Source organism: Lasioglossum baleicum, chromosome 20 (genome assembly GCF_051020765.1).
Source record: "Lasioglossum baleicum chromosome 20, iyLasBale1, whole genome shotgun sequence".
NCBI lineage: Eukaryota > Metazoa > Arthropoda > Insecta > Hymenoptera > Halictidae > Lasioglossum > Lasioglossum baleicum.
In genome coordinates this window covers 3,366,589-3,569,722 of record NC_134948.1, presented here as the reverse complement: position 1 = coordinate 3,569,722, position 203,134 = coordinate 3,366,589, and the positions used below count along the sequence as shown (strand labels likewise).

The 203,134-nt window shown below is 45.3% G+C and overlaps 18 protein-coding genes across 39 annotated transcripts; 12 read left to right on the top strand and 6 right to left on the bottom strand.

Annotated features, from left to right (window-relative positions):
- Positions 1-7,623: 7,623 nt before the first annotated feature.
- Positions 7,624-17,647, top strand: LOC143218717 (uncharacterized). 2 transcript variants are annotated; one of them, XM_076444107.1, is made up of 10 exons: positions 7,624-8,219; positions 12,382-12,452; positions 12,527-12,875; positions 12,958-13,138; positions 13,499-13,536; positions 13,627-13,821; positions 13,913-14,231; positions 14,328-14,860; positions 14,936-15,599; positions 15,858-17,647. In XM_076444107.1, exons 1-10 carry the CDS (start codon positions 8,197-8,199, stop codon positions 16,230-16,232), a joined length of 2,748 nt encoding a protein of 915 aa, XP_076300222.1. In that variant the 5' UTR covers positions 7,624-8,196; the 3' UTR covers positions 16,233-17,647. The 2 variants fall into 2 exon arrangements, with proteins under 2 accessions (XP_076300222.1, XP_076300221.1); XM_076444106.1 differs by having other exon boundaries at positions 7,625-8,219; positions 13,499-13,821.
- Positions 17,648-18,193: 546 nt separating this feature from the next.
- Positions 18,194-22,964, top strand: Atg9 (autophagy-related protein 9). Of its 6 annotated transcripts, none has more exons than XM_076444108.1 (8): positions 18,194-18,417; positions 19,226-19,334; positions 19,553-19,869; positions 19,961-20,427; positions 20,506-20,690; positions 20,800-21,750; positions 21,898-22,260; positions 22,337-22,964. In XM_076444108.1, the coding sequence occupies exons 2-8, from the start codon at positions 19,281-19,283 to the stop codon at positions 22,520-22,522; spliced, it is 2,523 nt and encodes an 840-aa protein (XP_076300223.1). In that variant the 5' UTR covers positions 18,194-18,417; positions 19,226-19,280; the 3' UTR covers positions 22,523-22,964. The 6 variants fall into 6 exon arrangements, with proteins under 6 accessions (XP_076300223.1, XP_076300228.1, XP_076300227.1 ...); XM_076444112.1 differs by lacking the exon at positions 18,194-18,417 and adding an exon at positions 18,814-18,954; XM_076444111.1 differs by lacking the exon at positions 18,194-18,417 and adding an exon at positions 18,924-19,064.
- A 485-nt stretch (positions 22,965-23,449) lies between these two features.
- On the top strand, positions 23,450-26,501 carry LOC143218731 (uncharacterized). The gene is made up of 3 exons (XM_076444131.1): positions 23,450-23,659; positions 25,039-25,170; positions 25,516-26,501. Exons 1-3 carry the CDS (start codon positions 23,459-23,461, stop codon positions 25,747-25,749), a joined length of 567 nt encoding a protein of 188 aa, XP_076300246.1. The 5' UTR covers positions 23,450-23,458; the 3' UTR covers positions 25,750-26,501.
- Positions 26,502-26,691: 190 nt separating this feature from the next.
- LOC143218719 (sodium-independent sulfate anion transporter) lies at positions 26,692-33,491 on the bottom strand. 3 transcript variants are annotated; one of them, XM_076444115.1, is made up of 11 exons: positions 33,214-33,491; positions 30,854-31,035; positions 30,571-30,766; positions 30,160-30,380; positions 29,727-29,871; positions 29,384-29,548; positions 28,656-28,817; positions 28,370-28,510; positions 27,164-27,309; positions 26,916-27,077; positions 26,692-26,826 (listed from the first exon to the last, which is right to left on the bottom strand). In XM_076444115.1, the coding sequence occupies exons 1-11, from the start codon at positions 33,254-33,256 to the stop codon at positions 26,692-26,694; spliced, it is 1,698 nt and encodes a 565-aa protein (XP_076300230.1). In that variant the 5' UTR covers positions 33,257-33,491. The 3 variants fall into 3 exon arrangements, with proteins under 3 accessions (XP_076300230.1, XP_076300231.1, XP_076300232.1); XM_076444116.1 differs by lacking the exon at positions 33,214-33,491 and adding an exon at positions 31,348-33,182; XM_076444117.1 differs by lacking the exon at positions 33,214-33,491 and adding an exon at positions 32,238-33,182.
- Positions 33,492-36,858: 3,367 nt separating this feature from the next.
- LOC143218723 (trissin receptor-like) lies at positions 36,859-64,196 on the top strand. 3 transcript variants are annotated; one of them, XM_076444124.1, is made up of 7 exons: positions 36,859-39,341; positions 40,130-40,332; positions 45,768-45,943; positions 52,597-53,245; positions 53,668-54,166; positions 54,387-55,590; positions 64,055-64,196. In XM_076444124.1, exons 2-5 carry the CDS (start codon positions 40,295-40,297, stop codon positions 54,077-54,079), a joined length of 1,275 nt encoding a protein of 424 aa, XP_076300239.1. In that variant the 5' UTR covers positions 36,859-39,341; positions 40,130-40,294; the 3' UTR covers positions 54,080-54,166; positions 54,387-55,590; positions 64,055-64,196. The 3 variants fall into 3 exon arrangements, with proteins under 3 accessions (XP_076300239.1, XP_076300238.1, XP_076300237.1); XM_076444123.1 differs by having other exon boundaries at positions 36,859-39,383; XM_076444122.1 differs by having other exon boundaries at positions 36,859-40,332.
- LOC143218722 (hydroxypyruvate reductase) lies at positions 64,046-69,744 on the top strand. The gene is made up of 7 exons (XM_076444121.1): positions 64,046-64,205; positions 65,360-65,500; positions 66,901-67,052; positions 67,473-67,825; positions 67,897-68,115; positions 68,336-68,767; positions 69,068-69,744. Exons 2-7 carry the CDS (start codon positions 65,366-65,368, stop codon positions 69,310-69,312), a joined length of 1,536 nt encoding a protein of 511 aa, XP_076300236.1. The 5' UTR covers positions 64,046-64,205; positions 65,360-65,365; the 3' UTR covers positions 69,313-69,744.
- Positions 69,745-69,857: 113 nt separating this feature from the next.
- Positions 69,858-72,622, bottom strand: LOC143218726 (uncharacterized). The gene is made up of 6 exons (XM_076444127.1): positions 72,208-72,622; positions 71,957-72,129; positions 71,769-71,886; positions 70,834-71,028; positions 70,555-70,767; positions 69,858-70,164 (listed from the first exon to the last, which is right to left on the bottom strand). Exons 2-6 carry the CDS (start codon positions 72,112-72,114, stop codon positions 70,108-70,110), a joined length of 741 nt encoding a protein of 246 aa, XP_076300242.1. The 5' UTR covers positions 72,115-72,129; positions 72,208-72,622; the 3' UTR covers positions 69,858-70,107.
- A 3,108-nt stretch (positions 72,623-75,730) lies between these two features.
- On the top strand, positions 75,731-77,765 carry Hou (GID complex subunit 8 homolog protein Houki). Its single transcript, XM_076444263.1, has 4 exons — positions 75,731-75,889; positions 75,963-76,087; positions 76,362-76,756; positions 76,822-77,765. The coding sequence occupies exons 2-4, from the start codon at positions 75,967-75,969 to the stop codon at positions 76,996-76,998; spliced, it is 693 nt and encodes a 230-aa protein (XP_076300378.1). The 5' UTR covers positions 75,731-75,889; positions 75,963-75,966; the 3' UTR covers positions 76,999-77,765.
- A 19-nt stretch (positions 77,766-77,784) lies between these two features.
- LOC143218801 (nucleoporin Nup35-like) lies at positions 77,785-79,278 on the bottom strand. The gene is made up of 3 exons (XM_076444253.1): positions 78,980-79,278; positions 78,702-78,809; positions 77,785-78,636 (listed from the first exon to the last, which is right to left on the bottom strand). Exons 1-3 carry the CDS (start codon positions 78,980-78,982, stop codon positions 77,785-77,787), a joined length of 963 nt encoding a protein of 320 aa, XP_076300368.1. The 5' UTR covers positions 78,983-79,278.
- A 290-nt stretch (positions 79,279-79,568) lies between these two features.
- Positions 79,569-135,423, bottom strand: LOC143218797 (uncharacterized). Of its 2 annotated transcripts, none has more exons than XM_076444249.1 (6): positions 134,184-135,423; positions 85,962-86,167; positions 85,137-85,272; positions 84,817-84,950; positions 82,519-82,786; positions 79,569-82,064 (listed from the first exon to the last, which is right to left on the bottom strand). In XM_076444249.1, exons 1-6 carry the CDS (start codon positions 134,503-134,505, stop codon positions 81,988-81,990), a joined length of 1,143 nt encoding a protein of 380 aa, XP_076300364.1. In that variant the 5' UTR covers positions 134,506-135,423; the 3' UTR covers positions 79,569-81,987. The 2 variants fall into 2 exon arrangements, with proteins under 2 accessions (XP_076300364.1, XP_076300365.1); XM_076444250.1 differs by lacking the exon at positions 134,184-135,423 and adding an exon at positions 99,367-100,005.
- Positions 134,631-170,766, top strand: LOC143218802 (uncharacterized). Of its 2 annotated transcripts, none has more exons than XM_076444254.1 (6): positions 134,631-134,876; positions 165,448-165,653; positions 167,149-167,284; positions 167,565-167,704; positions 168,077-168,344; positions 168,969-170,766. In XM_076444254.1, the coding sequence occupies exons 1-6, from the start codon at positions 134,774-134,776 to the stop codon at positions 169,034-169,036; spliced, it is 921 nt and encodes a 306-aa protein (XP_076300369.1). In that variant the 5' UTR covers positions 134,631-134,773; the 3' UTR covers positions 169,037-170,766. The 2 variants fall into 2 exon arrangements, with proteins under 2 accessions (XP_076300369.1, XP_076300370.1); XM_076444255.1 differs by lacking the exon at positions 134,631-134,876 and adding an exon at positions 135,369-135,917.
- LOC143218800 (ribonuclease H2 subunit A) lies at positions 170,439-172,409 on the bottom strand. The gene is made up of 2 exons (XM_076444252.1): positions 171,983-172,409; positions 170,439-171,656 (listed from the first exon to the last, which is right to left on the bottom strand). The coding sequence occupies exons 1-2, from the start codon at positions 172,130-172,132 to the stop codon at positions 170,811-170,813; spliced, it is 996 nt and encodes a 331-aa protein (XP_076300367.1). The 5' UTR covers positions 172,133-172,409; the 3' UTR covers positions 170,439-170,810.
- Positions 172,410-172,790: 381 nt separating this feature from the next.
- LOC143218809 (ubiquitin-like protein 4A) lies at positions 172,791-174,467 on the top strand. Its single transcript, XM_076444267.1, has 3 exons — positions 172,791-173,308; positions 173,421-173,526; positions 173,768-174,467. The coding sequence occupies exons 1-3, from the start codon at positions 173,261-173,263 to the stop codon at positions 174,064-174,066; spliced, it is 453 nt and encodes a 150-aa protein (XP_076300382.1). The 5' UTR covers positions 172,791-173,260; the 3' UTR covers positions 174,067-174,467.
- On the bottom strand, positions 174,231-176,354 carry Gem2 (Gemin 2). Of its 4 annotated transcripts, none has more exons than XM_076444259.1 (5): positions 175,678-176,354; positions 175,480-175,613; positions 175,163-175,314; positions 174,808-175,095; positions 174,231-174,395 (listed from the first exon to the last, which is right to left on the bottom strand). In XM_076444259.1, exons 1-5 carry the CDS (start codon positions 175,782-175,784, stop codon positions 174,303-174,305), a joined length of 774 nt encoding a protein of 257 aa, XP_076300374.1. In that variant the 5' UTR covers positions 175,785-176,354; the 3' UTR covers positions 174,231-174,302. The 4 variants fall into 4 exon arrangements, with proteins under 4 accessions (XP_076300374.1, XP_076300375.1, XP_076300376.1 ...); XM_076444260.1 differs by having other exon boundaries at positions 175,163-175,321; positions 175,529-175,613; XM_076444261.1 differs by having other exon boundaries at positions 175,163-175,358; positions 175,471-175,613; positions 175,678-175,693.
- A 100-nt stretch (positions 176,355-176,454) lies between these two features.
- Positions 176,455-178,631, top strand: Ost48 (dolichyl-diphosphooligosaccharide--protein glycosyltransferase non-catalytic subunit Ost48). Its single transcript, XM_076444248.1, has 3 exons — positions 176,455-176,699; positions 176,929-177,555; positions 177,692-178,631. The coding sequence occupies exons 1-3, from the start codon at positions 176,567-176,569 to the stop codon at positions 178,234-178,236; spliced, it is 1,305 nt and encodes a 434-aa protein (XP_076300363.1). The 5' UTR covers positions 176,455-176,566; the 3' UTR covers positions 178,237-178,631.
- Positions 178,632-178,874: 243 nt separating this feature from the next.
- Vps13d (vacuolar protein sorting 13D) lies at positions 178,875-195,618 on the top strand. Of its 4 annotated transcripts, XM_076444244.1 has the most exons (22): positions 178,875-179,655; positions 180,109-180,299; positions 180,365-180,596; positions 180,666-180,862; positions 181,024-181,191; positions 181,252-181,489; positions 181,679-188,424; positions 188,506-188,656; positions 188,777-189,005; positions 189,070-189,313; positions 189,395-189,763; positions 189,894-190,082; positions 190,138-190,461; positions 190,636-190,828; positions 190,974-191,156; positions 191,250-191,480; positions 191,948-191,974; positions 192,321-192,481; positions 192,565-193,734; positions 193,815-193,927; positions 194,140-194,569; positions 194,714-195,618. In XM_076444244.1, the coding sequence occupies exons 1-22, from the start codon at positions 179,559-179,561 to the stop codon at positions 194,813-194,815; spliced, it is 11,985 nt and encodes a 3,994-aa protein (XP_076300359.1). In that variant the 5' UTR covers positions 178,875-179,558; the 3' UTR covers positions 194,816-195,618. The 4 variants fall into 4 exon arrangements, with proteins under 4 accessions (XP_076300359.1, XP_076300360.1, XP_076300358.1 ...); XM_076444245.1 differs by lacking the exon at positions 191,948-191,974; XM_076444243.1 differs by having other exon boundaries at positions 181,679-188,656.
- A 154-nt stretch (positions 195,619-195,772) lies between these two features.
- Positions 195,773-198,793, top strand: LOC143218803 (tumor protein p63-regulated gene 1-like protein). Of its 3 annotated transcripts, none has more exons than XM_076444257.1 (6): positions 195,773-196,718; positions 196,843-197,059; positions 197,136-197,312; positions 197,535-197,609; positions 197,909-198,039; positions 198,108-198,793. In XM_076444257.1, exons 1-6 carry the CDS (start codon positions 196,604-196,606, stop codon positions 198,293-198,295), a joined length of 903 nt encoding a protein of 300 aa, XP_076300372.1. In that variant the 5' UTR covers positions 195,773-196,603; the 3' UTR covers positions 198,296-198,793. The 3 variants fall into 3 exon arrangements, with proteins under 3 accessions (XP_076300372.1, XP_076300373.1, XP_076300371.1); XM_076444256.1 differs by having other exon boundaries at positions 196,145-196,718; positions 197,906-198,039; XM_076444258.1 differs by lacking the exon at positions 197,535-197,609 and having other exon boundaries at positions 197,906-198,039.
- A 567-nt stretch (positions 198,794-199,360) lies between these two features.
- Positions 199,361-201,137, top strand: LOC143218806 (ARL14 effector protein). Of its 2 annotated transcripts, none has more exons than XM_076444264.1 (4): positions 199,361-199,564; positions 200,208-200,324; positions 200,573-200,844; positions 200,905-201,137. In XM_076444264.1, exons 1-4 carry the CDS (start codon positions 199,361-199,363, stop codon positions 200,987-200,989), a joined length of 678 nt encoding a protein of 225 aa, XP_076300379.1. In that variant the 3' UTR covers positions 200,990-201,137. The 2 variants fall into 2 exon arrangements, with proteins under 2 accessions (XP_076300379.1, XP_076300380.1); XM_076444265.1 differs by lacking the exon at positions 199,361-199,564 and adding an exon at positions 199,973-200,126.
- The last annotated feature ends 1,997 nt before the right edge of the window (positions 201,138-203,134 follow it).

Sequence of the window (203,134 nt, the reverse complement as noted above, 5' to 3'; positions counted from 1 at the left end):
TATTTAACGAGTAGCTCTATTTCGGTAGCCTACTTCTTAGTCCCCCGTGTCTCTGCCTCGCAGCATCGCGTCTCAGTCCCATCACTAACGCGCCTCGACGCAGTTTAGCCGTTTTAGCTGCCCGAGGGAACACGCCCCCGGGAACTCGTGGGAATCGCTGGTAATTGTATTTCATTTGTTCAGGCTCGCGTACTCGCGCTGCATTGTCTTCCTGGTGCCCACTCCATGAGAGAACGATTCCAACGATCCAGAAAAAAAATCGGCAATTACAAAAACCAATCGTACCACTAACAAACGATTCGTTCGAGGCCTCGATCGGCCTCCAACGAACCCGGACAGGGACGATTACGCTCCGAGTAAACCGCGATAACGCCGATCGAAAATAAACCGAACCGTTCGAAGCCGAAGAGGAGGAAAGGACTTTCTCCCGTGCAGGAATCCTTGTTCGCTTTCCCTGATATCATGTGTCCGTCCCAGCCGCGGACAAGGATCTCGCGAGGAACAACACGGACAGGTCCGGAATGGTCCGGTACAGATCCCTAAGGTCGGCCACGATTTTTCTACGGGTACCGTCCGCGTGCGACGCCACGGTGGACAGGTATATCGCGGTGCTCGATCGCTCGATCATTACGACGCTCGCGTGTCCAATGTTAAGGTCGTTCCATCCTCGGCTACCACAGTAGACACCGATGTGGGTCAAGTTGACGTCCGGTTTTGCGAAACCTGCCCGGATCGGAATCTCGGTGCATGAATCCCGATCGACGATTTTTCGAAAACCGCTCCCACCTCGCCGCCGATCGATAAACTGCACGATCTACGGCCGATTTAAATAACACTTCCAGTTTGTACCGAGAAATTCTACGTACATATATATATATCAAGATTTTATTCGCAGTTTCAGCTGTTGGTATAATTATGGCGACTCTCTGTGAAAGGAAAAATTGCTATGGTGTGCGGATCGCTGGGGGACACAATGGCGGCCGACAGAAATCGGATTGGATCGGGAATGCAGAGTATCGAAGTGAAATCTCCGAGTTGCAAAACGTCCTCCCATCACGAGGTCGAACACGACCAGAGCCCGTTCAATGTTAAGGACAAACGAGAACCGGAATCTAAGACACGCGTGAAAAAGAAAGAACACGAAACGAACCCGGCGCCACTTTCGTTCGCTGAGACAATGGATCCCTGCTTGTCGATCCTCTCGATCTGGAACGCCCTAATTGATCGCTGATCCGGCGACACTCGAACAACGCTGCCTCGAAAAATCTAGATGTAACTTCGCGATCTAATTTTAATAAATAGAATAAAATAGGAATAAAATTACTGAGACTACAGGGCGATTCAAAAACAGCGGCGCCAAATTTTAGCATCCATTGCACACGGATTTTAAATATCCATTGTACCCAAGGACAGTGCAATAATCTCCGTGAATCCAAGTGCTTTTTGAAACGATTAATATAGACTTGTACAGGGCGTTTCAAAAAAGGTGGCCCCACACGTCAACGAGAAACTCGCGCAGAAATGAACGATACGATCATTTCTTCCCCGAGGCACTAAATTATACTGGACAACAATGCTAACAACAAAATTACCTTATTAACTAAGTAGTTTGCAACGAAACTGCGTCTTAATTCGAATTACGCGCTCGTTATCTGATCGCACCGAAACAACTAGAGCGCGATTCGAGAAAAAATACTGGCGGCCGGTACAGTGAGCGTTTCACGGATCGTAAAATCGTGGAACGGCCTAGTGGTACCGTTAAGAGCGAGGATCGCCGTTCCGCCACGAGGAATGATAATAGTTTTCGATTTCGTTGGATACGGGCGATGACGAAAGCGACGGCGTCTCTCGAGGCGCCTCGAGGAATTTCATGGAAAGTAAGGCCTCCTCCCGAGTGTCGATTCCTCCCACCTGTCTGCCACCGGTTAACCGGTCCCCTCACCCCCCTCGAGGGCTCACCTTATCTTCTCTTTTGCTTCTCCCATCTGTGTGTGAGTGTCGTTCCTCGCCTTTTTGCTTCTTTTCGTTCTTGTCGTTCTTTTTTTTCACGGCGCCGCGCCGTGACTTTGCCGCAAATCGTCGATCACCGATTTCTTTCGGGGGCCTACAGATAAGTGATCGGTTGACCCTGGGTTTCGCTGGGCGTGGCGCCAACCGCGACACGAATTCGCCAAAATCACCATGTTCTCCTTTAACCGGTCTCCTTTTTGACCGGTCTTACGTTTTTCATTTTATGATTATTGAGATTACGACGTTGCTCATTATTTCAAGCACTAATCCGGGGAGGGAGGTGTCCCCAGAAAAGCGGCAACGCGCGACATTCCTGTCGATCAGCGAATAAGCGATCTCGATCACGTCGCCTGGGAGCGCCCAGAGAAAGTCGAGCCCTGTACAAGCGAGTCGAAAATCGCTAGAAAACCGGGGAACGTCTTCCCGCCGCATTTTTCCCGTAATTGCTCGTGTAATCCGTCCGGATCGCGCCGTTACAAAGCAACCCCGCTTTCTATTCCAATCGCGTTCCTCACGCCCGCCGCGCCGGTCGATCCGCTCTTTGATCCCGATCGATCCGTTCGATCGCGTTCGTTTCCACGTCCCCGTGATTCCGAGCAGGCTCTTCCACCTTTCACGCTTCCGATCGGAGCGTCACGGAAACGTGACTGGAAACACGAAATCGCTCGCCTAAGCCGATAACGATCTTCTAAACAGGTGTTCGAATCTTGTCACGCGGTCTTCGGGCAGATTTCAGAATTTTTCCTGAGCGAACTACTGAACACGCCAAATTGAAACTTCGCAGGTTTGCTTGTACACGTTTGAAGCAACAGCAGGAATTTTTACGAGACATTTTAACCAAAACTGTGGGAATTGCTGTTAAAAAACTGAACATTGGGGTGAAGTAGTGAACGTTCAAGTTTAAAAATTTTTTGTGCTACAACCATAGGAGCTACACGAACGATTCTCGCACAGAACGATTATTTTATACCATTGCGAATGTTTAAACTTGCTTAAAAAATAATTACGACCTTCGTGGAATCAACTTTAGATCGTTTCCACGATGGTCAGAGCAACTTTCAGCGGATGCTACCGCTATTAGGCTCGACGAGATTAATTTATGGTTACGTTCCCGGTTGTTGCACACCTTTTTTCCACCTAGCCGCGATAAAGTTAAAAGATTGCGCGCGGAATTCGAGGAATGCGGAGAGCATACACAGTGGGCGGACACCTCGCGCGTAATTTCCGAAAGCGGAGTCGACTCGGTCGCGGTCGTACCGTTTTTTCAAAAGTTCCCCGGCGTCCCCGGCTCGAAAGCGTATCGAGAAATCGCGTGAACCGTAAAGGTCGATTGAAATGCGGCTCGAGTCCCGCGAAAGTGCAGTCAAGGTTCCCTCATCCCGAGCACGCTTTTCGCGGCGACGACGTTTCTCGCTCGAATCCGCTCAAACTCTGCCTGTCGCTGCGCGGTTCAGGCGGTGCTAAAATGTGGAAGAGCTCAAACAATCTGGCCCAAACTGTCCCCAATATTGGGACCAAGTTTGGGGACAAATCCTCAGGGACCAATTTTAGGGGAAAATTTGTGCAGACCAATTTCAAGAGCCAATTTTAAGGACCAATTTTAAGAACCATTTTTAACACTTTACCTACCGGCAGCCTATTAATAGGATTTTCAATAATTTTGCTGTAACAAAGGAAAGCATAGAAATTTTCTTTTACATTCGAATCTTAAATGACACTATTAGATAACGTTATTCTGGGTGACTTGTTAGTTTACAATGAAAATTGCTGTTGCTATTGAAGGTTCATGAACAATTTTTGGGACTATTTTCGGGACCAAACGCGATTTACGCTACCTCCACTGCGAATAGCGACTCCAAAGGTTTCGATCCTTTGTTCTGGAGACCGAGGCTCGGAGAGGACGCGTGCCCACACGGAGAAGCTGTTTCCGAGATGCGTCACGTCGCATTCCGGCCTCGGGATGCGTTTTGCAAGCGTTTCGACCGTTTCTGCGTAAAAAGGTATCTGGGATTATTGCAAGACGCTTTCGCGGTCGTCAAACAGGGAAGCAATGATGACTCTCCTCAACTCAATCGTTTCGTAAGCCTATTTTCTGCATGACTGACGCCCGTTCAGGGCAGCAAGTAAATCATTTTCCTCGATGAATCCACTCCACGTTCATATACACTGTAGAAACTTGATTCACGACCTGGATCCCTAGTGACCGCCGTCGGTATTCATCAGAAAATTCCAATTTCTGAATCAATTAACTAAATTCTCTGCTGGAATAGACGTCGAATTTACAGAAGAGAATTCCCCGTAGATGAGTTTAAAGACTTTCGAGAGAGTGTCAAAGGAGTCGTAAAGATCGAAGATGTTTGTGAGAAGTAATTCAGTCTAGCCGCAATTTGCCGACCGCTCGTTGCACCTGCGTTCACGGGTGCGCCTCAGTCAATGGCCGGCCGTATTTAGCCTTCGATTTGTACGCAGAAGGTCCGCGGCGCAGCGGATATAGTAGGCGCCGGGTTGAATGGTAATCGACCGGTACTTTAAACGACAGTCTTCGATCTGGTGCAGATAATGCTAGATAAGGATCCACTGGCACGCTGTTCGGAATACGAAAGCAGGCTCCGCCTCTGTTGAATCATTGCGCTTCCTAATTGCTGGAAAGCTTCGATGGTTCTCAACTATCCCCTGATCTATTGGATAACCGTAAATATAGATGACATTATTCTTGAAAATGTACTCGACCAATCCAATACAAGTATTTGTTCAGATACAAAAATATTGGGCTGTGTCTGTAGCGTCTAGCTACCTTCCCAACTATTCTGTGTAGCCGACGTACCTGAGCAACGTAGCCGACCTCTACCCGACGCACATTTTCCCCGAAACAAGAAACATCACGCAATCCGTTGATTCGCAAATCGGGAAAGCGCGTTTCTAGGAACAATTCCGCGCGGCGTTCTAGATAACGTCACCCGGCGCGATATGTCGGCGCGTCGCAGGTGTCAAGGCCCGGCAAAGTCCCGAGAGTTCCGTAATCATATAAACCATCCAGCCCGGAGCGGAGCGGAGCGCAGCGGCCAGAACCAGAAGGCAGGCAGCCGCGTTAAAGGTCTTTACGTCTCGTTGCGCAAGAAGAATGTCGATCCATTAGGCCCAGGCCAGCGTACACGAGGATCGAGCGTCGAGAGTATCGCGCGGCCCGTGTCGTCGCGATCCATCGATCCGTGGAGCACGCCGCGACACTGCTGTCAAACGCCAAAAACGGTAACTCGTCGACCCTTCGACATCCAATTCGAAACAAAAATTGAATTAAAAAATCTTGGACGAAACCGGAGGATAAAATGTGAAGAAGAAGCATTTTGTTTCTTTAATGTCGTTTCCTGCCACGAAACTCGCGAGCCAGCTAGTTCCGTATGCGGGTCGTGCAGCACTCGAAGCTTGTTTCTCGGGTCTAGACCGCGGGTAGCGTAGAATTTTGATCGTCGGCCGGATGATACTCGCCGATGAGGCAGGAATAACGTTCGAGGCTAGCGCGCGCGAACGATCTTTGTCAAAGGACAAAGCATCGGTGTCGTAGGCGTGTGCACCCGTGGTACACCCACCGAGGCTGACACGCGCGTGTACCCGCGGGAGAGAACTTTCTCTCGGCAAGGAGAGCGCGCCCCTTTATCGAGCAGGCATGCGAGACGCCGACACGGAACAATGTCGACGATACTCGCGACAGAACCTTTCGTGTACAAGCGACCGCAATCTTTATTAGCGCGGGTACTCGCGGGTCCAATCCAAAGAGATTAAATTTGCTCTGCGGGTACGAAATACCGGGGCCGTGACCTACCCGACGGACCCAACTAGTTCACCCGCATCTCTTGTTCCACCTTTGACGATCTACGAGGCGTGCTCAATGTACCCGCTGTACCCGATGTACCCGCCACAAACGGCCTGATCTAGTTGATCTTAATTAGTCTCTTATTCCAACTGATCTTTGACGATCTACGAGGCGTGCTCAATGTACCCGATGTTCCCGATGTACCCGCAACAAACGGCCTGATCTAGTTCATCTTAATCAGTCTCTTATTTCAACTGATCTTTGACGATCTACGAGGCGTGCTCAATGTTCCCGCTGTACCCGATGTACCCTCAACACACGGCCTGATCTAGTCCATCTTAATCAGTCTCTTATTCCAACTGATCTTTGACGATCTGCGAGGCGTGCTCAATGTACCCGCTGCACCCGCAACAAACGGCCTGATCCAGTTCATCTTAATCAGTCTCTTATTCCAACTGATCTTTGGCGATCTGCGAGGCGTGCTCAATGTTCCCGCTGTACCCGATGTACCCTCAACACACGGCCTGATCTAGTCCATCTTAATCAGTCTCTTATTCCAACTGATCTTTGACGATCTGCGAGGCGTGCTCAATGTACCCGCTGCACCCGCAACAAACGGCCTGATCCAGTTCATCTTAATCAGTCTCTTATTCCAACTGATCTTTGGCGATCTGCGAGGCGTGCTCAATGTACCCGCAACAAACGGCCTGATCTAGTTCGTCTTAATCAGTCTCTTATTGATCTCAACTGATCTGAGGCGTGCTCACTGTACCCGGTCTATTTTGATCGTTTCCATTCCCAATGAATTTAGCGGGCCCGACTCGCGGATCTAACACGATCATCCTCTATCAAAGGAGCGGCAATCGGCGGAGCCAAGTGATTCACGCGACTCGTGAAAGTTCGATTGCGTCGATCGAAGAATGATTCGAAACCTCGTTGGCATTCCCGGGCGCATAATTCGAGGATCCTTGAGCAGAGAGAACGACCGGATCAGGGCGAGGAACGCGGCGGGAAAACGGATGAGATTTTTCAGAGAATCGAAGCCGGTGACTAAGAGAAGTCTTACGGACCGGAGAAGTGGTCGTAGGACTTCGAAACGTTCGCCGGCTTCGAGCGAAGACAAGGACACCTCCGGCTACGTCATCCCCTAAATCATGGAACGAGTCCTGGGTCGGAAAGACCCTGCACCGTCGAATCCTTTCAATATTTGCCGAGCCTTTTCGAAGAGGTTCTCAATGTACGAGTGGGATTAACATTTCAGACATGGAATTTTTCAGATATCGTGAAGTGGGGACCATAATTTTGGGACTTATCGGGCAGAGGTTTCCAGTTTTGGAGAATTCAAGGAGATCTTGGATATCTGAAATCAAGTTTCTAGCTTGGGCCCGGACTCCCGGAATTCAAAGTCCCAGTATACTCAAACTTTTGGGACTCATAGAGCTGAAGTTCTCCGTTCAGGAAGATTTCAAGAGTCCGAAAGGTACTTTTGGGAGCACTGCTCGCAGACCAGAGGTCCGGATTCTAACTGGACATTGTCATCCCGAGTCCCACCTATTCCACCAGGCCCTGGCGTCGCCAGGGCGGCAACACGGGCCTGGTTCAATCTCTCCGTGGCCGGGTCGAACGATCCGAGCGTCGAGCAACCAGCAGCCAACCAAACAGTCGGTATCCCGACACGCGTACATCGAGTCGAGTGTCGAGCTACGTGGTGTCCAGTTTTCATGGCTCGAGTGGGGTGTGCTCCAGGTGGCCGTGGTGGGTGGCATATAAGTAGAGGCCTGCATTCGCCGCCGTTCTCATACCCTCACCACGTCCTTCGGCTACCTCTTACTTTTACTCCGCGCTCGAAACACGTATTTCTTTTTTTTTTCTTTTCGTCTTCCCGCCGCCGCCGCCGCGCCGCTTCTCTTTCTCTATACGAAGTCCCCTGTCGCTGGGCCAACGCACACACGTATAAACACACCGACACACATTCATACAAACACACACCGCTCTCTAGCTCGTCTCCCGGCTTAGGGAACCGGAGCACGGAGAGTGAGAGTGAACACACACAAAGCGAGAGAGAGAGAGAGAGAGAAAGACAGATTGGTAGATCGAGAGGAACCGAGTGAAAAATCGAGGAGGAAACGACGCGCGAAGAGGAGACGACGATGGTCGCGAGTGTCCGGTGACGATACTGATCGGTGTTCTCGTTCGCCAGTACCGCAACCGCATCCGAACCGCATCGGTCGACCGATTCACAGTGTCCGCGTACCTTCGCGATACACCATCGACGACCACGGAACAGGAAGAACAAGGATCGAGAAGGACTCGGGCCGAGCCACGACAGGACCCGGACACCGTTTCAGACCGTTCACATCCAAACCGGATCAAACATGTGGCTGAAATCCGCGCTAATGTGAGTACAGATTTAACTAATGGCGGCCCCGCAACCTCGTCGATTGTCGTCGGGCCCTAATTTAGGCTGTGCGTCCACTTCAGAGCGATATTGCACGAATTAGCAACGTTCGATATGCCACGTGTTCGATTCGAAATGAAATTGCTTCAATTTTGAGAGGATCAAGCTGAGTATCCACTTCGGAATAGGATTCTCCTGTTTGGGCGCAATAGTTTCTGCAGCGTGTCCACTTGAAGAATCGTATATTTCGAAGAACCGGAATAATTTCCTCGATGTTAGATGTTAGGCTGCGTGTCCACTCGTGCTGTGTGCTCGCGTGAGATATTCCCCTCGAAAATATTATTACACGGTTTTCGAATAAATCTTGAGACGATTTTCAAGTATTCAATGCTATTATCCGCTTCTCTGAAATGGATTATAATTCTGCCTCAAGTGGACACACAGCGCAAGTCTCCTATCTCCAGAATACCTTTCACGCGAGCAACCCGTTGTCGCGACTGGATTACCAGTCGTATTCACGACGTTTGACCGATTCTCAATGCTACAATCATTATTCCGCTGCCAATCAGTGTTTCCGTGGATAGACCCACGTTTGATCTATGGGATCGGGGATCATAGCTCGTCGAAAGTCAGCCGCCGAACCCTGTTTCCCAATGAACGGCACGGAAATCGTTCCCTGCCGCAATCGAGATCAATTTTCTCGCATGTTTTAACCGATTGTCAAACGAATCGCAGCTTGCGGCTTGTTAGGGATTTTGATCGTGGTTCGCGAAAAACGCGAGTGCTGCACGGTGTGTGGACGGGGCATGACGAAACGGACCGTTACGGGAACTGAACCGCGGTTTTGGAGCTGTGACGCTCTCCAGTTGGTCAACTATGTTTGTAAAAAGACAGGGAAAAAAGTTATTGACAAACGTGGTTGCGAGGAAACGGAGTCACGCGTTGGTAAAGCCTTGTTGAAACATTTTCCGGGCGGCTCGAATAAAACAAAATCTTGACAAATTAGAATTATCTGCCAAGTATCAACGTGATCAAAAAATTAAACAGGACCCAGAGGGACGTTTGCGATAAAATAAAATGAAGTAGAAGTAACGGGAAGTAAAATTGAGTGAATAATGATGGAAATCGAGGGACAAGGAGGAAATGGGAAAAGTGAGAAACGAAGGAATTCCGTGGCACGGTAGCACAACACGGTTCAATAAAAATCGTGACCGGTCTCAGTCTGCGGAGCGATCAATGGGCCAGGATCGCTCGATCTCGCTCTCAGTTTCGTTCCGGACCTGATCATACTAGTTAGCGAAGCCTGGACGGGACGTTAACATAATCGAATCAACAACATAGCTTGAACAAATACAAATACAAACAATCGAGCATTTAAAAAATTGGGAATAGCATGAATAGGGTTGGTGTTTAATTAGAGAGGAACAATAAAATCACCGCGGGTGCTGGAAAAATGAATGAACAGTGATTAGGCCCGGTTTTCCCCGGATTCCTCGGCGAGAGCGAAGAAAGCGGCTCTCCTTGAGCCCGGGATTGCCCAACAGGCTCCGCGAGAAGATCTATCCGTCGGATACGTGGATCGCGATCACAGAGAGACGGTGGTTCCCCGTCGCGGATCAAATCCCGATCCAGTTTCCATAGAAACCGTGTAGAAAAACCGCGAGAGATTCTCAGGTGGACTTTCGCGCGACCGTAGCGAACGCTCGCGTTTCTTTCGGCGTTTCGCGCCTCGAATAGAAAGTTCCCGATCGAAAGGTTGCATCCTCCAAGAGTCGGGTGTTTACGCGGACATTTAACGCCCTGGCTCGTGGTTTTAGCCTGAACGCGAGCCACCGCCGTCGACCGGCAACGAGAGAAAAAGAAGCACACGAAAAAGAACGAATATTTACCGACTTGCGATAGAGTCTCTCGCGGGTAATGTTGTTGGTTACGTAAGCGAGAGTTTGCGTTGGTCTCTGCGTGTCTGTGGTTGTGTGTTTGCGAATGTGTTTCGTGCCGGTGGAGAATATATATGCCCACGTAGTAGCGGTGCTTACGTAGATGGCCGCGTGAGACGCGGCTTTCTCCATATGGAATCGCGAGGAATTCCTCTCGGATACGACGAGCCTCTTCTTTTATGTACGATCCACGCGCGGGTGGATCCTCGTCGCGCTCTAACTGCTCGGCTTCGAGCTGTGGCTTTGGAATTCCGAATTACCCCCGGAATTACGCCTGGAATTCATAGTTACCCGAGAGGAAAATAAAAATTAGTCGGACGAATCACGATTCGTCATGCGAGTTGTAATTGACCGTGAGATCGAGGATTCATTTCGGAATTCTTGGTTCGAAGAATAATTCAGGATTAATCCTGGAATTCAAAGTTAGTCGGGGAAAATCAAAATTAATTAACCCAGAATCAACTAGTAAAATTGCAAATTGCCCGAACCGCAACATAAACAATTCTCTCCGATTAAATTCCGAAAATAAAACCAACCGACCGATCATCCTGTGAATAAATATCAGTGGGTCGCGGTGAACGCAATCAGACGAGTAAACTCGTCGCAGCCGGTTGGCAGGTCGCGGATAAGGTTGGAATATGTTAGAATATTGAAACGCGACGAGTTCGCGCGCGACAAACAGGATATTTACCGTTCCTCTCGATCGCGTTCGTAAATGTCGCGGCTCGGGTCCGCGAACCCATCGACTTTCTATCGAACAGAAGAGACGGAGAGAGAATCGGAGAATGGCAGGAATAGACGACAAGAAAAAAAGAGAGAGAGAGAGATCCCGCGACCTTCCCAGAAAGGCAAAGGACGTGGCAGCTTGCGAAACTCGGAGGAAAAAAAAAGAATAATCATCCGAGAAACGAGAAGCCCTTGATATTCGCCTTTATTTTACAAGCCGCTCTCCTTCGTCGCAGGTAATCGATCGTAACCGATCGACCTTGCGAGTACGCGCCGCCATTAAATCAATCGTCGATCGTCCCCGTTCTACCAGTTCACCAAAAAGATCATTGTTTTCACCTTATCCTCGTTCGTACAATTTTCTTCTGGTACCGCATTTTCGATTCTGCGTTTTCGCAATTTTTTGCAAGCGTCGGCAGGTTGTTTTCGAGCCGCTGAAAATTGGTTGCTGGAGCGGAGGATTGAGGCGAGCAGTTCGGGGATCGTTTTAAGTGCACCGCTACCGATTTTCACCGAATTTCGGCCCGTTGGCGAACCCGGTCGAGCAACCTTGAGGAGAACGAGGACGAGGTCGCTCTCGTGTGTCCCGAGGCAGGCTACTAGACGGCCTTGACTTTTTCCTTCGATCAAATTGTTTGACCGCCTCGAAAATCCCTCTTTCCCGTCGGCCATTTTTCACGCTCGGGCATTTTCTGCGAATATACGTTCGACCGCTATCATCACCATCGAAAACAACACTCGAATATTCAACCAGAATAAATCAAATAAAATTTTTGTTGAACCCTGCATTGTTAAAGATTATGAAGCACTAAGCAATTGTGAGGTATTATTAACGATACAAATGTTCTCGATCATTGACATTAATCTGCGAATGTACTACTGTGAACGGCCAGGTGGTTTAATTGACTGTGAATGCCGGTGATTGGAAAGTTGTCCGGAGTTGATGTTACAATTTATTGGGATTGCTCGGAGTGTTTGAAACTGGAGTAGCGATCGGAAACCGTACGTTTGTTGTCCGACATTAATGCAGGCCAATCGAGTGATTAAAGTGGTCTGAAAGAATCAACCAGCGGCCCGTTGGGAACAGGCCGAGTTGGTTGCAGCTTCCAGCTGGTCTCGGCCAGACGCAAACTTTCACCGTGGCGAACGTTGCCTCGCCAACGTTACGCTGCGTCCCCACATCTCCACGATTCGCGGATCCTTCTCCTCAAAAACAGACGTGTCAACCCGCTAATGTGTCCAACGTATCCGTTGCACACTCGAGAGTCATGCTGCGTGTCCACCCGGATGATATTAACGAGAGAGAAGCTAAAGCTGAACGTCCACTTGGGTGACATTATCGAGAGAAAAACATTATGAGAAGATATTCTACTGCGTCTCCACTCGACAATTATTTGACAATTAGAGGACACTGTAGCATCTCGAGAATGTCCATTAAGCTGCGTGTCCGCTTGAAAACAGACCGTCAATTTCATAGTGATTCTCCTTCCTGATTGCAGATTATGCTGCGCCCTCGCGAGCGTGCTGGCTGAAGACGCAGCACCGTCGAAGCAGCCAGTGAGAATCGAAGGTACAATATTCCCAGAACCTCTTTCTAGTTCCTTCAATAGTAACGTCGGTCTAAAAGAAATATTTCCCTGCTAGAATACGTCACGTCTCATAAGCTGCCAGCGGACGTGGCGAGGCGGACGCTGTTCGACGACGACGAAGACGACGACGTGGTCGACGTGGAGAGTAGAACCGTTTCAAAGGACAGCAAACACGCGAAGAAAGTGGTCCCGCGGTTCGAGAACTACGATAAGAAGCCGGACCCGGTTCGCCGATTCGATTTCGGCGAGGACGAGAAAGCGAACACGAAGAGGCAAGTAAGAGTGGAGCTGGAGAACTTCAGCGACACCGGAGTCCTTCAGGAGGACGGGATTAGGAGGAACGACGGTCATAGATCGCGTTCCGAGTCGCAGAGGGACTCCGTGATACCTGGAGTGCGCGTCAGGTAACTGGAAATTCAATCAATATCATTATTTTCTCTTGGTCTCTTCGTTGATATTGTAATTAGAGAATCTTCATTTTTCCAGCGATGAGTATCCGACGACAATGATGCCGATGCTGACAACTCCTCGGGAGGCTCGCGGTTTCGATTTCGTTCCGGTGAACATAATCCGCGACGACGGCAAGGAGACGTCCTTCCGCGATCGTAACTTCGGTGACTTCAGCGACGTCAGTTTAGTTCCAGCCGGCACCAACTCGCGAATCCAGGTGACAAAAACAATCCACGTTAGCCACACTCCGCGCTAATCCTTTTTCTGATTAGCTGTCGGTCGTCCTTCGTGTGAATTCGATACAGTTTTCACAGGAAGTGAATCAGGTTTCGCCTTACCTTACTTTAGGTTCTCATGGTTACATTGTTCCGACTGTAACGGTGTAAAAAGAATTTTTTCTCGAGTACGAAGTTTCTCTCGTCGGATTCGTCTTTTTCCTGCTCCATAAGAACGTCCAAGAAAAAATATTATCGGTGACCTTGAAATGACCCCGAGGAAAAATTCTTTCTGATACGATCTTGATATTAACGGATGAAGGAAACGAGCGAGGGCTAAATAATACGATGAACTTTTGCAGGTAAAGAAAGGGCCGAACGGCAAGGACTACGAATACGAGTACGTATATTATTACTATGACGAGGAGGATGAGAGTAAGGCCGGTTCGGCGGACTCTTCCGTCACCAATTCTTACGACGTTCCTTCTAGAACGACGTCCGCGCCTAGGCGCGGCGGATCGTCCTCCGCCAACCGTAACAAGTACACTAGCGTGGAACGCAGCACCGTCGAGCCAGCCAGCAACGAAGTTATACCGAATCGAAACGGGAACAGAGGCAGACAGTTGACCGAGGCCGAAGATGTCTCCGAAGAACGGCTGCCTGCCAACACCAGATTCCCGCCAAGGTATCCCCACTCTTTTCACAGGGGAGGACGAGTTGATTCGTCATTTTACAAAAGAGTTTGAAAACTGACTTTAGAAACATTGAACGAACAGGTCCAGGTCGAACCACAACACGGGTACCACTGAACCGTCGAGGACACGAGGAAACCGTCCCAGACCTAGTCTAGACCTGGTAGACTCCAGCAGCTTCCGTACTCATCAGGAGGGGCCCGAATTCCCGCAAGTACTGCCGAAGGGACCTGTCAGGTTCCTGGGAGTGACACCCAACGAGGAAGTGGAGGAGAAAGCGAATGGAAAAGGACGGAGTAGACCACAAAGGGTCCAGGAGCCTGCTCCAGTAGAAGAGGACGTCGATGATTCGCCTGTTCCCACGACCAGGAGGAGACCAATCAGCAGCACACCGTCGTCAGAAGTGAGAATAGAGGAAGAAGTCCCTTCAACTATGACAATACCCAACATTTTCAAACACCCGAAGGTTCCACTAATCCTATTCACTGATTCTATTCAGGTGGAGGACGAGACCAAGAGTAGCTCGAGGTCAGTCGAACAAGACAGCAAAGAGGACTACTCCTCGTCTGCTGAAAGAAGCAGAGAGAGAGGTTCTACAGAGAAGCAGGATTCAGAGGAGCAGGACTCCTCCTCGATCTCTCCAAGCACCGCCTCTGTTACCACTGACAATCCAACGACAGAGTATCCATCAGCCATGGACAAGGTAGCTCTGGACCTCTATGCATTCGTGCAGCAAGGTCAGAACAACCTGGTCGAAGCTTCCAGTAGCGAACCCACATCAGACGGGACCACTCTAGCTGAGGAGCAGACTACCACCGACTTGGCAGCTACTACAGAGTCTTCTGGGACCACTTTGACTGTCGACTTAACTACCACAACCACTGAGCCAACCACTACCACTACTACCACCACTACTACGACGACCACGACCACCACAACCACCACTGAAGCGCCTACTACTACTACGCAGGCTGCTGGAAGGGGAAAATTCAGGAGACCTGGGCTAGCTGGGCCTGCCACCTCACGCAACAGGTGAGTTTTGATGTTGAAAAGTAGTTAGGCTAGGTCTAACAGTCTCTGTACCTTAAACAACCCTTCGCCAATCAGGTTTAAGTCAAACGGAAGCGGCAGCACAACAACCACCGAATCCCCAGAGCCTACCCAACGTCCCCGAGCTCGTTTCGGAGCAAACGGTTCAAACGGAGGCTATAAGAGAGCAAGACCAGGTCAAAAGCAGCCTGTAGAAGAGGACGCAGTTCAGAAAGAGAGCTCCAGCTCCGTTCACGCCGAACGACCATCCACCACCAATGGCCGTGGAAGGTTCCGTGGCACCGGGACAACAAGGGCAACAATCTCCTCCACCACAGCATCACCGTCAAATGGTGCAGCTCCCACCTCCTCGACCAATGGCGTGTCCAGGCCGACGTTCAACAAGCTGAACATCAACAGACGTCGAGGTAGACCAACTACCACGGCGCCAAACACTAGCGAGGAGAGTCAGGACTCCAAGGAGACCGCTAAGGAGACCGCTAAGGAGACAGCTCAGGAAGCTGTCACTGCTGCGCCCAAGTCTACAGTGCGAGCAAGACTTCCGGTGCCTGGAGCTAGGCCCCCAGTCATCAAACCAGGTGGGGTTCGAGTGAATTTGAGACAGAAACCGGGACAGCCCACCACCACTAGCACCACCACGCCGTCTGTGCCTGCGGACACATCTGAGGAACCCTCTATCGAGGAGCCTGCTGGAGAGGGAACGGAGGAGGAGACCCACGAAGTAAGTTTCTTTTCCAAAAGATCTTGACTAAATCAAACTAGCGACCCGACAATGGCTCGATCAATCTTCCCCAATCAGAATGCCAGCAATTCCCCAGACCGGTAGACAAAAGCCAACTCAATAAGGTCCAAAGTTCTCGCTTTCACCGACTGGCCTTTCGCAAAATGTCAGCCGCCGACATACTTCGTGTGATCTTCACGACTCTAAATTCCACCCAATCCTGTTTGGTAGCTAAACCAGCTAACTCATTCTATCCAGGCGCCAGCGGAGACCACTCCACCGCCAGCCAAGTCGACGACGGCGAACCCCCTGAACAAACTACGTAACCGAAACAGATTGCAAGTGCACCCTAAGTCGACGACCAGGTCGACAGTCACTCTGCCGACGAGGAGGTCACCTCTGCTACCCCGGCGTAAGGTGACAGAGGCACCAGCGGCCCAAACTAGCCAGGAAGAGGTCTCCGAGGAGCCACAGACGTCCAGCAGCGAGACAGAGTCGACCGAAGCGACGTCTGCTGAAACTAGTACCGCCGCGAGTACGAGACACGAGGAGACACGCGGACTGAGCGGGTTACTGGCTCCCAGGCGCAGGATAGCGCCCCGACGCCCTGGACAACTCGTCTCCCGGGAATAGGTAACCGGGACACTTGTCCAGACTCGGTGCTCGATGAAAACTCAGCCCCTAGCATCGAGACACCTGCACTCGGCCGATTAGGATGACAAAGGAAAGACCCCAGCTGTCCCCCTTCGATCTTGACGAGCTTTTACGCAATCGCATACAGGTCCCTAAACAGTAGCTAGATCTTGCGTCTTCAAAACTATCGAATAACTAGGGTCAATGTTTATTGTATGAAACGCTAGTTAACCTCAAAGTGGAACAGTTGGGGTTCTTTCCTTGTGAACTGACTAAAGGGACCGCAGACACCGGTGGGTTAACCGTCAGCTGTCGGAGTACGCTAGCAGTCTTTACGCCACTGTATACCAGGTAGTTTACCTTCAGGCGCGACCCGCTCCGACAGCGAACGGTTAAGAGCGTCTCTGACGGGATGGGCATCATTCTTCAGGGGTCAGGCGTGTTCTCGTTGGAACGAATACACACGGTGATCTTATGCGAAATCTTGGTACACTCGTTCCAAGTGCACTTAGCATCCTCGAATTAAATACAGGCTCCTGAACTACTGAAATTGATCTATGTATCGTTAGTTTGCCTTCTTAATTTGGGTAGCATCGTTTATCAGCAATAGTCGGTAGTTGGGAATTCTTGGAAGTATTGTGTCACGATCTGCAAGCAGTTGGTCCAGGTCCTGATGTCCATGATTTAGCTCCTAACTTAGATCGAAGGCTCTAAATAAGTCTTAGCTACTAAACACCACTCGCCAGTGGAAGAAGAGTCGGTTGAGGGCCTAAATACTGACGTCCAAGGTGAGCAGAGTCGTTCCAACGAGGACAGGTGCAAGCAAGAGCGAACATGGGCTACGTGATAGTCGACGAATCGAGGCGGGGGCGTTTTCGTAAACGGTGTCTCGAGCTCCTAGACAGAAGGTCGAATGTACATAGTGAATTTTGCGCAGCATGACCCGCGTCCTTTTCCACGGTGTTTATCGCGAGGCGCGATCGATACGTCCGCGATGCCATAATCGAGGCCCGGTACCAACCAACGGGCTTCTGGTTCGCAGCGATTTCCAATAGGACCGCGAACTGGACACGATTATACGAATACTATTTGTTTTTATTTAAAGGCGACGATCACGAAGGAGATAGACGGTCGCCGAGAATGATCGACGTATGGTTATAATTAGACTGCGGATTTTGCGCGGCGGGGGCAGAGAAAACGAATCTGCTCGAAGTTTAATCGTGTTTCTTTCAGCTTCGCGAGCGATCAAATTTAACGGATGCAAGCGCGCTATATTTAATTTCTGTGTTTCTAGCAAATCGAGTTGCAGACTCTCGCGACGTCCGCAGTCTAGTATTAATATTTTTGTAATTACAATGTTCCATGATACACTGTAAATATGATATGATATTGCAATTAAACGTGTGTAAAATTAACCGTGAGTTCGTTATTCCGTCCCGATCATGTTACTCCAACCGTTCATGTGTTTAAACGCTCAATTAATAGAAAATTTGCTTTTATTAAAATTTAAATGAAACGATTTGATTTTTATTGAGAATAAAAAATATGTACCTTTATTTAAAATATATATATATTCTTAAGGAGCGGCAATTTGTCTTTTGGCGCTGGCAGGGAACGACCAATTTTACGATCGTCTACAAAATGCACCGTTCTTGATCCTAATAAAAAAAATTATCAAAAATTATAGGTTTCCGAGGCATTCGAACGAGAATAGCAGGAGGTCAACAAACTTCCGGTTGAGAGAAAACCAAGCAGGGACCGTCGTTACCGACGTTTCGTATGACCGAAATTTTAATAAATTCTGTGGAAAACGAAGCGTTCTCTCTCGTGGAATAAATAAACTGTGTGTGAATCGAAGAAATCCGTTGCCAATTAAGGGAATGATATTTTCGTTCGAAATGACGGGAGCGTCGTTAACAGCCGAGGCGAATGGTACGGATAAGCAACGCGTGGTTCGCGACAGTCGTGGCAAGGTGAGCCACAAATAGAAGAAAAATTCAGTGAAGATGGTAAGCCAGGAGGGACGGCTGGCGGGACGGTTTTAACGTTTCGATGTCTAAATTGCCAGTGAACGCTCGTGGTGATCGCGGCCAATATGTGAGTGATGGTTCATGGGCTCAAAGCTGCGAGTCGGAATAAGCGCGGGCCAATTTCGAGTGCGGGACGACACTCGGTCTAAACGAAGGTACGGCTCCCGATGGCAGCACAGACGGCCAGGGGTATATCGCTTTGTTTATGGACATCAGCTGGTGTTACCAAACATTCGTGTCGCGTTTCGCGGCTGGCCTGCGTATACGCGACGCTTCTATTTCCGTCGAATAAAGGTCAGAGCGGAAAGGGAAGAGTAGACAAAGCGGGACGCTCACCCGAGTCAGCTGGACTTGGTTTTTCCCCCCTCACCAGTTCTCTCTCGCTCTCTCCCTCTCTCTCTCTCTTTCTCTCGTTTGTCTCTCCTCCACGCACGACACATACGGCAACAACAGAAAAAAGAAACAAGAACGAATCTGTGCAGCTTCGATTGCACACGCACTCCACGGAGAAAAAATGAAACGCATTGCCCTATCAGAGAATGGATTGAGTCCTTTGTCACGCGGCTGGCCCGTGATCGCCAGCCAAGTTGCGAATCCCATTTTATGCGTCGCGGGTTTCGCGATTTCCCCATGCACACACTCGTACATATTCGTCCGGGGTAACGGGAAATTCGGTGTCATCCGCTGAGTTGGTAATATTTTTACGGATTTTCTCACGTGTTGATCCCTCGATTGATAAAGCGCGGGATGACCCATCCGTCCATTCGCAATCGCAATATCTTGATTCACTCAGATAACACAGGTAGATAACAGAGGTAGACAACACAGGTAGACAAAGAAGGGGCCATGAGAAAGTTCTATTCAGTATCTGATTACCATATAATAGATCCAATAGTGCGAATCCATTTTTGCCAGCAATGCTCTGTGTCGTTGATCCGCCATTGAAAACTTTGTATATTCTAGATGCTAACGGGGCAACTGTCAACCGGTAGTTAATTAATCTTAATGACATGAAAGAATGAAACGAGAAACTGTCATTACCTGTGTAGAGCCAAACCGACGAGCGAAAACGGTAAGGCTCCATCGTGAGGGACTCTTTCTACACTTCATACATCTCATGTTGCATGCTTGTTTTGTTTTCGTTGCACCTTGTGAGTTCAGTTGGAAAGCGTGTACGGTGACTCCAGTAAGAGAGCTAGCGGATGCTCTGCGAGTGCTTTGTTTTGAGACAACACTGTAGCGGAGACGGTGTACCAGTTAGAAGTTTCTACAGCGATTCTGTGGTTTTAGATGACAACAGTACTGGATGGCAGCTACCAACGCATGGAGCCATACGAGGGAGAAGAGAATGGGGAGGGAGATGACAAACACGAAGAAACACCACAGGAATCCGGCGTAATGATACACGTGGTGCCGGAGGGGAACAAGGCCAGATGGAACCACATCGAAGATCTGGATTCGTTTTTTACAAGGATGTATCTCTATCATCAGAAGCACGGATTTACTTGTATGATGCTGCAAGAGGGGCTCGAACTAGGACAATTCATTTTTGTAGTTACCTTTTCCACTTTTCTCTTTCATTGCGTCGATTACTCCGTATTATTTAAGTAAGGCAGAGATCTGATAATCAAGCTAGCCAGATAGATCTGAGAGATTGTCTTTAGTATAAACCGTTTTCCCCCCCGTTTTCTTTTCCAGAGACAAAGTACTAAACAATACCTCGCACAAAACGTCGATAAGCGACGCCATACTGTCCACCGGTGAATGTACAGCGTCGATGGGTCTGGTCACATGGATTTGTATATTGGTAGCCGCAATCTTTTGGATACTAAGAGCGGTAAAAGTTTTATACCATCTCACACAGTTCTGGGATATTAAGTTGTTCTTTAACACCGCTCTAAAAATCGAAGACCGCGATTTGGATAATCTGACCTGGCATGAGGTGCAGAAGCGGGTCAGGGAAGTGCAGAAGGAACAAGAGATGTGCATACACAAAAGAGAGCTCACGGAGTTAGATATGTACCATAGAATATTAAGATTCAAAAATTACATGGTCGCCATGATCAACAAATCGTTGCTACCGGTAAGGCTCAAGGTTCCCGTCTTGGGAGAGGTCATATTTATGACTAGAGGACTCAAGTACAACATGGAATTACTCCTATTCTGTAAGCTGTCCCATTTTTTGCGCGATCCAGGATCGAGGAATAAAAAACGAGACTTGCTCATTGTAAATTTTATTGCAGGGGGGCCATGGTCGCCGTTCGAAAACAATTGGCACTTGAAGGGAGACTACAAAAAATCCAACAAGAGACAGGAACTTGCCCGAGCCTTGTCCAAGCATATTCTGTGGGTCGGCATTGCGAACTTCGTGCTTTGCCCCTTGATCCTGCTGTGGCAGATACTATATTCTTTTTTTAATTACGTAGAGGTTAGTTACTCTTCGCTATAACCGGTCCAACTTTGTAATTGAAATACTCGATAGCCCGCTTTGAACAAATTCTTAATTTCAAATAATCAAAACCCTACCCACCCCGCAGATCATCAAACGAGAACCAGGCACCCTAGGCATAAGAATGTGGTCGTTGTATGGCAGACTATACCTCCGGCACTTCAACGAGCTCGACCACGAGTTGAACGCGCGTCTGAACCGTGCATACCGTCCAGCTTCAAACTACATGAGCATATTTACGTCCCCGATTATGACCGTGATCGCGAAGAACGTCGCGTTCGTGGCTGGTAGCGTGCTGGCTGTTCTGTTGATACTGACGGTGTACGATGAGGATGTTCTGACCGTCGAGCACGTGCTGACTCTGATTACTATACTCGGCGCCGTGGTGGCCGGGGCCAGAGTGCTCATACCGGACGAGAACTTGGTCTGGTGTCCGGAGACTCTTCTAACCGCTGTCCTAGCGCATATACACTACAGACCGGATAGTTGGCGCGATCATGCCCACACCCAGACGACCAGGGCCCAAATGGCCCAGCTGTTCCAGTACCGTGCGGTACATCTTCTGGAAGAACTGATCTCACCCTTGCTCACACCCTTCATCCTGTGCTTCCACATGAGACAACGAGCTTTGGACATCGTCGACTTCTACCGAAACTTCACCATCGAGATCACCGGAGTAGGCGACGTGTGCAGCTTCGCGCAGATGGATATCCGTAAGCACGGGAACCCCACGTGGCAAACAGTCACCCAGAACCCGGTTCTCAAGGACCACACCACAGGATTTGACAATCGTTACTGCATGGACCCCGAGAAACTTCAAATCCCCGTCTCCAATCAGTACACCCAGGCGGAGAATGGCAAGACCGAACTCTCGCTCATACACTTCACCCTGACCAACCCGGATTGGAAGCCACCCAGCGACGCGAAGAACTTCGTCACTGCCCTCAGAGAGAGGGTGAAAAAGGAGGTGCAAACTGTGCCAGGAGAAATCAATCCTTTCCTGTCCAGCTTCAACAGCTTGTCCGGATTCGGGCCTGGGGTGAGTCTTTTTTTGGTGTCAACAGCTTATTCGAATAAATCTTTATTCCTCAATTGAATTGAGTCAATTCACGAATAACAAATAAATGGTTTTATGGGTAGTTCAAATAGCCAAAGAGAATCTCAATTTTTGTTCGTATGCTTTCAGTACAACGACATACTGTCGAACAGAATCCGAAGCACAATGGTGAACTACATGAGCGTGCCCAGCGGGAGCAACGTGTTCGCCAATCAACCCGGGTCCTCAACGGCGACGGGTGTAGTGGACGAATCCATGAGCATGGGATCGGTCATGTCTCATACCGTTAGAGGCTCCAGTAAGGTGGAGGGTCCAATATATAATAACGAAAAAGGGTTCTTTTCCGAGTTGCATCAAGGAATGACGAACCAATCGACGGGCGCGTCGTGTTTCGGCCAAGAATTCTCAACAGACCTGTCCGTGCCAGTCGAACTGACTGCTGTCGATATGTCTCTGTCTACGTTGTACCTGCATGAACTTCATCACAGACAAGTACTGATCTCCAAGATGCAACCCCGATTATTTTTGAACCTCTAAGAGATGCTAAATCTGCTTTTTGTGATTATAGATTAGGAGAAGGGGCTACCAAGAGGTGGCTACGAAGAGTGTATGGCAGCGAAGTCCTGTGCAAGAGTTAGGCACGCTTCCCGAGGTCAGGCAAGAGAGGGAGCCGTTGCTGTTGCACCAGGATTCCTCGATACGGAGCGATAGAGAATCAAAATACAACGTAATCACCCATTTGAATAGCATCTGAACAATGTGTGGCAGCGATCATCCGTCGTCCCCGCGACACTCCGAATAAAGAAATCCGTTTTGATTTGACTTACGACTCGAGCGAGGACCACTCGTTTCTCATTTCGTGTCGTCGAGAGTGTGTAGCTTCTGTGTTGTCGATGTAAATACAGGAATTAACGATACGTTTGCTTGACTAGACTGGCATCGGTGTGGGGTCAACGATTCCGAGGAGTGCCTACTACAATCCTCGACGGCCTAACAGCTCGTTGACCTTTGCCGTGTCGTGCGCGTGTGCACAAGGCATTGTGGGCTAGAGGCGTGACCAAAAGAACACTACTTCTCATTTCGCAAAAACCACGAATCTTCTCTTACATTGTGATAAACGCCTGGTTGCCAATGCCACGATTCTCTAGTCATATGAAATTAATCGCGCGCCATAGAATAAACAAGTTTATTATTTATTTGTCCGTGGGAACGTAGTTGCTCGATCAACATGGTGGCTGAGGAACATCTCCTCCTCCTCCTCCTCCCCTCCCAGACTTATTTAATTGTAATTTGATACCGTTGTCGTCTTCGTCGCAGCTAAGGATCCCGTGGGAATTTTTATGCTTTTATTTTTGTTTTTTTTTTTTAACTCGCGGGTCCGCAACCAAGGCACAGGGACAATTTAGCTCGTCGTTATTTCTTTACTATAACACACGTTCACTAACTCGCATAATCGCCGGACCGGCCCTCGACTATTATGGCTCATGCATTATTTTTTTCGACAAACATAACGCGTAACAAAGAATCACCTACGAAACTTGGTTTTTATCGGACGAGATCTTCGAAGCTATTATTAGAAATGATAATAATTTAAGGGATTATCTGTAATTTATCATTACGAAGAAATAAATAAATACGTTTCATAAAAAAAACTCGAAGATTTTTCCTTTGTTTTTGTTTTTTCGGAGAAATGAAGGTTGACGGTAACAAAAGAACAATAGTAATTGGGAATTCGGTGCACAGATTAGGGTCGAAGAAGAATCGTTTGAAAAACTCGATGGCAGGAGACGCGATCAAGTATAATCTGCGGTGTAACCGTAATATTAGCGAGAAGATGACCAAGAAGGATTTTATTTACGACATCAGGCCGCCGAATCAAACTTTCAGAAAGGTTAGATTTTATGGCTATTGTCTCACTTCACTTTTTTCCCCTATCGGTGTTGTATTTTGTATTTATATTCGCGTCTCTTGGGCAATTAACGCTGGTGCAGGAGTCGAAAAGTGCGCGAATTTCAAACGGTGAATACTTGAAACGAAGATAATAATAATCGGATACTCGGTTAGTCTCTTTAAAAATTACAATTGTCGCGTCTATAATAGTCTACGTTCAGAATATTAAATATCATTAATCTAGTAATTATAATTAATGAAAAACAAGTCGAATGTATACAGTGTACAATGAACGTTTGAATCGAAGATGACGCTGCAGTCACGACTTTGAATCAACCGCGAAACATATTCGAAATACTACGAGAAGGATTCAAAAATCTGTCGAATCCATTCGAGTATACAACGAGGATGCTTCAAGCTTCAATTTCTAATTGATTTCGTAGTATAAACTCGAATTATAAGCAACAAAATAGCAATCGAATGAAGTAACGTTCAAAACGAAGATGTCACTGTCGTACCTAACGTCAAATTTCGTTCAGGCATTTGCAAATTTTTGAGTCACTTACCTTGAAATTCAGTGCAGCCTTGCTCGAATCACATTCTCCATCCTTTGATCCATTGAATTCACACTGCACTTGGAACAATACACGCGAAACTTAGATTGAAAATGCAAAACTGACGTGCTCATTCGAAGAGACGAACTGCTCGACAGCCAGCGGGGTAATGGCGGCTGGGCATGCGCAGTGGTGGCTGATCGTGAACGCAGCACAGTGTGACGCGCGAATATTCAAACTTCGTTCTGGCATAGTTTTTTGCAAATTTTTGAGTCATTTTCCTCGGAATTCAGTGCAAGCTTGCTCGAATCACATTCTCCATCCTTTTATCCATTGAAATCACACAGCACTTGGAACAATACACGCGAAACTTAGGTTAAAAATGGAAAACTGACGTGCTCATTCGAAGAGACGAACTGCTCGACAGCCAGCGGGGTAATGGCGGCTGGGCATGCGCAGTGGTGGCTGATCGTTCACACAGCACAGTGCGACGCGAATATTCAAACTTCGCAAAACAACGTTGAACCTGTCAATTTTTTGTCATATATTCTACCAACAATATCTGATGTATTATTCGCGCTATATATTCGGAACTGATATTACACGAGAAAACGTTTAGAACGCACTTGTTCGAAAATTCAGTCCACAAATATTAACCTCTATATCATTTATGATACAGTGTAAACATTCGAGGTAAAGAAAGGGGGGAAACGTCTACGCATTGTGTTTGTTGAAGACCGCGCAATTTGTACCGTTTGTTTACTCACCCGCCACGAGTTAGGATAGTTGAGGGTGTTTCGCGCATAAACAAAACATGTAATTCCAGTTCGAGGACGGAAAATACCCGGTTGTGTTGCCGTTGCAGTTACGTCGTAAACAGAGCTCAGACTCGAGAGCACCACAGTACACGGTGATCTTGGAGAAAAATGATCATGGAGGCGGTGGAGACGCTATGAACGTGAGTACATACAATTTATTTCGGTTATTATTTATCACCAGGTTCTGCGAATTTCGTGTGCTCGTAACGAAATCGAGTGAGCCGATTCTGAACAATTTATTTCCATATTTTCAACTTATTCAATTGACTGAAGAAAAAAAAATTATTTGGTACACCCCCTCCTAAAATTTTGTTATTTTTCTATTAATTTGGCCCTGATGAAACGTTCGAAGCGTTCGAAACGTACGGAAAGATGGGACAAATGTTTTGTTATTTGTTTTCTATTATTCTGTTTCGGGAGCGGGGGTCAGGATAATGCGCCAAGTAATTTCCCCGACGCCAGGGACCAAGCAAGTTTTCGAATAGCTTTCAGAACAACGGCCCTTGGGATTCGAGTGCAATTTCTGTCGAGAGCAGATTGCCACTTTGCTATCGTTATCGACACACGTCAAGTTTCATCGTCGGACCTACTGCAAGTACTGTTACTGGATCTTACTGGAGAACGAAACGATGGAAAAGCACGTCCAGACCAACCACCGAATCGATCCTACTATTCCGACGAACGTCCGACCCTTGATCACTCGACCACCAAGATTTTGAACCAACAAGCTTACCTCCTACACTATAACACGTAACTTAATCCTTGCACAGAACCCTGTTATCGGCACACCGTCACGTGATGAAATAGATCAGTATCGCTATTGAGATTTCCACTGTCGTTTGCGAACTAGTTTAGTTGAAGTATTAATAAAACAAAATGAGAAAGACTGTCAAGTTTTAAGTTGAATCAAGTTTGAATCAAGTTTAATCGAGTCTATCTTGAACGAACTTCGACAAAATTGAACATGCCCAACCAGATTTTGGTTCAGCTTCAGTTTGCTGACGTTTGTTCAAGCTTGAATCAAGTCTAATCGAGTCTATTCGAGTTTGAATCAATCTCAACAATGTTGTTTATGCCCGACCAGATTTCAATCAACTCCACAAAGGTTTATTTCTACTGTGACCACGTTTGCCCATATTTCCCCAAAATTTGCCAATCCTTTGTTAACTTTCGAACACAAAGCCCGGCCAAAATTGAATCCCAGCAGTCCATCAAACCCGAAAATCCCCATTTACGTACAGGCCAAACAATGCAACCAACGAAACGGCAACGCGGTTTCGTAAAATTTATCGAGAAGCTTACAGATTCAATATATGAATGGTGGTATTGAAGCCATTCCCACAGCGATTTTATCCGGCATCAGGTGCCGTGGATAACAGTAGTTCGCAAATCGATAAGGTTATCTAGCAGTGAGCAAACAATCCACTTTTACAGGGGATAGCATCGGGAACAGTATTTTCAGTCCGTCAATATATTATTTTTATTCCTGTCGAGAACTGGACGACTAAAAAGAACCGTCCACGAATTTACAAATAAATAAACGGTTTCCCACCTGAAGAACAACCAGCCATTAATTACACTATATTAATTAATCTATTCAAAATACGGGCTGCAGAAGAGCCTATCCTAGATCTTTGGATTTCCATTTTTTGGAAGTTCGTTTATCGATCCAGAGACGGATCAGTACATAGATCAGGTGCGACGGTTTTCAGGACGTTCTGTACGTTCTCGTTGCAGTTGATGCAACTCAGAGTCTGGCCGCGAAGATGAAGATCGTTGGCCAACAGCTTCATGTTCTGCGAAAATGAATAGGTGACGGTAATTAATACACGGAGAGGGATCCCGGTAATTGGAAAACGGATGTACAGGCCAGAGAGCCGGTTACCTTCGCGACCGTGACATCGATCCTCTTCAAGTTTCTACAGTCCAGCAAGACGTCGCTCGGGCTCTCCTCTGATAATTTCATTATCCTTATCCGGAAGTTCTCCGCCGCTGGGAACGTAACAGCTTCTTCCGGCGTAACGCGTATCACAGAGCCGGCCTCGACCTAAACAGAGAGAAATCATTCCGGACTGTGAGAGCTCACGCTGACTGGAGACACATAACGGTCCCGATGAGATTAAGTTGATTTACCTGCTGGATCTCCGTCTGCACGGACGGCCGCGCCGAGAAGTAGAGCAGCATTAATATATTCACGATGATGCCGATGATTATGCCCCACTCCAGCTTCAGGAACACGCAGAACAGCAGCGTGATCATCATCAAAAGGAAGTCGATCTCTGTGACAAATCAGAGACCGATGATTTGCTACTGGTGCGCCCAGTCTTCCGGCATGGGGATTACGCAGGGGCTCGAGTAACTCTCTAGGAGCGCGTTTGTCGAATATCCCGTTAGACAAAGGGTACAGTCGTTTTGGCTCGGTGTGGATGTGAATCGAGACGTTACGGAAAGATATTGAAAAAAATATTGGGGGTATTAGGTACACTTCTGTACCTTCGGAAAGAGTTTTCTCAAAAGCAGACAACATCATGGACAAAACCAAGTATTGTAAATGAAATATTATTCTGAAGTAGTTACGAATTTAATAAAGAAAATGCTTGAAACCTGCTATGCAGTTCTGATTTCCAAGATTCGTGTACTACTTGTGAAAGTTTCGATTACATTCAACATCGAAGTGCTTATAAGTATCTTTTCGAAGCTTGTAAGTTCTCATTCCGAGGTTCGATAACTACTTGTATACAATGAATGCTTTTCAAGTATTAGGTTGTCCCAAAAGTTCCTTCCGGAATGTGTTCCTTTAATGTCGCTAAATAAATACAAACAATACGATAATGTTTATGTTAATATTTTTTAGTACTTCTTAATATGAATTTGCATTATGTGCATGCATCGAAAACCAACTTTTGGGACAACCTAATATTTATTTAGCAATATTAAAGGATCACATTCCGGAAGAAACTTTTGGGACAACCTAATATAATCAATGAAACTTCTATTCCTTTTAAGTGGAAATCGAAACCCATGAAATGAAACTTGGTTATTGAACTTGACTCGGGATTCGCGAGTACATATTGAACTTGATCCCATCCCTAGTTCATACACAATTGTAAGCTCGCCGTGGCTGCGAACAATGGAGAAAAGGGTGAAAAAATGCAGCACAGACAATTCCCGCTACCAACCACAATACTAAATCACGACGTCGGCCAATGAATCACTCGCCGCCTGATACCCACGCCTCTCTACAAGCTCGCGCGCCCTCCCGGGGGTAACGAGCACGCTTCGTTTGGCTCGCAGCCCTAAATGCAGACAAGGTGAACGACGCGACGCCCCGACACTTACTCTTCGCCCGCCAGAGCATGGCGTAGGTCTTGAAGTCGAGCATATAGTACATGGCGCATATAATCACGCCAGCCAGGGTTGCTTTCGGGATGAAGCGAAAGGTTGAGGTCAACAGACCCGCTGCCAGCAGCACCAGGCATCCTGCAATGAAAGACGGCTGTCTAATTAATGGAAGTTGAGAAGAAACTCGTTTCAGCTACCTCTTCGCTGATTTGTTTAAGAATCGGCGAAGAAGACCGGTCCCGCGATAGAATTGAAAGATTATCGCGGTATTATAGACTCTCACCTGTGAACAAGCCACCGAAAGTCGTTTTAACGCCGGAAGCATGATTGACGGCGGTGCGGGTGAAAGAGCCCGTAACCGGCATCGATCGAACGAACGAGCCGAACACGTTGCACACACCCAACGCGAACATCTCCTGCGTGGCGTCCAAAGATTTTCCCATCGCTAAACCGAAACCATATCGATGTGCCGACGGTTATTTATGGGGTCGGCCGCCGTCGGATACGCGAGCCTGCCACGCAACGGGCGGCTCGCAAACATCCGTCAAAGCGCTCGACTACAAGGGTGCAATTTATCGGACTGCTTTTACGAAGATATTCCTGAATTGCTTTATAAGAAACATAATTGTCGGTACTTTGAATTAATGTAAATTGTGTTTTGACTTGACAACTTTGCGTGAACATCTGCAGTCTAGTGATCGGCAGAAACAGTTGATCGTGATTCGAGGATACAATCAGAACGATAAAGCGATTATATGCGCCGTTGCAGTAATTACTTGAATAGCGCCCGCGGTGGCTGAATCGCGTGAATGAGGGATTAACTGGAAACGTTATTTGGTATTCTCGGAGCGCGTACAAGCTTTGTGTTCCACAGCAAATTCGCAGAAGAACTGTTGGAGAATTTCGAAAGCGGTATCAGGGTTTCGAGAGCTATCGAAGTTCTAAAAGCAATTCAAGACTCTCGAGCGCTAAGGTTGTTTCGGGAACAATTAAACTTAACGACTACAGTACCAAAGGCCTTCGCGATAGCCATGTGCTCTATGGTGGAGACGACCGGAAGCGTGAAGAGCGTGGTCCCCATAGCGGAAGCAGTCTCCAGGAAGTCGTAGGTGCGATTGTTCGCTGTAATGGAGAATGGAGGCGGAGCGAACGGTGGTAGTCCTTCTCCCATGGTTCCTAAAAAATGTTAATTCAATTTCTTCGTTCAAAATCCCGAATATCGAAGATGGTATAACGTCAATGATTAAAAGGCGGTGTTAGCGAACTCGTGGGACGACCGGATAGTTCGACGCCGGGAGAAAGATAAGCAAATGGCGGTGCAGAGAAGCGAGAAAAAAGCATTTCGTATCCTCACCGGTCAGTTTGAACGGTTGCTGGTGGTTGACGTAGAATATGTACGCCATAACAGTTCCCGCGACGACTACCAACGCGTTACGTGCTAGCGTAACGATCCATGCAAGCTTTTGGGGCCAAGTGCCGGTTCGACGTCCAGGCAAGTTCTTGCGAAAATAGTGAATAGAGAAACGTTAGACAGTCCCGACACTGTGCATGGCAGTGTTAAGCAGAGAAATGGAGCGCCATTCTCTCTCTCTTAAGCTTTAACAGATCTAATGAAGCGGGTCTATATCGGGATACTAATCATGCCGGATCGCAGAACACATTCTCTAAAGCCTATCGCAACAGCGAGTAGTCGCTCGCGCCGCAAACTCGAGGAGGCTACCTGTTCATAGACAACAGTCGAATCGCTTTCATCAGGATCGTCTTGGCAAATACCTTCAGCTTAGTACCTTCAGCAAGACCAGCACCGCTATTGTGCACACGCCCAGCAATGTGTCCTCGTATCTGATCTCCTTCAGATTCGAGAACACCGCTATCAATGAGTCTACCAAGTCCTCGCTTCGACCCGGGATCCCCAGCAGGGATTTGAATTGAGATGCGGCGATGTTGATGGACGCTGCTGTCGTGAAGCCTGTGATCACTGGCAGTGAGATGAAGTCTAGCAGGAAGCCTGGAAAATTGGGTATCGTTAAGTCAGAGCAGTAGTTAGGCCCGGCTCTAATCTCGATCCTCAATTAGATTAGGTCTGCCTCTAATTGTGATCCACCGTTGGTTTGCATTCCTGTTGGGTCTAACTACAGTTTCAATCTAGAATTGAATTAAGCGGCATCTTCGTCGATCTTCGCGTCAAAGGTACTCACCTAAATGCAACAATCCCAAAGCAGTGATGAAGCAGCCCTTCAAGAAAGTCAGCAGAACAGCTATGTCAGCTCCATACTTCCCCACCAGAGGCTGCACCATGGTAGCCATAATAGCAGTTGGCCCGATAGTGATACTATCGCAGGATCCAAAGATAATGTAGACGAAGGACGCCATAAAGGACGCGTATAACCCGTACTGCCAGGTGGAGAATTATAAAAATACAGAGTCCAGGTGAAGATAATTCGAAGCGAAGGTCGCAGAGATTCTCGCGTTTCTATTTACCTCGGGATTCAATCCGGCAACGATACCATAAGCGATACCCTGGGGAATAGCGGTCAGGCCGACCGTGAACCCGGCGAGCACATCTTGAGGCAGCCATGCGAGCCTGTAGGCCGGCGACCACGTCAGAACCGGCAGCTTCCGTTTCACGTAAGCCCAGCAGGCGTCTTTGCTGCACCGCGGCACTTTGAACAGAATTTCACCAAATTCACTTGACAGGGCATTACCATTTCTACTTGGGGATTTTCTAGCGCTCGATCTCGGTCTATGCAAATGATCTGTGACCAAATGAACGTGCGATGAGTTATGCTAAATGATTCTCCGGGTGCTCTCCATTTGCGTCAACACTAGGTTTACGGAGCACTGAAACCGACTTACATCACTTTATTCAAACAACGAGAACGTATCTTGATATATCGAGATAGATATATATTAAAAATATTCGAACCCATCATTTCGACGGGTCCCGTAAATCTAGTGTTAACGTTGATCTTCACTTGTGAGTGACACTGCTCCCGCTCGGCGTTCGCAACGTTGTAAACAATCTCTCGAAAGCGGCTCGTCGCGCTTATCGCGCCGTCACGTTTAAAAACAAAGGATTATCTCAGCTTCTCTTTTTTTCCGTCTGATGGACCGGACGCTTCTTTCGCGATTCCATTTAATATATGAATTTTTTCGAATTTATGTATCGCATGAGATTCTGGCGCACTCCGGGAATTCTCTCGAGGACTTCAGTGGCTCTATTTGGAACGATGATCGAGGAAGCGTGGAATTAAGTGCTCCTCGACGGAAGAGGACAGGTAATCCCTTCGCTGTCATCGTGCGACAGGATCACTCAAATTAAGGATCGTTTGCAACCGCGGAAGTAATCCTGGATTATTTTTGAAAAACCACAGACTCTTGTGACGTCTGAAATAATTATCCTTGGCCTTCCTTACAGTAGAGAAGGAAATTATTACACCGCGTAACCGAAATTTTTATCGAATCGAGAAATTGAATGAACAATATTGAAACTGAACACTATGTCTAATTTAGCAAACAGGCGTCACAGCGAAGCACTCGAAGAAGCACCGAAGAAAGGAAAAAATGGAAATAATATTTTCAAGGCGACGTCCGCGGATATAAAAGCATCAACCGGATTCCCCAGAGCGGCAGCAGCTCGCAACAATGAAGAACACGGAGCGAGGAAAAATGTGATTATCATCCCGGAAGGTCGGAGATGATTGTCTGCCGCGTTTCTTAGGCCGGGTCTCCACTCTGGAATCGAGTTTGCTCCGGCTGTTTCAATTCCCCTTCTTGTGTATCTGTAAACGGATCAGCTCGGGTCGCGAAGTTCCCGTCCGCCGGTAAACACAGGCTAATTATCCCTCGCGATAATTCTCCGTACTTTTAATCTGTAGCTTAATCCCGAGACAACGGAAGAAAGTCTGCTACGTATTCTCTCGCCGTTCAGCCAACGGCCAACAATAACCCTTAGCCTGCCCGAGCTAACTCGATAACCAACGTCCGAGCACAATCTCTTCCCGAGATAATTAAGATACTAATAAGTTTTACGATCTTAATACACTCTATCGCTGAAAACCACTGCCGCGAGAACGCCTCCGGCTGACTCACTATCTCTCTCATCGCTCTCCATATCTCTTTAACGTTCTCTCTCTCTCTCTCTCTCTCTCTCTTCTTCATTCACAGTCTATTTCCTGTAATCTCTCCGTCTCTTTCTCGATTAGCCAACCTGTTTCTTTCTCTCACTTTATTTTACCACGTTTTTTTCTCTTCCATACTCGCAGTAAATCATATTTACTAGATTACAGACTAGTACATGCTCCTCTCTGAAAGCCAGTCTCTTCCCTTTACACTGGCTCCGGTAAACTCGTACTTGTCCTTTCACTCTGCGCTTCCATTTCTCTCCTTACTTTTCTGCCATTTCATTCTCCGTGTTACACTCTACTCGTTTGCTCATCTCCTTTGTGATATTCTTGATTTTTCCTGATTTTCTCATTTATCTCTTCCTCGGTCGATAAATCAGTCTCTTCTTCTGTTCTCTTAATTTATTCTATGTATTTCCAGAGCCTCTTCTTCAGGATAAAATGCGAGAATGTAAATGTCAAAAAATCTATTTCGCACAACTATTTCTCCCAACCCAGTTTCTCAATACCAACAACCGTCAGACTAGGAGTAAAAGGTAGCGAAACACCTAAGCAGACTTCAGCCAATATCTCGGAGACGGTCGCAGATAGAACAATCACGTACACCAAACGAAATATGCATCCTCGTCTGGGGAACACAGCTGCGCAAGCAGATTTGCGAAAATCCGGTTCGTTTAGACGCTACGAGACACAATAGGGACTGTGTCGGAGACTCACTTTTCCAATTCGGGAGGCGTCGCTCCTTGTTGCCGATGTCCATGGTCCCCCCTGAGCTGAGCGACTAAACTATTCTGTAAACCGATACACGTTCCACAGCTCACGGTTCACCGGCGTCAATTTTCACTGGGATCAGCTGGCGTTGCGACGACGTCGTGCAGACACCAGGCATCGTTTCCGCGCAAGAAGCAAACGTTGAATCCGCACGTGTCCGACCGCAATCCCGTTCTACGAACGATCCACGAGGGCCCCGTGATCTACAGAGATCGCTGGAACGCTGCTATTTATCAACCGGTTCGATCCCCCCACCCCTTACCCCTCTCCACACCATTAATCGAAGATCTAACTACACAACAGCTTGCGATCCAACCATCGCATCGGCGCAATCTGCACTGTCTGCGATTTTTAATCCGATGTCACGCTCAATCATAATACACAGCGTTTATTAATTGGCTGCTGGAAGATTCGTTCGGGTTGTGAAATTGTTTACCCCGAGGTGTACAATGTTTTCCTTTTAAATAAATTGTGAATTCGGTTTGGGAAGCATTTTGTTGGGGGCGTTCGGTTGGTGGATTGTTGAACTTGTTAATTGTGCATACAGGGTTTACAACAAGTAATGGTCATCCGTTCTAGGGGTGGATCTACACCTCCGGATCGGTGGACATTTGTAAGAGAAACTTGCCGCGAAATTGTTTATAACAACATCAACACCTTCCACTCGTCCAGAAAAGAAAGGAGCCACATGTCGCAAACAAATAGTTATCGAGATATAGGTTAAAGTTTTTGCAAAATTTGATTGTGCGGAGTTATACGTGTAGACAAAAGCCTACTGCTACAGTCCACACAACCGTGTCGATGAGACGGAACGTAATCGTGTGCGTGCCTCGAGACAATTCGACGCTAGACCCGTACGACATCATCGTCTCTCTGCGCATTCGGACAATAAATTTGAAGTTGCAAAATATGACAGAATACCTTATATCCATTGTTATAAGAATATTAATCTTGTGTTATATAAAATGTTGCCGTACCTCGCCGTTCCTCCAGCGGATTAGGCGATATACCTGTAAAGGACGTTATAGCAAGCAAAAAACGCATGCGAATCTTCAACCCCGACAGATCGACAACACGTGCGACGCGACGGACCCATCGAGCGGACTACCCTTATAAACACGTCATTGATAACCGTAAACAATGTCAAAAGGAATTTCTTTGACAGTTTCCCCACTTTCTCAACCTAAAGTCCTTCCTACACACCCCGTCCAATTAACAAACGCAACATTTCCCCACCAAAATGAAAAACTGAGGTAACAACCGGAGTACTATTTTGACCGTGGTCGGAGTAACTTCTTCCCGTTCGGGGTGTCACAATTTTGGATAATGTGCTGTGTTGTGCTTTAAACTTATTCGCGCAAATAAGTCCTGTTGATCCGACGGAAGAACAGAAGATTCTGAAAAATTGGTTGATTTATTATTAATTTATTAATGTAGAAGGTATTGTGATGAAGAAACAAACTTTAACAACAATTTTCTTTGTTATAAAGAATTTTGCGGTAAGTTTCCTTTACAAACGTCCACCGATCCAAGGTGTAGATTCACCCCTATAACGAATGACCATTAGTTCTTATACACCCTGTAGAATGCTTTCCTTTTAATTAAATTATGCATTCGGTTTGGGAAGCATTGTCGGGGCATTCGGTTATTGGATTTTTTAATTTGTTTATTTAGTGCTGTATGTTGGCTTTTTAGTAATAAATTCGGTTCGTTCGTTAGTTTTTGAAATTGATTGCTCAGAATTTCATATGATGCTTTTTTAATTATAAAATAAAGCAGGTTTGTTGAAGATTCTTTTATGGACGTGTTCTCGATGTATTTTTTAATATTTTTTAATGAGAGGGATATATCCTGTAAATGAAATATTGCATTGGATTTGTGAAACATTCCTCTTTTATTGTATTTATTTACGAACAACGTTTTTGCAAGATAAAATATATATGTACAAGTTTAGCATTCAGGAGATAATGAGATATTGTGTACATTGTATAATGTATCATGGTTATTGGAAATTCCTTTAGAAATTGGTTGAAAGGTTTTTTATAATAATTTTATCGTTTATACTTAGGAGCGCGTGGAATTTTACGATGATCACACATCAGTTGATTAAAATTATAATTTCTCTATACGGAATGCCTTTACAAAATTATTCGGTGGTGTTTTAATATAATTTATTTATCATCTCCGTTCGCGTCCCGGTGAAATTTTATAAATCAAATAGTGAATTGGTAAAAAATACTTCAAGGTTTGCCTTCTGAATAAATCTATTGTCTGTCCACAGATAAACCTAAGTTTTTGTTGATAGAACTTGAATAAAAATCACAAAGCCCGTTTTTATTAAAACGAAGGTCTTTATTAAAAATTTTCCTACAGTTTTCCAAACAATTCGTCGTTTATTTACAGTGTAACTTGTATATATAAAAATGATTTACGTTGCACAGCAGCGTCCCTCGTTCGATCGCAACCACAAAAGGAAATTCTAATATTCAATTTTTAATAATCAATATTACTAATTAATGCAATATTACTGAAACAATATATTTCGTATTAAATATAATAAATAATCCAGTACTCGAATCAGTGTCACCAGACAACGCATTTGCTTCATACAAACATGCAGTTCAGCACATAGGAAATTCGATTCAGCGCCGAACGATTAAACGAACAATTTCCGACGGAATCGGTGAAAGTGTGCTAATATCAATCTGTCTCTGTGAAACGGTTACAGAGCTTCCACGGTTAACGAGTTCGTGAATGACGAACGAGTGCTCAAACGAGGGGGTTGATGTGTTATTGATTAATCTGTTAGGGTGGTTCGCGGCCTATTTGTTTAACGTAATATGCGCCCGTTAATGAGAATCGAGACGGAGACAGCTGGTAATTAATTTCGATCGATTAACGCACAGGAGCCCGTGGGGTGTAAATAAATGGTGGGGCTATTTCGCGTTCGAAAGCTCTCGCGGACTCGATTTCTTGAAAATATTCTTCACACCGATCACGTTCCATCGATACAGAGAATCGAATCTCGAGTGCGAGCGATCGCGATTTTATCGGACAATTTACTTATGGTTACACCATTTCAATATCGTTTCTCGTCCTTTTGCTTACGTAAGGGTCGAACGTGATCGTTAAGAAATCGGAACAACGATCGAAGGTGATCGTTGTTGTTATTATTATTGTGGGCTTAGGTAAGAGAAAATATGTACGATCGCGCGGATCGATAGAAAACGAATCTACGCGGGAGGGAAATCCACTCGACAATCTTATCGCACGGCCAATTGATTCCCAATTAAAATAACAATATCTACGTGCTTAATCTGTATATATGATAATATTCGGTCGAATACAAGTGTTCCATGCCAACACAAGTTTCCCTGGGAAAACCGTTCGCTCGGGCTTTTATGTGATCGCCGATACTTGAGTGTTTGCTGCTTCGGAAAATGTTTCGTTTATTAAGGTATTTATTTTAATCCTGTTTGGCCTACTTTTTGCTAATAGCGGGTCATTTATCCGGCCGATATGCTGGTCGCGTTTATGGCTTAAGTTTCCTTCGAAAAAGAGTTAACTCGTCAGGGAGACGTGCGGTTACAATTTTATTTTAGCAATTTTTGAATTAAATTCATCATACTTTACTTTATTCGATTATTGTATATACCTCTTTAGCACTAATAACTTTTTTATAATTGTACCAAACGAACTGATTTTTTACGTATCGTTTCGTAAACTTCTAATTGATTATAAAAAATCAGGTCGTTTGGTACAATTATAAAAAAGTTATTAGTTTTTAAAAGGTGTACGAATACTTTTGTACACCCACTGTATTTGTCATTTTTTTTCTTATTTCCTCTGCGCGCCTCTTTTCAGAGAATGGATTAATTCCAGCGACGCGTTAATTCGTCAGAGTGATACACGTCTACAGCTGTACTGCACTGCCACAGTTTCCTCCGGTAAACTATTTGCTCAGCCATTTAGACGATTGTCGATACTCGAGCATTTCTCTTGTTGTTTCTCTTCTGTTGTTGTTTCAGACAATGTCCATTTATTTGTGTCATCTTCAGAATAAAAATCATTTTACTTGTACCATTCTATTAAAACCATGTTGTACACACATTTACAATTTTTGATACATTTCTACAAAGCCTGGAAATCTTCTCAGAAAACGGAGTACATATTTCCAGATGTCTAAAAGCAAGTTTTACAGGTTCCATTAAATCCCGGAAACTCCACGAACCATCTCAAAGGTTTTCCTACAGACACCATAAATACTGCCGCGCGCATTATGCAGCCAGGTCGCATAAATTCTTTGCGTAACCTATTCCAAGCAGGTTCTACAACACGCTCGAGGGTATACGAGGAGGAAACGCCATTGATACGTTCCGTTGGATAGAAAAACACGCGATTTGTAAAAATAAAAAGAGTCGAGGGGTCTCGTGAGCGATCGAGGGTCTATTGTCACCATTGTCGGGTCTATCGGCGCGATCATGCTCGGCCCCGGTCGACGAGTAGCATCGATTCCAGAAACCAAACAAATATCGCGGTGCACGCCGCATGTTCTATTTGGCCAGAAAAAAGTGGAAGAAACTATAACAGATATTTTATAATATTATCTATACATATATATCGCGTTGGATTCGTCTTAAGATCACCTACAACATTATGAAATCCAAACTACATGTTAGCATTTAAAAAATCAAATTCACCTCAATGTTTTGTAAAAAAAAATTTTTTTCCAACATTCATATTGTATTACTGTCCCTCTTTTGTTCGAAACATTTTTTCCTTGGATTATCGAGAACCCATGGAAAAACGTGGCCATAGTGGAATATTTTAACTGCCAGTTTCAAGCCTTATGATTTGAAAAATATTTAAGGAACAAATATTTTATTACAGTGCTCTCTCTCTCTCTTTGGAAAGCTCTCAAAACAAGCTACAAGAATATGCAATAAAAAATAAGGAGTTCTATTTAAGAAATTGAAGATGACCTTCACGTGATTATCAAACGACTATCCAAGGTCGAATCAATGATACCATTTTGTCCCCCTTGAAATCATACAACTTTTGTCTGAAACATTTTTCTCCAGAATGCTTCATTTCCGAAATATACTTCTGTTTCACTTTAAATGACTCACCCGGTATATTATAGGAACATTTTTTAATTATTACCATTAATTTTCATCTCGGAAAATACATCAGAAATTTCTTCCTCGGATAATGTTCTTTCTTCATTCGAAGACAGCGTTTAGAAACGCTGCTAAACGCTTAATGCTTTAGCTATAAAATTTCAATTCGGACATAGTCGGAATCAAATTTTGTTGCCTTATAATCACAGATCTTTACCGAATGTAATGAGACGAAAAAGATCATCCAGACTCACACAGATCTATCACAAAATCGTCAATAAAGTTTTGCAATCGTAAAAAAACTTACAGAATTATTGGTAATGTTCAAATATTAATAACTATACTATTTCAGATGATAACAAAATGTAATCTGTGTGAAAGTGGTCGGTACACCTACCTGAAAAACTTTTGTAATACAAGAATTTAAACAATTTTCCTTAAAACGCTTGAAAATTGCCAATGAACGGACGCTGTTGTAGGGACAGCTTAAGAACGCAAAGCGCACCTTAAAATCTCTCGACTTTCGATGAAGTTTACTACTTCACGGGTGTACAAATAGAAAAATCAACATTGAAGCCTTATTCTTCAGACCTGTAACTACAAACGGACAACAAAAATTTAGAAATTGACTTTTTTCCACTTTTTCAAGCCAAATAGATCATTGTGCGCCGGAAAAACGGAGACGCGGACCGGAGTTTCCCTTTGATTCCGCGCGACCTCGGCTCTCAAGGAAAAGGAACCATACGGAAGTGGTTGTAACGCCTGCGCGAGAAACCCCGGACATCTCGGTCAGCTCACACGGGCTAACGGCTATGAATGAAAAGCCCGAGCGTTCTGTCAGTACCGCGCGGAACAGTGCCGCGTGATCGTGATTCCGATCGATTCCTTCCGGATCCATTTATCGCGCACGGGACTAACAAAACGTTCAATTAAAACGCGCGAGTTTTTGCACTGGTAACCGTGCATTTTCGCTGGCGACGAGTTTATACGTCAGAGGTATACACAGGAATATTCTTGTTTCTGTATTCGGATTTTTTATGATCGTCTGTGAGCAGTGACGAGTCAAGTCGTTAGTGGAAAAATGCCGAAATAATCTTCGAACAAACGTGACGAATTAAATCGTCAGATAAAAATTCCGTCACAAGGACTCAACTCGTTAAATCTAATCGAGTTTCCTCGTGATTGCTTCGCGGTCGTTGAAGTTCCTCGCACGACGAGGTAAGTCGTTAGTGGAAAAATGCCGAAATAATCTTCGAACAAACGTGACGAATTAAATCGTCAGATAAAAATTCCGTCACAAGGACTCAACTTATTAAATTTGATCGAGTTTCTCCGTGATTGCTTCGCGATCGTTGAAGTTCCTCGCACGACGAGTTAAGTCGTTAGTGGAAAACTGTCGAAATAATCTTTGAACAAACGTGACGAATTAAATCGTCACATAAAAATTCCGTCACAAGGACTCAACTTATTAAATTTGATCGAGTTTCTCCGTGATTGCTTCGCGGTCGTTGAAGTTCCTCGCACGACGTATTAACTCGTCGCAGCCGTTCGAACAGGTGTCGTAAATCTGCCCGACGATTAAGCTCACCCTTAATTACTGTGCAATTGTCAGTCGCGTCTACTAGTGCGGTTACCGGTATTAATGCATCGGTCGCATAAATCAGTCACTGTAACAGCGTCGCGTCGGTGTGCGGCGAATCAATTTTCATTAATCTTTGATCGCCGCGGTCCTGTTTGAACAGATTTCGCGACTGTAACGAATCGTGTGCATACCGCCGGAAAATTAGAAAACTGTTTCTCTCCGGTGAAAACTGAGTTTTCGGTTCGTGTGTGACGCAAAGCAAGCAACCAGATGAAAAGCGAAACGCGAAGAAGATGGAATAGATGGGAAACTTGAAATAGACGCCATGCCTGTGGTAGAAGTCGACCTCGAAGAGACGTCCAGGTACAGTTTCTACACTTGTCCTCTAAAATTGCTTCCAGCATTTCTCTAACTATTTTCTATAATCATTGAAGTTTAAAGCACATTTTTAATACTCCTCCTTGAAGGACTATAGCTCCCACAATTTCAAATGCAATCGGTGTACAAAGTATTCGTGCACATTTTAAAAACGAAAAACTTTTTCAAAAGTGGTCCCAAAAGCTTGAGTTTTTTTTCAGACGTTAGATGGATTAGTTTACTAGCCATGTAACGTGTAAATTATAATGTTTTTAATTGTTATGGCAAGTGCGGAGGAAAAAGAAAAAGTCATGATTTTTAAATGTTTTATCTGTGTCTGTAATGAAAATTTAAAACATGTATATTGTAAATCTAAGTTAGTTCTATACATGTACAAAGTTTCATCGAAATCGATCAAGCTTCTTATGAAATATAATTGATTGAAAATAGCATAATTTCAATGATTTTTACATCTTACAATGCCCATAGCTTTTTTATGCGTCAACCGATTTCAATGAAACTTTCTACATGTATAGAACTAACTTAAATTTACAATATACATGTTTTAAATTTTCACTACAGACACAGATATAAAACATTTAAAAATCATGACCTTTTTCCTCCGCAATTGCCACCAACAACAATTTTTAAAAAAAATTACTTACACATAATGGGTCCACTTTTAAATAAGTTATTCGTTTTTAAAATGTGTACGAATACTTTGTACACCGACTGTATGTCGACTTGAAAAAATTCTATCGCAGGGTCCATTTAATGGAAATGATTTCCCCATGAAAACTACTGCATTGACCGTTTAAAAATTACCGGGAAACTCGGACTGACAAGCAAATAAAATATGTAGTCCTCTTTTCAATTCCGTGCGAATTCGTGAGTGATTTAGCGATTGACTAATAATTATGAAGCGCGCAACGTATTTGCCCGCGGACAGTGGGCGCCCACTTTACATTCGCGATTAATCCCGACAGGAATCCGGCGCGGCCGTTATTAAGCTTTATTGATTATTTAACGGAAACAACCGGGACGAAGTTTTAATCGAAATCACGGTATCTATTAAATCTCGATAATCTTCAATTAATATCCGTCGCGCACGTATTCCGAGCGTATTCGCCGACGCGATGTATTATTCATTCGGCGACGGGGGAAAAGTTTAAACGCCGCGTCGCGACGCTCGCGGAATGCGTGCCTGTCGTCTTTCTCGCGAGAAATTCTTATCCATCAATCTTTTCGGGACAGGGGATCTCGATTAAACATTCACGAATATTTATAGCTTGTTTTGCGTGCTGCCAGATTCGCCAATATTGCGAGTCGGCTCGAAGCAACGTGAGCGCGAACACATCTGATCGTTTATCGAACAATTATCCAGTCGATGTGTGCCTCCTGTTGAGATACGATTCTTTAATCGAATAATTGGATCTCGATCCACGCCACTTGCCCGTGTGGTGACGTTCCTTAATGACGTACGAGTACCCACTCCAATTAATGACACTTAACGGGGTCTTCTGCTTCAGAGCTTCGTTTCGGATATCTTTTTAGGTTAGGTTTTGAGGACACGCTTGCTATTATTTGAACCACACTGTGTAGAATTTTTTTTAAATCGATATACTCGAAATTGTGGGAGCTATAGTTCCTAGAACAGGAACATGTCTTAGAAAATGTGACTTTAACAAATGGTACCCCGAATCAGTAATTAGTAGAGTCCGGATTTTTTATGCATTTATAACGAAAATGAGCAAGGGTAATTTAAGACGGTGAAAATATTAAAAGACTTGAAGAATATTAATATATTATTTTCACCACATTCAAATTATTAATGAAGAATATACAGCAAGGAGCATAACTGATTCCACACACTTTAGATCAGAACATTTTCATGAATGTACCAAACGACTTTAATTTCTCTGTAAGGCTAGAAGAGGGTAAGGCTAGATATTAGTTTAGTAAATGATGTGTAAAAAATATGTTGAAAAAATGCATTTGGACGGAATTGTGAAAAACAATAGTAAAAATTGATTTTTGTAACTTTTTTAGCTGGGCCAATAACGAGAATTCAAAAGATGTGTCTGGTAAACTGGTATAAATTTATATACGCTCTGAAAATTTCATTGAAATTAGTTAATTGGTTTGCGAATTATAAACGATCAAAAGTGGTAATTTGTAGTGTACCATAAAGTGGCAAGTTTTACCAATTTGTATCGTTTATAATTCGTAAACCAATTAACAAAATGAAATCTTCGGAGCGTATATAATTTATACAATTTTCGTTATTGGCCCAGCTAAAAAAGTCGTAAAAATCAAGCTTTGCAGCACCAATAATTCGCAAATACTTGAAAAAATTCGTATCTTGCATCAGAAATTGTCACCCCTAATTCAACAATCTAAGATGATACTGATCAGCCTAGCCCAGGACACAAAGTGTCGGACTCTTCAAGTAATTAGCTCCCGAGTCAATAATGAGTAACATGTCAGCCTCCCCCATACCTCCATTAACCCAGAAAGCTAATAACAGGTATCTGCCATCAATGTCCAGCTTGATCGAGACATTATTTATTGAGCCTATCAATCGTCGATCAGATCTTAATACAATCTGCATACTAGCGACCAGCTGATTCCGTATCAGCTGGAACCTTTCTCCGGGCCTCGTGCCAGACTCTCTCGAAAATTTTCCTGATTCTTATCATGTTGTATCGACGCTAGAGCCTCAGTACGTGACAGATAAATCAATGATCGATCATCGTGGTTGGCGATCAGTTTGAAAACACATCACCAGGTCGCCTTAATTCGAAATTGATGTCCGATCCGAAGATGCAGGAGAGTCGTGCTGTCGTTCGCAAGGCACGTTCGCCATCATAATTATCGTCATTCTCTTCTCGGTTTGATTAAAAAATTTCCCACCAAGCCGGAAGTAATTTGAATACGGCCCCCAAGAAAAACACATCGAAAAATTCTCTCTCCGATAGAAAACCTCCGGCCCTCCATTTTCATGGAAATTTTGCGAACCCATAGAACGGTTTCGTACACCGTTAGGCAACCCGCCATGTTTCCCCTTTGAATAAATCAAGGGTCCGTTCGGAAAACTCTCTGAACTCCATATAAATTGTCCGGTGCTGATATCTGAAATATTTATGGTCTTTTCTTGAATTCTGACGTATTTATACGCCGAGAAACTTCGAACGTTTCGCGGACACTGAATCCTCGTCAATTATTCATTTCTTGAAGTCGCTGTGGTTCCTCTATTTTTTACCACGCAAATTTTGTAATCGAATTTTGAACCTCTTCCCATAGTCCAATCTTGCTGATTTTGATATTTACATAATAAATTATATAAAAAAAAACTTTTTACAAACCACGCTTACATTAAAATGCACTAAAAAGTAGAAAATAATTTTTTCCTGATTCTTCATAAAATATCGAATCCAGTTAAATTGTTAATAATGTTTTTCCCCAAAACTTTAAGCAAGCAGTTTAAAATTTCTTCTGTTATAAAATTAGTGTCGGAATAGATAGAAAAATTTAATATAAATTTAATTGAAATCATGACATTAGTGACTAAAAATTTTATTAAAAAAAATTAAACCGACTTCGAAAAAATGCACTAAAAAGTATGAAATAATTTCCATTTAATTTATGTGAACACACACGAACTTAAATACAATACAATCTTTTCGGAGGCGGCGCAAAATTGAAAATTTTCCGAATGACAGATGTTGCTGATTATGATTTCATTGGAATATGATGGGCTTGGAAATCAGTATGTCGGAAGAGAAGATACATTAATATGTGAAAGCATGTAGAAGAATTTAAGGATTTTCGTAATTTCCAATTGCGTGTAAATTACTAATTGCTTAAAATTGAACTGGATTCGGTATTTTACGGAGAACCAGGAAAAAAATTATTTTCTCCTTTTAGTGCATTTTAATACAAGCGTTGTTTTGAAGAAGTTTTTTTTATATATTTTATTATTGTCGATTTTACACTATATATTGCAATTTGTAGTCGACTGAAGGCTGGTCACATTTCATTCCAAACATATTTCCGGAAATTGTTGTTTATTGCAATTTATAGTCGACTGATTCCATTTGGTTCGAAACATTTTTCTGGGAATTGTATTTAATGCAGTTCACAGTCGATGAGGACTGATTCAATTTTCTTCGAAACATTTTTGTACTCCGAAGGTATGCCCTGTACAATTTTGAAAGGCATTTCTCGCGCATTCGAGCAGGTTCGTCTACATGTATGATAGACTGACTAAACATTTGGTGCCCTGGCGAATTGTTTGTTAAAAAAAATAGAAACTTCAATTTTTATTAATTTTCATTTCCGTTACACGTTTTTACAGTCCGCATCAGCAACGTCTGTACGACCGTTTACAATAAATTGTAATTACAAAGAGATAACAGCGGGAGCTCGAACAAAAACTTTAATTTCGTTCGATCACGGAACTCGTAAAGTTAAATTAAATGTAATTCTGTTCAACAACGGACTATAAATATTCATTTATTCCCAAGAGCAGTCTCAAAGCGCTCAGTGCCATTCAGAAGCTTTTTCAAAGTTCACATACGAAAGTAACGCAACATCCACAGAAGAGAACCGTAAAAATACAAAATGAATGAAGATAGTAGCGCAGTTGAAGTCAAATAGAGATATTTTAAATATAGGAATCGATAGAGAGCGAACTCTGTGAATATTTCAAAATGCCATTTCTGCTCGACATTACCAGTTAGATTAGTTTCGTGTTTCGTTTACAAATGCACGGGAGACCGGGATCCTCAGATCAAACGTAACGCATGAGAAGTACATACGATATACGTCGTAATGACGTAGGACTCGGCAACTGTAGTAGGTGATTAGCTACAAATCTGTCGTGTTCGTATTTCTTTGAACGTCAATTCAAAAGAGAAATGTATGTACACACCGCTGCTTGGCAAAAAGCTCGCACACTCTTCAATATTCATAAAATGAATAAAGCCTCCGAATTTCCTAGAAAATGTGCCACAAAATCAAAATAATATCTCTGGAACTTGTCCTAGAGATTGTTTCCTTGACGAGGCCCAGCAAAAATTGGTTTATTCAAATAACGTTGCAGAAATAAGAATGAATGCAAACGAATTGTAGCTAGAGAAAATGTTAATGTAAAATGACTCCTAAAAGTTGATGTCACCAATGCATGATTAATCAACGCGGCGAAGAAACAATGTGTATCAACATTAACGAGATGATTCGAGGAAATGGTCGGGTATTCGAGGCCGGGAAGAGTGCAGCGGCCAACACGGCGGCCGTCGGCGAGGAAACAAATGTACTTCAGAACGGGGAGTGGAAAAGTTTGCCGGAGGACCCCCGGTATTTGATGAAATTAGGCCGGAAGAGGGGTAGTTTCGTTGGGGAAGAGTGCACGAAACGAACTTTCCCGCGATTTGTTCCAGAATGATCGAGCACCGCGACGCGATCCTTTACGAGGTCCGCAGCAACGAGAGTTTTATACGAAACGAAACTCTCCAGCAGAACGTATCCTTGATCGAGGACTACATCTTCGACAGGACCGACGTCAGAGTGATCTTCATCACGCTCTACACGGTCGTGTTCGTCTGCTGCTTCTTCGGTGAGTCCCTCCCACCCTAATCTTAATCTAAACCAGCGCTCGGATTTACTTACTCGCGACGGCCGAGTTTCGAAGGCTACGCCCCCTCGAACCGGCTATATTCGCTATTCGTAGCGCCAGGGAAAACCAGGCCCGCCACGGGGAGTGAGACGCGCGGCCGGGCCGAGGGGGCGTAGCCTTCGAAACTCGGACGTCGCGAGTAAGTAAATCCGAGTGCAGATTTAAACATTTGTGAATCTTTGATCTTTTGTAACTTTGCGATAAAAAATCGCACGACAATGTACCTAGGTCTGTTTTAAAGGGCGGAGTCTCTGTTCTCACGACCTTGCTGTCTTTTTTTAAAAAAAATTAATTTTATTTTGGGCGGGGGTGGAAAGCTGAAGTCCCGTTTTCCGAGATTTTGTAAGTTCGAGTGACTGTACAGAGTTCGAAAGATTTTTTTACCGGTTGATTTCGATGCGATCTTGTGGAAGAAAGTCTTCCCTTCAAAATGGCTATTCGGGAATTGGTCTGCGATTTTCTCTCGCGGCGTTATCGCACTTTGAACGGGAACTTTGAATCGCATTATAAGTTAAATATTAAGGAAACGTATTTCGAAGACAGGGTTCTACAGTAGACTAAGGTTCACAAATAAATAATGTTCCGTTCCGCTAAGGCAGACGAACGTGCATTTAATTTCGTTAATGGTCCACTGCTTTGGGAAAACATTCCCTGCGTAATGATTATTAATGTCACGACAGAAGTACGTGGCGCGAAGACACAAGTGTGTGCAACGTGTACGAAAAAGAAGAGACAGAAAGCGACAGCCAGAGCAAAATGAAAGTAGCCGTGTCACCGTAACTTTTTTGTTTTCGCTTAAAGCGTCTCGTTTCCATAGAAAACGGGCACCCCGTAGCTTCGCGCGTGTGGGACCGTTTCATACTTTTTCCCGGGAATCATAACGAATTTAGCAAAGTGAAAAGTAACAGGAAAAATATCGCCGAAATAAAATTAACAATCCCGGGGACGGTGAATTCGATATTCAGTTGGCAGAGCTCGCGGGACCGGACTAATTTTTAATTAGAAAATAATGTCGCGCACTCGACGACTCGCAATTAAAAAATAACGAAGACCGGATATACACCAGTAACTGAATTAAGATTTATGGGCGGGCCTCGGCCTCGTAAACAAAGCGCAAATCGATAATGCCAATCTTGCATTTCTCCTTCGTCCCAACCGGAAGTCCTCCGGCTCCGTGCAATTCGTTTCCGAGTCGTTTCCATGGTTCAAAGTCAATTTGTTTTTCACATCAGCTACCCTTTCGTAAGAACCGTTCAAAAACGCATTTTCTCGCGGAATTAACGGTCGCGCAATCTTCGCAACATTACTGGCCGAATTGCCAACCTGGCAAATTGCGTCGAACAATCAGCACAATCTGCAATTTCATATTTCTCCCCCGATTGAGCGCGTTCTTGAAAAAAGAACGACTAATCGATTCCACGTTAAAATTCTCAGAACCTCAAAATTGTTCGAATCGAAAGTCTTCACTTTCGAACGGTCTAGTGACTTTTGGGTCGCCCTGTGCTTTTCGGAGACCAATTTTGTCAACTTCGATTTTTACTCTCGCTTCGGCAAAAAATCGCAAAAGGTCTTTCAGCGCAGTTCAATCGACCCGTTCGCGCGGTAGGTCTTTGAAAAAGTGGTAGGTATTTCACGGAATACTTTTGGGTCCAAAAAAACCTAAACGAGAAAAGACGGAGATCCTTTTAGCTACGATAAAACCTGACCGCCAGAGCTCCGTAAAAAATCGCTAAAGCGCAGCAATCGGTCGCGTAAAATCCGTCTGGATCGTGGTGTCGTGCTCCACTGGCACCCGATTTCGTTTGTTTCGAATTTCGATGGAAAGCAATTGTCGTCGTGACGAAATTGCTTTTTTTTATTCGCCTCGTAAACTTGCAGAGCGAACGGTCCGCTAACAGAAGGTGGGCGGTGGGTGGGCGGAGCGAGGGCGAAAGGTAGAGGCGAAGCGAAACGTGAAAAATCAAGCAGCAGATATGATTTTCTCTGAATGAGCAACGGGGGCAGAGTTGCGTGGAGGGGTGGGGGTACTGGAAGAAAGGATTCATCGCGTGCGCGACAAAATAGAGCGAGGGATGCCGGATATTTGGAACTGCAGTCGCGTAATAGAGGCGGGGCGTTATCGTCACTTTTGTAAAATTGCCTGGCAGATTAAATTTCGCGTCCCGGCCGAATGAAGTGGTGTCTGTGATCCTAGGAAAATTCAATTAGCTCTGAAAAAGGAACACGGTGACAAAATGTTCGAGACGTCTAAAACGACGAAGTAAAGCAGTGTGTGCAAACTCCGCCCCTTCTTTCCACCAATGCAAGTTTTTAGGACTCGTCTGGCTCCTATTGGAACGCGTTAAATAACGGATCGCCCGAGATTGCGACGGATTTTTCAATGGTCCTTTTTAGAGGCGCCGGGAAATCCGGGTGTTTGTGGAGCGACGGCGAAGCGAACGGTCTCCTTAACACGCTCGATGAGCTTAATGACAGCAATTTCGTTTTTGTCCGGGGCGAAATAGTCGCGGAGTGCAACCCGTCGCGTTGAAACTTTCGTTGGATTTTACGTGATTAGAGAACTTACGCAACGGTAAACGGGATAATTGAGGGACCAGAGGAATGGAAGTGTGGCGTTGGGCCGAGTGATCCAGTAAAGGAGCTTAAGGGAAACAGATTTCAAAGAACGAAGTTAGATTATTTTAAACACAAGATTAATCCAAGCACAGAACATATAATACCAAAGTGTATAAAGTAAGTATGTACAACTTATCCTGAGGATTTAGTGGGAGGGGCTATTGTCAAGGGGCGGAGTTTCCATCACAATGGGGCAGGGCCCAAGCGTCAAAGTGGGGAGCGCGAGGACCTTCCCAGGCGGTCACGCGACACTGGCGGGCGTGTCGTGCCCCTAGGCCCATTCTGCATTCACTGGAAATTCGAAAATAGACGCGAATGGCGGCGCATGTATAAGATATGAAACGAGGCATTCTTACAATTCAAATTCGAAACGAGCGTGTCTCGAGACTTCGCAGGTCGAGCTATACAAAGCAAGGGATTAGACGAAGCGGAACAGCAAAAACCCGAGACAGTCGGCGAAGCCTGCCTCGCCTCTCCCCGCCCACTCGCAGCGAATTTCATTTCAGCCTGGCTCGCCTACGCAAACCTCTATCCGTTCCTCGAAGTCGGCTCGGAAAATACGCGAAACTTGACGCTCGAGGAGGACTTCCGTCGAGTTTCATTTTAATCTCTCTAATCGTTATATACCGTCGTCGGTCGGTTTAACCGAAACTCATTATACCGCCGCTGGTGTCGCCGGGCGAAATCATAAAATACGGGCGATGGGCTGTGGTAGGTGGCCGGGGAGAGGAAACGGGTGGGGGGATCGTATTACGCAGACCGCCCACTCGAACAGCTTTTAATAGAATTCAATTCGCCCGTTCGCGAGCGACTTCGCCCCTTTCTTGTCCCGCGAATCTTCCGTTATTCGGCGACTTTTTCAACCAACTTTCTGTCGACACAACGGTGCCCCGCCCCCTTCGGCACCCGCCGCTCGACGTCCCTCCCCCGGCCCGCCCTCCTTCCACCCATAGCAGCAATCGCTATTCCTCTCTAGTTTCGTAATCCCGTTACACTGCAAAGTGTTTACTTGCCAGGGGGGAAAAGACGATCCTCGAACTCGTTCTAAATCGTGCACGTAATTCCGTAACAAACGATCGTGACGGGTTTCCCTTAAATATAGCCAGACCCGAGAACGATCGTTTCCGGATCCGATAATCGGAACTCTCTCGACGGCGAGAGACCGTCGTGATTGGTTTCTCGCTCGCCGACAACCCGCAACGGAATCTCAAGTTCTCCGTGGAATGAATTGTAAAAACGGTGACGCGCCAGAATTTGATTAACAGCCGCTAATGGAACGCGGCAAGCTCTCTACCTATAACCACACTTTGGTCCTTGTATCCAGCGCTTCCTCGATTTTATTAAATGTCAGGTGGAACCACTCGGCGAATGAAATCAGCACTGGGCAAAGTAGTATTCGAAATATAAAATATAAAGCTGTTCTTTACTTTACCGGACTCAAAATTGATGCCTTTCTCTTATAACTTATGATGTATTTGGTATGTAATCCTGTAAAGTTTCGATCCTGTAGGATCAACGGTTCAGGAGTTATGCTTGCTTAAAGTTGAGCAATCTGCAGTGTTTTTGACAGGGCGCCGCCTAACTAATTAATTACTTAGTTGGAGATTAGGTCGGGAGGGCGACAAGCAGTCGTGGTCGTCCCTACAAACCAATATGGCGGCGCCCTTACCTGTCAAAAACACTGCACATTGCTCAACTTTAAGCGAGCATAACTCCTGAACCATTGATCCTACAGGATCGAAACTTTGATCTGCAGTCGCCTCGGGTACAAATCTACTGAATTGCATACCAAATACATCATAACTTGTCGGAGAAACGCACAAATTTTGAGTCCGGTAAAGTAACGTTTACCCAAATATAAAGCTTCTTGCTTTTGTGAAGAAAATCTTTCCTGAAATAATTGATACGCGTCGGTAAAACAGAAAAATCATCGGGGGTTCTGCCATACCGATCTCGCCACGAACATGGCGTCTCCCAAAGAGAACTCTCAAGAAACAGTATCTTCTACAAACTCTAGAGATCACTAAGAAACATAATTTGCAAACATACGAATATTTCACTACTTGTCTTTCGTACGACACTAATTTCAATTCCACAAGTGCAGCATTTGCCTTCCTCGATGGAGTCAAAGTTCTCAAGTGGGCAGATGCCACGTCACCCTCCCGTATTAGAGACACACAAGTAACAGAACTTCGAGAATGGGGACGGAGCTGTTTAGAATGTTCCAGAGCGAAAGAGTTTAGCAATGCTATGCTGTTTTCTTTTTCGACTGCGCCTCTCGACACCGTGGTTAGAGGAGGACACGGTGTAACTTTTGATTATTGACATTCAGGAATCGAAGAAGGGGTCGCGGCTCGTGGACAAGTTGCTCCGTCAGGCGCGAGACAGCGCTTAAGTTATGGAAATCGAGTGAAAACGCGGGGGCGAAGAATTCCGATGGGAGCGCGCGTGCTACCTGTCGAACGACGTACAGGCTGGTCGAATATTTTTATGTCCTATCTACATATTCAATTTTATCTTGAGACTCGCATGTGCACAGGGCAGTGAGTGTAGTCAAAATTGATTTACAAAGAAAGGTTGTGTTTACGCCTGGACGGTTTAATCGATATTTTTTAGCAGCCTGTACGTTTCTCCGGCCGGCAGAAAGAGCAAAACGAAGAACTCGTCGAACAGACACGTCGAGGTGGCGCGCGGCTGCGAATCTGCGAGGACAATCTTAAGAAATGGAAAGGTGTCGATAGCACTGCAGTTGAAACGACAAGTCACGCGAATATCGAATCGCGTGCTCTCTTTTGACGGAGCGCGATAGCATCGCCATTTCCTGGCGACAGCTTTTAAAAGGATTCCGCGACAGCGAACGCTGACAGACTGTCCCGACGGTTTAGCATTTACTGATTTCTGGTCGAGTTTATCAAGATTGATTCGAAACTCCCCCGAGTCTCGTCCAGGCACGTTCTGAACAGAACAATCGGGATCATTGTACCAGACCAGGCATACCGAAGACGAAATCTAGGGAACCGCGATCCCGGAATACGGAATGCCATAATCAGAAACGACAAAGCCACGCGGGAAAGACGTTGTTAATTCGTAGTCCTTTTGTTTCTGTTCGCGCGTTAGGGATTATTAAATTGCTAATTAGTAAATTACCGAACCGGGGCAAACACAAGAACCACACCTAGTCTGGCATATGCTTGCGCAGCTGCCTAGACTAATTAATTTACTCTGATTAGAGCTATCCAAGTGGAACGCGCGGAAATATGCGCTGTCACGTCTTTACCGGGCGCGCCGGTTAAAGTTAAAACACAATTTCCCAAAGAGAACCCCTCTACGCAAGAGGCTCAGAGGCTCCGGCTGCGAATGATCTTAGACGGGCTTATAGTTGCGAGCTCGAAGCTTTTAACGAGAATAAGTAGTCCGGATTACTTTGAATAGCACAATGAACGTTTGTTGCGCACGTATATTTTCTCCAAGACTAATTCGCTGTGGGCCCAGGACGCGACGATCGACAATTCATAAGATAGCAATCGTTTTTGTCGCTTCGCCATCGATAATCCATAGACAAGATTCTGACTTATTCAAAGCAAACTGGTCCATAGGCGAGCATAGATTGGCATGTCTCCATTTATCGTCTCGGTTCCCTTGAGATGATCGATAAAAGCTACGGTTCGGTTCCGAGAGAGTTGAATCCTCCGCTGGAGGAGCGAGGATGCACGCCCGGAGCGTTGAATTTACGACGGAGGGCCCCTGAGCGTATGCAAACGAGAACGAGGCCAATGCGATTCCGCTGAAGTTCGCCGTGCGCGATCCTGAAAAATCGTGGAAAAGTTCGTAATCACAACTATCGCGCGGCTGGTTCCGGGGCTGCCGAGTACTAGGCGCACGTTAGACATATTGTAAGCCACGCCTACTCGGGGCTGGCCACGCCTACCAAGCCACGCCTACCAAGCCACGCCTACCAAGTCAGATCCTCTTTCCAGGCAACCTGATGGTGATCTTCGTGGTGAGCTTCTCCAGCCGACTGCGCAGCATCACCAACTTCTTCCTGGCGAACCTAGCGGTAGCTGACTTCTGCGTGGGCGTGTTCTGCGTCTACCAGACGTTGACCAACTACCTGACGAACAGCTGGCAGTTAGGCGACCTGCTCTGCAAGGTGTACATGTTCGTACACGCACTGTCCTACACCGCGAGCGTCCTCATTCTGGTGTTGGTCTGTGTCGAACGATATCTGGCCATCGTCTACCCAATCAAATGCAGGTCCGTACTAACCAGACGACGTCTCAGGCTGGTAGTGGGCGTGGTCTGGCTGATGGCAGCGGTATACGCCTCGCCAAGGTTCTTTTACGTCGAGACAGTGAGCAATAGGTTGAACACCGGCGACGTGGACATCATCTGCATCCCTAACATCAAGAAACACAACAAGAACGTCTTGGACGCGGTGAACCTGGTCTTCCTGTACCTGATACCACTTTGTCTGATGACCTGCCTGTATTCGAGGATCGCGGTTGGGCTGTGGAGGAGTGCGGCTACCTTGTCTGCCCCTGGCATGGATAGGACCAGGCAAGGCGGGGCCCAACACATGCACAGCTACGGCAGGAACGTGCTGAGGGACAGGCGGGGCGTGATCAGGTGGGCGTCACCTGACGTTAGGCTTTAAGCTAAAAGACTTTTAATGTAGAAATATCAATTCAATCGAGGGAAACGTGGCCTGTTTGGTAAATGGAGACTTTAAGGGGGTGGATTCGTTTCTAGGATAGCAAGGGTGCGGGGTGCGCCTTCTTATTTCTCGATAATGGGATTTTTGAGTTATCAAAAGTGCTAGAGGAAAGATCAATGTAACCTCAAAAAAGCTAGTAATAATGCAAATAACTAATAATGCGAATTACGCCAGTAAACGTAAAAAGAGGGCTCTTGAGGGCGATCGCGGCCCAAGTTGATTTTTTATCTAGCGTTTCTGACTACTGAAAGACCCCGCACTCTTTTAATCCTGGAAACGAGGGTCTACCCACTTAAGGAGCGCTCGAAGAGGTTAGAGACACTCGTTCTTCCAGGATGCTGATCGCGGTGGTGATGATGTTCGCCGTGTGTAACCTGCCGCAACAGGTGCGCATCGTCTGGCGACACTGGGACTCCGACTACGACAGGACGTCCGATTTCAGCACGCTGCTTACCCTGTCCACGTTCCTCATCTCCTACATGAACTCCTGTCTGAATCCACTGTTGTACGCGTTTCTGTCGCGCAACTTCCGCCGGGGTATCCAGGAGCTGTTGCTCTGCAAAGGATCCAGGGGTCGTGGAGTCAGCCTGGCCATGGTCTTCACCAAGAACACCCAGACGAGACAGGAAAATGGAATGACCACTACCCAACCCCAGAGTTCCGTCGTACGGCTTAGCTCCGTTCGTGATAGTCCCCGAGGGTCTAAGACTATCACCAGACAAGTCACCTGCGAGAAGATTTCCTGATCCGAGGTCACTGAGGTCATCAAGACCGATTGCGCTGAAACAGAGCTGACCTAGGGGTGCGCCTCGGTTTAGAACGCTAAAACTGAGGTAACTTTTGCCATTTTTTTCTTAGGAGTTATCGGATGGATCTTTTTGAAATTTTCGGGATAATTTGTCTCGTGTTCAAGGAATATGCGTGAATTTTTTTATTCAAATGTGTGCGCTAGAACTGGATATACAGCGTGATCTACTTAAATGTAGCGTAGAGGGTAGTTATCTAGAGTTAAAGGATATTTTTGGAACTGATAAACGGGACTACTCTCTTCAGTTTTTAGCTTGGGGGTACGGTGTCAGTCGTATGTTCATCTTGTTGGAGCTCGAAGCCCAGAATGGTGGTTGCCGATACGGGGGAGACGCAAGGGAAATCTTCAAATTGCTCAAGCTCTACTTTGATGAGACTACTGGAAGAGGGAAAGTGCTGTGGGACTGTGTGCTGGTCGCGTTTTACTCGAGGGGACGTAGAGTGCATATGTAAATCGGATAGTGAACGAGTGAAAAATAGAGGAAGCTCCTCACTCTGTCGATAAGAAGTTGAATCAGTGATGTGGTCGGTAAAAAATCGGTAACATGATCGGTAAAACATTTTGAATCGACTGCACGATCGCTAACGCAGTCGGTAACTATCGGTAATAAATTCAGATAGTGCACGAGTGAAAAGTAGAGGAAGCTCTCCCTGTCGATAAGAAGTTGAATCAGTGATGTGATCGGTAAAAAATCGGTAACACGATCGGTAAAACAATTTGAATCGACTGCACGATCGCTGACGCAGTCGGTAACGGTGTGAATCGGTTTTGCGATCGGTAATTCGGTCGATAACGTTCCCGATCGGTTGCATGATTAATAATACGGTCGGTAACGCACTGAATCAGTGATTCTCGTACCGATCGAGTCAAATTTCGTTGGGGACTACATAAATTCCGGTAAATCCCCCCGGACTTCATCGAAGACATAGTGTACGTCGCCAGAACACCAATTCCACCGGATTTCTTCGGCGACAGACTGCACGTTGGACCGACTCGGCGCGCTCAGAAATGCAAACGGTGAATCTTTTTACGGTATCCGTGATTCCGCACGGATATTCGGGGCAGTTCTAAGACGTCTACACCCCGGTGACAGGGAACTCGCATTAATTTCGCCCCGGTGTGGACATTTGGCACCGGTACAAGTGATTTCGTCGCTCAACTACCCGCCTCTTAGACAATACTTTCCGTGGGGGGCACGCGGGGCTTTCGCCGATGGCAAGGAAAGACTGCGGAGTAATATGCTCCTATTGGAACCCGCAACGACCCGAACGTATTCTGCGGTTATTCGATACACCGTATGCCAGCTGCCCCGAGGCACTTATTGCATCGGCTTCGAACGGGGATGGGCAGAAACTTTGCACCCGCAACGAACTATGAATGGGAACGGGCATCGAGGCCGAACTCATCGTTTCCCCAATAGCCACGGCTGCAAGACATCTTCACGAACACGTAAGTAGCCGTTAATGACTCAATTAAGAAGACAAACATCTTGTTCTGTAACAAATATAATCCTCTTACACGCTGCAGCTTGAAGGCGGTATTCAGACATTTTTTGGCTGTGTTTTCGTTTACGTCCGTGCTCCGGATTGGATGAAATTTTGGGAATGGGTTCTTTTTTTAATACAATGATGATTGTCAGAAGGATTTTTGGCGACTCGGAAAAAAATTTTTATCATTTCTATGTCAGTCCCTACCTAACCGACAAAATTGTTTTGCTATTTATTTTAATGTCATTCTAGATGTCTACTTTAAGTAGGGGCGGCATTAAGAATGATTCAATTATGCGCTATGAGGTCAACAAAGCTGGTGATGATCCATTTTTGCAATTAATTAAAGATATTAACTATGTATATTCTGGAAATTAATATAAAATATTTTCAAAATTCCCCAATTGTTAAACCAATTCATTGAATATCTACAATGGGAAGATTATGCGATCAGAATTAGTTAGGATTAGGTGGCAGGGGGGGGGGCGAAGAGACGCATACGAAAATGCAGGAGCGGTGTCGGTAAGGTAGGGAGTGACATTGATATGGTAAAAAAATTTTCCCGAGTCGCCAAAAATCCTCCTGACAATCATCAGTTTAGTCAAAACAGAAACTATTCCCAAATTTCATCCAATTCTGAGCACGGACGTAAACGGAAACATCGCCCATTTTTTCCAACAAATGTATTTGGTATTATAATTCCAAGCTCAGTATACGTTTCAGCTAATAGTTGAAGAACATGCACAAATTTTTCAAAGCAATAATAATCGTTTTCTCGGAAGTTACGTGCACCAAACTTGCCTGTTCACTTTTCGGATACCGTCCGAACTTTGTGTGCAATTTCCAATGTTAAGAAAACGAGATACTCAATCGGGAAAAATTTGGATGATGGAGTAGACGAACCTCTTTCTAATAAGTCGAGAATCATCAGGATCGGTTCAGTAGTTTCTGAGAAAAAAATTCGCGAGTCCAGCAGCTGCGGGAATTTAAAAAATTGACGAGGTACGTCGTCGAAGTCTGTTTAGGGTAATTGAATCACTGTGCAACGTTAGTAACAAAGATGATTATAGTTCACCGTTGACGTTGTTTGGGAAAAACATCGTGAGCGGAAGTTGCTTGAAAAATTAAGCAAGGGGGGAATTGGAAAGGTGTTTGGAAGGACGACAGCAGCAGTTTGAAGTTATCTCCAAGGGATTTTAAAGATTCAGACGCGGCCGCAGGCTCGCTCCAGTTACCCAGCAAGCTCTGAATCATTCAAATCGCAGGAGCCCGCCGGTCACAGCATAAATGCAAAACGAAATTTCGGCGATTCCGTGAAATCCCTGGGAAACGGGACGCGTGTAACATCACACCCGATAGCACACGCCGCGTTGGCCGATCGTAACGTTTAATGCACGCCTGGATCAAACATTAATCCTGGTCGGCTCGTCGAACACCGTTATCCGCGAAAATCGCGCTGTTCCTCGGCTAATGAACACATCTGCCCTTTCCCGAGTATCGATCCTCCTCTTTTGAACGCCGACAATCGACGGCCCGTTCGATCCACTCGATTCGAGTGACCCTTCAGCCGCCGCAAAGGAGCCGACTCGAACGATGCACGTGTTGAATCTACGCGTGCGAAATTTTGAGGCGCACCAGTGACGGATTCGAGAATTAATTCCGCGAAAACGGTCCGAACCAGCAAACTGAAATTTTCTATAGATACACTAACGAGCATAACTCTGATTCAACACACTTTAAATCAGAATAACTTTTTTTATGAATTATGTAATGTAAGGCTAGAAGAATTAGTTTGGTGAATGACGTCTAAAAAATATTTTGGAAAAAAATGCATTTGGTCGGAATTACGAAAAAAATAGTAAAAATTGATTTTTACTACTCGTAACGAAAATTTAAAAGATGCGTTTGGTCAACTTGTGTAAATTATATATGCTCCGAAAATTTTATTGAAATTGGTTAATTGGTTTACAAGTTATAAACGATCAAAAGTGGTAAATGAAGTGTACTTGACATCTGCGCAAAATTTCAAGAGAATCCATCCCCAGTGATATAACAATCCTGTCCGAGAGAATAGCTGTCCTAATTTCATTTGCAGACACGTTACACGTAATTTGAATTAAATTACCGGTGTTAAACGCGACTCTTTTCTGAAGGAGGTCCGGAACGGATCTCAAATTATCGCTTGCAACGCGCGCTTTCATTTCAGCTGGCACCGGTGAACATTATCGCAGCTAAAATGCAATAAACCCCTGTACCTAATAACGGTCCATCCCGCTGCAAATATTATATATCGTTCTGAAAGAGTCGTTAATTACACTGGATGGAAAATGATCCCAAACAATTTTACAGCGATACAAAATATTTAATAACTCTGCGCCTTTGGAACCAGCTTTATTAACCATTGTTCGCTGGCAATTCACAGCCCGATTGTTTCACGCATAAAAGAGGAATGGACTTGATTTTCTACGGAATGAAATACGATACAATTTTTAATTGTCCTCGGAGTATAAATGTAAACATTATTGGACTTCTAGCGGCTGTTACGAGAACTACGCGTAATATGTCTGCCCCTACGAATGGCAACGCTCATGCAGCACTGGTTCAAAGCAGCGCCTCCAGGCGGCAACCATCAGCAGCACGCGCTGCAGTAGTTGCGGCTCAAAGGCGGCGCCTACGGGCTGCAACCGTCGAAGCAACCTTTGGTTCTAGGAGAAAAAGAAATAATAAGCATGGTCCAGCGGCCACAACCTCAATTTTTATTGATATTGTGTGGAAAACAATTGCTTTATATAAATCCATTATGTATAAGGATGATATCAGGGCAAGTACCCTTAACTGTATCATTTTTTTTTCTCAGTTGTTAATTAAGGTATTCAGATTTTAAAAACACGACAATACTCGAACTTACCTCCTTCATATCATATATTTTTTTCACAATTGTGATCAAATTATTAAGCGTAGAAAAAAATCATTTAATTTTTTAGGGGTGGGAATTGCAAGCAACCCTTCGAGTGACCACTTCCAAAAAATTCTAGAACAATGTTCTGCTACCTATCTAATATATACAATAGTTTTAAGATGATCGGATTTTGTTGGAACATAATAAGAATATCAATAATAATTTTTTTTTTTAATGGAATACTATATTTTTTTTCTTCAGAGAAATAATAGCAGGTACTGAGACATCCAGATAGGTGCTACATGATATTATTCATGAATTGATTAAAGGTAAACCGTTAGCTTAGGTTCTGCATCGGCCGACGGCCGTCCTATGTTAATTATATAAAATCTTAATTAACAACCGTGAAAAACAATGATACAGTTAAGGGTATTTGCCCTCATATCATCCTTACATGAAGGGTTAGCGACTTAAAATTTTAGGGACTTATCTTTCAACCTAAAACCATTGTTTTCTACACAATAAAAATTGTTGGCGGAGCCGCTGGACCATGCTATCCTCCTAGACAACCTGTGTGCAGTACGTTCTACAAATCGGCACAAATGCAACCCGTACGAGCGGCAACCCTCGCGCAAAAGTGGCTCAAAAAAGCGGCAACTATCGAGCAGCACGCGCTGCAAGGCCCCCTATGAACTGCAACCCTCACGCAGCACGCGCTGCAGTAGTTGCAGCTTAAAGGCGGCGCCTACGGCCTGCAACCGTCTGCAGCTCGCGGATGTAAGCTATCGTGTTACTTCGCAGCATTTCGTCGATCGATTAATTACGATAGGAATAAGACCGATGCTTGTCCGGTGGCGGCCGACATGAGATAATAGTTGACAGTCGATCGATAACCGGGCTAACAAAGCGCGAGAAATATACCGTCGGCACTCTGCCGTCATTGTTGCCGGGAGCTCGCGTGCCACCCGGAACGTTCCGGGGAATTAATTAAAATAACGAGCCGCCTCCGGATACTTATTCGGAGGAGGAATCGCTGAATCTATTTGCTGACACTCGAATACGAAACAGCCCACTTCTACACGATATTAAACGTTAAACCTCTGCAAACACCAATTACTGCGATCCTTCGCGCGGCGTTATGTACATTTTTAAGATGGCCGACTCTGTACCTCGCAAATCCTGTATTTTCTCAGCAGCACCCGCTCTAGTGGTTACGTCGCCCCTGACAAAAAGACAAACTGCCGCCCCTTAAAAATATATATATATTTTTTAAGTAAAGGGACATACTTTTTAGTTTCAATAAAAATCAAATTATTTCGTTTATGTTTTAATAAGAAAGCGATCCAGTAAATAAAGTAAATAAACTTTAACCTCGCAGTTTTTTCGGGTCAATAGAAATTGCAAAAATTAATTGGCAGTCGAGGATTCGATAAGAACGTCTTAAAATTTTTGTAAAATGTATATATATTTTAAGTAAAGGGACATATTTTTTAGTTTCGATAAAAATCAAATCATTTTGTTTATATTTTAATAAAAGCAAATTTTCTATTAATTTGGTATTTAAGACATCAATATTTTTCTCACACTCACAGCCAAAATGGCGGCCCGGACAAATGTCCGGGTTGTGCGCCCCTAGAGCGGGCCCCGTTTCTCAGCTATTACAAACTATTTATTTCTGATAATTTGCTTCTCATTGCTGGGCGTGTTTTTCTATACTTTATTAATTCTCGAGAGTACAATTGACGCTATGAAATTGATCATTTCTGAATTATTTAATCGATCATTGCAACACGTCGTCACGTATTTATGACCTCGATTGATGTTAAAATATTTCTAATCTTTGTATTATTCGAGCATGACATTCTTTTCAACTTTTTCTTCTGCATATCTATTTCGAATTTGCGATTCTCCGCGAGTTTGTATGGCTCCAATTGGTTTTTGATTCGAGATTTTTCAATTTCAGTGAATCCGGTACGGTGTGTAGTTCCTGTGGTTCGGTCCGTTCTTTATTTTTGTCTGTTTTCGTCGATGCATTTGTAGGTCCCTCTTTCCCAATCGAATCATGTGAGCGTTATCATTTGTCTTCTTGTTTCCTCGGACCACTATCGCACCGGGGTCCCGAGATCACAGCCGGTTAACCGGTTCATGCTAGTTGGTTCGCTGGATCTGTTGAGAGTTGTCTGCATCATTGTCTCGGGCTGGCGCGACGTGACGAGTCAGCAATCGCTCTCGGATAAAATGGAAAAATTTCTGTCCGCCGATACACGCTAATGGAACCGGGATTAACGGAATAACGCGGCCGGGGTAGCGTAATCGAGGGAAACGCTCGATCCGTCCGCCAATCGGCGACTGTACAATTATCGAAATCAGCGTTTCTTCTCGAGCACTTCTCGGAAACGAGAATTTTCGCTCTCGGAAACGAGAGAACTCGATCGCCTCTAAACAATTGGAAAATAGAGAGTTCCCCGAAAACTGTTGCTACGCTGACTATTGGCTACGCCAAATCTGTTTTTGTGCGGTAGATAGGGAAAACAAATATTCACAAACTTCTTAAATAGCTATAACAAATAATTTTTCACAACATACTAAAGAAAATTTACTTTTATGCGGTGGAGAGGGACCGCATAAAAATAATCTCACTTAGAAAATATAGAAAGTGCTTTCCAAACAAAGTAAAAAATTAAATTACACATGGAAACATTTTAAAAAATTTTAATTTCTCATTTTGAACATGGAGAGAAATTTTCCAAATGTACATAATTCATAATACTGTCCTGCTGAAATGAGATCAGCAGGATATCTCGGAAGACGTTGTCATTATCAAAAAGGTGTTCGTACAAAAGTTGTTTGGTATGACGAGCTACATTACGTAGTATTAATTGTTTTCTTGTGGGTGGAGTGGTGGAGGACATTTCAAGGTCACCTTGATTTTCTTTAATGGAATGTCCTATTTTTTATACCACAGATCGATAGAGTATCAAATTCCCAGTATAAAAGTGTTGACCTTCATATGTCCTAAACCCAATAGTTAACGAGATACTGTCGAAACAATTTTCTTTCTTCTTTGGATAATATCTCGTTAACTATTAGGTTTAGGACATATGAAGGTCAACACTTTTATACTGAGAATTTGATACTTTAGCGATATATTGTATAAAAAGTAGCACATTCCATTTAAAAAAATCAAGGTGACCTTGGAATGTCCTCCACCACTGCACCTACAAGAAAATAATTAATACTACGTAATGTAGCCCGTCATACCAAACAACTTTTGTAAGAGCACTTTTTTGATAACGACAACGCCTTCCGAGATATCCTGCTGATATAGAAAGACCGCACAAAAACAGGTTCGACTGCATGTAGAAAATTGTGGGATGCCCCAAGAGTCTTCAAACAAATTCTACATATTTTTAATGGAATGCTAAATCTTTTAAAATGTCTTCGAATCCAGCCAAAAAATTTTTAGATCCCTCCAGAGCCGTTTAAAAAATTATCAACACTTTTAATAGAATGCTGGGCCATTTAGAAGGTCTGCTAGTCCATCTAGAATATTGTTTCGACACCACCAGTCTTTGAAAAAACAGTAGAGAAATTGAGGGAGGACGGTAGAAGATTTGAGGAAGTGTTTTTCGGAGCTTGGAGCAGAAAATAGTTGATAACGCTATCAACATGTGTCAACAAAATCGTGTCACAGACACGCGTCGTGCAATACTTCCAATTGAAATATCGCGGCACGTGTTTCAATCAATGTACGTCCACCTTTAACCTGTTAATCTGTTTAAACGAGACGGCTCTTCATTGATGCACCAATTCACCTTCAATGGTGTCGTTCCACCAATTTGTTGCGTCAGAATTACATGCGGTTTTCCTTGTTTACCGCATTCGCGAATTTGCGAAACAACGAATGATCTGTTGACAAACAATGATCACGTTTCTAGTTGATTTAGACATGGGGGTGGAAATGTGGTAGTGGGAGAGATCCCGAAAGTTGGCCAACTTCTCCAACGAGACAGATTTTCCACGACTCGAACATTGCGAAACGGAGCACAATTAGCTGGATCAACATTTGCGAATTATTTCAGCAGAAATAGTTTATCATCGCCGGGAAAAAATAACAGCGTCGCCGTCTCGATAAGGTTGTTTTCCACGCGAACAGCGATAACACGGTCCGCTGGGGGTACAGCACGCGAAGATCCGAGAACGTAGTTTAAGCAGGCGAGGATCCTAATCGGTCTCGATCTGCCGACACGTTTTAAAACGCGTTCAAAGTTCGCCGGAGTAAATGGGAGACGTTATCAGGCCTGGTGAAAGAGAAACGACGGCTAAAGGGGGAAGAGACGTAGCCTGATAACGACGTGACGATTATTGTTGTTGCTACATCGGACCCCCAGCAGAAAGTTGCGTCACCCCGATGACCTCCCAGTGGAAAATACAATAATTTCTCGCATCACGATCGGTTTCTCGCAATATTTCATCATTTGCTCCAATATGCAGAAGAAACCGTTTTTTAAATTTCGACCCCCCCCCCCGCAGACATATTTTTATTTATTTTTCTTTGAATTTATTTCTCGTAGAACATTCAGGAAAAGGCAAAGTACGCACTAATATCGCACTGCTAATTAATTAAATTTTTTGTGTATGGATAATGAAGCTCCAAGCTCCTGAGCTGAAGGAGGCCATCTAAATATCTCCTTTATTTTGAATAGCACGAAAAATATTTATGGGATAATTTAAATGGCATCGAAGGAGGAATATCATAGAGGAACAATTTGTTTTTGTCTGGTTCAAATGTAATCCTAATATTATCCTACAATTTTATCACATTTTTTGGTTAATGACTTAAGCACATTCAAATGTATTTTCCAGCCGCTACAAGATGGAATAAAAAAACAATAAAGATGACCTTGAAAAAACTTAAAAATAACCAGACAAAAAAATGTTTCTTCTATGATACTCCTCCTCCGATACCATTTAAATTATGCCATCAATATTTTTTGCGCCATTTAAAATAAAGGAGATATTTAGGTGGCCTCTTTCAACTGAGACACCCTGTATATTAATTAAATTATATTTGAGGGCGTCCCCCAACTTTCGTCTTCAAAGAAGTTAATTAACTAATTAGCATGTCTAGTTTGCAGGATTTTAATTAACTGGGATTACTAAATAGTAGAGTACACGCGTTTACGATCGATATCGATCAGCCCTCGATCTAAACGTTTTACCTGGACACCGACAGGTGTCGGTTCTACTCTCTTAGCGGACCCAGTCTAAACAATTTTGAATGTTGAAGAGAAAGCGATCCAGTAAATAAACTTTAACCTCGCAGATTTTCTCGGGTCAATAGAAATTGCAAAAATTAATTGGCAGTCGAGGATTCGATAAGAACGTCTTAAAATTGTTGTGAAACGATCTAGGAACAATGAAACGTTGGAAAAATTATTTGCCAGTCAAATCGTTGATAGAAACGCACCTAGATTTTGTTCAGGCTAGATCGTTGTGGTCGTAACGATTTTCTAAAATTCACAAGGCTGGTTCCCATCGAGCCGTGGTCTCGGGCCCGATTTGCAAGGTGGTGGGGACACCGCTATAAGAAGATTAATCGCCAACCGGGAGAAAACAGTCTTGGATCGACGATCGACTCCGGACTTCACGATCGTTTCGAAGGATTCTCGCACGAGGTATGTCGTGTCACGATCTACGGATCAATTGCAACGAACACTCGATCCCACGCGGATTCCGGTTTACGTAACCCATTATTAAATTACATTCTCGTCAAACCGCTTCACTCATTTCATTAATTCTCGACGTACAGAGTATTAAACGTTATTTTACGGTGCTGCTGTTTTCAAGAAATTAGGTTATAACATATTGCACAAGCAATACACATTATAATTATATTACAAGCAATATTAATTATACTTGAGTCAAAAAGATGCGAAAGAATTTTATACGAACGTTAGCTTCCTTTTTCTGTGGTGAATAATGTAAACATTTTCAATTTTAAACCACAGAGTCTATTTTAACATGTCTGTAAATCAACTAAAAAGAGAATACACAATTCTATGCAATTCGCCGCCTGAATGCAAGAATTAGGTAACTTACAATTTCTTATTTTAGAGAAATTGATGAAACAGTATTTTAAGGTTTTAAGATTATGGTAGAGAGACACCGTTATTTTAAACGTAATGCCAATATCTGCTTATATTTCTTTATTTCAAGTGGAACAATACATGAAAAAACATCATTTTGGATTTTAAAAGATTTTTTAAAAGTCGAGTTGCCCATTCATAACATAAATAGAAATCTGTATTTATTTTTTAATAATTAAAATTAATTATTTTTCAATTAACTAAATAGATGTCGTAGATTACTTTGACAGGTTACCCAGTTTTACATTAAATTCTACTTTGTTTCTTCTTTAATACGAAGTGGATAACTCAAAATATCCAAATTTCAAGTTACCTAGTTCTTACATTCAGGCGGCGAAATGATAGCCTGATGTTTTCTGCTATTAATTTATAGTGAAACGAAGGACTGGGTCACGGAAGACCCAGCCACAAGCAAGAGGCTAAAGTTTAAAGTTTCGATAGACGATCATAAATTAAGGAAACGAGTCTCCGAGTCTGCGATCGTGAACAGAATCGGTAATTTTCGCGTGTAGCAGTAGGGGAATGTGTTTAAGTGGCACCACGTGCGCATCGTTAGATATTTATCAGCGGCTGTGTGCAATGGGTCGAACGGTAGACAACAGCACATATTGAGGGGGATTTGCCTTGTTTACCGGGTGGCTGGAAATCGGCGTAAACATACTGAACGGGTCTCGTTGTTCAAGGATAACATGTCGGCCAGAATCAGGAGCGTTCTCATCAGCGATCCCGTAGACGCTTGCTGCGGCGAATTACTGACTAGCCACGGAGTCCCGGTCACCTCTAAAAACAAGCTGACCAAAGAACAACTCATCAAAGAGCTTCAGGTAACTCGACCTCTTCGTGTCTTCTTGGAAGAATCCTCCAAACCGCAAACTCTCCGACCGACATCTGTCGATCTAATTACAAACAATTTTTCTGTCTAACGATAATTGCTGTTATTATTATTGGACAGCGGATTTTATGCGTTTATGACAAAAACCAGTAGGTGTGTAATTTAAAACAGTTTAAAACTTTTATTATTTTCGACTTATATAATAACTTTATTTGATTCCCCTTAGGGTTACAAATTCTTTATACATTCTTCCCTTGACCTCGCCGCTCTTACATCTAACTTATAACTAGACTGCGGATCTTTATGCATTTAAAGCCTATGAAAATCTTTAAGAAAGGATAGAATATCGAGTCCGACAGAATTTTGTGCAATTTTTATTTGTTTTGGATCTACAAAAGCTGTTTCCATTGAGAATGGAATTCTTTTCGTTCCACTTTCTCAAAATTTGTCTATAAAAATCGGAAAATGCATGAACATCCGCAGTCTACTTATAACTGTCTTAAATCTACACTTAACCTGTATAGAGAGAAAGAGAGAGATATATATTTACAAAATATGATATTATTTTTATTTTCGACTTATTAAACGTATTAAGAGAGAAATTGAATATCCTTTTCACTCGAGTTCGTTGTAATTCAGGTAGAACATTTTTATTATGCTTGATCACATTTCAAAATTTAATTAGCTCGGTCAAGAACGTTATTCCGTTCGTTGAAAAATTGCGAGCTAATAAAAGAGCCGTGGGAAGTCTGGTCCTTTCAGTTCGAAATATAATTTCCAATAAATTGTTACCTGAAAATTCTGAATATTCCAGCTAAATCACGTTTAGGGACTCGCTACCCGGTTGCCGCGTGTGGAACGTTAACAATTCACCGATATCCGGCATCGGGATCGCAGACAGACTTTCCAAGTGGCCTACAGCCGCCGTTCTCTCACCCCTTTCCCCATGTCTGTATCAGCTAATTGGTTACATTCGAGCGATCGAGCCGGTTCGAGCCAGTTCGCTCGGCGAGCGCGAATACCGGTTAGCAGAGTGTACGGGTCGTTGTACTTATCAATCATTTTGAACGCTTCCCCGTCCTCCCTGCCCCCTCCTCACCCCCTCCAACTATGCGGCACATGATCCACGATGTATCTCGCTACTGATAAGCATGTGCTATCGACTGCCACATTGTTGGGAAATCTCTTTCTACAAAGTTAACAACCCGCAACACGCGTCTTCCTAAACAATTTTCGGGCTCGACTCGAAAAATCGTCGACATTGCATTCGACAGTATCTTTTTATTTTCCGCATTCAGCGTACGTGCATCCGGCTTTTGTTTTTTTAAAATCAATTCGCGACAAAATATCCGGCAAAAGTTAGGTAATCCATTTTTCGCTGTCCGTTTGCAGAACCACGACGCTCTGATCGTTCGATCGGAAACCAAAGTGACCAGCGATGTGTTCGAGAGCTGTCCCAACCTCCGAGTGGTCGGCCGAGCTGGTACAGGAGTGGACAACATCGACCTCAAAGCTGCCACGATAAACGGAGTCGTTGTTATCAAGTAAATCTTTCTTGCACTTAACATATATAATATATAAACAAGTTCATATATTGGGGCACTTCTCCAGCTCCGACGGAGCCAAGAGCCATTAGGCCACGCCCCCTCAGAGAACTCTATAAGCTGCAAGAGCGACTTGACTGGTTCTCTGTCGAAAATGTCCTTGTTGTCTGCTCTCAGGGGCAAGTGAGCATTGTTGCCACGCCCCCTCACCTCATTTATAGGTGTAGATTATCATAGAATCAAGAGCAACGGAGCCCCGCCCCTTCAGAGCACTCTGCACAGAGAAAGATCAATATTCAGTTGACCTTCTGTCAAGAATATCCTCCTGACTTTGCTCTCAGGAGCCTTTGGGGCGTTCCCAGGGCAAACAGCGCTATAGCCACGCCTCCCATGGTTCCTGACCGTGCAACTATGTTTCAGCACTCCCGGTGGGAACAGTATCAGCGCCTGCGAGCTAACATGCGCGCTGATCTCCGCATTGGCGCGGAACGTGGCCCAAGCAGCCGGGGCCCTGAAGGAGGGACGATGGGACAGGAAACTGTACTCCGGGTTCGAGCTGTCCGAGAAGACCCTGGCTGTCCTGGGAATGGGTCGAATCGGACGCGAAGTGGCTCGGAGGATGCAAGCCTTTGGAATGAAGGTGATCGCGTTCGATCCGGTGCTCACAGCTGAGGATGCGAAACAGTTAGACGTGGAGAAGCTCAGCTTGGATGAGATATGGCCCCAGGCGGACTACATCACCGTGCACACGCCCCTCATTCCTCAAACTAGAAGTAGGTTTTAACAATTGTATTATCTTGACGATTGTATTGTATTATCGCAAACTAATGTGTCCTCCTCGTAGATCTGATCAATGCGACCACGCTGGCAAAATGCAAGAAAGGTGTGCGTGTCGTGAACGTGGCTCGTGGGGGCATTGTGGACGAGAAGGCGCTCTTCGAGTCCATCGAGTCTGGCCACTGCGGTGGCGCCGCTTTGGACGTTTTCGTTGAGGAACCACCCAAGGACCCCATCACCTTGAAGCTGATCGCGCATCCGAAGGTCATCGCTACTCCGCATCTTGGTAATGCTACCTTGATATTGTGAAATGTTCCAACTAGGTCCAGGCCAGTGGTCGGCAAACTCATTAGTCAAAAGAGCCAAATATATCAGCAGTACAACGATTTAGATTTCTTCTGAGAGCCAAATTTATTAAATTAAGATAAAATAACCACTGGACTAGGCTTCTGTGTAGACCTGAACAAGTCTACAAATCAGTAACACAAAACTAATCCATCATGCAGGAGCAAGCACGGCCGAGGCCCAGAAACGAGTGGCCGTAGAGATAGCCCAACAATTTTTAGTATTGGCTGGTAAGTCGACCGACTATGCGGTCACCGGTATTGTGAATGCTCCCATGCTGTCCGGCGCCATGACGGAAGAGAACACACCGTGGATTGAACTATCGAAGAAGCTGGGTCAGCTGGCTGCCCGGCTCTCCAAGGACAAGGGCAACTTCGATTTTAAAAGCGAGACACTCGGCAACGGGATGAAAGAGAAAGCGTTCATTCACACCGCCATTTTAGTCGGTGTTCTATCCGTACGGACCAAGAATGGCTTGAACTTGATCAACGCGCCTATACTGGCTCGGGAGATAGGCGTTAACGTCCAAACGAGCCATCGGGACGCCGAGACACAAGCCATCAACATTGAAGTCGAGGGCCATACACTTAAAGGTACTACAAAACCCTGCTACCTACCTAAGCTTAGCTCACTTGGACAGATTGATCATTGTTCACCTAACGCTACTTGTCAGTCATTAAGTAGAACCTAGCAGGCTTTACCGATGTCGTAACATTGACTCAAGTAGTTTGCAACCCCGTTGGACGCTCTAAACTCAAAATTGCTAATACTTGAAACAACTGCTCCTTATTTACTTAAAGTCCCTCTGCTACTCGTTAAGACTCTTGTTGAAGCTGAAGCCTCAGCTGAAGGATTCAGGTGTCCACTGTTCTAATTCTCACAAAATTATTCAGGAACCGTCCGCAACAACGAACTGCTCTTGCTCTCCCTGGACAATGCAGTGTTTCCCAATGGAATTTCCCTTGGGAATTACATCGCCTTGTACCAAGCAAATGGCGTCCAAGATCTGGCGCAGATCGTGAACGCTTTCTCGACGAAGGGCATCAACATCCACAATTTGAACGCCAGCGGCAACTGGATCATCGTTCAGACCGATGAAGAGGTTTCTTTGAAAGTTGAAGGCATCCAGAGTTTCTAAGCTACGGGCCGGGTACTTAAACGCTAACATCCCGAAGCACGTCCATTAATTATTTCTTGCGACGGAAGAAACTTGGGGCGAACGACGAAGCAATTAGTATAATGTTCTCGTTACCGGTATGTCGTTCGCTGAGCGAAGTAACCGAGGTATACTTAGGGTTCCTAGACCATTCTTTTCCGAGCTTGCCTTTCATTTTGTTCACGTTCTAAAAAAAAAAAAACAAAGATACAGTATTTAAAAACTCGAAGTATTGTCGAGTAAAAACGATTGTTGCCGAAAATGGCGACGACGTATTCGACTATGAATAGTTAGGACAATTGTCCCGTGTGTATTCGTTGGAAACGCTCTCGAAATAAAATCTCGATGTATGTATATAAATATTTATACTTTTGTATCGCTAGCGTTAATAAAATAATGAATTACATTGTTAAACCGACGGTGTTCCGCGGCTCGGAGCTCCCGACTTAATGTTATATCGTCTTTTTTTTTGTATTATATGCGATAAATATTATACAATATGTAGGAGAGGAGAAAATCCATTGAAATAAATATCACATGTTCTTTATACAAAAGTACAAGAGAAAGTATATGTCGTACAAAATACTTTTCTGTCTTATGGTAGAGTGAAAAATCCACTGTGTGCAAAACATCGAGGAACGTTATTGTTCCTCGGTAAACTCTAACATACGTAACTTGTATCGGAAAACATAAACGTTATTTGTTACTTTATACAATATAAAATCTATCAAAATCAAACACTGAATCTAATGCTACGCGGAGACACGTGTTAGGCTTCTAGATCCGGTTGTAGCTGCTGCTGTAGCAACAGCCGAAGGTGTACTCGATGCCATCCTGAGGAAAATGCGACAAAGTTGAATGATGTTGAGGCCGAGTCTTATCGCTAGACAGCGGATCTTATGCATTTTTGACAGAAATGAATAGATGCAATATACGACGGTGAAAACGTTAAAATATAAAAAACACTGTTACACTGTTTTCAACCCGATAAATAAGTTTCCCGAAATAAGTTATACTGTTCTGTTATTTGTAGGGTACATTTCCCCGAACCTTCGTGGCTCTTATTTTTTTAATGCGACACGCATAACCGAAAAACCTAAAGACGTAAATGTTAACTCATCAATTTGAATAAGAAAACATCGAAAATGTGAAATGAGGGACGGATATGTCAATTTTCATTTTGCATAAAAATTCGCTGTCCACGTTATCGCGAATAAATCTTACTCGCACGAGCGATGGAAGGTCCCTCCAGAACTTATGGTTCGGTACCATCTCCCAACCTCTTGCTCCTCTCAACAGGTTCAAGGCTATCGCGCCTCCAACAAAGTACGTTCCGGTGAATATAAAGAAGTAAATCACCAATAACGAGCCAGTGGAGAGGCCATGATTTGAGCGCAGCTGCTCTTTGCAAGCGAACTTCGACACCAACATCAAATGCTGAAATAAGACCAGAATACAGGGTGGTTTCCACTTCTCTGTCATCACGCTTGACGTTAAGCTTACATAGTTTAATTTATCCTTGATAGGATCTGCCACTAAGTGAGTGGCGCAGTTATCACAGCACAACAGTCCTACTTTCGTGGTGTAATTATTATGAAGAAGAACTAAGGAAGACTTGCTTGGCTCGGGAGATATTTCCATAGAAGTCTCCTGAACTGTTCCAAGGCTGATGGAAGTATTCCCATCTACTAGGCACATCTGGAAGGACAATTCGAATTAGAACAATGCGTCCCCATAAGTACATGGTAGAATCACCAACTAGGTATAAGGATAGACGTATCATCAAATGTATTTTTGCTGTCCACTTTTCAAGGTCTGTGTAACTCTGATGGTAACAAGTACTGCAAAATCAAGATAACAATCTTGTAAATGAAAAACGTGAATGACCATAATATCTTGTTTTGACCGCAATACAATCAAGAAACTTGAAATTTGTACATAAAAATTAATACATTAGGTATACACTACTGTGCAAAAGAAAGAAGCACCCAGTATAATTATAAGATATAAGATTTATTGTATTTAAAGTATTAGTGCGGATTTATAGTGGAGCTGCGAGCATCGATGATAGCAGCGCGGTGAAAAGAAACCAACATTCGTGACAACATTTCGACACATACTAGTGAAAAAGTACATATGTATTTTCTTTGTTTTCCTTTCTTTTTCACCACATAGCTCACCTCGCTGCTCCACTATAAATCCACCCTTAGATAATCCGCAATAACACATAATATTCTCAGAACTATTCAATTAAACAGCGGAATCCTTTTTCAAAACTTACTGAACTCTTATTTGATTCTTTACGCTTTTCTATTAAATATGACCGGGTGCTTCTTTCTTTTGCACAGCAGCGTAGACAGAATTGCGTTTGTTTAATGTCATTGCTAAAAATCGGACATTTCATATGCAACAACCTAATAGAATATTGTTTTTCTTACAGATACTCCTTTTCCTTGACCACATGGACTATCCTTGGTAACATTCATCTGAGCATTCATACACGGTTGAAATTGAAAGTAGCTGGTGTTAGTGTTAGAAACTCGTGCCGTCAAGGGCCTGCAATGAAACATTCTGTAAGTATGAAACGAACGGTGTCGTTGGGGTTAGGAGGACAGAGACTGCTGACCCTGAGGTAGCTAGTTGTGTCAGGTTGTATCCCTGACCGTCGGGAAACATGCATAAACAAGGTGTCTGTTGCGTGCATTTCGAGGACGTTCCACCGTAGAAAAACATCAGGACAACCAGCGCAAATACCACGGACTTGCTGCCATCCTCTCCGAACATTTTCGGGCTCGACAACTGCGCGTCAGAATGATGGTTTAACTTGTTAAACCAGTTCGATTTCACTTCAGAATCAAGTGGACCCTCTCATACTACCAGATCAATAACGATCGCCGTCCAATTCGAATCGTAATGGTTTGCAATACTATATTTTAATGGAAAATGTTCTCTTGTTTCTTTTCACGCAGTTATTCGTCGACCACTGTTCATGATAATATCGGATAACATCAGATAACATGGTCAAGCCCTCTGCAGGACGGAATCAGAACACTCTCAATCGTTAATTAACTGTTTGATACGTTTTCTTCGGATTTATAAAAGAAGCCTGTCTCTTCCCAATTGATGTATAATTATAATTAGGAAGGGCGGTGATTGATGTAATCGTTGAATTACTGAAGCTTCAACATCCAGACTTTTTAGAAAGCATTATCTTTCCTTTACGCGTTACATTTAACTATATAGGCTACTGCACTAATTGATATAAATTGACTGTTGTTGTAGTTAATTATTTGTCTCCACGAACCTATGGAAACTGATGTGTCATTTATATACAGTTATAACATAGAAATTACGTTGTATATCAAGTTCATTAGATAGTCTAAAATGGCGGCAAAACAAAAGGAGAGTAGGAGGGACAGCAGTAAAATATATATACCCGACACTATTATAGACATTTCGGTGTTTACATGCACAATAACTAATTGCTTAACAATTGCTGAGTAAATTATTACTTTCGGTTCTAGCACAGGCAATTATTAAAGAGAATAAATTGGTCTGGCATGAATGTAGTCTCAGAAGCCCATATATTTTAATTTGTCCTGCGCCAATGATTACTATGCACGGCATAGAAGAATCTACAATCTACATTATCTACATCTACATTATCTACATCTACAGGGTCTTCAATAGTAATTATTCAGAATTTCAACCTGACCTTAAGGAGCCGTGACTATCGTTATATTTCCAGAATGTTGTAATTATTTTCAAATTGTAATTACTCTATCATAAAGTACAATTTTCAGCTCAATTTTAGCTATGTTGATAATGTGAATTCCTAGTTTATAACGTATACTAGTTTTCCATGTTACCGACATAAAAAACTGAATATTAATTCTAATTGTTTAATTAATAACAGAGAGTGTATGAGAGTGTTCACGCCCGGGGATTGGCCGTGCCACTTTTGTCTGTGCATCATATTTCGCCTGGAACATATCTCGACGATGGCAGACAGAATATGAGATCGAGAACAATAGAGAAAAATTGATCAAGTGACAATTACCACTATCTGTTGATATTATTCGGACAATTTTTATTTTGCACACAGACCCACAGTCTACTGATAATTATCAATACAGCGTCTCGAGCACATTTGCGGCAAGTGGTACTAGCAGATTTATCCATCGGCTGCCGCAGCATCCAATATATATAATTGTCGAGTCTCTCCCAGCTAGTCAACATTCGTGTTATAAATGTTTAGAATGTAATATACATAAGTTATGTACATGTACAATATACAAACACACACTTTATGTATGAATTTAAAACGAATAAATAAAGTCTATGTATTAAAAAAAATATCTGCGTATTATATTTATTGAACCAACAATTATTCCCGAACATCCCACTTGCCGTAGAGTTATACTACTGATTTCCGCAAAAATGTACTTGTCGTTGAGTTACTGTACTGATTTGGAATTGCAAAAATAGCGAAACTTTGAAAAACAAAAATATTCCAGCGTCTGGCTTGTGGTTGAGTTGCACTACTGAATTTCGTGCCACCTCCTTCGATATCATGTTCTCCTAATACCTTCACATTTTTCAAGATTTCCGAAAATTTTTCGAAAAATCGAACTTTGTATTAGGAGCACATGATGTCGAAGGAGGTGGCACGAAATTCAGTAGTACAACTCAACGACAAGTCAGACGGCCGAAAATTGGAAAAAATTTCGAAAATCTCGAAAATTGATAAAGTATTAGGAGCACATGATGTCGAAGGAGGTGGCACGAAATTCAGTAGTGCAACTCAACCACAAGTCAGACGTCCGAAAATTGGCGAAAATTTTCGAAAATCTCGAAAAATGAGTTTTGTATTAGGAGCACATGATGTCGAAGGAGGTATTCGAAATTCAGTAGTACAACTCAACGACAAGTCAGACGTCCGAAAATTGGCGAAAATTTTCGAAAATCTCGAAAAATGAGGTTTGTATTAGGAGCACATGATGTCGAAGGAGGTATTCGAAATTCAGTAGTACAACTCAACGACAAGTCAGACGTCCGAAAATTGGCGAAAATTTTCGAAAATCTCGAAAAATGAGTTTTGTATTAGGAGCACATGATGTCGAAGGAGGTATTCGAAATTCAGTAGTACAACTCAACGACAAGTCAGACGTCCGAAAATTGGCGAAAATTTTCGAAATCTCGAAAAATGAGTTTTGTATTAGGAGCACATGATGTCGAAGGAGGTATTCGAAATTCAGTAGTACAACTCAACGACAAGTCAGACGTCCGAAAATTGGCGAAAATTTTCGAAATCTCGAAAAATGAGTTTTGTATTAGGAGCACATGATGTCGAAGGAGGTATTCGAAATTCAGTAGTACAACTCAACGACAAGTCAGACGTCCGAAAATTGGTGAAAATTTTCGAAAATCTCGAAAATTGAGTTTTGTATTAGGAGAACATGATGTCGAAAGAGGTATTCGAAATTCAGTAGTACAACTCAACGACAAGTCAGACGACCGAAAATTGACGAAAATCTCGAAAATCGACTTTTGTATTAGGAGAACATGATATCGAAGGAGGTGGCACGAAATCCAGTAGCACAAGGCAGACAGTTGAAAATTTTTCGAAAAACGATTCTTGTTTTGTGTATCCAAAATTTGCGAAGATGTTAATCTAATTCTATTATCGTATATTCATGTGCAGGGTTAAGAAAAAAGAACACATTATTTGTTCTAACTAATAACATTCTTTATTTTTCACTAAACATAGCATTAAAATATACAATACAATATTAAAGGTGGTTATCCGGGCGAGATGAGAACGAAGGTCCCTGGCAGAAATACGAATGCGTAGGCTTGAGGTGGCTCGAGAACCAGGAACGTCACGGGGAGCTAGAGCTAGACTGAGCTAGACGTACAATCAGGTCGAGGGGGTGTAGCCTTCGAAAATGCCTCAGATCCTATGCCTGATATACATATATGGTCCAAGAAGTCTGTGGTTCGTTTGGTCGCATTTCTCTAGTCGTATCGAGCGGGCGAAAGCTCAATTTATTCTTCTTTGGCATGGACCAGTTTACTGCTTTAGGATTCTTCCCCTTCTCGTCAGTGTCCATGCCACAGATGGGTTCTGTTTCCTGCTAAATATGATGTAGGTTCTGTTCCATGCTAAAGATGATGTAGGTTCTGTTCCATGCTAAAGATGATGTAGATGTAGGAGCTGTTCCAGGCTAAACATGATCACAGACTTGATCCCTGTGACATGTGCGCAGCAAAAGTGACACACAGCCAATCCTCGGACGTGAGTGAGTACTCTCATACATATAAAAACAATAACTGACAATAAAGAAAAATTCGGACGGTCGTCCTGTAGCTACATTCATGCCATAGGAAATTACACACGTTTAAAATACATGCTTCTGTGGCTACGTTCACGCGTCTATATTCATTGCCGAGAAACGCCGTAGTTTCTCCTCTGTAAGATTCCGCTGTTTACGTTCTGAACGAGACAACAAGGGATCAGCTGTTGTGTCAGAAACCCTTTGAAGTTTCATCTCGCAAGGTACTTTGGTGATCGCATGCAGTACTTCGCTAGATAGTCTGTTTGTTCTAATCATTGATGCTGGTTGCCGAAGAACGATGAGCTTCCCGGAGAAACAGGACAATATATCGAAAGACGAGTGGGTCGCCAAGTTGGAGGAGAACTCCCACACGCAGCGTGTCTCCATGAACAATTTGATTATGAATTATTTCGTTACAGGTCAGTCGATCGCTATACCCGTTTAGGGTACGAGCTATATAGAACAGCGGTTTCCAACCGTTACGATACTACAACTCCCAAGAAAACAATTTTTTTTTCCGCGCCTCCCCACCTTTTATATTTTCAATAGATACAATATAATGATGTAGACACGTTTTAAAAACTGTTAACGTTTATTCATTTGTAGATGTTATGGTATGAAATTTTAATTTTCCCAGGTTGGAAACCACTGAGCTAGAATTCTATATGCACTAAGAAATTCATTGTTTCGCAGAGGGATTTAAAGAGGCAGCCGAGAAATTTCAACAGGAATCTGGCGCCGAGCCTACGGTGGAGCTAAACTCTGTGGACGATAGAATTCGCATAAGAGATGCCATCCAAAACGGTCGTATTCAGGAGGCGATCGACCTCGTGAACCAATTGCATCCTGAATTGTTGGACAACGACAGATACCTATACTTCCACCTGCAACAGCTCCATCTGATCGAGTTGATCCACACCGGCAGAATTGAGGAGGCTCTACAATTCGCTCAAGAGCGTCTTAGCGAAGCTGGAGAATCTGATGACAACATCCTCTGCGAACTAGAACGTACCTTGGCACTATTGGCTTTCGACGAACCCCACAAGAGCCCGTTCAGCGACCTATTGCATCCGAGTCACAGGCAAAAGGTATCGATCAGATAAAGTACAAGCTGTTGGATTAATGTTTACAACGAGTTATTATACGACCACAGATAGCGAGCGAGCTTAACGCAGCCCTGCTCAAGATGGAGCACAGAGAGTCGACCAGCCCGCGGCTGAACAATTTACTAAAGATGATCCTCTGGTCGCAGAACGAGCTAGACAAGAAGAAAGTGAAATACCCAAAAATGACTGACCTGGGCAGTGCCACCATCGAGAGTCCACAGTAATTCCTAGGACGGTATCCACATGTATTTATTAGTATGAGGAAAGAATGCGTGATTGTACTATATTAGCGTTTTACATGTGAACGGGATTCGGAGGAGGCACGGAGATTCATTTCAATGTAATCCTGCTGTAGTAGCAACAATTATTATTCTTTTCGGAAAAAAGAAATGTATAAAGATCGTATTACACACCGGAAGTTGCAGAGAGGAATTTGCTCCGAGTACCGATCGTTTGTTTCCGCAAACGTCGAACTACTTTTGTATGATAATTTGCACTGCGGATTTTATGGACTCATAACGAGAACGAGCTGGTACAATTGAAAAGCCAAGAAGTTCGAAGTATTTCACGATATTAATACATTATATTCAACTTATTAAGATCATTAGATCATCAAATTTGATTTCGCATAAACATCCGCAGTCTAATAACCGACGAGACGAAAATCGTCCTCGTACAGTGTTGCCAATCGAACCTTTTTCGACGCCCGTGCAATACGCGTGATTATGTTCCTCTCGTAAGTTAAACACGGTTAGTTTAAGAGTAAAAAAGGAGACGACAGGATCTAATGCTGAACAACATTGCGCGAAGATTATTCCGGCGTTTGTAAAGATTTATATTTCGTATTAATCCATAGTAAAAAATACAGTAACACATCTTTTAGGTTCCACGAACATTCTTCTCTTGAATTAGTCGTTATTCGTTGACTTTTATAAAGCTAAGCAAATTACAATTAAATAACATTAGTCAGAGAAATGAACAGTCACAAGAACAGTTTCTTTTATTACCAATTACCACCCGAACATATACTCCATCGCTTTCGAAACTATACCAGTGGACTTTTGGGGGATGCTTTCGGTTGCTTTCACGGACTGTGGGCTTAGATGTTGATAATAACCAGCAGCTAAAGGTCTCGCGTTTTGTAGTTTGATCGGTGTACAGGGGGTGTTGTATTCCGGAGATTGATTGACTCTTCCGAAATTCGAGTAGCACTTGATGCTCCCATTCATTTTCGTGCGATTCTCTTTGTCCGACCCCATGATAACGCCCTCGTCCGTGCAGGGCACCACTCCGATCATTATTGATCCCGAAACAATATTCCCATTGCAAGCGAGAGCCCTCTGCGCTTCCTGCTCCGAGGCAGACTTCAGGTGTATCCAATTGCTCTGCGGATGAGGTGCAGGATGCTTATCCACTATGCGAACCCTGGTCGATATGTGAGCCAGAACAGTGTTCAACTCACTGGGTGCGAACCCGAACACCGTTACCCACTGTAGAAGACCTTGAGAGTCGGTCGTGTTAGGATTCAGAGAACCATCGCTGAACATGGAATTGTTCATCGAGTTCATCAGCAGTCTAGACTGGTTGTGCCCTATGCTTTGGTTCACTGTGGACATGTATGGTGACGTTGCCTGAGCGGTTTCCAAGGAATCGAAGAGTCCTCTGGTCGGAGGCCCTCCGGTGTGGCTCTCGGTCACTATTTGAGAGGTGTTTGGTGTGTTCGATCCACCAAATACTGCTTTCTGACGGTTCGAACGGTAGTCTGGAGTGCCATACTGCGATAAAGGAGACGTGAGACCTGTGTGACCCATGTGCAGCTGCCTCGGAGTGTCCTGGGGATTTGTCAAGTTCACCTTGGACGACTGAAAAATATTTACGTGTTATTTAAAAAGTTGTACGAGCTTGAGGTGGGATTTTGTCAACTTACCGCTGAAGTGTCACCCAAGAGAAAATTTGGAAGGTATCCAGAGGCTGGTGGGCTTCCGGGTGTTTGTACGGGACTTCCAACCGGCGATCCCAAGGTCATCGGTTCCATCTAAAAATATATGTATTGTTTATAAAGCAGAGATGGTTAAACGCGACTTTTAACTGTCACAGGTGAAGTGTTGTCGCCACCGTAGAGGTTATAAATGTCGAAACATTAATTCCTAGGAGAGTAAACGAGTAACTTACGCGATAAATCATTTGGTTACCATTACTACTCACCATTTGCTATGTATATATAATTTAAAAAATTCGGAGTAATCTAGATTTAGCGTAGACGCCAAATATTCACAGCCGCGCAGGAACGTTTCACATTTAAATAACGAACGGAAGGCGTTTTCTGTCAACAGATGGCGACTTGATGCTTGATGAAGTTGGCAGAAAGAGGGAAACACATCGGTTCACCTGCTTGAAGTTGCACTTGCATCTTCGTTTTATATTTTATACTTCTTCCTTCAGAAAATGTTCCGCCGACGATTTCAACCCTCGTATTATCTTAGAAAATGTCTGTAGCAATAAATAAACGTTCTAAGTACTTCGCAAAAGCATTATATGTACTTCCTTGCTAAGTATATATTTAAAGTATATGCATATATACATATATATATATATATATATATATATATATATATATTCGTTGAGACCTGTACAACAAAAGCCTCGGTCAACATTTTTCTTGAACCCACAACCCAAGTAGCCACGTACGTCCCTAAAACGTACGCAGAATGGACGTAGGACGTTTTAGGGACGTACGTGGCTACTTAGGAGTAATTTCAGGTTTCTAGAATGGGGGAAGGAGAAGACGGGGGCGTATTATAATAGTGAATTTTAATAACGATGAAAATTATGTACATATTTACAAATTCGCAAAAAACGCTCACGTGACACAAGTTATCGGGATATCTAGATCTACGGGAGAAACAGATTTCCGGTTTCGATTCGAACGTTTCAACGAACGTTGTTGTGCAATTAATTCAGCCCTTTCTGTCTGCCTCTCCTTGGTTTCCTATCGTTCTCATATAATTCGATTGCAGCACGCCTCTTCCGAGGACGTGTATGTCGAGGAAGAAACGAGGAACGGAACAGCGGCGTAACACGATGTACAAACAAGCAACGAATAAAACTCCAGCAATAAGCAACGATATTGTCAACAATAAACGACCAACAAGCTCTCTTGTGACATTGTCCCGTCGCGGGGAAGACGATATAAACAATTGTAAACAAGTAACGATTTTTTAAAATCTAAAATCGAGACGGAAGTACCAAGCAAAAAGTATCTATTTTGACAATGTGCGCTTTCGAGTGTAAATTTTGTTTCGCAAACGTTGTGCGTGGCTGTGTGTGCGTGCGCGACGCGTACGCGGCAATTTCACAAGAAAGATCGGTTTAAAAACGAAACGATTTTCCCGCCATTTTCAGGGTGGGGAGAAACGGTTGGGAAAACCGTAGGGTAATGCGCACCGAGACCGGGAAAGCGAAGACAATTTTTTCTCGGAACACCGACACAACCATGCAACATCCTTAAATTAATTCCCGCTCGAAAACGTTCCCTTGGCCATTTTCAATTCCTGCTCGCGCGAAAGTGAGCAAGTGTTTCCCGCGGGAAAATACGAACGCGCGATCGCGATCGCACGCTCGTCGTGTAGAAAAATCAAGACGGAACCAGACTCGTTGTAACAAGGAAAATTATGCAGCCCCTGGTGCTCGATATTCTTCGAAAATTATAGGGCAACCTTCTACAGGGAAATATATACAGGAGGTCGTAGAAGTCCGAAGACATTTTCAGAATTACGAAAGAGGGAACAAACACTCTGTGACTCTGTGCAACTTTGAAGTCGCAGGGCAATAAAGAATATTATTAATTCCATTGTGAACTCTCTGGTCGAGTAGAGTTCTGATTTGTTTGTTGCAGTTTTTCTATACAGGGTGGTCCACTTAAATGTAGTCACCTAAATGGGTTGTCTTATTGTTTTCTTGTAAATTAGGTGGACCACGTATAGCTTTAAACCGGGATGTTGTCGAATGGCTACAGACAGGTGCAAAATCTTTGTTTTCTTTGTAATGATTCACAATGATGCGACCCAGTGTATCTATTTCTCTGGTACAATGTATACCGAGCGTCAGTAACGTAGTTTTCTTTAGAACGAAGCGACTCGGACGCGGGAGTTTCGTTTTTACAAAGTCTCAGTAGAAAATAACGGTAAAGTAACAAGAACGTTGTGCGATTTCTCTGCTAGAACGACGTATTTCGGACGACTTAACATAGACACGCACGGAGAGACGGATTTATGCTCCTCCTCCATAGCGATTCCGCCTGTTCTCGACTGTCGTCGTCGATTCTCTCGTTTTCATATACTTCTCTCGAGCTGTCTCCCCCTCTCTTTCTCGATTAATTCCACAGATATGTTTGAAACGAGACCCTTCTTTCTCCGTACGAGAATACATTTAGAGCCTAGAACATACTTTGGTTTAGTGGCAATGGCGGATCCACGAAAATCGCGTTCCCAGTGGGTAAAACGAGGACCATAAAACAGCTAAGGGACTTCCCCTACGATTGATCAGCGTAGCATAAGCTCTGCAACCCGTATCCATAAAGATTGTGGCTTTTCTGACGCGTTCACTATCCAGTTGTTATCCCTCAAAATCTCGTAAAATTAAATTGATTCTAAATGACCTCGAGGAAAAGAATAGTCTGTACAAATTGTTCAACAAACATAACCTCATATCAAGTCACTTCTAGATACAGCCGAGTGATTAGCAAGCTTATTAGATAAGTAATTTTTATTATTTATTAGAAAACATTATTTTTCAAGATAGTCAACGATAGCGAACGCGTCAGGTTCCCTTTTGTTCTTCTGCTGCAGAGCTTCTGTCATAGTCTCGTCAGTCCTCGATGGTAAAAATAGTAAAAAAGTGTGTGTCATTGTGTGTCTCGTGACGGAAACGAACGATGCGCGAAGAAGACGTCCCGAGGGAACGGGTGTAGAACGTTCGCTGGACCCGCCAATGGTTCTCTTCTTTTCTTTGTACGCGGATGATGATGGCCAGCCTTACCATGTGTTTCTCTTTTTTTTCTCTTTTTCTCTGTTTCTTTTTCTTCATTTGTTATCGATATGATATTTAATTACGATTACGCGGCTTAACTGTTAGTATTTAGATACGATGGGAACGAGATCGCCTAATGTACTCGTCTTACACTCGTAGGAAGCGACGTGGAAAAATGTGTGTTATTATCGGCCGAGGACGACCAGCCAGGTGACCGGGGCCACCAGCATCATCCAGGTCGGTGTCGTTGATGTCCTGCTCCCTGAAATTGGCAAACAATCGTTTTAGAAACGCGAAGAGACACAACCTGAAATGTTGAATATTCTTAAGGCCATTTCGAGGTGATCTCAAGGTGATTTCATGGTCATTTCAAGGTCAATTTCACGAAGACTTCATTTCAGGGTAATTTCGAGGTAATCTCAAGGTAACGTCTACGTAACTTCAAGGTAATGACCACTACAGGGTCATTTCAAGACCCTGCGATTTAAATTTTTTGGGAACCCTCTGGTAGGGGGGATAAAAGAGTAACACTATCCAGGGAAGACTGTACTACGTACAGCCGTACAGTTAATGGAACAAGGACGAATAGAAATACGCCAACCATAAAGTCCAAGAGTGGGGGAAGATCCTGAGCGGGCAATGTGCCGAGTATGACTCGCGAGCTACAAGTTGGAACTGGCTGGTCTACTGGAAAGGCATCTGCGGAACCAACTCACCGTTGGTTAAGTCGTTGCGAGTGTGGCTCTGCGCCCTGGTCTCGCGGCTCTCCATTACAGGTGCTTTCAGGATCCTCTCGTCCCCCTCCACGCTCTCCTCGTTGCTCTGCAAGTAGACGGTCGCTATTGTCGCCAAGCACTTTAGCTTCATGTCGCCCCGCTTGAAGTGTTTCTTGGCGACACGGAACTCCAAGCCCAATACCGCGGTCTCCAGGCCCTTCTCGTCCACCGCGGTTATGTGCGGCCCCTTCAGGTACTGGGTATCAGCCTAGAACACCGCCGATTATTTTCACCATAATAATCTCCTACGACACACGAATTCAACCCCATCATCTCCCCTTCCAACCATTCGTTGAGAACCGAGAGAGAGAGAGAGAGATAGAGAGAGAGAGAGAGAGAGAGGAGGGAGGGGAGAACAATTGCCCAGGCGGGAACCGATTCGCGGCCAGGAGTGTTTGACTGCGATGCCGGCTGAAACGTGATTAAAGCACACTTTGTCAAGCGACCCCTTTCAGCCCGGCGACCTTTGTCTGCCGCCTTTTTTTTCAAGAGAGAGCTTCACTGGATATGTCGTTTACCGTCGCAATTGGCTAAACGGATGGAAATTGTTTCCCTTGAACCAAACGCGATCCCCCATCCCCTCTTCCCCTTTTTGTGCACCGGATCTGCGGTGGATTCTTTCAGAGGATCGGGGATGATGAAAGACCTGTATCAACGGACGCTACGGTGTGCGCAAGATTTTCTCCTGATTCCGGATATTCCCTTGGCTACTAACTCATTCTTTTTGGATCAGTTGCTAATCTGTGAATCTTCAGGACCCTCCAAGATTGACTAAAAGGTTCCTGGCCCACCTCAAGAGCCAGTAAGAATCAAAACCAGTCCTTCGAGAGTCTAGAAAGAGTTTTCAGGTCCACTAAGAGACTTCAGGGAACAGGAACAATGAAACTGGCGTGCGCAAGATTTTCTCCTGGTTCCGGATATTCCCTTGGCTACTAACTCATTCTTTTTGGATCAGTTGCTAATCTGTGAATCTTCAGGACCCTCCAAGATTGACTAAAAGGTTCCTGGCCCACCTCAAGAGCCAGTAAGAATCAAAACCAGTCCTTCGAGAGTCTAGAAAGAGTTTTCAGGTCCACTAAGAGACTTCAGGGCACAGGAACAATGAAACTGGAGTGCGCAAGATTTTCTCCTGGTTCCGGATATTCCCTTGGCTACTAACTCATTCTTTTTGGATCAGTTGCTAATCTGTGAATCTTCAGGACCCTCCAAGATTGACTAAAAGGTTCCTGGCCCACCTCAAGAGCCAGTAAGAATCAAAACCAGTCCTTCGAGAGTCTAGAAAGAGTTTTCAGGTCCACTAAGAGACTTCAGGGCACAGGAACAATGAAACTGGAGTGCGCAAGATTTTCTCCTGGTTCCGGATATTCCCTTGGCTACTAACTCATTCTTTTTGGATCAGTTGCTAATCTGTGAATCTTCAGGACCCTCCAAGATTGACTAAAAGGTTCCTGGCCCACCTCAAGAGCCAGTAAGAATCAAAACCAGTCCTTCGAGAGTCTAGAAAGAGTTTTCAGGTCCACTAAGACACTTCAGGGCACAGGAACAATGAAACTGGCGTGCGCAAGATTTTCTCCTGGTTCCGGATATTGCCTTGGCTACTAACTCATTCTTTTTGGATCAGTTGCTAATCTGTGGATCTCCAGGACCCTCCAAGGTTGATTAAGAGGTTCCTGGCCCACCTCGAGAGCCAGTAAGAATCCAAACCAGTCCTTCGAGAGTCTAGAAAGTAGTGTTGTATAAAGCTCGAGTCTTCGAAGCTCCAGAGCTCAGTCTTAAAGACTTCTTCTAAATCTTCTTCTATAGAAACTTAGTCTTTAAGACTGAGCTCTGAAGCTTCGAAGACTCGAGCTTTATACAACACTACTAGAAAGAGTTTTCAGGTCCACTAAGAGACTTCAGGGCACAGGAACAATGAAACTGGTGTGCGCAAGATTTTCTCCTGGTTCCGGATATTCCCTTGGCTACTAACTCATTCTTTTTGGATCAGTTGCTAATGTGTGGATCTTCAGGACCCTCCAAGATTGATTAAGAGGTTCCTGGCCCATCTCAAGAGTCAGTAAGAATCAAAACCAGTCCTTCGAGAGTCTAGAAGAATCTTGAAAAATCAAACTGGCGTGTCTCCACGTCCAGCAGCTTTCCCTATCTAATTGATAATAGAAGTCTCCTTCCGAGCGGCAATCTGCATGCAGGGGAGTGAACGTCGAAGAGGCATTTGCGTACATATTGTTGGGTGCTTACCGGGTCTCCGTTGATGAACCATGTCAACAGGGCAGCGGGTTTCGAGGGTGCGGACGTGCAGTTCATACGAACAACCTGCCCAACTTGGTAGCGTGAATGGCCGCCGGTTATCCGTGGCCCCTCGTCAGGCAACACTGCAAGAAAATGACATTTTCCTGTTCTCATCAAATCGTTCCGTCCCCTCCTCGAGCAGAGGACTGCTGTTGCCAGCCACTCGAGAGATTGAAACGAAACCCTCCCCTATCTATCTTTCATCCCCTAAACCGAGGACGCCGTTCCTCGAGACCAGAGAGAAATATTTTTCCGTAATTTTCGCTCACCGACTACCGTCATGTCCGCGTGGTCCGAAACCGTTTGGAACGCCGGAGCCTCCGCCGACACCTCGCAACGATACCTCCCCGTGCTGGTTAAATTGACGTTCTTCAGCACCACCGATTTCTCCGTGGAATTGTACGTCTGAAATCCGGCGCGACATCAGAAAATAATTTTCAAATTATTATTTTCATAATAATATTTCTTTTTATTATATTTTAACCCTTTGCACTCGGTTGTCCCCTCTGAGGCATCACTGAAAATTGCTGTACCATTATTCAAAATATTGTTTACATTATTAAATGTATCGGTACCTAATCAATTGCTAAACATTTAGGTGTTGCATGAGGTATTATACCAAGTTGATATCCATAAAATTTCAAAAATCGTAGGCAATGGAAATACTTCTAGACCGGAAGAAATGTTTAATTTTCCAGTTAAAATAGCTCCGAGTGCAAAGGGTTAAATATAGAAATATATTAGGGTTAAATATAAAAATATATTAGGATAAAATGTAAGGATTAAATATAAAAATATATTAGGGTTAAATGTAAGGGTTAAATATAAAACTATATTAGGGTTAAATATAAAAATATATTATGGTAAAATGTAAGGATTAAATATAAAAATATATTAGGGTAAAATGTAAGGATTAAATATAAAAATATATCAGGGTTAAATGTAAGGGTTAAATATAAAAATATATTAGGGTTAAATGTAAGGATTAAATATAAAAATATATTAGGGTTAAAGGTAAGGGTTAAACATAAAAATATATTAATCAATTTCGAAATGGTTTTCGGAATATTATTAAAAGTTAGGGCGATACTCACGTTCACGTTCACCCCTGGCACCGCAAAAGTCTGCACCCTGGGCTTGTCCTGCGGCACGAAGCGGTAAAACTCGTGGCCGTCTTTGTACCATTTCACCGAGTAGAGTGTCTCGTCGTCTAGGTTGAAGTTGCACTGCATCCGGACCGTTTCATTCAGCACCACGTGCTGCGGGATCTGCAGGGCTGTCATCCGAAGGGCCACCACCCCTGCACACACAATTTTCCTTTGTCAGTATTGCTCATCTCGATTCGATTGTACACATACTTTCTGGTCGACCCTATCTGACCAAATATTGTGCCATTCTACCGCAGGAAAATATTCCTCATAAATGCATGACTCGTTCCACTTGGGAATGGTCTAATAATAATTCACTGATCTTGTGTAATAAGTAGACAGCGGATTTTATATATTTATGACAAAAATGGATACGTACAACTTAAAACAGTGGACGTATTAAAAAGATTGAAGGCCACCAGTGTATTAGTTTCACCTTAATAAGATAATTAAAAGAAGAATGAAATTTTTATTTGCCTCCTGTGTCTTGCAATCAATGCAAACATTTCTCATTTTGCATAAAGATCCGCAGTCTGGTAATCAGCATGAAACACGTGTCTGTTCAATGAGAAATATGGTTGCTTCAACAGAGGCTGATTATACGTTGACTTCTTCTACTTGAAACCTTGCGTAACAGCCTCTGCGGCTGTCTGAGCGCAGACTGACTCATTCTACTCGCCCCTATATTCCTCCACACAACTTCCCGGAGAGTTTCTCTGTACGGTTCATCGCTCTCCCCATGGAGAAGCCGCGAACAATGTCATGTCTGACCATACACAGTGGCCTCTTCCACTTGTCACGTAAACAGCCGTCTGTCGAGCTAACTCCGCAAGGTTACCAGCTAATCAGTGACGCAGAAGAAGAAGCGAAAAACAACCAAATGAATTCTGTGGTTATTAGGAACAACGCCGCATGTCGCATACTTTCACTTTCGAGATATTGCCGTTCAAAGTTTTGATAGGGAGGAAATCCATCTACAAGTGGTAATTTTGTGGATGAAAAGGAGCATTCTAAAATAATAAAAAAATGACAACAAAAAATGGTTCATAGTTAGGCACTTTACCCTAAGACGTCGGTTAAATTGCATAAGTTTTTGAGCCTTTCGAACTTGTTTTCATGACTTTCTTAATTTTTTGAGATTGTGACATGCGGCGTTTTCCTTGCAGCCACAGAATTCAACAGCGTAATGCAGGGGCCGGAAAACTAGGCTCGCAACGGTAATATTGTTCTTTGAAAAATATCACTTCCTAATAAAAAAATGTGGAACCTGTTTTTGCTTTGTTGCTCTACAAGTAGAATTACCCATGTCAATATCGCCGCCTGAATGTAAGAACTAGGCAACTTGAAATTTGGACATTTTGAGTTATCTACTTCGTATTAAGGAAGAAATCAAGTAGAATTTAATGTAAAAACTGGGTATAACCTATCAAAGTAATCTACGACATCTAGTGAGCAGTGTTCAAAGTAGATAAAAAATAAATACAGATTTCTATTTATGTTATAAATGGGCAACTCGACTTTTCAAAAATCTTTTTTAATCCAAAATGATATTTTTTCATGTATTGTTTCACATAAAATAAAGAAATATAAGCAGATATTGGCATTATGTTTAAAATAACGGTCTCCCCACCATAATCTCCAAACCTTAAAATACTGTTTCATCAATTTCTCTAAAATAAAGAATTGTAAGTTACCTAGTTCTTACGATCTGATCCTTTCCAAAAAGAAAGGTTTGCCGACCCCCCCCCTCACAATGTATAATAAAAATAGCGAGAGAGAAATTTTGTAATGTGCACCACCAAGTTGAAATTCCATAATTTCGCTATCCAGAGGAATTCCGTGATCGCATCAGTCCGATCACGTCGACTTACGCTACTTTCCGGGCCCCGGGCCAATAGCGTCCGTCATGAAAGCCGATGTTACGCTCGATGACTTATCGAACGATGACGTATTGACAGCTGATCGTGGCCGGATCCTCTTACGGCTTAAGCTTCTTAAAATTACCGGGGCTGGGTCCTCGAAATACGCAACGTTGCTGCGAGGGTGGAACGCGAGAACGTTTCTCTCATAATACCACCACCCGCACATGACTCAAATAGAAGTTGGATCGGGGGTGGGCAGGTGGTGGAGGGGAAAAGAGGGAGGAGTTACTGGATACGACGGGGGAACAATTAAATTGTATCGTCGTCAGCGGGACGGAATTAGCAAATTTCCGATCGGTGATACGATCGCCGGGAAATCAGCGATTTTCAATTCGATACCGAGCCAATCGGATCTGTCGAATTTCTCTTCAGGGCCGGCGAGAGAGTGGGGGAAAGGCACCACGATTCAACGAGGGAAATTACGAAAGCGATATCCAGGCTTTTCTTCGTCAAGTGGGGGCGGCGGTGCAAAACTGTGCTCAGAGAAATCCCCTTTAGATTCTATTGCCCAGTACTCTCTCTCTCTCTCTCTCTCTCTCTCTCTCTCCCTCCACCTCTCTCTCGGTTTTGCTCCCCATTAGGTCGCGGTTATTCGCCACGCATCCGCCGCATTAAACGCTACTCGCGAACCACAGTCGCTCTTTTTTTTCGAGTGGTCTTAATTAACTTCCACCCTCGACTAGCTGCGCCCCGTTTCATCCGCCGACTGTGAGACCCCGTTTCAATGGGAACCCGATGAAGCTCTCTCGATGACCAATCGCTGCCTTGCTACCGGACAACAGTCAATTGACACACGCCGGTTTTAATGTGCTTCCGCGAAAGCAAAATTGGGGGATGAAAAATCGTCCACGTTCGACCCGCTGTAACTGGGAAAGAAAAAATCGTACGACGATGTATTTGGACTCATTTTGAAGAGCGGAAGCACCTACTTTCATCAAGGATGCTGTACATTTAATCATAAATCGCTGAATGATGTGGTAGATGGAAATTGAGAACGGTATTTCCGACAAGCTCCGTAAAATGTTACAGTGTCGAACGTCTCTGGAAAGATGAAGAAATTTTTTTATTGAATGAAACCAAAGCGAATTTAAAGGCGGAATCTTCCTCTTTACAACGCCATCTTGAAACGCGACGTACGATTTTTTGTTGCTGTTTTATCACGCTAATAAAACCTGCCGATGGAACCATTCGGAGTGGATTGCGAATATATGGTAGATTCAGTTGTGTGGAGTTTTGAAAAGAGGATAGCACGTCTGGGAGAGCGACGATATTTCGCGGGGGACGAGGCTGTACCGCAGAATCGTCTCTATAAAAATACATCGATCGGTTTTGACAGCGTCGTCTCGGGTCACGGGCCGACATCTTGCCCCGATCGCTTTATCTGGGTCACTCCGGCCGGGATCGTTGTATTTTTCGGCCGTTCTGTTATTTCTATTTCTTCTTTTTCTTTTTTACCCGGGGACTGTGCGCCGGGCAAAATAACAAAACAAAAAAAAAACCGGCTCCTTCCGCCCCCTCTCCCCCCACCGTCGCACGGTAACGCGATCCGAGAAAAAACCGAATTTGGCCGCTTGTAAAACGAGCCACGGGAATTGCGAAACCAGAACCCTTCGCAATCAATTACGGATCGAGGAAAAAAGCACACACGGACGTAAAAGCTCGCGGAGACAGACGGGCTCCGCGATAGCCGATATCGGGTCATCGAGGCGGAAAAAATTTTTCGATCTATTTTTCGAGCCGACCCGACCCCGCGAATAGTCTGAACCGATTCTCGATTTGTTTTTACCGTGGCCGGAAAAAAAACCGACGTCCCTTTTCCGAACTGATCGGTTTTAATGCCAACATTCTCTAATTTATTGACTATGAATAATATTATGAATAATATTTAAAGATGACTAATTGTCTTTTTGAATGTTAATCATAGCAAGATAGTCGTTAGTTAAACTGTTTGATTAGTTAGTGATAACTATAGACTGCGGATTTTGTGCATTTATTACAAAAATGGGCACGCACAATTTTAAGCAGCGGACAGGTTAAAAATATTTAAGAACGTCAATGTATTAGCTTCAGCTTAATAGGATAATTAAAAGAAGAATGCAATTTCTATTTGGCTACTGTGTCTTGCAATCAATGCGAACATTTTTTATTTTGCATAAAGATCCGCAGTCTGGTGATAACTAAATGGCAAATGACTAGTCACAGCTCTAAGTAATCGTTAGCTATTATTTATTAGTGAATTAGTAGTCGATGATCAGCCTGATCTTTAGTCATCAGTCACTATTGTGCGATTATCATACATTAATATTATTAATTAGTTATCACTAGACTGCGGATTTTATGCATTTAGGACAAAAATGAGTAGGTGTAATTTAAGATAGCAGAAATATTAGGAAAATTTAAACATACTATTATATTATTTTCAAGCTACTAAACATGTAAGCTTTGTGTATAGGCCGGTGAGTTACATATGTAGATGCTCGAGAAAAGTCGGGACTTGAGAGGATAAAGTAAACAGAGATTCAGATAGATAGAGTGATAGTTCAATTGATTAATTCAATAATTAATTACCTCGATAATTCATGAGAAACGAATTAATGAAATCTTTAAGTTCAGAAATCTATGTGCAGGTTTCTATAAAGAAGATCTTATGTTGAGAGAATAATAGGGAAGCACAAACATTTAATTGTTGATTCTCTATATTTTTAGGTTAGTGTAACACGTAGGAAGTATGTGATAATTATTTATTATGTAATTAATAATAAATCCATATATTTTTAGACGAATCAACCTTGTGTTTTTGCTTAAGAAAGGAGCCCGTAAAAATATATTATAAATCAAATTATAAACATAATAGGGAAGAAAATAAATTTCTATTTCACTCCAGTTTTTGTTGCAATTTAGGTAAGAGATTTTTATTTTGCATAAAGATCCGCAGTCTAGTTATCACTAACTAATCAGAAAGGTTTGACTGATGACCATTTTGCTATGACTAACATTCACAAAGACTATTAGTCATTTTTAAATATTAGTTGATTATTGACCTACTCTGCCCTCCGGACTCGGTGCATTTCCCAAACATTTGTTTATCAATCCCTCTAAACTTATTCTGTACGATATTAAGATAAGTATTAATTTTTAAAAAGAAGTACATTGAGAGAGAAAGAGAGAGACTAATTTAGGAAACGATAGTATGTGTTTCTGTAAAGCTGTGGATTAAAAAAATTTTGTTCACGTCATTTTATACCGTATCGAGAGACAACGAATTTTTGTATTTAACATTTTCTGCTATCTTTAATATTTGCCAAGATATTCGATAAGAACAGCAATTTTCCACCCCCAACTTTCAGGGTTATTTTCACCCCTTAGAAATGCAAGAGGGTAGCTACAATAAAAAAAGAAAAGACGTATAGAATATTTTTCAATGCTCTGTACGTGTTTTAAGTTTCATTCAAATCGACGGTCTCCAATTGGCTGTGGTATGCAGCTTGTTGATATGGCTGACCAGTGCCAACCGATTCCACTTAATATATTATCGATATCAATTAAACCAGAGGCCCCATTTATGCTATAAATACAGTATTTCTAAGTAATACAGTGTCCGTATCGATTTGTCCGTTGTTCATCAATGTGTCTGCTCTGATCCATTCCAACAAAAAAGTAGAACCATTGTCCAATTACAATTCGAAAACACGTACCCAATCATTCAACTGAATTTTATTTGCGTTCAATCCCCCAGAAACACTGCCACAAAGAATGTTTGGATACTCCGAAGAGAACAATGTTTGTATACATTGGAATGTTTCACAAATTTGCCGGAGGCTAAACAGTTTTGCTGCATGTATTTGTTATAGATGATAAAATATTTATACTTGCATTCTGGTAAAAACACGAAAGCGAGGAGTGGGAGTGTTGTGTGCGCTCGGGTTAATTCGGGCGTAAATAATGATCGTCGAACGGGGGTTCCCAGCCCCGGCACAGTTATGGTAATTGATTTTTGACCTAGCCTTATATCCGGTATACACTTCCGGCCGCTGATTAACCTGCCGCTGCGACAGGTACACACATCCAACCCTCGTCCGATTGTCTTTAATTAAATCGACCGTGTCGGCGTCCGTCACGAGCACGTGCGAGCGGCGTCGCGACGTCGAGCGTCTGCGGCCCGACAACCCGGGAAGACACGGCAATGATGAACGTTCACGTGAACAGCCAAGGGGCTGGAGGAACGTCCTTCCGCGAACGCTCGCACGAATCGATACTTCGTTTGTTCGTTACGCTTTGAACGCGAACCCCCAAAAATTTTGCAATTCACCCAAATAACACCGAAATCTCTGCTTTGTAACATAGCGCAGCTGAATTTTCCCACAGATCTTTCATTCACGAAGTACGTTCAAAAATATCCGGCAACGTCCGAGCGTTTCGCGGTGCTCGTTTCGATTCAAAAATTGTTTGCGCCTGCTAAAATGTTTAGAATGTTGTAAAAAAAAATACCGTTGTATTCGGAAGAGTTCGCGGAATCGTTTCATGCTAGGCACGCGTGTGTAGGTTCAATGGTTCAAGCGCAAAAAATTCTGAAAGTTGGAAAGTTGACTTTTGTTATTGTATCGATTTCTGCTGTTCGAAATTGCATTTTTATTCAGTAGAGGGAAATGGTTTTTAGCGAGACGATTTTATTGGGGTTCGCGTCGAAGGTTTGATGTTTACTAAATATTGTCTGCAACAATAAATATGTACTGGGCAATTTTTAATAAATTTTCCAATAACACGAGCCAGTTTCAGCAGGATCGAAAAATCTTTTTCCAGGGGAAGCGATGTAGCAGAAGATTTTTAGCAGGGCCAAAACATCAAGTAGACCAGGTGAGCAATGGTCAGCCGAGTCAACTGAAATCGTGGCCGCGTAATAAACCAGCGGTCCACCTGCTCAGCCCACTTTTCCATGAGAAATCGCGTTGTGTTCGGTGTCAGAGACTTTCAGCGTGGCTGGCAGAGGCATCGTGTCGTGAATTAAACGTTACACGACCGTTCACGTTAATTCCCGGCTCGCATGTCTGAGCAGTATTTTTCGCGAGTCGGCATTATTGAATTTTCTGCGGATAGCCGCGACCGCTTTTTCCAACTTACGGAAAAATGCGGAAGGGACTGGTTGCCGACGACACGCGACCGATTGTCAAGTGGATGGTAACGATGTGTTCGATCGTCGACGAGCAGAGAACAGATCAAGATTAATTTCTTTCTCTCTCTCAGCTGCGAACCTAATCGCGTGACGCGGACGGATTCACCCAGCGGTTCCCAATCTTTGTCCTACATCGACCCCGCTTTTAAAAGAATTTTCTTCATCGACCCCCTTACAGTTTTCTCTATGATTATACAGCATACAACGAAATCACAATACAGTAAATTTTCTATAAATGCGAAAAAAATATCCCCCCCAACTTAGTAATCTGATCTCGGCTCGGTATATATCGGTGTGAACCACTACTAACGCGACGCGGTGAGTCGCATTCGTCGGCACAGTTCAAACGCCCGTGCGTCATCACAATGTAACACCAATATTTAATCTTCTTTATTTTTCATTATTTTTTTTATGGAACTTTCAGCAACATATTCCTGGTATTTTTCTAATGCAAAATGATACTAAACACGATATAATTTCAACTGTATTCAGTGGTTCAATCGATGATGAGAGTTTCGAACGCAAGGAAGGACAGCGCATCAGAAAGGAAGAGACGCGGACTGTTGCCGTCGCATCGACAGTTGCCGTGGTCTCTCTTTACACGCGCTGTCCTTCTCTACGTTCGGCTTGGCCTTTGACGCTCAAAAAGTAGTACCAAATGCGATAGATGCGAAGAAATCCCCCCGAGAGGCCTTCGCATCTACAGAAAATTTACTGTACTAATAAGTGCACGTGAAAACTTGAAGATAACAATTTGTCTAAGTTTTATTATTTTTCTATAGGGTAAAGAGTGCCCAAATATGAACCACTTTCTGTCGATGTCATTTTTTTATTATTTTAGAATGCTCTTTTTCGTCCGAAAAATTACCAGTTGTAGATAGATTTCCTCCCTATAAGATTCTGGGGTCAAGTTTGTTCAAAAGTTAATACAGCTTGGGAAAAATATTTTTTTTGTGCTGTGTCATTTGCAGGTTCCAGCGAAAGGGGTTTTTAATATGGTACACCTTGAGTCCCTAATATGACATCTAGTGCCATATTTGGCACCCACACCAAGAATGTCGATAGCTATACCCATATTAGGAACAATACTAGGTACTGACAAAGAGAAAATGAATTTCAGCCGAAACCAACAGTTGGCAATCATTAATACAAATAAACTGAAACTACAGATATGTTGACACATTTCACAATCACTTACCTTCCTCGAAAAAGATACAACCGAAAATCTAACCACAAAAATATTCAACACGTGAAAATCTATAGAATGGTGCGATTGTACTGTACACTGTTGAGTAAGCATGGTAAACTATTGTTTGTGGATTTTCTCACTAGAATGCGACTTCTCCTTTACAAGATGTATAAGGTAGTGTCATAATAGGCGACTATACCATATTTGGGCACTTTATTTTACTATTTTCATTTTCTAATATCTAATAAATACATTCCCTAAAAATTCAATAAGATTTTCAAAAACTGAAAAATTTATCATCAACCCCCAATACAAACCTGGAATACTTTAGACTCTTTTCAAACTTCCAACTTCCCGAGGGGGTCCGCATGGAATTCCCCGTTGTGAATCCCTGGTCTAACCGATTCGAGAGGACGACGGCGGAGAAACGAGCGTAAACATACGCGTATAACCGTGACGTCACGTCCGGTTAAGAAACCGGGAGGACTGGCGTAAACGTCCCGCGAAGCCGCATTACGATAGGTCGTTAACTCGAGTACCCTAATTGGCTGAATTTCCAATAAAGCTCGCCATTCTACCACGACCTCGCTCGAATCAGACTTGGATTGTCGTTGGCGGCGACTGCTCGATTATTCAGAGCACTATGACCTTCCCGGAAGGACTATGCTCGAGCCCGCTTCAGTACACGGGGTTTCGTTCAACTCGGAGGATATAGTCTTCCGGCTAATCACCTGACGGAGAACCGGCTGTTGGTTCGCCTGTGTTTATGTCTGAGATAATTGTCCGAGTCGGATGTAGGTCAGACCTAATCTTGCGCTGATCATTCAATCTCGGCGTAATATTAGCCGTAGGATCACTTGCGGTAGACCGGAGGAGTTGTTTAACTTTGGGTAGGGCGATCATTTGGGAGACATAATATTGGGAGAGTGGCACTGGGGATTGGAGGTCCTAGGACTGATGTGGACCTGGGAATGATAAAGCTGTTCACACAGACGGGACCTAGCGTTAAATAGGGGTTTTGATGTTTTGGGAGGGGCCTAGCACTTCAATCCTACCATCAAGAAGGCAGAACTCTCGTGATCTAACTCTGATCATTTTCTGGCACTGTAAGATCTAGCCCTGATAAGCCTAACCTTGATAAATCTCCGTTTGGCACAGTCTAACATCGGCAGAGCAAGCTCTTCCTCTTCCACTGACGTGCAAAGCTGTTCACACAGACGGGTCCTAGCGTTAAATAGGGATTTTGATGTTTTGGGAGGGGCCTGGCACTTCAATCCTAGCATCAAGAAGGCAGAACTCTCGTGACCTAGCTCAGACCATTTTCTGGCACTGTAAAATCTAGCCCTGATGAGCCTAGCTTTGATAAATCTCCGTTTAGCACAGTCTAACATCGGAAAACCAATCTCTGACTGTCCCAATCTTGTAGGACCTAGCACTAAATAGGGATTTCGGTGTTTTCTACGTCTCACAGGTCCTGACCTTGTTGTACTTAACCTTGATAATTTTCTGGCACTGTAAGATCTAGCTCTGACGAGCCTAACCTTGATAAATCTCCGTTTAGCACAGTCTAACATCGGCAGACCAAGCTCTGACTGTCCCAATCATGTAGGATCTAGCACTATATAGGGATTTCGGTGTTTTCTACGTCTCACAGGTCCTGACCTTGTTGTACCTAACCTTAATAATTTTCTGGCACTGTAAGATCTAGCTCTGATGAGCCTAACCTTGATAAATCTCCGTTTAGCACAGTCTAACATCGGCAGACCAAGCTCTGACTGTCCCAATCATGTAGGATCTAGCACTATATAGGGATTTCGGTGTTTTCTACGTCTCACAGGTCCTGACCTTGTTGTACCTAACCTTGATAATTTTCTGGCACTGTAAGATCTAGCTCTGATGAGCCTAACCTTGATAAATCTCCGTTTAGCACAGTCTAACATCGGCAGACCAAGCTCTGATTGTCCCAATCATGTAGGATCTAGCACTATATAGGGATTTCGGTGTTTTCTACGTCTCACAGGTCCTGACCTTGTTGTACCTAACCTTGATAATTTTCTGGCACTGTAAGATCTAGCTCTGATAAGCCTAACCTTGATAAATCTCCGTTTAGCACAGTCTAACATCGGCAGACCAAGCTCTGACTGTCCCAATCATGTAGGATCTAGCACTATATAGGGATTTCGGTGTTTTCTACGTCTCACAGGTCCTGACCTTGTTGTACCTAACCTTGATAATTTTCTGGCACTGTAAGATCTAGCTCTGATAAGCCTAACCTTGATAAATCTCCGTTTAGCACAGTCTAACATCGGAAAACCAATCTCTGACTGTCCCAATCTTGTAGGACCTAGCACTAAATACGGTTTTCGGTGTTTTCTACGTCTCTACACGTCCTGACCTTGTTGTACCTAACCTTGATAAAGTGTGCAAACGTTCCGGGTGAAACTGGTCCCAACATCAATTCCCCAACAATGAACCACCAGGCGGAGGAATGAGAACAGCCACCTCGCGTTAGAAAAATGATTAGCCTCATTGTGGCCAGTCTTCGGCGTGCTGTCAACGAGAGACCGGGTTTCCAAGCGCTTGGAGAACCCGGTCCGATAATAAGGATGGTTATCGGTCCCGGTGATAGGATCGTGGAGCACGGTCCAGCCGTCGGGACAAAGGGAAAACGATTTCCGTCGGTTTTTGCCGGGGACGGTGCGCGCTGTCAGGCTCCTTTCATCGCCTACCGTTCAACAAGGGTAGGAACGAGGTCTGCTCAAGGGACGCGGAGGAAATTAAAATATCGTGCAGGACCGACCGAAGAAGGAAAGAGAGGCGGAAGGTCGACGAATGTTTCCGTCTGGCGGGTGCGGGGAACGCTGGGTAATGCGGTAACCAACGGACATTTAGATAGGAACCGGGTACCTTGCGTGGCGTCGGGGTGCGGGGGGACAGAAATAGGATTCCCCGGGACGCGCGGAAGTTCTCTCGAGGATCCCACCGTGAAAGTAGATCGATTACGAGCCGTGAATAAAGCTCTCCTCGGGAAAAACCGTTCGGGAACGGTTCCATCAATTTTTCCGTGCCGAGACGCCTCGCCGCACCCGATTACACTGTTCAGTTAGGCTCGGGTTAGGAGATCGGCGCTCCGCGTTAAATCCGAATTAGATCCAGTCCGTCTGGGCCCGAGTTCAATGCCATGTGGCTCTAGGAAGGGGATGTTGGATGAGAATGATGTGCTAAGTCCGGATGAGTTCGGTTTGACAGTGTTTTTAGTCCGGTTGAATTAGCTTCGACAATCAGGCCCGGTCGAATTAGTAATCAGTAGCTGTTGACTCCCAAGTAGAATAACACGATTATTTTCACCGACTCGAAGACCGAGCACGCGTTCGATGTTCAGGTGGATCGATTGCTCGATAGATAGACAAGAGTCCGGGGATCAGATACCGGGAACAAATGACCGGCTGTCTGGTCGGGCCCGAGTGGATTGCATCCGTCTTCGGACTAATTTCCTCGTGGAAGAAGCAAGATCGACAGTGGACGAGACTATTGGCTGCGGTGCGGTTACTCTGCTTCTACCGAACGAAAATTAGGGGATGAACAGTATTGATGTTCAACTACCTGTAGCTCCGTGCAAAAAAAAAAAAATGGTACAACAATGTACCTCGGCTCGTTTTGAAGGTCGGAACTTCCTCTTCCACTGACGTGCAAGTGGAAGAACAGGTCTGATTATCTCCTATTTTTGTTACAAAAGTTCTATCACGAACAAAGTACAAACAAGTTCTAGTGCACGCGAATTCTAGCAGAACAAAATCGAGTTTGATCGTTCGGCGTGGAGCGGCGATCATGTGTTCATGGGATCCCAGGAGTCGCCAGTTCAGGTTAAGCAAATTACACGGGGTAGGCAGAGATCGATGACGGTGAAATGCCACGACGGTGGACCCATTGTCGAACGCGTAGATCGTGATCGCGCAAACATCCAAACAATGCGGGGAGGGTGGGGGGGGGCTACGCCGCGCCAAGCCGCGTGGACGTGCGCGCGTAGTATATCGTCGCTCTCCTATACATCGACGCCGGAATATTGCTGGGCGAACGGCACGGCGGCTGCCGTTTCCACGATTATCGCAACAGTGGCCCCCGTTAATTGTTTATTTGTCGCCTGGCGAGCGCTCAATCGACCACGGAGCCAACGGGAATCGTGGATGCTTGCTCCGCTCCCTCGGGATCAGCGCCGCTACATCAAAAACACCTTCAGGATCTACTTGATCTAGCTATTCGAAGGCTCAAAGAAGGCTTCCTCCGAAGGAACCTTAAGCTACGTTCTCGGATGAACATCTGGGAGATCACGTTGGAGTTTAAGAGGACCTAGAGCTTATTCTTGGGATCGTGCCTCGGGATTCGAGGACTAGAGTTAAGTTAGAGAGGTTTAGATAGTACTCGGTGGCTGAGATAGAGCTTGAGTTAGTGTCGGACCTGGAGCCTAATCCGGGGTGTCTAATAGAGCTAGAGTCGGCGAGGTAGGGGTTGAGATTGTGGCTGAGGTAGTAGGTGAATTGGGACCTCTGATAGGGAGTGGAGGAATGAGATAGTACCTGATGTAGGATGTTGATTGGGACATAGAGCCTGAGCTAGATCCTGAACCCGTGCCTGACTTATAAACAGATCTAGGCCATCAATTAGACTCCGAGACAGACGCTGAACCAGTATCCAACCTATAACCTACAAGCCGATCCCTCAAACTACACCTCAAGGTCCTACAACAAAGTCTAAACCCAACCCTAACCAAAACAACCCTCAGGAATCCGATCCCCGAAAATGTACATCACCAGCAGGACTATCGCGAACGACTAGAACGAGGTACAATCGCCTAGGCCTGGAATTCGCGAGCACCATCTACCAGGAGCTGGGAGGATCGAGGAACAGCCGTCGAAAGGGAGGTCGTTCGCGCACCACTCGCGGGCCAACGAAACCTCCGAGGCCCGGTGTTCGTCCATCGACTACATCAACCCCCGAACAGATATCCTCGATGATCCCCCCTCGGAACCAGTCCGAAGAAGCAGTTTCGATCGGTAAAATTGGCGGACCCACCTGAGTGTAGCAAGAGCACGTAGAGCGCCGCCAGCCTGGACAACAGGGTCCTGCGTATCGTCCGTAGCTGCGTCATCCTCGGCGATGCTTCTGGCATCATGCAGCATGGACGACGTCGACGACGACGTGTCACAGGGTCTCCTCTTCGCAGCAGCGGGGTTAGAACGGTGTCACTGGTCAACCATGGTCCCTCGAAGCTAGCGGAGAGCTAGGGTAGCACTGTTCACGCACTGGACGAGGAACGAGGGATCGATCTATCTCTTTCTCTCTCTCTCTCTCTCTCTCTCTCTGTTCCGCTGTGTCCCCGTGGACCCCTCCCCCCGAAGGCAAACGAGCTGGTCCTCGGTAAACTGCACTGTCAAAGAAAACTCCGACCACGACGGAGAAGACGATGCTCGACGAAGGACTCCTGAGCGACCTTCCAGGTGGTCAGCAGGTGTCGTCACCCCGGCGGCACATCGTTATCCACGTTCCTTCGGGTTGCACTAATTGAAAATCTATACCCGGGGTCTAGAAGCGGACCGGTGCTACTGCGGCACACACCAGCAGGAACAGGAGAGGCGCCGCCGGTGTGTTGCTGCTGATGGTGTAGCTGCTGCTGGTTTAGCTGCTGCTGGTGTAGCGGCTGCTGCTGATACTGCTGCTGCTACCACTGATGATAGCAGTCTACGTTGTTCGTAGATAGTAGTGGTGGTGCTGGTTCGTCGTGGTGGTGGTGGTGGTAGGAGCAACGATGGTGGTGGCAGCGTTGTAAAGAGGGGACTGGGAACGGGGCGGGCGAAGGGTGGAGGAGCCTGCCGGGAGCACAGCGGCACCGACGAGGACGGGAACACTAGACCCGACACGGTGAACGAAGAGGACGGAACGATTTCGAGTCGGTTCCTGGGCGACTGCGCCGTTCTCCAAGTCGATGATCGCTGCAAAATTCTCCATCTCGCTCCCTGCCCCTGCGCGGCGGACCTCTTTTCGATGCGTTGCCTGACTGCCGGCTTGCTACTTCGCTCGCGCGCCACTCTGACCCTCTCTGTGTATGTCTCCATGTATGTATTACGTGTACGTGTGTACGCGTATATATGTTCATATGCGTGCAGGCGCTAACGAAATTGGGGGAAATACGCTACGCTCCCGCCACGACCTCCTACTCTTAGGATACCAACCGGGAAGAGACGCTCTCTTCCGCGAGGAATTATGCGGATTTTTCCGACAAGACCGCCAGTGTGTTCCCTTTCGGTTTCGAGCGGCGCGCGTGAACCCTCCCGCGCATAGCAATTCCGACAGAGCGGAGACCGTTTGTTCCCCAGGTTTCTTTGTTTTGCGTTTGATGAGAAGCAAGTACTTCCACGAGTCCTGGGACGGCTTGCTAATAAGGAACTGCCGACTTTGAACGAGCCTTTTCACGGACGACTCGTCGTGTTCGACTGTAATTTGATGATCTCCAGCTGGATTAGATGTCTGTACGACATTGCGGATGTAGGTTGGATATCAATTTCATAAGGCAATTGCAGGGTAGACTTCAGTCTGCAAATTTGGGACCGGTCTGGAGGCACTCGTCTGATTTGGACACAGCTAGGGACCTGGATCTAATAGTACAAGATTGACATTGGACCTCACTTTGAATGTCCATCTGCGGAATCAGGCCTAAAATTCGACCTCAATCTACCAGCTGGTCCCGATCCAGACCTCGATCTACCTCGATCTGAAACCGAAGCCTAACCTTGGACCTCAATCTACCAAAGCAAACATGTCCCCAGTCCCCCAATTTTGGTCCCCGACCTAACTACCGCGAATTTGATTAGTCCCAGTCGTGTTTGACTGTAATTTGATGATCTCCAGGTGGATTAGATGTCTGTACGACAATGCGAATGTAGGTTGGATATCAATTTCATAAGGCAATTGCAGGGTAGACTTCAGTCTGCGAATTTGGGACCGATCTGGAAGCACTCGTCTAAGTTGGACACAGCTTTGGACCTGGATCTAATAGTACAAGGTTGATATTGGACCTCACTTTGAATGTCCATCTGCGGAATGAGGCCTAAAATTCGACCTCAATCTACCAGCTCTATCCACCTCAATCTAAAACCGAAACCTCACCTCCATGGACCTCAATCTACCGAAGCAAACACGTCCCCAGTCCTCTAATTTTAGTCCCCGACCTAAACACCGCGAATTTGATGAGTCCCAGAGCTAACCCGTCGTGTTCGACTGTAATTTGATGATCCCCAGGTGGATTAGATGTCTGTACGACATTGCGGATGTAGGTTGGAGATCAATTTCATAAGGCGATTGCAGGGTAGACTTCAGTCTGCGAATTTGGGACCGATCTGGAAGCACTCGTCTAAGTTGGACACAGCTTTGGACCTGGATCTAATAGTACAAGGTTGATATTGGACCTCACTTTGAATGTCCATCTGCGGAATGAGGCCTAAAATTCGACCTCAATCTACCAGCTCTATCCACCTCAATCTAAAACCGAAACCTCACCTCCATGGACCTCAATCTACCGAAGCAAACACGTCCCCAGTCCTCTAATTTTAGTCCCCGACCTAAACACCGCGAATTTGATGAGTCCCAGAGCTAACCCGTCGTGTTCGACTGTAATTTGATGATCCCCAGGTGGATTAGATGTCTGTACGACATTGCGGATGTAGGTTGGAGATCAATTTCATAAGGCGATTGCAGGGTAGACTTCAGTCTGCGAATTTGGAACCGATCTGGAGGCACTCGTCTGATTTGGACACAGCTTTGGACCTGGATCTAATAGTACAAGGTTGACATTACACCTCACTTTGAATGTCCATCTGCGGAACGAGGCCTAAAATTCGACCTCAATCTACCAGCTCAATCCACCTCAATCTAAAACCGAAACCTCACCTCCATGGACCTCAATCTACCGAAGCAAACACGTCCCCAGTCCTCTAATTTTGGTCCCCGACATAACCACCGCGAATTTGATTAGTCCCAGAGCTAACCCTGGTTAGATAGGCTTGCAGAAGCTAGGTTCTGGGCCAGGTTGGGCTCAGCCTAAGACTTTAATCTGCCCTATGCCAATCAGTAGAATTGGAGCGTATTTGATTACTGTAATATTTGAGATCCTATCATCTACCGGATAATCCTATTTTCCAAGCTTTCGAGTTTGCTCGCTAGTCGATCGATAGATCGAGGCCGGCCGAAATCGCGGGGGAATATCGGTGGGAATGGTGTCACCGAGTCGCTACGGAATCCCAAGTTCTTCCCGAAACCGTCGCGGATAAGCGCGTTACGCGATAGGCCGGGAGAAACGGCTGTCTACGGAATTCGTCGACCGACGAATCCCCGGATAAGTGCGGGGATCATAACTGGTGCACATCACAGATATTTGCCTACCTCTGCCTTAATCCGTTACCAAAATCTCGTCCACAAAAATTCTCTGTCGACAAACGTTTTGACAAGAGGTGGGCATTATTTGTCGAAAGAATATTTGAAATACTATTTAATGTTTTAGATTTTATTTTGCTGAAAGAAAATAGTATTTTGAATGAGATATAGAATTTCGAAAATAAAATATTTCTATTTTAACAATCTGAAACACGAAATAAAATATTTTACTATGTACTATTTAAAATAATTTTCCCCAGCTCTGGTTTTGATCATGTCAATTCTGCAATTAATTTTGACAAAACGCATTAACATAAAGATTTATTCTTTTCCACAATGCTCGATAATATGATCTACTATGCATACAAATTTTTTCAGGGCTGTAGCTTCAAACGAAATTATGGTTTTTTAGGTGTACACGGCTCGACGTTTCACGCTGCCAAATCCACAATTTCGCGAATTTCAACGAAAACCATGCGCCATTTTATCCGGGAAGAATGGTTCTTCGTAGAAGTAGGAAGACTCGAAATTTTTCGCGGCTGGTTTACTCAGGGTCGACGATCGTATCGACTCGGTGTCGGCTAAAATGGGATTCTCCGAGGATCCACTGCAGAAAAGGATCTCCCGATGGTTTCTAATCCCAGCTTCCGCTTCCGGGATCGAATCAAGCTTCCCAAAGCTACCCTTCTAATTGCCGACTGTCCTACGTCGATTCCCAATAAACTCTCTCCTTTCACGCGAAGTTTTTTTTCACCGCCGACGCTTTTCGATTTAAAACAAAAAAAAAAATGGCTAAAAAATCCGGAGCTGCCTAAAATGTCGCCTGGCGTCGCTGATAGATTGCGAAGAGGACAATCGAGGCTCCGCACAGATATCCCAGCTGGACAAAACCCAAAAATTCACCTGCGAAAAATATTACTAATGGCACGTTCTCGCGAATATGAACTTTCGGTGCATTCAATTTTGCTTGGAACTCGTTTGAACTTGTTTGATTGGAAAATTTCTATGATGTATGCTGATGTACGACGGCGTTGAATTACAAAAGATTAGTTTAAAAATCCCCACGGTTACTGTAATCAATTTGGTATCACCACTTAATTGGAAGATTGTTCTTTATAATTAGCGAAATTGATACTCGTTTATATTTCAAAGGTTCTACGAGGTCCTTCGGAAAGTAACACAACAAAAATCGGTACGTACAATTTATAACAGTGGACATGTTAAAAAGATTCAAGGTCACCAGTGTACTCCTTTCACCTTAATAAGATCATTAAAAGAAGAAAGAACTTTTGATTCGGCTCCTGTGTCTTGTAATGAATGCAAACATTTTTTATTTCGCACAAAGATCCGCAGTCTGGTCATAAAACTTATTCTAAATGGTAAGAAATAGAAAAATATATAAAAAACTTTTCTAAAAGGGAGAAAATAATTTTTTTATAATATAAATACTATTATAATATAATAGTGTTTTAAATAGTAAATAGTCCTATTTATTTTAAAGCATGTGTACAACATTGAAAATAAAATATTTTATTTGATGCTGTATAATTTGTGAAAATAAAAAATATTTTATTTGATGCAGTAATCTTTGAAAATAAAATAATTTATTTGAGGCAGTAATTTATTTGAAAATAGTATTTTATTTGAAGAATATTGAAAATATTAGTATTTTGTCTTTATTTTCAATTTCAATTTTAAATATTATTGCTGAATATTATTGCAATACATTTACGAGTGCAAATTGTTTCTTAACGGTAAGATAGACTGTATGTTCATGCGGTGTTTCTCGGAGTATTATAACAATGCAAAAAGTAAAATATTTTATTTCGTGTTTCAGATTGTTAAAATAGAAATATTTTATTTTGTGGATCAAATTGTTGAAATAGAAATATTTTATTTCGTGTTTCAGATTGTTAAAATAGAAATATTTTATTTTCGAAATTCTATATCTCATTCAAAATACTATCTTCTTTAAGCAAAATAAAATCTAAACTATTAAATAGTATTTCAAATGTTGTTTTTGCCGAATAATGCCCACCTCTGTTGGTGTCCAGTGTCCGGGAGACGGCGTGCAACTGCACGTGGAACACCGTGCAATTATAGTCGTCTGCGGCGCACCAAGGTGACATTGCTGCGGCCCACTATAGTTGACCGTAGTATCGAGGGGTTCACTTTATTCCCGAGGAATTCTTCTCGCGCTAATGAATTTATCGATCCCTCTGGCCAACCGGCGCACAAATACACGGATACACGGACACACACACGCACACACCGACTAGACGTACACGCATACGTCGCACGGCACCGAAATTCACGGCGATTAATCGATACACGCGACCCGACCACGTGGAGCATCGGATTCCCACACGTGAAACGTTACTTGTCCCTACCGGATGGTTATCCGAGACACGTGACTTCGTGCCGACATTTACAGACCGGGTCCACAGGTTGTGCAACAGTGCATCTCGGGATCGCAGACTGTCCCGTGGCCGTTTCACGGATTCCGCAGCGCGTTTCTTAAGCGGCCGATCACTCCTACGCGATGCAATGCTACCCTTCGATCGACGCCTGACTTCGCGAATTTTTTTTTTTTTTGAATACCGGAACACACCGCTTCGCGAAACTTTGCGCAGTTCGTCCTGCATGTATGTACTGTGTTCTGGAATTTATTTGCGTCGGTAGCATTTAAATTGCGGTTGTGGTACAACAATATAGGGTCACTCACTTTTTAGAGTTAGGTCATGTGGTTTGACGAAAGAATTTATTTTGGAAAATGTAGCAAATATATCTTTGTGAAATTTTGCAGATTTGTTCCTGCATGTATGTACTGTGTTCTGGAATTTATTTGCGTCAGTAGCATTTAAATTGCGGTTGTGGTACAACAATATAGGGTCACTCACTTTTTAGAGTTAGGTCATGTGGTTTGACGAAAGAATTTATTTTGGAAAATGTAGCAAATATATCTTTGTGAAATTTTGCAGATTTGTTCCTGCATGTATGTACTGTGTTCTGGAATTTATTTGCGTCAGTAGCATTTAAATTGCGGTTGTGGTACAACAATATAGGGTCACTCACTTTTTAGAGTTAGGTCATGTGGTTTGACGAAAGAATTTATTTTGGAAAATGTAGCAAATATATCTTTGTGAAATTTTGCAGATTTGTTCCTGCATGTATGTACTGTGTTCTGGAATTTATTTGCGTCAGTAGCATTTAAATTGCGGTTGTGGTACAACAATATAGGGTCACTCACTTTTTAGAGTTAGGTCATATGGTTTGACGAAAGAATTTATTTTGGAGAATGTAGCAAATATATCTTTGTGAAATTTTGCAGATTTGTTCCTGCGTGTGTGCACCGTGTTCAGTAATTTTTTCACGTCGGTCGCATTCGAATTACGGTTGGGGTGCAACAATATACATGATGGTCCATTTATCTTGAGACAGTCAATTATTACGGAAACCAGCAGGAATATGAAAAAATGTTTTATACGAAATGTTATTATTTCTCGATGTAGAATAAGAATATGAAATAAAAAATATGGGTTTCCATTTGGAAAAATGAAGTTGCCCTTCATCTGATCCTTACAGGGCCATTGTGGAAAAATGTGCATAGCGCCATTAAATGTGCCCCTTCATGTGAAGAATATTTTATATAAAACATTTTTTCATATTCCTGCTGGTTTCCGTAATAATTGACTGTCTCAAAATAAATGGACCACATTGTATATTATTTTGTTTATTGAACGAAAAGTGAGAAAGTGTACCGTCAGATTGCGTTTAGCAGAGTTAGCTTTCAGGGGGTGGAATTTCCTTCCTCCACTCCCGTTGGCGTCGAAAAAATTCATTTACCGCTTGAAAATAATCCCCTCCCCTCGTTTCGACGAGCGTCTGGTAATTGCACTCGAATTTTTAATTAGCCCAGTTATCAGCTTAATTACGGGGATCGGATAATCCCGCAGGAACTTTCATCCCCGGTCCCCCAGCCCTCTGTCATCCCCTCCACAGTGGGGGACGCCGAAATAGCCCCGCCGAAGCAGCGGTTCGTTGGCCTGTCGAATTCGAGTCTGCGGGATTCGACTGTGATTCGGGTCGACTTCCGGTGACGACCGACCGGAAACGATGCCAAAACAATCCTCCCCGTCGCGGAATAACGTTTTTAATTTTTCGATGTCGCGTTCATCGATCTCCGGGTTTCCCGCCGGGGCTAAATCGAGAGCGAATGCAATATGGCTGCCGATAACACGAACTGGAACAGAGAATCACTACCGTGACGAAACTATTCTATCAAAATCCTGATTATGCTTGTTAAAAAGATTATTCGAGCTTTTATTGTGAACGCGGAACACTGCTGTACTTGTTGTCGATAAAATACGAAGGAGGGAAGCATCCCCTCAGAGCGGTGGAGGAAATTTTGCAACTATGAATCCACAACACGGAGGCTGGATAAAGATCGTAAAGATTTCTGGGAATGGTTTCCAGACCCTCGACCCTCACATTTCCACTTAATTCGCATGTACAACCCTTCCCCCCGTCTTCAACCCCCATTTAGAAAATCGTCGGAGTGATTTCGAGAGGGGTGGCAGGGCAGTTTCCACCGAGCGCCACTTGTTGCAAAAATGATAACGACCCGGAAGTTGTTTCTGAAATCGTTAAGCTCGCCCTCCCCCTCCCAAGGCAACTGCAATGTGGAAAAGTAGATTTTTTTCTTGCTTTAATCCTGAAAATTTCAAACAATCTCTCCCACCCCCTAGGAATCACGTCCCTCTCAAATTGGTTCTACGTTCCGATTCACCGGATAAAAAACGAGTCGATGGTAATCGAATCCGCGGAATGGCTCGCGGAATTCCCCAGCATCCCCTGTGCAGGGGTAACCCTCTTCAAGCCTGTCCCACCCCCTCAGTATCAAACTTTCGAATCGCTGGCTCGATTACCGTCTCGCTGTGTTCGGTGGGTTCGACGCGAATCGTTTATCGATGCAGTCCTCCAACCTGCTCAATGTTGCGGAAGCCATTTTGTCATTGGATGACGCCTATCAAGATTCCGTTCTTACCTGTGCGTCCTTCAAGCCCCGGGTTGACTGGCCACCACCTTTGAAAATGTCCTATCGAGATCGGTATCGAGTCTGTCCCCGCGGGCAGCTATCAAAATTATTCTCGGAAGATGCCCTATCTGCCGCTGGATATTACACGTTAAGGGCTCTTATCGGACAGATTCATGCTCTGGATGATACATGCGACGCACATGGACAATAAACTGCCCGAGGGGTCGAAGGGGTTGTTCGTTCCATTGTTCAATTATAAATGGGTCTGGGTTTTCCGAAATTTTCTGCGCTGTTCCACGAACGGCGCAACTTTTATTATAGTTCGCAGACAATCTCTTCTGACCGATCTCACGGCGTGTAATGATGTAGACTGATTTTTACTGATCTGCTATTATCGACTGATTTTTATCGATCTTCTATTATCGACTGATTTTTATCGATCTGCTATTATCGACTGATCTTTATCGATCTGCTATTATCGACTGATTTTTATTGATCTGCTATTATCGACTGATTTTTATCGATCTGCTATTATCGACTGATTTTTACTGATCTGCTATTATCGACTTATTTTTATCGATCTGATATTATCGACTGATTTTTATCGATCTGCTATTATCGACCTATTTTTATCGATCTGCTATTATCGACTGATTTTTTATCGACCTGCTATTATAGACTGATTTTTATCGATCAGCTATTACAAACTCATTTTTATCGATCTGCCATTATCGACCGATTTTTATCGATCCACGCGAGATCTATGCGTGCCCTCGCGCCTCGAGGCAGCGGGCGAAAGCAAAATCGTTTATAATTCACGGCGAAACAAAAAACACTTGGGGGAAAAAGTGGTTAGCCTGGGCTCGTGTAAAGGCAGGAGTCATCGGTGTCGGGCGAGTTTGTGATAAATAAGGGAGAGATCTGTGGCCGGAGAAAGCAGCACGTTCCGCAGGGTAAAAGCCCGCTGTACAGTCGGGCCACGTACGGTGTCGCGACTCGCCGCGAATAAGCGGCCACGACACAGGCTGGAACGCCGAGTGGCCTATCTTTGGGGGCACAGAAATCATGCAACTGGTACCCTTAACCCCAACCAATCTTTCCTTACTCGTTTCGAGAACTTCTGATTCAAGATTGTACCGATGAAAGATGATTTCTTCGATATTCCCCGGTCCCTAATTTTTACGATAGACCTCCCGCAAGACAGTGACCCCTTTTCTTAACGCAACTACAGCCCGGGGGATGATTGAGCTGTCCAAGGAGCGAGCGTCGCGTACAAAGCAATCGTGTTTCAGCGTTTCTCGGCAACGTAGGGTCTCTCTCGGTTTTCGGGACGCTAAACTACGGTGTCCCAATTCGTCGGCGACAATGGCCGTCACTCATAACGTCGTTTAGGTAACGTGAAAGGGGGCTGAAAGTGGCTACGTGTTCCGAAAACAAGGAGACAGAGAGAGAGAGGAAGGGAGGAAGGTATGGAACAAGAACAGGTCGGTGGCCGTCGATGCGAGAATAAATTAGGAAGTGGCTCTAATCCTCTCCGGTGGCAAGGGGACAAGGCAAAGGGGGAGGGGAGAATGTGCTCGTTGGAAAGGGAGCATTCCGGACGGCAAAAGGCGTGAAGAATCCGGTGGAAGAGACGCGGCGGTATTCCTCTCGACCAAGCTGAATAAACGCCGGCAACCAAGACGCATGCGCTTATTTATTAGCGCGACCGAAAATCGATATTCGACCTCCCGCTTCGCGCTCTCTCCCCCGTTTAATATTTCTTTCGACTCGCTGGTTTTCCTGCGAAAACGCGGCGATACGGCCTCCGCGACCGAGATACGGCTCGCGCGAGCTGTTCCTTCGAACCACTCGCTCGCCTCGCCTCTGCCCGGAAAGCCTGTCGCCCCTTTTGCCCGAGCATGGGGATCCTCTCGATCCCCTGCAGGTGGCCAGATCAATCGCTCGAGCGTCACAAAAGACCCAATAAGACGCCATAAGTCTGTCACACGCCGCAGATTCTCCGTATCTCGACGCGCACACCGCGAGCCAAAAAATCCTGCATGAAATTAACCCCTGCACGTATTTCAACGAGTCAGACTCGTGATAACGCGTTTCTTTTTCGACGAAATAATATTCACATATTTAAGTATCGAGATAAACGTAGCCATACAAAAAATACCAATTTTCTTTTCTCTACGACATTTTTGGGGGATGAAGACGTTGTAGTCGCTGCAACTGTGACGGCAGGGGGTGAACCAGAGCTGGGGAAAATAGTATTTTAAATAGTAAATAGTAAATATATATAATCCTATTTATTTTAAAGTATGTGTACAACTTTGAAAATGAAATATTTTATTTGATGCAGTATAATCTTTGAAAATAACTTGATTTATTTGAGGCAGTAATTTTTTTGAAAATAGTATTTTATTTGAAGAATATTGGAAATATTTGTATTTTGTCTTTATTTTCAATTTCAATTTTAAATATTGTTGCTGAGAATAATGGTTCGAATTCAATTCATTTATGAGTGTTAATCGTTTCTTAACGATAAGATAGACTGTATGGTTGTTTATCTCACAATCAGAGTATTATAACAATGCAAAAAGTAAGATATTTTATTTCGTGTTTCTGATTGCTAAAATAGAAATATTTTATCTTGGGGATCAAATTGTTGAAATAGCACTATTTTAGTTTGAGGTTCAGACGGTTAAAATAGGAATATTTTCTTTTCGAAATTGTATATCTTATTTAAAATACTGTGCAGGATGTCCCAAAATTCCTGAACATCCCGGAAATGGGAGGTTCCTGAGACCATTTGAAGCGACATTTTCCTTTGCAAAAATGTTATCCGCGGCTTTGTTTAGGAGTTATTAACGAAAAACACGGACCAATCAGAGCGCGACCTAGACGCGTGTTAGCACAGTCGGCCAATCGACAGTTGGCGCGCCGGGCCGACTAGGTCGCGCTCTGATTGGTCCGTGTTTTTCGTTAATAACTCCTAAACAAAGCCGCGGATAACATTTTTGCAAAGGAAAATGTCGCTTCAAATGGTCTCGGGAACCTCCCATTTCCAGGATGTTCAGGAATTTTGTGATACCCTGTATTCTTTAAGCAAAATAAAATCCAAAATATTAAATAGTATTTGAAATATTTGTTTCGCCAAATAATGCCCACCTCTGGGGTGAACCCTTCGTCCGCGAGCGTCGTTTGCACATCGAAAATATTTTCGAGTTTCTCTGTGTCGAAACTAAAATTCAGAAATTCTCCCTCATATGTCTGTAGAACATGTATAGCAACTTGTTAACATCAGTTTTAAGAGGACAGGACTCCATCCCGTATTACCAGGTCGTTTTTATTTCTAATTTTATGTGTAGGTTGGAAGAACGCGATAACCCCGTTGGTCGGCCCGCCATAAAACAGGACCGGCGGTCGGATTTGTGTGTTCGGGGGTGGTCGGAACAGTGATTCGATTTTTTATTTCAGCCTCCCGGAAGGGAATCAGTCTCGGCCCCGTTCCCTTAACCCGTGATTCATCGGACTTTAATTTCCATCGGTTTCGGCCGCGACGAGACCTCGGTCGGACGGTCTCCATTCTCCGTCTCCTCGGATAAATACGATCGTCGTAAAAATTCTTCCGCTCGCGGGGAACACCGGGGGATATTGATTTATCTCGACTCTCTGTTTCGACGTCGGGGCTCCGTCGAGCTGCGAGGCAGATATCCCGTGTCACGGTGCGCGTCTCGATTGACAGCTTTTGGATCGGTGGGATTATTTTCGTTAATCCTAGCGCGCGACGCTCAAGATGAAATTTGACAACGGATTGTCGGATCGCGAGTGTTAACGATTCCACTGAAAAATGTCCCCGAAACGAGGACGTGTGTCTCGATCTGTCGGACAAATCGAGTCGAATCGCCCTCCCCCATGATATTCAGGACTCGTGATTCCCCGAATACTCGCGGCTCGAGACGTGTCATCGGATGGAGAGAAAAAAGGGTCGGGCTTGCGTATGAATTTTTCCCATAAATATTTATCGGGCTCTTATCTGCTCCTCCCCCTTCTCCCCCTCTCCGTATTGTCCATCGCGCGCGGCCTGTAATAAATTAAGGGATAATAAATCCGGGGGAAACGCTCGGTGCCATCTCGAATTGGGAATGCGAACGATGACAGGGGTCGATACCGGATTTTTCGCTGTATTTTTTCCCTCGTTTGTTTTTTTTTTATCTCCCCGACCAAATCCACCACGTCACCTTGTATATCGAGTTCATGCCCTTACCCGTATCCCCCCCCCCCGCCCCCGGCCAACCCCTCGTCGTCCATCACCCGCACGCCCACCCCCGCGACTATTTTCTCCCGAGAGTCGTTCCATGAATTCGATCGACGCCGTTCAGAAGATACGCGGCACCCGCGGATAGTGCCGGGGTGTTCGTATTTTTCCCGGGCTCTCTCCCTGCCGCCCCCGACCTCTTTCGTGGATAGTGCCCGACCCGTTCACGGCGAATATCGAGTCTTCTCGACGGGAAGCAATTATCGGGATAGCCGCCTGAGGTAACCTGTCCGGCCCTGGATTATTTAACCCTGCAGGAAGCGCTTGCTCCTCTTCAAATTTACCCTCCGAACGTGGCCGGAGCCTTCAATCGGTCGATAATTATCGAAATCAAATCGGTCGATAAAATCAATCATTCGATATAATGGTCGATAACGATCTTCACAGGTCGATAAAGGTCGGCAATAGTAGGCAATGATCTATATCGGTCGGTACGGTCAGTATCTGTCGGTAAGATCAATATCGACCAACAGAGACTTGTCGAAACCGATTTATTCCGATCGATAACGATCCCCGGAATTTTCCCAGCGCACAAATTTTACCGGCAGAGCCACCGCGCGATCGATCTGCGCTATCGACCAATCGATAACGCGTCCAGGCGCGAAAACAACGGCGATTCGAACGAGCTCGCGTGCCCGTAATGAGTCTCATTGCCGCCGCGCGAGCAGTATATTGTTGCCAGAGTGATTTTGTTCGTTAACGATTCCAGTTTTGCACAGTGAATTCTGGTCCCGTGGCAGCGCGGGGATCGATTTATATCGCACGGGAGTGGGCTGGAAACGATAAACAGGCGTGCCGGCGACGAAATACGGGGAACCGCGGAATCCGTCGACGATTCGACGCAATTGGCCGTAAATGAAGGGACGGAACGTTGTTCTAATCGCAACGAATCGGCTCCGGCTACATTAACGCCGCATTATCAGCGTCCCGTTACGCCGTTAATGGCGTTCCCCGGCTGCGAGCAACGCGCTCGCCGCAGAATTTATCCGTCCGCTTTAGTTTTTACTTTGACATAATTAAAACGTCATTGAATCTGTATTATTTATCTACTTTTATTCCCTCGGACATTGCCCCGGCGACGCGGACTAAAACACAATGCTGCACAAAAGATACAGGGCGACTGCAACGGACTAATTTTCAGGTTGTAAGTCACGGTAATGCCCCGTTAATAGTCCTCCGTCACAGACCAGCGTTAAAAATGAATTCGAAGGGTTACTCGAAGTATTAAACGAGCAGGAGAATCAAGACGAGCTCTTTGGCAGGGGAAAGACAACGATCAGCTACTGAAGCACCACGGTAATGCCTCGTTGATAGTCCTCCGTCACAGACCGGCGTCAAAAATAAATTCAAAGAGCTACTCGAAGTATTAAACGGCAGGAGAATCAAGACGAGCTCTTTGGCACGGGAAAGGCAGCGATCAACTACTGAAGCACCACGGTAACGTCTCGTTAATAGTCCGCTGTCACAGACCAGCGTTAAAAATGAATTCGAAGGGTTACTCGAAGTATTAAACGAGCAGGAGAATCAAGACGAGCTCTTTGGCAGGGGAAAGGCAGCGATCAACTACTGAAGCACCACGGTAATGTCTCGTTAATAGTCCGCTGTCACAGACCAGCGTTAAAAATGAATTCGAAGGGTTACTCGAAGTATTAAACAGCAGGAGAATCAAGACGAGCTCTTTGGCAGGGGAAAGGCAGCGATCAACTACTGAAGCACCACGGTAATGCCTCGTTAATAGTCCGCTGTCACAGACCGGCGTTAAAAATGAATTCGAAGGGTTACTCGAAGTATTAAACGAGCAGGAGAATCAAGACGAGCTCTTTGGCAGGGGAAAGGCAGCGATCAACTATTGAAGCACCACGGTAATGTCTCGTTAATAGTCCGCTGTCACAGACCAGCGTTAAAAATGAATTCGAAGGGTTACTCGAAGTATTAAACGAGCAGGAGAATCAAGACGAGCTCTTTGGCAGGGGAAAGGCCGCGATCAACTACTGAAGCACCACCGTAGAACCGTCGAAAAGCCCACCAAACATAATTCCGCCGACGAATTCGCGATGAAATCCGGTCGACCCGAAGCCAAACGTACCGAAAGGGGTCGCGCGAGTTGAATCGCTGGAGTGCCCCTCTCGATGATCGACCGGAGAGCGGAAACCGTTGATGCCGGCTGGAAATTAGAGGCGAACCGGCCCGTGAGCATCGCAATTACCGATTTTTCGATGACGACCGATCTGGATCGGGCTGTGCGTCGTCGAGCGGACGCGTTCCCAAGGCAAAGGCGGTCGATAGGCCGCGAACGAATCGCTTAATCCTCGTCGAAAACAGCGACGCGCGTAATTACTCTCGAAGCGGACACAACAACGACAAAGGAGCAGAGCGACGCTTAACTCGGTTAATTACTTCGGAAAAGAGCGGACTCTGGGGGAGGGGGGGCAGAGTTAGAGGGGAAAAGAAGAGGGGAGTCGGAGGAGCAGAGGAGGGGGGGGGGGCAGAGGGGGCGGTCGAAAATTGCGCTGGAAAAAGGCGTGCGCGGGCACGAGCGCGATATCTTGTTACGCGCGCCTAATTGCGACGGGTGGGGATCATAAACCTTTCAAGGTTCGTTTTTTCTTGTCTCCTAAACGAGCGCTGCCCCTGGGCCGTGTTTTTACGCGCGTCAAAACGCGGCCGGCGCGGCGTCGCCGTCGTTTCAGACGAGAGAGAGACAGGGAGAGAGAGAGAGAGAAAGAGAAAGGGCCGTGCGCCGGCCGCACAGGTCGCCGTTTCACGAGAGAGCACTATACCATACTACCGCCGCGCCGGGACACTTTGTACCAAGGCCGACCGACAAATTGAATATGTACATAAGCCCCGGTGATGAGAAACGTCCACGACCGGCGCGGGTCTCTCCTATTAGACAAGATGCTTTTCTGACAATTTCGTCGGGACTTCTTTATTGATTTATTACCCTAACAGCGGGACCAGCACGCAGACGTTGGCTCCGCGGGAATGGGAGGCTTGACGAGGACCCGACACTGACCTAACGCACGGAAGAGCCGGCTACTTTAATTTTTCTCTCGAGAGGAGACGCATTGTTTTATTAACTGTCGTGTTTTAACAGGTTCGAAAATGTGTCCGCGCTAAACGGCATCGTAAAGCGCGCTGAATTTTTAACCTAACCCAGTTTGCAGCCATCCTTTTCGATTCATAATGGCCACTGCTTTCGCGAGAAGCTAAACACATCCTAGTACTTTAAAGCTGAACATGCGTGTGTTTCGACCTGACCCAGACCTAACCCACATAGCGTTTTTCTTATCGATCATGTCCACCATTCGAACGTATAATTTTCGCTCGAATTAATAATAATTACTGGGCGTGTGTGTGCTCGGTGAAACTCGGGGGAGAGAGAGAGAGATGTTGACCCAGGAGAAAAGAGAAAGTTTCACGAATCGACAGGGATCTCCCGGCAAACAATCACCGATTCGAGTTTAACCCTCGAAACCCTGTCGAACAATGGGGGCCCCTCGGATCGTCGAACAGGGCCGACAATCGTTCCCTAATTTCGACGACGAGTACAATGCCCGATGTTGGCGAACAAACCGTCTCCCGGACACGATTCTTCTAGCAGTTCTGTTAATGAGATCTACGAAATCCTGGACAACGTTAATTGGGGAGGGGGAGTACGGTGACCCCCATGCCAATTGACTTTCCACGTATTAACCAAGGCCTAACTCCCGCTCTCGCTGTGTCCTTATGCTTCGGAATTGGCCAGCTGCCGCCGCGTCGCCGCTCTGTCCGGCCCCAGTTCTCGCTGACAGAAATTCGGCAGATGTTCGCGTTTAGATAATTGACGGCTCGATGTTCCAGACGAGCTATTACCTTGCTTTTCCTACCGAGAAACAACTGAATTATTCGGTGGAAAACCAGCTATGACTGCAATTCGGATTTTGCACCCTCCGAGGAGTTCCGCGGTCGATTTTCGCTGAATCAGACTGCCCCTTTAACTCAAACTTCGGCTAGACCTAAGCACGGGAATATAGCGGCGAGGTGAGCGGTGATTTTTCTGTTACTGTGTGCACCGCTTAGTGTAAAATCAATTGCAAAATTTGTACCGAACAGACAGACAAGGAAGCGAGCTAATAAAACCGTGGTAATAAAACCAACTGCAACCAGAATTTTTACCTACCACTACGGCAGACCCATTCACCGAATCAAAAGTCAAGTATCGTCGGTTTCGGATTTTCGCGCAGAGAACACGGCAGCGTGCGTCCGCTAAATAGAGAGAGAAAAAAGGATGATTCGCCGCGGGCGATCCTGATGAATTTTCAATATTTTTTTCGACGCGGGACAATGCGAAAAAAATCATTTTTTGAGCTCTATAAAGGGAGGAGACGGCGTAGGGGGGGGATAGGAGGGGATGAAACGCGTCGACAGGCTTTGGTAATTACTCAACGCGAGAAGACAAACGAGCGTGGATTTCAATAACGACAGATGCACGGGCCGGGCCGGGCCGGACTAAGCGGATGATGATCGATAGCTCGAAAATCAACCGAGCGAAAAACAGATCCGCGTGGCCGTCCGTTTGTTGCTGTTGTTGTTAGCGTCATTCCTACGACAGTGACGCTCTCTCTCTCCCTCTCTCTCTCTCTTTTGGTCGAGAGAAGGGGAACTTTATGCAAATCATCTCGAAGTATACATCAGCAACGTCTCCGCCTCCCAAACCCACACAGCATCCACCCCCGTCCCCCATACTATCCGGCGAACTCCACCCCCGCCTCCTGCTCGTTTTACTTTTGCATTTTACGCTTTTACGAACTTCTCCCCGAGATGACCCACTTCGTGTCTTCCTGACGGAAAATGCAGCCGCCTCGACCGGACCTGGACCACCCCCGCACACCCTCTTCAACTACCCCTATTTCTCTCTCTCTCTCTCTCTCTCTCTCTCTTCGTCCCTGTCTTTCCACCCTCCATTCTTTATTCTTCGGACTTCATTGTTCAACACGCGGTCCCGTTTTCTGTTTCCCTCTTTATCCGCACGTTCCTACTCGGCGTTACCTTGTCATGGATGTTATTGTTTATTCATTATATACGGATGGCCGTAGCTGGGTGCATATGGAATTTGCGGGGGAGAAAAATTGCCATACGAGTTCTCCGAACTCAACCGTGTCTCCAGCACACGAAAAATTTGTTTCGCGACTTTGACGATATCGATCTCAGAGAATCGACTCTCCGCTGTCCAACGAGTCCAAGAAAATTGATCTACGATTTTTTGTTGCTGTTTTATCTCGACCATTTTGATTATCAATATTATCGAGCACTGTATCTCGAGTGGAAGTTTGTTGATGTTTCAAGTGTTGTATCTTTGTGAAAAATAATCGTACGGCGACGTACCTAGGCTCATTCTGACGGCCAAAGCCTCTACTGTCGCTGCCGTAAGTTCTTTCTTCTCGAGAATTTTTTTCTGGTAGACAGCAAACGGAGAAGTGGAGGTATCTATTTTTCCTCCTGCCGTACGATGCACATACTGTACTTTTTGGTACGCGGTCGGACAAACGAGCAGAAAACAAAAGTCCAACCGTATTACAATAACCTTTTTTACGAGCGGCGATCCCAGTCACGCCTGTCGGCATACGAACTAGTAAAATTCGAATCCCCCACCGAGAAAACGAACGCGTCGAGATTGAGATTATGTCGGACAACAGTCGTAATAGAAAGCGTCGTCGTCGTCGTCGCGTGCGCCGTCGTAACGCCGCTAATAATGATCGTTACGATTCACGATCGAAATATTTATGCGGGTCAGTGTTGCCCCGCCGACGACGGAAACAGTCGGCCGGAGCACGTGAGGGGGGGGGGGGGAACGGCCTGATATAAAACGGAGACAGAAGCCGACGCGCGCTCTCCGCGTCGTTTTGTGATTCTACGAGCGCTTTAAGGATCCTTTTAACTGCGGCGCAGTACTTTATACTTCTATTGCCCGTATATGGACGCAGGTCGATTGAAAACGGCTTCTCCCCTTTTCCCCAAACCCCCTCAAAACTCCGACAAACTCCCCCCTCTGGCTCTCTACGATGCTCTCTGCCCTCTCCACCCGACACGCCGCTTTTATTTCGTACCCTCGCTCGTTCAGACGTGTATCTCTCTCTCTCTCGTAGGAGCCCGCATTTCGTACAATTACCCCCGTGGTCCGCTCCATTTCGACGATTGGAATTTTTCGGTAATCCCCCGAACCCCACCACTCGGCAAGATCAACCACCTCCAGTCGAGAATCACATTCTCATTTCGAGAATCTCGCGAATTCAGATTGTTTTGGGATGTTAGATCAACACGAAATTCGTTCGCGGTCCCAAGTGTGTGTCACCGACATTTCCCGGGTGCGAGAGAGAGAGAGAGAGAGCGATCGTGAGAAGGGATCATAACTGTTGTTACAACTATACTGCGGATTTTATGCACTTATGACAAAAATCGGTAAGCACCGTTTAAAGCAGTGGACATATTCAAAATATTGGTTTCAGTTTGATTAGATAATTAAACGAAGAAAGAAATGTTTATTTCGCTCTTGTGTCTTGCAATCAATGCGAACAATTTTTATTTTGCATAAAGATCCGCAGTGTAGTTACAACCAAAAAGAAAATACGTCTTAGAATAACAAGCATTTCATCGACTAAAATCGTATTGGTTAGAAATAAGGATTATATTAACCGAAAATTGTTCTCTTGTTGGTAACTGTTATCGTTGTCTTTGTTCTATTGTAAACATTTGTGTAAAAGGACCTCGGTTCGTTCATAATAAATAATAATAATAACAGTTATCGAGAAGGATCAAATTTTTTAACCAAAAAGTATAAAAATCGATGTTTTCAATCATTTAGTTCTTCGAATCTTTTTCTTTATATTTCGAGTACATCATCTTAAATTTCAATAACAATCAACTTGTTATTAATGATTTTTATCGTAGAAAATTTTAGAATAACTGTCATTTCTGGTCCCTGTTTAAAACCCACTTGGAAGAAAGCCTCTTTATTTGAAATTTTTCTTTGAATAACATTTTTGCCCAACTCTGTCAATAATAAGGATACGCGAGACATTTCTGCGACATCGTGGAAGCGAGATATCTCGTCCATTGTAGCGAAAGGGTTGAAGAGGAACAAAGCGCGCGGCGCGCGATCGATACCGCGTTTCTTCGATTGGACCCGAACGACAGGCCCGGTGACATCGCAGTTTTTCCTCCCCTCTTCGCGCAACAATGTTCCCTTAAAAAAGGATCTGACAGCCCTCCTTTACCCCTCCCCTCTCGCGAAGATAGATTTCCTCTTCTTCCGGGCGGTCTCAAACGTAATTACTACTCCTCGAGACTCTATCTTTCTCTGTTTCCGGTTCGCTCATCGGCCAACAGAAATCTTATCCCGCTAACGAGCAAAGCGAAACTCCGGTCGTGCCCCCTACCATCCCCCCCCGTATCGTCCTACCCCGTGGCCCGCGAAACAAAGAGGAACGTTAACAAAAGTTGACGCGGAAGAAGAGCGCGGGAAAAACGAGGAGGAGCAGCGGAAAGGAAAATGGAAGAAACGGAGGAAGATAAGCACAGTGGCCGGTAGTCAGCCGAGGCTCCAGGGAACGTTCCCAGACGGCTAGGCTATGGGAACCGCTGCAGACGCGGCGGAGGGGAGTATCCTCGCGTTTTTTGGCATTTTTTTTTCGGCCCCGAAACTTTTGAAAATACACGGTCCAGTCTCCGGTGGAGAAATCGTTGATATTTGACTTGGCGTAACTTCGCGGGAAAAAATCCGACGGAGGTCTGTTCCGGCTCATTCGAAAGCGTGAAATCTCTGCTTTCCACATCCGGAAGTCGTTTTTTTTTTTCAAAGAACGTTTTTACACATTAAAATATACGGGGAAGAGAAAATGGTAATTTTTCGAAGTTTTTCGAATTCAAATGCCCGTCCGGAGATTGGAAAATTTTGTTTCGGAATTCGGATTAGCATGTCGTTGTAGAGCAAAGTTTCAGCTTTCCAACGAGACCGAAAAAGTTCGGCTACGATTTTTTGTTGCTATTTTATTCGACTTTGAACGAAATTAGCGCCGCCTCGTACCCGGTGATCAAGTTTCACCTTTTGAAATTTTCTACAAATATTTGATATTTCATAGATTCGCAATTACGGTTGTCAGTTTTGTGAATGTTCAACGGGACAGTTTTTCCTTTCGCGTCATGTTTAGCTGGATCGAGGTACTCTGCGTTAAAAGGCTCGAACAATAATGATAATAATAATGAATAGACCGCCTCCCCTGCCCCCGAGCTCGATCCAGAGCGTTTCCGTTTCTCCAGCGGTTCAGGACTTCTTTTTTCCAAGGAGGCGAGGAAGAACCCTTTTTATGGTGAAACGAGCGAGGGAGAGGGTGGGGGATAGCGAGTTTGCCAACACCAGCTTTCTATCATTGATTGATATCGCCAGGAGAGTTTTCTGTGGTTTCTTCGGGGACATTGTTGAACCCAGGGCCGCGGGGACGGGGGTGGCAGGGGCGACAGAGGTGCAGAAGAATCCTTTTGTGACGGTTCTTCGAAACCAGAGGGGTTGAAGGCTGGATTGCTAATGGAACGCGGATACTTGGATCCTTTTCGATCCTTTGGATTTTGTTTTTCGAGCGAGAAAAAATTCTACAATGCCGCGGACACTTTCTTGGGGGGTTGGAGAGGGGGATGAAATCGTTCCGTAACGTTTTCATGAAATTCCAGATACCCAGCTCTCCCGAAGAATAATCCAACAATTGGACACTTGGATCCTTTTCGATCCTTTGGATTTTGTTTTTCGAGCGAGAAAAAATTCTACAATGCCGCGGACACTTTCTCGGGGGGTTGGAGAGGGGGATGAAATCGTTCCGTAACGTTTTCATGAAATTCCAGATACACAGCTCTCTCAAAGAATAATCCAACAATTGGTATATTAAATATTCAGAGTGTGAAATGTGAATGTGTCGCATATTCTTCCACAAGTCGTAAATTTTTTCTGAATTATTTATTTCGGAAAATTGTTCATATTCGACCGAAGGTCAAAACGTTTCTCGCTCGACTAGAACCGCGTGAATTTCGAGGAATAATGTTTTGGCTTTCGAACGAGTCCGAAAGAATCGATGAACGGAAAGGTCGATAAACCGAGCGCAGCGAAATGATCGATTTTTTCGGGAACCACCCCTAATTCGCCGAACACTCCGTCAGACACACTCGCCGCAAGTTCACGAATTCAATAACGTTTCACGTTCCGGTGTGCGGGGAACGGAGGACGGCGAAGGGTAGCTTGGGATATTCGATAAAATATTTGTACGAATATCGGAAAGTGTGCGCATGGGGGTGGTAGCGCCCGCGACGATATTTTTCTGTGGGAAGGAGAGGAAATCCCGCAGAAGTAGACGGCTGGAACTTTTTCGGGCCTCGAAAACCAGAGAGAGAGAGACCAGTTTCCATTCCGGAAGCGTTCCTCCGGCGAGTTACGGTAAAAATAAGCCCCGACCATCACGTGTTTATTCTGCGGGGGTGGATTATCATCGTGAAATCGCGCCTCGTTTAATTCCGAGAGATGTCTACGAACTTGATCGCCGGGTCAGGCCGGAGAAGCTTCCGCAATTTATTTATTCCAAAACAGCAATTCTTCATTAATCACATTTTAACAAAGTCTAACAAATAGGAATGTTGCGCGATTCTTTTTAGATGAAATAAAATTTGACGCGTTTGTAATCAATTAACTGCGGATCTTATGCAAAATAAAAATTGTCTGCACCGATTGCGAGAAATAGAAACCAAATTGAATGTTATTTCATCCCTTAATGATTTTTAATACAGGAGAAATGATTTTTTCTTGCACGACAATTTCGGGAGCAAAGACGTTTTAATCACTGTAACCGCAAAGAAAATCTTACGGGAAGGGGTTAAATACCTCCAGAGAAGAATTTTTAGATTTAAGGGCGACCACCCTCGGATAAGGGGCGAACCTTACTGTAGTCAGTCACGTAGCCAGAAATTCAGAGCGGTCGTGATAGCGAGCTCTCCACGCAGGTATACATAGGTGTGGGTCGACGGGGGTCGACGGGGTGAATCGGGCGCACGTGCGACACGTGTAACGTGCAAGGTATTTAAACGCATATGGCCGGCCGCCGGCATAAATATGGAGTTCCGTTAGCGGCCGGAATGCGCGACATACGGCCCTGCCGCCCGCCAGGATAATGAGCACGCGATCGTTACCGTATCGATGCACGACACGTCCCGCCAGCTGGCCGATCCCGTGTCGCTCCACGAGAACCAACCCCTAACTCTCCCACCCCCGTGGAATCTCTCGGGGAGACGAAATTCGAACCGGTAATTAAGGAGCGCCGGGGATATAGTTGGACAGTTGCGATTCCTCGCTGCTCGCCGGATCGAACGGGGTGACTTAGGGGTGGCTTTGCCGTTGCCAATGTTGACCAGTCTTGTCGGGTGCTGGTCCTGCTAGACCAGTCCTCAGATCCTCTCCAATTTGCTTCGCGAGGCGTATTCAGGCTTCGAGGTTGTTTTGCTGAATTTTGGAAAACGTCAGTTTTTGAGGATGTAGAATATTACAGGGATGATGAAAGAATTTTTAGGGGTGGTTCTTGCAAACAGCGGGCCGGGAAATGCTGTTTAACTGACAAGTAACACTACCCAACTGATACTCACTGATTTGAATGAAATTCAACGTACTTATTAAACACCTTTCGGGGTAGAAAGCACCCCTCAACCTCTGGAGATGGAAACGTTTGTGGCTAATTATTTCTTAAAGGATACAGTTTCTGGAAAAAGTGCCAGATCCAGAGTTGTACAGTTCAGAGTGATGCACTTGATGGCGTCCTTGAAAGCGACCTTGAGGTCGATTTTCAAGGTTAATTAAATTTGGAAATAATAAGCTGGACTTGCCGGATTTAGCAGCTGCCGGACCTTGAGCGCATCCTGTGTCTACATATAATCAGTAATTTTATACGATGACTCTAAATCAGTCTTCAGAATTGATTTGTTGCGTTATATTTTCCCAAAAAAATAATAAAATATTTTTTAAATAGGCTCAAATTTATAGAAAAAAAATATGAATCCTTTGAGAAATAATTAGCCACAAACGTTTCCATCTCCAGAGGTTGAGGGGTGCTTTCTACCCCTAAAAAGCGTACTTAGCCGAAACAAAAAAACACGTATTTAATATTTTTCGGTGTTTAATAAGTACGGTAAATTTCATTCAAATCAGCGAGTATCAGTTGGGTTACTTGTGAGTAGAGTTCGAGGACGCTGGGGTTGGGGATGGTCGGGCCCGCCCTTCTCAAGAAACGCGCGCAGTCGGCCGTGATTAGTTGGAGATTGATTCGACAAATGTTTATCGAGCAAACGAGCGAGCTCGATTAATTACCGCGCACTGGCTGCAGGGGCGGCATTGTTGTCGATGGCGACGTCCACGTGTTGCGCGGCGTCGCGTCGCGTCACGTCGACGATGCCTCAAGTCGCGCGGAATAAAACGTTAATTATTGCTTAACAATTAGCCGGCAATTAATGCGGTGGCGAAACGGCCGATTAATTCGCCGAAAGTTCGATAAACAACCGGGCCGTTGGCGCGTCGTTGATTTTATCCAACCACCACCACCACCGCTACCGTTGACTGTAGTCCATTCCTGCCACCCCAGCACTGACACCATCCTCGTTCTCTGCCACCCTCCCGAAAACGCTCAGTCAGTTCGTCCGGAACGACTCGAACCCGTCCGCCGACAGTTTCCGAGCGACGGGTAATTAGTTTACCGGCCGGTTGAAAAATTCATGGAAATCCCACCGAAATAAACTACCCGAGCTACCCGAAACCGGTCCGGGATCAGTCTGTGCGGGCTCGTTGAAAATTTCATGGATCACCCTAGTCGGCCGAACTTGCCAGCAGTTAACGGGGTTACTAACCCAACCCCTAGATACATCCCCCTCGGCCTCTGCGAAGTTGAGGAGTTCTGGTCTGTGACGAATTGAGACGAAATTACGATTACCTGGTGTTGAAGACCGGGAATTGGGGACTATATAGCCGGCGACAGCTTTAGTTGATATTTGAGGAGTCTTTCTGAAGGCGAATATCAGCCCCTTTTCGTTGGCAACCGCTGTGATCTATCGATCGATACCTGGAATGGACTACTTATCGACTTGAAGACTAGTCCACTTGTTGACGAGAATCGTTCTCGACCTACTCATTCGATCGTCTGCACATTGGTAGTTTCCTTATCGACTGAACTTGTCGACCTACTTATTCGATCATCTACTCATTGACAGTTCTTTTATCGACCTACTTATTTGATCACCTACTCATTGACAGTTCTTTTATCGACCTACTTATTCAATTATCTACTCATTGACAGTTTCCTTATTGATTGAACTTGTCGACCTACTTATTCGATCATCTACTCATTAGCAGTTTCCTTATCGACTTAACTTGACGACCTACTTATTCGATCATCTACTCATTGACAGTTCTTTTATCGACCTACTTACTCGATCGTCTACTCATTGACAGTTTCCTTATCGGCTGAACTTGTCGACCTACTTATTCGATCATCTACTCATTGACAGTTCTTTTATCGACCTACTTATTTGATCACCTACTCATTGACAGTTCTTTTATCGACCTACTTATTCAATCATCTACTCATTGACAGTTTCCTTATTGATTGTACTTGTCGACCTACTTATTCGATCATCTACTCATTAGCAGTTTCCTTATCGACTTAACTTGACGACCTACTTATTCGATCATCTACTCATTGACAGTTCTTTTATCGACCTACTTACTCGATCGTCTACTCATTGACAGTTTCCTTATCGGCTGAACTTGTCGACCTACTTATTCGATCATCTACTCATTGACAGTTCTTTTATCGACCTACTTATTTGATCACCTACTCATTGACAGTTCTTTTATCGACCTACTTATTCAATCATCTACTCATTGACAGTTTCCTTATTGACTGAACTTGTCGACCTACTTATTCGATCATCTACTCATTAGCAGTTTCCTTATCGACTTAACTTGACGACCTACTTATTCGATCATCTACTCATTGACAGTTCTTTTATCGACCTACTTACTCGATCGTCTACTCATTGACAGTTTCCTTATCGGCTGAACTTGTCGATCTACTTATTCGATCATCTACTCGTTAGCAGTTCTTTCATCAACTGAACTTATCGATCTACTTATGTAGATCTACAGAGTTCCATTGATCCATTTATCGACCGTCCTGCTTGACAAACATAGATTAATCGATCGAATCAACCCCGAAATTCGAATCAGCGACTCACCCCCGAGGCGTGAGTTCATTCAATTAAAATTTCTCGTAACTCGCAAGGACCGCCGCTAATGCCATCGGACCGTGACTCAATTAACCGTTCATGAGGAAATTAATCGTCCATTAAGGAAACAGACACTCGCCCAAGCGAGTCTCACACAGATAGACGAGCGTGTACAGAGGCGGGCTTGCAATTTCGGTGAGTTTGATCGCGGGCAACGTGTCCGGACGATCGATCGATTAACGTTACTTCCCCGGTAAGTTTTTTCGAGTTAACCCAGCGCGCGCGCAACCTCGCCAACCCACCTCCCGAGCCCCGCACTACACCCCCCGACAACCCTCCTTGGATCGCCTCGAGTCCGCTTTTCGGCACGAACTTTTCCGCTTAAAATAACTCGCCTTAACTCAATTATCTCTCATTAAGTCCGCCACGCGGGTTGGACCCCCGCTTCTTTCTTTTCATCCTCGCTAACTTCTCGCTCGAAAACCGGACGAGGACAACGGTGATGGAGTGGGGGTTCCACCCGCGCCGAGGGTTGCCGTTAAATTAATTCTCCTACGTGGAACCCTGTGACGGACTGTTGGATAAAGACTTTTACTGAAGGGAATTCGTTTCGTCGTGTTTTGTCGAACGAAATGGACAGACTGAGCACCACTGGTGCTCCAAGAAACGTTACGAAATCCGTTAGAGAGGGCGCAAATGAAATCTATGAAAGCGAATAATTTTTACGTGGAGAGGTGAAATCAATTTTTGAAATTTTATAAAAACAAGGGTTGCTGGATGGGAACCGCTGGTGTACGATTGATTTCTGGCCCGATCGGATTTTCGACGCGTCGAACGAGCGATGCATGAAAAATTCACGCGCTGAAAAATTCACGTCGATCAAATTTTGGATTTACTCGGGAATCGAGTGGCGTGTAGCGCGACCCATTTCAGTTGAGAACCGCTGGGCCGGGCGAACGCGAACAAGATTCGCAAAATTGGCGGATACGGGGTCCCTCTATTAATTCCGGCGCGGCGGGAACCGGCTATTAATGTTGTCATTCCTCGAATCGATACTTGATAAATATTGTATTCGCGTCGGGCACGACGAAATCGTCAAAGGGGTGGGTGGGAGGAGACGGGACAAAATGGCGGGGTGTGTTCGGCGGAACAGAGACACAGGCCCGGTTGTTTTAGTTTCCCGGTTATGTCCGAGTTGGTTGGTAATCGTGGTAATAATTAATCTGTCGTTGAATAATTTGTTTAATACGGTCACCGGTACTGTTCACCGTGTGCTGACGTCATACGAATTAATTTCGGCGTTATTCGATTGCTCGCCGGTATTACTGCGAAACGAAATTAATCGGTGTGCGTCCCTTTTTGTTTCGCGCGCGAGGGGGGCTAATTTTCGAACGGGTCGCGGGGCAAACGGCCACGGATATCGATTTAACCTCGGTCAGGTGGTGGGGGTAGTGACCCTGAACGGTCGTTTCAATTTTGTACCGACTGTAATCACCTCTGCAGCGACCTATTCAATTTTTTGTTCATTGTAACCGCGGTGGACGCTTGGGTACTGTTAGGATAGTGGCGGAGGAAACGTCCTTGAGCATTCTTTGAAAATCGTGCAGGCTATACATACACAAAAAATGTTCTGTTCCCTTTGGGTATGCAGATGAACATTCCACAAAATTCTGTAATATTATAAACAATTTTTTAGAAAATTCTGAGTTTCTAGCACGACAGGATACAACGTTTGTCATACTGTCGCACGGACGACAGCCCAGCCGAGGCGAGCCACGCGACAGTGCCGTGAATTTCGTGCAGGGCACAAATCAGGCCCGCCACCCCCGTCATCCCTTATTTCATTTCTCGGCCGAGATCGAACGGGCTTTTCTCTCGGCGCTTCTCCGGCCGGGCTGAGAAAAAAAATATTCCGAGGCGAATATTTCGATCTAAGTGGCCCATAAACTTCCCGGGGGAAGATCGAGGGTGGCCGATTCGCGGAGTGCCGGACAAATAACGGGGGTAGGAATCGCTGGGAATAATATACGATAAATCTTGGACGATGGTTCTTCGCGTGGCGGAACGATGGAGAAGGTCGGAGGACGCACGCGCGACCCTTTTACACACGTTCCATATATCCACCCCCTTGCGCGAGGGTAGTGGATTTTGCCGGGCTGCGGGCCACGAGCGAAATAAAAATGGAAACAAGAAAAAGCGTGCGGAGGGAGAGGTTCAGAGAAAAGAAACGACGGAGCCCGGTGTGCACGCAGCATTAATCCTTTTATCGCGCATAAATGTTTGCTATGGTGACGAGGACGCGCCCGCGCGCGAGCACACAAGGGTTGTTTCGGGGGTTTTTAATAAAGCGATACTTGTGCCCGGTTGGTTCAACGCTCCGGGAATTCGGTTTTTCGGGACAGTGTCCTTCGCAGGAACGAGAATTAATCGTCTCGATGCAGCCACTGTGGAGGGACGCGTCGATGTATAGCTCGGGGGCGAAATTGCGCGGGTGGTTCAAGGTCGTTTCTCGTAGTTCTTGCTGCAAATGGACGGTCAGTGTTCATTATGGCCGAGACGAAACTGAATTCGAGCGAGTTTAATGAGATTCTAAATTTCCCTGCGTGTCTATAGTCTGTTCAAATTTAAATGTGTGTACTCAAGGACGTTTCTCCCACCATTACCCTAATGGTGGACCGCCATTTCAAGCATCCACAGTCCGCGTAAAATATAGAAGACTAAAGACATAACGGAGAGACATAACATTTTCTGCATCTACAATCTGTACAGTTTCAGAAGAAAACCCAAGGACCTTTCCACCGCCATTTTTATATATTTTCTGAACATTGGAAATTTTCTTTGCACACTGGAAAAAGGCTTGTGAGGCTTCTGAGAAGACACAACACTGCATGAATGGTCCTAACCGTGTCAGCAAGGGGTAGTTTCTGCCCCCACCCTATTTTTCCAGCACTCCATAAGCAGGGTTGATATATCAAAAATGATTCCCCGTGCAATTACATCGAATATCCTCGCACGGGACACTATCAAACCGGACGGGGACGTTAATTACTAGCGCGGGGGTGGAGGGCAGGGCCGGCGGAATGGTAATTGCGAAACGCAAACACTTACGTGTCCCGTGAAAAAGGGAGGATGGGGATGGCTATGCCGCGTGGCGATTCTTCCAAGGTAATTACATTGTTGTCCCCCTTTTTTTCTCGTGTTTTTCTTCCTCCCTCTAATTCAACCGCATACACCGCCCCTCCCGTTCACCTCCGCCCCCCACCTCGTGTTTCCACGTGCATGCGGGCATAAATAAGATAACTGCATGGAATGCACTTTACGCGTCGGTTATTCTTCCAGCGGGGGACATTAAACGGCCATTCCCGGTACTCTATCGAAAAGCTAGCCGGCTAATTTCTCGCCCGGATAAATATGCTTCCGCCCTCGGCGCAGAATTACCGTAAGTCCCTGCCGGATTACGGCCCTGAACTCCGCCACGAATAAGTGCAACAGATTCCGAGGCTGTATTTTCCCCGATCGACCATCCCCAATTTTATTAACTCCCGTGATTTATCCCACGTGAGGGTAGTCAAACGATTCGTTGATTGGTTAAACTTTTTTGCCGTGAGGGGTGTAAAAATGAAACGGAAGAAAACCATTGCCGCGATATGTTCGCCTGTATTTCATCTTGATTAAACGACGAGAAAAAGGTTACGTACATTATGTTTCGAACACGCGTCGCTTTTTCGCGTCCGCCCTGCCGTGCGAAACGTACAAAAACCACCCGAAAGCGAAGGGTTGCGCCAGAGCACAAATCATTTAAAAAGACAGAAATACGTTTATCCGTTCGCGGCGAGCAAGAACGGCGGAGCAATTCGACGAGGGGAGGGTGTATGATCCAATTAACCCCACCGTGCAACCCCTAAATATGGCGATGGAGAGTGGCGAGCCGCCGGTGAACGATCGGTGAATAAAAATAAAAGTGTAAACCTCCCTGTAAATCTCGCTGGGAGCATTCGACCGTTCCGAAATTCACGGACGCAATAAAAAAGGGGTGGCCGACAAGAAAGAAACAGGTGGAGGGGCGGTGGGCGGAAAATGGAGAAGAAAAAAGGCGGAAAACAAAAGGGGTTGCGAGACCAGCATCCACCGCCGCCACCTGAGCCTCTTGGCGTACTGAAAAATCGTGTCTCCCTGCGCAGAGAAATTCCTTGACCAAAAATGGAGTTTCGACCATTTTTTCCGGCCGTCCAAAAAATTGATGTTCGACACTGCGATAGACGCGGAGCCGAATTATTACGAGAAGGAAGGGGACGTTTATCTTCGTTCGAAGGTTCTACATTTTTGGCAGGCGAGATTCTCCCCGCGCCACAGGCTGCGGCGCGATTTCAAAGGGGTTGAAAATTGATTAGAGCCAGGGATCGAGGAGCGAACGATTTTTCAGCGGCTCGCCGAGACGCGCGCCGGAACAATGTGTCGCTGTTTTGGCTTGAAAAGCGACCGAGGAATTGACGCGATAAATCTCGGTCGGATATGTTTCACTCTCTCTCCCCTTCCTCCCTCTCTCGTCTCTCTTTCCCTACTTTCCTGTCTCGGTTAGGGGGTCGTGGAACGTGGCAGGATCTTCAAAGGACACGCGCCTGCGCAGAATAACCCCTCTCACCCCCGTGAACCCCCTGATCCTACAGAAAGAAAGTTCCATTAGCGGCGAATATTATTTAACCGCTCGATTTAACCACCCCTGGCCCACCCCTCAACCCCTATCGATACTCCTTCACCGCTTTTCTACGGATCCCGAAATTGATTAGCTCCAGGGGGTAGTTTCTCTACGATCTTTACCTCTGGCCAGTCCATATTCAGTGCTCCTCGAGGAAATCGATCACAAGTGGTTTTTATAATCGGAATTTGAATTCTACGCATTTATGAGAAACATTTGAAGTGATGTGGAAAAATAATTATTCAACATTTACAAGTATTGACAGAGATATTTTAATTCGAATGACGCGCGTCCTTCAAAATATGCGAGATCACGCCCTCGTCGATTTTTTCCCGTATTTTTCCACCCCTAAGCGACGATCGAGAGAAAAACAGGAATTACAACGTTACCCTGTTACACGGGGAATGAAGTGGTCGCGCAGAGGGAAACGAGTGTTTCGCTCCGGTTATCGCGCATTTCGTGGCCCTTCAACCGAGAAATATTGTTTAATTGATACCTGTGCATGACTAATGCCCGATAATGACACAGGGGCGGCGGCTCGTTTGCATTTCAAGCAGCCGGAGTGCGTCAACAGCCAGCGAGAGGTGTGAAAATCGCGTAAAAAATAACTTCACCGCGACACAGAAAAGTCGCCTGGAAATTGTCTGAACGGTGTTCAACCTTTCCCTACCCCCGTCCCACCCTTACCGAAGGGATGAAAAACGCCGAGAATTACCTGCCCCGCATCTGGCAGCGGCAAATAAAATATTTTCCCCGGACACGTACACTGAAATCTACACCCGGATCTGAAAAAAAATATTATTTGTCAAACAAATATTAGAAAACTCGTTTCTCACCCCCTTTTTCCAGTTTTTATCCGAACGCTCTTGTTTCTCTGTTTTTGTAGCTTTATGTCCGTTTCCTTTTACAGCATTTTCGATAAACGTTTTCAGCTAAATCTACAACTAACATTGTTTACTTTTTGCACCTCTCCGTTTTTTCAACCACTTTTTATTCGATCAATGATTTTTGATTTTTTACCGATCCTTTTACATTTTTATGTCTGCATTCTTCACTACGCCCCATTCCTTTTTATCATTCAAATCGACGATCACCCTTATTTACCTTTCTGCACCCCTTTATTTGTTTCAGCATTTTTTTTTTCATTTTTGTATAGCTTTATTTGTACTTTCATTTTTATTTTTGACGAACATTTTTATCAGCTGTATCAACAACCATCGCTAGTTACCACCCGCACCCCTACATTTTTTCCACCCCCTCTTAACTAACAATTCCCAGTCTTTTATTTCCCAGTACACCTTTCACTGTTCCGTTTTCATTTTGCAGTCTGAACTCCTTTATTTTATCAATCCCCTTTTAACTAACAATTCTCGGTCTTTTATTTTCCAGTACGCCTTCTATTCTTTCTATTTCCGTATTTTCCACTGTGCCCCATTCTTTCTAATCATTTAAATCGTCCACCACCACTATCATTGACTTTCTACACCCATCTACTCTTTCAGCCTCGTATTTATTGTTTCTATTTCTGTATTTCCGCGGTGTTCTACTTTCAATTCTCTTCCCGTTCGTAATTTTCGTGTTAATATTGAACCTACCTAATCAAGGTAGAATATCGTTATTATTTGCAAAGTGGTCGGACCGGGTCCGTCAATTTTCAAAGTGGCCGTTGGTTAAATAACAGTGCCTTTGGAGTCTGGTAAATTTGCCGGGAACACGATCGAGTGTTTATCGGTGGTATTTGTGAAACGCGGGTGGCAGTTCTGTGATTCCGACGTTAAGGTCGCGAGAAACGTGTGTCCCGGTGTTTTTTTCTGCAAACAGCCCGACTTCTTCGCGTGCACACGGCCAAGCAGAACACCGGCCGATAGTGCAATCGCGAACCGGTACAACCGGAGCGCAACCCCCCGGCGCGGTCATAATTGCATGCACACGCGACGATAACCACTGCAGCAGCCGGCAGCAGCTTGTTATTGCGGCTCCACGGTTCGACGCTGTTGTTCCGTTTGTTTACGCGCACCGACGGACCCCGTTCTTTCCCGCGAGCATCCGGTATCTGGTGAATTTCCTCCCCGGCCGTCGAAAATGTCAATACATTAATTTTTCAATTCGTCAGGAAAATCGAGGGCTCCTCTAAACACCGATTCCCATATTTACCTATACAAATTTCACCTATTACAACTCTCTTTGCTGCCTCGAATAAAATGATAAAATTGTTTTACGTCGAAAGTGTCATTAGACAGATTTTGAGTTAACCAGAAAAATCGAAGAGCCCTCGAAAGGTCAATTCCCATATTTATTGATACAAATTCCACAAGTCGGAACTCTCGTCGCTGCCTCGAATAAAACGATAAAAATTTTTACGTCGAAAATGTCACTTGACAAATTTTGCGATTCACTAGAAAAATCAAATGGCCCTCAAACACATCACTACCCATATTTACTTATACATATTTTACAACTCGGAACCCTCTTCGCCGCCTCGAATAAAATGACAAAATTGTTTTACGTCGAAAATGTCAATAGACAGATTTTGCGTTAACCAGAAAAATCGAAGAGCCCTCGAAAGGTCAATTCCCATATTTATTGATACAAATTCCACAAGTCGGAACTCTCTTCGCTGCCTCGAATAAAACGATAAAAATTTTTACGTCGGAAATGTCACTCGACAAATTTTTCGATTCACCAGAAAAATCAAAACGCCCCCAAAGAAATCAATGCCCATATTTACTTCTACAAATTTCACAACCCAGAATCCTCTTCGCTGCTTCAAATAAAACGAAAAAAATTTTTACGTCGAAAATGTCACTTGAGAAATTTTTCGAAACACCAGAGAAATCAAATGGCCATCAAAAAAATCACTACCCATATTTACTTATACATATTTTACAACTCGGAACTCTCTTCACTGCCTCGAATAAAATGACAAAATTTTTTACGTCAAAAATGTCACGACAAATTTTTCGAATCACCAGAAAAATCAAATCGCTTTAAAAAAGATCAATACCCATATTTACTTATAATTTCACAAGTCAGAACACTATTTGCGGCGTCAAATAAAACAAAAAATTTTATACTTCAAGAATGTCATTAAACTGCTATTTACCAGAAAAATCGACGCGCCCTCGGAAGGTCAATTCCCATATTTATTTACACCCCAAGTCGTAGCTCTCTTCTTCGTTGCCTCGAATAAAATGAAAAAATTGTTGTTAGCAAAACAGCTCGACTTTCCAGGTGTCTTACAGAAAGTTGATATTTTTCCGCAGTCCGACATCTATCTCCGAGCCAGAATTCCAAACAGCGGAGCATCACGGTAGAACGCCAACAATTTTCACGGGGTTGTTTCTCGCATTTCCGTTTCTGCATTTCGGCTCGGGGGGAACGGTGGGGCAGAGAGACGCGACTGCAGGGGGCGGAGAAAAAAGGAAACGCCGAGCAGCCCCGCGAATTAAAATAAGGGAGGCACGCGAGGGAGAGACTGTTAACGGTTGGAAACTCGCTAATTTCCTCGTTTTAATTTTTTCCCCGCGCAACGAGAATCTAATTAACTTGCTCGAGTGGCTTTCGCGGGGGCGGCACGGCACGGCAACTAATGGGCGGGGGGTCGCGGGTGCCGGGGGGAGGGAGGAGGGTAAACAAAAGGCGGTCACAAATTTTCGTCTCCCGGGACGACGAGACATTCTTGTTTTGCCGCCGCCCCCCTCCGTTCGCCCGACCCCCTCGCCACGCGGATGGAGCCGTTCTAAATGCAGAACGGGACGCGATAGTCCCGGAATTGTTCTCCGACGAAAGAAACGTCAACAATTACGGCGACGGCAAAGCGGTTCCTCAAATTCCCGCGATCCATTCTGCGGGAGAGGCCGGCGAAATCCCGCTGGAAAAAAGGAGCCGAGAGGAAACTCGCCGGGGACGACGATAAAATCGTTATACACGGTGTCCCGGCTCGAGCGAAAAAATTGCCAATTGTCTCCTATTTATAGTTCATTCGCAATTTCCCATTTTCAGTTTATTCACCGTCGCGGACGTGATAGAACGATTTTGCAAATTCGCAATTTCCAATGTCGTTGATGTTCCAGTTGTTGCGACATCGTTGAAAAACATTTTACAAAAACACAAAATACAATTTCAAAAGTGGTACTCACCGGAGAAGTCGACGAAAGATATTCCAGGAAGCTGCTCCTCTAATTTCCACGCAGTCTTCACGTCGCGTCTTCGACAGCCTCGGAGACGTGCACACACACTGGGGACTGCGGGGGTCAGCGTTCCGGGGTCGATTACCGTGGTGCCCGTTAATTGGCAGCGCTCTTTATTTGCCGCGTTCCCTTTCGATACTGCGGGAGCCGCGAAGAACCGCTCGAGTGCCGAGCGAATAAACTTCGAGCCGCTTTGACGAACAAAACAGAAACGCGTGTTATCGCGTGAAGAGGTGGGGAGACAGTTTGTCCGTTCCGCTTGAGTGTCCATTTAATTCGTCCGGTGGCGCTTAAGACGGTAGCGATGGGGGGCGGTGGGGCGGGAGGACGGGTAACGCATTAGTAACGCGTCAAGTGGCACTTGGTCGTAAACGAAGCAACCAGGGAGACGTCCCGTAGAGTGTTCATTTAATTCAGCCTCGTCCCGTTTTCCGTGGGTAATAGCGAAAGCATGCTCGAGAGAGTGACGTTCGCAGCAGTGTACATCACTCGACTTACAGCGAGACTCGACTCCGCTTCTGCAGCGACGGAACGAGTGAATGGTCATTTATAAGAAGAGGAAGAAGAAGAAGAAGAAGAAGGGTGTCGGTCCCGCGCGCGACGAGAACAAACGGGAGAAGGAAGGTATCGCCACGGAAGCAGGTAAGCAAACGCGGGCGAGGGTGTCTCCGACCGTTTAATTTCGCCGGGGATTAGGGCAGCATTCACCGACACGGGAAACGACACAATACAGGCGGGCGACCCGCCACCTCGACGTTTGATTCATCCCTGCCGAGCATCATCGCGATAAGGGTTGTCCGACCGAATATCCGGCCGGCCGAGTAGTCCCTCTCGCGTGACCGCTCTCTCTTGCTGTATCCCCGCTACGCCGGACGGCGAAGCTCGCCAATTTTCCGGGCGAATTTCAGCCCGTGTGCTGGTGGAAGGGGGGCCCCGACTCGCGACTACCGCCCCTGAAAACCGCCACCAGTCCGTCATTACCGCACCCCACCGCTTCGGGAGCCGAGCGGGTTGCGTGGGGATCTCGGGCGCGGGGACCCGTTCGGCGGTGTTCGGCTGTCCTCGCGTAGCCTCGTCGCGGCCGCTGGGTGTCTGGAGGGGAGCGCGAGACCGTGGAAGGGGCAGCGGTGTCGAGCGGGCTGCATTAGCTGGCGTCGGGGCAGCACTCGTACACGCGACACCCCGCGCGGCACACACGGTTCTGCCAAATGCCTGGCCGGCTGAGGTTGTTCCGAAGCGACGCGTGCCTCTCGCGCGATCGTCACGCGTGTCGCTGCTCCTCGTGAGAGAGAGAGAGAGAGAGAGAGGCAGAGAAAGCAAGAGAGAGAGAGAGAGAGGTCAAGGGGAGTCCCTTAGACAAGACCCGTGTAACCCCGTGACGGTTGACCGTGTCCTCTCCGCCCTCGCAGAAGCCGCCACCGTCGACCGACGGCGGTTCTTTATCCGACGGTATTCTGTGACGTGTAGAGCGAGAGGAAAAGAGAGAAAAGGAACTCTCGGTGACGCAGCACTGTCAGTGCACGCCAGAACGTCTATCAGTGACAGTGACTTCTGTTGTGCGGGCTCTCGGTTATTGTTTTCCTTTTCATTCGGTTTGTTTTCGCATCGTGTGCGACGAACAACACGACGGACACGCCATGGATTGGAGACTCGGATTCCTGCTGATCTGCTTCGTCGTCGAGGGTGAGTGTCTGTATGCCTGTCTGCTTGTCTGTCTGTCCCTCGTCGACGATATCGAGGCTCGCGTGATAACGTTGCGAATCGGGTCGCTCTTTCCCGCGGGTTCTCTGCCCGATGCTATGCGGTGCTGTGTCACTCTATGCGGCAGCACCGATGGGGGTGTAGCGTGCGTCCGGATCTATTCAAAATTCCACTGCCGGCCCGCCCCGACGTTTGTTCGATAACCCTCCGGGGGTACCGACTCGGACTTTCTTGGATTCGCGAGGCCTGCGAGCCCGTTTGATCCATTGCAGATCTGCGACGCAGCGCGCCAGAGTTCTCCGAGGACGAGGGTTGAAACGAAATTGTCGGAAGACTCGGCGACAGCTCAGACTTGGGGATGGACAGGGTAGACTGGGATGAAAGATGGTTGAGCGAGACTGAATAGTACATCGGTTAGGGATAGACAAAACGATCGACGATGGATAGGGTGGTTACAGATGGATAAATTGATCAGGGTGGTTCAGGGTAGTCGACAATGACAGACGGTTAACGGCAACCAGAAATTTGTGGGACGGATAAAGGCCGATTTATACTATCCAACCAGACAAATATTCTTCGATGCATCTGGTCGTTTTGGTTTCGATGCAATGGATACGTTCCGTTTCTGCGCGGATAGTATAGATCGACGTTAACGCGGTTAATGTTGAATAGCGCGAGAATGTGTGGTTCGGCGAAGGTGATTCAAGATTTACGACGGCGTTGAAGGAGTACAAAACGGCCGGTGATGGATACGGTGGTTAACGATGGTCGGGAATTGTATATATCGTCGATAGACGCATGAAGTGGTTATTTGTGGATAGGACAGCTTGTAACGATCGAGACGATCGACGGTGAATAGTTCAATAGTCCGTGAAGCTGTGTTAAGAACGAATAAATGGTTAACGATCGGGCGGACTGGTTTTTCGGGAGGCTGGTTAAAAATGTATAAATGCGAATGAGAGGATTATCTCGAAATGGTTAACGATTGATAGAGTATCGGGCTATAAATACAGCCACTCCGAAAGCGGTTTAAAATTAACCAATCCTGTCAAAGATCATACCATTTATAAATCCGTAAGCAGTACTAGTCGTCGGATCTATTATTAACCATTTTATTTAACAGATCAGACGACCGACGGTTAAAAATTTGCCTCGAGCGGGGTTAGCCATGCACGGAATATTTAGTAACGCGTGCAGTCTGTCGAAGTAAATGAAAAATTTCTGACGCTGGTTAAAAATAACGTAAAAGAATTATCATACCGTTAACGAACAAAATAAAAACTTGCGACGGACAGTTTATACAGGGAACAAACGCCGAGAGGGGAACGTCGAAAATCTAATTCGCCGTCGTCCGTAAAAGCATGAAAACAATGCACTACCGTAATCCCAGCATCCGCAGCTCCGTCGCTCGTAAAAATCTCGTTCGGTCTCTCTCGCGGAAAACCGTCGTCGTCGTTCAAACCGTCGCCTCTTATTTTCCCCCGGACTCGGGACAATCTCTCATCGAATCTCCGACCTGGCACTCTACACCTGTAACTCAGGTGTTCACGGTAAGCCCGTCAGCACGCCTCGGCCACCGGGGATTCTCAATTCGGAGCCACTTTCGACGATCGGTTTTTAACCGCGCCGTAACAAAAGGTCTCGAATAAAACTCGTCGAATAAAGTAGAACGGATTGGCCCCGGATCCTTTCCACCGCGTTCATTCCTTCCGCGTAGCCCGTTCCGGAACTCATTACGCGATACGGGATAAACGGGCCGTCAGCCACCCGCCCGTCGGAGCGCGAGAGCTCGCTCCGAGGCGCCCCGGGGCATATCATCCCCCACCCCGCCCACCGTTCGATCCAATTACCGAAACGCCGTTCGAGTTTTTTCGGCCGATCTCGTCGAACAATCGCGGTCCACAGATAAACGATATACAACCCCCCACCACGAACACCTCCGATACCCATACGTCCCTCGGGGTGAAAATTCATTTTCCCGCTCCGTATAATGCGGAACGTTTCATCGTTTTCTCTTGCAAAATTCGATCCCGTGAAAACCGACACTGGGAACGTGCGATTGCGTTGAACATTCCTCAAATTACATTTGATTTCGGAATTCGGCGGTGTATTGTTCGAGTTATTGCACATTTAATTGGGGTCATTGTGATTTATTTACTCGAGGATATATCGACATGTTAACAAATTTGTTTCCCGGTTTTGTTTGTCCAGTTAAAATCTAGCGCGCCAATGGCCGAAGTATTTTTCCAGGATCTTTCCCCGTTCGATCCGATCGGCGATAGAGGGCTAGATCGATAGGGCGGGTAGACAACGGCGTGTGCCGAGGAGAAACGCGCTCGTAGAGTCGACCGGAGCTCCCAACGAGCTCCAATTTCCTGATGGAAGTGGATTAATATAATTTGATGGCGCCCTCCTATCTTCCCCTCACCCTACCTCGCCACGCAAGAGAATTATGCATCTCGCAGCGCGATCTCGCCGCGAAACGCTGCGCCAGCGATGCCCTACGGCTGCCCCCGACTCGCCGGAAATGTTTGCTCGCGCCGTGCAATACTCTGATGACCGACGAGTGCATTGCGAAATTTTTGGAACGTCCTGTATCTCTTGCCAACTTTTGGGACAGCCTATAGTAAATTTATTGTAGAATTTAAGAGGAAATTTTAAATTAGAGTGTAAATTAGTAAATTTATGTGTATAACCTTTGATTCGGGGGACTGGGACAAGTTGGTACTCTTTTTTAACCGTCTCCGAAAAAGGAGGAGATTACTCAATTCGATCTGTATGTGCCTTTTTTTCTATGTGTGTACGCCGATTAAGCCGAGATGGATGGACCAATCAGAACGAAACCTTTTGCATCTTGTACAGTATGTCTCGCGATTGGTCCCTTGAAAACAAATTTTGCATTTTTTCATTTTTTGCGGTTTCTATTGCAAATAACCAATAAGACCGAAAAACCATCATACGGCGTTCCACAAATTCTGCTCGTTCCATTAAAAAGTGCGAAATAAAAAACTTTTGTATAGGAAAATTGAAGCGACTTCGAAAAAACGCATTAAATAAATAATTTCCATTTACTTTATGTGAATACACACGAACTTAAATACGATACACTGTTTTCGCAGGCGGTGCAAAATTGAAAATTTTCGACACAGGAAATTACGAAAATTCTTATATTCTTCTACATGCTTTCACATATTAATGTATCTTCTCTTCCTACATACTGATTTCCAAGTCCATCATATTCCAATGAAATCATAATCGGCAACATCTGTCATTTGGACAATTTTTATTTTTCACGCCGCCTCCGGAAAGATTGTATTGTATCTAAGTTCGTGTGTATTCACATAAATTAAATGGGAATTATTTCACACTTTTTAGTGCGTTTTCTCGAAGTCGGTTTAATTTTTTTGTATAAAACTTTTTATGGTTTTGGTAATGTATAGTTATTGAAGAACATGTGGGCATACAATAGATATAAATTGTTTCCTTTTTTAGGAAATTACGAACTATCGAGAAAATTCGAATCACTGTTAGATATTTCATAGGACATGATTTTTAGACAAAATAAGTTGACGTTTCGTTTAGCTCTGAACCAACAGTTTTCATTTTCAATTTTGGATATATTTTTCACGCACCGCAATATTTTATATGACGTGAAAGATTTTATATGTTGACGTTTTATTTGTTTTGTTTATTTTATTTATTTTCGAATAAACAGTTTTCGCCCCTCCGATTTTGCAAACACTTCTGGACGCCCGAAAATGCGCAAGGTTGCTCTCGCACGTGATAACGATTATCGTATGGATGCAAACATTACAGTACCACTGCAAATATGGAGTTTATGCAATGTTACACAAGGGTGAGCAGCCAGAGGTTGTTCGAAACCAGACCAATGAGCTACGTTAATTGTATATATTAATTAAAAGTATCGAACTAAATGTTCGACTGGATTCGAACTCAATTATGCTCGACTAAAATGAGGTATTACGTGAAACACGGGGTAGGAGAGAGAGGGTGGGAGAGAGGACGAGAGAGAGAGAGAGAGAAAGAGAGAGAGAGAGAAAGAGACAAAGGGAATGGCAACAGTTCTGCGAACGCTGTGCAAGTATATTCACGTTAACATGTACAGACACACCGGGTGGCGTAGAAATCAAAACGGTTCTTACGGAACGACAAAAATCCCCTCGTTTGCCGTGGAGGTTTCTACGGTAGGGTTAATTGGAACGAATTCTCCTCTCTGTTTTGCTCGCCCGTGTGCTTCCCGGGGCCCCTGTGGATAAACACGTTTTTTCCTCGTTTTGCATAATTATTTCATTCGCGCCTTTTACGCGAGCGGTTTTCTTCGTTTTACGCCCCGGCGAATGGGACACACGAAATCTGAATGCGAGAAGGGCTGAAAAGCGGCGTAGGTTTAAATTATAATGTGGAGACTTCTCTCTTTCGCTGCTTAATGAGACTCTAAAATATTGAAAAAAAAACACCGGCTGCTAATGAACAAGGGGACATTGTTGCGGAACCAGTGACTCGCGCAAAATTATTACACATCGAGTTTACACGACTGCAGAATCGTGTCACTGCTGAAAACTAATGGGGAAATCCCTAGACAGAACACAAACTATTTTACAAAAATAGTGATCTTTTTGTGCCACGTGATTCCACAAAATCCAAGACGACCGGATCGTAACAGAGGACAAGATGGCGTCGAACGAAATCGGTAATAGAACGTTATTCTATAAAACATTATCCTAGCTCCCGAATAAAATATGCCCAGCCCCGAAAGAGTGAAGTCTGAGGGGGATGCGGGGTCGGTACGGTTTAAGGGGGCGGGCCGGGGGCGGCGGGCGCCTCTTTAATATTTGCTCGCTGCATCTCGCGGACTCTCCGGGGAAGATCGATGCGACTGTGACCTCCTTCTCCCGCCGAGTGTTAAATTAAATTATTATGATCGTTATCGTGCGACCGGCACCGTGTTATCTCTCTCCACTCTTTCTTTGCCGATGGATCGGGCGCGCGTGCCGGCACACCTGTACCGGCGAGGACGAAACCGGTTTGGCGGCGAAGACGGTCTCTCGAAACGTTCAAAGTTCACGTCAAACAGCTATTGTGGAGGGGATGAGAATTTGTCGATGCCACAGGGCGTTTAAAAATAGACGGAAACAAAATTCAGAAAAGAATTGATTTATTGATCGCACCTGGCGGGTGCATCGGTGCATCCACATGAAAAATGAGGTCGTAGAAAGTTAGGACGTATTATGACATATGATTTTTGTCTACTTTTACTTAATTATAAAAAAATATATAAACCGACTTCGAAAAACGCACTAAGAAAATGCACCAAAAAGTATGAAATAATTTCCATTCAATTCATGTGAATACACACGAACTTAAATACAATACAAAATTGAAAATTTTCGACACTGGAAATTACGAAAATCCTTCAATTCTTCTACATGCTTTCACAAATTAATGTATCTTCTCTTTCCACCTACTGATTTCCAATTTTGAACATCTGTCATTTGGAAAAATTTCAATTTCGCGCTGCCTCCGAGAAGATTGTATTGTATTTAAGTTCGTGCGTATTTACATAAATCAAATGGAAATTATTTCATACTTTTTAGTGGAACGAGCATAATTTGTGGAACACCGTAAGATGATTTTTCGGTCTTATTGGTTATTTGCAATAAAAACCGCAAAGAATGAAAGAATGCAAAATTTGTTATCAAGGGACCAATCGCGAGACATACTGTACAAGATGCAAAAGGTTTCGTTCCGATTGGTCCATCCATCTCGGCGTAAATGGTGAACATACATAGAAAAAAAGGTACATATACAGATCGAATTGAGTAACCTCCACCTTTTTCGAAGTCGGTTAAAAATAGAATCTCATCTGGGTTTAAAGGAGATCAATAACATACATATAATATTTATTAGACTCTGTTGAAAATCTCCATCACGAGTCTGACACGATATTGTAGGGCAAGGGGTTAAAAAATGCTGCAAGCGATACCGAATTAAAATGGCCTGGTAATAAAAGGGGTGTAAAATTTTGTTGAAATTTTGTTCCCGAACGGGCCCAACACAGTGACACGATTTCGCCAGGGGGTTTAGTGGAGGGTTGGGCCAGCAGGCGTTCATCCCCGGATACACATCGATTCGCGAGATGGGGGATATCGATAGGCGACCACTCGTTACCCGACATTATCGTTAATGCGATGCATGGTAGAGGAACATCGTTGCTCGCAGCCTTCATCGTGCGCTCTCTCTCTCCCTCTCTCTCGTGCGTGCGCGCGCGCTTAATAACCGGGACTGTTGGTTTCATGGATTTTAATGGAATTGCCGCGAGAATAGGATGGATCGTTCCGCTGGAAATATCCGCGGCCGCTTGAACCAGTCGATTCGATTCGATTCGATTCGATTCGATTCGAAAGGGGGAGCATTAAAATTCGTAACACACAGAGAGCCGTGCACGCGTGTACGTGTCAACAATCGTCCGAGTCATTAAGCCATTCAGGCTAAGTGGCTGCCCGCCCCCTTTTTTCCCTTAATCGAAACGTGTGTCTCCCGTTACGACAGCGTGTTTCGCGTCGCTCGCATTTTCTGTTTGTTCATTCCCGAGTGGTCGCAGGTGAATTAACATATAACTCTTTTAATTAAAATTGCTCGGTTGCTGCATCTTCAAGAGAGTCTCCTCTTGCGAATCATCGAACCCTGAATGTGAATTAGTAAATTATTTTTCGAAATTTGATTTTTTGACTTTGCGCCGATGTCGGATTTTCACGAGGGAGTATGTTCAACAAATTTTATGAGTAACGAGGACACTCGAGCCGCGCTAATTTCTGTTAACTTTCAATTTATTTGAAAAATTGCAACGGGTTGGGCGAAATCTAATTATGCGACTCCGGGGGCGTGGCTTCGACGTACAGAAGTTGTCAACAAAATTTAAAAATCGCGTCCCATTTTTAACGTGAAAATATTTAGATGAAATGCTGCGCGGAGAAAATTTTAAAACTGCACAGATAATAAATATAAATAACAGCAATTAAATTAGGAAATTGTACACGCCCGTAGCACGCGACATAATTCGCCGAGTTACAAAATTTCCTGCCGAAAATCGTCAAATAAATTGCTAATTAGTGTCTGTGGATGGAAAAAGTATTTCCACCAGTTCCTCAGGAATGATCGCTTGCACGAAAATTGCAAAATGACTTTTCCGTTGATAACAAATTCGTAATTAGTAATTTTCGGTAAAAAAATATCGTCATTACAAGCTTCGGGGGATTTTATGGATTGGTTGATCCGATCGAGTGAGAAAGGCGATTTTCGGCGAGTCGGGGGTTTGTGCGGCAGAGGGTGGCGGGCGAGGGGGTGAAGGAAGATACAGACGACTTCCAATCAGTGCGCTCGAGTTGCGGGGGACAGATCCCCGAGCAGGATAAACGGGAAACACGTCGGTGTTTCGCGTGCGGTGGAATTAACCGCGCCACGTCGGTCTACACACTCCGGCACCCCCGTCCACCCCCGCCGATGAACAATTATCTTACGAAGCTCGTGGCTGCGAGAGCTTGTCGGTGCTCGTGAACCTCGTATCGGGAAATGGGTCGCTGGTAATGGCCACGTAAAGTCCTCGTGAAAGTTGCACGCTTGTTTACGGCCACGCCACACGCATCGTCCCATCCGTTTCGAGCCCCCCACCCCCTCTAGGGACGCGGATCGTCGATGGGAAGCTGGTATCGAAAATCCGCACCATCACTCTCCGACACGATGACAGAACATCCCGTTCCGTCCGTTGGAAATCGATCATTCTTCAAAATCAATTCTATCCGGCGAAAATTATAAATAAATTACTCTTTCGTTAATATTTCCAATTTCGCTCGTTTTGTTGCGAAGATCGAGGTGTAACAATTTTTTGGAAACTACTCCCGAGGAGGAGGCTCGAACAGGGCCCGCTCTAGGGGCGGGCAACCCGGACATTTATCCGGAGCGCCAAAATTTACGGGTGCCATTTTGGCTGTAAGTGTCAGAAAAATGTTGATGCGTTAAATACCCAAGTAATAGAAAATTTGCTTTTATTAAAATTTAAATGTAATGATTTGATTTTTGTTGAAAATAAAAAACATGTACTTTTATTTAAGAAATATATGTTTTTAAGGGGCGGCAATTTGTCTTTTTGTCCGGGGCGACGTAACCGCTAGAGCGGGCGCTGGGCTCGAACATGAACGATGTGAAAATGCTGTGAAAAATGTAGAACGGTCTGAGTTAGGGGATGGTTTATTTTTATTCGATTAAAAGTTGTTTGCAGTTTCGACTTTTCGGCCAGCACGACGACGGCTGACGATCGTTTCCATGTGCCGCAGGGTTTTCACGTGGCGCGACGGGGGTGAAATCGCTGCGAGGGGTGTTGGAAACTATGATGGAGACTGGTCCGTCGAAAACCACCCTTGTAAACGGTTACGTAGAGTTTCCGGGTTTGTGCTCGCCGTTACAGAACTAGACATTTGCCGCGTCGACCGTTCAGAGGTTTGGGAATTCATTGTTCCGCATTGTACAGGGCGTACCATAAATTCCCAACCCCTGTTATTTCGAACTTACGTCCAGGGCGGGAATGCGTGTATTAAAATGAAAATTCAAATCCACTTAATCTAGATCAGAGTTAATAGTTTGTACAGAGCGTTTCAGAACAGCCTGATCGATACAGGGTGTTTCAAAATGTGTAGTAAAATAGAGACAATGACGGTTTGCTGTGGGTGTGAGCGGAGTTTCGTTCAGATGAAATTTTTTGATGGTTGACAAATGGACGTGACCCGTCGACCATTATTAATAAACCATCAGGATTTTTTCCATATGGCGTGACACCTCTGGCCTGCCTCACCTGGTCCCCTATCTAAACACATCAGATGACGTTTAAAACCATCCCACCCACTCGCGTTCCATTGAATGGGCAAGTTGTGAGTGTGGCTCAGTGGTTCGCAAGTTTCGCAAAGAATTAGCTCCCCCATCAAAAGACATTTACATTGACAATTGAAGAATAAGTTGATATAATTCGTTGGAAAATAGACCAGGGTGTATGAGAGAGGATCTAGCACCGAGATAAGACTTCAGAGATTGTCCAAGCGCCCCATAAAAATGTTGAAGAGGATAAGTGGCGGATGGGATGATAGCCACTGTTTTAACGTGAGCCAGGGAACACGTGAAATTTTTCCAGGCCGTCACGGTACACCGCGGCGGCTGAAATGCACCGGCAGATGGTACTCGTCATACATGGGCGTGCCACAACACCGGCGGGCCCGTTTTAATCGCCCGAAATCGTCGTTAATTGAAAATGAGTCAATTCACGAGACACCGCGGCCGGCGGATGACGTCGCGACACTAAAACGACGCCCGTCCTTCGGCCGAAACGATCGACCAACATCCGGAACGTCCCCGCAGACAGCCAACATTTTTTCGCGAACCGCTGTCTCCAAAATAATCTCGTGAAGATCGAATCTACTCGCGAGAATCATTCTACAGGTCGTTCCAGTTCAAATTTCCGAGTTACCGCCACAATTTCGTCGGTGCCATTTTTTCCAAAGTTGCCAGTTCAAAATAGAAGATTCTTTACAGGCTGTTAAATTTATCTCGGTCAACGGATAACCGAAACACCGCGAGCAGACCGGCCAGATAAAAATTTGTCGGTTCGATCCGCCCGATGAAATATCAGCAATTTTGTTTAATTCGCCGGGAACGGCACGCGCGATAAACCCGACAATGTTTTTCAGTATTTTAATTAAGAAAAAATTGCGTTCAGGCGTGTAGAATGGACTCGTTGCCCGGGAGGTTTTGTTATTACGCGCTGACTAATGGAACTCGTATTTCCCGCCTTCGCACGGCTCCGCCCCCTCGCTCCCCCCACCCTCCTCACCTTTCCACGTTACCACGACGCGTCGTCGTTCGGTTTCCTTTTTATTTTTCCTCCCTGTCCGTCCCCGTCTCTCTCCCTCTCTCTCTCTCGCTCTCTTTTCTGTCGTTGTTCTTTTTTACTTTTTAATGAAAATTCATATGCGTCTGGCGGCTCGTGTTCCAGTAATCTGTCCGTCGTCGGTTTCCCGCGGATCAATAACCTACTTCTCTGATTAATATATACAGGCTCGCGATCATTCGAATGTTCGTTCTATCGCAGGCAACCGACGACCTATATCCACGGTGTCCTTTATGAAAAAATCCAGGAAACCGAGCAACTGTTGAACAAAATTGTTAACTGAATTTTCGCAGTTTTTCCTCGTTGGTAAAACAGATCTCTGTGATTAAAACAGCAGGGGTGAGTGGAATTTTTCCCGGTGGGTTGTGTGTTGTCGTGTTCGCTGTCGACAGAAATTTGTTCCGCGATGCTTTTTACGCGCAAGGGGCTGCAGAGGGTGCATCGAACATATTTATACCAGGTTGACGCGTGGCACGCGCCTGTTCCTCGTCCCGGCTCTGCCTGTTCTCTAAACAAGCGGGGTGGCTGGCAGCCGTGCGACGATTGAAAAAGACCGTGAACCTCGGACACGTGACGTATGGCAGTGCTGGCGGAAGTAGAGTTACTTTTTTTCCTCGGACCAGTCACGTATAATTAGATCTGATAGTCGTGTGTGAGTCACGTATGCATGCACGTGAATCGGGGAATCTCGGATTAAAATTTGTCGACGTTCGACTTCGCGTAAAAAAATTAGTCCGTGACAAACTGTACTTTCGAGATCTTCATGTAGGTTTTCTCAAAAAAATTTCCTCCGGAAATCCGGCAGAAATGCGAGCAGGGTGAGTTTTCCCAAATTTCGCAACTTCTAACCAATTTCTTCGGAGACGAGTACTTCAAGAAAAGTAAGTCGGAGCAAATGAAAATGAAGGTTTCACGATAATCAAACTGAGCACAGGTAGACGTCTACAATTTTGATTGTCAGCGGTAGATTGCAGTTTTTTGGCAGTGTCAGCCGGCTCGGTGGTATCGAGTCGACCTGTAGACGGGGGACGGAAAACCGGCACGCGAAATACAGCCTCGACCCACTTCCCTTTTTCTGGTGGACGGGGGGGTTGGTTTCCGGAAAGTTTGATTGCGTCTGTTCTTCCGTGAAAGAATTAACGTGAACGACCGGTGTTTTGACGGAGCTCGACGGACAGAAACCCGACGCCGACGGGGTAGGAAATGGAATCGGGGGTTGCCCGAGTAATATTCCGTGATTAGATCCGCCCGGGAGACAGGCCTGATCCCCTAGACCACGCGTTCTATTATAGAAGATTTCCCCTAGCTCATTGTTACAGAGTTATTATTTCGTCTAGGGATATCGCCGCTAATTGGACGACCCTGGGGACTTCCCTAGAATCTGCAGCCTCACGATCTCGTCACGCCAAAAGTGAGGTCATGTCCCATCATCTTTATTTCACCATCTTCATTCATGGCCGTTCGGAATTAGGGTCGCGCGAGAACGTTGCCAAAAAGACTTAAATACAAAATTGTCAGATGCTCTTGGAGCAATTTAAACGATATAAAAATCTTGTTTAAAATGTCTGGGATGAATGACAGAAGTGTCTTTCATTCGTTGATCGAAACGAATTTTATTTAGAGAAAGAATTTGCGAGGACTCCGGACGAGGAGGGGATTGAGCCGATTGGGGAAGGGGGCGGGGCGAACCGTGTGTACAGAACGCCCTCTCCACCCACTCGCCCCACCCACCGGTTTCCTTCGATCATCGTTTTTCCAGCGTCGACGGGGTTTTAATTATTTTCCCGGATTTAGGAAACGTTCGTTGCGGACGAGGACGCGCGCCGCTATTATTTCGCGGGAACAATGACTCCGGGCCGGGCCGTCATCGATGGATCGACTACGATATTATTTTTTTTTTTGTCCGCCCCGTCGGTTTCCCCAACCCTTCGACGATCGTCCCGGAGAATTATGCACGGTGCACGGAACAATTGGGCCGGATTGGATCGCAGGAAAATCGGGATCGGCGGTGGAACCGCTTGGCTCGCGATTAAAATCGTTTGTCGCGGCGGGGGGAGGAGCGAGGCGACGCTCGGGGGTGGCTCACCCTCGCAGACTGTCCTCCGGATGACGCTGATCTCTTGTACGCTTGCAGCGGAATTTCATTTCCCTTTTAGTTCTTCAATTTCGCCTCCTGAGCCGGCTGCACGGTCGTTTATATCAGTGGGACGGGTAATGGCGGTAGTAACGAGGTGAGGTTATGTTGATAGTTCTGTCAGTATCTAAATGTACGAAGGAAAAACCCTCCAAATAGGGCCAGGGATTTAAAAATTGTGACAATCTTCAAAAATACTAGTCCAACTTGCAAGAATTCTGCGAATATTAACTGTGAAATATAAAACTAAAAATTAAGGGATGAAATCTATTTTTCATATTATTCCTGCTCTTTCCAATCGATGCAGAGCATTACTATTTCGCATAAAGATCCGCAGTCTACGTGTTATATTCGGGACAGGGTGCATTAAAAATTCCAGAGGGGAATTTAAATAATTGAAATATTGCTTGACAAGATACTTGACGATCGTTCCGACTTTCGCAAATCTCGATCGAGCGGCAGGGTGGGGGTGCGCGCAGTCACGCGAAATGTACAGGGAATATCCGTCGAATATCCGGCGCGCAAATATTTGTCCCGCATATAAAACGTCCGTCCGTTTTAACGCTAATGAGAAAAAGTATATCGCGGCGATATGCATCGTCATTGCCGGACGCGATAACGTCGGCCATTATTCAGGTATTACCGGCGAGAACGTATCACCGTGATCCCGGCCGGACGTGCTTTTTACCCCCGAAACGGGCGAAAACGTATTAAATAAATCAAAGGTCCCCGGACCCCCGCAACGGGATTTCACTGTTTTTTAATTTAATATTTAGAGCGTCGCCGCCGCCGTCCACGGAGTAATGCGAATTTACATTCCACGGCTGGCACAGCGGGGCTGCAACAAAATGGCCGCTGTCCAGATATAAAATGGCAAACAAAAGGGCTACGCAGTATTTAGATTCAAAGGTCGTTCGCTCTAACAAAAATATTATTCGACAATTAGCACAGAGTGTGCCATTTAATAACCAAGTGAAGAATATACAGTTACCAACTTTTGGAAAAAAGAAGCAATGGTTCTTCCGACGGAAAAAATTTGTTAACACCCGTGGGAAGATCTGAAGTTGCAAAAGAATCTATCCCCACGATCGAAATTCAATGTTATTCCGTCGTCGAAGTGCTCCGCAACGAAAACACAAGTTCGCACGAAGATCAGCGGACGTCGGTTATTAATATTAATGTCTGTGTACCGTGAAACGAGACCGCGTGCGCCGCAGTACGTAGAAAAACGGGTTCGCAGGGATCAGCATTCAAATTTACCGCGGTCAGATCGGCGGACGGACACGGCTCTTCCTCCCGACGGGTTTCCCGAAACAACAATGGCGTCCGGCGGGGTTTCCCTAGCGCAGATAAGTTGCTCTAATAGCCGTGGACGCCTTCATTAAAAATTCGCGGCTGTTATTAGAGGAATTTATTAGCCGACGGTTTCCATAAACGCGTTATCAACCCCTACGGATCTGCAATTACTCCGGATTTGCATCGCTGAGGTGCCGGCAAAAATTCATATCTCTTTCTAGTATACGTTAATCATTATTACAGGCAGCGTTGATTATTAACCGCGGCTTTTACAGGCAATAAAACTTGCCCTCTTGCACACTCGGTGACTATTGCGTAACAGAATTGATTAGAACACGACCTACATAATATTTATTATTACTAGGTATAAATTCGTTTTGGTACGCGTCAATGGTTTGGGATGAAATGGGACTGTTTCGTGGAAATGGTCCTCGAGATGGCCCCGGGAAATCCGCGAGCCTAATCGCGATCGAGCAGGCACGCACGCGCAACGTGCTCCCGAGGCCGAAAGGCATTTCTGCGTTCTCTCGGCGTGTTTCTTCTTTCGTTTTCGTAGTCACGCAGCCGATTTCCGGTCGCCGGAAACGGCGAACAACGCTGGCCACCGATAACAGGCCCTTGACACGCTCGCGGACATTGTTTTCGCCGTGGCAGGACTGCCGATCGCGCGTTCACACGCGTCGATAGCGATGTTAACGCGCAACGCGCGTGCACCGACTCCTCTCTTTGACACACATTGTCCGCGTATGTCAAAGTGCATTTTTCCGCCGCGGAAAAATTCCTACCGGCCATTGTCTCGATTGTTCTCGCCTGGCGATGCTCCGCCGACATGAGAACGGGCATGTTTTTGTTGCGTATATGCTAATTAACGACTCGCTGATCTTCGGAGGGGCCTCACGAGAACCGGGACCCCATAATTTCGTGACCCTAATTTTCCATTTTTTCTTTTTCGTATCAGTAGTCCCTTAATTTCAAAATAATTACGGAAGTCGCGGGGCCTGTAAGGAAAATTGTGGGACTCGTAGATAAGTCTTAATGCCCGCAGGAAAATTATGGGGCCCAGGAAAATTAATTTTTTGTCGCGCTTCTGATCGCGTTTATCCGAGCGCGTCAGACTCGCTTGAACATTTTTATATTGCCTGTTTATTACTGTTTATCGTGGCAGTCTCTTTCTGTCTGCGCGACGATCGGAAGACGTATTTCGTGGGAACGCGGCATAATAACCGGTGGAAACGAGGCGGAGCACAGCCGATAGTGCTCGGCGACGGCCCGACAGGAGGAAATTAAAGGATAAAGAGACGATCTCCGCGCGTTCATCTTTTGTCGCGTAATATTTTCCGATAAGTGGCGGAAGTATTGAAGGTAAATGTTCGGGAAATATAAGCGGGAGGGGCGGAAGGGGTGGAGGGAGTCGGGCATCGTCGTAGCGATGATAAGCGAGGGAAATGTACCGGGTGTGCTCCACTAAATCTTCCGTCGAGGCAAAGTTTCCGCGGGAGGGCGGTCTATTGTCGCGAGGACGCGCGAAATAAAGGACAATGAGATTGCCCAGCGATTTACGGGACGGTTCGACCAGCTGATTATTAATTCCGATATCAGGCCCTCTGTAGAACCTCGGGAACTACCCGTCGAGCACCGCGGCGCGGCGTCACTGCAATTCATCGTTATACGTCCTCCTCCATCTTTCAATCATTCGAAAGACACCGAAAAACTCTTGTCTGAATTTCAACCCCTCCGAAAAATTCCTGTGGGCCTTACGATTTTTCTACTGGAATTCATTGTTACATCCTCCTCCATCTTTCAATCATTCAAAAAACACCGAAAAACTCTTGTCTGAATTTCAGGCACTCCGAAAAATTCCTGTGGGCCTTACGATTCTTCTACTGGCCCCAGAATTGTCCTGCGACGACTGTGACCTCGTGAGGTGTTCGCCAGAGAGGTCAAAGGGGTGAGAAATCGTGGTCGCGAACCCACCCCGAGACCGAACCGCTCCTCAATGTTTCATCGCAGGTTGTTACAGTACTTAGCAAATCGCGGGCCATCATTCTCCATTCGTTGCGGTTAGGTTCGACGGCTTTAATGTGCGACCGAGTGCAGGATGGCAATCAATAGGCCTAATGAACCTGCAGAGGGAGCCGGTAATTAACGTCTAACCACCGGATATCTCCTTTCTACCAGCCGCGCTATCGCTAGATCAACCCCCTTTTCTCTCTGTTCACTGTGGCAATGACACCGGTGAGAAAATCTGAAGAAGAAAATCATTCGGCTAAAAGCAAAGACAACTTTCTAGACAAGATTTATTGTCCCGCAATATCTTTCCGCGAGGTCAGACGAAAGTCAAGAATTTTTTTACGATGCTTCATCGACAGTAAATTCGAATTGGAATCAATTCGAACCGGTCTCGGCCGGATCATTTGAATTTTTACGACGAGCGTCTGGGTCGGGGCGAGACAGTAGAGCCCGGGCCGGCGACGACGTCGTCTGCCACGCACATTTACACGGGAGCCAATATTTGCACGACGGAGTTGGCATCGGTTTCCTTTGGTCAGGGACCTATCTCGACGCGCGGCGTCGTATTTATCGTGCAAACGAACCACGATCCCGCCGGAACTTCGGTATCAGAGGGCACACGCTATCAGACTGCCAGGTAAACGGGGAGAGGAACTACTTGATCCGGATAAATAAAGCCGAGATAGCCGAGAAAGATACACCTGCGGCTCCGTCGATTGATCGACCGGCAATTTCGCCGGTCCGATCGCTGACCGTTGTTGCCGAGCCCCGTAATGGGAAGCTTTGCTTAAAAGCCGGCCCCCGGACAGGTCCAGTCGATCGATTTTCTTCGTTACACGCGACCCCGAAGCTACGAAACATGCATCAACGTTGTTCACCCACCGGCCTCCCCCTTTCACTACCGACAAGCAGATTTTTGCGAATTTTTTCGCCAACATCTCCCCGACCTATCGAAATCAAGCTTGACAGAATTGTTCTTCACCTTTTTCTCTGTGTACTCAATTTTTTTCATGAAAATAAATCGCGTAGTTTTCTTGCAACGCGTGCCAGAAGACACCCTTGCCCGAAAAGGCGCGTCGTCGATTGAATTTGAATTTTAATAAAATATTTTTCTATTTCAGTCGATCGATTTTCTTCGTCACTCCTCCCTCGTTCACTACCGAAAAAACAGATTTTTGCGAATTTTTTCGCGAACATCTCCCCGACCTATCGAAATCAAGCTTGACAGAATTATTTTGCGCCTCTTTCTCTGTGTTCTCAATTTTTTTCATGAAAATATATCGCATAATTTTCTTGCAATGCCAGAGGACATCCCCGAGGAAAGGCGGGTCGTGAATTGAATTTGAATTTGATATTTCTCTATTTCTCGTGTCCCTATCAAGTTTTTATGTCGAGGAATAGACTACGGGATAACATTTTCGAACGGTCGTTGAAAGTCGCCGATAGAATTCTTCTCACGGCCATGATAAATGGAACAGCCTGTACGGAGAGGCGAACGGTGTCGTAAATAAGTAAACGAGCAAGTTTCAGTCGCGACAGATAACCCCCCACCCGGGTCTTAAATAATCTGGCACGCCGGAACGCGCTTTAGAAAAGCCCGGTGAACAAAAGTTCCGGAAGTTTAAGAAACTAGGATACCTCAAAAATTTTCCCGTCGATTTAATTCGATAACGATCGCGTCGCGTCCGGGAGATACGTCGATTCGAGAAATTTGTATACTCACTCCCGGCGGAAGATGGTCGAACCCCTTCGAGACCGCAGAAAATAGACAGAAAAAAAGGGAACGCGCGGAACACCCTAGGGAAATTTTTCTAAAACGCCTCGCCTGCCAACGGCAGCTCTTCTCTCCGCCCCTTTCGCCCCCACTACCTCTCCGTAAGCCGTTCTCTTGGAACGATGATCGCAAAAAAAAAAAACGGAGATGTTCATCTTCTGTGTCTGAAAGATACTCGAACCCTCTTTCACCGAGTCCGATGTGATATATACTCCGTGGACCATCTTAATAACCAAAAGTCACTATCACCGGCTTCCCTAACCTCAATCGGTGTCTCATTAGAACCTGTAGAAAAATTCTGGGGACTAAAAAAGATTTCTAGGGACACCAAAAATATGCTAGCTGGTATTAGACATTTTTGGAGCCCGTAGAAAAATTGTGGATCTCTAAAGAAAATTATGGGACCTACGACAATTATTCGCAGCTGTGTACACAGCAGTCTGGTCTCGATTTTCGAATCCGCCGTTATTTCGTTTCGCGATGGAACAGCGATTTGTTTCCCAACGGTTGATTGCTCGGTCGTTGAGGTTATGTTGTAAGTCCGCAAACACCGTGAGAGGTTATGAACCCCGGGGATTCCCGCCACGATTGGCGCGATGGTTCGATCGAGGCCTGGAATCGATTTCTCGAAGTCAGGCGAGAGGGACGGGTTTCCCGACGTCGTCTTTCAGGTATTTAGATCCGGCGTGTTCGATAGCTGATGGCTCTTCCATCGAGTTTGCTTTCGCTTGGCAAACAAGGAAATGTTAGCGGTGCTGGTTGATAGGGGGTGGCAGCACGGGGGCGGGGAAAAAGCGAGAGGCGGCTTCTCTCGTGCGCTTTTTTTCCCTCCAGCAGAAAATTTTCGTGTTTGCGATTGGGAAAAAATCTGAAGGAATAATTATCGTCGTTAAAAGTTGGTCCCCAGCAGCGAGTCCTAGAAAACCTCGTTTCACTCCAAAACGAGTTTTTCCGATTTTTCTAATTATTTCGAGAATCGGACGAATTTTAGTTTAAATAAATTTATATTTTTTCCTCATCGGAGATCGAAAAGCAGACCTTCCACACCATGGATTCGTTTCTGTAAAATGTTCGAGCACGCATGCCACGCCTCCAAAGTTTTTATTTGACTTCCGCCAAAAATGTTCAAAAAAACAGAAATCTGTAAAAAAATTTCTGTCTGTCTACAAGAACGTGCAAACAAGTTTGAAGCAGGTAGCCCGGAAAAAAAGAGGTGTACGTCAAATATTTTTTCGAGGGCCATTTCGCAAGCCGCGTAAAACTCGTGGGGTGACTTTGGCCCCGCCTCCCCGGGTCAAGCGTTGATGGGACGTCTCGTCTCGTCGCGTCGCCGCGAAACACAGTCGACGTGGATCGATCGGAAATCGATCGAGACAACGACAGAACGCCGGCGTTACGCGTCCGTTCTGGCCGCGTGCATCCATTCACTGGCAACAATGCCAAATCGCCGGATACGACGCATCCGCAAAACTTATCGTTCGTCGCCCGGAATTTCCTTCCATCTCCCCCTTCACACGGAATTAGGAGGGACAAGGGAGCCGGGGGAAGAAGCTACGAAGGTTCCGGTAACCGGTCGACGAACCTTGTCCCCTGAAAATGCAAGATTTCCGGCTGAAAATCTCCTCTGTGACTGCCTAATCTTCCATAGAAAACTTCGCGTTCCACTGCAATCATTTTGTTGTATTATTCTGCAATTGACATAGGATCGTGACAGTTACAGATTTTCGTGAACCATGTGCGAAACCGTTTCCCGTTATCTGCCCCAGTTTTTCAGACACTTACGGAAGGAAATTGTATTCTGGGCGTGGTTTTGGTGCTCTCGCAATTAGAGTACCCCGGTGGGCGTGACCTCGTTGAGTTATTAATCTATAGTGTCCTAAAAGACTCGCGTATGTTGCCCTGTTTTTGCTACTAAAATTTACCTCCTTTACCCAGAATCCCTTTCCCAATTCTGTGGAAGAGTCTAGAGTCGATTCTCCGACGATGGAATAAAACACAGTAGAGTCTGCGGCTCCTGGCGCACGTATCTATTTACAATGGCTCCTTCCCGCCCTCGCCCCGCCCCCGGCCCGCCCACCCGTACCGGCCGGCTCCGTTTAATCCGTCCGACGTCGCTCCATCTCGACTTTTTGTTCCGGACGGTGCGGCGACGTCGGCACGTCGCAACACCGACCAAAGTGGAGATCCACCGTGGTACCCGCAATCGGATCGGTAATTAAACCAGGCTCCGTCGGTTTTCCCCGGGAACAGAAAGAGAGCGAGAGGACAGGGATGAGGAGGAGGAGGAGGAGGAGGAGTAGAGCTTTTCCGGCTCGACGCCCGCGAACGGACCGAGGAAAAACAAAAGCCGACGAGAGAGAGACTATTCCATTACACCGTCTGTTTGATCCTGGCCCGGGTCCGTCCGCGCGCTATATCGATCCTTCCTTCCTGCCTCCTCCAACGTCCCGTCCGGATGGATCGTTTTAGTGGCCCGTCACCAACACCTTCCTCCTAGCCGAGATTCCTTCTACACCCCCTTACTCCACCCCACTCCACTGCCCCGTATCGAGCTCTTTCGTCTTCTTCCACCCGACGATCGTTCCGTCCGTCTTTTTGAATTTCCCGCGCTTCCTCGATTTATTGGCCATTCCTCCAAAGGGCAATCCGGACGTTGAAGGAGCGATTGGTTACATACAAAATAGCCACATAAAACATTGGAACGTTTGCCATTCCTTCCGAAACGTCTGCTCCGATATTACGCGCAAAGCAATACTGCTTGCTATTGTTGTGTTGAATGGTAAAATATATAAATCACGGTATAAATATTTACCATTGATATTTTATTTTCAATTAAACAGATCACGGAATGAAGACCTCCAGTTAGCGAAACGAGGAGACTGAAACGGTCGGTTGAAAGTTGTCGGTTCAGGCCGCGTTTCCATGCAATTACGCCCCAATTAATTCGGCAAGATCGACGGGATTGTTTCGAGTTTTACGCGACAAAAGCAGCACGACTCCCTCCCAGAGAAGGAGCCGGCTCACAACTGTTCCGGAACATTCAGAGTCGAAACCAACCACTCCGGGAGGCGGGGCCGGGTGGGACGGTTCGATTCGATTCGGTTCGATTTAAATGTCAAATTAAACTCGACTCACGAAACCGTCTTATCGACTGATCCCTTAAGCAGCCAGTTAAATCTACTGTATTCCGTGCCCGGGCTGCTGCAATTGTTCGTTCGACGGCCGTTGTTAGCTCTTAACCCTGCGAAGACTGAGCCACGGTCCGTTACTTGGACGAGTGAGGGCTTTAAAGTGCCCTAAGGGGCGTGGCATTGATGCACTTACCATTTACAGTGTCATAAGAGACGTGGAATTATTGTATTTTGTATCTAGAGTGCCCGAACACGCATGGCATCAATGCACTATTTATCTAGAGTACCCTGAGAGGCGTGGTTTCTTTGCCCCTGCTATCTAGAGTGCCCTGGGGGTGTGGCTTCTTCTGCATCTCAGTCTAAAGTGCCACAAGGGGCGTGTATATCCAGACAAATTTTTGAACAGTTGTGAAACAATAATTCTGTATACTTTCGTCCGAAGTATGGCAGCTCATTTGAATGTTTGCTTGTCTGTTGTGAACAGCCGTTGACTTATGACCAATGTACGATCATAGTCAACAACGAAATTTCGCAGTCTTTTCAGCCACGATTAAAAGTACATTATACGTGTATATTATGCTTGTCCCTCGAGAACTAATTACTCAGTTAAAGAGTTAATTATTGCGGGCGAACAGTGCTGCAGAATGCGAAATCGCTGTACGTGCGCCGGTCTGCCCGATTCTGCGACTCACCGTTCCACCCGCCAAAGCAGGTCACCCTACCCACGCCACTTTTTCTATTAATTAAATCGTTATCGTGCCATTCCGGCGAAATGTCATCTTGAAGACCCTAACATTCTCTGATTTTTCAAATTTTTGTCTTCACCGTAAAAACCGAAAGACCTTAAAATATTAGCGAAATCTTTTATTTTATTTCCGAACCATGTCGATAAATAAACGAGAGCTGAAAATCGGCTTTGTGACTCGGAGAGGACTCTGGCAATTTTAAAATTCTTTCTGTGGGAACAACCCCCGGACAATTATCCACGGCCAGGGACACGGTAAAGAGAGTAGCGCGGGGTCGACCGATGTAAAATACAGCACAGACAGGGAGCAGAAACGTCGAAATCCCACAGGAGCACGTCTCGCGTGTCAACGACCCTCCACATGTTACGTGTCACCCCGCAACACCCTTTATTACGCGTCACCGTTTAAACGCTCGAAAGCACGCGACGTCTACCCGTTATTACCGCGAAGCGTCTCGGGAACTTTGGGACGTGCCACGGATGAGAAATTGTATCGTTCCTGTCGTCGGCTACTCTCCTCGGAAAAATAACCATCGCTTACCTCTGCGATCGCTTTTCAACCTCTCTGAAACCAAGTAGCCGTTGATCTTCCTCCCGCGACTCTTCAATTGTTCATTAACGTTTAATTACCTTTCTTTAAACTTCATTTCATGAACTCCTCTGGTTGTCCAAGAAGTATCCCCGCCTCTGAGGCGTGTCTTTACTGCGGGGGGCGTGGTTTTGTTGCTCTCTTAATCTAGAGCATACTAATAGACATTGTTTGATAGCCTTCTCTATCTAGAGCGTCGAGAGGCGTAGTTTCGACGCTGAGCCCGCCTAGAGAGCTCCGAGTGGGCGTGGTCTCGGTGCTCCCGATGTCAAACAGTGCCCCACAGGGCACTTTCTGCCTTCGTCAGGCTTAATACTGACCACAGCAAAAATATTCGACGAGAGCTGAGCGGACCCTAATTCATAATACATAGTGGCAGCTATAAAGTCTTGTACTTTCATCCGGGGGCGTAATTTCGATCGGTCGACTGCTCGAATATTAAGCCCTCCCGGAGCGTTTATTATTCCATGATTTTTATCGCGGTCTAAATGACTCACACGATACTTCCCGCATGGGAAACGAAAAAGAACGTGACTCAGCCTTCGTCGCGCTCGTTTTCCCCGCCCTGGCAATTCGACTGGAACGATAATGTCGAATGAAAAGCGACGATCCCCGACACCACCCCTCCACCTCCATTAGATTTCTTGTTGCCGGACAGTCTCTGAAAGAACCGGTTCTTCACTGACAATTTCAGCTTCATTCGTTTAGGAGCGCAATAAATATTGTAGTAACTTTACTGCAGGGGATGCGAAGGGTTGGAAAGTGTTCCCCACCCTCTGACTTTTCCCGCCAGTATCATTCGAAAAGCAGTGCTGGTCTTCGACGTGACCGGATCATCCCCCGCGTTAATCGAAAACCCGATTAAAACTGGTTAAAATCCTCGGGGGTTGGAACGTGGTGTTCGCGGGGGTGGCGAGGGTGAATAAGAGCAGCATAAATACGCGAACCGCAGCCGGAGCTTTAATTAAATAATACACGGTAGATTTATAGGCGGCGTGATTCGATATCGACCTCCCCCTGCAAAGGGAATATAAAATCCACGCCGGAAAACCGGGGTTGGCACCACCGAGGGGTGGGGAAACACTGAATGAACGACCGGCTTTGCTCGACTTAAGTCTGTTCTCCATATTTATACGTGGTCGAGTAACCGTGCAATCTGCCACGATACTCCACCATCCGCCCCCTTACAACCCCCGAAGCCACCCCTTCAACACTCACGAACAAACCCCTTACCGGGACACATGTCCGAGTGTCAATTACCGGCTTTAATGAAACACCTCCTCACGAAAATATATCTGACACGCATTTCTCCGGGCTGCTAATGTTCTGTTGGGGGTTGGAAACAGCCTGAAACATTAGGGGCTGGATACCTATCTTGGCAAACATCAGGAAAATCGACAAAGATAGTAAATGTAAAAAGTTCGTAATGTAATGAAAAATATAGGTATACCAGGGGGAGAGATTAAGGGATGTAATTAATTATGAATTTTGGCCAGCTTTCAGAGGAATGGCAGCGTCGTGAGACGCCGCCTGTTTATTTAGTGTCGCGAAAAGTGGTCGACAGCGCTCCCCCGTGGACTGCCATAAATCACAGCGTGTCCCGTGAACCGGAAGCAGGAAGAAGAAGCACCGAGGCTGCCCGGGAAGGAAAACCGACACCTCCCACCTCCGACTCCGCTCGTTTACCGCCATTATTAAAACGTCTCTTTTTCGGCGGCGCGTGAAACGAACGCGAGGGGCAAAAAGGTCCCGGAGGAGCTTCTCCGTTTCTCCATCCGACTTATGGTTTCCCCCATCGATTACGTTCGACCCCTACCCACATCCGATCGTTCCAGTGACGCTCAACCGAGGCCCTCACATTTTCGTTCTACTCTGCAATTAGGGACTGTTAATTGGCACATCAATCCACGTTGTGGTGGCCATTTTTAGCCGCTAACTAATCCCTGGAGGGACCACCATCTTCCCCTCACCAAGATAAATTGACCCCGTAACATTAAAATTAGAAAAAATTGATAAAATATCGTATAATCAATTTTGGAAGTATGAACATGGAAGAATCCAGTGGATGGTGAGGTCCTCCTCGTAAACAGGAAAAACGATGAACAAGCAGAAGACGATACGCACGAAGTTCGGTAAAGTTTCTTAACATCTTTATGCTCGCATCGAGTCCCGCATGTTAGAGGATGCTGCGAACGCAAAAGCTTCTGCAGTCTATTTATTATTAGCAGACTGCGGATCCTCGAGTCTCTCTCTTGCGCACTAGAATTCCCCGAAAACTCCTCGAACACAAGATTTAATAAAATTCGACGCCGTTACGCGACCCCTGACAGATAGAGCACTCCCCCAAATTATTCGAACGTATATAAAAAATGAAAAATGGTCCGCATAAACAGGGTAGCCATTTTTCATCTTCTTGCCAGACCCTTGGAAGTTTGCGTGAGACGCAGGTGGGGATCGAATACTCATCGCGCGAGCAGTGGACGGGGAGGTTAACGGAAGGTCTGGTTGTCCCTTTGTCATCGGGGTCGGCAGTGTCGCGACCCCTGCCCGGAACCCGACACTCGACACCGTTTGCCCTTTCCAGGACGGTTCGGTAGCCGATCGCAGATACCGGGCTTCGTTTATGGTGTACGATTTCCGTAAAGCAACACCGCCGCGCCGACTCGAGTCGCGCCGGAGCCAAATTTACCGAGTGTCCGGAGACACGGAGGCGCAAGAAGGGTGGTCTGGCGCGGCGATCACACCTGCGAGATTCCCTTTCGTTTCTCCCTTTCTCTGTTTACTCTCTTTCCCCGTGCTCGGTTTCAAGAGCCCGTTCGCACGCCCCACCTCAAATTCCCCACCACTAGGTGCTCATGCCCCGCCCGCAATGCCCCGCAGCGCTCCAGCCCCTCCCTGGCCGATCATTCCGTTTCCCTTCGGCGGAAAAGGGCTTCTCCGATCAGCCCCGACTGATATCCAATTGTCCACATGTATATCTGTTCGTCTCGTTTGCCGCGTTCGTCTCGATACCCTGATGTCTAATCGCTTTAAACGAGAGACCCCTCCCACCCAAGCCCGCGCCGGATTAGCATCGCTGTGTCTCGGTATTACCGGTTTAACGGAGTTTTCCCTGCAACTGGAAACCGCCGGCGAATTTGTTCGTCGACGGATACACGCGGATATATACCCAGCGGGACGACCGAGCCGGATTACGATTTCACGCGGATCGCGTTGCGAGAGAGCGGGAAGTTAGGCGGCGATTAGGGGCTGGCTTGGGTTGCGCTCGGTGCGTTTCACCCCGCCCTTCAACCGCCTACCCCCCACCCACCGAGTTTCTACGTTGTATTCGGCTGTTTATCGGCCGCGGTTTTATGGTTTTATCAGGCCGCGTTTCTGGCTAGCTTGTGGACGGTGTGCGTCAAGGCTATTTTTACGGGGACGTTCGCGGCCGTGTTCCGGAACCATTCGATTTCTCGTGTTTTTCGCCCGACCTGTATTCCCAGCCGCTGTTATTTCTACCATTATCGTGTTGCCTCTATTAGTTTTAGAACTGATGTTACTCCGCGGCAAAACTAAATCAACAGAAACTACGTTAAAACAGTTCCCTCCCTTTTCCCCCTCCCCGGAACGAAACGGAAGATAAACACCGGGAAAGAAACGGAACACCGTTCGCAGCTTTGATTTACAATTGTACTCGTAAGAGTAAACGTAGTTCGTGAAAGTTATTAATCGCTTCAGACATTTTTGCTTTCGTCCAAATAAAATTGTATTCGAACAATGGCGCGGTGAATTTATCTTCGAACAATGTTTCGCCCTCACCGATCGAGTTTTCGGTTGTACTGTTTCTATTCAGCCCCCGGAACACCGCAGCCGGAAGTTCGAAGCTCCAGAACGTGTGTTTTCTTGGTGCTGCGGAGTTGTGGCCGGGGGGAACGCGGCGCGCGGTAACGTTTCCGAGAACTTTCCTCGAGAATCAAAGCAGCCCAGTCTTTGTTCGGCGCCGTGGTGGAACAGCCGGCTGATTAACAAACGATTCCGCGTCTCATTAACCAATAAACAATCGCCCGGGAACCGTATCGGTCGTTCCCGAGACGTAGCTCGCGTCCGCCACGTGCCCCACCGCCTATAGGCACGCCCATCGGAGCGTTCGATCCTTCCCCCCGGGGCTGCGGAGACGGCGATCAAACCTGCAGACCGTGTATTCCCGGTCCACCGAATAACGACAACAACAATAAAACGATCGATCGGGTCAGAAGAGGAACGGGTATATTAAAGACCGACGAGGAAAAGTCTTTGGCTGTTTTTGTTCGGGCGGGATTCGAGGGCCAGGGGGCGGGGACAATGAAAGATCGCTCGCCGTGGATCGATCGCTGCTCGAGAGCGCAATTGGGAACCCGTTAAACGGTTAATTAGGAGGAATTCGGGTTTACCAAATCGAGATATCGGGTCCGCGTCTTCGCGTCGGTAGTATCGGGGACGCCCGGCGTCGTCGACCTAATTAACAAGCGTTGTCGGGGCTCCTCGGGCGCCGATTCTCCGCGACGGAAAGTTTAAGTACACCCAGCATCGACGATAATAGCGAACCTCTCTCTCTCTCGTGTTTGCCATCCGTGTGTGTACGTGCTTATTCATCGTCAGTCACCCACACCGAGACGCGTGACGACGACGACGACGACGCTTCGTCTCGACGTCGGAGACGCGTGCACTGACTCACAGAACAAATCATGGGCACGGTGAGTGAACGAGAGAGAGAGACACCCCCTGCCGTGTTCAATATGCATGAGTTATCATTCGTAACGCAACGGGAATGAATCATATATTCGCGATGTTCTCGGGACGCTCGTTAGCCCGCGTGCCCCGCCCTCTCCTCGCCCCTCCTACACAGTCCGGGGCGCGCCCCTGCAGGTCGCAACCGCTCGCACACGCTCTCCACGAGCTATCGACACCAGGATCGACTTCTTCGGGGCACAGAGGGTCGCCCTTTCACGCAACCCCCTGCCACCCCGTACACCGCCGCGAGACAACCACTTCGGCCCCCTGCACGGGCGAAGTGACTTCTTTCACTTGCCGGAGTGCTCCCGAGCTGGCTTAGGAGCTCGGAATGCGGAGCGATCGAAAATCTTGATGTTGTTACGCGGGCGGTGTGGGTGTAGATTAATTGTCGACATATTTTACGAAAAACATTTCTCGTAGAACCACCATTTTTTGATGCTGCTGTAGAACATCAAAAGAGTGTACCCCGCGTTTCGAAATCGATATTTTTCTCGACTACCAACCCTTTTCCGTCTGTACACAGCCGCGGCACGTTATCGAGCCCCCTTATCTCGCTTTCATTCTCTCTCGTTCCGTCGTGTCTTCACACTTATCACCGTTTCTCCACCCCTCCCCTTGCCCCGCCACGCCCCCCCAGGGTCGTCGCATTTTCCCTTTTCACGGGGGCCCTCGGTCGCGCCATTTACATCGCCATTCAACGCCGGGCCGTGTGCCCCTCTTTCTTATCGTGTTCAACCCCCGGTTCTCTGTGTGTTCCCTTTAATAACCGGGTGGCTCCGCTATCTTCCTCGGACAACACGAGATTCCTTTTCTTCGACCGCCTTCCTTCGCTCCACCCCCTCCGCCGCTCCAAAGACCTCGGTTAGGGTCTTTCTCGGACGACAAGCAACCCCTTCGACGAAAGCGCCACCCCCGCAAGGAGTTAGGGTGTAACAAGCGATTTCCGGGCCGATGGGAAAATATTTGCACGACCTCCGGGAACATCCCGAGGGATTTTAAGAGGGTGGCGGAGGGGCGAGAGCAGGATACTGTAAGGTGTGCATATGTGAAAATATAGGTGAACTCTCTGAATTTTTTCTCGAATTAAAAATAGAGTGAAATTTTTTAAATGTCGGATGAGGAAGAGAAAGAGACAAGAGAAATGCCCCTCGTTCCACGGATGCACCGGAGGAAGGGTTGTTGCATCGGTCGATGCGGCAGAAGCGGGGCCGTGCGCCGATAAAAGCGACGCGGGCGTCCAACCCCCGCGTTTCCCCACCCCCGGCGACCGACCGTTCGCGGAATAATTGGATCGGTTTTTGCAGCTGTGAATCACGAGCCACGACAATCGGAGGAACAAGGCTTTTTCTTCTCCCCAGAGGCTTTTCCGGGCCACATATCGCGGCACCGTTGCTCCCGATGCTTCGTTTCGCTCCCTTATCTTCGAGGAGTGCCATTTTTTTCTCTCTCTTCCAACCCCTGATTCCTCTCCGCCGCCCCCCCCCCATTTCCGAACAGCGAGGGGATGCAATCCACGTCGGGAAACCGGAAATATCGCATTCAAATCGTATTCATAGATTCGGAGAGAATCATAGTGTCCCAGGCGTCCGAAGAAGCCACCCCTAACTAGAGTCGACTGTTTAAAATTATTCAGCGGTTGCAATTTTCCGATTGCTGCACGTTTTTACTACGAATATTTTACACAAGGTACAAAATGAAAATTTTAATAAGTGAATTCAACCGTCACATTTTCCTTTCCGATGAACTGCGCGATCAACCCGCTCGTCAAACGAATTAACTGTGCGTGCAAAAATCAATCTACTACGGGCACGAGCGTTAATTAATTATACAATACCACCCACAATTTACTTGTATACAATCCTGTCCCATCGTTCAGCTTTTTAATTCCAGTCTAATGACGATAAAAACGATCTCTCGTCGTTAATCTCGCCAACTCGATCATTCTACGGCGTATTGCATCTACGGGATGTCTAAAAAGCTTCGAACCGTCGAACAAAAATTTCATCGATAAAAAAAAAGTCATAAATTATTTTCTGTTATTAAAAATTGATTTTTGTAAGACCAAAACTAATTCTTTCCAATTTTACCCCGTAACTATACTCCCAGTCGAGATACAGTCGAAGGACATTTTTGATCATGGCTGTGCAACCGCGTCGGAGATCTGCGTGACTTGTGGAATCGCTCACGGAAGATCAAAAGGCGGGCGACTCAATGGAATTGTCTCGTAGCGCAAACACGCGTGAGAACGGCTTCGTATCCGAGCGATTCATCGGCGCGGGACGCGATTATCGCAGTCACGGTTCGATTGTTCGTCGCCCCCGAAGAGCAAGAAAGAGAGTTCTACACCGCCGAAGTTCTCCGGTCGAAGAGCTGTCTTAACGTTCGCGGAACTGCATTTCCGGTAGCTCCGCTCGCCGGAAAAGTATTCTCCGATAACTCTTCCGGCGAGACAGATCCATCCATCATCCCCCTTTCTCGCGATAAGACGAAAGTCTCGTCGATCGTCCCCGACTCGACGTCGATAGTCCCCGGGAAAAGAGTAACAGAAAAGTCCTGTAATAGCTCGCTGCCGAGGCTACGTGCCCACCTGGGAATCGATTCTCTCCCGAAATCTTCCCTCGCTGATGGAAAACGCGAGTGGAAACTCCCCTTAAAGAGGTTTCCTGCTCCCTACGACACTTCGCAGCCATCTCAATAATTTTTTTTTCGCCGATAGATGGGACGCTTAGCCGTAAAACAGTTGCACTGAAGTGCGCACATTGAACATGTTTCTTGTTTCTAATCCTGCTTGAACGTTCTTCTTGCCTTTCAGAATAATCTAGCTACATTTAACAATTTTTATCATGGAGATGAATATCGTTAATCACCGAGGAAGTGTATATTGTTAAAGTGCGCACATTAAACTGTCGAATAACATTTTTTTTGTTTCTAATCTTACACTGAAAGTCGTTCAATATGGCGACTAGAATATTCTAGGTACATTTAACAATTTTTATTAAGGAGAGCTGTTGAAAAACTCTTTTTCCCTTTCTATATTCGTGCTGCTAGCAACACGATATGGCATCAGAGTGAATAATTGATGTCAAACGACTGATCTGGGGATTTCGTTTGTTTCCGGGCGTGAAGATATGGACGCGCTGAGGATGCTGGACCTGGTGGTCCCCCAGCACGTGGTCCGGGGCCAAACAATTCGGCTGGAGTGCAACTTCAACCTGGACGGCGAGACCCTGTATTCTGTGAAGTGGTACAAAGACGGGAACGAGTTCTACCGATTCGTGCCGCAGGACAAGCCGCCGGTGCTCGTCTTTCAGCTGCCTGGTGTCACGGCGAACGTAAGAATTACTTCCTATTGATTTTTCTCTTGCCCCCGTGGCCAATGCACTGCTGTCCCTGCCTCCACTTTCTATTTAAAGCGTCTCTCCTTTTATACGCCTCGCGATCAAAATTAAAGGATCGTCGTTGAATCTCGAATTGAAAAATATTCAAACCGTCGCAACTTCGTGAAGAAAAATCGCGGAACGACCTAACTTGGCTCATTCTGAACGGCGAGACCTCTGCTTTAAGCGGCTCTAAGTTATTTTTTATTTGGAAGGGTCGCCGTTGCGTAGAATATTTTTTTCCTGGGGATTCTTCGAATAGGGACTGCCGCCGGCATTCTTTTCATTAAAAATGCGATAAAACAAGAAGGCAAAATGGTTAGTCGACTTTTTTGCAGTCGTTGGGAAGCGGAGACTTCATTCTTCGAATTACGAGTGGTTAGAGTTATGGAAAAAATATTCTGAACTCTGCAGGGACGTTTTCTGGAAAACTTTGGGAAAACACACGTTCCTACTTTGCTACTTGCAGTTTAGTGAAAAAATGTTTGAAAGGAAAATAACTTACGTTGGTCATAATACAGGCTTTACTCTTTAAAATGAATCTAGGTTCGTTGTCGTGCGATTATTTTTCGCAAAGTTACAGTGGTTCGAAGATCAACGACTTTTCGCTCAAAATTTGTATGACCCTTCCCGCAATGGCAACGGCGCACTTTGCGCTAAAAGTGCGATAAAACGGCGTAAAAAAATCGTAAAGCAATTTTTTTAGTCTCGTTGGAAAGCGAAGACTTCAATCTACAACGCTATTATAGTCCGAGTTGCGAGAAAAATTTTTTGAGTTTCGTAGAGACTGTCAAAGTAGGAAAAATTGGAAAAAAATCACTATTATTGCATTTCTACTCGATTTTTAGAGAAAAAATTTTTTTATCAAAAAAGCCTCAGGCGATTAAAAGCGCACGCTTTGCGCTTTGAAATGAGCCTGGGTTCGTCGACCTATGATTTTTTTCCACGAAGTTAGAGCGAGTTAAATATCAAGAATTTCTTAATCGTGGTTTAGCGGTCTAAAGGGATGACGAAGTGGTTTTTCTTTTATTTTTTCTTGTTAAACTAATGGTCGATCTTTCAATGGGGATTTCGAGGCGAGGACAGGCCCTTGTTTTTTCTATTCACCCCGCGCCTTGAACTTTATCGATTCCGTCGAAGGTCCGCTAAAAATAGATGGGGCTCTTTGCGTTTTATTAAATATCGATTAAAATAATAAAAGATTTATGGCGAAGCGGCGCGGGTTTGTTGAACGGGTTCGCCGGCTGGCCCCTCGTCAAAGAGACGTACAACTTCCATTTAACGGTCACGTTTTCCACCCTAACCGCGCCGCAAGCCTCCCAATCCCTCCCACCAATCGGCGATGTTCCACGAATCCTCGAGCTCGAACGATTCGGGGAACACCGGCCCGGGTTAATTGCTCGGTTAATTGGCCAGGACACGCCTGTTCTTCTTCTTCTTCTTCTTTCAGATTCACAATTCCACCGACAGCTCGGTCGTTCTCCATTCCGTGAACCTAATGAGCACCGGCAGATACAGATGCGAGGTGTCCGCCGAGGCGCCATCTTTCCAAACGGTCTCCGATCATTCGGACATGCTCGTTGTCGGTAAGAACATAGATCAATCCATCGATCTCCTTCCGGAGATGTGATCAGGAAATCATTCGATCTATAACCACTCTATAGTTCTCGCAACTATAAATAACAATAATGGGGAATATTGACGGGCGAAGGTCCTACGGACGAAATAACGCAAAAATCAGATAACAAATCCTGTGTTGGGGGAAGTACAACGAAGTATAGATTCGTTCTGAATGGGGAGGGGCCGGGGGTTAGTACAGGCTCCGGGGCATTTGAAAGGTGCTAACGAGCCTCTGGAAACTTTCAGCTCTACCGGAAGACGGGCCCGTTATCACCGGAAGACCGGGCAGGCATCGTTATCAGGCCGGTGACGTTGTGCGGTTCAATTGCACTTCGGCGAAGTCGAAGCCGGCCGCTATGCTCAGCTGGTTCATCAACGGGGAACCTGTAAGTGACTTACGTGGAATCACCCATGACCACTATTCCGTGGGAACGACGGGAATTTGCGGGATCCAACCCCAACTCCCGTCATCGCCAATAAAACGTAAACAATCCTATCGGTGCAACCCTCACCTACCACATCCTCACTTTTTCAGACCTGTGTCCCTAAAACACTTGGCAGTATTTTTGTTAACGAGTCCTACCACTTATCAGGACAATTGATCCTGTTTGTCAGACTGCGATTAACTTCTAGAAGCTCAACCAGATAAGTCTATTGCCTAGTGTTTTGGGATACGACAACCTTTCCCCGCGCGAGAAACATTCCCAGCCAGCCAGACGAGCTGAAAGATGGACCAGGCCGTTTTTTGGTTGCGTCAGGTCGACCCGCAGTACTTGAGGGGGCCCCACATCACAGAGGTGGATCGCGAGGGTCTGGAGACGGCGGTGCTCGGCCTGGAGTTCCGTCTGCGTACGAAGCACTTCAGAAAGGGAGACCTGAAGATCAAATGTCTGGCGACGATAGCGACCGTGTATTGGAAATCGAACGAGCTCAGCATAGAGGGTGAAAGGCCCCTCAAGATGCCGGTAATGGAGAGCAGGGAGACAAGAGCGCAAGGGCACACGCACGCCGAACATATCTTGGGAGGTACGAGCAATTCTCTTCGGCTAGAAACCTTTCCCTTCAATTCGCAAGACCTTCCCGCCTTTTCTCCACTTTATACCGATGCCATATCACTCCCTGCCTTACCCACCGCGCTTCCAGCTAGCGCCTTGAGCAGGCTACCCTTCTTGCCATACTGTAATCTCACGCCTTCTTACACTTTCGCCTATTGAGTTCTTATTTATTTTTATGATAAATTACCCCATCTTGTGTGTGTACTCTTTTATCCTGACCTTCTGGGTTGAGAAAAAGGGTGGACGCTACTTTTGCACCACCCTGTACACGGATGCTCAATGGCACCGCTATTCAGCCAACCCCTCGGTCATCTGATCAATGAATCGCGAGAAAGCCTTCAAACGACTCGTATCAGCGAAATGTCCCCGAAAAAAACCTATGAATTACGTCGTCGACGACGTCAGGTGCACCCTGAAGATGATACCCCCTCTTCAAGGATCTCTCTCCTCATCGATCGGGCGACAGAATTTTTTTCAGACCCTTCCCTCGACTAGTATACCCAAATTCATAACTGTTCGGAGTCCTATTCATTTTTTTATTTTCTCTGTGAGACTTTTTCTAATTTTGCTTTCGTGTTTGCTTTCTCCATTTCAGGAAGTGGAAGCAGCACATTAGCACCCTGCATCCTGACGATGATCGTCAGCCTGCTGGTCCTGCGATAAGAAGAGGAGGCTTGTGTGTTGTCACTCGTGCTCATCCCTGATCCTCCACCACCCATTCCCCCTTGGTCAGGCCTCCGAAGGAAGCTGTGTGCGAAGATCACTGTGTACTAAATTAACCGTGTTGTTTCTATTTTTTATAAAGAAGCAGTTAGTGGAGTTAGCGGGACGTAAACCGGAGTATATAAATATATATATAATATATTATATACTTATAAGTACACACGCATTAGGGTGTTAGAAGGGGTTGCGTACAACCGTCGTACCACGAGTCTGTGTGCACCCAGTTAAACGAGATTTTTACTGAAACTACAGAGCGTTTCTGACGGAGATGAATTCCTTGAAGATACAGATTAATTTTGAAAAGTTCGAGTGCAATTTTCTTTCGAGAATCGTTCGGTGAACAGATTTCTGGTACGACTCGAGGCGAAGGATGATCGAGCATGGTTGTTTAAGAGTTTTTATCCAGTCGTTGACACGATTCAGTGGACAGAGTTTAATCACAACTGAAATTTATAAGAATCTATCGTCGTCTGTGTGTCCCCGGGCATTGGAGAGCGTGCAACTTTCACCCTCGCATTTCTCCCACTTTCTACTTTGTCTTTTCCATGGTCGACAGAAAGAGAGACGGTGGGAGAGATCGAATTTCGAACGAGTGTGAACGATCCTGCCTCAGGTGACGAACTCCTGGTCCATTCAAACCTTTTTTGTATTATAAAACATCGCATTATTTATTAATGAATAGATCTTTATTTCTCATACAATCTTCGTATAAAGCCAGTTATTTTATAAGAATTAAAATAACGGACCACCTTCCGCCAACATTTTTTCTTAATGTATATCACTATAAAATTATAAAATTTGTAAAAAATCGTGGACGCGAATTATGGATCAAAATGGACCCGGAGTCCGCCATGGGGAATTAATGCTGTCCAACAAACTATGCCTTCTTCCGGATTGCTAACTCTCAGTTAATTGAAAATTTGCGAACCTCTCTTCGAAATTCCTTGCTCTATCGCGTGGACTAAGTAGATTTCCTCCAGCAATCTTCATTTCCGAAATTAATTAAAACAAAAATCATTTACCGCAGTCCAGAGAGCAATTTCGACAAAAACAAAAATTGAAAGTTAGCCATCCCGGCAGCGTTGAACAGTGGCAATCTCCGTAACGCCAGTGTGACTGAGAGGGCTTGCGTGCCCAAGATATTTCTAACATAATTGTACACGAGTGTTTCTATCGTCCGGTCATCAGAGAACGAGAGAGTGCGGACTCAGCCCGATGAGAATTAAAAGCGGTCTCTCGCATCGTAGCTTTTATCAATCTAGTCGCTATTAATCGGCAGCAATGATACGTTATATCATAGAGTTATCGTGAGCCGTTTGTATGTAAGGATGTACGTGTGGTATGTATGTATGCATGCGTGTATGTATGAGCGATCGTGTAGGCGTGTGTTTTACCAAAGAACATCCGCGCTATAACATTCCTAATTGTTACTTAACCGCCAGCCACACATAGGGTGTGTAGAGTTGACGTCGTACTGCCTGGTACTGCCACACACATACACATACACAAAAAAAAGACAAACAAACAAACATACACACACCCACACTTTGTGTACGGTTTAAGCGTAAGGAAGTGCAGTCTGTACATATGTACATAAATCGAATCGACTTTTATCTTTAACTTAACGTTCTGATAATAAATCCGACGGATTTGCGTCGACGAACAAGCGACACCGTGTCTCCCCTCATTTGTAAACCAACGATTACAGCAATCATCAGAATCTGGACGTACTAAACAGACACCTTTCCCTGAAGAAAGCATGTCTCTTCTTCTGCGACTGGCAGGACCTCGCAGGGGACTTGCTAAAGAAGCTAGAGATCTTTTGCTCCCCCAGCTTTGCTTCCTCCTCCACTTCTTCCCACTCAACTGCTAGGGCCTGAGTCTCCAGGATCTTCTCAGCAGTGGACCAACTGAACCTGACCAAACGAGGAAACCCAAACACTGGATCCACGTGTCCCGCGAGCCACTTCTTGGTCTCTGGGTCGTTAGGGTACCCGCTTCCATACTCTGAGTCGATATCCCCCTCCAGAAACTGCCAAGCTCTTATAGCATGGTCACGGGATACCTTGGCACAGATACTGGCCGCACTGACAATGGGATACGTGGAGTCAGCTTTCTTTGCAACTACTATTTTCATACCTGGGAAAATCTGCTCCAGCCTGGCCTGGTACTTCTCAGGTTTGCCTACAGTGTCCACGTAGATCTCTGTGATTCTTGCACCAGCCTCTATCACTCTCTTGACCAGCTCGATCGCGGAAACCATGGACACCTCGTTCAGGGAGATCTTGCTCCTTCGGTACATGCTGTTGCATATGATGTTGGGCGATATCACATCCACTGCCCAGCCCATGTTATCCCCGTGCTTGCAAATCTCGTCGAAAATAGCATCTCTCTTTTCCTCAGTCAGGCTTTTCGAATCTGCGCATCCCAGATCCACCAGAAGCTGCTTCTCGGACAACGGGGCATAGGCTATTCCGTACACCATCGGTCCAAGGACTGGGCCACGACCAGCCTCGTCGATACCTAACTGGCATGGCTCGTCCTTGCAAATTTGTGGGACCTAACAATAAAATGTAGTTAATAATTGAAAAGAAAGCAATCATTTTTTTAAATATGTAGTAAATGGGCGTATGTTTCGTAAAAGTGTTGCCAAAGTAATTTTGTACATCACGTTGGCATTGTTTACACCAGCGGTTTCCCACCTGTGAGATGCCAAAATTTTTTAATAGAAAATTAGTTTGTAGTTTTCACTTTTTTGTAGTAAAGTTTTTATCATTTAAAACGTGTCTATATTATTATATCTATTTAAAAAAATAAAAGGTAGGAACGGAAAACTCCGTTTCAAAAAATTTTCATTCTTTTGTTAACGCTCCTCTCGATGTTTACCTCTGACAAATGAACTTTGTTGATACTGTGGTCCCAGCCCTCGAAATACGAAGTTAAGTCGCCTCTGTTGGTAATTAGGCTATTGTCCATAGAATCGGAGCCATTCTCCTCTGAATTCGTCGTATTCTCGTTCTCCTTTGCGTTTTCCATGATATTTTCAGGTTTCTCACAGACGTGCGTAATGTACCACACCTAACCTAAAGATCGACGTCTAACGGTTTGGAGTGACCGCCAAAAATGAAGGGAATATCGATAGCGATATTCATTACGATATCGAAAAGTATCGTTATTCAAAATCGTGAACAAAGATATTTTTGTAATATTTTACGTATATAGAGTGGTTTGATTACGAGATAATAAAATTAAATTTTTAGAGGGGAATTGTTGAATAAATTTATTGATTGGGCAGCACTCGGCTTTGAAAGGTATGGTTCAGTATGGTTGTTTATGTACGCGCCATTTTGGGCACCTGAAAAGCGCGGGTTGTAAGTATCAAACCGATACACTGCGACTCTAATGACCTTTTACAATGTAAATTGTAATGATCTCGTCCCAAAAGAGGATCTATTTTGTAGATAAAATAACAAGGAACATTTTCCTTGAGCTTAAACCATGTAATTCTCAAGGGAAACGTTATTATACAAGTAAAAATAATGAACTCCTTTCAGGAAACAGGTCTTGAGGTTAAATTTGAATAAAACAGGTATATTAAAATTTAATCTTTGATAATTAACGTTAGACCTATCAAAAATCATTTTGTCCAGGATATATATTCCAAGCAGATTTGACAGCACACCGCGTTGGGGACTGACCATTAGGGATTTCAACATGAAAATTAGATCGTATTTTTATCAATTTCGAGTAATCAGAGCCGGATAGAGAATTATCCCGATCATTATTCGAAACTACACGTTTCGAATAACGATAGAAGATTGTTCGTTACCACACGTGATTGAACGATCGATCAGCTAAAAAGGGGGAAACCGTGGGACACTTCAATGGCGCTTTGCGTATCGATAAACTAGCATCTGTAGACAAAAACTGAAACATTTCAAAAACTTTTCTCCGATTAGATATCCGCGAGCATGTGTTAACGTATTCTCGATAGAAATAGTTGATGACGCCGTGCAGCTCCGGTGTTATTGAGGACTCAAACATAACCTCGAAGTAAAATGCTCGGACTGTTGTCCACGTCGTTTAAGTGTCTGTACTCGCCAAGAATTTGATTATCCACGTTCTCGTGTTGATCTACGCGTGTTTCCACGAGCGGATTGCATCATGAAAGTTACCGTGAAGAAGCTCCAGGGAAACGAATGCGTTGTTGACGTGAGTAACAGTTATTTTGGCATGCTTTGCTTCATTCCTGGATAATTGCTTTACAGGACGTTGGTATTGTCCGATATCTTTTAACAGGTTTTATGGTCGTTTGGGTTCACAGATTATGCCCACGGAGACAGTGTTGGAGCTGAAGCATAAGATCAGCGATCTCCTGGGCATTGAAGTGCCGCAACAGAAACTTTTGCACACTGGTAAAACACTGGCTGGTAAGGATTTGGACAGTTGTAACCTATATATTTAGGTACTAGCCTAATTGGAGCTCTTAGTTATCTGGGTTAGAGTACTTATAACCCTAATTTTGCTCCAAAAGTTGAATTTGACTTAAGAGGTTAGACAAAGATAAGGTTTCTCAGTAGCCAAAGCGCGAGATAAAAGATCAATCTATGAGTCTAAGAGCTCTAAACATGAATATCGAGACAGCAGGCTACATCTAAAGTTATTTTTCAGACGAGAATCTCCTGAGCTTCTACCCAGGCATTAAAGATGGCAGCAAATTGAACCTGCTGGTTGTTAAAAAGGCCGAGGAAGGCTCCAGCAAGGGAAAAGCACCGATCCGCAAAACGGGCACCCACATTCTAAAAGATGAGATCTCCAGAGTTCTGAGGCGTTACTACACAGAGTCGGACACAGAATCCATAGTAAACGAATTGATCAAAGACCTGAAGAACAAAGTGAACAACCTTAGCTATGACGATCTAGAACGATTAGCGACAGCACTCCTCCAGGACCAAGAGTACATAGGTTAAGGATACTTGGACTTTCCAACTTCGCTTATTATTTGATTATTGTAATACACTTTATTTAATTGAACCGTTGCCTGATTGTACCCCGAGACGAACTCTCGAGATCGAACGTTCTTGGAAAATCAACACGAGGGAGAGATGATGGTACTGCAAGAATGAACGCGTGCTGAACGTAAGAAAAAATTGATTTTATTAAAACGGACAAGTGTAATGGTAACTGCACTTCAGCAAGCGCACTCCTACGGATCTGCCATGTCCAACTGACGAAAATACCTTGCAACCAGGCAAATAAACAAATTCAGCGACCTTATTTCGTGTACTTCCAGGTTCTTCTAGAAAAGAGAATAATAATAACTAGACTGCGGATCTTTATGCGAAATAAAAATTATTCGCATCGATTAAAATGAGCAGGCGCCGAACAGATACTTCTTAATCACCTGATACCAATACACATTGACGTTCTTCAAATTCTTTTAATTTAACTACTGCCTTAAATTGTACCTACTCATTTTTATCATAAATGCATAGAATCCGCTGTCTAATTAGAGTACAGCAAGTTGACGAATGTAGATCGAAGATTCGTTCGACCGTTTTGTACCTTCTTTCAACGTCGATCGTAGGTTCAAATTGACTCTCGGTTAAATTATTTCTCGCGATTATTCGAACGACAAATTTTGTATACTACTATGCAATAAAATTGATTTGTTAAAAAATCGAAATTTTGATTTCTCGACGATGGTTTACCGAGTTTGCGCGCATGATTGAACACGTCCTGGCCAAGTTGCGTAAGCATGAACACATATCAGGAGTTAAAGGCATCTCCAGGACGGCTAGTAGCGCGTACAACCATTGACCTAGCTTGTGCATTATCTTTTCCTGCAGCTGCAAATGTTCTACCAAGTACTCCAGTATTTGCTCCACCATTGGTTGGTTCAGGGAAAACATTGTGTTCAGGGTGGGATCGGTCTGTTCATGCTCCTCACAGTTGCCCAAACAGAATCCAATCCAACCTTTCTCATCATCTATACTTGGCTGCAAAACAAACTATTTAGCACCGAAGGAAATCTCATGTTGACCTATTCGGAAACTATACTTTTACCAAATTAATGGGAGGTGGTCTCCATTTGCGTTTGGACGTCTGAATTTCATTTTTAAGCTGACTAATGTACAGTCTCACATTGGAGAAATCTGAGAATTGGCACTGCTGCCAATCTAGCGTCGGTCCTAGCCATGACGGTGCTTCCACACATCCTGATAACTTTGTTGCGTTTGCATTATTATCGCACAAACTGCTCCTATAATGTTTGGCACGACTTTACTCGTCACTTGTGCGTCTTGTTTCGAAAGCTGAACATGTGGGAGTAAAGTAATACCAGACATTCTAGGGATACAGCGTAAAGTACATACTCCACTAACTTGTACATGTTGCGAACACGCAATTGGGAAATAGTGTTTGCACACTTACAGGTTCAACATTGATAGTCGGCCGTACGAAATGACTTCGGTCGATGTTTGCTACCACAACATCCGCGCATTGTTTCGCCTCGATTCTGCAATATAAATCGATGATACCTGATGAATCAATCCCATGATAAATTGATCGTAATTACTTACACCACTCTTTTGATATACTCTTCGCCCGAAGACGGTGGCAACGAGAGATTTATCTCATCGTCGATATCACCAACAACAAAGACTGGCTCTCGTAAACAATCTGTCATCGTACTTTTTTATTACGCCCTGTTAACCTCACAACTGTTAACAACAAGCTTGCAAGAGGATACTCGAGGGTAGGGAAATTTAGGGTAGAATCTGGGATATAACGAAATGTATAAATTTCGTTCACTTATCGGTGATTTAGAGATAATTGTATGGGTATATGTAGGTTGATTGTTTATTTTTATTGTTCGGGAAGTCAATATTTGCGCTATAAAACAGCGCAGATGATTCTTGCCGTTTTTCTTGTAAGATGCATTGGAAATTGCGGCAAGAATCATTTGTTCCGTTCGGAGATCTGGGATTCGATTGTGGCGTCTGTCGATAATGGAGGCGGATGTCGATAATGTGGATCTCTATTTTTAATATTGATTATATACCTGTAAATTTTGTAAAATGGTTTTGGTCGATTTGTTAATATCCATTCGTTTCGTTCCCTACTAACAAATTGCATTTGTATAAACAGATTAAAATAAACCTTCAACGAAGACTTTATCTGTAAGCTGCAAAACCAGAATTTGATAAAGCGACATTCTTCTTTTTTCAAAAAATCACGTCGAAGAAATAGGAGTAGACCCGGACTAATCGTATTTTTCTGTTCAGGGATCCATGGGAATGAGCCAATGAAACCGCTCGAACAAAATTCACTAGAATCATATCACTTCCGTTCCAAACAGAGGCTCTTCCGTTTGGTTACGTGTTTGATTTTGATATGGTGCCACAACTCTAACTCTAAACCCGAACGAGCCGGTGGTGTCTCGTGGCAAGCGACCGATACATATGCACGATGAAACTTCAGGATAAGTTCCTCTGCCTTTTCGCGATAGTTGGTCTCGCCAGTGCTGGCGGACCAACTCTCGTTCTGCTTGATAATTTGGCCATTAAGGAAACGCACTCGATGTTTTTCAAGTCATTACAGGGTACGTAAACATTCCGGCATTTTCGGTGGAACGTTCGCCCACTGACAGTTTCTATCGGCGCCGTTTTCTCTTTTAATAATCGTGAGAGAAATTAATACTTTCGGCAGAAATGCTTCTCTTCATTCTTTCTTTTCTTCTTCTCTTTCACCTTCGTATTCCTGTTTGTTTAACCTGCTACGAAATATTCCTCAAATGCACTACGCACATTAACAGTAAATTCTATTTTCAGATAGCGGATACACGTTGACGTTCAAATTAGCGGACGATGCTAATCTACTGCTCACCAAGTACAGAGAATACCTATACGAACACTTGATCATATTTGCTCCAACCGTAGAGGAGTTTGGAGGAGCCCTAAGCGTCGAGACAATCACCGACTTCATCGACGGCGGTGGAAATGTTCTAATTGCTGGATCCTCTCAGTCCGGCGATGTCTTACACGAGCTAGCATCCGAATGTGGCTTAGAGATCGACGAAGAGGGCTCTGCGGTGATAGACCACTTGAACTACGATAAATCTGATAATGGCTACCATACCAAAATAATCGCAGAGCCATCCAACTTGATAGATGCCCCTGTAATTGTTGGCAACAAGAATATACAGCCTCTGCTGTACAAGGGCACAGGTCTGCTTGCAGACACAGATAATCCTTTGATCCTACGTCTATTGACTGCATCTAGCTCGGCATACTCTTACAACCCACTGAACCCTGTAAAGGACTATCCCCATGCAGTTGGCAAAAACACATTGTTAATCGCAGCTCTGCAAGCCAGAAACAATGCGCGCGTCGTGTTCTCTGGTTCGCTGTACTTCTTCAGCGATGAAGCTTTCACTAGCTCCATTAAGAAAGCTCAAGGTAGGAGTGTCCAATCACTTTTTACACTCGCTGTAATTGTATCAAATATGACTTAGTAGCAAAATTTCATCATCTTCGAAGTTTCGACCTTCGAAGGAAAGTAACAGTCCTAGTAACTAATATATTAATCACGCAGGTGGACAGGAGTACGAGAAGTCCGGCAACGAAGCGGTGGCAACAGCGATCGCCAGGTGGGTCTTCAAGGAGAACGGTGTGATTCGAGTCGCTTCTGTGCACCATCATAGAGCTGGAGAAAATGCTCCCCCAGCAGCGTACACAATCATGGACGACGTGGTGTACTCCATAGACGTCCAGAAACTGTCCGGGGACAAATGGGTCCCGTACGAAGCGAACGATTTGCAGTTGGAGTTCGTCAGGATCGACCCGTTCGTCCGCATGACGATGAAACCCGTTGGAAACGGCCGCTACGAGGCTAGATTCAAAATCCCTGACGTGTACGGGGTCTACCAGTTCAAAGTAGACTACACCCGGATCGGTTTGACCCATTTGTACCACACGACGCAGGTTTCCGTTCGTCCTTTGCAACACACGCAATACGAACGCTTCATTCCGAGCGCGTACCCATACTACGTTAGCGCGTTCTCGATGATGGGAGGCGTGTTTCTGTTCTCTCTTCTGTTCCTGCATTACAAAGAGGACAGCAAAGCCAAGGCTGAATGAATATCTCCGTGCACACGAATCCGATGTGTTCAACGAGACATTAAGCGAGTGTTCAGAATAACATATGCACATATGGAAGGTCGCGACATCCATGTTTACTTAACCCTTGAACGGTGTCGACTATGTATTTTCGGGACTGGTCTCCCCCCCCCAATGTTGTATTTTACTACACACTGTTAGCAGATTTTTTAAACGATTTTTCATACAGTCAATAAATTACTTGATTTGCTGTATGTAGGATATTCACACAGGTGGATCGAAGCCGGGTCAGAGGTGACCCCGAGGGTTAATATTGCGAAACGGAGAGGGGGAAATGTTCGGCGGGGCTGTTTGCACAGTCGAATGCTCTATCTGTACAAAATGTTAGGCGACATTAAATATATACGAGACAGGAATTAGGAGGTCTTTGTTTTATCCCTAACCGTCCGATAACGTTCGACGATATGTAATTTACGACCTGCGATAATGGTTACGTATCTAGATCATAGAAATACGATTGTCCGATCGTTGTTCCTTTTCGTGAATCGACTGAATAGAATTCGCGCGAATCGTGCTCGGAAGTTGAATAATGAATCGGTTATCTGTATAGCGTGCAATGTTGTCAGAAAGAGGTTTCTTATTGGCCGGTAAAAGTGCATCGTGATTGCACTTTGTACGGAGTCTGTGTCTCGAATGGGAAAATAACCGCAGACGGTTCGTAAGAGTCGGGCAAACATAACCGAGCCGAGGAATTAACGCTATTAACGGTATAATATACGACCGATGATCTTGTCCGCTCGTGGGCGTCTTAGAACACGCAAAATTCCTAACGGTTGATCTCGTCTCGACGCGAGCATTACCTCAACAGTCTAATAATAAATACTCGCGTGCATCTATGTACATAGTAATGCGGTTAAATTAAAATCGTGCACGCACGCTGTACACAAAACTACAACGAGAAATAACATTCAGTGACACGAGGGGATCGTGCGAGCCGTGACAACTGTAGTTTCACGCGCAGTTCAGCGCAGTTATTGTCGTGATCCCGACGATACTGTCGGGTGCACGATCGATGCAACATTGTTTAACATGACTCCCAGTGGCACAGAAGAGATCTCGCAGTTTTCCCGACGAACGGAATAGCTGGCAGATATGAAAGACATTCTATTCGCAAGTGGAAGATCGTGTCTCGTTAACAGCATGAATCGCGGATGCTGTTATTTCGTGGATTTCGAAAGTTCTAACGAAATCCGTAACGGATAACCTAAACAGTTTATTTATGCCTACTACTGTGCGCACGTTATTCGCTGTAGCAGTTAAGGGACCGCCCGAACACTATCAAAATGTTGGAAGGACTCGTCGCGTGGGTGTTGAACAACTATCTTGGGAAATATGTTGAGAACTTGAACACGGATCAACTCAGTATAGCTTTATTATCGGGTAAGGTTATAATCTGGCAATGGATCAGGATGATTTTTGATTACCAACTTTCAGAGAATCTTTCAGAGAGAGATCATTTGTCTCGGGCTTGAGTAACACTGGTTCGCCAAACAAAGTCTCCATGTTCACTACAACTCTTCCTTCAGCACAAGCCCCACGATGCTAAACATACAATATATACATATAAGATCTTTGCTTGAAGTGACACCAACAACATTTACCAATTCCTTTAATTTTTACGGTAGGGACGATTCTTTCAGCTCTGCAAATTTTTCACCTCTATGTACTCGAATCGTCCCTATCATAAAAATTAAAGAAATTGGTAAATTGTTGTTGTTATACATAGTAGTGGTAAGATCTGTTCGGCGAGCCAGCATTGTCTAGGCCTGATTTATCTAATAGCGATTCTGCTAGTGGTTTTGGTACAGTACGACTAAACTTATATCTTCGCAGGGGAAGTGGAATTGGAGAACCTCCCTCTGAAGAAAGAAGCTTTAAGGCACATCGGGCTACCGATCGAGATAAAAGCTGGATTCATAGGCAAGGTCAGGCTGCAGGTACCTGTTCGTCAGATCAGAACTGCATCCTGGGTTATAGTCATAGAGCAACTATACTTAGTTGCTGGACCAATAAGTTTGAACGAGGTATAGACTAATTAAAATGATCTCGAAATATTCACCTCTTGTCTCAACTATTCTCCTGGTTACAGTTCGACAATGAAGCCGAAGAACAAGCAATTTTCGAGTACAAACTGAGTCGTCTAGACTCCCTGGAAGCAAGATGGAGGGCGGATACAGATCGCGATCCTGGTTACTATGCCACCAGTTACAGTTCTTGGGTGAATTATGGTACCTCGTTGGTTACGAGTATCATCGAGAACTTGCAGCTTCACATTAAGGATGTACATATAAGATATGAGGATGGGGTGACATTGCCAAACGGTAATACATCTGCTTCAATCTGAAAGAGATTCAGCAATCGCTAAAAATAATAATGATTTCAATTCAAAGGTGGTGGCATTGCACTCGGTATAACGATAGGATCTCTAACTGCACAAAGCTGCGATGCCAGTTGGATACCAGGGTCTGCCTCGTGGAACCTCACAGACGCTTCCTTGAAGCTGATGGAGCTCGACAGGCTCGCTGTTTACTGGAACCAGTTGAAAACAGACGAGTTTTTTGGGTCCCTGAATCTCGGTGATTTAGCTGTATATATTTACCTTTTATACGAATTGCCTAATCGATAGACTGCAGATTTTTCAATCCCAAGAGGAATGATTGTTTTCCATAAAAATCCGCAGTCTACTGATCAATATTGTACGTACAATCGACCGATCTTTTTTTTGAGTAATATTTTTCAAACCTGTAGATTGCTATGAGCGAGCCAAAGAACATAACGAGGAAGCACATATTGTCGCCTGTTAATGCTAGAACTTATATTAAAAGGGATAGATCGGAAAGACCGTTGAGGTCTACGAACAAGCCGAGAATCGTGGTGGATCTTCTTCTGGACGATGTACCATTGTGTTTCACAGATGTACGTACCCTAATTCCGATCCCTATCGATCTAAAATATAAAAGATGACTCTGCTTGTAGGTACAGTATGATCAAATAGTAAAATGTATAAGAGGTTTAAAAGACATAGAGCGTCACAAACAACAGAGACGCTGTCGTCCGTCGGTCAGCGTATCTGCAGCGCCTAAAGAATGGTGGAAGTACGCAGCACGCTGCCATCTTGGCAGGGAGGCTCTCAAGACCAAGCCGACATGGGGGGATATGCTTCGCAGGGGCAAAGAGAATATTTTATACGTCGAGAGCTGCACCAAGCTGCTAGGTACTGAAAATGAACTCCATACGAATCTACCCAAAAAATCCGTTGGTCTTCAAACTCCCGTAATTTCCTGTAAAAAAGTCCTACAGTGTTCTCTTTTTAGAAAATTTTTCTTGAAAAGTGAAGGTCGTTTGAGGATCACCGTGTTATGAATACCCACGGTACCTGATATCAATCATTATCGCATTACAGGTACGCCAACAAGTATTTTACCGCTAGACGTAAAGCAGATAAAGGAGAAGGTGGAGCAGGAGCGCAGCTTCGACGAGCTAAGAGTCCTCAGGGAGATAGCGATGTACAGAGTCAGGCCGCCGAAGTCTGTTCCAAACGAGAACGTGAACATGCCACAAGGTCGTGGGATGTTAGAGCAATGGTTTCCACAATGGTGGGGCTGGTACTCGAAGGCCCCCAATACAACCACCCAGGGCACGTCCTCTACCTTCGATGGAGAACTTCTAGACGTCCTAGCGGACACCATTGACGATGACACATTGTTACGCCGGGACATGGTGTTCGGCCAGTTCAATTTCACGTTATCCAAGGGAGCTATATCCCTCTGTACAGTAAAGCCAGACAGCGAGCAAGCTAAAACCGTGATACAACTGCAGTTCGAGCGAGTAAACTTGAGCTATGAGTCAAGGCCTAGATCAGGATCGCATAAATTCGCGATCAGCTTGGGTTCTTTGTATTTACACGATTACCTCACGGAAAATTCGACCTTCCCAATCCTCGTGCAGCCGCAGGTAGTGTCCACCATAGTCTCCAGAGCTCGTAGTTCCTCGGAGAAGCTTGCCAATCAGCTACCGCAACATTTATTCGAAATGACTTACGAGAAGCGACCGCTGCACATAACCGCCGACCACTCGTTGCACGTGAACTCAAGGTCGCTGGACGTGGTATACAATCCTGTCGTAATCTCCTGGCTCATCGACTTCATGTGCGAGCCGCACAGGACCTCCACCACTCAGAGGATACAGGCGATGAAACGCAGGACGCACAGGCAGCTGATCAAGAACTGGGAGCAAATTCTTGAAGGAGATTTCGTCTACAGGTCCTCCTGGGACCTGCAGTTCAACATCTCTGCGCCGCAGATTTTGCTGGTAGAGAATTTCACAGACTCAAACGCCGCGGTTGTGGTCGTTGATTTCGGAAAGCTTCATCTGACGAACAGTGTCCAGGACGATGAGGTGATCATCAAGCCAGGGTCTGGTACCAATAGCGACGACGAGGATGAAAGGTTTGAGACACCGTGCTCGACTCCACCTGGCAGTCAAGAGAACGGCTCCGTGCAGGACTTCCAGACTATATCCGAGACAGCTCTGCACCAGAAGCTGTACGATCATTATTCCATCAACTTAGTGGACCTGCAGATTCTGGTGGGCAAGGTTAAGGACAATTGGAAGCACGGGAGAACCAGAGGCATGTCGAGTTTGCACGTCCTAGAGCGCTTCAACATATCTCTGCAGATTGAGAGACGCGTGTTCAATACATCAGACCCTAACCTCCCGTCTGTAACAGTGTCCGGGAACCTCCCACGACTGGTGGTGCACGTAAATGAACAAAAGGTGGAGGCGATTAGGCTGATGTATAATCTACTCTCAAACTTCTCCAAGTCGACGGGAATCTCGCATAACAGCGTGGTCAACGACGAGCCTGAGAGTCCGAAGAAGGAGGAGACGACGGATAAATCTTTAAGTCACGCGGTGATGGTCCAGTTTATTATTGATCAAATGACCTTCGAGCTACAGTCTAGAGGACGCAGTGTGGCCGAACTACAGGTCTCCGGGGTCAGGGCAGCCCTCAGCAAAAGGACAGCAGACGTTGGTATTTCTTTATCCGTTCACGGTCTGCTCCTGGTCGACGCTCTTCAAGAATTCGGCCCGGACTTTGAACTGCTGGTCGCTAGTCATAAACACGTCGGCATGGACAGTGTCTCTGGAAGCTTGAGGGACTCAGAACCTACCTCACCGGTGTCGCCAGTGTCTCCTGGCTCTCCTGATCCAAATCTACCGAAACGTCTAACCTCTCCCATTGCTCTGACCAACGCGTTATCCAATTTAGCCAGTCGATCGAAGAATCTTCAATCACCGAGAAACAATTCCTTCATCGAGCTAGACAAGATGGACTCCGAGGCTCTAATCGTGGTGGAGTTGACCCTAGTGTACGACACCTTGGAGAACTTGAGGGTCGCCAACATACAGTTCAATAACCTGGACATCATCGCGAACCAGGAGACGATAGTAGAGCTGATGGGCTTCTTCAGGAGGATATTCCCATCGGCGAAGATGCGACCCGGACACATAGAGAGGCAGGAGTCGCTTTCCAGTCAGACTATAGAGTCCAAAGTGTCCACTAGAACCGAGATCACCTTCGATTTTCACAGACTGAACGTTCTACTATTGAGGGCGGTGATGCACGACAATCATCTGGTGGGTCAGAAGATCGCTACCGCGACGATGTGCGACGCTCGGATACAGGCGACCTTGGCAGGGAACACATCGATCTCCGGGTCCCTCGGAGGTCTGCAGGTCTTGGACCAGACGTTGACCGGGAAGATTCACCAGCGGATCGTCAGCGTGGGAAGGGATCCTATCGCGGACCCTCATCAGCAACCGCTAGAGCACTTCAGCAATCTGTCGAATCAGCCCGAGGCGTTGAGATTCTCGGCGAACAGGTGCACGAAGCAGAACGGGCAACATCAGGATGAAGTGGAAACATTGGTGGATTTGACGATCCGTATAGGCAGCGTGTGGTACACCCATGCTCCCCACCTGCTGTCCGAATTACGCTCCTGCGCTGACGAATTTAAGCAGTACTTGAAGAACCTAGCTCGGCAAATCAGCGCAGCGGCCACAGACATGGCCATCGGCCTTGTCAACGCAGAGGACTGGTCCATTCCTCAACGTAGACGCTTGCCGAGTCTCTCTGTAGACCTGGAGAACTCGAGCAGCGTGTCTCTGAAGCTCGACATCCTCTTAGACAGTCCCGTGTTGGTGATACCCCGCTCGTCGCACAGTGTGCAGGTGTTCGTTGCCCACCTTGGCACGATGTCCTTGCAGCACGAGCCCCATCTCGACTCCATGGCGAAGCACACGTTAACTCTAGAGGTGCGGGACATGAATCTGTACTCCCTCGAGGTGTCCCCTAACGTCGGTCAAGGTCAGAATAATCTTCCCCAAAGAGCGGAAGAGATATACTCGTGCAAAGAGTCCGGGAAGCCGGTCCTGCACGACACAGTATTAAAGATCGTAGTGGAGATAGAGAACACGTTGGTGCAGACGCCCAGCTTCTTCCTGGACAACGATTTCTCGAATGGTCCCGTAGTCCAGGTCCACGGTGTGGTGACCAAGCCATTGAAGGTATCCTTGTCTCGAGGTCAATACGAACAGCTGTTGGACACCATCAACAGGATGTTCTCGATGCCAGTAGCGGTGCCTGTTGCCCAGAAGTCCCACGTGATGAACAAACTCCCCAACTACTCCGACAAGCTTGATGTATCCATGAAAGTCCTGTTCGAGCTGCCCACGCTGAACGTGGAGCTGAAGCAGGGTATCTTGGAGCAGCCGTTGGTCGAGCTGTCGATGAGGGACTTCGTAGCGAAGTATGAAAAATTGCAGAGGAACGAGTCCACTATCCAGGTCGCCCTGCGATCTCTGCTGATGGAGGATCTGCTGTGTCCCGTTGGCTCCAGGCATCGATGCATGATGCAGTCCTCCGCACCCAGTCGAGCCAAGCTCCCAGCTGGCGTATCCAAGTCCTGTCCGGACCTGGCCTTCATCCAGCAGTTCCGGAGCGAGTTCGGACGAGGAAGCTTGCCCGATAGGCTAGAAACCGATACCCTGTACGGCGCGATTCCTGCTCACTGGCGTAGACAGCCTGTTTCTTTAGCAGACACACCTAACACTCCACCTCCATCGCCCGGGGCTTCTACGAGTGAAGAAAATCTGGTGCTGATGAGCATCACTATAACCGAACCAGATCCCGATCAGGAGAAGGACCAGTTCCAGCAGAAGAACATCACCGTAGACTTCAACTGCCTGGATCTTGTGATCAGCGTGGAGTCGTGGATGGTGGTCTTCGACTTCTTCGGCTTCGCTGGACCCTCCGGAGCAAACCCTAAAGTCACCATGATGACCTCCGTTGACGTGGACCAGCTGGACAAAGCGGGTTTGCCTATACGATCGGAAACCGAGATTGAGGTGAGGTCCCTGACCTTGGTGCTAATACAGACCGAGAGGGAAATTGCCAAGGCCAACGTATCCAACGCTACTATGCATATACTGAAGGTGAACGGGAAGACGATGGTGTTCGGGTCCTTGGGATCGATGTCTCTGTTGGACCTGACGCCTCACGGAAGGTTTTACAGGGAGAGGTTCCTGTCTTCCGGAAGGAAAGCGCTGAACTTCCAGTACTCCGGCTACGTGGACTCTGAGAAGAGGCCCTACGATGCTCAACTAAAGCTGGAGATGTCCGCTGTCCACTATGTGCACACTCAAAGGTTCGTCTCGGAGCTGCAGGCGTTCTTCATACACTTTTCTCAGCTCTGGACCATCATGGCTAACCTGAGAGCTGGGTTAGGAGCCGTCATCGACACCAGCAAGCGGAGCATGAGGTTGTCCTTGGAGCTTCATGCAGGGGCTCCCGTGATACTCTTGCCGGTCAGCTCCAGGTCCGACGAACTGATACTGTTGGACCTGGGGGAACTCACAGCTCACAACAAGTTCGCGGCTTCGGAGCTCATCGACAAGTGCATGCTGGATATAATGTTCCTGGAACTAGTCAATATGGACGTGTACGCCGCGAGGAGGGTGCCCTGCGACGATCAAAGCGACAACATGGACGCGTTGGTCGTCGGCGGGTTCCTCATCAAGAAGTTGGGCTCCTCGTTGCTCACGGAGATGTGCCACCTGAAGCTGCGCATCGAGAGGAACCTGGATACTTACGTCAGCAGGGACATACCCGATTTGAGTATACACGGGACCCTGTCGACGATGGACTGCGCTCTGGACCCTGCTCAATACATGCTTATCCGAGGACTATTGTCTTACAATATCGGGGAGAACTTGGAGGACCTGCGACAGTTCATGCAAGACCTGGACCAGACGGTCAAGTACTCCATGGTCAGCGTGGATACTCGAGAGAAGATCTGGAAGAAGTCTTGCATAACGCTCGAGTTGGTGAACGTCACTGTGAAGCTGCACCCTAATCACAACATCGCTGCTCTGGCTTGCGTCAATTTTATAAAATCCCGACTTACCTTGGACTCTTTGAGCGACGGTTCGCAGGATATAGATCTAGTGTCTCAGGAGATACTGATCACGGACACGCGGTTCCAGGACGAACCATCTAGCATGCAGTCGAACGTGTTTACGGGGATCCTGCAGCCTCTGAGGAACGCGAACAACGAGAACCGTGTGCAGGCTGAGGTGCATCATAGAAGACGAAAAGCGAACGCAGCGACGACAATCTTGGTGCACAGCATGCGGCTGACGGCGATCTTGGACTGGTGGGAAGCCGTGAGGGACTTCCTGGTCCTGAATTCACCGGAACCCGACCCGATCATCGGCATAGCGCAGGTAGCCGCGGAGAGTAATCAAGACAACAGTGCTTCTACCACTATACCTTTAGAACTGAAGATCAACATCACCGATTCCGAGTTGGTGATCGTGGAGGACACCTCGGTGAAGGACACGAACGCTGTGATCCTGAAGAGCACAGCGGTCCTGTCGTACAGGTCCGTTCCTCAAAAAGGAGAGAAGCCTCTGTCCTGCAATCTGTCTCACTGCGAACTCTTCTCCTGCATCCCTGGCTTCGAGGAGGAGACTGCTCTATCCATCATCGATCCCGTGGGAGCCAGTTTAGATCTGACGCAGGACAAGTGTCTGGAGATCCAGCTACAGCCATTGTGCGTCAGACTAAGCTACCACGACGTGACCATGTTCACCAGGATGCTGAGTTCCCTGCCCAAGCAGACTCTAGTAGCTAAACAAAGATCCAGCGAGGTGCTGACTCCCACGGAGAGACAGGTGCAGAAGTTAGCTGGTCTAGGGTTCGCAGACTCGGATTGCAGATCAGCCTTGGACCTCTGCAACGGCCAACTGGACGAGGCAGCCTTGTGGTTGACACAGAACGCGGTGCCGAACTCCGACGTGGGAACGAAGCAAGATTTCGTCTTTCACACTATCGAGCTGCAGACTGCCTGCGCTAGGATCTGCATCATCGACGACTGCAGGGACGCCGATGTTCCGTTGTTGGAGGTCACGTTGACGGACTTCAGTCTGAGACAGGTTTGCATGGGACCCGGTCTGGTGTCCTCTATGTTCGGTATCGATTACTACAATCGAGTGCTGAGTGGCTGGGAGCCGTTCGTGGAGCCCTGGCAAGCTACCATCCAATGGGAGCAGACTTTGACGAACAATCTGAAGTCGAAGAGGCTACAGATGTCCGTAGACTCTCAGAACTCCGTAGACGTTAATGTTACGTCCACGTTGGTCGAGCTGATAGAGCTGGTCAAGAACAACTGGATGCAGGATTTTTACTCGACCTCGGTCAAGGATGTGAACGTGAACAAGCCAGCGAATGGACAGGCCTATCGACGCAGGCAACCGTTCATCCCGTTCGCGTTGAAGAACGAGACAGGCTGCAATCTGTGGTTCAAGACCATCATCGCTACCGCGAACGACACTAAGGACGTGGGGCCGAATTTCAAGCAGAAGAATAATTTTCGGAAGGACGATACGTGGATTGAAGTCGTTCCAGGAGGCACAGTGCCGTTTACGTTCGAAGGCAGAGGAAAGCTGAGACATCATGCTACTCACAGCGTTCGAAGACATCAGATCACGGTGCTCGTGGAGGGACTAGAGGCTGTGGAGCCTGTCACCGTTGATCGCGTTGGCATATACTTCAGGCACGCTTATTTGAGCTGCGTCACTTTACAGGTGATTGAACGTTCGCCTTTATTCTTATTTTCAAGGCCGTTTCTGATTAGCAGTTTATTAATCGCATCGATCTACTTTCAGGTGGTTGCGCCCCAAGCTAGGATTGTGTTCGCTGTCGAGTTGGAAGGATCAGCTAGGAAGCTGGTTACTGTTCGATCAGCTTTGCAAATATCGAACAAGCTGGGTCACACTGTGGAGATTAAGATGGAGAAGTCCTTGCATCAGTTCGAATGTAAGTCCACGTGTTTCTATCAGGCGTGCAAATTAATTCGATCGAATAAAAACGTCACCGAACTGATTTGCAAACCTAATACGAAATTTGAGTCGCTTTTCAAACGCTGAATCGTTTCAGATCTATCTCTGATCTCGCCGGTCAGCGACAAAATCTTCCAGGTACCCGCACAGTCCACCATATCGGTGCCATTGACGCACACCAGTGTGCAAATGTGCCTGAAACCCCTAAACATGAATTACTTGTTCCAATATTGCACGGAGACGATAGATTGGACAACAGTAAGGAAACCACTGGAAGTTCTAGAAAATCGTATTACATGTAGAGCTAATCATAATAATATATTTAGGTAGGTGACCGTCGCGTCCGAGTAGAACGGTTTAACGCATTTATAAATTGCTCTGTTCTTGTAGGATGTGCGTGGCGATTATGCGCGACAATTATCCGCCGGACATCGGTCACATGTTGCCGGCGCATACTATAATCCTAATGGCTCCGCTCACTTTGATCAATCTACTGCCGCACGAAGTGCTGTTCAAGGTCGGTGCTGAAAGTAACAGAGTACCAGCTGGCGGCAGCGCTGATCTGCACACGGTGAACACCGAAGAATCTGTAGAAATTACGATACAATTAGATGGTTATTCTGGATCAGGAACGGTGAGTGATCCTTCGTCAATGTGAATAAATTCTCGGTCAGAAGAAATGTTCGGTTTTCGAGTGAAGGGTTATTTGTTGTAGATGATAGTGCCACCGAACGCTAACTCCTTCACTGCTCGCCTCAGGCTGACAGACTTCTCTGGCAGGATACTCTTCCTGCACGCAGCTATTAATATAGAGAAAGGCTCTGCCATACAGATTAGCATAACTTCGCCGTATTGGATTCTAAATAAGACAGGCCTGCCCCTCGTGTTCCGCCAAGAGGGAGTTGGCATAGAGGCAGCTGGACAATTCGAGGAGCATGAGAAAGCTAGGATGGTAGCGCCGCTATTGTTCTCTTTCAGCGATGAGGAGGCTAGCAGGACTTTGTCAGTTAGGGTTGGCACCTCTGTGCATCCTCAGGGTATACCGCAATGGTCCCAGCACTTTCATCTGCAGCCTGGCATACAGGTTTGTTTGAAAAATAGGGTCGAACAAAAGACTTTTTATTTCGCAACAAATAACTTGGGAGTTATTTGAAATTTTTCAAGAAAAATTCGAACGAACAAGTGACCGTTCATCAACTTGGGTGATCTTCCAGGTGCACAGACTCAGGATATCCCTGCGCGACGGTAGACCAGACATAGTTTATTTGATCAGTGTAGCTACGAGGACTGCCAGAGGAAAGTACAGGGCTACAACGGTCGTCACACTGTCCCCCAGATACCAGTTGCATAATAAATCGAGCTTCACGCTGGAGCTAGCACAAAAATCTTTTACCACAACAATCGTAAGTTGGTCCTCCAACTTCCGGTTGCTTGAGACTATATGTCATTATCTTCCAGACTCATCCAGACGCTCAAGCAACGTATATCAGAACCATGCCCGATTGTCACATGCCCTTTCATTGGCCTCGTTTAGACAAAGATTTATTATTGTGCGTCCGCATCATAGACGTCAAGGATTGCATGTGGTCGGGCGGTATCAGGTTAGACGACAACTACTCGTTAACGATCAACATCAGAGACTCGACAGGAAGGATGCACTTTCTGCGCGTCGACGTAGTGTTGCAGGAAAGCACGTATTTCATAGTGTTCACCGACGCGGACACTATGCCGCCGCCGATTAGGGTGGACAACTTCTCCGAGGTTCCTTTGGTGGTCAATCAGGTGATTACCGACACGAGCAACAATTACGCTTTTCATGATCAGAATACATTGCGACAGGGTGGAGCAAGCTTCATCCGAGACACTGAATGCTCCACCTTGTATGATTCCCAGGTCTCATTCGCTAAGCCATCTGATTGAATTAATTAGAAATTATTTTCAAGAGTTTTCTTATAGGTCACCGTGGACGACAACTTGCAATGGACCGTGAGACCTCATTCGTCGGTGCCTTATGCATTAGATGAGCCGATACAATCCGCTGGTTTAGTTATAACCGCCCCCGGAGGCGTCACAGCCACGTACGACTTGAACATACTCGGTGAAGCCAGGGGATTGACGTATGAGAACTTTATTTACATTGCTTTCACTGGTAATTGTTACTCCCATTACTATCGCACAGGTATCAAAGGTGGTCAAACGTGCTTTTGAACCAATCTGGTTTCAAGTACTTTTCACCACCTTATCCGAATGTAACATTTAATTCAGACGATTATAAATGTGGCTGTTGACACCAGGAACCTTCAAGTCCGACGGCGATCTGGGGTCAGGAGAGTGTGGATTTGACCCGTTGGACGTGGAGACTCAGAGATTAGTTTTAGAAGCTGGTCCTGGTGGCTGGGTGGCCTTGAGGAGGAAACAATACGGCGCCAGGTCGCAGTTGTGGAGGATGACTGGCGATGGCCAGTTGCAGCATGAAGGTTTGCATCGATAGCAATTTATTTTGTCGCTTAATAGTCTTGTGAACGACTTTTTATTGTTATGATCAATTATAAAAATATACGTGGTACTAGGATCCAGTCCGCCGAGAGACAAGCACTCGAAGACCCCGGACACGGTGTTGGTTCTAGATATAGCAGGCACAGCGCCGCAACCGTTCACTTATTGCGCGCTGGCCTTGAGGAAACCCGATTCTAGAAGAAGGTCCACTCAAACCTGGCGGTTCACGGACGACGGAAGGCTGTGTTGCGCACACAAAAATATGTGTGTTCAGTCAAAAGACGGATTTATGGGACTGCACGAAGGTTCGACTAAAACTATCATCTCCTACACACGTTTTTCTTAGTGGAGCTTCTCTTTACCCCTTCTCGTCATCACACCGTACATCTCTGGATCTTTTGTTCACGTTCATGACGCCATTTGGTTTTCTTTCATACCGTTTGACAAAGCTTTCGTGTGTCTGGTTTCGCTCACCGAGCATCGTCACTGCCATGCAGATTTATTTTTATTAAAAATCATACGCAGCTCGGACGTTGTAAAAAAAAACGACGATATATTCACAAGGAATGGAAGTGAATTTGGGAAACAAAACAAATCGCGTAACACATCACCGAAGTTTTATAATTTTTTGGATCTCCGGGTTCGGGATCATCGTTAGTCACCATCCCGTTGATATGAAGCCTATGATTTCGCGTCCCGTTTTTTTACCTGAGAAAGTTTCTTACCCCTTGTACTGGACTGATCAGGTCTACATTGATAACGAATGTTGCAGGCGGCTGTGTCGCCCGTTGGCAAATGTGTACGTATAGTTTTCGGGGTACACTCAGAGTACCGTCAATTTACGTATTAAATATTTTATTATCTGCTATGACTTTCGCTTGCTTCTTTTTTTCTTTCATTAGCGCTACGCGCACTCATTGCTGTCTTTGCATGTGTATTCTCTTGTAAAATATCTGCAACGTTCCCTCCGTAACGTCGCGCGTTTAGGGGTCAGTGATTAACTGGAGAATGAAAGAGGTAAGGGTAGAGGGGCGACGCTACCAAGGGAAAGCTGTATTTTAACTTCGAGTCTCTTACGCAGCCATTTAACTTATCCAACGCGATTGTTATGCACCTAATGAAGACTCCGCCATTCTATTGTTTAGGGAGCGAGGCGGTGTTGGGTCCACAGACGCACAGCAGCCCTCCACCCATTGAGCAACGCGTTGGAAGGCAAAAATTGCGTCCAGGATCCGGATTCTTGTCGATTAGGGTTGCGACCGATGGACCGACACGGGTCTTGCAAGTATTGGACATCAAAGAAAGGGTGCGCGCGGTGTTTATATATGTTTCATAACAAATGAGTTTCAACAACCAGTGAATAATAATCAAATAAATAAATCCTTGCAGAAGAAGACCTTCGCATTGCTCGAAGAACGCGACTGGTCCCACATTGCCGTCAGCCACCGTCCAACTCAGCTGAACACGGACGCCGAGAGCTTGAACTCTAGAGAGCTGGAGCTGAAAGTGAACCTAACAGCTGGCATAGGACTATCCATCGTCTCTCGGAGGCCCGTCGAAGAATTGCTATTTGCTAGGCTGGCTGCCATCTCGCTGGAGCTCGTACAGACTCCAGCGAATACCACGGTGGACCTTAGCATAGAGGACATCCAAATAGACAATCAGCTGTTCGAGGCGCAATGCACCTCGGTCCTGTACGTCACTCGGGCAGCACGCATAGAGAGCGAACATCGTCCAGCGATCCACGTGGTCGCTGAGAAGCTGAAGTCTAAGAACCAGAACGCTGAGATCTACAAGCACGTGATCATCAGCATCAAGCCTCTTTGCATACACCTGGAAGAGAAGCTGATCCTGAAGCTAGCCGCCTTCGTCGGCGCAGGAAGGTCCCAGCTAGAGGTCCCCGTAGACGAAAACGATTTCAAAGCCCAGAGATTCATCTCCGAAGTTTCCGCTGCTCATGCGAAACGATACTACTTCGGCGCGCTGAAAATCGTCCCTAGCCAGGTGAAACTCAGCGTGCTGACCACCACCAAACTGCCACGGCACCTCCAAGCGATAAAAAGACAGTTGGGATTGACTCTGATTAAGTTCGAAGACGCTACTATCGAACTGGAGCCTTTCATCAAGAAACACCCGTTCGAGAGCACACAGTTCCTGGTACATTCCATTATAAAACACTATAAGGATGATCTAAAGTGGCAGGCTGCGGTGATACTCGGCTCGGTGGATTTCCTGGGAAATCCTCTTGGATTTGTTAACGATGTGACGGAGGGAGTTTCCGGTTTGATCTACGAGGGAAGCGTGAAGACTCTAGTGAAGAATGTGACCCATGGTATTTCGAACTCGGCTGCCAAGGTCACCGAGTCTTTGTCCGATGGACTGGGGCGGGTTATAATGGATGAGAGACACGAAGAAGCTAGACAGAGGATTAGGGCGAATACTGCTGGGAGCAGCGATCATTTGGTGGCGGGGTTGAAGGGATTTGGGTTCGGGTTGCTCGGAGGTGTGACGAGTATCTTCAAGCAGACGTACGACGGGGCTGCGAATGAAGGATTTCCGGTACGTAGGAATAATTATTATTAGACTGTGGATGTTTATGCAAGAAATTTTAACTAGAAGACATTCACAAATGTTTGCAGGGATTCTTTGCTGGATTTGGTAAAGGGGTCGTTGGAACTATCACGAAGCCAGTCGTCGGTGTATTGGATCTTGCCACAGAAACTGCCACTGCCGTTCGGGAAACCAGTCGAAGGTAAAGACCTAGGAACTCGTGGAAAAATTTTCTTTCCACCGGTTCACCCTTGTATAGATTATTTAAATTAATATATTAGCGAGTAAAGAATGGACGTTCAGAGAAATTTTATAATATTTTTTAGAGGAACAAGGTTAAAGACCTTGCCCACCTCTATACCTCTACCGTAACGTGTCTATAATATTCACAACCATAATTCTCACTGCCACCAGTGCTCATCGAACAATACCAGCAAGGGACAGGCCTCCTCGCGTGTCGAGCGGTCCAGCGGGTCTGCTACCACCTTACAGCCGTCAACAAGCGGAGGGACAAGAGTTCCTCTACACCATAAATGATCACGATCACTCCGAACTATTCGTGTCGTACGAGTGTCTGCGCAGCGGGACAGAGAATCTGAGGGTGTTAGTCTCAAACGAAAGGGTCCGTGTAATTTCTGGTGGCACGAAAGGTGTGGTGACTGAAGTTAGCTTGGTAGATTTGCTGTACTGTCAGCCGACGCAGAAGTTGGAGAGCAACGGGACAACGTTGCACTACATAGAACTGATATCGAGGACAGACTCGACGATGATCTTCAACAGTGACGGGCCCGAGCTCCTGAGGAGACCCAAAGTCCGCTGCGACAACGAGGACGTTGCCAAACGAGTGGGTATACTTTTGAAAAATATCTTGAACAATCTAGGTCATTCGATTCGTCTCGAAATGCGCTTTGTACAAAGAAAAGGACATATCGCTCAATTTTAACAAATAGGATTGACCGGCGTTTTCTGAACACACTGTTGTTTCCAGGTGTCACAACAGATCAACTACGCCAAGGGGATGCACGAGGAACGCAACCTGACCTTGTCCTCGTCCGACAACATGCTGGACGACGTTCAATACTACAAGTAACGGCGGAGAACATTCCTGTACTCCGCGTTCCATTTACATTTCGCATACTAGTCAGACGTTAGGTTCTCCTTTATCCGTTCGTCTCCTCTACTCCCTTTTTTTTCTCGTTGTGTAACAGTGCACATACATATAATGATGCCTTACTACGCTTAACACTAAGTTGACAAGACTGATACGCAAGGCACCATCGACGCTGCGGCGTGAAGCTCCTCGCAGCAGCGTCGCATACAGGGGGGGATATTATGTATATATCAGTTATGACAATTGGAAGTCAGCGCGAGAGAGAACGTTCCATTGTCGTACAGGTAGCACACGTGTTATACTTTTGATACTACAATAGCAGGATAAAGAGAGGGACACGCATGACCGGGTCGAAGAGAATGCGAGAGATTTCTTTTTTTAATTAATTTCGCACAGATATGCGTGTGCGTTTGCGTTCGTATGCGTTTAACGCGTGTGTCTGTCTGTGTGTGTGTGTGTGTGTCTGCATACGTATAAGTACAACTTGTAAAATATAGAAGACTAAGGTACGCCGTATTCATTAACCGTAATTTACTTAAACTGCATCATGAGAAGAAACCAAAGTTTTTATATAGAGTATAGATATTTATTTTCTAATTAACGTGTTCAATATTTTGCATACTTTCGGTTCGAACCAGTGAAGATCGTATTTTCTAACGGTGATGAGGGTAGACGGAAAGTCGCGAGAGGGGATACGCCACTAACATATGTATTATAATTGTACATTCTGTCTCTAATCGTGCGTGCAAATCTACTTAAAAAAGAAAGGAACACCTGTACATTATACTAGAAACGATCGGGACTGTTTGAACACTTGTTACAAGTCTGACGCATTGTACAGATTACGCGCAGTATAGTCAGCGGGAGGACGAAGTGTTTGTGCAGTTTACCATATTCTATCATGACAACTACATGATTAGCTATGCAAAAAGAAAGACACGTTGTTATAGATATTACAAAACAGAGTACTTTTACAGCAGCGTGCAAATACTTTTTCCGCCCTCTGTATTCTATATTTCTATCGAAGGAAGAATTGAATAGTAATAGCGAACTAGGAAATATATCAACGTGTTGACGACGTGTATAATAATCTATTATTGTATACAACGATTGTCTAGATTTGTTACACCCCGACCATTTTCACACTATCGATATAATTTAATAAAGAAAATCCTTCTATTTTGTTCGATAAACGAACGCGTCGATTATTCCGCGAAACTTATCGTTAAAATAATTATAAACAGACCGCGGATCTTTATGTATTCACAGCAAAATTGAGTGGATGAAATTCGAAGATGTTGACAAATTTTAAAAATTGGAAATGTCAATACATGATTTCCCCTCTATTAGAAATAAAATGCAAACAATTTTTATTTTGCATAAAGATCCACAGTCTAATTATAAGAATAAAAAATCTGAAACCGGTCATTCGATCGTTTACTTAGTATTAATATATATCTATGCTGCGTCAAGGTGCAGAGCGGTATTTCGTTGGGCTAACACCTTCAACGGGAAGCCTGTTATCGGTCGATAACACGTTATCACGGACAAGTTTTGGTCGGAAGATCATGGCGGCTCGCATGATCGCCAGAAATGTCAAGCCGCTGATCTAAATCAGTCGCGAGAACCGCTTTTTCTCGTCGCGACAGCCTTTGTCGAGCAACAAAACATATCAGTTGTGACGTAGTTCAAGAATAACAGCAACGTCACGCGCCGGACAATTAGTTTTTTCCGAGGTGTACAAAGGAAAAACAATAACCTGCAGCGATGGACGAAACATATTTCGACGAGGTGCCAGCGGCAAATTTTGAAACGGTCACTCTGGAAATCACGAAGGACCTCGACGGAAACGAAGTTAATCATTCGACGGCTACGTCCGACGGTAATTGTCCAGCTTTTATTCGATTAACATGAACACGGCGCTGTATACATTATTGATGAACTGCGGGTCTTCAACGCGGATATATTTGTCTTTGTAAATTAATCCGTAAAAATTCTTTTTCAAGAAATCGCTACTGCCAGGAGGAACATGGAGAACCAGGGGAATATTTTGAATCAAGTCCCAGTGTCCAGGGACATTTCCAACATTCCTTTCAAACATATAGACATCCATTCCTTCTTTACGGATAGGAACGAAGTGGTGGCGAAAGCTCTGAAGGACTGTCAAGAGACCTTGATCAACGACGAGGAGAAGGACATAGCTGGAAGCTGGCTCCTGACAGAGTAAGAGGCTCCGGTTCATCGGTTTTCATTCGGATGTTCTGTCTGCAGATAGTTGTTTGACCGATGATACTTGCAGAATTAGTTTGTGGGACATTGAGAAGGAAAGACTGGTACTACTCACTAAAAAAGCTATTTACTCGATAAAATACGACTTTATCTCCTTAAAGATACTAGAGTACAATCGAATACCACTATCGCAGATCGACACGCTAGTGTCCGGCGAACTGATCTATCCACCTTCCTCCTTGGTTCCGTAAGTGTTGAGATTTGTACAAGGAAAATATACTTTTACCGTTGTACAGGGTGTCTGAATAGCTGTCTTAAATACTCCTGTATACAAACACATCTCTAGTACTAAATTAAATGTACATCTACGTGCAAAATTCCTGTGGAGATTTTTGTGCAACAAATAAGGCATATATTCAGGCAAGCCTATTTGATGAATTGACTAATAAATATATTTGACAATTTCTAGACGATTAAGTGGATTGGCAGAGGGTGTGTCTTCGTCTCTCACCTCTTGTACCGGTCTTGCACAATTCGAGTTTAGGTATTTCGAACAGTTACAGGAAGTTCTAACAATTCTATTGTTTCGATCAGTAGTTGCTTTCCGTTCACATATAATGCACGAATTTTTATTCGCATGCACTGAACCTGCCTCTCCAATTGTAGAGAATCGATGTATAATTGTAGTTCTTTATACATAGTAACATTCATATCGCTTAATTAGGACTGTTGTAATAACAGATGGCACTTGAAGGGTTGAATGTATCGATGTATTTTGATGTGGTAGTCGAAGTACAATAGCTCGTACTTTCTTTTATCATGTTGCAATGAATTGTTCAGTAGACGATCCATGTATGGTGTGAGACTGATGTGGAACAAGGGAGATCCGTTACCTTTAACTAAAAAATGGAACCCGTTCGCGAAAGATATACCGTGGCTCACGTACACTAGTCATCCATTGTTTTGGTACAAAGGTAAGCTCTTGGTCAGATGATTTAATCATTTAGTCTGTATATAAACTTTGTAAATATATTTTTTGCAGGATCGGAGGCGGAGAAAGCAAATTTCGATGTGGAGGGTCTACACTCGACGATCCTAAGTTTATTGCCGGTCGAGTGCAACGTTAAAACCGCATCTATTATCATAGAGAATTACTTTGGTCTGGGTGCGCTAGTACACAACAAAAACGAGCTGGGCTTCTTCAAGATCCGGGGCAAAGTTAGCTTTTAAATTCTTTGAATTTTTCTCTTCGAGCCTTTCAGAAAGTTTGCTCGTTTCAATTCTCGAGGTACATCTATTTCGAAAGTCTCTACAGTTCTACAGTATTCATAAAAAAAAGAAAAACAAGAGAATATCAAAACTTATCAATGGTACGTAAATATATATAATTTAATTATCTCTCAATCTCTATTCCGCATATTGTCGCAAGACTTCGCTGTGAACTACACGAGAGAAACATCTGTACGTTCTTCGCGTTGATTCAATTGTAAATCTTCTTTGCGTACACGCGACGAATAATCTAGTTGTTATATAAATATATATAATATATATGTATTTTTACTCTGTACCTGGCTGATAGAAAAGAAAAGATAAACTTACGATAAGTATACAGCGTCGTATTAGAATAATTAATCTATCTTCTACATACGAGACTAAGTTTTATAGTTCTACACTACGAAGATTGTGATTGATCTTGCTTATAATAATAAAGATAAGACTTCCGATAAACCGATTACAGTTTCAGGGACTTCCCCTTGTGAAGTACAGTGCCGGACAAAGTGATAGAACATTTCATGTATTTGTATACATTTCGTATATAACACACAATAGGATATAAAGTGAGGGACGAAGGTATTTGTATACCCTTTGTAGAGAAAGAAGTGTAAACATGGGCTGACTTTGCTTGGTCAATTGTAATCTATCAGCAGTGACCAGTGACCAGGGCCGCCGCGTGCGGTTATGCAGGTTGTGCGCCGCACACGGGCGTTTCGTCGAAGGGGCGCCAAAACATGAACGGGAAGGGCGCCCGTCGCTGTCAGTGCGGCACAAAGCGTAATAGCAGAAGTAACAAATGTTACAGTTCAACGAGATTCTAGAAGCTAGCAACCCGGTTGTTGATTAAAAAAAAATAAAAAAAAGGTCATTCATTGTATTTTATTATCGTGCTCGGAAAAGGGCGCTAAATTTCTTTCGCACACGGGCGCCTCTTACCCACGCGGCGGCCCTGGCAGTGACTATTTAGAAGCAGACGAGCAAATCTTTCATTTATTTTATGTACAACATTATTTGTGCCAAATGGGTCGAGGAAAATCATTAGACAAAAGTGAAACCGACCGAATTTTGTTATTATGGTCACAAAATCAAAGTGTCGCGAAAATTGCGAAGTTATTAAATATAAATCTGTTCACTGTGTATAAGTTCTTAAAAAGATCGAAAATCTACATAAAGAAGAAAAGTACTGGCAGACCTCGTGCTACAACAGTATGCAACAGACTTCGTGTAATGGAATTAAAACAAAGTATTGTTACAAGTAGATAAAATTAAGGTATTTATTCATATGTTTATTCAATAACAGGAGAAGTTACCTCGGAAATGGGAAAAAGTAAGTGTGAATTTATAGTGGAGCTGCGAGCATCGATGATAGCGGCGCGGTGAAAACAAACCAACATGCGTGACAACATTTCGACACATACTAATGAAAAAGTACATATGTATTTTCATTGTTTTTCTTTTTTTTCACCGCACAGCTCACCTCGCTGCTCCACTATAAATCCACCCTTATAGAACAGAATAAATCTATGAATAAATATCTGACGCACTTTCGTTCCAACCCAAATGTTCTATCATTTTGTTCGGCACTGTACAAAGCGTTCAAAATTTCCCGCCATTTCCTGTGTTGAGCGCGCATGCGCCAGGACATTTTGCCAATATCTCAACTCCGCTTCTGCTTTGAACTTTGTTTGCTACCACTTCCCGAACAGAACGTTAGGTTAACTTCGAACAATTTTGATCTGTTTCTGTTTAAATCACGCGGGAAAAATTTGATTTTATCTAATATGAGGTAAATGCGACCGCACGAACGGTCCATCGATGTTGACATAGTTGGAGATTATGCTTCCTGATCCGAACCGCTTTTAATTAGGGTCGTTCGAAAGGTCCACTTGTCAAGACTCAGATCACAGTCATGGACACGGGAAACAACAGTTCTGGTGGTTCCACGTACGCTAACAATATAGAAACAACCCCGAGGGTCGAACGAGTAAGTTTTCCGTCAATAATTTCGATGTTCTCGATAATTACGTAGATTAGGGGGACGACCCGGTGGTGACCTTGAATCATGTTGTCAGGGTCGACATTCTGAACGTTTCTTTACACCGCATGCGACTATTGTTCGGTTGTGGTTTTCAAGATATAAGGCAAAACGTCATGGTTGAATATAACATATAATATAATGTAATTTCATGGAAAGAATTGCATAATAATTGTGTAATCTTGCACTTGCCGCAGAGGGTCACCAGAGGCTCCAGACAAAGGGTGACCAAAGGGCTGGACAGCGTGACAAAGTTCCTCTCCAACTTTGACCCGGAGTGCAGCGAAAGAGAGAAGCGTAAACTCCACAGAAAGCTCAACCAAATCCACAAGAGGCATGTATTGTACAACGAGCTGGGACACTACATTCAGTCAGGGCAAGACTTGTGCGACTGTCTGAACATGAGCTGCACAGGGTGTCACTTCCCCTGCAGCAAGTGTTCCTCCACCAAGTGTGGCCACGACTGCAGGTTTGTGTCTCAAGATTGTACAGCTTCGTAGATTCCTATTGCTAACAAATATTTTCCTAGGACAAACCGTAAGTGGACCTACGAGTCCATTGAGAACGAAGGGAGCGACATAGTCATAAGGAATTCCTTGCTGAAGGAGGGATGAGTCTCAGGGGTTCGTCAGCATTTTTCCCATGATTCTGCTGTTTAGAGGACTGTGTAATCCTCCGAAGATAAACCGTGTTTCTAGGCTAAGACTGAACAGACTAGGATAGACTATCGTAAGGTGAAAACAATAAAGTTATACAAGCGTTTCTCTGTATTCTTTCCTCTGGTCCTTGGGGAAACTCTCTGTTTTGAGTAGACTCGGAGAAGTGCCTGAAGGGGCCATTGAACTTGCTAATCGGTAGAGTGAAGGATGAGTAATTGGGAGAAGACAGAAGAGCGGGTAGATCGCAGAAAGAGAGAGAGAGAGAGAAGCAAACGAATCTCTGTGTGCACCGGCACACGTACGCACACATACACCTAACAGCCTATTGATTTTCCCCGGCACTTTTGCCGTAGTGCGCACCCATCTTTCGCGCATACAGGTACACACCTGCACGGTATGCTGTAGGGGGGAGAGCACATAGACACACGGCCACCCTCGGGGGATCGAGTGGGGTGAGCCCCGGTGCGGAGGGCGTGCGCCTCGTTTCCCTTCGAAATCATCGTCAAAGTTCACGCAACCGAGTGCACGGCGAGCCAGCGATAGGCAGCTAGTATGCTGATCCTGCGGCCGGTGAAAATCGAGCGCAACCACCGTCGATCGATCCGTTAATTAACCATAGTGCGCGCCGATACCGTTTAACGACCCGTCGCCGGTCCTTGCCTGTCTGCCTGCTTGCTTGGTTGCTCGCTCGTAGACCTGCCTCTGTCCGTCAGCGTGTCGTCCACGTTTCCTACCACAGGCGACGTCAAGTGTTGTCGTTGTCCTGACCGCCCGGCACCGTCGTCCTGCAGGGAAGTTACCCAGTGAACCCTGGGCCAGTGACTTCCGATCATCGGACGGGAACGGGCCTCTGCTTCTTCACTGTTTCTTGCTCCTGAAGACCAGCCAGGTACACGGACCACCTGGTGGATCAGTGGCTCGAGGAAGATCGGGCAACATGCCAACCTGAAAATAGACCCAGTGTCTTCGACCTCGTGAGCACCTCTAGAGGACACTTAGCAAGACATTGCTGGCGACTCTTAATCAAGGACCAGTGTATTTTCCGGAAGAGTCAATAGAGAGGGTCTGCTGATTCTGGAGATTGATATTTTTTTATTACCGTTTCAATACATCGTGGACCAGCTGCTGGGCATACCAATTTTCTTGAAGAGACCTCGTTAGACGCAAGAGGAACCACACGTTTCAGCAGACAGGTTCACAAATACACGCTTTATCATCGCGGGTCAACGCTATCCTGATCTTATCGCTTGGCGAGACTCGTGACGCGTTTACGCTTAACCGTGGTCGTGGTTCTGAATTTCTTGTCAGCGCTCTCTCTCTCTCTCTCTCTCTCTCTCTCTCGCTCTATTTGTGTCTCGCTTTCTCGCTCTCTCCGACCACGGCTATACTGCCCCCTACCCCTCCCTTTTTTACCTTTCAATGAGCCGTGTCGTTAACCGCGACCTGGTCACCACGTGAAACCCTGTCCTCGGACGCCGGTCGCCGGGTCGGGCCGGACCCGAACAACATTTTCTCTGGCTTGTTGCTTGCGGGAGAAAATGTTGTCCCGCAAGCAACAAGCCAGAGAAAATGTTGTCATCTTATCAAAACAATTGTTATAACAACACACCGTTTCTGGTGAAGGTATTTTTACAATGTCGATGGCAATAATGATCTGAAATCATTTGAGAAACATCTATCAATAAATGTTTGAACGATGTATATTGATATTAATCGATTTCTCGTTGTAAGAAAATGAATTTTCAGAAATTCGGTGGAAGCATTTTTCCAGTCATTGTAAAATAAGAAACAATTGTGTAACAGCGTTAAAACATTTTGTAAATGTTGTTTTTAGCGATGTATGATATTTTTGTCTGTTTCACGGTCTGTGGTATCGTCGAGGCGTTCGGTGGACAAAATATTGGAACGGAGGTTTTTCGGTCAGCTATTGAAACTGGATTCGATGATTCAGGCTAGCGTTACAATTGCCACGTGGTTGCCGGCCCTCGCGTCGATACGTCCCATTGAGAAAAGCCTCGGTGTACACGCTGATCCGCATCCTCTGCCGAGCACTCGATAATAGCAGTTACTCGAATCTGTATTGCTTCCTCGTTTCGTTTG

Coding starts and splice junctions, on each gene's coding strand:
- LOC143218717 (XM_076444106.1), top strand. CDS start 8,197: ATGTGGCTGAAATCCGCGCTAAT. Junction 8,220..12,381: donor TGGCTGAAATCCGCGCTAAT/GTGAGTACAGAT, acceptor TCCTGATTGCAG/ATTATGCTGCGCCCTCGCGA. Junction 13,139..13,498: donor GCACCAACTCGCGAATCCAG/GTGACAAAAACA, acceptor GAACTTTTGCAG/GTAAAGAAAGGGCCGAACGG.
- Atg9 (XM_076444108.1), top strand. CDS start 19,281: ATGAAACGAGAAACTGTCATTACCTGTGTAGAGCCAAACCGACGAGCG. Junction 21,751..21,897: donor TGTCCGGATTCGGGCCTGGG/GTGAGTCTTTTT, acceptor GTATGCTTTCAG/TACAACGACATACTGTCGAA. Junction 22,261..22,336: donor ATGAACTTCATCACAGACAA/GTACTGATCTCC, acceptor TTGTGATTATAG/ATTAGGAGAAGGGGCTACCA.
- LOC143218731 (XM_076444131.1), top strand. CDS start 23,459: ATGAAGGTTGACGGTAACAAAAGAACAATAGTAATTGGGAATTCGGTG. Junction 23,660..25,038: donor CGAATCAAACTTTCAGAAAG/GTTAGATTTTAT, acceptor ATGTAATTCCAG/TTCGAGGACGGAAAATACCC. Junction 25,171..25,515: donor GCGGTGGAGACGCTATGAAC/GTGAGTACATAC, acceptor GTTTTCGAATAG/CTTTCAGAACAACGGCCCTT.
- LOC143218719 (XM_076444115.1), bottom strand. CDS start 33,256: ATGGACATCGGCAACAAGGAGCGACGCCTCCCGAATTGGAAAA. Junction 29,872..30,159: donor CGGTGCTGGTCTTGCTGAAG/GTACTAAGCTGA, acceptor TATTTTCGCAAG/AACTTGCCTGGACGTCGAAC. Junction 26,827..26,915: donor TCGATGTCACGGTCGCGAAG/GTAACCGGCTCT, acceptor TCATTTTCGCAG/AACATGAAGCTGTTGGCCAA.
- LOC143218723 (XM_076444124.1), top strand. CDS start 40,295: ATGCCTGTGGTAGAAGTCGACCTCGAAGAGACGTCCAG. Junction 40,333..45,767: donor GACCTCGAAGAGACGTCCAG/GTACAGTTTCTA, acceptor GATTTGTTCCAG/AATGATCGAGCACCGCGACG. Junction 53,246..53,667: donor GACAGGCGGGGCGTGATCAG/GTGGGCGTCACC, acceptor TCGTTCTTCCAG/GATGCTGATCGCGGTGGTGA.
- LOC143218722 (XM_076444121.1), top strand. CDS start 65,366: ATGTCGGCCAGAATCAGGAGCGTTCTCATCAGCGATCCCGTAGACGCT. Junction 67,826..67,896: donor CCTCATTCCTCAAACTAGAA/GTAGGTTTTAAC, acceptor TCCTCCTCGTAG/ATCTGATCAATGCGACCACG. Junction 68,768..69,067: donor CGAGGGCCATACACTTAAAG/GTACTACAAAAC, acceptor AAAATTATTCAG/GAACCGTCCGCAACAACGAA.
- LOC143218726 (XM_076444127.1), bottom strand. CDS start 72,114: ATGTTCGGAGAGGATGGCAGCAAGTCCGTGGTATTTGCGCTGGTTGTC. Junction 70,768..70,833: donor TCAAGGATAAATTAAACTAT/GTAAGCTTAACG, acceptor GTCTTATTTCAG/CATTTGATGTTGGTGTCGAA. Junction 70,165..70,554: donor ACCTTCCATCGCTCGTGCGA/GTAAGATTTATT, acceptor CATTTTCCTCAG/GATGGCATCGAGTACACCTT.
- Hou (XM_076444263.1), top strand. CDS start 75,967: ATGAGCTTCCCGGAGAAACAGGACAATATATCGAAAGACGAGTGGGTC. Junction 76,088..76,361: donor TATGAATTATTTCGTTACAG/GTCAGTCGATCG, acceptor ATTGTTTCGCAG/AGGGATTTAAAGAGGCAGCC. Junction 76,757..76,821: donor ATCCGAGTCACAGGCAAAAG/GTATCGATCAGA, acceptor ATACGACCACAG/ATAGCGAGCGAGCTTAACGC.
- LOC143218801 (XM_076444253.1), bottom strand. Junction 78,637..78,701: donor TCTTGGGTGACACTTCAGCG/GTAAGTTGACAA, acceptor AATATTTTTCAG/TCGTCCAAGGTGAACTTGAC.
- LOC143218797 (XM_076444249.1), bottom strand. CDS start 134,505: ATGGACACTCAAGCGGAACGGACAAACTGTCTCCCCACCTCTTCACGC. Junction 86,168..134,183: donor ATCTTTCGTCGACTTCTCCG/GTGAGTACCACT, acceptor TTGTGTGTGCAG/GGGTGGTGGCCCTTCGGATG. Junction 84,951..85,136: donor CGCGGACATGACGGTAGTCG/GTGAGCGAAAAT, acceptor ATTTTCTTGCAG/TGTTGCCTGACGAGGGGCCA.
- LOC143218802 (XM_076444254.1), top strand. CDS start 134,774: ATGGTCATTTATAAGAAGAGGAAGAAGAAGAAGAAGAAGAAGGGTGTC. Junction 165,654..167,148: donor TGCCTGGTGTCACGGCGAAC/GTAAGAATTACT, acceptor TTCTTCTTTCAG/ATTCACAATTCCACCGACAG. Junction 167,705..168,076: donor GGTTCATCAACGGGGAACCT/GTAAGTGACTTA, acceptor TGGTTGCGTCAG/GTCGACCCGCAGTACTTGAG.
- LOC143218800 (XM_076444252.1), bottom strand. CDS start 172,132: ATGGAAAACGCAAAGGAGAACGAGAATACGACGAATTCAGAGGAGAAT. Junction 171,657..171,982: donor ACAAAGTTCATTTGTCAGAG/GTAAACATCGAG, acceptor TTTTATTGTTAG/GTCCCACAAATTTGCAAGGA.
- LOC143218809 (XM_076444267.1), top strand. CDS start 173,261: ATGAAAGTTACCGTGAAGAAGCTCCAGGGAAACGAATGCGTTGTTGAC. Junction 173,309..173,420: donor GAAACGAATGCGTTGTTGAC/GTGAGTAACAGT, acceptor TTGGGTTCACAG/ATTATGCCCACGGAGACAGT. Junction 173,527..173,767: donor CACTGGTAAAACACTGGCTG/GTAAGGATTTGG, acceptor GTTATTTTTCAG/ACGAGAATCTCCTGAGCTTC.
- Gem2 (XM_076444259.1), bottom strand. CDS start 175,784: ATGACAGATTGTTTACGAGAGCCAGTCTTTGTTGTTGGTGATATCGAC. Junction 175,096..175,162: donor GACCACCTCCCATTAATTTG/GTAAAAGTATAG, acceptor TTTGTTTTGCAG/CCAAGTATAGATGATGAGAA. Junction 174,396..174,807: donor CAATCATGCGCGCAAACTCG/GTAAACCATCGT, acceptor TCTCTTTTCTAG/AAGAACCTGGAAGTACACGA.
- Ost48 (XM_076444248.1), top strand. CDS start 176,567: ATGAAACTTCAGGATAAGTTCCTCTGCCTTTTCGCGATAGTTGGTCTC. Junction 176,700..176,928: donor GTTTTTCAAGTCATTACAGG/GTACGTAAACAT, acceptor TTCTATTTTCAG/ATAGCGGATACACGTTGACG. Junction 177,556..177,691: donor CTCCATTAAGAAAGCTCAAG/GTAGGAGTGTCC, acceptor TTAATCACGCAG/GTGGACAGGAGTACGAGAAG.
- Vps13d (XM_076444243.1), top strand. CDS start 179,559: ATGTTGGAAGGACTCGTCGCGTGGGTGTTGAACAACTATCTTGGGAAA. Junction 189,006..189,069: donor AATCATAATAATATATTTAG/GTAGGTGACCGT, acceptor CTGTTCTTGTAG/GATGTGCGTGGCGATTATGC. Junction 190,083..190,137: donor AATCTTTTACCACAACAATC/GTAAGTTGGTCC, acceptor ATTATCTTCCAG/ACTCATCCAGACGCTCAAGC.
- LOC143218803 (XM_076444256.1), top strand. CDS start 196,604: ATGGACGAAACATATTTCGACGAGGTGCCAGCGGCAAATTTTGAAACG. Junction 196,719..196,842: donor TTCGACGGCTACGTCCGACG/GTAATTGTCCAG, acceptor TTCTTTTTCAAG/AAATCGCTACTGCCAGGAGG. Junction 197,313..197,534: donor CCACCTTCCTCCTTGGTTCC/GTAAGTGTTGAG, acceptor GACAATTTCTAG/ACGATTAAGTGGATTGGCAG.
- LOC143218806 (XM_076444264.1), top strand. CDS start 199,361: ATGGGTCGAGGAAAATCATTAGACAAAAGTGAAACCGACCGAATTTTG. Junction 200,325..200,572: donor CAACCCCGAGGGTCGAACGA/GTAAGTTTTCCG, acceptor CACTTGCCGCAG/AGGGTCACCAGAGGCTCCAG. Junction 200,845..200,904: donor AAGTGTGGCCACGACTGCAG/GTTTGTGTCTCA, acceptor ATATTTTCCTAG/GACAAACCGTAAGTGGACCT.